The 288358-nt window shown below is 40.3% G+C and overlaps 1 protein-coding gene across 2 annotated transcripts; it reads right to left on the reverse strand.

Annotated features, from left to right (window-relative positions):
• Positions 1-37926: 37926 nt before the first annotated feature.
• On the reverse strand, positions 37927-215506 carry CFAP20DC (CFAP20 domain containing). 2 transcript variants are annotated; one of them, XM_067463434.1, is made up of 16 exons: positions 215209-215506; positions 205215-205296; positions 202572-202661; positions 200153-200246; positions 194422-194494; positions 174520-174634; positions 169887-170043; positions 162772-162912; positions 141490-141629; positions 132622-132802; positions 124301-124620; positions 117844-118203; positions 92645-92848; positions 80610-80671; positions 49709-49803; positions 37927-38502 (listed from the first exon to the last, which is right to left on the reverse strand). In XM_067463434.1, the coding sequence occupies exons 2-16, from the start codon at positions 205233-205235 to the stop codon at positions 38393-38395; spliced, it is 2163 nt and encodes a 720-aa protein (XP_067319535.1). In that variant the 5' UTR covers positions 205236-205296; positions 215209-215506; the 3' UTR covers positions 37927-38392. The 2 variants fall into 2 exon arrangements, with proteins under 2 accessions (XP_067319535.1, XP_067319536.1); XM_067463435.1 differs by lacking the exon at positions 202572-202661.
• Between the last annotated feature and the right edge of the window lie 72852 nt (positions 215507-288358).

Here is a 288358-nt window from a genome sequence, read left to right on the forward strand (position 1 = left end):
CACCTCTATTGCATAAATATTGGTAAATCCAAAGCTTGGACAAGTAGTTCACTTCCACCACCAGGCAAATGGGCTTTGGAGTCCTTGTTAACATCATGATCAAACGTTGACAGCTGTTTTTAGTGTCTTTTTTTGGCATTTGCATTGCAGCTTAAAGCTGGAAAAGATATGGAAATAGACTATTGCTTGTACAGCTCTCACAACCATTCTTTGCTTCTGCGCTGCACTCATTTCTGGAATTAGACACTCTTCAGCTTCCAGATACCATGGGTGTTGGTGGAATCTGAAAGTTATAGTCCAAACACTAACTTTGTAAAACTCTGAGCAAATGATTATTTCTTAAGATGGTACTGCTCTGTTTCATAAACCACATAGGAATCTGTGGGTGATGTGGTGAGACTGCCTCTGACACAGCAGACCTGTGTGTCTGTGTCTTTGCCCTGAACATTGTGAGAATTGTAGTGATATCCCTGGGGGGATTGCTCTGTGCCTCCAAGCAGCATAAATATTGCAAGATGCTCTCCATATTTTAGAAGTGTTACATAAGAACGAAAGAAAAATAGGCTAGTGGCTCCAAGGAAAAGGAGTTTCTAGCACACAAAGCCTCCCAGGAACTTCTTGAGATCAAAATGTGCACACATTATGTTGGATTTTTATGTCAGGTCAGGTACTGTGCTGTTCCAAACTTGGTCACAGTCTTTGCTCTGTCTAAAGAAAGACCCCAACAGGACAGTCTTTCTGAGACTGAAGTCCTCTTGTTAACAAAGCTGAAGGGAAAGTTTTCCTTCCTTTTCCATGAAGGGCAAATTCTCTTAAGGCTACCTATTGGGGGATTCATTGAACTGTGACCCAGACCAAAGCCAGTGTGAAGTGAGACAGCCTCAAGCAAACTTATGGTTTTTTCTTCTTTCTATCCTTCTGCTGCTCCCTTTCTATATATGAAGGTTGGGCCAACATGAGCTAACAGAGTCCGAATGCAACAATTGTTCTCAACCGAAGTTCTGGAAGTGATCTCTCATTATGTAATCCTCCTCCTCTCCATATGCTAATGAGCAAAGTTGTTTTTTGAAGGAGAGGAGGGAGGGGGCCATCTTTATTTTTTTAGGGAGGGCGTTCCAGAGGTTCCAGAGGTGGGGGGCGATCACGGAGAAGCCCCCCCCCCTCTCGCTCCCACCAGCCTCACTTGAGATGGGGTGGGACCGAGAGCAGGGCCTCTGCTGACCGCAGTGCCTGAGCTGGTTTGTAAGAGGAGATGCGATCAGTCAAATAGTGAAGCCAATGTTGGTAGTCAAGTGACACATATGGCTATGATCGGTCTTTTTTTTGCCCTTACTTGACATTGATCCAAGCTAAGCTAGGGGAAAGGCCAGTGGATTGTCACTACTGTAGACAAATTCTGATGTATTTTAAAGCAACTGAAAAAGTGGAATGACAGAAGATTAGTAGGAACTCACCCTGTCAGATTTGAAAAATGGGGGAGTTGGGGGCGTGAGTTGCCCACCCACAATCTTTATTGCAGTGGTGAAGGGCATTTTTCCATTAGTTCTTTATAACAAATTTGCACTGAAGGTGGGTTGGCCTGCTTACTCTATCCCCAAACATTATTCAGTGTTTTTGTGGTTGAACCATAGTGGATGAGCATGCTCAAGTGCTTTCTTGGCGAAACAGCCGAGAAATGTGAAATGAATGCCAATGTAGGTTGTTATTAAATGCTCGCCCAGGACATTTCTAAGCCTATTAGCATCCCATTATTAAATTTGTTTCTTAAGTGCTAGCCATGTTTTTTTATTATTAAAAGGTGCAAAGATAAGAGTCCAACACCGGATTTGTCCAATTAGTGGCCAGGGGTTGGGGTGAGGTGAAGTGAGACAAGAATGGCAAATTGTCAGTTGAGTTCTGAGAACTATGTTTTGAACGACATTGCTGCAGGCCTGAAGCTCTTTTGCTTTGTCATGTATCTGATAAAACCACAAAGACAAAGCCAGGATACCAGTGCTATGAAAGGAGTGCATTCAAAAGGAATTAATGCCTGGAGCAGCATTAATTAACTTGTTGGGAGAGAGGGCCCCAGGACTCAACTCCTTGCTTGAAGGCAATGACTTGCGTGCTACACACATGTTCCTCCAGATGGCTACTAAAGTATCATTTCCAACTGTATTGTTCTATATCCCAGGATCTGATTCCAGATTATCTGATTATCATAGATTATTGACAATGTCTAGGTTCTTGTGGGTTTTTTCGGACTATATGGCCATGTCCTAGAGGCATTTCTCCTGACGTTTCGCCTGCATCTATGGCAAGCATCCTCAGAGGATGCTTGCCATAGATGCAGGTGAAATGTCAGGAGAAATGCCTCTAGGACATGGCCATATAGCCCGAAAAACCCACAAGAACCTAGTGATTCCAGCCATGAAAGCCGTCTATGCGCATTCAGAAGAAGACCTACAAGCCACTCTAAACAACTTCGCAGAAGCATACGAGAAGCTTGGTCTGTCACTGAACATCGGGAAAACCAAAACGCTCTTCCAGCACTCACCAGCCAATCCCTCTCCAATGCCAGAAATACAGCTTAATGGTGTAACATTTGAAAATGTTGATGATTTCAATTACCTTGGCAGCCACCTTTCCACAAAAGTCAACATTGACACTGAAATACAACACCGTCTGAGCTCTGCGAGTGCAGCTTTTTTTCCGAATGTAGCAGAGAGTGTTTGAGGACTGGGACATCCGTAGGGATACCAAGGTGCTTTTTTATAAAGCTATTGTCCTCCCAATGCTAAGTGCATGCAGCCAAGGGCCAAGGAGCTTTCCTCTCCCTCCCTCCCTCAGCCTCTCTCTTAGGGAGACAGACCCGGTGCTTCAGGAGCCTCAAAGCCAAACTGCGCCCTGCCTTTCCTCTAGAGTAGAACAGTTTTAAGCAGCATTAAATCCGGCCTCCTCCTGTACAGACGGAAAGGATACTGAAAGAGTGGTAATCTTGATGCTTTTTAAAATCCAGTTCTTAATGAAGGATATGGAAGGATGTGGAAAGCCCCCCCCCCCCACCCCATGGGTGTTTTCTTAACCCCATTGCTGCCAATGGGGTGAAAAGAACCTTTTTTGGATGCTAAATGAAAACCCCATTTGGCAGTGCCCCCGTTTTCAGGAGGTGCTGGAAAACAAATATGCAGGGCTTATGGAAGAAACAAACAGAAACGGATAGTGATTCACCCCAAATGCACAAGCTTAATCGCAGTTTCCTTTGGTTAATGCTGGTGTTGTATAAATTAAAATATTAGTATATACTGACCACTTTGGTATTACTGAGAAAATAGAAACATATTACTAAGGAAAGAAGGGTGGAAAGGTGGTTCGGTAAAGTGTTTGCAAATGCTCATTTGTGTGCAGTTTTAGAAATAATTACTGGAATGAAAATAGACATTCAGTACATGGCATCACAGCATGAAAAACTGCAACCAGGTGACCCACCTGTATTCCTACTAAGTCTGCTGTCACCTGCTGCAGGTAACATCAGGGACCCTGCTGTTTCTTCTTCTTAAGATGCATGATCTTTCAACTTGGACCAGATACCTCTTCAAACACAGAATGCTTTCAGAGAGACAACTGTTAGCTTGTCACATTGTCTGGAAACAGGTGTTTCAAGGCATTTAATCATGGAGTCAGGCATATCCTTGCATGGCCAAAGGAGGCACCTCCTGCGTTGGACCATGAGTTCTCAATTGAATCATCAATGAAAGACTGTCTTCAGTGAAGAGACAGGTGATTACATTTAGGAGACAAACAATGGAGTCTGCAATCACTGGCTACATGAATAAAAGTATAGCCACACTACACAATTATAACACTTCGATACCACGTTCCGTCAGGCAATACAAAGAGGGGCCACATGAAAGAACGAGAGGCAGGGCAATAGACTAGGACTGTGAACTCGTGCTTCTTAGGGGTTCAGCTTTCTTACTTCTATCATTAATTAATAAATATCCTATCTTTCTCTCAATATAGGATTCAAGGTAGCTTACGAAACATTAAAAATACAACTAAAAATTTCCTATTAAAACAAAGTTTTTTAAAAAACAATTCTATTTAAAACACCTTCAAAGACATGTTTACATTGTCATGAAAAGATATAGACAGAACACACCTCATTAAAAACCCTGTTTACTGCAAAGGCCTACCTAAATAAAAAAGTATCAGCTTCCCAACTTTAGATTTACATCTATAATAATTCTGATATTGAAGAAGTTTCCAAGCTCAGTAGTAAAGCACATGTATTGTGCACACACAGTGATTGGTTCAATTCCTGGTATCTTCTGGTGAAGATGAAGAAGCGTCCCATCTAGAACCATGCAACCAATAATGCAGATCCATATATGGCTCAATTTCTGATGTACTTTGTTGATCTGGCTAGTCCATGAGGTCACAAAGAGTCGGAAGCAACTGAACAAATAAACAACAAAATACAGTAGTCAGATGCAGGATCCCTTCCATTTCTATACAGTGTTCCCTCATTTATTGCGGGTGTTACATTCTAGGACCACCCGTGACAAGGGAAAATCTGTAAAGTGGGGATGCTATATATGTACTGCCTCAGCATGAGTGAGGCGTAGGACCGCCCCCTCCTAGGAGTGGCTCCACCCACTCCCCTCTCCCTCTTCCTTCCCCCTCTCTCTCACTCAATCCCTTCACCTTCTCTTTCCTCTCCTCTTTTCCCCTCCCTTCCTCCCTCCCCCCTCCCCTTGCACTCCACACTTTCTGCTGGCTCCTCCTTGTGCACCTGGCTCCCCTTCCCCTCCTCCTCCTCCTCTTCCCCCTCCTCCTTCCTCGCTTGCACGTGCCTTCTTCACCTTCTTGTCCTCCTCCTCCTCCTCCTCCTCCCCCCCCCATGGCTCCCCCCCCCACCTCCCTGTCAGGGAGGGAAGGAAGGAAGGAAGGAAGGAAGGGGAAGCGAAGCAAGCCCTCATCTCCTTTCCCTTCACCGGATGAAGAGAGAGAGAGAGTGAAGGAAAGGAAGGAAAGGGCTTTCAAGGCTGGAGGAAGGGAAGACTGAGGAAGGAAAGCGCCTCGGAGAGTGGGAGCAGTTTGGCGAGGGCCAGTTTGGGCGCCTGCCTCATGGTATCTAATTTAAATTCATATTTATTTAAAAAACCCATGAAACAGTGAGTCCATGAAAAGCAAACTGCGAAGTAGCGAGGGAACACTGTACACTCTAAAGATGAAGTCCTATGGAGCCTATCAAATGACATAGAACTGCTTCTGACAGTTGCCCATGCGATTCCATTTTTAAAGTGTATAAAAATGGGAGGGCTCCACTGGTCTCCCTGCACGTAGACATGGCTAAAACTGGGTATTTTAAGTTGGGATGGAAATTGTTGGATTTCAAGGTGGGATGGAACTATTGTTAAATTTTCTGTTTCCTTTGAAAAATGGAATGCCATGGAACGCCATGTTAAGAAGATGATTCCCCCTTGTGAGATGAGGTCCTAATACAGAACAATTATAAATCTGTAATTCAAAACTATTAGTCCATAAGTGCAATACTGAATGCCAGTCAAGGCTTGTTTTTTGCCCAGCTGTGAGCACCCATTATTTATTTATTGTGCCAGCAGCGAACCAAAATAGTTGTATTGCATTAAAAACAAACAAACAAACAAAACAGAACAGAACACAAAGCTTGCAGACTTGGTATTCTATTAAATGTCCTTTGACCAGTAGCTGGCCACTTGGAGTGCCTCTGGTGTTGCTGCAAGAAGGTCCTCCAGCACCCATGACTGGCCAACATAACCTACTGTCTCAGTAATTTAGAGTTCATGTCAAGAAAGTGATATTTCATCCTTTCCCATCCACACTTATCCTTCCATGCTAGATTGCCTTAGCTGAATCAACACCCAGATTTACAATAGTGATCTGGGAAGAACAAAGTAAAGGGATTTGTTAGGGAGAACTTCTGCTGCCTCCTGAGGGATGCATTAGCTAACAATGCTGCTACAAAGCCCTTCTGCTCATGTTTTGCTGCAATCTCTGGGGGTATCTCACACAAATTTCCAAGCTGAGCTAATGGTCTCCCTTTTATGCTTTTAAGATACTTTTCATTCCCCATATTCAAGCAACCCATGATTCGATTGGGAGGTGGGGGGAAAGGGGTGAGTGTGTCAGTTATTCAGCTTTCTTTTACTTGCCTTCCCTGAAATCAATGTTAAAAGCTTCCCTTTTACAAATGCCATGGCCACTCCACAAACTGAAAGTGCATTCTTCATGCTTAATGCTTTGTGGAGGAATGCTAAAAGGAGACTGTGACATGTCCTCCTAATGAACAACTGGGGTTTTATTCTTGGGTAACTATGTGTAATGAGGTCTTCCTGCCCTCAGTTCCTCCCTTTCTTCTTTGCAATGAGAGGACTCTGCATGAGTTAAACCCAAACCATATTTCTAGCATTGCAATAACTTAAAATTTAAGCTGAGCATTTATAAATGTTTAGGCATCCAATGAACAGGGGCAAGCAAAATTACTAAGGATATTGTGAAGGCTCCTTCTTTGGAGGCTTTTAAACAGAGACTGGATGGCCATCTGTAGGGGGTGCTTTGAAGGCGATTTTCCTGGTTCTTGGCAGGGGGTTGAACTGGATGATTTTCAGCATCTCATTCTTTGCCAAGCTAGACATTTGAGGGGTGCGGGAACCATTTGTGGGGAGGAGAATTCTTCTTTGTCCCACCACATAGCACATCCTGGACTCTGTGCTTTTGTCTTGCTAGCTGCTGTTGACTCCCAGAAGACATGCTTCAGTCCAGTTTTCCATTCTACTAGCATCAAAGAAGATCTTAATTTCTGTGCTGGAAAGCTGTGCACATTCTAGTCTGAATCCACTGAGATACTAAATAAAACTCAAAGCACGATGTAGTAAAAGATCATAAGCAGAAGTTTTGGAAGCAAGCAAAGCAAGGCCTAAATGCCCTAAAGGTACCAAATCCCTTCTGATCTTGGAAGCTGGATAGTATCAACACTTGTTTAGTAGTGTGAGGGGAGACCTCCAGTGAACACTACATGCAGTAGCTCTATTTCGGAGGAAGGAACTAGGAAAACTACCTTTGCGAATTTCTTGCCTAAGTAAACCCTATGAAATGTATGGGTTACTATATATCAACAGTCAACTTGATGGTAGGCATACACATGTGCAAGGCAGTCTGAATATATAGCTACACTTTTCCATTTATACCTTACACTGGCTTTGCTTCATCTCTTGCACTTCATAACTGTGGGATTGTTGTTGTTGTTTATTTGTTCAGTCGCTTCCAACTCTTCATGACCTCATGGACCAGCCCACACCAGAGCTCCCTGTAGGCTGTTGCCACCTCCAGCACCTTCAAGGACAAGCCAGTCACTTCAAGGATACCATCCATCCGTCTTGCCCTTGATATGCCCCTCTTCCTTTTTCCTTCCATTTTCCTCAGCATCATTATCTTCTCCAAGCTTCTCATTATGTGGCCAAAGTACTTCATCTTTGCCTCTAATATCTTTCCCTTCAGTGAGTAGCCAGGCATTATTTCCTGGAGTATGGACTGGTTTGATCTTCCTGCGGTCCAAGGCACTCTGTGGGATCTTTAGTGCTAAATGCTCCTGTTTTCTTTAGGGAGTTGGATGATGCAAAAGGTAGAATATACATTTCTGGTCACTAGATAAGAAACTAGTCTAAATCTTTTCTGCTATAACCAAGAAACAATCTGAAAACAATCTGTTTTCTGAAAAGAGAAAACATTTGGACTTGTTAGGCTAGCTGGGTTGCAGCTAAACATTAAAAAAACCAAGATTATGGCAACAAGAATGCTTGATAACTGGGAAATAGAGGGAGAAAAAGTGGAGGCAGTGACAGACTTTGTATTTCTAGGTGCAAAGATTACTGCAGATGCAGACTGTGGCCAGGAAATCAGAAGATGCTTACTTCTTGGGAGGAGAGCAATGACCAATCTTGATAAAATAGTGAAGAGTAGGGAAATCACACTGGCAATGAAGATCTGCATAGTTAAAGCAATGGTATTCCCCATAGTCACCTACGGATGTGAGAGCTGGACCATAGGGAAGGCTGAGTGAAGGAAGACATATGCTTTTGAACTGTGGTGTTGGAGGAAAGTTCTGAGAGTGCCTTGGACCACGAGAAGATCTAACCAGTCCAGACTTCAGGAAATAAAGCCCAACTGCTCATTGGAGGGAAGGATAGTAGAGGCCAAGATGAAGTACTTTGGCCACATCATGAGAAGAAAGGAAAGCTTAGAGAAGACAATTATGCTGGGGAAAATGGAAGGAAAAAGAAAGAGGGGCCGACCAAGGGCAAAATGGATGGATGGCATCCTTGAAGTGACTGGATGGACCTTGAAGGAGCTGGGGGTGGTGATGACCGACAGGGAGCTCTGGTGTGGGCTGGTCCATGAGGTCACGAAGTGTCAGAAACGACTGAATGAATGAACAACAACATCAACAAAGGCTAGACCTTATGAGGCTCCCACTTTGAAGCAAAAGTGTAGAATCAACAATAGTAAAATAATTATCAAAGGAGAGAAAAGGCTTCATTTACATTTATAAGGGCATGTTGAAAAATTCTTGCATTTAATCCTCTTGGTTATAACAGGAAAGATTGGAGATTTGAGTTATCACTGAATACTGATATTGAATTGCATGGGAAGTCAGAATGTTTAGATGTCTCCTGTTGCTTCTTTACTGTTTTAAGCTCTGGGGGTTAAAATGTGATTTTTAATATCTACTGTGCTGTGATTCTACATTGCCATTTTGCTGATTATCACCAAAGGAAATCTGCCCAGCACAGTTGTAGGTAATCCTTATTTAGACTGAGGATTTAGATGTTCAGTTGCAATGCAGACTAAATTACTTTGTGCCAATTGCCATATAAGCATTAAAAACCAGTAATATTAAGTTGCTAGCAGACTTACATAAGAAAGACATTTCTGGATATTTATAGAAAGGGAGGTGGGATTTTGCAGCTTATTGAGTCTCAATTTTGACCTCTCCTCTAGATATTTAAATAGGCTCATTATTGTCTATGTATAAATATGGCTATATTTCAAGATAATATATATAAACAACAACAGGGAAACAGAGCTACACTTTGAGAAACAAATCTGATTCAATATGCGGTGGGCCAACAATTTAGAAATGAAGTGGGTGCAATTTATTCTAACCAAAAAGCAAACCTAAGGATAAATGATCAACTATCAAACTGGATAGAAATATTAAAATGAACAAGACAAGGGTGCCCACTGTCTCCCCTCTTATTTATATGGATGTTAGAAGTATCAAATATTAAGATTTGGGAAAACAGACATATCAAAGGAGTGAAAATAAAAGGACAAGAATTCAAAGTCAAGGCATATGCAGATGATATGGTAGTCATTACAGAAGATCCTATAAAGAATATACCAAATTTGATGGAAATAATTAGTAACTATGAAAATGTGACAAGCTTTAAAATAAACAAAGAGAAATTGAAGTTTTTAATGGAAAACCTCTTGAAAAACAATATCGATAAACTGGAGAGCTTATCAGCATGTAAGATCACAAGGAAAGTTAAGTGCTTGGGAATATGGATAACGAATAAAAACAATAATCTATTTCAAGACAACTATGGAAAGGCATGGAAGAACGTCAATAAGATTGAGGAAGACAACAGTATAGGTGACAGCCAAGTTTCTCACTGGAGCCGCATACAGCGAGCACACAACTCCTCTGTTACGCCAGCTCCACTGGCTGCTAATCTGCTGCCGAGCACAATTCTAAGTGCTGGCTTTAGCCTATAAAGCCCTAAACTGTCAAGGAGGTTAAGATCTTCTGGGGAGGCCCTGATCTTGGTCCCTCCTGCTTCGCAAGTGTGGTTGGCGGGGATGAGAGACAGGGCCTTCTTTGTGGTGACTCCTTGGCTCTGGACCTCTCTCCCCAGTGATATTAGATCAATGCCCTCCCTCCTGGCCTTTGGAAAAAGAATAAAAACATGGTTATGGAACCAAGCTTTTGACTAGTGAAGTAATGCATTACAAGAAGCAAATATGGAATATGTGCAGTTGACATTTGGAATGGCCCAGTCTATGTACTTTGATTATGTGATTTTAATCTTTTTATTAGGTGTTTTAATTTTTAGATTTCATTTTAAAATGTCTTTTTATTGTATCATATATATATATATATATATATTGTTATGGTGTGGATTGTAATGTGGTGCACATTTGTAAGGCATTGAATTTTGCCACTATTTCTGTATAAACTACTTTGAGTCTCCCCCAGGGGTGAGAAAAGCAGTATATAAATACTGTAAATAAACAAACAAACAAACAAACAAATAAATAAATAAATAATAAGTGTGATCAGCAACAATATATACTGTATGAACTGCTCCAGTGTTGGATATAGAGCTTTATTTATTTTACATTACTTATTATTTAAATGCATTATCTTTATTGTGAGACTTCAGTGGGCATTCAGTAGGCATTTTAAAATGAAAAAGTAGGGCATAAAAGTGAGAAGCAAATGCAGGCAGCTCTATGTACCCATAGATTCTGTATCTCTTGATTCAACCATTCACGGCATGAAAATATTTTCTTAAAATCTCAGAGGTGGACCTTGATTTTGTTATTTATATATGGGATACCATTTGACTACACCCATTATATGTAATAGGACTTGAGCATCCATGGATTTTGGTATCCATGGAGGGTTTTGGAGTGAAATTCCAACAGATACCAATGGCCCACCATAAATGAAACCATGTTTTCATGCCACAATATTGCTCTGCTTTTTCCAGTGACATTTCGGAAAGGGTCGAGAAGCTGTGAATAACATGGAAAGCAATTCCAGGAAATCTATCCCCCCAACGTGAAGAGGGAGAACACTATTAGGTCCTTGAATTTAATAACCATATTTGGACCCATACAAGAGCCCACCCAGCTTTGGCACTTTGGATCAGTTCGTAAACCATATATTAAGTATTATGTGTGAGGTGTCTGAAGACATGCAGCTCTGTCAACAAAAGGCACTCAAGGGATTTGAAAAACATTTTGAACTCTAAAGCTTTTAATCTGTGTACGTTAGAAGCAGAATATGAATTAGTGATATGAAAATTGATATTGATGAAGAAAAAGAAAAGACCTGGGGGAAAAAATCAATATAGTTTTATGAAAAATTCCATTGGTATCGCTTACTAGGATAAATGGCAAATCTGCGGCAAGGCTTTGTCATTCTGTGGTGGCGTATAATTCACACGAAGGCACCTGAGCCTTTACAGCTTCACTCCAGAGTCTGAAGCCATGTTATTTATGCGACTGAAGATGTCTCCCTATTATTGGGAGTTATGGCAACTTTCGGCCTCTGATGATTCAGAGATGTGTTTAAGGTCAGAGGAGACTTTTGTCATTTAGTACATAGATTCTTAACCATGCCCCATCTCTGTTTAGAGGGTCAGGTGTCTCATAAGTTATGTGCGCCCCTCAGGGTGGAAGTCTGTATTATCAATAAATACGTTTCATAACAAAAGCGTCATCCATTTCATTTGGATTTCTAAGGGCACATGACACCACACATTATGCAGTTTGTTTCCATCAGCTACACTATACCAGATATATGTGAAGACAAGAAAAAGTCATAATTTTCATTTTCATCTGAAAGGAAAGAAATCGTACCCTAAAGACACCAGATCCCACCTGGTCCTGGAAATTAAACTAAAGGTTGAACTTGGTTAGTACTTGGATGGGGGGCTGCCAGTGAAAACCAAGGACCTCTTCACATGGCCCTTTTGGACTGTGCCATTGCTCCAACAATGACCTGTGAAAGAGAAGGAGTGCAGGGTGGCTCGTGGTGCCCCATATGCCCTCCCTTTCCCCCCATCAAACAGAGGGGATTTGACAGGTTTTGTTGGCACCCTTTCCCTTCCCCCATCAGATGGCAGAAAGGGTGGCAATGTGCAGCAACACACGTCGTCCCGCTGCCCTTTCTGCCATCACAAAGAGATAAGGGAAGAAAAGTGTGGGTAGCTATGTTGGAGCTACCCAAAATACAGTTCCCTCCCAGTAGTTGTGCAAAAAGCACCTTTTGGTGCTTTCCCCCAACTTTGGGAGAAAGTGGGCAGGGCCTGCCATGCATCCTGTGATGACACGCAGCAGTCCCCGCCCTTGGTATGAAGCAAAGCAGCAAAATAGAGCAAAAATGTCCTGTGTGAAATTGTGGTAAATGCTGTAGGAAGGAACTGACAAAGTCACTTCTAAGTATTCCTTGTCTAACAGAAACTGTATGAAATTCATGGGGTTGTCAAAGGTCAACAATGACTCTTCTCCAGGATTTGCCATCCTTCGTTTTTGACCCTTCATCTCTCCTTTAATGTTTCTTTCTCTTTCTATGTCCACATGCAGCAAGCTATCAGGGAAGGAATACATCCCTTTTACTGTTGACATAAGAAATGAGCTCTGCTCTGCCATTTCAGCTATGATACAAATATGGTAATTACAATATTATTTGCCCAGGGCCACTCTATGAGATGTTATGCTTACATTGCCAGATCTTGAAAACATCCTTGTAAACAACAACTGATCTTTGGATGTATTCCGCGTTAGCCATTGTATTACCATATATGATTTAGACACTGCTGATGTGCACTCTGTTGTCTTATCTCTGAAGTTCTATAAAATACTAATGCTTGAAATTATATTCATCTTGACCAGTGCTGTCTGTAAGTTTAATTGACACAAAGCTCATCCTAGCTTTGTGTCTTACTTGGAAGAGTACTGTAGGGCTGAAATTTCAATCCTACACTACATTACCACAAGTACAAACTAGCGCATACCAGGAAGCGCAATGGGTTAAACCCCTGTGCCGGCAGGACTGAAGACCGACAAGTTGCAGGTTCAAATCTGGGGAGAGGCGGATGAGCTCCCTCTATCAGCTCCAGCTCCTCATGCGGGGACATGAGAGAAGCCTCCCACTAGGATGATAAAAACATCAAACTATCTGGGCGTCCCCTAGGCAACGTCCTTGCAGATGGCCAATTCTCTCACACCAGAAGCGACTTGCAGTTTCTCAAGTCGCTCCTGACATGACAAAAAACAAAAGCAAAAAAAAAAAAAAAAACCCAGGAAGTTTTTAAAATGTGGCCAAGAACTGCCTGAAATGTGACTCCTGGCTACATGAAGCCTTAGGCTTGCAGACTGCTCGCTGCATCATGGAACAAAGCTTTCTCACATCCACTTGAATGTAACCCACCAAGTGCCTGAGTTTTATGGAGTGATGCAAAAGGTCTCCAAAAGTTAAAGCCAATTACTGCCAGTGTTCTTTGGCCGTATCTTTAGCACATATGACTGTACTAGTGTAATACTTTACAATTGTTTAAAAAACTTGGAAAAGTTACTTTTAAAGCCACTTGTATCCAAGCTGGCTGGAGGAGTCTGGGTTATGGAGTCTAAAAAAGTAACTTTTCCAAGCTTGGATTTCAGACACCATATGAAATGGGGTCAAGAAAAGTATCTGACAGAAGCAACTGTTTGCCAGCAGATATAAACTAAGCAGTCATAACCTTAAATGACGAGGAGTAATAAATATAGTCATCATTGCATCCAAGGACAGGAAGATAGTGCTCAAGCTTATTCCCTGACAATATATCACTATATGTCTCCTGACAATGTTCATTGAGTTAACTACTGCGAATGAGTGATGCTATTCGATGCTGATGATCTCCTATGCCCAACCTGCTATATTTCATCAAGTTGAGCCAAGTTGCCTTCGTGTAATGGGAAAGTAGTCCTCCAAAGCAGACACCATATCCGTTTTCCTGATATGAATTAATGAACACTGTGGATTATTAACTTGATGCTTAGGATCTTTGGTGGCTTACTGTCGATAATAATGTGGGTAATGAAAATCATTAGTAATATAATTTTCTTGTTCAGTTTCCTCCAATATCTCACCCAGCTTGTCAGCATCTTTGGGCAATAGAACATCTCCTACTCTATTATTTCTGCTGATTTATGAATATTAGCTTCATCTTTTTTTGATTGGCCTCAAGATTATTTGCTTGTTTTTTTTAGTTCCCCATTTGGGGTGTGCGTTAGTAAGATGAAGGCCTGAATCAATTGGTGGCCTCAATTAGAGTAGATCTATTGAATGAATTGTTGGGAGGAGAATCAATACTTTTATAATTCCCATTGATTTAATGGGTCTATTCCTGTTGGGACTACAAATAGGATTCACACCAAAATGGCAGCCCTTTACCTAGCCAAAGTCAGTGAAGTAGCTGCTCGGTGTTTCTGGAAAAGTAGGGGTTTCCCCTGAGACAGTACAAAATGTGACTGGAGAACTATTCCATTTCAATAAGAGAAAATTCACCTGATCTAGGTTTAGGCATCACCTGCAGATGGGAATCATGCTGTTACATCCTTAGGATTTGATCTTGGCAAAGCAAAAGAAGACAACATTCTGGCAGTGGTTCTGACCCATAAATATAGAACAAGGAGTAGTTTAAGACTTGGGTTTGCAATCCTATATCATGATAGGGGTGTGTAAGATTCTGACACTGCAGTTCTACCACGATGATCTCTGAGCAAGACACCTTCACAGCATTTGAACATGCCTTCACGATGAGGCTAGAAAGAGTGGTGGCAACCAGACAAAGCACAATTTTGCAGTTAAGGAAATGGAACGGGCAAAACATTTCGAGATCTTCAGCTAGTGTATGGTGAGGGTCCAAGAATAGATCATTTGTTTTTCTGCCACCTCTTAGTCCCTAGATGGCACCACAATTCAAGAGAGATATTGACAAGCTGGAATGTGTCCAGAGGAGAGTGACTAAAATGATCAGGGGTCTGGAGAACAAACCCTATGAGGAGCGGCTTAAGGAGCTGGGCATGTTTAGCCTGAAGAAGAGAAGGCTGAGAGGGGATATGATAGCCATGTATAAATATGTGAGAGGCAGCCACAGGGAGGAGGGAGCAAGCTTGTTTTCTGCTTCCTTGGAGACTAGGATGCGAAACAATGGCTTCAAACTACAAGAGAGGAGATTCCATCTGAACATGAGGAAGAACTTCCTGACTGTGAGAGCCGTTCAGCAGTGGGACTCTCTGCCCCGGAGTGTGGTGGAGGCTCCTTCTTTGGAAGCTTTTAAACAGAGGCTGGATGGCCATCTGTCAGGGGTGATTTGAATGCAATATTCCTGCTTCTTGGCAGGAGGTTGGACTGCATGGCCCATGACGTCTCTTCCAACTCTTTGATTCTATGATTCTATGGGCGTAAGGTCCAGGACTGAGATGCTGCCTTTTATCTGGGGAGGAATTGCACAAGGAGGTGAAAAAAAAAACCCCTTCTTTCTAAATGTTAGCTTAACCTAGGTTATGTCATTATATGTCACCAACATAACCCTGTCCTTTTTTTTTCATGCCAGGTGCGACTTGAGAAACTGCAAGTCGCTTCTGGTGTGAGAGAATTGACTGTCTGCAAGGATGTTGCCCAGGGGACACCCGGATTTTTTGATATTTTACCATCCTTGAGGGAGGCTTTTCTGATGTCCTCTCATGGGGAGCTGGAGCTGACAGAGGGAGCTCATCTGCGTTCTCCCCAGATTCGAACTTGCGACCTGTCAGTCTTAAGTCCTGCCGGCACAAGGGTTTAATCCATTGCGCCACTGGGGACTCCAGTACCCTGTCCTTGATTTGATGTGATTTAATGCTTTGTGTATTACCTTGTGCTAATACACCTTTGAGACTTTGTGCAATGTACTGCAGAAAAGTTTCAGCTCTCTTGTCATGTATAGGAAGAAATCTTGCCTTAAAAATCTATGAAAGTGTTGTCGTAACATTAGGCACATTGTGACAACAAGTTGGGAGTGACTGATATGATGTGGACCACTTTCAGAAACTAAGTTGTAAATACTTGATTGCTCTAAGAAAACTAATGTTTGGTCTCCCTTCTCTGCACCCTTACTTGGCCTTCCTCAGCAACATATTTTACCTCTATGTCCATGCTTTTGCTTTCTCCTTTTTCACCTACCCAAATCACTCATGGACTTTCCATTATTGATACCAGTAATTTTGTCAGAACTAGAAGTGAACAAGCAAGGCATTGGGTGCCGAAGGTCAGCCCTACTTTACTTAACTCCAGGGGAAGAAGTGAATCAATTAGCTTTTGCTTATTACTTTTGGTACATGCCCTTGATCAGAGGTCATTGTTGCCCCCATTATGAGGTCGGGAGGTTGGTACCAGAAATAGCTTTTTGGCAGCTGCTCTCACCTCATGAAACACACTTTTTAGCTCTGACTACAAAGGTCATGTCTGCATTGTTTGGAAGCCTGTAAATATTTTATTCGTTTACAGCTGACAAATGGAGTAAACTTTGCTGTTGTATTATAACTTTGCTCTTGAAATGGTAAGTCTGGTGTAAAGCCTAAATCTAATGCAGAGGTGGACATTCCGACATTCATTGAAATCAACAGGTTTCAGTAAGAATGGGATAGTATGGAGTTCCATTCCCAGTTCCTGAACTTTTGGAGCTCCCTTCTCCCATATTTAAAATGAAACTTTATTTAAGTAGGTTTCTGGCTCTTAACTCATGTGGCAGAAGGGTCTTTTAATGTACCCTGTCTGTCATCTTTATCATTATTTTTAAACCTATTTTAAAATTCAGTGCTTTTAACAGAATAGGTTGTTTCATTTTTAAAAGTTTGTTTAGTAATATTGTAGCAATGTTGTTGTATGCCTAAAGTCCCTTTGAGACATGCCAGATTCTCTTGGGTTTGTGGCTAAACAGAGGTGTAGGGGAGTGGGGGTGGCCACATTCCCTCCCATGCCAAACCAGCATCAACACAGGAGATATGGACACTGGTCAATTGCCCTCCCTTGCCACCTTTACACAACATAAAAGTAGGTAGTCGTCAAGGTTGCAGGCTTCAAAGTGCTCCATTGCTCCTCCTGGAAATGATTCAATGGAACTTTCAAGGGGGAATTTTCCCCTACGCTCGTGAAAGCTCTCCATTGGGCCATTTCCGGGCACAATTGAGCACTTTAAAATCTTCAGCCTTAGTAACTACTTACTTTTACATCATTTAAAGGTTAAAGGTAGAAAAATTGGCAAGAGAGGGGAGGAAGGCATTGAGACTACTCCTAAGATCATAATCCACAGGATTGTTGTGGATACTGCTCCTGAGATTGCGGATTATGATCTCAATACTCCCCCACACCAGCAAAGATCTGGACCTTGCAGGTATTTTTTAACTGGGGTCCTTCCACACAGCCCTATATCCCATAATATCAAGACAGAAAATCCCACATTATCAGAGTGTGAACTCAGTTAACCCAGTTCAAAGCAGATATTCTGGGATATAGAGTTGTGTGGAAGGACAACGCTGCAAGCTAATCCGGCTTGATTTATTTATTTATTTATTTATTTATTTATTTATTTATTTCCTTCATTTCTACCCCACCCTTCTCCCACAAGGGGACCACAAGGGGACTCAGGACAGCTGAGTCGCCTTTAATCTGAAGTAAACCTAGATTCTCAGGTTTACTCCAAGGGTCCTTCCACACAGCCCTATATCCCATAATATCAAGACAGAAAATCCCACATTATCAGAGTGTGGACTCAGTTAACCCAGTTCAAAGCAGATATTCTGGGATATAGAACTGTGTGGAAGGACCCTTGGAGTAAACCCGAGAATCTAGGTTTACTTCAGATTAAAGGCGACTCAGCTGTCCTGAGTCCCCTTGTGGTCCCCTTGTGGGAGAAGGGTAGGGTAGAAATGAAGGAAATAAATAAATAAATAAATAAATAAATAAATAAATAAATAAATCAAACCGGGTTAGCTTGCAGCGTTGTTCAGACAGCTCAGGGTAATCCTTAAAAAAACCACAAGGTTTAGGCCTGTGTATGGGTCCTAAATCACATAACACTAAGGCCACCCTGTTACACATTTTTGGGGGGCTGAGAGTATGTGATGTACCTGGTGGGTTTTCATGGTTGAACAAGGATGCAAACCAACGGTCTCCAGAGTTGTTGTTGAACACTCTAACCACTACGCTATGCTAGCTCCAGTATTTTAGCTATAGTTTGTTTTAACTAGCCTAGAGTTCCTTTAGAAAAAATGGAATATACTTAAAAAAAATAATAATCTGAGTTTATAGGTGGAAAGAAATGAAGATGTAATGTAGACACTCCACTTTTACGGTGGTTAGGGGAAAAAGAAGATTTTGTGGAATGATGTCTGAGACAGGCAATCGACCAAAGTTACTGACCACAATATATGGACTGAATATACGGACTGAGTTGGATACGATTTTATCTTGGCGAACGGCTTTTATGTAATTTATCCTATATGTATTTGATTTAATGTTGATGTATTATGTTTTAGATTTTTAGTGTTAGCATTGAATCTTTTAAGTCAGCCAGTCTGAGTTCCTCTGCAGAGGTAGAGAAGATCGGGATATAAAAGTTTTAAATAAATAAATAAACAAATAAATAATATAACTATTTTCTTTTAAGTGAAAGAATTCATTTCTAAGAATCCACCCAGCATAATTGGTGAACTTCAGCTGGAAGTAGACCACAGAATTAAGCTGGGGGACTAACAAATGCTTAAATAAGCCTTCTCTCCAAAAGTATCTAGATCCTCCAGCATGAATGTGTGGCCACTGGAAGACCTAGAAACCCCTAAAAAGAACATATTAATCTAATCATTGAATAATTAAATGTGCAAAAGTTCAGCCCATAAATGTAAAAAGCCAACTGTTCTCCAAGGTTGAGTGCATCCTTCTCCTGAGAAGCAAGGCCCAACTCCTTCACTCCGCAGCAGCAAGGAGCAACGGCAGCTCATCCCAGTTGCCAGGAGAGGTTTTGAATGGGGTAGAAAGGGCAAGAGAATAGTGTGCTGCATCCTCCCCTCAAAAACACATATGTCTGTGTAAGCCAGCCTTACACACATATAAGCAACTAATGGGATTCTGCTCAGGCTAATCGCAGCAAAGGACATACAGACTACAGATTTTGGGATCTACAGTTCAAAAGGGGTCCTCTCAATACTCTGGATATTAAAGGTGCTTGCTTTCACTTGCTGACCAAAAGTTCAGATGCCTCCTATTCTGAACGTTAAAATGGTAGAATCCTAGTTGTAAATCCGATTTCTAGTTTCATCTATACAACCCCAATTGAATCAGTAGGATTTATGTATGAGTAAACTTATCATTCTGCAGCTGACTCAATGGGACCAAGAATTGGATTGAGGTCTAAGACTACCAAATTGTGATATTGATTTAAAGCAGTTTTCAAGATGGATTTCTAGAGATAACAGACCAGGTTCTTCTTCTCGGCTGTCTGAGCCTTTAGCATATATTGCTGCTGTAATGTTTACAACCTTTTCTTGACCTGAGATTTTCACAGTTTGAGCATACTGCCAGGATCGGATTCACTTGAGAACTTATTGCATAACAGTTTTCCTCCAAACCTAAACAAGACATTGTGTGTTAGAATGATAGCGGCCTCATTTCCCCCTCCCAATGTGGCAATGTTGCCAATTTCCACTTTCCCCTGGTATTTCACAGAAACAGCATCCTCAACACCCATCTTTTGGTTGGTGCTAAAAAATCCATTTCAAAACCAGAACCCCCTACAAAGTGGAAGCTTTATCTTTCAGTCACCTTAGCTAGTACAAAACTGCTAAAATGCCTAGGGTTTCTTGTTGCCAGTTTAACTTGCTTGTTAACTGTGTGAACAGTTGAGATATTTTGGGTTCTCGCCTCCTGGTTTTCTGAGAAGTCTAAACATATATCAAACACAACAAAGGCTTCAAAATGGGAACAAACCCCTTTGAATGCTCACCCCATCTTTTGCAGGTTGAAATGAACGAAAGTTTTAACAAACAAACACATCAGCTTCTGGATTTTACAGACCCACGGCACAGGAGTGTCATGTATTGTTATGCATAATTAATTATTTTGCCCAAGACCTTACATCACAGTCATAGTTACAAATGCATAACTATCTATCATATAAGAGAAACAGCATGGTGTAGTGGTTTGAACACTGGAATATGATCCTGGAGGCTAGAGTTCGACTTCCCGCTCAACCATGGGTGACCTTGGGTAGAACACACAAATTATGGAAGGGTCATGATAACTTGGGTTATGACTTACAGTCATTCAGACATGCAGCAGCAACAACAATAACAACAGCAATGTATTATATCTTCATCCAATGCCCCAAACCAACCTTAAGAGCCAGGAGGCACACTGACGACCTCATCAGATGGGTTACTTTGCCTATGATACATCGCTTGTTCTCCCCTTTTGAGATTACATGACACATGTGTACTTCCAACTGCACTCCTTCAGGAAAGGAGGGAGCAAGTGATGTACTCCGCCACCCCATGTTGCTTTCCGCCACCCCATGTTTCTTTCAGGACAATGGGGGGAAACTGGGCAGTAGACGCTTCCCCCCACGGGATGGGATGCAATGCGGAGAGTGAAGCTACAGGTTCTCCACACACCCCATTGGAACCCCATAGATGGCACATCCCAAAGATAATGTGATGAGGTCCTGAGTGACAGGTGTCTCTTCTGTTGGTGACTGGGATGCAGTAAGTTGATGTTTCCAGCCTCCTTGAATCAGTGATCTGTGGTGCACCAGGAATTTTGACAGGACTCCTGTTTCTGATTGTCACACTACAGATTTTGTTGGAATAATGAGGTATGAAACATCCACCTGCTGTGCCCCAATGATTGACATAACATATCTCCTTTGCTCAATATAGCTGTTAATGTAGGGAAAAATGAGGGCATAAAATCTTTTGTTTATATTTTTTAAAATATATAATGTATTGCTTACTTCATAAGCAATAAATCATATATCAGTGGTTTCTCATTATGATTGGTCAACATACGAATGTTTCATGACACACAGTTTGGCAAGTTCTTATATTGAGCATAAATAAGTTACTTTGTGGATCACAACTCTAAGAACCTCCAGTCCTGTATGACCCATGGCTGAGGTATTATAGGACTTATGGTCCACAAAGGTAACTTGGCCAAGGATCCCTCAGTGGTGCAGTGGATCTAACCCTTGTGGTGGCAGGATGGGTCAACCTAAATAAAGGTTGATGGTCCGAATCCAAAGAGCAGGTTAAGCTCCCATGTGTTGAGTTCCAGCTTCTCATGTGGGGACATGAGAGAAGCCTCCCACAGGATGGTAAAACATCAATAATCTGGGCATCCCCTGGGCAACGTCCCTGCGGACGGTCAATTCTCTCACACCAGAAGTGACTTGCAATTTCTCAAGTCGCTTTTCTCTCTCACACACAAACTTGCCCAAAACCTGACTTTATATAACTGATGTTTTGTGGACATTCAGCTGTCATTTGAGTTGCTGTTTCAGTTTGCTCAGCTGCATTGGTTAAAGGACTGAGGTGATCAAAACGTTTTTCTTAACATGTTTAATGACTAGCGGGATAAACATGAGTTGGAGACTGAATGACCGAGAGCCTACATTGCCCTGTTATTTATGAAGGTATAACTGATTGACATCTCCTGGTTCAACATCTCTTGCTCCAAACGTACCATAACAGCCTACAGATGCATTGCTCAACAGAGCAACAGAAGTTGGTTTTGATACCAATTGTGGTGCAGCAGAATGGTATTTCCAGTCCTCTCCCATCAGCAAGTGAAGCTGCAATCACCAAAACAGGACCATCCTTTGAATACCTGATTGAAAGGAGTGAAAACATCTATCTACTTGTGACAATACCGGAGAACATCCCTAGGTCTCAAGGTTTGGTGTGAAATCTCAGGGCAGAAATCTAGCAACTATAAATGTGGTAAACGGTTCTGGCCCAACACACTTGTCTGAATGAGTCTCCCCTTATGAACCATCTAGGACCTTAAGATCATCTGGGGAGGCCCTGCTCTCGTTACCGCCTTCATCACAAGTACGTTTGGCGGAGACAAGAGTCAACACCTTCTCGGTGGTGGTCCCTCGGCTGTGGAATGTCCTCCCTATAGATATTAGATTGGCCACCTCCCTTTTAACATTCTGGAAAAAAAGTCAAGATGTGGCTTTTTAAACAAGCATTTGCAAATGCAGAGTAACTGACACAGGAAAATGGAACGACTTGACAATGAGTCCGGACAATGTTTTTAACAAGGAGACACTATGAATTTATATTTTATTGATTTGTTTAGTTTTTATTATTTGGTATGTTTTTAATTGTATTTATGACATTGTAAGCATTGAATTTTGCCCTGTTAACTGCCTTGAGTCACCTACGGACTGAAAAAGGGGGTATACAAATACAATAAATAAATAAATAAATAAATATGAATGAGGGGAAGGGAAAAATGTTTTCTGATATTATATATAAAAACTTTATTCCGTTTTTTTCTGCAACGCTGTCTGTTTATTAGGCCATCTGCTTCCATGGAATTAGAGCAGAATGGGGAGACGCTTACTACCGGCACTTTATTCATGGCTACAGTTTGATCACTTTATGTGCAAAACTAAACTAGAGATAAGCTCCCAATGCACTTGCTGCATTTATTCTGCCACGGAGTAATCAAGGCTAGAGTCTGATGAGAATTTGTTTCCCTCCAGGGAATCAAAGGTGATGTGATAATACTGCTGGGGTTCATGGTGTGAGCTTTTGACCTAGTTCCATATAACAACCAGGCTAATCAAGGAAATGCTAATTGGGGCAAGGAGAGAGGAGTTGCCTTTTCCCAGCAACAACAAAGTCTGCCTTTAATACTGGAAGGGAAAGGTGGGGGCGTGTGCAAGTATTTTACAACGGTTTGACTATTGAGAGAAATGGTACCGTATTTAAGATTCTTTGGTTCCCAAGAATCTCAGGGAACACACATATACATACACCGAAGCTACTGTAAACTGTTTTTCATTCAAAGTTAATTTGTAAAATGTTCATTAGTTGGTTTGTTTTTAAGGACCCATGTCCTTAAAAGCAGTGCTAGGAAACATCTTAAAAATTGGTTTGGAAAAATGATATATCTCCCTATACTCAATGCAGAGCCGAATTTCCACCCAATATTTTTTTATTTGTGTTAGATTTGTTTTTTGTTGGAATGCATTCTCTGAGCAACTGTGGTTGGTTCTTATATGTCAAACTGTGCATCCTGCTGAGATCTACCCCATGTCATATCACCAGGGGATGATGCCAGCTCTCAGGCTTTGTCCCCCAAATCTCAGGACTAGGATCTGACAAGCTTAGGTGGTTCTCTGAATGACAGGGGTTGGTCTGCATTGCCCTTGTGGTCTCTTCCAACTCTACGATTTTATGATATGGTGTGCTTGGACATATCAGAAAACAATGCAATTTGTTTCATAGAGATCAAATAGGCAGAACATATTGTAAAGAACAAAAATAACTTTCTGGCCCTGTATTGCACATTTTAGTGCAAATATTAAGACACAAATAGCATTCAATTCAGCAGGTATTGCAGAATGTCACGCCACAGTCCACTTCAAAAAGGGTCATGGCACACAGCTGTTAATAAAATACTGTAGTATATAAAAAGCTACATGTTAAATTCATAAAATATATAGTGGGTTATTTGGGTGATTTTATTGTTGAATGAAGGGAAAACACTGACTTGATTTTTTTAAAGGCACAAGGAAAACCAAAGACAAAAACAATGTGTTATAATGTGTGTACAGTAGGCCTGCTTATCATTGACTTCATAGAATGGGGTTTTGGTGATACTTGAAGAGCTTTGAATACCATAGAATTGCGCTGGAAGACTGAGAAATGTTCTCTCAAGCCTTCAACGTGTCAGAGGTTTTGCTGGAACGTCTGTTGCCAGTTGACCATAGAATCACATTAGTGTTCTAGAGACGTTTTTAAGCATCTTTAGGTCCGGCAGTGTTACTGTTTGGTATACTATGGCCAGAACTCCAAAACATCATCCATTTCAGGTAAGGAAATATATCAAAATCATGTTACATGAAGGGCTCTGGAACAGGATTACTCACATAATCCGTAGGTGTACTATGAACCGAGGAGTTTAAAAGGCGAACAATCAAATTTATTGCAGTGAAACCAGCAATCAAATTCTTCTTGATAGCTATGACATCCTAACCAAAATCAAAATGGGTGCTTTGCTTGCAGAAAAATGGATTAGGAAATAGATTTGCCTGGTTGCCTTTAGGAAGCGAATCATAAAGATGCTGCCCACAATAAGAAAACTAATCTAATCCATATACCTGCTGATCTAATCTCATGTAGTGAGGCATAGAACAGGAACATATAAAGACCATCTCATACGGGCAGGCTTGTACGCAAATAGGCAGAGCTGAGAAAAGATATTTTGGATGGGAACTCCAAGATTTTCTGATGAGTATGACTAGGGAGCCCCCGGTGGCTCAGTGGGTTAAAGCACTGAGCTGCTAAACTTGTTGACGGAAAGGTTGCAGGTTCAAATCGGGGGAGCGGAGTGAACTTCCACTGTCAGCCCCAGCTTCTGCCAACCTAGCAGTTCAAAAACATGCAAATGTGAGTAGATAAATAGGTACCACTCCGGCAGGAAGGTAATGGAGCGCCATGCAGTCATGCTGGCCACATGATCTTGGAGGCGTCTAAGGACAATGCCAGCTCTTCGGCTTAGAAATGGAGATGAGCACCACACTCCAGAGTCGGACACGACTGGACTTAATGTCAGGGGAAAACCTTTACCTTTATTATGACTGGTGAACAAGATGGCACCCCTCCAATTCCATGTATAGAAACTAAATAGCTTGGGCTTTCTTCAACAGCAGAGAGCATCCACCACTGCACCTGAAAGGAGGATGTGGATTTAGGAGATGAAGGGGAGGCAACTAAGTACAAAGCTCTTCTTGCTCAACATCTTGCTGTCTCCTGGGACAACTGATCACTCCACTTTGCATAATGGTAGGGCTGGCATTGCCTAGTTGACCGACGCAGCTGTGAAAGCTGTCTTGTTCGGGGATTTCTTTCTCTTCCTTCTTATGTCTTCCTCTCCACTTTCCCCTATAACCAAGACAAAACACTCTTATGCCATTTTTATTGGAAGAGGCTGTAGCAGATGGCTCACTGCCCACACAAGATGCGCAGGGAGAAAAATATTTATGTAGAACCATTACGGCCAATAAAGTGTGAATTAAAAAGGATTTACATGATAACCCATGAAAGTGTTTTAAAGCGCTATTCCCATCCAGGAGAGTTTCCAGCACACGCCCTTTGAATGGAGCTCTTAAAATGCCGTTCTGGACCATTGCACGGGCGAGATGGCGCATCTGAAATATTCAGAGCCACTAACAGCACTTTAGCCTTTCCCACACATTACTTTGGTTTACACAGTGTATAGAGGTGGGTGGATTTTCAATTGTCAGAGTATCTAGAGGACAATGGAAATTAGGATGAAGAAAGGTATGTGTGCATTGAGTGTGTCCTGCACAGACATGCAGCCTTGTAGGGTATGGAGTGTTAATTTAGTTATACAGTAAGATAAATGTGAGGTGCTAAAGGAGAGAAGCACCTGCTAAAACAGCTGTCATTGGGAAGAATGGTGCACAGTTTTGAAAAAATAAAATTCAGTCATTACCCAGACCTGCACTTCAGACTAGAGACAAGTAATGGCTGGATTTTATATTTTTTTAAAATGGTATGTATTACTCAGCCAGACCCAGCATGGTGTAGTTGTTTGAGCATCACACTAGGACTCTGTAGACCATTGTTTGAATCCCTGCTTGGGTATGAAACTCACTGGGTGACCTTGGGCATGCCACACTCTCTCAGTGTCAGGGGAAGACAATGGCAAAGCTCCTCTGAACAAAGCTTTCCCAGACCCCGTGATAGATTTTCCTTAGGGTCACTATAGTTTGGAAATTACACAACAGCAACATTATTCAGCCATTATATCATGATCTCAGTTGGCTTCAGAAATCTGCAGAACCCTTAGCAGAGACAAATCCAGTTAGCAGTGGTGTCTAATACATGACTATAAAGAGATAACAAACTCCACTAAGATTGCTGCCTTGTTCATTTGTATATTTCATTTCAGCCTGTGGGCTTAGTTTTTCCTATTCCACCTTCAGCCTATTTAATTATCTTCCACATTACAGGTTTGAAGAGCCAAACTGTAGACAACCAGGCATAGGGTCATGCCTCCAGATGGTTTACAACTTCTCTAGCTTATCTTGTTCTGTTTTGTGTTTGCAGGATGCCAGCACCTTTGCACAAAGACTTCCATGGAGTTTAGCGTTGGAGCAAAAGTGTGTGACAATCTTATTGGGAACCCTGGGTAGTGTAGTTCGAAAGAATAAATCGTCTAAGTAAGCACTGGTTTGCATAACTCAGCTTGCAGTAAATTGTAGACAAAAAGGGAAAATGGCAGGAAAAGAGAGAAACTGGGATATTCTGAAAGCAGTTTAAAACAATGTGATGACAGTGTTGTGATTTGCAGAAGATAGTGGTTCTATGCCTGGTGAACCTCTGCTAAACCAGACGGGCCAGGACAATGGATGAAGCACTCTGAGTCTGAAGGCAAAAGACAGAAGTTTATTACAATTTGGCCAAAAGGGATGCAAGTACTGAGACTGCATCCTGAAATGTGCAAGCATTCAAACATGACATTAAATACACTTTGATAGCTATTCAGACTTCCTGCTCATCCAAGTTGGCTGAAAACTGGGCTGGCTAGGTTCCACGCTGTGGTTGACTGGAGGTTACCTCCATGTCACAGGCGGGTGGGGGGGGGGGGGTCCCCTGGTGGAAAACAGCCAATCATTGGTGGGTTTAAAGGGCTAGTCCATTGTGAGAACACCCCCATGAAGGGCACAAACCTGAGGAATGAGATGATGTGCATATGTAAATGTGTCTTTGATTGGCTTAATGACCAGTTCCAAAGAAGACAATGGTGAATGGCACAGTAAGAAAAGGTGATTATGCCAGATATCCCAAGGTCTGGTTACTCATTCAAGAGGCTTATTCACCTCCTCCTTTTTAGCTTTGTCTTCTGTGTGAATTGTAAGCCTCTGGACACACCTGGTCAGGTAAACAGTATAAAACACACACACCCTTCATGGTACACCTCTATAGAAATGCTATGTTGCCTGAAGCCTGCACTACTTAATAGTTTTGCAGGTTTACACTGGAAGATGTGACTATGGAAATATGTAATGCATATGTTTCCTGATGCAGGATCTCTACCAATATTTTCTCTTCTGATATCTATTTTAAATAATTATATATGTTATACATTGTTTTGGGGACCCTGACAAGCTGAGAGGTTCCCTCTAAATGCTTTAGCTCAGAACATGCCAAGATGACAGCAAACTCGTATTTTCTTTCTACTTTTTGATTAAATTTTCCTCCCTAAAACTACATAATACTTCCCAAAATCTTCTGTAAATGTTGCAGTGTGTTGTCCCCATCCTTAACCCACATACCCATTTATTTCGCAGTCAATCACCCCAAAATGGTGACCAGAAGTGACATGATGCCATTTCAGATGCTCCCAGATGTCCTGGGTCAGTGTGCGTGTGTGTGGGATGGGGTGTCATGTATCATGTCCCATAGTTGATGGTGGTGGCAGACCTGGAAGTTGGTGATGGAAGGATTAATGGAAGTCTTGGTTCTAAAGGGCTGAGTAGTTTGTAAGTAACAGTTTACAGGTAAAAGCAATTAAGGGTGGAGGCAGATAAAATCGTAAAGAGTAGAGACATCAGACTGGCAACAAAGATCCGCTTAGTCAAAGCCATGGTATTTCCTGTAGTAACCTACGGATGTGAGAGCTGGACCTTAGGGAAGGCCAAGCGAAGGAAGATAGATGCTTTTGAGCTGTGGTGTTGGAGGAAAGTTCTGAGAGTGCCTTGGACTGCGAGAAGATCCAACCAGTCCACAGTTCAGGAAATAAAGCTCGACTGCTCATTGGAGGGAAGGATATTAGAGACAAAGTTGAAGTCCTTTGGCCACATCATGAGGAGACAGCAAAGCCTAGAGAAGACAATTATGCTGGGGAAGGCGGAAGGTAAAAGGAAGAGGGGCCGACCAAGGGCAAGATGGATGGATGGCATCCTTGAAGTGACTGGACTGACCTTGAAGGAGCTGGGGGTGGTGACGGCCGACAGGGAGCTCTGGCGTGGGCTGGTCCATGAGGTCCCGAAGAGTCGGGGACGACTGAACGAATGAACAACAACAACAATTGGTTCATTTCTACCTTTGAAAAGGCAGAGTCCTGGCAACGTGACATGGGGGGTGTTAGTAGAGATGGAAATTCTTTCAAATTCATACACAACTAGGAAAATTGGGTTTATATATTTGTGGAATGTCCAGGGTGGGACAAAGTACTCTTGTCTGTTGGACCTAGGTGTGAATGTTTTAACTGACTACCTTGATTAGCATTTGATGACATGGGAGTTTTTTGGTGTGGCTTGTTAGTGCCTGAGGGAATCTTTTGTTGAGAGGTGATTCGCTGTCCCTGATTGTTTCCTCTCTGTTGTTTTGCTGTTGTAATTTTAGGGTATTTTTTAACACTGGTAGCCAGATTTTGTTCATTTCATGGTTTCCTCCTTTCTGTTGAAATTGTCCACATGCTTATGGATTTCAATGGCTTCTCTGTGTAGTCTGACATGGTGGTTGTTGGTGTGGTCCAGCATTTTTGTGTTCTCAGATAATATGCTGTGTTCAGGTTGGTTCATCAGGTGCTCTACTATGGCTGACTTCTCTGGTTGAAGTAGTCTGCAGTGCCTTTCATGTTCCTTGATTCGTGTTTGGGCAATGGCGCATTTGGTGGTCCCTATGTAGACTTGTCCACAGTTGCATGGTACACGGTAGACTCCTGCAGAAGTGAGAGGATCCCTCTTGTCCTTTGCTGAACGTAGCATTTGTTGGATTTTCTTGGTGGGTCTGTAGATAGTTTGTATGTTGTGTTTCCTGATCAGCTTCCCTATGTGGTTGGTGGTTCCCTTGATGTATGGCAAGAACACTTTTCCTTTGGGTGGATCTTTCTCTTTACTCTTGTGGCTTCTCAGTCTTGCAGCTCTTTTGATGTCTGAGGTGGAGTATCTATTGGCCTGTAGCGCCCAGTTTAGGTGGTTCAGTTCATCTTTGGAGGAGGTGGGGTTCGCAGATTCCTTTTGCACAGTCTGCCAAGGCTTTAATGGTGCTTCATTTTTGACTTGGGTGATGGTTGGAGTTTTTATGTAGATATCTATCTGTGTGTGTAGGCTTTCTGTAAACTGTGTGACACAATTGTTGATCTGGTTTGCAGATGACTAAGACATCTAGAAAAGGCAGTTTCCCTTCATTTTCTTTTTACGTGGTGAATTGGATATTTGGGTGGATGCTGTTAAGATGTTCCAGGAACCTGTTTCGTTCTTATCCTCCATGGCTCCAAATGGTGAACCATATAGAGAATGCCTCTAGAACATGGCCATATAGCCTGAAAAACCTACAACAACCCAGTGATTCCGGCCATGAAATCCTTTGACAATACAATGAATGAATAATGTTATACCAAAATGCTAGTTGGTCCAGGGTGGGAATAACCTTTGCCATCTGTTCTTGCACAACAGGACTCTTAGACTGACATAATTATTAAAATATTCTCTTCATTAGTATGGATTTTGGAACCATAGCAATCAGAGGGAGGTAATTTCCTTATCAACCTTTCATTGGACTAGGCGTTTGTGGTGTTTTATCAGAATCCACGGGGCCTTTCCCCCTAATTAGAGCTAACTGCTTTGACAAGTGAAACACAAATGCATGGTGAAATTGTATTGTTTAAACTCAGAAAGGTGATCAGGGGTTGATTATTGGGATCTGCTTATTTCCCAATCATGACAGGCTTTGGAAAAAGGTTCAATGTGCTGTTGGAGAGAAAATTAAATGAGCCACCCATCGGACATTCTTCAGTAGACATTGCAACTGATAAGCATTTATTTTTGGAGGCGAAATGCATGTAAAGATTGTAAGACTGGAGAGGATTACACTTCCTGATGGTCTTTTTGGAAAGATTGCGGAGGAAATTTGAAGTATTTGGGTTTGCTCCATGTATGTGTATGTGTGCGTGTACACACTCCTGGTATATGTAGACTAACATCTAATCCCTAATTGTTTGTGAATTATGATAAATCTTAACCACTTAGTAGCTTGGGAATTTGGTATTTTTTCCAATATAGTCCTAAAATGTGAAAAATCTCATAGTGTTTGACCATTTTCTCAGTCTTTTCTCCCAAGGATAAGAAAAGGATTGCTTACATTCGTCCTTGGAGTTTTAACACCAGCAGGAGCAGAAGAACTATGTATTTTTCAGGAATCATTTTAGTTAGGTAAACGGCAAGCGGCAGCAGGGCTAAAGAAGACAGAGGTGTCATTCTCCAATTTGGTGTCTTTTCTGAGTACAAGAAGCAGAGTGGGGAATGAAGCTGTCTGGAAGCCGGTTGGCTTAAGGGAGATTTGCCAACTTGTGCACTTTGAAATGTGCCAAGGAGTCTATCATTCCTGACATATACAAGGAATATGCAAAAAGGAACCCGGGGCCTTGATTGATGACCTTCTGTCAAGATATGCTGACTCCAGGCAGCTTGCTCCCAAGCTTGTTCTAATTCCTGCTGCTCCACAGCACCGCTACAGCACACTAATGAGGCCTTATGAAAATGGATTGCATTTCAAAACTCTGCGGTGATGATGGGCTGGCTTCTGGCACATCTAGCCACTGTCTTTTGATAGACTGACTAGGATGCTAATTGTCCATAACATTTATACAGCGTGATTCCCCAAGTCTCAGGTCAGCAACTAGGTTTCCTGCAAGACCACTTTTAAGAACATAGCCAAGGATGATTTAGGACCCTAGTACCCCACTCTGTGTTGCTACGAAGGTTATATTTGTGCGCTGACAGCTCTCTGTATCCACAGAATCTGAAACCCACAGATTTATTGTTATTGTTATTATTATTATTAATTGACACAAAAACACAGTGTGTCACAGCAAATAAGATATATATGCTGGATTTCGTATCACAAAATCACAAGTTGAACACTTCCCAAGCGTCTAGGACTGTGTGATGTATTTTCAAATCATGCGCGCAAATCCAAGTAAGGTGACCTTTTGCAGTTGACAGATCATGATTTTGTCAATGTTTATTGCTTCCAAATGCTGGTTGAGTTCTTTTGGCACAGCACCCAGTGTGTCGATGATCACTGGGACCACCTGTACTGGTGGTAGTGGTGATTGTTGTTGTTGTTGTTGTTATTATTATTATTATTATTATTATTATTATTATTTGAAACACAACAAGATGAGTCCACAGCAGACAAGATCACTCTGCTGGCTGTTGTATTGGCTCACATGTCGGACACTTCCCAAGTGTTTAGCACTGTGTGATGTATCGCTAAATGTGTGATTTTGTCAGTGCCAATTGTGTTTAAGTGCAAACAATACAGGCAAACAATTGTATATACGTTAACAAATAGTCAGTGGAGGCTTGGAAGGTTGCTATTTCCAACAGATAGGCTATAACATCAGCCAATACTTAATACTTAAAAATATTCAGAACGTAGATAAAAATGAGTTCCCTCAGTTCTGGGAAACTGCTGAGAATACTTTTCACACTTTGTGATATATTTACTGCAAAAATGCACATTTTTTTTTACACAGGAAGGGAAATTTTCTGCATAGAAAACAGGTTTCCTGGACACATGTTTCTGCACATAAAATTTAATTGTCCTTGAAAAACTCATGCCCCTCCCTTAAGTTCTGATCTGCAAATAGTTCTGCAAAATGACACAATTTTCAGGAGATTTCTTGAAGTGAGGAAAAATATGGTTATTTATTTATTATTTGTGATTCACATTTCTAGATCAGTTTATTATTCTATTATGTTTAGTAGATCTCAATAATTCAAATATTATGTTACACACATTTGCTTTTGTAGTGTGTGTGTGTCTATTTGAACCCTCTTTGAAGATGAACCTATGGGGCATTCATGATGAACTCTTGCATGCCTGGCCTTCCTACTACACTCCTGGCTGGAGAAGAACACTCTTCTGTTCAAATGCAACTCCTTGGAGCTGCTGTTTGACTCACTGTGAAGAAGAGAGAGATCTCTTTATTATGTTGATGTCTTCCCTATGTTTAGTTACAATTAGAGCTACAGAGACCAGAGTTTGTGTAGGAAAACAAAGCAGGAGAAGGGTTTCAAACTAACCACATCTAACACCATGGTCTTGATCCAATTCAGCCTCATTGACTGACTTTACATCTCTCTTTAAAAAGAATGTCAGGAGAACAACTCAAGGAATTCCTTGGTCATTGTCCTGAAATCATTATAACAAAATCTTTGTTTCTGCCTCCACTAACTGTAAGCCTCTAAATCTCCTGAGTAAAACACACCTCCCTGAATTGTGAGCTACCCACTAGGATCAAATCTACATATCGCTAGAGGACTTGCCCTTTTCAGTATAAAACGCTGATGTTGATACATTGGCTACAGAAAAAAAATCAATATCCCTCCCTTTACCTCAGTAATGCTTTACACTTGGAGGCTTGCTGAGTGACAATGATGAAGAAGAATGCTGACAATGGAAGGCTGGATACATCTTGGCACTTTCCAGACATCCTATTTGTGTTGTGGCGCAACCTCTGGAATCAGGCCAGTGACAAAATTTTACAGGAGTTGAACTGGAAATTGCAATTTATACAGGCACAAAATGTAATTTTCAACTCTTTCTCCCAGAATTTAATTCTGATGCTTTAAGGCTGGTAAAAAACATTATCGCTAGCTCTTGTACAAGTAAGATAAGATCCATGATATTTATTTATTTACTGTATTTGTATATCGCCTTTCTTAGCCAATTGGCGACTCAAGGCGATTTCCAACAAATCAGTATGCATAAAACTTAATAGATAAAAAACATTAAACAGTATAAGACATCACAAAAGCAAGAAAAGCAACATCATCAGTGTCTCATTATTCTCAAGCATTGTCCATTTCCATTGTCAGGTCATTCGATTTCCTATATTAGCTACTCTGTATTTGTAAATGCTTGCTCGAATGCCACGTTTTAACTTGCCTTCGAAACGTCAAGAGGGAAGGAGCAGATCTGATCTCCCTAGGGAGGGCATTCCATAGCCGATGGGCCACCACTGAGAAGCCCCTGTCTCTCGTCCCCGCCAAACGTGCTTTTGACGAAGGCGGGACCGAGAGCAGGGCCTCCCCAGATGATCTTAAAGTTCTCAGTGGTTCGTAAGGAGAGATACGTTCGGACAGGTAAATTGGGCTAGAACTGTTTAGGGCTTTATAGGCCAAAGCCAGCACTTTGAATTGATAAATGTGCACTCCCTGTCATTGGACCAACTTTGTGAAAGTTCAAAAAACAAATGTGCACAGCAGCTTCTGATACAGGGGAAGACCCCAAGGGTCACCCAGTCCATCCCCTGCCATGCAAGAACACACAGTCAAAGCACCCTTGACAGATGGCCATTCAGCCTCTGCTTAAAAACTTGTAGAGGAGGAAACAATATAATATTTCACCTTCAACAGCTCTTACCATTAGAAAAGTCTTCTGAATTTTCTTCCTTGCAATTTGAATCAATTGCTCTGTGTCTTAGGGCCCTTCCATGGTGCATGTAATGGATTAGCCTACCTTACAGGGTTGATGTACAGGCAGCAAACATGCCTGGCTTGGAAAAGCCAATGACAGCAAAGGAGTGGAGCAATCAGGCAGCTTCATAGCTGGAAGTGCAGTCTGATTGGCTGAGAAAATTGGAGGGCATTGCTTAGCAACTGGAGATGGGCAGAGCCAGAGCGAAAGGAGCTAATGTAGCCAGAGGCTTGTCAGTTTGAAGTGTGGATTTGGGGAGTTTGGTGTTTGAAAGGTTAGGTTAGGATTTTTTAAGGGAAGGAAGAGTTTTGGGAAGTGTTTGTTAGGAATATACCTCTTTGAGGAAAATAGTTAAAGCCTTCAGGGAGAAAGAGTAAGAAATTTAGTAGGCCTCTATAGTGTTAAGAGTGCTGGTGTGGAAAGAGAATTCAAAAGGTTCAAAATACCCTGTTTATATTCCTGTGTGTGGAACACTGCTTTTAAGAAGTGTTATAAGACCATTCTCTGTAAAAGTGATGCCTGACAAATTATTAAAACCACTACACATCTTTACTGTATCCGCAACAAAATAAACATCATATTCTTGTTTTATTTCACACAAAGCGTTCATGTGGCTTCTTGACCATTCTAGTGAAGGAGGTGACCTATGAATCAAGCAATGGGTGGTAGCAAAAGAAATCTTATTAATATTTGGTGGCAGCAAAGAAAAATATAATATACAGTGGTAGCATCCCACTGTCCTGCTTTGTGTGTGAGGGTGTGCGTGTCTCTTATCCTTCATGGCCTTCGCTGGCCATACCTGTCGTTCCTTAGTAGTCTGTTTTATTGCAGTGCACTATTTTGAGTGGCAAACTATAATCCAGGAGACCAACATTCAAATTCCTGGTCATCCATGGAAACCCTTTGGATGACTCGAGGCAAGTCAAATTCTCAGTCTTAAAGGAAGACAAAGGTAAATCTGCTCAAAACAGCTCTTGCCAGAAAATCCCTGTCATGGGTTAATTTTCATGTTATTATTAGTGTAAAATAATTTGAAGACATACAACAACAGCAATAAATAAAATGTACTTTTTAAATGTGTATGCTTCTGTTGTCTTTACAGTTTTTCTTCACTGATTCATTTTGGGGGGCGGGGTTAAGGAATTCATTACCAAAAATATATATATCTTTATTTTGAACCATGACTTGTTCTATAAATATTGATGAATAGCATGGTTGAGAGCACAAACAGATATGTATTATTTTAAAAAAATGTATCCACCTGAAAAAAACTACCCTGCCCTTCAGTATAATCCCATTCTTTCAGGGACTCTGTGGACAAGGATTTTATTCCTTTGAATCCATATACCCATTTTCGCCAATATTTCACTCTTTGAAGTCTTTCTGCATATGTTTCTTTCCTTAATTCCCTCTCCTTTCCTCCTCCTTTTGCCATCTGTGAGCATATTCCTATGGAAGCAAAAGCTGTCAGATGACACATTTGCATTTCTTCTTGAAATAAGTCTCCGCAAAAAGGATGAAGCAGGCAGAGTGAAATCTCAAGTATATTGTCACAATCCACCAGCTCCAGGAGTTCATGCACACAAAGGCCACATCAGAATTTCCCTTGTCATTTTTCATATGCCACATGCCAAGTGAGCCATGGAGCACAGTAACCAGACACAGCTGGTGTGACATCCTGTAAGTGACACTGTCACCCAGTTTGATGCTTTGTCAGATGAGATCTCCTGTTCGGCAGCCGTGCCTGCACTTGCCTTGTTTTGAAAATTGGCAGCAGGTAGGGCTGTGTATGTTCTGACAGATGCAGTCTGTTCAAATCCTGTAGCCCAAAGGAAATTAGCTGGCATACAAAGGCTTCACTTTTGAAATATAGCAAGCTTGACTCTGAGAAATGCACACCTATACACATGCCTTCAGAAGGTGGCAGATATTGAACCCAGACCACAATCTCACTTTCCTTTACATTTCTGTCACTTGTTGAAATGTTCTTTTGGGGCGATACTGGAGCCAGACTGACTCTTTTGTAGAGCTCTGGGGGGAACTGGTGGCATCCAGATGTTGCTGAATTGTAATTCCCATCTGTCTCACATAGCCTGGCCTACCTTGCGTAACGGTAGGAATACCAGCAATATTACATCAGCAACTCAAATGTTGGATGTCCCTTACTCCTTATGTAGAAAAAAAGAGTTGGGTTTAATGTATGGCACTATTATTTTCAGAAGACATGAGTAATATTACTGTAAGGAAGCTATAACCCACCCATTTGACAAAGGGACCTGCCGAATGCTTGCTCTCAGTATGATAAATAATAGAAGGGTGTTTGGAATAAACATGTTTATTCTCGGACCCAAGTCCAGCTCAGTTCCCAAGGGTGGTAAATGGGCCTTGAATCTGTTCCTATCATGTGTAAAGGATGCATCCAATGAGGTGGTAAGTATGAATGGAATTTTGCCTATTAAAGTGCTAGGTATCCACAGGATCTGGCCAAAACCATTGTAAGGTGGGACAGATTCAACATAAAAAACATGGCCAGGATAATTAGCCTTCTGAGACTATCTGTGGGCATATGTTCAGTTGACAGAGAAGCATGAATTGCCTTAGGCATGGAAATTTCACAATGCAGCTCCTTTCACCTGTCTTTTTACTGGCACTGGCAAACGGATCTACAGCCTGCTCATTCTCTCTTGTCCAAGTATTTCTGACTAGTGGACAAATTCCTGGGAGTTGGAGTCTCAGACACTTAGAGGGACATAGGTTGTGCAGGCCTGTCCAAGATGGACAGCACTACTTTCCAACAATAGCTCTCTCCTTCCTGTTTTTCCAGCTTGAGTTTGGGTTAGAAAATCAAGAGGCCAATGAAGGACTTCTCTCCAATGTGGTAGATCTCCAATGTGGTAGAGTCTCAGACACTTAGAGGGACATAGGTTGTGCAGGCCTGTCCAAGATGGACAGCACTACTTTCCAACAATAGCTCTCTCCTTCCTGTTTTTCCAGCTTGAGTTTGGGTTAGAAAATCAAGAGGCCAATGAAGGACTTCTCTCCAATGTGGTAGATCTCCAATGTGGTGGAGTCTCAGACACTTAGAGGGACATAGGTTGTTCAGGCCTGTCCAAGATGGACAGCACTACTTTCCAACAATAGCTCTCTCCTTCCTGTTTTTCCAGCTTGAGTTTGGGTTAGAAAATCAAGAGGCCAATGAAGGACTTCTCTCCAATGTGGTAGATCTAGCAAGAAAAAGATGGTGGGCACAGTGGCATAAGCTCTTGGACCTGAAGAACTCCTTCTGGAACATCTTTGCATCTTGTAGTAGGTCATGGTCATGCAAGAAAAAGAGCATGACCATGACCTACTACAAGATGCAAAGATGTTCCAGAAGGAGTTCTTCAGGTGCAAGAGCTTATGCCACTGTGCCCATCATAACCTCCAGATAGCTCCTTGGCTAAAAACATCTGTCATGGACTTTGGCATCATTTCCCCTTTCTCCTTTAACTTCAGTCTTCCTTTTAACCCTATCCCCTTTCCCCACACTTTTACTTCTCTCTTGGCATCATCCAGTCTTTGGGATACTCATTAATTGGTCTTCTCCACCTACTGCCAACCCTGGCACTTTCCTTGAGCTGAGCAAACAGCTGTTTGTGCTGGGCCTGGGGATGGTAGGTGCTGCTATCACCACCAGCTCTTCTAGGTGCCCAGCTATAGCATGGTATGTTTACAAGGTATCAGTTTGAGCATTCTAGGAGCACAGGCATATTATCATCTACTATTGAGCTCTCTTTGGTCATTTTCTCCTATCCCTATTTAGAATCCACTCTTCAGACAAGATGTAAAATATTTTGTGCTATATCCATGTGGTCTCCCATTCAGGTATGTGCATAAGTGCAACAATAAACTGAAAATAAGAGAAATGACCTTCCATTAATACTACTGTGACAGATGCCATTACATAAGGCAATGGCATGACATGTGACCTCAGGGCAATGGAAGCCCACCTACTTATGTTTTCCGTGTTTTAGGTTAGGCAAAGGAATAGGTCCTCCAAAGATGCCAGCCACAGATGCAAATGAAATGTCAGGAGAAAATGCTGCTTGAAAATGGCCATACAACATTCCAGAATGGATATTTCTCTCTTGTCCCAATTTTTGTAGGTTGTGCCAAGTTGCGATTTCAATATTCACTGGTGTATGTATGTGCAAATTAATCTATTATAGATATACAAAACCAGCATATATATCCTTGCAAGATTTATGAAGCTTGTCAAAAACACCATCAAACTACCTGAGAATTTAAAAAAGTGGAAGACACCATTTGAGATTTTTTTTAAAAAAAGAAAGAAATATTGCTTTATTCAGTAATAAAGAAGAGAAAAGGCAGTTCATGGAACACTTCCCTTTGAACATCAGACAGTATTTTCTGAACTGCAAAGATGGCAGTACATCTATTTAAATTATTGGAGATGAAAGAACAAGTACGTGTAGGGAAAAATCATCACACAGTCGTTCGGATTAACTAGGCAAACATTTTTTGATTCAGCATAATTTGTTCACATACAAGAACGTCCCATATTTTACATAACATCAGCTGGCTCAGAAAATATGTATGCAAACTAGAAAAGACTGCAAGGGCAATCTGTTTTAAACACATCACACATCTTTTATAAAAACCCTATAAGATAGTGCTGTACTTTTGAGCAACAGGATTCTGGAGCACATAATAGGGGGAAAATTCTAGTTTTAAATGAGTGTTTTGCAAAGGCCTAAAGGCTGGAAGAGTTCTGAAGAGGGGTCATGCTCCTTGCCCTTGCAAATGACTATGCCAGCTCATAGTACTTGCCAGTTTCAGGATCAAAATAACAGTTTAGGCACGGGTCGTATAAGAGAGTGAGAACTTCATCTTCTTCTGCCCCGAAGTCACCTTCTCCTAAAAGGAAATGAAAAGTCCATTAATTTTCATTTGAACTGGGAAAACAGCAGGTGAGGAGATATAATGTTCTGAGATGACTGAAAGATCTCTACATTTTTGCTTTATTCATGGCTGAAGGGACCCATGCCTGTTAAGTAGAAACCATTGTATTCACAGGTTGTTCAAAATCAGAAAGTGAAGAACACAATGGAATGCTTTGAAACAGGAAAAAGTAAGAAGAATCCCTTTGCTAGGTAACATGAAAGATTCATCTAACCCAGAATTTTCTCTTTAAGGGTAACCAAGCGGATGCCCTTGAGAAGCCCACAAGCAAGACATTCAAGGAAACTTTAGAGCTTGGAGGCAACATATTACAAATAATTAGAGGAACCAATTAACCAGTTATTCTTTGTGCCAGGAAGGTCTGGACACAGCTCTCCTGTGAAAAAATATAGCAACTTGCAAAGCCATGACTTTTCTCAGGAAATGAGCAAAAGTTTTGCTCATTATTCATTCTGGTGAAGAGGGGCTGAAGGAATGCGTTATCCTAATTGTGGAAGGAGGCCGGGGTGGGGAGGTTACCGTCAAATTTTAGTATTTAAATAAGAACCTACAATAATTCAGAATAGTGTGCAATTCTGGTTGCACGACTCCTTCTTACAACTGAGAGAGTTGTGGTACATGGTCATACTATGAAGTCTATAGATGAAATAAACACTGTTGCCTAAAGTTGAAGATGGTACCTGTGAACCAAAAATCATCTTGCACTGTCACAGTCACACTGGTTTTACACTGTTGTAATTGATTTTGGGCAAATCCCCACACATTTGTGATTCAATTTTAAAGCCTTATGTAAGACAACCAAGGAAAGTAATCTATACCACTGCTACTGTCGGCCAAAGTAGAGAAAACAGGACAAGGGGCTTGCTGGAGATGTAAGAGGGTAACGGGATCATTTTTTCACGTGTAGTGGGCTTGTAATATAGTTAAGATTTCTAGAAAAAAGTGGTGAAAGAAACAAACAGTATGATTAACAAAAAGGTCAAGAAAAAACTGGAAATGTGCTTATTAGGACTATTCAGAAAGTGTATCAGTGCAGGAGATGAAGAAATTTGTCAATATTGTTTTGTTGCTGCAAGATTAATAATAGATAAAACATGGAAGGGGGAAAAGAATTAACTATTAAAGATTGAAGAAATAAATTAGTAGATTATATCCAAATGGCCAAGCTGACAAATAGCAGCAGAGGATGAAATAATGAAGAATTTGCAAACAAATGGAGGCTGGCACTTGGGTATATGGAAAAGAAGACAAAGGTAGATTTGGAAATTGCCATAAAGGTGATTTAGTGAAAGAAGACATGTGGGTAGTTGCTGGTTAGTTGTGTGATCCTTTTTTGAGGGGCGTTAGAGGCCACGGGGGTTGGGTTCACTGGTGTGGGGATGGAGGGATAAGTAATGTTAAGGTATAAATAACTGTACAGCCAATTTTGATTTTTCATTTGTTCAACAAGCACTGATATATCATAGAATCAAAGAGTTGGAAGAGCAGGAATACTGCATTCAAATCACCCCTGACAGATGGCCATCATTTTGTAAACCTGCTTAATATTTTGCATATTTTTTCATTTTTTATTTTCTTTCTTTTTGATCATCTATTATTTTATTTCTTATATACACTAGAAAACAATAAAAATTAACAAATGTATACCACTGCTATTGTCAGGACTGAGGATGATTACATGGATCATATAGCGTCATAGGTATCACAAATCAAATAATGTGTGGAACTTCATCCTATAGGTCATAATATTTTTAATTATGTTCACCTTTTAACTTAATCAAGTTTTAATAGTGTTTTAATGTAGGTTCACTGTTGCACGAGTTTTAGGACAGTATCTATTTGTGCATTTTCTTGTTTTTTGTCTGTATGATCAGTGGACTAATCAATAAACTTTATTACATATTGGTCATGATGCAATGTTCCTTATGTCTTTCACAGCCCTCCCCCCCCCCACCCCATTGGCTTGTTAATCAAAATGCCTGTTGCTCACCCACAGTATTAGGCTTCCCACAAAAACAACATTGAAGTCTCTATGTTTCCATAAAAGGTCCATAAATCTGCCTTAACAACTGTATGCATCCCTAGCTAATGAAAACTTGCAGTATCTAGTTCTGCTCAACCAATGAACATCAACATGGTAGAACACAGATGTCAAATTTAAAGCTTGTGGGTCGAATCTGTTCCTCCACATTGTTTTATGCAGTCCATGAGGCTTACAATGCCAAGGTAATAGAGTTACATTCATACAGTCTTAACAATTACAAATGGCCCTTTCAAGCTGATGCAGCATTAGATGAAAATGAGTTTTGACACCCTGTGGTAGAACATAGCAACACCTATCACCCAGTATACATGTACGTCTCTTTTAGTGAACAAATACATAGATACTCTGCAGTAACAGTGTGCAGAAAAAAATATAGCAATATGATATCCCCAAAGAAGTATGGCGGGACTAATTATTATTTAATATTTGTCAGATTGGTTTCATTGCAAGATAAACGGAATAATATAAATATGTTAATCAATAAAATGAATAAAGTAATATAACAAGTAAGGATGGGGATGGCATTTCTTGCTGCTTTTGGAGTTTGGTGGATAAACCTCAGTAAAATGGCAGTGAGGAGGTTTGAGATATTGGTAATTACTTTGCTCTTAGCATTACAACATAGCTGATCCTTGCTGAATGAATCTTTACACAATCTACTGGCCCAACTTCACTTCCTAAAATGCCTATGAATGACACCATGGCCAGCCAGTAGCACAAGATTGTTCTCTGAGAAAGTTTTTCAAAATGTTTGAAATGAAAAGCCCACAATGATGTTAAGAGTAAAGCAAGTAGTAACCTACAATTTCATTGTAGTTTCTCCTGCCGGAATCTTTGGGTGTATCTCTGTTCTCTCAGCAACCCAAATGGCCTAAGTAAGTTGGGTGAGCATTGCATGGCTCTCATTATTAGGTTTATGTGTCAGATGACTACTTTTGATAACAAGTGTAGATGCTTGCTGACTGTTCACACAAGTGTGGATAAAACAAAATAACTGGACTGAAGAAAGCTATTCACATATTTAGGAAAAAGAAATAAAAAGAAGAAAAAATTAGGAAAACCCTGTTGCCCATCCTCTTAATGATAGCTCAGTGATCATGCTCAGTGGCCACAGTAAGATGAGTGCTTTTGCTAGGAATTATGGAAAAGAGATTAATGGTGGAGAAGGAAAAAGTGGAGAAGTAAATGTCACCCTTCCCCTCAGCCTCCGGTGCTTGTGGAGAGAATTATGGAAAACAGATGAATGGTGGAAAAGGAAATGGAGTGGAAGACAGCATGACCGGCTGGCACCTTGCTAGAACATGAGCATTCAACACAGCAGTGTATTGTTCTACTTGTTATTTCTGAGATTAAAATAAACAAGAACATATAACAGTTTCTGCTCACGGGCAAGATGAGACTGGGTGCAACCGTACCAATATTCACACAAACGAGAGGTGAGATCTGCGTAGTTGCATTCACTATCCCAGTGGTGCCATTTATTTTGCACAGCAGGCAATCTCTCAAAAGTAGCTGGTAATGAAATGTGTTGGCAGAAGAAGGAAAGGTTAAGAAGTGGTATGTGCATAACAGTTACATGTCCAGCCAGTCCAATTTATTTTTAATATATTTTGAAAGTTTTGGATGGCTAAAAACAGGGCTGGCGAACAGCAAGGGCTTCTTGCAGGGATCAGGAGGGCCATCCCCATTTTTACTCCTATCCAACAAGGTAAGGCAATTCCTTGTTTGGAAAAATGTCCTATCAGGGAGGTAGTACAAATGTGTCAAAATACAGAGAAATGGCCAACTTTTGAGAAGCTCATTTTGACATCCCAATATTTGAGGGTGAATGGGGACCTTTGGAGGGATGCTTTTTGGGGCTGCATATGCTCTGCAGGATGCATTGCTCCAATCATGATTTTAAGAAAATACAGAAAACAGCGATGTAACAAGAAATTCTCAGCACAAAAGCCTGCCAGTATTGATTTAATACTGGAATAATTTACACTTCCAATATCCAATAGACTGCTCCTAGCTATACATCTTCTAGATTTTATTTATCAAACCAGAATAACCAAGTACAGGATGAGGCAGCATAACTTCCTTTTTTAAAATGCGCGCCATTCAGTCGGTTGAAGACGTAGCGGAGTGCTAGTGGTCTCGTTCGAGAGGCGGGAGTATAAAGTTTTGTCCTGACACAGTTCAGTCGCCACCATGCGTTGAAACAGTGAGGAGCGTGCTTTTGCTGTTGAGGCCTACTTTTCAAGCAGATTTGGAGTGGCCGGCCCGCTCTTCAGATTTGGCTCCTTGTGATTTTTTTTCTATGGGTTTTTTTTTAAATCCCGCGTTTATGTGAACCGTCCAAGATTTGAAGACCAACTTCCAGGAAGAAATTGCCAACATAACGCCTGCTATGCTGGTGGGAGTCATGACAAATGCCAGAAATTGGTTTACTCAGTGTTTGGAGAATGGAGAATGGGGGACGTCACCTACCTAATTTGATCTTCAAAACTACGTAAAACAAAACTTTAGGTATGCATCTACATTATAATTTTTTTAAAAAAAATTCTGATTCATACAATGGGTTTTATTAAGTTTTGAAAAAAGGAAGTTATGCTGCCTCACCCTACTTCTAGGGAGGAGTAGTCAAGACAACTGTACAAAAACAGTTAATTACCAAACAAAAATTCAAGAATTGGAATTCTTCACATACAAATCAATTCTTTAATTTTCTTCAATCATTTGTCAGGGGTGATTTGAATGCAATATTCCTGCTTCTTGGCAGGGGGTTGGACTGGATGGCCCATGAGGTCTCTTTCAACTCTTTGATTCTTTGATTCTATGATTCTATTTAGCAATTGGTAAATAACATTATAGATCTTTAACAAGTGAAAAAGCATCTCTGTGGATGATCTAAGACACCTTACTCAGTTAAGTTGTTGGGTGAGCCTGCTCTACCCTGAGGGTACTTTGGCTTTATTATCAATCCCATACTGGCCATTCCCAATACTTCTTACACACATTTGGGCTTTTCCCTATTTGGTGACAGCTTGTGAATTGTGAAAGGGGAAACTTCTTGAAATGATGGGGGGGGGGGGGTCCCCTGTGCTTGGTCCATTACCAGGGAGAAGTAAGAATTAAGTAAGTATGTATCAGAGAGAGCGTTGAAAAATGGTTGATGGTGCATTCTGAGGAGGGGTTTTATTCTTCTGCTTTAGTTACAGTTTGGAAGCAATCTGTCCAGTGGTGGCAGCAGAGTAGGGTGCTAGAAATTGAAACTCTCAGTATATGTAAAAATGCTCTATGTAGCTCTTTGGATCCAAGTATCCATGAATGCATGTATGAGACCCACTACAGTTGCTTACACCACATATACATAATCAGATTGAAGCACAGAGCTCATCAATTGGATCCAAGTGATAATATGGAAGAGACTTAGTGGAAGAAACACAAGACCTTTGGCTTGTGAAAGAAGAGCCAAAACCTGTTTTGTAGGACAGGCCTTTTGCATCATCTGTCTGTCCCCAAGCACAGTCAAGAGCAGTGAGTCCCCAGGTGTTTTGGCCTACAACTCTCAGATATCCCAACCAGTTTACCAGCTGTTAGGATTTCTGGGAGTTGAAGGCCAAAATATATGGGGACCCACAGGTTGAGAACCACTGGTCAAGAGGATGTTTAAGACGACTTCTCTGTGTTGTTTGTTTTCAGCATTTGTGTTTAGATGTATACAGTACTGGTCTCCAGAAACAGCAATCTGATTTAGCTATTATAGCTGTCAAGGATAGGTTAGTTCTCCATAACATTTGGAAATCTATGTTTGAAATGATCTGAACTAGTGAGCAGCTCTACTTCTTTTGACAGCAAAACTCACATTACTTCATTCATTAGGTAATGCAACATTACATTTTCTTTGATTAGAGGCCCTATCCTATGTCTGAACTTGCAGCATGCTGCATTACATGATCTGTCAAACAAAAGACTTTTTAAAAACATATTATAAACTTTCTGCCATTGCTACCCATTTTCAGATGATGAAGGTGACAGAGGTTCAGCACTCTTCTCCATCTTATGACATAATCCATATAAACAAAGACAGTGGACTAAGAAGAAGTCACCAGGGAACTTTGAATTCTGGCTATCAGCTTCCAGCATTTTCTGTGACTATCCCATTTTAAAGCTGTGCCACAAAGCAATGAGCTATGACACCATTTCACAAAAAGTCTTTCTGTTACAGCTGGAAAAAAGTAAGGTAGGTGATGGATAATAATGTGAGAGCAAATAATAATTCTCAGTTGAATGCGGTTGCATTCCACATTTCATTGTAAGTGTTTACCTCTTTCTCAGAATGACAGTACAAAGTAACTGCATTGTATGCTCTGCTGGCTCAAAGTAATGGCCTGTTATGTCAACAGCAGTGGCTTCACAATGTTCAGGATGTATTTACAGCTGAGATCACACAAGCTACAGGTTATGCTACGTGGAGCAGTGCTACTCAAAGTTGTGGTCCATGGGTCAACTGCTGGTCCCTGGAGAGTTTCCAGGAAAGAAAGAAACAATTGTAGCCAAAGGGCACAAATATTATATCAATTTCTGACACTGAAAAAAAAAAGAAAACAATGTGCCACTCTCCCATAGCTGATAGTTTTAGAAGGGCTGACATAGAAGGTGTTGACTGAATATAGATTTTTAAATCATCAACAGTATCCTCAAATGGGATTAAATAAGTGGTGGTCTTGTGAAACAAGCTCTTCCATAAAAGACTGAAAGCTAAAGTGTTCTGATTATGTTGGATGGCACCATTGAATATTTATAAACTCTAGGTGGATAGAAGTACCATCTTAACTGCACACTCACATTTTTCCAAGTCCATACCACTGCATTCAACCTGTACTCTACCCAATGCCTTTTCTGAACCCTTTTCAAATGGTTAGCGCTTAGGAAGCTAAACAAGGAATCCTGAGCACCAACAGTCTGATGTCATTTAGGAGGCTAGCAGGCAACACATTACCTGAAATATTGAGGTGCCAAAATCAATAGAGAAGGAACCCCTGTAGACCCTAGCACTTATCAGCGTAAGTTAATGTCTCCAATGGTCATGCTCAGAAACTGTAGTGTTAAACATTTGGAAAGCAAAAACCGTCGAATGTAGAAACCACATGGGTACCACCACAACACTTCTACAGCCCAGGAAACAATGCCTCAAAATACAAACTTATGCATATCTATTCAGAAGTAAGATGTACTGAGGTCAATACAATTTATTCTCAGGGAGGCAGGTAGAGCAGAGATGGACAACGGGGGGGGGGGGGGGGGGGAGAACAGAGGCCAATCCCCTCCACCCCTTTATGTAGGGTGCCCTCACTCCCCCACATGGTACACCCAAATACCTCCATGTTCCTTGGTACTTCTTTTCAAGAAGGTGAAACTATGTCAATTCCTTTCACAATTTTGAGAAGGATTATAGAAAATGATAGTGGTATTTGGGATAGTGGGGTTGTGGGATGATAATGGTGGTATTTTGTGATGTCTCCTCATATTTGGGATGTTTTTTGCATAGTTTCCTACAAATTGTATTTTTAAAAAAAGCAATTGAGATTGAGGAAGTAGTAGAAAATTTCAGAGACTACAGAAATGGTGCCTGGACACCAAATATATCCTGCAGGCTACACTCTGTCCATCTCTGAAGCAGAAGATTGCATCTATAGGGGCTGCCCAGCTGCACTGTGTACTTCTGATTACTACACGCAGCAAGAAAGAGTGTCCCCGTAATATTCTGCTTATTAGTACACAGTGGTGTTGGGCTGCCCACTGTTCTGATCTGGCAAGGTAATTCTTAGGCAAGAAAGAAAACAGAAGAAATATGATAATGACAGAAAGGGGGGGGGGAGGCTTTTCAGGAACCCCCCCCCCCAAAAGGCAGCACAATTTTTTATCCACCACATCTGTTCAAACCGACACTTATTCCTCAGTTAAGAAAAGATATATTTGAGAACAAACATTTCACGAACAGAAAGACTTCTAAAATGGAAAAAGTGAGCCTTTCTTGCATTTGCCATGAGTTATGTTCCACATAAAGGATATCACAGAGATCTTTTATTAGCATGAACAACAAAATTGATTTTTTTGTTCTTGTTATAGGATGTCATTAGAGATGCATATAAAAGTTGACAAGGGTATTCTGTGCCAGTAGTAAATAACCACAGGTTTTCTTGGCTGATAACTTGATTTTGTTATCTCTACGTCTTTGAGTGTCTGTGATTTAGGAGGCATCAACCTCCCTCTGCTGGCAGCTGGTTTTTGTATTGCAGTTTCCACTGCAGCGGTAATCCATAGATTGGTGTGAAATGTTTTGGATTTATGGTGCAATATGGCTTGATCCTATCAATCTCTGCATCACAGAATTAGCTGAAATGGTTCAAAGGTCAAGATCCAGGAGTAGTTTGCTCACAGTAAACTCAATGAGATCAATGGGACTTAAGATATTCATGGTATGAATAAATGAAGTATTACTGATTTTAATGGTTCTAACAAGGACTTAACTATGGGTTGGATCCAGGTGGAGATATGATCAGGGTAATTTGGAGTGGACAACTTCGAGGAGGGGAAGGGAGGCAGAGAAATTGGTTCCTCTAGGACCCTTCACTTTTATAGCCCTATTGCCATAAAATGGTAGAATCCATTCTTTTTTGTCCTCAAATGACCAACAGTGTTCTCCAAACCCCTAGAAAGTGCTATTGCCTAATTTTGTTCCTGCATTTAGGAGTACTGTGTTAAAATATTCTCTTAGCAACACAATGTGCTACTATGTCAAAATATAATGTTCTATTCAGTAGGTCAAGCTGAGTGCTTCCTATATAGTAAGTGGTCCACAGCTAGCTGAGTACAATATTTTAGCCAATACCAAATGCTATCAAAGATTTACAGCATGAAGTTCCAATAAAGATTTTTAGTGTTAAGCAACTTTGTATTTTTGACAATCAATGGTATATGCCACCCGAACTTTTGAAAGAAATGGAAAAATATAAAGAAATACAAACTAACAGAGCATGAAGAAGCTTGATTTCTTCATAGACATGTTCCTCAGTACACTAATCTTTATATATATCCAAACACATTTTGAACTCTTTGCAATTACACTAAATGGCAAGGAGTTCTACAGGACAGTTTAACACTGCATACACTTTCTTCTTTTTTATGTCAGATATTTTTCATACAAAATAATCTACAATGAAATTATCTAAAAGAGAAAATGTAGAGAAAAGCATAACAGAAAATTCTGAGGCAGATGGCCCAAACCAACTCATATCGATTGTCATTCTGAAGGCAAGTTAGTAGAATAGAACTTTACATTACAATCCCAGTGGTTTCTAAGGTTCAGTTATCGAGCTGTGAGATTTTTATGGAAACTACAGTGTGTCTTAAGTTAAAAACAGGATTTTATGAGGGTGACAGTAAGAAAAGTATATTGAATGTGTCTTTAACTTGAGGATTACTATCCCATTCCCTTTGGCATGTTTAGAGTCCTTAACATAAAGTATTGTCAGATCCCTCAAAGCAAGGCCTTATCTTGACAACTATTTAGCTGTCACAAATGATTACAGATTTACACAGCCATGAAAAGATTCCCAATTCAAGGAGCACCATCTGTATTAGAGAATGAATCACTAAGATGGCTTCATTCCTGAAAGCAGAGTAGCCAAAATACAGAACTGAGATATACGGGGTCCTCACATTTAGTTCTTTCCACAGGTCAGGGAAGAATGTTAGAAGTCTACTTGACCTGATGAAAGTGGGGAAGACAGAAAGCAGGGGAAGTTGAAAAAATATTTTTTAAAATTACCTTCATTATCAGTTAATGGTAAGAAAGTAATTAATTAACTAGTGCAGTTGGCCCTCTATACTTCCAGGTTTAATACTGAGCTAAGGGGACCCCATTTCATGTTGGGACCCATCGTTTAAGAAGCAATGCTTTAGTATGATCCTGCAATCTACTTCTGTTGGAAATTGATCCAAAGGCATGATGAAAAACTAGGGATTCTAGAGACAGCACTTCTCTAGGCATTTGTAGATCCTCCAGTATGATTCTAGAATTGCAGTGGTGAACCCAGATTTCTGGAGAAGTGTTCTCAAAGGTGAAAAAAGGGTGGATTTCTTATGCATGTTTTTGTCCTCAAATGACAAAATCTCACCTGGGCCATGTGCCCCTAACTTTAGCGCATGTGGATTGCCTATTGGCCACTCATTCCCTCAATTAGTGTTGATTCTTGTTGTCTATGGGAGGCTGATTTTGTTCCCAGTTAGTACTGGAACTGGAAGCCTGCGCAGCGGAGGCTGGATTGGCTTAATATGGTTCAACCTACATCACCTCACCTTATGGACTGCTACATTTTGTGGTAACTGAACTCTTTTTAAATACACACCATGTGAAGTGTACAATCTAATCTGGATATATAACATAATAGTACCATTTTCCCCCATCCTATCCATTTTTGCCTTGCAAACAGACTAGAGAATTGGGTTCATAGGCCTTGTTCACACATACTCCATATTCATTAACTGAAAACTATCATCAAAGGGAAGGGGAAGTATAGAAATAAGGCCCTCGCTATTATCATAATTCTCCATTCTACTTTCATTATAAATGTACAGCATGCTGTAAGTTCAGAGGTACATACACAGGTTATGTTATATATGCTTTCTTCCAAATGTACACAATACTGGTGCAAGGTATTTTGCAGAATTTTAAGTATGCACTTTTTATGATTTGCTCTCAAAATATATTAAAATCTGCTCAGTTTGAAAAGGTCAGATTTTGTATAACTCTTAGAATCCTCCTGCCAGCCTGGTCACTGAAACTTTGAAAATAAGGTGCCTTCTGTATATACAGAATAGTTTGTTTGCATCCATGGGCAATGATTTAGCAGGATTTCTGTAACTTAACTTTTATCATATACATCAAATAACATGGTTGCCAGGACAGCTTGATTCTAACACTTATTACTTTCATTGCTGGAGCAAGCCATATTGTATCTCATTGTCCTGTCTCCCATACAGGACAAAGAGATATGTCCTCTTGCTCTCAATTGGGTTCTGTGAAAAATGCATGGAGAACAACTCTTTCATGCACACAGTTCTTACCTTGAATGCTCATATCTGCCTTGGTTCCACCATTTTCTACCACCTCTTGCTGGCTAGGAGAGATTATAGGAGGGCTGAATACATTTAACCAGTCCCTGAAAAACATAAGTCAAACCAACAATTTCTAAAAGCACAAGCAAAGAGTCAAAATGTAGAACTTATGAAATAGCACATTCAACTTTGTACCAACTCAAATACAGAACGAGATTATTTCTCCCCAATTTTGTGCTCCCATATCTCTGCTTCTTAACTAATTTCTATTTGGCGCAGCTGAAAATTAAAAACAAACAAAAATATAATAGAGAAGCTAAGCCTCTTTGAGTCTCTTTGTGGAGAGAAAAAGTGGAGTATAAATAAACATAATAATAATAATAATAATAATAATAATAATCATCATCATCATCATCATCATCATCTAATTCATACCAATTCTGCGTTGCTGTGAGTTTTCCAGGCTGTATGGCCATGTTCCAGAATGATGAAGGTTTCATCCAAATAGTGAAAGTTTCATCAACATATCTGAACCATGTAGTTGGCTTTTTGTTGCTGTTTCCAGAGCTAAGTTTTCCAATTTACCAAGGTCTCGGTAGCAGACACCATCATACTAATCAACCAGAATTTCCCAGAAGACATCACAGCTCTGTTTCACTATTGCCTCACCATGAGCTACTTCCAGTGGGACAATTAATTCTATGATCAGAAAGATGGAGTAGCCATGGGAAGCCCTCTTAGCTGGGTCATAGCAAATTTCTACATGGAACACTCTGAAAAACAAGCTCTGGAAACAGAAACAAAAAAGCCCCCTCCATGGTTCAGATATGTGGATGACACCTTCACCATTCGGAACCATGGAGAAGAAGAATTCAAAAAGTTCCTGGACCACCTCAATAGCATCCACACAAACATTCAATTCACAATGGAAAAAGAAAATGAAGGAAAACTGCCATTTCTAGATGTCCTAGTCATCCGCAAACCCAATCAACAACTGGGCCACACAGTTTTCAGAAAACCTACACACACAGATAGATACCTACATAAAAACTCCAACCATCACCCAAGTAAAAAAAGATGCACAACTGAAGTCCTGGCAGGTTGTGCAAAAAGAATCTGCGAACCCCACCTTCTTCAAAGTGAACTGAACCACCTAAACTGGGCTCTACAGGCCAATGGCTATTCCACCACAGACATCAGAAGAGCTGCAAGACTGAGAACAAGCCAGGATAATAAAGGCAAAGATCCACTCAGAGGAAAAGTGTTCTTGCTATATGTCAAGGGAACCACTGATCACATAAGGAAGCTGATGAAGAAACACAACCTACAACTATCTACAGACCCACTAAGAAAATCCAACAAATGCTATGTTCAACAAAGGACAAGAGTGATCCTCTCACCTCTTCAGGAGTCTACCGTATACCATGCAGCTGTGGACATGTCTACATAGAGACCACCAACCGTAGCACCCAAATACGAATCAAGGAACATGGAAGGCACTGCAGGCTAATTCAACCTGAGAAATCAGCTTAGCAGAGCATCCGATGAATCAACCTGGGCACAGCATATTATTTGAGAACCCAGAAATGCTGGACCACTCTAACAACCACCATGTCAGACTACACAGAGAGGCCACTGAAATCCACAAGCATGTGGACAATTTCAACAGAACGGAGGAAACCATGAAAATGTACAAAATTTGGCTAACAGTATTAAAAAACTCTAAAATCAGGACAGTAAATAAATAGCATCACTCAAAAAGCAGGGGAATTCCAGACAATAAACAATCAGGTCCTGCTAACACCTCCGAACAAAGGATTCCCCCAGGCAGCAATCTGCCAAACTTTGAAGCTGTGGGTCATTAAATGCTAATCAAGGTGGCCAGGCCTGTAGCCAGGATTTCATTTCGGGGGGGGGGGGGTGATTTTTTTTCAAGGGGGGGGGGTTTCGTGGGGGGGGGGTTAGTTTTGGGGGGGGGGGCTGAGTCTGAGTGAAAGAGGGTCTAGCCTAGCAAACCTTTTGTATCATTACCCCAATATCCCCATGCATATGGGATATATTGAGTATGGTGATCAGATCATGATATGAATAAACATAACAGTTTAAATAATGCACCACTAAGGCCTTTTCGCGAACCACCATGAAAATTTGGGGGGGGGGGGATGAAGCCCCTCAAATACAGTATAAGTGAGTAGTATCCCAGGATGTGGTGGAGGAAAGCATGTGTGTGTGTGTATTCAAAGTGAATTTAGCAACAAAATTAAAAGGAGCAATGGGACTAATCTACAAATTAAAATGGAGAACAAAGACTAGCACTTGTTTTAATTGATCTCAATACCACCGAAATTATAAATACTGGTGCAATCAGAACAGCAAAGTATAATGATATTAATATACATTACAGATGGCTAATATAAGTAGAATCTAATGTTTTCTAATACAGTAGTCATAAATCAGTTCAATTTTGAAACTTTGAAAAGCACTAAAATATGAAACATAAAGTCCTGAGATAATACAAAAGGTATGATCTTATATACAAAATAAGTCAACCAAGACTTATTTGGATAGTGCCTATATTAAACTTAAACCCCTTTCCAAATAAGGTTTCACAATGACAGTTTCTTTCTGTCTCAATTTGAAAATGTGAATCCTTGTGTTGGAAGAGACCTTGTGAGCCATTCTGTCCAACTCCCTGCCAAGAATCAGGAAAATTGCATCCAAAGCTCCATTATTTCAGAAATGGTGATGTCTGAAATAATGGCGCTTTGCCATGGAAACCCACAAGGCACCCGTGGGCAAGTTACACTCTGGCAAACACCTTCTGAACAAACCTTGACAAGAAAACCTTGTGACAGAGTGTCATAGATCGAAAACTTCTTGTAGGCACAGAACAACAACTAAGGGACAACCCATGGTTCACTGATGAACATAAAGAAGAAACCTGGCAGAGAGGCTTCAAATCTGTGATGAGAAGGCTACAAAACTCCTCTCCTGCAACTGATAAAAGTTCTACAAAGATAGTCAGGACATAGAGGTTTCAGTTGGTATTGATTTAATCCTTTTAAACTTTTTTTTAGCCAACTACAGGAGCTAGGACTTCATTTTTTAAATCCAAGACTTTGGAAATTAGATCCTACAATTTTCTGCATGACTATGACACTACAAAAACGTTCGATCCAACTTACAAATTAATCTTTTAGGAAAACAAAATGACAAATATTCCCAGCATTTTAAACAGTATTGGCCCAGCTTATGTAGAAAGGAAACTTAAAGAGAATGCTTATTAGACAAAATATTTTTCTTGCGAAAAGGATTATCTACAGGCATGGGTACAGTATAATATGAATCACTATGCATCCCTGATTTATAAGAAACATACAGAGGCCAGAGACTTCCATAACTGAATCTTGGAATAAGAATCTTAATAAATGTCTCCAGTGCGAATTTGACCAGACGACATAGTCACCCATTCATGACCAAGTGGACCAAGTGGGAGGTATCTTCCCTTTATAATAATAATAATAATAATAATAATAATAATTTTGTATCCTGCCTTCATCTCCCCGAAGGGACTCAGGGTGGCTTACATGGGGACAAGCCCGATCAAGATAGTTAAAATAACATATTAAAATTAATAAAAACAGTAATAAGTATAAAAACAACCATCAAACAGACAACCAGTCCCCCTTCGGGGGTGAGAAGGGCGGGTTATAAATGCAGGAAATAAATAATAAATAAATAAACCAGTAGCCTGAAATAGCAACACAGTTCATTTCTGATGAAGAGTACCCACACTCTATATTTGAGGTCCCTGAATCCTGAAGCCCTTGAATTAAATCAAGATACATCATCAGCCTGGAACTTAACTTTCCAAGAAATATTTATCTAATTAAAAGATAACTCCTTAATTATTTTAAATGTATAGCAATTGCTAGTGATTCTATTCCCCAGATGCAGATGATGATAATTAATAATAGTGAGCTGAATTACTGAATCCAGTATTAAAAGTCTGCAAAATTTCTCATGACACTTTCATGGCAGTAGGAACATCTGAGGGAAACCTGAACAACCAGGGATGTTTTAAAATAGATGTCCAGGACTTAAAACCTGCAGGCACACTTCAAGATATGAATATATCTGAAAATCACATTTGGTGACACACTACCTATTTTGTCATTGTGTAACATATATCTGTTGTTGCCAGTGCCTGGAATCAGTCCACGCAATCATTATGCATTTATGCCCCCCCCTACTGCAAAGAAATATGATTTATATCCTGGACATCTGTTAACTATTTTCTGTCTGTCAAAGTATCTGAATAAATGACCCTGTTCTACACTAATTTATCATTCCACCACCACAAAAAAGAATATTATATGAGGATGGCATACTTTTCATCTTTACCTACAAGGCTTGCCTTGAGCTGTGTGCCCAATTTCAAAACCAGTACGTGCAGTTTCACCCTCTTCTCATCTTCATCATCCTGTCTTCTTAGCTCTTCATTAACTAGCTTATAGGCTATATGTACAAGGTGTATATGAAACATAAATGAATTTTTAAAACTTGGGTTCCATCTCTAAGATTCCTCATTATGCACATATATGCAAATACAAGTATTACAAAATCTGAAAAAAAGTTTCAAAATCCAAAAGACACTATTTCTGGTCCAAGCACTTCGGGTAAAGGATAAACAACTGGCATTTTAAGTTGTTTAACTGTTTAAATTGATTTCATTGTTTGCCAACTTGACAACGTTGAATATGATGTCAGATATAATTTTTTAAAATATAAAACCAACCAACCAAATTCCATCACATATAGGGAACTCTTGTAAACATATCATTTGGCGATCAGGGCTGGTGAATCCAACTTTAGACAGCCATGAAAATAGGAAGAAACCCCTGAAACGATGTATGAATCTTCTAGGGTTGTAAAGAATACTGGAGAAATGATTAATCCTTTATAAATTTTGGCTGTGAGAAACATCACCCAGGAAATCTGCACCTGTTTTAAAGCTTCTGCTACATGTTCAAGAATGAAAAAGCTAGGATTTTTAATGAACTGCTTCAAAATCTGCAGAGAGTGAGGAGAATTCTGCTCAGAATCTAATAAATTCTGTGGAGATGTCTCCAGAATTTGCTCTGATCTTAGACACTTCATGTCGCCAATACTGAATTGTTGCATTCAGTTTGCAGTAATTAACAAAAGGTATGCAGTTTTTTGTGTGGCAATTATACATATTTGTCCAAGATTTATTATGTATGTTCCACAATCTGATGTTTTGCCCTGCTATTTTCTGATAAATATTGTAGGTTGTTCTTGAGGCAAATGAAAAAGCTCTCTTTTCAAATTATGAAGTGATTAACTATGGATATTTCACCTTGATCACTGTCGCTCATGAAAAAAACGGGCATTTACATCCATTCACAATGTGGTATTAATGAGGTATCAGCTCCTGCATTAGAAGATATGAAATGTATCCATTCCAACGCATCTTCCTCTATGAACCACTGTGGAGACTGAGATTTTGTGAGGAGGCCCTGCTCTCGGTCCTATCACCGTCACAGGAGCAATTGGCGGGGACGAGAGAGGGGGTCTTCTCAGTGATCGCCCCTCAGCTATGGAACTTCCTCCCTGGTGAGATTAGATCAGCTCCCTCCCTCCTGTCCTTCAGAAAGATGGTAAAAACTTGGCTACGGGATCAAGCCTTTGGGATAATGCAGTAAGGTAACAATAGTAATTTTCCTCTGATGATTTGAGATGGCTTAAACAATTGATTTTAACAGTGGGGATGACTAGTTTTAGTGTTTATGTACATTTATAGTTTATTTTATGTTCCGGCATTGAATGCTTGCTGTATATACGTTGTGCTCTGCCCTCAGTCCCCTTCGGAGTGGAATATATTTTTTTTAAACAAACAAATAAATAAAACAAGATAATGTTTTGTTGTGGGAGTTCTTTTAATAACCACATTATCACGGGATGTCTGCGCCCTACACCACTGGAGAAATTACACTGTCTAGCCAGAATTGCACCATCTGACATCCGCTGGGAAGTTGCAGCCAATAGTGAAAGGACCAAGGCAGTGACATCTCCAACTCATCCCTTGTTTCGGTATCAGCCAGCATGTCAATGACTTAAATCAAGAAATAGCTTTCTAAGATCTACAGACACTCGCTGGAACACCCCAGCAAGTGAGAGTCCAAGAGTGGCAGGCTCAAACCCAGAACCTCAATTGGCTGATACCAAATGAGAGACTCCCCCCAGTTTTCTGGGCACAGTTTTCTGGGCACACAGAAAACTGGGCGACTTGGCAGGCGCCGAACAGACTGCGCTCTGGCACCGCGAGATGCAGAGCCAATCTTAAGAAATGGGGCTACAAAGTGGAATCCACGACATGCGAGTGCAGAGAAGAACAAACCACAGACCACCTGCTGCAATGCCCTGCTACATGCACAATGGAGGACCTCCTTGCAGCAACACTAGAAGCACTCCAAGTGGCCAGATACTGGTCAAAGGACATTTAATCAACTACCAAATTTTGTGTTTTGTTTGTTCATTTGTTTTGTTTTGTTAAAAATGTAATACAACTGTCTGGTTGCTCCTGACATGATAAATACAATTTTAATAACCATCTTGTTGAGCAACACAAGTGGCGGGGCTTGTTACCAAAATGGTCTTACTCCAAACCCTAATATTGCTGTTCTATAAGTCTGAAAGCAATTGGGTATACATAACAGAGACAGGATCACAAATACTGTTTTGCAAGCCTATCATGCCCAACAGGATGTCCATGGTTGTTTACATTTCCTTGATAGATCGCTTTAGGCGGTGATCATGGAGAATTACCTCTTAGGTTAACTGACATTGTGATCCTAGATGAGTCTACTGGTCTATGTGAACAGAAAGAAACATGTCCACCATAGAGTCTTTTGAAAGACAGGGTGCTTATTCTGCTTCCAGGGAAGTTATACTGAATCAAGACATTTGTTTCGCACAGAAAATCTTGGCAGACGTTGAGTGAGTAATGTTGTGACAGATAAAACCTGTCTTTGCTTTGCCATCTCTCTGTTGGCTCTTCTGCTGCCGGTGCACAGGATGTTACTTTTACATCATCTGTTGTTAGTACATATACACAATCTGGGATGAATCTAGGGAGAAATACCTGCTCCTTCTCAGCCAGGATGGAAGGGGGAGAGACAACCCACCCCCTCTAATTTTTTGCCTCAGCAAACAGAGCTGCTGATGTGGAAATTCCACAACATTCACTGGGAATTTCTGGGAATATGTTTATTGAATTTGTAATGATTTCAAAATGATTAAAAAAATTGATGTGATCGTGGGTCTCCTACCTCTGTGTTATTGTACTCAGCCTACTCCACTGACAGCTGAGAGCCCTAAACCTAGTGTGTCTCTGCATCTGTGTATATATATCCACCCTCACAGTTTTCAATTTAGCGCATTCACACTAGCTATGGGTTTAAAATTACTGATTAATTTCCAGGTACATCTCAGCGATCAACAGTTATATTTCAGAAGAATTATGACAGCTGCTCAACTAGCAATTGTATCAGCACAGGAAGGTTAAAAATCAATAGCTGCAAATGTTTTATGCAACTTTGGGCAAAGTTTGAAAATTCACCTTTTGGACTTCAACTTCCCAATACTTCAACTAGCATGGCCACTGTTCATACTGGTGGGAGTTTCTGACCATTGTAGATCAATGACATGTAAAACCAAGGCCATGAAAAAAAACTTTTTTTTGCTCATGATCAAATTAAACCTAAAATGCTTATGATATTCATCTTGGCCATGCTTGATCAGGCAGCCAAATAACAGATGAAAGGGCTAGCAGTGCATCTGCAGACATCTCTCTCCCTCTCCCCCCACCCCCTCTATATATGAAACAGTGTTCCATGCAATCATGCTGGCCACATGACCTTGGAGATGTTTACGGAAAACGACGGCTATTCGGCTTAGAAATGGATGAGCACCGCACTCCAGAGTTGGACACGACTGGACTTAATGTCAGGGGAAAATCTTTACCTTTACCTATATATATAACTAGCCATCCCCTGCCACAAATTGCTGTGGCCCAGTCTGTGTATATATGTGTGTGTGTCTATCTATCTATCTATCTATCTATCTATCTATCTATCTATCTGGTTTTGTGCTTGCATTGTAATGTAATTTTGGGGTTTTTTTTTTGCTTTTTAAGTCTCCTCTGCTATGTATTTTAGTGTTTGTATGAGTGATGGTCACTCATTGGCCTAATAGGTGCATTATGTTCAAATTCGGTGTCAATTTGTGCAGTGGTTTTTGAGTTATGTTAATCCCACAAACGAACATTACATTTTATTTCTATAGATTAAAGGGGGGGGGGCATTTACAAATAAAAGGTTAAAGGTGAAATGGCACCTGATACAGATCTTTAGCAATCTATATATGAAGATGTTGTTACACACATCTTTGAATGTTTCTATTCTATTGAAGTTGATTTGAGGGCACTGTAAATAACAAAATAATGCTACCTGATGTGACAGAATTCCTACATGAAGAGCATTTCCATTTGAGTCTCCATGTTGTTTGTTTGCTGCAACCCATGCAATCTGCATGTTTCCTTCAGTGTCTAAAGAGAAATATTTCACTTGTGAAGGTTTCTTTTTAAGAGAGGACAGATTATCTCCTCTGAACAGTAACACATGCACATACACACACCCCAATAACAAACTTCTAATCAAGGATTTTGCTTAATTAGAAACTGTTATCAGAGCCTCAAGCTGAATCAATAAAATCAACATACATTGAGCTAATTATGTGTTGCCTGATAATAAAAGGTAAGTGTAGAGTCTTTGTGACATTGACATTCACTTAAAAAAAACCCCAGTAGATAGAAGGAGTGTTTCAAAGAAAGTGAAAAGGAAGGAAAAATGAAGAGGGGTTAAGAAAGAGCACAAAAAAGCTACTCTGCTGTAGGGGCCACTGACATGAGAATACAATAATCTGAAGGTGTTACATTCATAGTGGACAAAGAGGAAGTGAGAGAGAAGATTTGTTGGGTTGGAGCACATGCCATGTGGCAGATAGGACAGAGATACCATAAAAACATCTCTAGAAGATTCTGGAGGACTGTTGGGGGTGCTTTGAATGCGATTTTCCTGCTTCGTGGCAGGGGGTTGGACTGGATGGTCCATAAGGTTTCTTCCAACTCAATGATCGATCCTATGATTCCATGACTCTGCAGGGAGTGAATCCATTTGTGTGATGCACAGAGGAGGAGGACAAAGAATAAAGGGAAAGAGGGGAGGGTTGTGGTTGTGGCCAGAATCATACAGCTGAAAACTTGAGTTCATTCTGAGTTTTAGCCTCCCCTTTTCCTTAAAATGTTGGCTATTCCACATCTTTTCTGCTTTAGTCTTTTTTTCTTTGCATAGTGGATACTCCTAAATTTCTATATTCCAGTCATGACTCTCATCCCACAAAGTTTTTGGAGTTCTTGTTTAGCCATTTCCACCTTCATGTGTTGAGTTCAGATTTATACTGTGTATTTCCAATTTCTATACAATAGTAAAAAGACATCTAAAGTCCTTGATAATTCCCTCCAGCTCCTTCATGATTGTGATATCCTCCCAAAGTGACCAATTTAAGGTGGAATCAGGTGTCAAACTGGGATGTGTTATTGCCCCGACATTATTTTCCATCTTCATTGCTGTGATACTTTACCTTGTTGACGGGTAGCTTCCCACCAAAGTAGAAATCATCTATCGGGCAGATGGCAAACTATTTAACTTCAGCAGACTGAAAGCCAAAACCAAGGTCACAACATCTGTTATAGAACTCCAATATACTGATAACAACATTGTCTGTGCGAATTCAGAAGAAGACCTACAAGCCACTCTAAACACCTTTGCAGAAGCATACGAGAAGCTTGGCCTCTCACTGACCATCGAGAAAACCAAAGTGATCTTCCAGCAGTCACCAGCCAATCCCTTTCCAATGCCAGAAATACAGCTTAATAGTGTAACGTTAGAAAACGTTGACCATTTCCGATACCTTGGCAGCCACTTCTCCACAAAAGCCAACATTGACACTGAAATACAACACTGCCTGAGCTCTGCAAGCGCAGCATTTTTCCGATTGAAGCACAGAGTGTTTGAGGGATACCGAGGTGCTTGTTTATAAAGCCATTGCCCTCTCAACCCTGCTATATGCCTGTGAAACATGGACTGTCTGCAGACATCATACGCAACTCCTGGAACGATTCCTTCAGTGCTGCCTCCGAAAAATCCTGCAAATCTCTTGGGAAGACAGGCGGACAAATGTCAGAATGCTGGAAGAAGCAAAGATCATCAGCTTTGAAGTGATGCTCCTTTGCCATCAACTCTGCTGGACTGGCCACGTTGTCTGACGGCTTGATCACCATCTCCCAAAGCAGTTACTCTACTCCGAACTCAAGAACAGGAAATGGAATGTCAGTGGACAGGAAAAGAGATTTAAAGATGAGCTTTAAGCAAACCTCAAAAACTGTGGCATAGACACCGAGAACTGCGAAGCCCTGGCCCTTGAGCGCTCTAACTGGAGGTCTGCTCTGACCAGCAGTGCTGCAGAATTCGAAGGGGCATGATTGGAGGCTGAAAAGAGAAACATGCCAAGAGGAAGGCACATCAAGCCAACCCTGACCGGGACCGCCTTCCATCTGGACATTGAGGGAGAACATGCGGATCAAGAATAGGGTTCCACAGCCATCTGTGGACCCACCGCCAAGCCACCACATCTGGAAAACAATCATCCTCGGCTATGACTGATCGCCTAAGTAAAGCCTCTGCAATGACTCAGTTCCCCCTACTTCATTGATGCTACAATTCCCATTACTTGGTTTCTTTTTGTTCTTTCATATACTGTTTTTGATTCTTCTGGTATTCAGTTTAGAGATGTCCCAATGAGAGACCCAGTTTTCCCTGCATCATTAATAATTTTATCCTCCGTAGTTGGTGTCTCCTTGACCTCAGAAATACTATATTTCTCTATTGCAGGATTCAGTTTAAAGCCCTCCTGGTGAAGTGTGCAAGATTCATAAAATTCAACCTACCTGTTACCAGAAGTTGCTCTTTGTAGAAACACAGGTCATGATCAAAAAACCATTTCCTCCCCAATGATATCATATTTATTTTTCTGGGCCATGATGTTCTCCAAGAAGGAGGAAAAGAGCAATAAAGGAAAGAAGGAGAGAGAAAAAGGGCACAAGGAAATGAAATCTGGGCTTTGTTTTTTTACCTCATCTTTCTTCCTGAGAGTGTAATAGACTGGAATGTAGGAATGGAACTAGGGCTGAAAAAGGCTGGTGGGGCAGCAAGAAAAGCATTATACGAGTCTGTAGAGGATCAGAGGGATTAGACTACATATCAGAGAAGTACAGAACTCTGCATAAACAGGTTTTAAACAGTTATCAGGTCTTAAAAAGAAATGCTTTTCTCCTGATGTTTGGACATGTGTTCCCAAGGTATATATATATTTTAAAACTCTTCTCTATTTTGTTCAAGCTGTATTTTTTTTTACTGATATTAAAGGGGTTCAGGCAGAGAAGCTGGACATTCAGAAAGAGATAAGGACATAGGGTACATAAGGACAGTAGTGTTTAATTACTAAAACATTAACCGATTCTGGAGCAACCAGGTTAATATTCATAATAGAGTCTGTACTGTCACATTCAGTATTCATATGTAACTATCCAGACAGATAGAGAATGATAAAGCTGTGCACCTGCCTGGATACTCTAATTACAGTATATTAAACATTGTTCAACTAGGTACCTTATATAAATCAATACAAGGTCATATCGCTATTAAAATCCCATACTTTCAAGCTAGGTTTGGAGAAATGACACATCATTTCTATGCACCAGCAGAACTCCGGCAATAGTTTCATGGAGGCTGTTTAGGTCTTTTCTGGGGGGTTTGTTTGGTGTCTAGACATTCCCTTAAAAAGTGCGGGTTTTGGGGGGAGGTGTGTGGACTTTAACTCGTGCGCAGTCGGGCGCAGGTTAAAGTAAAGGCCTGTGTGGAACCGGCCTCAGATGCTATCATTGGAGCAGAAGTCGAGAACAAGCTGGCTGGCAACTCTGTGAGTGAAATTACACTTGACCAGTTTCAATTAGTGAGGACTGTTAATGCGGACAAACTGCTATGGCAAATAAGGAAGACAACCTACTTTCTTGATCCTTGTCTCTTTTGACTGGTCATTCAGGGGGGACATGCAATTAGAATTCAAATACGACAAAATATTAATGCATCTCTTAGGGAAAGGAATTTTCCACCCTTTTTAAAAGAAGCAGTAGGTAGACCACTGCTGAAAAAGTCCCCCTGAGCCTTAATAATTACAGACCAGTCTCTAACTTTCCTATTATGGGCAAAGTGATTGAGAAGGCAGTTTCTCTCTAACTCCAGGCAGTATTGGATGACACACACTTCCTTGACCCATTTCAAACTGACTTCAGAGCAAGGTACTGACTTGAGTCTGCTATGGTCACCTTAGTGGATGATCTCCATCTTAAAATGGAAAAGGAGTTGGGAATTGGAAGAACTGTGCTGCAATGGTTCTGGTCATACTTCTCAGGCAGGTTCTAGATGGTGGTGCTTGGGGACAGCTGCTCCTCAAAAAAGGAACTGTTACATAGCATTCCAAAACATGCCATTCTATTCCCAATTTTTAAAATGTTTAAACCACTGTGAGATATCATCTGTAGGCATGGGGCCGGGTCTTGTCACTATGTTGATGACACCCAAATATATTTCCCCATGCCCCCCAAAACAGCGTCAACTAAGATCAGTGTGTCTGCTCTGAATAAATGCCTGAAGGAGGCAATGGGCTGGATGAGGAAAAACAAATTGAAATTGAATATAGACAAAACAGAGGTGCTTGCCATTAAGGGTCGAAACATAGGAATGGAGGTGTGTCAATCAGTTGTGGATGGGGTTACACTACCCGTGAAAAACTGTGTTGGCAGCCTGGGAGTGCTCCTAGATCCTTCCCTCCAAATGTCAGCCTGGGTTGATGCAACGGTCAGGAGTGATTAATACCAGCTTCAGCTGATATGCCAGCTACACCCCTTCCTAGAATCTGAGGACCTGAATATGGTAGTGCACATGCTGGTAACCTCAAGGTTGGACTTCTGTAATGCGTTTTAGATTGGAAGTTCGGAAACTCCAATTAGTTCAAAATGCAGTGGTCAGATTGGTCATAGGAACATCTAGGAGTGAGCATGTTATACCTATACTAAAGAAACTCCACTGGTTGCCAATTAGTTTCTGGGCAAAGTACAAACTTTTGACCCTTAAAGCCCTACGTTGTTTGGGTCCAAGTTGTCTACAGGTTCACCTTCTCCTGTACTATCTGCCCTGAACATTTAGATTCTCTGAGGGGTGTCTACTTCATCTTGCCAGAACCTGACTGGCATCCATTACCCAGAGGACATTTACATCAGCTTCCCCAAGACTGTGGGATGACAGTTAAATCAGTTGTTGGAATTTAAAACACAATCAAAGACCCATCTCTTCTGGCAGGCCTGATCGGTCCATTTTTAAGTTGTGAATTTTAATCTGCATTTCATTACTGTATTTTAGTAATCTGCGTATCCTATTGTATGTCTTTTAACAATGTTTTATCTCTTGTTTTAATGATGTTGTATTTCACCTCGAGCTGCTGAGAGGCGGGTAATAAATTTGTTGTTGTTATTGTCATTATTATTATTATTATTATTATTATTATTATTATTATTAAGAAGGTGCTGTACGATCTCTTATGGAATGTTTGAAAATATCTTGCATTGACTGTGGGTTTTTTATTATTATTTCTTACATCCAAAGTGAGTCAAGACTGAGAAATAGTTCCTAATTCAGGCAACTGTGTAATTACAACCAGTTCTAGGTCAAATCAAAAGGGATGGAATTCTGCAGTGGGTGAGGAATATATAGCTGGAAAATTGAAAACGATAAAAATGCATTATTGTCACTATGTAGAATAGGAAATTTACGTAAACAAATGAAAGAAGAGTGGTTGCAACTTATTTGCAAAAGTTTTACACTGCAATAAAAGTTTGCATTTTTGGGAGGTGGCATATAGAACCGAGAACTATTTTAAAGTAAAAACCAGCAATGTGTTGATGATTTAAAAATGCACAGCAAAAATGACATTATATTACTCTTCTGGAGTGTTATTGTAGTGCTAAAATATCATTAAATCAGCACAAACCAACACTTATCATTTCCTGCACATTTTTCACAGTAAGCTGCATTCTGACTATGAGTAATCTGTTAATCTGTTCTTTGCCTCACAATCCGTCAAACTGACAGATCCATTCCATCCCTAATACATAATATCTTCATTTACTGTATGTGCTTTCCTGGAAACTTTCTCCTTCTTCTTTTTGCTAGCGTGGACTGTTCAAATACCACAAGTAAACACAGAGTGTCACAATCATTCCTTTTTGCCTATTTCTACTCCACCTGAGAAAGTCCGGGTAACTAAACTTCAAGTACTCTTATCTAAACAAAGATTTCCTTACCTTGAGAGTTTTTAAATAGCTTGAAACCACAATTCTCTGCTCACTTAGCTCTAAAAACCTCCCAGTTTCAGAAGAGGCCGCTTTGTGCATTGAAAAAGTCTGATAAGTAGAGTCTGAACAACTGAAGATGTTGCGGAACAATCTTCTCTATCGGAACATCCTAAGCAGTGAAAACACACTTCCTGATGATTGGAAAATGGATTGATCACTTACGTGTATAAAACAGCTCTCATAGATTAAGCAGCATGGAGGAAACTTCCCTATTATCTGACATCAACTTTAGCACAATTAGAGATGCAATTTTTACATCAATTTAACTGTTGGTCAATTAACTGGTAGCTGATTAACAAATAAAGGGGGGGGGGGCAGTTCTAACTAATATGCAACTTAAGAAAAATACAGTTGGCTTCTCATATTCACAGATTCTGCATCCACATATTCTACCATCCATGGCTTGAAAATATCCCCCCCCCCCAAAAAAAATCCCAGAAGCACACTTTGATTTTGCCATTTCATATAAGGGTATCACTTTACTATGATGCTGCATATCATGGGACTTGAGTATCCATAGATTTTGAGATCCAAAAGATGTTTTATAATAACAGATAAGCTCGCTGTATTTTCCTTTTTTAGGATGCTGTGTTATTATCATATGTTTGTGAAGCACCAACACTACACATGGTGCTTTGCAAGTCAAAAAAACCCCAACAAAACAGTTACTAGTGTAAGAAAGAATCAAAACGCTCATACATTTAAGGTGTGAAAGAGTGCATGTTAATCCCAAATCCAGATCCAAGCCTATGACATGTTAATAGGAAAAAATAATCATAACTTTGCAGCACACAATCTATGGTTATAGGTCAGTAAGCCTTCTAAGCAAGGCTTGGGACATTATTTTTTGAAGGGAATCTGATACAGGGTAATGGTGAAGCCATTTGGGACTGAGCAGGATGGCTAAAGTCCCAGAGTATCATCCTATATCTGCTCAGATATGGATGGCCTGAGCCTGTAATTGTGCTTGTGAATGTTTCCCACTGCTGAATAAGGAAAATTAAGTAACTTGTGATATTTTCTGTTGGGGATTTTACTTGATCACTGTAAGCTTTATTTATTTATTTATTTTTAAAAATTATATCTGCCCTTCTCACCCCAAAGGGGACTTAGGGTGATGCACAACATATAAATGGCAAATATTCAATGCCGGGACATAAATAGACTGTACACATACATACACATTAAAATCAATTATCTCAACATTAAACTCTACTGTTTATAGTTACCATCTTTGCAATGAAGATGCTTTATACTGCAGCTTTTAAGTGTTATTCTACATAAATTCCGCACCTTTTTACAATTCCATTGTAGTTATTAGCCTGGTGACAATATATATGGTGACGATAGAGAAAAAAATCCACAATGTTTTATTACTCAATTTAACAGCAATAACAGCAGTGGCAACAATAAAATCCCTGTCCAGTCCCCTTTTGCCCCTTTTGGTTTGCTAATGTTGATTATCAACTTATTAGCTATGTACAAATTTCATCAACGGACTTGCTCTGGGAAAAGGAGATACTTGCAAGATTCCTGAATATTTTCATTTCATCTCTGTCAAATAGGCAATAATGAAGCGTATCAATTATGAGCTGTCAGCATTCCGATTCACTCATCTGTTGCTTCAGATGCTCACACATTTAACTAAAGTGTCAATTAGTTGTTTTCTTACTTTAAGATATGAAAAGCTGAGGACAAGCGAACCATTCATTTTAAGAATTATGTTTAATGCTTCAGTAATTCATAAAGCACCCAATACTCACTTCTAATAACCAGGCATTTCACATTTAATAACACATGCTTTCTTGCTTATAGCCTGTTGCTGAAAACCGTCTGCTGTTTTGTAATATAGATTGCCACTCATTTCTTCTTAAGTGGATGACTAGTGAATGAGAGGCTTTAAAAAATAAAATCAATGAACAAAAGAATCAGTAGAACAATATTTTATGAACATATAATCCGAAGAATGGAAGGCTTAGCTACCAAGAACACACAGGGGTAAAGTTCTCCCTTTTGAATGATAGTGACCATATCCCCTCTATTTTGTCAGAATTGAATCTGTTATCATAACATGATGTTATGGTGGAGCCTCCGGTGGCACAATAGGTTAAACCCTTGTGCCAGAAGGACTGAGGACCGACAGGCCACAGGTTCAAATCTGGGGAGAGCGTGGATGAGCTCCCTCTGTCAGCTCCACTCCCCATGTGGGGATATGAGAGAAGCCTCCCACAAGGATGGTAAAACATCAAAACATCCGGGTGTCTCCTGGGCAACGTCCTTACAGACGGCCAATTCTCTCACACCTGAAGCAACTTGCAGTTTCTCAAGTTGCTCCTGACAAACGGACACAACAAAAACATGATGTTGAATGTGTCATTTTAGTTCATTCATGGCAAATACAGACACTCAACAAGACAGGCTTGTGAAATGTATCCTGCTATATGATTTAGAGTATAATATAATATGGAGAAGTATAGAGGTTCCTCAACAGAATCTTGTGTAGAAATGGATCCTTGCAGTAGAAGAATCTCATAAGCCACAGACCTGGTTTCCCAAGGCACATCTTCACTAATTCATTACTATGAAAGAGGGGCAATTCAACTCTGTGTGGCTGGATGATATATGGAGCTGAATCAGGCTAACCTAGGTTTGAACTGTGTTAACTAAAGCTTTGTGTTGTTTCAAAGTCTCACTGAAAATCCAAGCATGACTTTGGTCAATGTAAGCAGTTGGGCACATTCCAAAACAGTATTGGCCACAATGGTTTACATCTCCCTTGTTTTATAGTTGTAGCAGTGGCCAATGGGCACAACTTGGCTGATGGCTGTCGCTAATTGCCTGGTGATTTGGCTGAAGTGATGAGATGATTGGTGAAGGGGGGAGGGGGAGATGGGCAATTAATCCTATCACACCTTCCAATGTCATTCCGGTGCCCCAGCCATCTTGCACCTGTTGGCCATACATGACAACAAGAATGGAAGAGAACAGTAGGACTCCTTCCTGCCTCTGCAGTGGCCATGGAGGCTGGCAGTCAAATACATGCTGATGCCAATCCAGTATTTGCCATGCTGAATCGGCCACAGGATAAAGGTTTTGTGCAGAGCCACTCCCAGTTTCTCATCTTAAAAACGCAAAGACATGTTGTAGAGCAGCACTACTTAGGACCCCTTTACACTGCCATTTAATCAAGATTATCAATGCAGATAAGCCACATGACCTGTTTTGAACTGGATTATATGAGTCTACACTGCCATATCATCCAGTCCAAAGCAGATAATCTGGATTTCATATGGCAATATAGATGGGCCTTAAAGTGCTGGTCCAACAACTGATGCTAATCCACAAGGAACTGTCTGTTGTCCCTGGTGAAAGGGACACAACACACTGCTCAGCCCTTGTGGTCTCATCAACACCAAGTATGCCTATAACAGTGGTTTGTTGGCTTTATGTTCGTTTGATCTAGAACAATAGAAATAGAAACAGTGTTGGAAAAGACCACACAGGGCACCCAACCCCTTGCTATTTCTTTCTTGTAGCTTGAATCCAGGACTTTGTATCCTAGTCTCTGGAGCAGAATAAAATAAATCTTCAATATGACATGCCTTCAAATAATTAAACATGGTTCCCTTTTAGCGCATCATTTCTTTTACGAGAAAGCCCTAATATCCAGCAACTGGAATTAGTAGAAAATAAATATACTTAAAATGAAAGAATTTTAAATCCAGTAACATATTTTAAGTACTAAAATTGAATGAAATTTGCAATCATTTCATATACAAAAATTCACACATTTCAGCAATATATTTTAAGGCAACAGTGGGTGAAGTGGAATAGACAGGAGTCATTTTGTGACTGCTGTTAACCATTTGGGAGTTAGATTTAGAGATCTTTGAGTAGATACTAATTTATCTTTTTTTCTGTTCCTGCTCTTTATATGCATATGATATGCATATAAAGATAGATAGACACAGGCAGACATGTCTCCTAATACAGTTTCACTGTTTGAGGCACGACACTGGAGTTCCTTAAGACGCCCCCTAAACTTCTGAAGAACTTTGGGATAAGGAGTCTCTTTGAAACTTACTCATTTTACTTTGTACTTTTCACACTCAGAATTCATGTGAAATTCTTTTGTTAAAAAAGAAATTTTAAGATGCCTGTTAGTTCTCTTTAGCATATAATTCTCTTCTAAGTTCCATTTCTTGCACTCAAAATCAATTTTAATGAATTCCAGTGCTAGCTGCATTGATTTCAGTGCATGACCACAGCCACAACTGATAAGTTTGCTTGCTGTATCAAAACTGTGTTTTGCTTCACCAATACTTGATAGAAAAATCATTTCTGATTTCTGACTATTTCCAGCAATACTGTAAGTATGCCAGGTCTACTGCTGAATTTGTCACAAAAAGATTTTTTGTAACACTTAAGCCATGCAGTTTCCATTGTTACATTGCCATATGTAAGCCGCCCCGAGTCCCTTTGGGGAGATGGTGGTGGGATACAAGAATAAAGTTGTTGTTGTTGTTGTTACCTTTTAAAGTAACAAGATACTAATATGAAGGAAAATTGAATGCTCCAAGACACAGAAACAAATGAACAAGCTGAATGAATTGCCACAGGATAAATGAAACCGACATAAGAAGTCTACACTTGCCTGTTCAGAAGCAGGTCACATTGCATACAATGGCATTGACTTCTAGCCCAATGGACAAAAACCAAAGGAGGACAGTCAGTCTCTTTATGTCCTCTTCTTGCTCTAAGAAACAACTTTTCTATTTCAGTAGGCTTTTAATGTTTAAAATATTATTGATGACAGGAATTATATTTCAAATGGCTGATTTTTAGTTCGTTTGGAGTAGAATTTGTAACATATATTTTCCTTTAATGCTTAAGGTTTTATTGATGTCAGACATTGTATTATTTTTTTCAATTGCTGACTTTTAGTTTATTTGGAGTACTGCTTTTAACACTTTTTTTTTCTTTTTGAGACATATTTTCTGATCTGTATTTTCTACACTGGAAAGCCACTTTCAATGTAGTTCTGGCAAAAAATCAACAACAACAATAAATTACCTGCAGAGTTTTACTGTGTTTATGGTATTTAATGCCATGGTTGTCAGGTAATAATTTTAGGAATTGTAGCTTAGTACTAGGTTTAATTTAATTCTAGCAATTTTTTGCAGAAGTTGTGAGAGGTCTCACAATACCAGAAATCTCTTCCACGTAACAGTTGTTTTCCAGTTTTCCAAGGGGAAACATTACAATCAACCCAGTTCAAAACAAGAGTACACATATGTCCTGTGGATATGGAATTCTTCCCTCTTGCTATACAATAGTTGCTAAGATGATGAAGTCTCCAAACTATTAGACAATCCTGATCTACGATCCTCTTTATTCTCCAATTCCCTTTAATGCATGAGTTGGGCTGACAAATATGGTGGAACTGTACTAATTCAGATTAACGACTGTACAGACCCACTGCAAATTATTGAATTCTGTGAATTAGTGAACAAAGCCAATATAAAAGCAAAGTACATTACATTATATATCATTGCTGCACGCTTATTTTGGCATTGGCAAGATAGTTCATGATACTTCATAACATTGTGCAGCCTGTTGTGTACGATTAATGAAGTTGTATGACCTCATTCATCTAATGAATCATAAAACTGAATATGCTTTTTTCGTATAGTTAAAACTCATTTTTAATATGCACATATTTAACCTTGAGCTATTTTGCTATTATGTATTTACTGTGATTTAAATCTTCACCATTTTCCCTCATACTGTCGATTCCAAAGTTCAGAGTGTATATAATAACACAACATTTTAATGGACCTAAGTTTGTAGACATCTCTTATAAAGTAGGAAATATCTGTTAGGGACTGGTTTGTTTGGTCCTTTTTCCAAACTAGAAACAAATGATCTGATAATAATAATAATAATAATAATAATAATAATAATAATAATAATAATGAATTTATTACCTGCCTCTCCCTGCAGCTTGAGGCGGGATCACCATCTTTAGGTCCTCAGATTCTAGGAAGGGGTGCTTCTGACATATCAGCTGAAGCTGATAATGAACACTTGTGACTGTCGCATCAACTTGGGCTGACACCCAGTTCTAGCAATTAATTTGTATTGGTGAGCACCTGGGTTAAGCCTCTCACTACTCTGAACAGCTCAGACACAATATGTGCAGAGAAGGAAGTTTTCTTCTTTATGTATATTGCTACCTTATAGGAGTGAAGATATCATCTGTACTGTGTCTTTTTACATAAAAGATGAGTTTTTCGTCACTTGTGCTCTAGTATAGGAATTCTGGACCAGGCACTTAGGGAAGCATTCAAGTGTATCCCAGTACATCACACAGTAATTATACACTGATGTTTTAAGATTATGGGCACATCTACACTGTAGAATTAATGTAGTGTGACACCACTTCAAGTGCCATGATGCAACTCTATGGAATCATCAGATTTGTAATCTGATGCTCATCATCACTATAAGGAGAGAACGCTAAATAGCTTGTACAACTACAGTTCCCAAGATTCCATAGCACTGAACCATCACACTTGAAATGCTGTCAAATTTAACCAATTCCACAGTGCAGAATATGGACCCTATCTTCACTGCATCTGAATTAATACAATGTATCCTGAACAATAACATATGTCAGTCGTCATGTGCTACTATGACCTGTAACTAGAAAAGAAAGCAGTTACAAATGTTTTAAAAATGTGCTCATTTTTGCAAGCTCTAGGGATGGCTATGTACCCTTAGTACTGTAATAGGATGGACCAACCAACGGCAGGTTTATCTGCTTCCAAATGTTTGATTTTGTTCAACTAGCATGTAAGCAATATATTATTAGGGAAATCAGTTTAAATACACATTTGTGTAATAGTTACTAATGCTGCCTCTTAGATTTAGCACTGATTAATATTTTCGCACAAAAGGAAGGCATTTATGTATATAAAATTCCTCGCCACTTCCAATTTATGACTGCTCTGAGGCTCTGAATTTGACTATAATCTAAAATGGGGGTGATGCTATGAACATTGACATCTGTGTAATAAAAACTTTAGACTGTAAAGTTTAGAACCATAAACATAAACTGCCAATACAAAGGATCTCTGCTGCAGTGTAAGATGGATACATTGTAGATGACTTTTAGTCATTTTCCATGAAGAGAACAAAAAAGGTTGTGTCACTCAAGAAAAGTTGTGTCAGTGAATGTTAAAAGGTAACACTATGACAGCACTGAGGATATGAAAAAACCATTGCTGGTGGCAATATTTTCAAAGAATGAGTTGCAGTATAAAGGGGGACTCTATCATTACGGTGAGGTAGTATTGCTAAAGAAAGAGCAATTGTATTAAGGTCACTAACTGAACTTCATGACTGAGCAAAACAAAACTTAAGGTCATTTACCGTATCTATAACATTGCATCAAACTGAGTTCTATTTAAGAAGAGATCTCATATTTATAAAAAGCTGCTGTTCAACACTGATATGACTATAAAAAGAAACCATAAGGCCTGCTCTTATTTTTTGTTGTTGATAACTCCCCTTTATCCCACCTTTACAAAGATCTTGCATTTTTCTTACATATTCAGTTTGCAATTGTGTTGCTTTAATATCCCAATAATCCATACAAATTATATTAAATTGCCAATTGGTTTTCTACTTGAGATTTCATTTATAGAATTTCCCAAGTTAATAGATTTTGATTTGTTCCTTGCAAGATGGAATTTGGTAAACAGATTTAAAGATTTTTTTTAATCACAGACTTAAAGAACCAGTATTTCCCTTTAAAGTTTTTTTTCATACTACTTTCTCTCCAAGAATGGCAGCATCATTTTGTTTCTATTTTAACAAGGCTAACAACAGCCATATATTATCATTTTACTATATCTATCTCCTCCAGGTTTTTTTTTTAATCGTGATGCAACCTGACCTCATAATTGTGTCAAGCACTGTATTTACAATCCAGTAACACGTTTTTGGCAGTTCGTAAGGGCCACAAGATTTATGGAGGCAATACCAAGTCAGGTATTTTACAGATTGCCCATACATTTTAGAAACAAAAATCAGGACAATAAAGTGGGGCTGAAGTACAATATCTGTATTTTTGCTATGCTTCCCTTTGCCATGGCTCTTGGAGACAGCTATAAAACATACACTTTGAATCCATCGAGTCACATTTAACTCAATTGAGCTTAATTTCAAAGAGGTTTGTATAGGATTGCAGCCACAGTGGAGCGTTTTCAGAAATAACGGATTTCTTTTATTGGTTACAATGGGAACAGGAGAGTGTCAGCCTAGCACTGCAAACTTAACTGAATTCTAATTCTGTGCTCCATGGGAGAAAAAAAATTGTGTAGGGGTTGGATCAGAGTAGATTAATTTTCAGATCCCTTCCAGTGCTGTAATCCTAAGACTGGAGTACAAACTGATTACACTGGCCAAACACACATGTTGCTGCCTCAGATATTAGCGCTATTTCTGGGTATATTTGACCTGTTGATTTAAACAAATTGCACTTATCAGCCTTTTAGCTCTAGTTTTTGAGATACAGAGCATTTGGCATCTGCCAGACATCATTTGCTCACCCATAAGTAAAAAGGTAAAGGTTTCCCCTGACATTACGTCTAGTTGTGTCCAACTCTGGGGGGTAGTGCTCATCTCTATTTCTAAGCCGAAGAGCCGGCATTGTCCGTAGACACCTCCAAGGTCATGTGGCCAGCACGACTGCATGGAGTGCCATTACCTTCCTGCAGAAGTGTACCTATTGATCTACATGCATTCGTGTTTCTGAACTGCTAGGTTGGCAGAAGCTGGGCCTAACAGTGGGAACTCACCCCTTTCCCCAGATTCAAACCGCCAACCTTTCAGTCAGCAAGTTCAGCAGCTCAGCGGTTTAACCCACTGCGCCACCAGGGGGCCTGCTCACCCATAGAAAACCATTATAACCCTATCTAAGAGCTGATGTGGTTTATCTAATGCAATTTTCTTAATCAGAACCCCCAACCCTCCCAGGAACAGGCCTAAAAAACAAGACACCAAGGATTTTTGTTGTTGTTGAGCTGTTTGGTTAATTATCTTAACCACCCCAACCAAGTCTGGCAAGAAATGTCTTTCACAGATCAATGGGAAGATGTTCCAATGAAAACTAAATAGCTGGTCAATTACTTCTTGGCAGAGTCTACAGAGATGGATCAGACATTTCCCCAGTACAACTAAAAATGATGGATTCATTCTAGGTTTTTATGTGAAAAGAACATCAGACTGGCCATTTGCTTTACTCCGGAAGCTAATTTTGAGAAGTATGCAACATCTTAGGATCCTTTCTTCCCCTTTAGAATTAATACTAATAAAATGACATGGGAAATAATAAACTTTACTATATTGTTTATCAAGTACTTTGGAGTAAAGGCAGGATGCAGCTAATAAAAACAAAAACTGAAATGGGAACAATTGTGTTTGGCTGCATTTGGCAGCGTACCTCCACCTATTCTCAACATGTACCAGTAAACTTCTTCTGACCACAGTGAGGAAAAAAAAAAAACCAAATACAGGCCAGTGTTGAAACAATGAAGTTTTTCATTTCCCACAGATGTAGCATATACCAATATCATAGGTGATGTCATAGGACAATGGGTGAAGGGACTTAGAAGTATTGATGTTTCTTGAACAACAATGGCAACCAAAAAACACCCTTGTTGTTTTGAGAAAGTTATTTTTTATGTATTGTCCAAGGCTTTTGCTTTTTATGTTCAAACCCTCTGCTGGAAAATAACTGCTATCTGCAGAAAGAGAACCTAAGATCCAAATGTGTATTTAGTTCCCACAATCAGGTCTTATCTCTTACCAAAGGGGTAATTTTAAAAATGCAACACCTTCAATTATTTTAAGTTGGACATTGAAGAGTATGTGTGCCAAGTTTGGTCAAGATGGATTAAGCCATGTAGGAACTTGTATGGAACAAACCAACCAAACAACCAACCAACCTACATACATACTTCGACATCTATCTATCTGTCTTAGAAAAAGCATAAGCGGCATTGCTGCCTAAGTACTCTGGATTTTCTTACCATCTGATTAACAATTGCATGGATGAGAAAACTGGGGCTCTTGCCCACTGGTTCTTCCTACTGTTTAGGCATGTAGTAGAAAGCATGGAGTAGAAAGTAGTAAGTTATTTGGATTGTTCATATTGGTATCTGTATTGACTATAATGAATCATCTAAGGGATAATGTGTTCTGGTTACTGTTCTGCATTATCTGTAATTCAAAGATGTGCCTCTAGAGAAGATGAGGTTAAAGCATGCCTGAGGGCCACAGTTCACCCAACACCTTCCTGCGATTCCGTGAATTTAAAATAATTGCTGAAACTGGTGTCATGATTTGCTGCTTTAATTTGCTGGCCAACTGCTAAATGTACAAACACAGGGCAATTGTCTAATAAAGTCAATTACCCTGCCAATTACCAGTCAAGCAAAACCTTGGTTTCCTAAGTGTTTCTCCAGTAATTCGGAATACACTTATTTTAATTTACTGCTTCTGTTGCCACTGCTATTGTCTGTATTGCTCTACCAAACCAAGTTAATTTAAAGTTCATGGTTTCCCATGTTGACTTAAAATTAAAAATTATGCTGTAATTAATTACATTTTCTCTATAATGAATTTAATTCATCCCTTAATGCATTAATTTTAATCCTAAATGATCTGTAATTAATACAACCAATACTGAATGCCTTAAAAACAAATAATCTCTTCAAGTAATTCCTAGTGGGCGGGAGGAATTTATTACTTAATGCAGAGAAATTATCGTAATAGAATTATAATTTTGTAACAATGGCAAGCATATGTTTACCCACTTTTACATGTTTGTACTTGCTTTATGTCCATTTTTGTCAATTTGATCTAACTCCAACCTTACTAACGCCTACTACGGACATACTCAATTTGAGAGTATAGCTGTAAAATCAGCCCTGGCTCTTGGGAAGTTACTCAACCATGCTTTAAAAACAACACATTTTCTCTTGACATATAAAGTATGGAAAACCAATTCTATTTATAGCCTGTACCACTTCTTTCCATTTGGCAGGCTTGAGGGGGAACCTTCCATGTTGTTTTCTTGGAAAGGTTTGTTCAGAGGTTTGCCTTTAGTTTCTTCTGAGGTTGAGAGTGTGTAATGTACCCAGAGTCATGCAGTGAGTTTCCTTGGTCAAATGAGGATTTGAACCTTGTTCTCTAGAGTTGAGTCCAATGATCTACACCTATTGGATTTACTTATAGAAAAAAATATTTTTGACATTACACAATTATAGCACAGTTCCTCCATTTTAATTATCATGGCTACATCCAAAGATTCCATAGTTTGGTGAGGCACTAGGCCTTTTTTTGGAAGAGGACAGTTATATATACATTTATTTATTTATTTATTTATTTATTTATTTATTTATTTATTTGCAGTTGTTATACCGTTTTTCTCACTCCTGGGGGGGGATGACTCAAAGTGATTTACAAAAAATAATGGCAAAATTGAATGCCTTACATACATAAACCAAATCAAACAGCAGTGAACATATGTATGCAAGTTTGTTCCCCAAAGGCTCCTACATGGCTTGATGGACCTGGACTAAACGTGATATATATATCCTTCATCACCCAACATCAAATATGTTTCAAATACGTTCCCTCTTGGGGCTTGGGTCCCAAAAACAAATGAATATGTGCAATAATAAATGCAACCATATAGATACAAAGGCTACCTGAGAGGGAGAGGAGACAAAAGGAAGAGGGCTTGACCATCAACACAGACACTCTTTATGAACCCCTTATAGAAGGCCAGAAGGTTGCCATGGCCCTTTTAGTAGCAGATCAAATGGCATCCTCTAGAAAAAGCTCAACAAGAAGTCAAAAACACAGTTCTTAAGGCCACGATTGGGACAAACTCTCCATAAGGAAGAAAGCAATTAAGTTAGCATTAGTATTCTGGAATGTGCGGTTGCATATGTATATGTCTGCATGTTGCTCTGAGGCTGAGAGAGTGTGACTTCCAAGAAAAGTCTGGATCTGGTACCTTTTATAGTTGGTTAAGCCCATGAGCCTAACATCAAAAAGCCAAGCAAGAGTATTTCTAATAAATAGCATTGCTGGGCAATGCTGCATATATAATCTAGTATGTTATAAAACAACAAATTTCAGATTTCCACAGGGTGCAGTCAAAGTAGTCAAAGCTGTTGTCAAAGTACCATAATTGTATAGTGTGAGAGACTAAAGAAAATCTTTGCAAATACATATTAAAAGGCTCCCACATCAAACTATATATTTAAGCATGTTTCAAATAGCTTGAATTCCCAGTACCTCTGCTGCAATATTGCAAGAAGTAAGAAACATTTGGAATTTTTTATTTAGTTTAATACTGTTTTAATCCCAACTTTTTCTTTTTTAACCATACGGATGTTTACTGTCATTATCTAGTTTTGTAAACTGCCTTGAGTCCTAGTTTGGGGAAAAGGTGAGGTATAAAGAGAGAGATATATTTATTAAATTTTTATTCTACCTTTCTTTCCAGAAGAGTACTTAAAGTGGATGTACCGTATGTATGTTGCAGTAATTGAGAAATGCAATTTGGGGCATTTCATATAGGAATTTTGAAAGATCGAATCCCTTCTAATCTATATAAATAAAAATGTAACGTTTGTTTGTGGGATTAACATAACTCAAAAACCACTAGATGAATTGACACCAAATTTGGACACAATATACGTATCAGGCCATTGAGTGACCATCACTCATAAAAACACTGAAAAACACAGCAGAAGAGACTTAAAAAAGCAAAAAAAATACATTACAATGCATGTGCAAAACCACACATACACATATATACACACTCAAAACACATATACACAGAGTGGGCCACAGCAACACGTGGCAGGGAACGGCTAGCCTATATAAATAAAAATGTAACGTTCGTTTGTGGAATTAACATAACTCAAAAACCACTGGATGAATTGACACCAAATTTGGCTACAAGACACCTACTAACCCAAGGAGTGACCATCACTCAAAAATTGGATTTTGTCATTTGGGAGCTGTAGTTGCTGGGATTTATAGTACACCTACAATCAAAGAGCATTCTGAACTCCACCAATGATGGAATTGAACCAAATGTGGCGCACAGGATTCCCATGACCAACAGAAAACATTAGAAGGGTTTGGTGGGCATTGACCTTGAGTTTGGGAGTTGTAGTTCACCTACATCCGGAGAGCACTGTGGACTCAAACAATGATGGATCTGGACCAAACTTGGCACAAATATTCCACATACCCAAATATGAACACAGATGGAATTTGGGGAAAACGGACCTTGACATTTGGGTGTTGTAGTTACTGGAATTTATAGTTCACCTACAATCAAAGAGCATTCTGAACCTCACAAATGACAAAATTGGGGCAAACTTCCCACACAGAACCCCCATGACCAACAGAAAATACTTAAGTCCAACTCCCTTCACCAGGGCAAGAAAACGTAATCAAAGCCCTCCTGACAAAGAGCCACCCAGCCATAGATACAGATAGATATAAATGATTCACACACACACACACACACACACAACACACAGATATAGTATTATAGATGTGAAAAGGACCCCTAAAGAAGAACAATTATATGTTGCATGCTCCAGAGTGGGCAAGCCAGACAATCTCCACATCAACACTGATAAAGAAACAGCAAGAAATACTGTTTACCCACATTACATATATTAGAAACCAACACTTTCTCATTACTTTATTTTCCAGATTGCAGATTGGACCACAGTAACGCGTGGCAGGGGACAGCTAGTATAAGCTAAATTCCTTCTAGTATGAGCTAACCTTTGCTCCTCTATAAAGACTACTTAATTTTATTCTGCTTTGAGAAGATATTGTTGCTAAGGTTGTGTGCTTTGAAATAATTTCTTATTTATGACAACCCTCAGGAGAACATATGGAGTTTTCTTGACAAGACTGGATCGGAGTCATCTTTGAATCAGAGATTCAAATTCTGGCCTCCAAAGTTGCAGATCAATGCTTAAGCTACAATACTACTTTGGCTCTCCTTGAGAGGGTATATTGTTCTCCTTTTCCCATCTTACATTCTTGGAAATTGTTAACATGGCTCATCAATCTTCTTTTCTTTAAAGTACTCCTTTTTCAGCTGTATTCTAAGGAACCCCGAGGTTTCTTGGAAGTTTATTAAACTTCTTTAATGAGAAGATCAGTAATTGATGACAGCTTCCCTGAAACTAGCTTGTTCTTCATTATCGATCTTCAGTGGTAATATACAGCTGCAGGGGAGGCTTGGTAAGATTCTGGATAGAACCTCAGTTTATACAGAGACCCAATAATCCCTAGAGCATTTGCCACAATATAGTATTACAGTAGGCATTGATTCGCAATAAGGATGGAGGAGGGTGAATTCTTCCCAATTTAGGTGCATCTACCCTGTAGAATTGATGCACTTTGAAGCCACTTTAACTGCCAATGGCTCAATGCTATAGAATCATGGGTGTTGTATTTCTACAAAGCTTTTAGCCTTCTCTGCCAAAGAATGTTGATGCCTCATCAAACTGAAATCCCCTTAATTGTTCAGCATTGGACCATGGCAGCTAAAGTGGTGTCGAACTGTATTAATTCCACAATGCAGGTGAGTCCTTGTTTAAAAAATAATTTTTCACTTCCACATTAAAAGCAACACAATTTACTCCCACATTGAAACCAACACTTCAAATTAGTTCCCAACAAGACAATCGAGACAGTAAGATTTTGGTTCCATGAAACTCCCTTTCCCCCAAACTTGCCCGTTTCATCTCCAACACTACATTTTCCCGGATCTTTTCAATACAGTCTTGTTAGCAAAGCCTCAGAAATGATTCATTTCTGTCATGGGATTCTTCTGAAGAGGAACAACATGTATAATGAGAGACATATAAACTAATAGGATGCTCTCTGCATGCTTTCTCATCTAGCTCTCATTTCCATCAATATTTCTACTTGTATTAAAAAGTTGACTCTGATTCAGATAATTCAGAAAAGGTACCTAAAGCCTGAGGAAAGCTTTGCTGTGGCCCTTTAGGCCTAGGCTCAAGAGAATTCTCTAGGAGAGAAACACCTGAATATAGAAAACTGAAAACCATAATTCTAGACATCTTCCTAACTGTGGGCAGCCCAAATAAGCCTATCAGTAGACGACCTGCACTTCTGTTTTTTAAATAGTCCTTCTAATGGTATACCTTCAAACATTTCAGAGATTAATGCTGGGACACATGTGGCCAAAGAACAAAATGTGGTGATCAAAATGGCAAAAACTAAGCCTAGGGTAAAGGGTTAGATTCTTCCTCCTGTTCTCCGCTCCCCTCTGCTGAGCTGAGCGCAAAGTACATCTTCATCTTTTACTCAGACCCATCTACACTGGCATATAATGCAATTTGAAGCAGGATTATATGGTCAGTATAGACTCATTAAAGCAGTTCAATGCAGTTAAACTGCATTAGATGGCAGTGTAGATGGGGTCTCAATTTGCAGAAGTGCAAGTAAACTGAGGTCAGAGAAAGAAATAGGAACAGGGAATTTAAAAAAACGGAATGACATAGGATTGTGTTGTCGAAGGCTTTCATGGCCAGAATCATTGGGCTGCCGTGAGTTTTCCAGGCTGTATGGCCATGTTCCAGATGCATTCTCTCCTGATGTTCCACCCAGATCTACGGCAGGCATCCTCAGAGGTTGTGAGGATGCCTGCCATAGATGTGGGCGAAATGTCAGGGGAGAATGCTTCCGGAACATCGTCATACAGACCGAAAAACTCACAGCAACTCACTGACATAGGATTTATTGGAACTCTCTTTACTAAACTGGAAAGGTTGGAGGGTATGTAATAGTGTCCAGTATGTCAATATTCCTGCATAATGGCTCCTAGGAATCAGAGACTATAAAGGCCCCATTTGGGACTACAACTCCCAGCATCCTCTCACTTGTATGGCTGTAGTATTCTAAATATTCTGCAAAAGGAATCTGAAGCTCTCTGCTTTCACTCATTTCCTCTTACATTCTTACAAGCTCATATACATGATAGTAGCTGCTAAACATCGTGTTTGAGAGGAGAAGGATGAGGACTGGGGGTGGATATGTCTTTCTAAGACAGAGTAGCTGAAAATAAGATTTAAGGGTCTACCAAGCAAAAGCCATATTGATTAGTTCTTTTGAACATTCTGAACACACTGTTGTTGACTGTAAATAGCAGCTTACCTTGGGTTGGATTGAGAAAGAGGGTTCATTTCTTTTTGATAGTGACACCCTTGGTTGACAGGCTGTAGAAGACACAAGACATCAGAGAGATAATTGTTTATTTCATACTCAGCTTAAACCATTATTTAGTGTAATCAACAAACACAACCCTTCCAAAATTATTTCAGTATGAGAGAGAGACAACATCTTAAAATGTACAAAAAATAAGGTGGAGGGGAGATTTTAAGATAGCCCAACATATTTTGGCTACGATAACTTGCATGGCTTTCATCAAAAGTTAGAAAGCTATAATACATTTATGAGTACATATGTATATGCCTTCAAGTTACTGGTTGACTTATGGCAGCCCCATTAATTTTATAAGGCAAAGAATACTCAGAGGTGGTTTTCTCAGTTCCTTCCTCTGAAAATACGCTTTACACTAGTAATTATAACATTAATTAGGGAGACTACAACAAATTCCTTATATGACCTCACTGTAATCATATTCGCCATATTCCTAAGTATATGTGTGTCTGTAAGGCATATCAGCTCTGATCATTTATCTTTTTTTTCTGCTTGCATTGCAAATTCTACTATTTTCATACAAAAAGGATAATTAATTTCAAGCATGATTAATTTTTATTGTGTATGCATTTATGTATGTATGTATAAAATAAAATTTCGGGAAAGTGTTCTGTGCTTAATTTGGAACAAATGCAATTTTTATATTTTAAGATTTTTAAAAAGTTCCTTTAAAGAACTTACTACATCTGATAGCTAAGCAGAGAGCAATATGCAATTCTGAAAATGATTATGTTCCTTTTGGACTGACAGTTTGGAGCAGCTGCTGCTAAACAATAGTTATTACTTTTCGGCTCTTGGTAAACTATCATTAGCTATAAAGTACATTTTTGTATATTATTTTATCATTGCAGGAGAGCATTTGAATTGCTAGTTGGCTGCAATAAGTCTTTGTAGATGAAAGACCCCCAGTTGTTTAATGTGTCATACATACATACACACACAGAGAGAAATATCTTGATCTACGAAGAGAAAAGGGAACAACAATAACAGCAATTTATAAGCAAGTTGTTGAATATTTTGGAACACCCCACAAGGCCATTTCATATTGTTTTAGAGAGAGAGAGATAGGGAAAGAAATAGAAAATTCTCAAGTTTAGTCCAGAAGAGGCCTGCAGTTAAACTCACCCCCAAAATGGAGACTGCAGACTGAATCAGGTATTATCCTAAATGATGCAACATAGAATCATGTTGTGCATCAAGGCTTAAGATGCTAAGTCTACTATTGGGCATGGGTCAAAGTGCAAGGACCCTATTCCATTTTGCAATTAGGTATACATATAAACCTGAGAATTATTCCAGAACGTGCAAAGCTTCTAAACTGAAACTCGTAGCAAAGATAACTGATAGATGATCAGCAGCCTTCTGGTGGTGCTGTTGCTACAGACTACACCAAGGGACAAAGAGGTTATGTAAAATTAGCCAATATCTAGAACAAAAAAAATGCTTTCTGGTGAGAAGCTATCCAAATTCTATAAGGGAAAAATTAATAGAGATTTGATGAGCAAGTAAGACTGGGGGAAAGTATGATTAGTTGGAACAAGACCAGATTTTATCATTTCTCAAAAGAAAAGAATGCACCAAATTCAATTTTTTCCAGGATTATCAAGACAAGGAAAATTTAAAATCAGTCCTTTCATTTTAAAACACAAGTATTAGAACTGTATCATTGCAGCAGACAAAAGGAGAAATGATGTCAGGGCACAGCCGCTTTGCTTCACTTGCATAAAAAAATATCATTCTTATGAAGGGTCCAATTTTCATCAGTCCTGGAGCTGTGGGTGGTAAAACAGTTCTGAAAGTTACTGCCAGAGCCAGTGAAAATGTGCCTCATCTAATGGGAAATTCAAGATCCCTGAACATCAGGATGGAAGAGCTTATAATATCAGCATTTAAAAAGGAAATATACCTTACATCTTTACATGTGGTAAGAAATTTTCAGATGAAAGAGCACTTTGAATTCATTCCACCGAGTGCAATCTGATAGGCCACACATTAGTACCCACAATATGTCTAGCCCTTTGTGGTCAAAGTAGACTATTGGAAAATCTTACAATAGTCAGAAATATATGTATTATATTTTCAAGTGTCATGATCTCTTTGCCAGGCATATAATGGCTCACTAGTGTTGAACATCAATATCGAGCCTCTTATCATTTCTCATGCAGCTGATGAATAAGAGGGCACAGATTGTTATTCTTTGAACTGGTAAAAGTTGGGCATCAAGGTTCTCCCTGGGTTTCAGGCTTTGTGAGATGTTTGTCCTGATCCAGCTGAGGAGATCCGTATGTTGTTTATTTCAATTCTCGGTTTCACCTTCCCCTCCCATTCAAAGTAGCTTTCTCTACCTTGTTTTTGTTATGTGCTGTCAAGTTGGCCTTGGCTTTTGCCAACCCTATGAATCAGAGACCTTGCTATTAACAACTGTGATCAGTCCTTTCATTTTAAAACACAAGTATTAGAACTGTATCATTGCAGCAGAGAAAAGGAGAACTGTCAGGATACAGCTGCTTTGCTTCGCTTGCATTAAAAATATCATTCTTATGAAGTGTCCAATTTTCCCGTGACTTCATTGACTGGATCAAATTATATCTTTAATTGCCAATGCCCCTTCCCTCAATTATCACTCTCATTCCTTCAAGTCTAATTCTGCATTCTACATAATATATTTTGCATACAAATTCAGTGGGTAGGATGATAAGATGCAGTCTTATCTGACCCCCTGCTCATTGAAAACCATTCAGTTTCTCCATATTCTTGCCTGACAGTGACTTTTTGGACAGACATAGGTTGCATATCAGGACTATCATGTTGCATTTTTCAAGGTCAACACAGTAAAAGGCTTTACTGTAATCCATAAAGCATAGGCTACTTCTGAAATTCTGTTGTATGTTCCATTAGACAAAATATATTTGCAATATGATCTCTAGTGTTGCTTTCTTTTCTGTACATAGCATAAGCACTTAGCATTTATCATTCCTTTATATGCTAAAAGACTTTATCATAAAATTTTGGCCATCCTTTTGCTTATATGGGTCATCTGGCAATGTTTTCTAAAATCTCTGGTGTCCCCTTATTCCACATTGTCTGGACCATTGTTTTACTTTCTGTATGCTGGCAGATCTTGTTAGAATTTGTATGGTTTCTGTTTTTAAAGCTTGAAATAGTTCTATTCGTATGCCATTTATTCCTTTATTGGTATGCCAGCACTGGAGAAATGATGGATTTAATGTTCTTCTTTGGCTTAATTCTATTTTTTTTTCACACCAGCGGTCTATATTCTGTATCTACACCTGGTTTTATTTTTGCACAGAGACTGAAGTTTCTCCATCTTTTGCTACCATTTACGGAATCTATTCTGGGGCCAGAATAAAGAAGGCGAGCCGGGAGGACATTGCCATCTTGTCCCTTGTGACATCAGCGCCCCTCCCCTAGCAATAATATAATATTATGTAGTACTAGTGTTATGAATGATGTAATAGTACTATGCTAGTTATGTATTATGTAGTATGTTGTATGTTGTATGTACTTATGACTTGTAAGCCGCTCTGAGTCCCCTTCGGGGTGAGAAGGGCAGCATATAAATGTCGTAAATAAAAATAAATAAATAAATAAATGCCCAAATATATAGTTATCAATTCAGTTTCCTGAAGAATGTATTTCCAATAAACAAACTGCTGATTTCATAGCATTCAATACATTACTCTCCTGCTTCACTTTTTGACCTTACAACAGATTCTCAGACAATGTGCAATTCTATTCTGTTTCCTACTTTTGCATTCCAACTGTTGGTCGTTATCGATATGTAACATTTTGTTGTGTGATCCAATTGCTCCTGGCTCCCAGAGTGGAAATATGATTTTAAAAACAACAGCAATTCTGAAAATTGCGGTCAAGATCCTAAAATGATTCAGTGAATCACCTAAAATATTCTAAGTGATTTCACAGCATCCTTCTACCAACATAGAACTGTTTAAATATTGTGGCATGACATTTCACTTTCTGTCTTCTTTGGATGGTTGGGTACCGCTCACTTCTATTTTCAGAAGTTGAAACATTCTGTCATAATTTCTAAATGTGTTTATTATCAATCACAATAAAATGAAGCAAAATCTACAGTCTTAATACACTGCTTCCCATGTTAGCATCATCACTGCCTACAGATATTGTTCATTAAGTACCACACTTTCTCCAGTACAAGTCATCTATGGGGGGCTGATGGTTTCTCCCTAGAATAAAGTAGGGCTGGTGGGCTCCATAAAATCTGGCTCTCCAGGAGTACATCCACGGACACTGTCGCAAACAAAACTGTATTAGACATTTGCATTATCTTCATATACTATTGATCTGCAAATGTTCGCAGAAGAGGAATGACCTTAGAATTACAGGGTAGTGTTCTGTCTTGTATCCTACCTTCCTCTACCATTTCTTTCTTTTCCCCAGTATGAGGGTATTGTGGCTAATTCCCCCACATTATTACAATCCTAGACTCCCATATATGCAAACAAATGGGGGGGGGGGGAGGGGATGTACTATATTGTTCCCAATCTTCAGCCTTCTGGACATTTTAGACATCAGCTTTCAGAGACTCCAGCCAGCAGGGTCAGTGGTCAGGTGTATGGTAAACTGAAACCCAAAACATCTGGAATCAGTTTTAACCAATTTATCCTTGCTCTCAGCTATCTATTCCTCTCTCTCCTTTCTCTGATGGATCTTTTTTGATTTCTACTCCCTCCAGCAATGGCTAGAACTTTCCAGTTTTTAAAAGTGTTGCTTTGTGATGTGTGTGTGTGTGTGGGGGGGGGGGGGGGGGGGAGAGTTCAGTTTGACTAAGGACATCTTAGTTGTAGATATCTGTGGGCATCTGATTTACCATTTGGAACCAACTCAGAGCCTGAACTGAATTTTATGAACAAGAACAGAAACTCTTAATGAAAGAAGGGTGTCAACAGCCATTCTCTACCCAGATGTGATACCTCCTTCTCAGTCAGGTGAGTCCCTTGGTGATATAAATATATCAGACATCTTAATGAATTTGAGACCTGGCTTTGAGAATAAGGTTTTTCAATTGGTGGGAACTCTTGATTCAGCAGCTCTGCACTCTCAAAAAATGTATAAATTGACAGCAACAGGCATTCATGCTGGCTGCTTTAGAAAAGAATAATGGAGTCAAGCAAGCTTCTTAGCCCTGAAGGAAGATTTTTTTCCAGGAAGCATAACATTAGAAAGACTGTCAGCCATGTTTTCTCCTGTGGCCTTCTGAAAAAGCCAAGATTTTCAGTTGTCAGTGATGGCAACTTGACAGCACATAATATATACACTCTTCTTTCAAACTAAAACAAAACAGCTTCAGTTTACAGATTGCAGAGTAGCCAGAGTCAAAACCAATTGAATGACTGCTTGGGTTTTAAATGGTTCATGTGTTTGAAACCTGATTAAAACCTCCGAGGGGAGAAACCCAATCCTAATGAAAACTGATTTTTATCTCCATATTTTTGTAGAGAGCAGCTATAAAGCATTCATCACTAATTGCAGCTATATCTACTTTACACTTTTAAATGACTGAATCTTTATATCATAATGTATTACATATTAAGAAATATACATTAAATTACATTTAGGCAAAAAAGAAAAAGAAAGAAATGCAGACACGGGATGTGTGATAACAGCACATGTGAAAGGGATCTTAGTACACCACTAGTTGAATATGAGCCAACAGTGTAATGCAGCAGCTAAAAAAATCCGATGTGAATCTAGGCTGCATTAATAGAAGTACTGTGTCTAGATTAGGGTTTCTTAAACATATTTCTATTGCAACACTTTTTTATATTTTAATTTTTTATGTGACCGAGGTATATAGGTATATAAAATAGGTATACAAATAAAAAAACATTGAAAACAAATCATAAAGAAATTCATTTTAAGGTAAACATACAATTTTACTGTTTATTAAAGATGAAAGCAAATTTGCATACTAATGGGACGGATGTGCTTGACGGATGTGCCGACCAGAGTCTCTCTGTAGAGGTTGAAAAGACCGGGGTATAAAAGTTTTAAATAAATAAATAAATATTTTTACATAAAGAATTAAATCTTAGTCGAATATTTGATACTTTAGAATGTAGAGCAGTGTTTCTCAACCTGGGGGTCGGGACCCCTGAGGGGGTCGCGAGGGGGTGTCAGAAGGGTCGCCAAAGACCATAAGAAAACACAGTATTTTCTGATGGTCATGGGGATTCCATGTGGGAAGTTTGAGCCAATTCTATGGTTGGTGGAGTTCAGAATGTTCTTTGATTGTAATAAACTATAAATCCCAGCAACTACAACTCCCAAATGTCAAGATCTATTTTCCCCGGACTCCACCAGTGCTCACATTTGGGCATATTGAGTATTCGTGCCAAGTTTGGTCCAGATCCACCATTGCATGAGTCCACAGTGCTCTCTGGATATAGGTGAACTACAACTCCCAAACTCAAGGTCAATGCCCATCAAACCCTTCCAATGTTTTCCATTGGTCATGGGAGCCAAGGTTGGTTCAAATCCATCGCTGGTGGAGTTCGGAATGCTCTTTGATTATAAGTGAACTATAAATCCTAGCAACTACAACTCCCAAATTACAAAATCAATCCTCGCCCAACCCCACTAGCATTTACATTTGGGTGTATTGGGTATTTGTGCCCAGTTTGGTCCAGTGAATGAAAATGCATCCTGCATATCAGATATTTACATTATGATTTATAACAGTAGTAAAATGACTGTTATGAAGTAGCAACGAAAACAATATTATGGTTGGGGGTCACCACCATATAAGGGACTGTATTAAGGGGTCACGCCATTAGGAAGGTTGAGAACCACTGATGTAGAGCATCTTCAGCATTTTTCATGCCATGCTGGCCTGCTTGGTTTGGAGCCTCACGGGGCAGCTGAAGCATTTGCTCCATGTAGTTGCTAACAGATTCATGTAAAAGTCTAAAACAGCTGCTAGATGACAAGGTACACACATTTTTGTGACCCCCGCATTCAGTTAGGGGACCCCAAATGGGGTTACAACTCACAGTTTAAGAAGATCTGGCCTAGATCAAAAGAAGTTATATTACCACTGTATTCTGACATCATCTGAAATGGTACTGTGCTCAGTTCTGGGCACCACAATTCAAGAAGGATATGGACAAGCTGGAAAGTGTCCAGGAGACCAAAATGATCAAAGATTGAAGACAAAGCCCTCTGAGGAAAGGCTGATGTTTAGCTTAGAGAAAAGAAAACAAGAGAAAAGAAAAGAGAGAGACATGACTGCCAGTTTTGCCTTCCTCTAGGCTGAGAGAACAGTGGGTTTCCATGGTAAGTGGGGATTTTAATCTTGGTCATAGTCCCGTGCTTGAATCACTAACCTTTTTGGTTAGACAGGTTTATTATTACTGTGAGAATAAAGTAGGCAGGAAGGGCATGTACTCAACACAGAAGAAGAGTGGCAGCATATAACTAAAAAAATGGTAATGTGTACAACTGTACATTTTACATACAAGTGATTTCACTGAGAATGAAGAAAAGCAAAGTTGAATGTTCAATAAGGAGTTAAAAGGATTTCTTGTAAGGCATGTTTAAACGGAGTGTTTTACAAGTTAAATACTGCAGAACATGTATTGTAATAAAAACAGCAGCTTTTGAGCCATTTCTTTGGGTGCATATTTTGGTGGGTAAAGCAAGACTTAAGTTCTGTGTGATGTTCTAAAGATCATAGCATAAAAATCAAACAATTTAGTGATAAGAGGAGAGTAGTAAGGCAGCAGTCATATGCATTTAACCCTTGATCCTCTTTGTGTCCCAGCTTTGAGTGGAGACCCTGATCCATTTCGACTATGCCACTCAAATTCAGGAGGGCAGGTATTTGTTTTTCGTTTTCGGTGCTGTTTTGTTTTGGTCCATTATTGGTGGAATGGGACGACTTCACCCGTAGGCCCAAAGAGCCTGGGTGTATGGGTACACGCTTTGGATCTACATGCTGCTGCCTGGCAGGGCCTGCAGCCGAGTGCCAAATCAGGAGCGCTCCTTACTCAGTGCTTGGTTGCAGGCATCCTGGCACTTTGGGCCTATGGGTACAGGCTTTGCGTCTATGTGCCCGGGCCTGGCAGGGCTTGCAGCTGAGAGCCGAGTAAAGAGCCCTCCTTTCTTGGCACCCAGCTGAAGGCCCTGCCAGACCCTGGCACTTTGGGCCTACACGCATGGCAATCAATCTGAAAAGCCTGTATCCGCTCCCACCTGCCTTTAGTATCAGATTTATTTTCGTTTCAGGAGGGGCCTTCCCATTCTGTGCCATTTGAATGGATGGAATGAAACAGAAACACGAATCAAATAGATGAAACAAATTTTGGGCCCATGACTATAAGGCAGTATTTATGGTCCAATGTCTGATGAAAGTTTTCTATGAGAAAAAAACCCCCAGAAACAAAACAGGGGTTATAGATGATTATTTTGGTTTTTTATTTTTTTATTGAAGTTTTAACAGTGATGCATTAAAAACAAAACAAAAAATTGAGGGAGGGGAGAAGGAGGCAGGGGGTACCAGGCTTGTGGGGTCTAAAAGAGGGAAGGATGTGACAAGGGAAGAAGAAGAGATACAAAAAAAAAAAAAAAAGAAAAAAAAAGAGGAGATAAAAGGAGAGGATTGGTGGTGAGAAGACGTATACACATTTGTGGTCTCCTTACTCTATTTTGTAAGTAATCAGATTTCTAATTTGTTTTTAAAGGAAGTAAGAGTAGATATTAAAATAAATGCTGATTATGCAAGTTTCAGAAAAACAGCTATGCTGGGTGCTTAAGTGATTCCAGTAACTTCCATAAAGGAAAGTACAATCAGTATTATAAGGAGCAGAGCATTATTTAGTTATCATGATAAATGAGTACGCCTTGTTTACCATTATTTAGTTATCATGATAATCGAGTAAAAAGGCAGAAACTATTTCTGCTGGCCATTAAAAAGTATGTTTCCACTTTTGTACTATAGTGTAAGTATGTTTATTATACAGAACATTAAGACATTTTAAATCAACAAAAATAGGGTGAGTACTCCTCCCAAATAAATAGAATTCTGTATTTCAGCCTTAGTGTCATCCATCCATTACATTATGTAACACATTTTTGTGGTTCCTAGGTTATAAATGTCTTTCCTAATTGATTCTATGATAAAAACATGGAAAAGGTTTATTAAACTGCAAAAACTTTGTTTTTCCAGGATATTATGCAACACATTTTGCTATAGTTTTTCACTGAATATCTCATACAACCTTGTCACATGGCTGCTGAGAACATACCGCACTGTCAGGGGAAATAGAGAACCCAGTGCCCCACATCCTGCATTGCCGGACTCCTCTCCTAGCTGATCTCATATGGGGAAGTGTGCAGTGTGCGTAGAGCACATGGCTTACCCCCATTGCTTGTAATGGTAACACGGGGAGCCTACCATGTTGCCACAGTGGCAATATGCACTGGTTCCGCCCACCTTCACCCACAGAGCAACGTCGGCATCATCTGATGGGAGTCTGAAGGTTCCATGGGTGACCTGGGCTAAATTGGTGCATGCTGTCGATTTTAGCCTTGTGTGAAGAGGTCCTTAGAGACTCAACAATTCAACACAGTTTGTGACAGCCACAAAAACAAGTTTCTGGAATATAACAACTACTTTCAAAGTAAGTACTGCACAATTAAACAGGAAATGACACTTTCAAACCTGGGACATATTTTTTTCCCTCCAAATTTTGTTATACAGTGTTATCTGAGCAACATTTGTGGGGTGGTTTTTGTCAGGAGCGATTCAACATTTTGAATGTTGGTACTCAGTTTATTTGCCTATGAAGTGAATCTACATTAAGATTGCAATCCTTAATGGAGGAAGCACAAAGCTTCATAGTAGAGCGCCTGCCTGGTATAGCCTGATTTTGTCTCAGGGCCACAGTAGTGATCATTTCACTTCCAGCTTTTTCTCATCAGCCTCTTAATCCACATTCCACTCACTTTTTGACCTTTCAATTTAATTTATGTCATCTTGGCTCAAAAGCACTGGATACTATAAAGACCCTTCACCAAAGACACTGGAGACTGACTGCCATAGTAGTGGATTAAATGAGCAAATAGTCCATAGTCCAAGGATGTGGATACTGGGAGCAGGGCTAGCAAGTCATTTTTCAAGTGAAACATTTTAATTAACATTTTAAAGCTTTCGACAACAACATTTTAATTACTTCTTCAGTTATGGGGTCATTGACTCACTAAGTAGTTACATGGTTACAATGTGATTCATGATGCTGCTGCATCATGCTGTGTTGTGAGAGTTGAATGAGTAGAAGGAAAGGCAGAAGAAAAAGAGCAAAAATCAAGTAGGAGGAGTGGACAGTGGAAGTGAACTGAGAAACTGATGAAGAAAGTTTGAGGTGAGATGTTTCCTATTATGGATGCTGAAGCAGTGGCATGTTCTTTTTGTGGATGGGGAGCTGAAATATTAACACATGCAAAATCATGTTGCACAACTGCTGTGTAGATAAACATAATTATTGCCATGCTATCGCTATGATTACATGGCAGGGGTAGATCTGTAATCCATAAATCATTTGATTTATTTTTCTTCCATGAGTAATGTGGTTTACTGCTGCAACTAAAGATGTCACCAGAGGTGTTGTTATGTTGACCCATACTGTCCTTCTTTGTGTTCATGCTCTTATTAATTTGAGTCATTTCATTTTGTATGGTGCTGCATTTTACTGTTTCATCTGAGTACATGGAAAAGGATTGTTTAGTAAATGTTCTTTTGGCATGCCTTTTTGTGAATAATTTAGTTTTTGAATGTAATTTACAGAAATGCCAAAAACTGTTTTGAGTTTGTATGTGTGAGAGTGTTTACAATCCTCTGCATTTTACTCAATAACAGATTCTTTAAACTATTGCTTTTTCAAATACATAAGAGCACTATATATTTTGTTAAAGCATGGATAAGTGGCACTTTAAGTGTATTTTTTAAGCATTAAAATATTTCTGTGCATTACTCTTGGATAAGTACAACAGTAACTACTTTTGGGGTCTTGAACTTATACTTTTCTAAGGTTTGTGCTGCTAGGAGACCTGCTGAACATGGGAGGATTTTTTTTGATAAAAATGCTATTCGTTTTGTACATCTTAATATACCAAAAATACTTATTTCATTCTGACATTAACTTTGACCTGTTATTTGGACATGTCCATCTTCAGTGCTGGGAGGCAATGAAACCAAACCAAAACAACTCCATAGCTGGCTTAACTGTGATCAAAATATACAATAGCTTTGGGATCTAGCTCCCCTATGTATCTTTAAAATATCAACATTAAAGAACTCAGTATTTGATGGGATGATACAAAGCAATGTGATCTCTGTTACTTCTAACAATGACAACTGCTGAGGGCATTTTGATACAGCTCACGGAATGCAGTTTTTATCTTCAGGTCATTTTCCTTCATGCTAGTCAAACTGTTGTTTTGAGCAGATTTCAGAAAAACTTAAGAGCGCATGTTCTTTGCCATTCCACAGCCATTGCAAGAGATTTGTTAGAAGTTGAAAAACAGCAACCTGAATAGCCTGCCTAGGTAGGGTAAATGCCTATCTTTGAATGTAGGAACAAAGGGAGTCATGCCTGGATGTGTTGGGTTTTTCAGAAACGCTTTCTCCGCATTGCATTCATATACAGATCCTGCCAAACAGCATTTGCTGAAAGCAAAGCAAATATATCACTGCAGTCAGCCACAGCTCCTCTAAAGAACAAATAACATTGGACCTGATGGATAGACAAGTTATGCAGGAAGCATACAGGCCACTTTGAGATTTGTATTTTTCCAATTCCTGTAACAGTTTAGAAACACTTGTTTAAAGATCACACAAGTTCTCTACACGAGCTCAGAATAACTGGAATTTCCCTAGGAAACCCTCTGACAATGTCTGAAGCAAAGCTCACCGCTGGGAGACATGAGTTCCAGGTTGTTGTATCGTCACTGCTTGTGCTGATGCTGATATTACAATTGCCGATTTGAGAGGCACTCAAACCATGTGAAAGTTGATTATCTTCCAGCTCTTCATTTTGTTGCCTTTTCATACTAGCCAACATTTGAAGTTCAGAGGCACTCATATTGCTTGGCTGGTAGTTTCTCCAGTCATATTCCTAAGAAATACAATGAAAGGGAAGATTGGTGTGAAGCAGGAGATAATGAAGAACAGAGTTGTCTTAAAAGGCTTGCCAAGATTATACAAGTGCTTCAACCATCTCTTCTTCAAGAGATAAAAATTAAAAGGAAGTATACTATGGGCACAAACATACAACATATCCAGTAGACATCTCCTCCCGGGGAAGAAATCACCACCGGTTCTGGGATATTTTAGATTGATGGTGGCATTTTTCCGAGGAGGAAAAAATCTCAGGTTTTTTTTCCCATGAAGAATCAGTTTCTTCCTCTGATAACTGGCAAAGGCATTTGATTTTGTCTCAGGAGCCAAAGAAGATAGGGTCAGGAAAAAATACCCTTCACAGAATGGCAGCTGGAATTCACGGCAAAAGGCATGTCTAATTGTCATTTTTAAAGAAGCTTCTCTCCGCTGGCTTTCTACCCTCCTCACCAGCAGTCTCTCAGATGGCTTTCTCCATTCTCTCAGCTTGCCTTAGCACCATCTCTCATATAAATAAGATTCCAAAATCTATGATTTCTTTTAAAGAAAACTGTTTTTCTAAAATTAAAATTCCAAAAAAGGGGGTGCATCTTGAAACTGAAAGTTTCCTATTTATTTATTTATTGCATTTCTATACCACTCTTCTCACTGGGGGGACTCAGAGTGGTGTACAACATGGCAAAAATTTAATGCCAAACATACATATAAAAGCAATACATAACACAACTAAATCAATGACATATAAATATGAATTATAAACCATTAAAAACTATACAAAGTGACATCATAACATGAACATAAAACATATTAAACATTGCACTAGTCCCATGGTTTTCATTTAGCTACTTCAGAAATACTACTCTTGCTGAACGCTTGCTTGAATAGCTAGGTTTTATGTTTCTTTCTGAACATCAGGAGGGAAGGGGCTGATCTAATCTCACTGGGGAGGTAGTTCCACAGCCGAGGGGCCATCCCTGAGAAGGCCCCGTGTCTCCTCCCCACAAATCGCACCTGCGAAGGCAGCGGGACGAGAGCAGGGGGAGTGGCATCTTGGAATCCATGGCATTCTGTGAAATATGGGTATTAACACAGAAATATACAATTAAAAAAAGCTAAAACAGCACAGCACCATTTTAAAATTCCTCTGTTTAAAAGCCTTCATTTCTAAAAGCCTTTTGAAATAGAGAAAAAGGCTTTGCCTGCTGACAGAAGGACACTAAGGAGGAGAGTGTTCTGGGAAAGGAAAGGAATGAATAGATCCTAACTTAGCACTTTAAATTGTGCTTGGGAATAGGCTGACAGCCAATGGAGCTGTTATTGCAAGGGCATTATATGGTCTCCATACACTGCAAGTTGCAGGTTGTCCGGTTCTGCTCCCAGAAAACGTGGCCCCTGTTGCCTACTCCTTTTATTATTAGGAAAGATTCTTAAGTTGATAATGCACACCAGTTTTATTGTAATACCATGTAATAATAAGCCACCGAAGCTTAAACTGATTCCACAAAACTGGGCAAAACAATTAAACATCTGATTTGGATAAGTTTCAACAGTGGCATTAACTTATTCAGAAGCCAGATGATTTATCCTCAAAAAGTTTTCCAAATGGTTACAGAAGTCCTCCATTGACAGCAGGGCAGTTGCCAGGATGAATGTTTATAACCTATGTACTTCAAGCAAAGCTCTACTGGACTGTGTCTTCTCCATAGTCTCAACCATCAAGTAGTGTTTTACTGCATGTGCGGTGAGCTTCATACTGAGTCTAATGCTTCTGGCACTCTTGGCTTTCCTCTATTTTATTACTCTGAGCTTTCTGCGCAAGAGAGAGAAACTAAAATTCTACAGTTGCAGAAGGGCATTCAGTTGTAATTGTGCCAATAGCTTATGTCCCCAGTGGGACTGTGTTAGGATAACTAAAATTTGCCGGCTGAGTTCATTTATACTAACTCTACAGTGAAGGGACCAGCTTTTTCACTGGGGCAGATTTTATATTTGATGGATTTCTGAATGGGTCCTCATACTGCCAAAGAAAATGCTGTAAAACCAAAATTCATCCAGAAACTGCCTGATCATGTTCACTACTTGCTGAGGTAATGATAAAATGAAGGTTATGTCTTACCCCATGGCCAGTGAAAACCTTCATTGCCAAGGAATCCAAAGCATCACAATGGCCCAGTCAGGGATGGTGTCAGCAGAAGGAATACCAATATCACTTCACTTTTTTGAATCAAATGAAGGTACAAACCTTCATTGTCCATACCAGAAAGAAAAGGTTCTTAAAGATAATTCCTATTAGTTTCTAGTATGTCCTTGTAGAGGGGAGACAGTGGAGGGTCCCGCCCTGGAGTTGGAAAGAAGCTGTTCCTTTCAAACACCAGCAAGATCCAAGGACAAAGTAAACACCGAGACACATGTGGAGTAATTGGAAGGAGGGAGGGGGAAGTGAAAGAGTGGAGATAAGAGGGAGAGTGGGAGAGAAACAGGGGACTCTGTTGGATTTGAGTTGTCGGCTTGTCTGAAATAAAGGAGTTACTGGGAGTATTCCAAACAGCTGTCTGAGTCTTGTTTGTCATAAGCAACTGATGGAATGGATGAGCATGCTTATGATACCCCCCTGCCTATGGAGGATGCTGGACACTCTCATAGTCTTACCAAAAGTTCTGAAGTCGTTGAAGTAGGAAAGACTGGCCTGAATCCCTGAGAGTAACTATCATTAAGGATAGAAAATACTATGCGATATAAAATACATTGTAATGATACACTATATGGTCAGAGAACATACACAATACTGGACTTGTAATATAAAGCTTTTGTTAGTCTAGTACAACTGTAAACAGATGTGTTTGTACACCAAGTGGGGATATAATCTAATGGGACCAAAATAAAAATCACAGGGCGGGAGAGCTGGGCTGAAGGTCAGGAGCTCACCCTGACCTGGCTTTGAACTGTCAATCTTTTGGTTGTCAAGATTTACTGCAGCTGGTGATTAACTTGCTATGCTAAATGGCAGTTGACTTTATAAGAAGCAAGAATATCTGGGATTTAAATGCACCTGATTTGCACATCTGTGCATAAGATCTTGAGCATATTTTTATTTAATACCCTTTTTGGATCTGCAATTGATTGAATCTACAGATGAGAAACCTGTCCATCACACTGAAGCCCTGGTGGGCTGAGATTTAATAAAAACATATTACATAAATAATACAAAATGCAGCTGTGGCCATGCCAAACCAGGATCTATTAGGCAGGCCAAACTAGAAGAATATTATCTACTCTAACATTAGTTTATGCATTATGTCTACTATCTTTTATAATGGTGGTAGCATAAGAGCACACAGCATTTGGCAATTAAATATATTCAAGAGACTTTGCTCATATAGAGTTTTATGCAGATCAGAATGGTTTTCCCCAGGAACTCATGATAATATCTGCCACAGAGCATTTGACCTGATATTAAAACTCCCTTAAAGAAAGTACAATAAATGTGGATTCTACAGCTAACAACTTGTATTTAAAACCCTGGACTATTCCCATTCCTCACGATCTAGAGAGATATCAATTCCTCTTCCAGTAGTTGTGGTCCCCACTAGGACACATCAATAATCAGGGCAATGTGCTGGACTGCACAAGGCCAAATTACGCCTTTTTCTCTCCTACAGAACACCATGGCTTATTAGAGTTGATAGCCAGTTGTTATTTTCTGGCAGCAAAATCTTGAAAAGGGTTTTTAAAAATGAAATTGCTGCCTCCCCCGAACTGCTTGAACAACAACGGCTCAAACAGCAGTCTTCAATGTGTGTAGGGTTTCTTTGTGTGCATTCTGTTTATTATTCATTTACTGCTTGGATTTCAAAATGAATCATAACATTCTGGGTCCCTTTTCATACATTGAAAAAGACAGTTCCCAGGTCTCCCTTGGACAATCTTGAAAAACATGCATTTTTGTTTGGCTGTATAATTTATATTTTTCAAATGGGTACATGCTTAAGTCTTTCTCGGTTTTTCCTGGTCTCCAATTGACAATTCAAATAAGACTGTTCCATTTACCCAGCCTAAGATTCAATTATTAAAGTTATTGCAATCACAGTTCCTCTCACTTCTACTTCCACAAAGCTTACCATCCCACATTGAGATTGGACTGTAATGTTCTTTGATGTATAGAACATTTGGAACCAATAATTACTGTTCCTTTATATTCTAAAGAAGAGTAGGTTGAAGGAACTGCGGGATGTGGCTAGTGGGGGGCTATGAAACCCTTAAGTGTTCTCTGTTCTTAAAGAGTCCAAAAGCCAACTCATACTGTGAGTCCCTTTCATCCAAAATAGCAATGTGCAGTCAGGATTTTAATCATAATATTGAACTTTAAACAATGAGTATTCACTCAGAAAGGGGGGAAATATGCACAGATTGGCCAAGCTGCATTCTACTGTGAATTGAAGTGGCCAAGAAATAATTACAACAATGATTTAGAAGAGAAGAAGCCAAGGCAATGGCAAATCATTCAAGACATTTATCTGCTTCATATTTAAATGTGTATTTTTAGACCCTCTGCTTTATTTTTTGCAGAACACATAACATAGCCAGAGGTTTATGCAGTACTTCTTCTACAGAACATCTAGACTTAAATGATGTTATATTTCCCTTTGAAACCTGGTCATTTTTTATGTGTGTCAGAAGCAACTTGAGAAACTGCAAGTCACTTCTGGCGTGAGAGAATTGGCCGCCTGCAAGGACATTGCCCAGGGGATGCCCGGATCATTGATGTTTTACTATCTTGTGGGAGGCTTCTCTCATGTTCCTGCATGAGAAGGTAGAGCTCGACAGACAGGAGCTTACTCTGCTCCCCGGATTTGAACCAGTAACCTGTTGATTGACCAGTCCTGCCGACACAAGGGTTTAACCCATTGCCCAACTGGGATCTCCTCCTGATAATAAACTGGATGTATCAGGCCTGACACAATAATCTGGTAGTTTTGCATATTTCCTGCTTTCAAATTAAGTGCTTCTAAAAACCACTTAGCTTTCCAAAAGAGATGAAAATAATTTATTAGTAGCCAGGTTATTTGGCACTTAAAGACAGATGTTCATTAGCCAAGTCAATAAAGGAATTGCCAAGTCAATAAAAGAATAAAAGGGATTCAGCAGATGTAGTATTATCAGGTTTCTAACTTTTGTCAAATAACTATTCCAACAAAATTTCCTTCATCAGAGAAATGCAAGTATCCCATCTCTAGTACAGACGGATAAAGGTGAAGATCCATCACAAATAATAGGAGGCAGGTTTGTATTGACCTACAGGCAGCCTCCAAATTTTAAATAACTACTCACAACAGGATATATACCATATATAGTGTTTACAGGAACAAGATCCTCCTACAAACTCAGATGCCAACTTTTTTATTGTGCAATAAGCGACTTGAGAAATTGCAAGTTGCTTCTGGTGTGAGAGAATTGGCAGTTTGCAGAGACGATGCCCAGGGGTGCCTGGATGTGTTACCATTCTGTGGGAGGCTTCTCTCATGTTAATGTCAAACTGCATCAATTCTACAATGCATGTGTACTCTCAGTATATCTTATTATAATCTTCCTTGATCTGACATTTCCTTTATTTCTTACACATTCCCCTTTAAATCTCAACTGATGCAGCCAAGCCAGTGTCTTTAGATGCCTCCCAGTTTCTTGTTTGTGTTGTAATTGTGCATGGAATATGTCACTATTGTTCTTTAAGAAAAATTGCTTTTTAATATATATTTTTTGCAGGCAGAGTTATTTTATTTGTAATACTGTTCATTTTTATGATATGTTTTTATCATTGTCTCGTTAATCTGCAGTTAATATATTGCACATAAATTCTGTTTTTATAGTTTCCCCTGTGGAAAAGTTGAAGGACTTGAAACACACTGGGCTAATGCACCATTCATTATGCGCTGATGGGGTCTCCTCTCATTTTTCAGATGACACACCACTTTCCTCAACCCTTGTCCTTTGTAGAAACAATCTTTTACAGAAAGCATTAAAATAAAGAATGAAGGCAGGGTGATAGTAGGGTCTTCACTCACTCTATGAACTCAACTCCACAACTAATATCACAGACATAAACAGTAGTAAATCAAATACTGAATATTTGTTTTCTCTGCCATGCTGACTCCTTGTGCATTAGGTGGGTTGTCTGTATTTCCCTACATACAACCATTCCTAATTTTAAAAGTATATGCTCAGTCTGGATTTTTACAAACTTGTCTATTTTAAATGCTAAACTCTGTGGGAATTCATGCATTTTACACGCATATATCTCTACACTGCAGTTAACAGATACAGGTTGTTATTTGTTTAATATAACTAAAACATGCTTGAACCTGCCATAATTGGTTCTTTCTCCAGATGTCATCTACCTTCGATGGCTACCTTTACTGATATTTGCTTTAGATAAACTTTCTTCAGATTATTTGTTTATTTACTTCATTTATATATTGCTTTTCTTACCCCCGGGGGGACTCAAAGCTATTTCCAACATACTCACAGCGAAATTCAATGCCATGAGAAGAAAGGAAAGCTTAGGGAAGACAATTATGCTGGGAAAATGGAAGAAAAAAGGAAAGGGGCCGATCAAGGGCAAGATGGATGGATGGCATCCTTGAAGTGACTGGATTGACCTTGAAGGAGCTGGAGGTGGTGACGGCCGACAGGGAGCTTTGGCGTGGGCTGGTCCATCAGATCACGAAGAGTCGGAAATGACTGAACAACTGAACAATGAAATTCTTTTCTTGTCCTGCGTATCCGAGAGGGCTGTTTTCACCCACGCCGCCCCCTCCTGCTCGGCCCAGCCGGTTTGCGTTCCAGCTGCAGCCTCGGACATCTGGCTGCTTCAGCCGTGCGAGTCGGCTCCCCAGAAGAGAAGAGTGGAGGTGGAGCGAAGCCCACCTCTAGTTGGGTCCGAGCACGCTCCCTCCCAAACCACAGATTAGTCGACCGGAGATTTTGGGGCCGGGATAACTCGCAGTTTGCTGGCCTTGTCGGCGTGCGGCGCTAGGACCCCGGGGTGGCTTGAGTTGCCGCCCCAGGTCTTGACGCGGCCGCCATCTTGGTTCGTGGTGCGGTTATCGCACCCCTCCAGAGCATCACTGGGGCCAAACTGTGTATGCCATCGACGCTACCAACTTTAGGCCAACGCTGTGCTGACCGACCTTGGTTGTCCGACGTGTGCTGACTAACTATCTATTGTGCCGACTACCTGTGCTGTTCAATCTATTGTGCCCACCGCTGTGCTGTTCAATTTACTGTGCTGTCCACCTGCGTGTCCATCCTTTACCATCGGGCCGATTTCGGCCGTTGATCATCCTTGCGGACACTAGCTTTATCTCCGGAAGGACCAATACCAATCCACCTTTTGATCCATTTTCAGTCGTTCATTGCCTTGATTTTGTGTGTCTTAACATCTCTACCAACAGTTTAGGTGGTGCTGTTATTTTGTACAATTCTAGCACTTTATATTATCAGCACCTTAATCCTTTAGCACTTTAAATTGTTATCCTGTACTGTATTGGTTACTATCCAGGTGCTAGTCCCTAGCTTCTGAAATTGGGGTTCCTCCATGACGCACCTTATTTTAGCACTTTAGAACAATCTCAATAACCTTTTGCACTTTAAGACCTGGGAGGTTGCTACAACCACTGGCTGCACTTTAAGAACTTTGGTAGCTTTAGTGTGAGTGTTACTATCCTCCTTTGCACTTTAAGAACTGTAAGATTTATACAACCACAAGCTGCACTTTACGAACTTTGGTAGCTTTATTGAGACTGCTAACATCTACCACCCATGCTAGTTCCGATCTCCTGGTATCTTGTAACACTGCTGTTAGCTGCCTGCGGGAGAGGTAAGGAGGGGAGTGAATTGGAGATCCCAGTGCGAGTTAAACCGGTGATAAATCATATAGCCAGCAGTGAAGCATGGGGTGAAAATAGGAAGGTAGACTGCGTCATGGAGGAGGGAGGGTGTTCCATTGGTCGGGGAGCCCCCATAGAAGTCGTGGTGGGGATGGGGAGATACGGGAAAAGGAGACCTCGAATTCGGCCTAGGGATCGTACAACAACATTAGTAACTCCAACTCGGTCTCCTGATATGGTGAATTGGTGTAACCAGGTCGGCGGTCCCCCCGGATTGAAGGTGGTGCTGTTGAACGCCAGATCTGTCAATGGCAAAACAGCTTTCATCCAGGATTTAATCCTGGATGAACGGGCAGATCTGGCGTGCATCACGGAGACCTGGCTGGACGAAGCTGGAGGTGTGAATTTGACCCAGCTTTGCCCGCCAGGTTTCTCCGTGCAGCACCAACCAAGATCCGGGGGGCGGGGAGGCGGGGTTGCAGTGATCTATAGAGACTCCATTCTTCTGACCAGGGCCCCCATCCCGCAGTCAACAAATTTTGAATGCGTCCACCTGAGGGTGGGTGACCGGGACAGATTAGGGATTCTGTTAGTGTACCGTCCACCTCGCTGCACTACAGACTCCCTGACTGAGCTAGCGGGGGTGATCTCGGACCTGGCATTGGAGTCCCAGCGGCTGCTTGTGCTGGGGGACTTCAATGTCCACGCCGAGACCACCCTATCGGGAGCGGCTCAGGACTTCATGTCTACCATGGCAACCATGGGGCTGTCCCAACAGGTATCTGGCTCCACCCACAGTGCTGGACATACATTGGACTTGGTTCTCTGCCAGGGATGGGAGGAAGGTGGCGGTGTTGAGGAGTTATCCATCTCTCCGTTGCCATGGACCGACCACCACCTGGTCAGCTTTAGATTAACTGCACCCCCTAACCTCTGCAGAGGTGGAGGACCCATTAAGTTGGTCCGCCCCAGGAGGCTTATGGATCCGGATGGATTCCTGATGGCTCTTGGGGAATTTCCCGCCGCCTCGGTTGGTGATCCTGTTGATGCCCTGGTCGCTCTCTGGAATGGGGAGATGACTAGGGCAATAAACACGATTGCTCCAGAACGTCCCCTCTCAAGTAGCCGAGCTAAACCAGCTCCTTGGTTCACTGAGGAGCTGGCAGCGTTGAAGCGAAAGAAGAGGGAACTAGAGAGCGTGTGGCGTTCGAATCCGAGCGAGCCAAATCGAACACGGTTTATGTCCTTCTTAAGGGCATATGCCGCGGCAATAAAAGCTGCAAAGAAGACCTTCCTTGCGGCCACTATTGCGTCTGCAAAGAACCGTCCGGCCGAACTGTTCCGAGTTGTCAGAGGCCTGTTAAAACCCACCATTCAGGATGGGTGCCCTGATGACTCGGCAGCTCGCTGTGAAGCCTTTGCTCAGTTCTTTGCAGACAAAGTCGCTTTGATCCGCTCTGGTCTGGACACCATATTAACGGCAGTCTCTGAGGATGTAACACGAGCATCTGCTTGTCCGGTTTTGATGGATTCATTTCAATTGGTTCAATCCGAGGATGTGGACAAGGTGCTTGGAGGAATGAGAGCTACCACATGCATCCTAGACCCCTGCCCATCCTGGCTTCTGAAGGAGGCCAGAGGGGGATTGGCCGAGTGGGTGAAGGTGGTGGTTAATGCCTCCCTCCGGGAAGGCATCTTTCCAGCCAGCTTAAAGCAAGCTGTAATAAAACCGCTGTTGAAGAAACCATCACTGGACCCCACTCAATTCGTCAACTTCCGGCCTGTTTCCAATCTCCCCTTTTTGGGCAAAGTCCTGGAACGTGTGGTGGCCTCACAACTCCAGGCATTCTTGGTAGACACGGATTATCTGGATCCGGCACAGTCTGGCTTCAGGCCGGGGCATGGTACTGAGACAGCCTTGGTCGCCTTAGTGGATGATCTGCGCCGGGAGCTCGACAGGGGGAGTGTGTCCCTGTTGGTGCTTCTGGACCTCTCAGCGGCCTTCGATACTGTCGACCACGGTATCCTTCTGAGACGCCTCGCGGGAATGGGTCTTGGAGGAACTGTTTTACAGTGGCTCCGCTCATTCCTCGAGGGTCGGTCTCAGAAGGTGTTACTGGGAGACTCCTGTTCAACCCCACAACCTTTGTCTTGTGGGGTTCCTCAGGGCTCAATATTGTCTCCCATGTTGTTTAACATCTACATGAAGCCGCTGGGTGAGATCATCCGGAGTTTCGGAGTGCGATGTCATCTGTACGCGGATGATGTCCAACTCTGTCACTCCTTTCCACCTGCTACTAAGGAGGCTGTCGAGGTCCTGAACCGGTGCTTGGCCGCTGTGACGGTCTGGATGGGGGCGAACAAATTGAAATTGAATCCAGACAAGACAGAGGTACTCCTGGTCAGTCGCAAGGCCGAACAGGGTATAGGGTTACAGCCTGTGTTGGATGGGGTCGCACTCCCCCTGAAGACGCAGGTTCGCAGTTTGGGTGTGATCCTGGACTCATCGCTGAGCCTGGATCCCCAGGTTTCGGCGGTGACCAGGGGAGCATTCGCACAGTTAAAACTCGTGCGCCAACTGCGCCCGTACCTTGGGAAGTCTGACTTGGCCACGGTAGTCCACGCTCTGGTTACATCCCGTTTGGACTACTGCAACGCTCTCTACGTGGGGTTGCCTTTGAAGACGGCCCGGAAGCTCCAACTAGTCCAACGTTCGGCAGCAATGATACTAACGGGAGCGGAGCGCAGGGAGCATACAACTCCTCTGCTGCACCAGCTCCACTGGCTGCCGATCTGCTACCGGGCTCAATTCAAAGTGCTGGCGTTGGCCTTTAAAGCCCTATACGGTTCTGGCCCAACTTACCTATCCGAACGTATCTTGGCCTATCAGCCCGCCAGGACCCTAAGATCTTCTGGGGAGGCCCTGCTCTCTATCCCGCCTGCTTCACAGGTGCGGCTGGCGGGTACGAGAGACAGGGCCTTTTCTGTGGTGGCCCCGCGGCTATGGAACGCCCTGCCCTTGGAGGTAAGATCAGCCCCTTCATTGATGATATTCCGAAGAAGATTGAAGACCTGGATGTTTAGGCAGGCATTTGGTTAACCCAATGCAACGAATGGTAACTGACTAAAGGACTGGCAATATGGATGATGAACTGGATCACGTTTTTAGTTAAGAGTCGAACTGGATTGGTATTGATGTATGAATTGTGTTTCTATGTTTTTTATGTTTTTTATGCTTTTAACTTTTTTACTGTTGATTGTTATATTATGTTGTAAACCGCGTTGAGTCGCCGGCTAGGCTGAGAAACGGCGGTATATAAATATAGCAAATAAATAAATAAATAATACTGCCCAAATGCTTGGTTCCATAGCCATGTTTTTAATTTTTTTTCTGTAAACCAAGAGGGAGAGCGCTGATCTAATCGTGTTGGGGGAGGGTGTTCCATAGACAACGGACCACCACTGAGAAGGCCCTGTCTCTCATCCTCAACAGTTGCACCTGTGAAAGAAGCAGGACCGTGAGCAGGGCCTCAATGGTCGATCTTAGCTTACAAGGTAACTGGAAAGAAGATACCAAATGCTGGGTTTTTCAGAAGTGTTTTGGATTGGATTGAAGAAGACATCATGTACAGTATATTATAAAGAATATTTGCTTTCCTCAGGTCCAGACATTGCCTTCTCATACCCATGTGTATAATTTTTGGGGATAAAATGAGGCCAGAACTGTTCCAGCACCTTCTGCAAGGGAAAATCCTGAATGTGCCATTTGTTAGCCAAGAATCCCGGTTTCATTATCAGTGATGCTATCGTTACATACTTTTCTTTGAAACTTAGTTGTTTTCCTTTTTGTTTATCGTTTTCGTTGGTAACTCTTGGAAAAAAAACACCTTTTCTTTGTTGTGGCTCTGATTTCTTCTAAGCAGATACCTATACACCGTCTTCCTTTTTCTCTGCTTCCCCTTTCTTGCTCTTTATGGAGCTGTCACTCAATTGTTCTTAAAGTTGCTGCTGTTCATGTTTTATTTTTCTCCAGATCTTTTCACCTTCTTGGAAACCATGGAAACTTGGCTCACTTTTCATGATATATTTCACTATCCCTTTTGGAGGACTCTCTTTTTTCTTATACAAATTGCCAAGCTTTCCAGACAAAAAAAACTCAGTGAAATAGGACAACTCTTCAATAGTTTTGCCTCACGACGGTGAGGGTGGATGGGTTTTCAGTTTTCTTTATTTCCACATAGTTTTTTCTTCTTGAGGCCCATGTTTTAAGGCTCTTTTTGCCTTTGCACCTGAGGATTGCAGTCATTTGCCATCTACCTGGTCCATTTTCAACTTTAATTTCTGATTTTGCTTCTTGGTTGATGGTTTTTCTCACTTTCACCAGCACGCCAATGACTTAAATCAAGAATTAGTTTTCTAAGATCTATAGAGACACTCGCTGGAACACCTCAGCAAGCGATAGTCCAAAAGTGACAGGCTAAAACACACAACCTCAATCAATGGCTGATACCAAAGAGTGACTCCCTCCTGGGCACACAGAAAACTGGGTGACTTGGAAGGTGCTGAACAGACTGCGCTCTAGCACCATGAGATGCAGAGCCAACCTTAAGAAATGGGGCTACAAAGTGGAATCCACGACATGCGATTGTGGAGAAGAGCAAACCACAGACCACCTACTGCAATGCAATCTGAGACCTGCCACATGCACAATGGAAGACCTTCTTATAACGTCACCAGAGGCACTCTAAGTGGCCAGCTACTGATCAGAGGACATTTATTAGAATGCCAAGTTTGCAAACTTTGTGTGTGTGTGTTCTTAAATACAACTGTTTGGTTTGTTCCTGACATGATAAGTAAATAAATTATAGGTGATTTTTAATATTCATGTATGTAATTCCAAAGATCCCACTGTGTTATGTTTTCTTCCTTTATTTTCTTGTTTTGGGATCAAGTTTTGTTTTAATTCACCTACAGATTCCCTTGGCCATTGTCTTGATCTTGTTTTCATTAAGAATTGTTCTACCTCTTGCTTTTCAGTTACTGAATTTCCTTTGTCTGATCATAATCGTGTTTCTTTTGTGCTTGTTTATGATCCACATCCTCAGTACACTGTTGCTGGCGCCTTTTGAGAGCCTCGTTATCTTGATTCTGAGGCTTTTTTGTAAGCTTTGGTCTCTTCTCTGTCATCCTTTAAATATTGTTGATCCCTTGGATTTAGCAGTTTCTTTACTCAACTTTATCTTCAACTCTTGATAGTTTTACCAAAATATATGCTACCTAACCTCAGTCTTGGTTTATTCCTTTTATTTGGTATCTTCATTTTTGCTCTCATGCAGCTGGACATTTGTAGAGGAACACTAGTGAGTAGGTAGACTACAGGCACATCTACACTGGCCACTTAAGGCAGTTTCAAGCTGCCATAAAAGAAAGTGGTTTTGCTATGCATATGTCTACACACATTTGCTGAAACTAGCTTTGAATTGCATTACAAGCTTAGTATAGATGAGACATAACAGTCTTTCTAAATTCATTTACTCATTCATTTTTCTCTCTTGTGCCAGATATCAAGATCTGCATTGTAAGAATTCTAGGTTTCGCCACCCAAGGGTTTCCATTTCCCTTGTCCCTTTTCATTTACTTCTTCAGGACCTTGAAATCATCATTTGCAGACTGCTCCTCTCTTTGTTATTTTAAAATATTAATTATAAGCTTTCTTGTTTTTAATTGAGAATTAAATTAAATCTTTGGAATTTTAGTTTAATATTGTTTCTCAATCTTGTATATTTTGTTTATATGCATTTCTGTTTGCCTGATGTTATATTGTATTTTATGTATTTCATTTTTTTTACAATTGTATTGGATATTTTTATATTTTATTGTTCATTCCTCCCCCCCCCCCCCCCGCTTTCTCTCTCTGTGTGTATTCATATATTTTAGATTGTATGCCTTTGACAGGACTGTTTTTGTTGTTTTACTTGTTAAACATCGGGAATATTGATGGTGTGATATAAATAAATGATGATGCTAAATATTTGCATATTTGGGAGTATACACACAGACAATCTGCTGGTAAAAGAAAATGAATAATGTCGACTCTTTTCAGATGTTGGATTGAATCTAGATTTGCCACCAGAAATACTTCTGTAGGTAACAATCCTCAGAATATGATCGAACTATGTGATCCTTGACAATTCCTTTGGTGTTCTGCAATACAATCCACATCAGTGTTTACAATCCTTGTGCCTTTGGTAATCCAATTGGGATGTGAAAACTGGAACTTATACTGAAAAGTGTCTTTATTTTCAAAGAGAATGTTATACAAATGTTATTCCACATGGCTCCCAAGGTTCCTCTAAATGCAACACCACATCTAGCAATTAAAAACTTATCTTGCCTTTCTGTATATTCTTTTTTATGATAAGAAGCATTTTATTAAGCTCTTAAAACATGGCAAAACCTACTATAAAAGACCACTTTTTCCAGTTTAGAGATGCATGTAATGACATTTGCATTCTCCTAGGTTCAAATGATTTATTCAGAATTGTTTAAAATTAGTTATACGTGCGGAAAACTTTAATTACTAGCTATCTACTTGGTTGCAATATTACCCAGAGGGCTGCACTTCTTTCTTAATTAAAAATATTTGAACTTAATAATAGAGAACTCTATTAAAACATGAATAAAACATTGCAAGCATGCAAGTCCTTAAAGTTTACCAAGTAGTTAGCAAATCAATTTCATTAAGAGTTGTTTGAGCGTTTTTAGCAGTCACATACATGAGGGGATTAACAGAAATTTCTTCATAGCAAGTTTTCACAGTAAAGTGGTTTGACCTGAAACCCTAGGGTCTATCTGCATTGCTGCATTACGACTATTTCTCTGGTTGCCTGTTACCAGTAAGAATCTCCTCCAGGCAAGAAATGAAGCTTTACAGATTAATTTTTGGCCATTAATATGCTGAGAATTACTAAATAGGCTAGAAATACTTTCAGACTCTTTACTAATTTGGTGCCATGCTTCTAGAGGTGGTCTTCAAGAGATGAATCCCACTGACTATGAGACTTCATCATTTGCCTATTCTCCTAGAACAGGATATTTCACTGGCTGCTCAAATAGCTTTAAAATTCAACCCAGTCAAAGAGAGCTGCTTTCCCCCCAAAGCATTCTTCTTCCAGTCTGCTTTGATCCAGAGTACACTATTATCTGCTGAGGTTGCCTCAAATTGGAATCCTTCAGGATATGCCTCTGACCTCTTATTCAAGATATTCTCCTGATCACTGGTAAACTCTGAAAAAAGCATACCCTAGACTTCGTCTCCTACACCTCCTTCAGAAAGTATAAAAATATATGAACAAAATTTCTAAAAGTCTATTTAGTATAGTGTTCTGTTCATGTATCAGCTGGTCAGCTGTCTACAGTAAGCCACAAGTGAGACATGAATGCAACATTATCCTCCCTTGCGGACTGCAATGAGAAGTATACTACCTCCAATACTCGATGGATTGTCACCTTGTCATGGACTTGTGTGTTCCAGTGAACCTGTGGGCAAAGCTGTAGGAGTCATTTGCTCCCAGGAGGGTCTCCATGGGCAGCAGGGCCACAGGGGAGGAACTAGACCAAGCACAATCTGAAGTCCTCAATGGCAGAGCAGGTGGATGATAACATAGTACATGTTATAAAGTCTGTGAAGGCGGAAGAAGGTTGAAACAAAAGACAAGCCAGTGGTTGTCAGGTTAACCATGCCACTGTATTTTAGCTGGTCCCTTCAGCCATTTGGCTTATCTGTTTCATACCGGTGCTTGAAACGACAAGGAGCCAGTTGTCATGGATTCCCATCAAAAAAGGGACCACATGGCACCAGATCACGGCTCCTTCTTCCCTGTTCAGCATCATAGTTGAATCTTTTTTATTTTCCCTTTTTTCCTGATTCTTTTTATTTAGTGGGGCTGACTGGGAGTTGTGGAAATGGGGGGTGGGTGGGGTGCATGAGTGTGTTTCTTCTTTTTCTCCTTCTCTTCCTCTCCTTCAGAAAATACTTCTAAAATATAATAATAATTATTATTAATAGTAATCCCAGCAAACAAAAAGAAAAGCCTACCTCTCCTCGAGAGCAGAAACTAGAAACAGGGAGCTGTAAGGAAGCAAAACCTCAAGGAGATTGCAGGCAACAGAGACAGGGGATTTTTAAGGTACTTACTTACTTAGGCGATCCTTCTTAGTCCAAGGATGATGGTCCTCAAGATCGGTGTTCTGTCGGTGGGTCCGTAGGTGACTGTGGAGTCCTATTCTTGTTCTGCAACTTCTCCCGCAGTGAGGGCATTGGTTTCCAGGTGGAAGGCGGTCCCGGTCAGAGTTGGCTTGATGCACCGTCCTCTTGGCATGTTTCTCTCTTTTGCCCTCCATTCATGCCTCTTCAAACTCCACAGCACTGCTGATCACAGCTGACCTCCAGCTGGAGCGTTCAAGGGCCAGGGCTTCCCAGTTCTCAGTGTCTATGCCAGAGTTTTTAAGGTCGGCTTTGAGCCCATTTTTAAATCTCTTTTCCTGTCCACCAACATTTCATTTTCCATTCTTGAGTTTGGAGTAGAGCAACTGCTTTGGGAGACGGTGGTTGGGCATCCGGACAATGTGGTCGGTCCAGCGGAGTTGATGGCAGAGGACCATCGCTTCAATGCTAGTGGTCTTCGCTTCTTCCAGCACGCTGACATTTGTCCGCTTGTATTTCCAAGAGATTTGCAGGATTTTCCGGAGGCAGTGCTGATGGAGTCGTTCCAGGAGTTGCATTTGATGTCTGTAGGCTGTCCATGTCTCTCAAGAGTATAGCAGGGTTGGGAGGACAATAGCTTTATAAACAAGCACCTTGGTATCCCTACAGATGTCCCGGTCCTCAAACACTCTCTGCTTCATTCGGAAAAAGGTTGCACTCACAGAGCTCAGGTGGTGTTGAATTTCAGTGTCAATGTTGACTTTTATGTAGAGATGGCTGCCAAGGTAGTGGAAATGATCAACATTTTCTAATGTTACACCATTAAGCTGCATTTCTCGCATTGGAGAGGGATTGGCTGGTGACTGCTGGAACAGCACTTTGGTTTTCTCTATGTTCAATGACAGGCCGAGCTTCTTGTATGCTTCTGCGAAGCTGTTTAGAGTGGCTTGTAGGTCTTCTTCTGAATGCGCACAGATGACATTGTCATCAGCATACTGGAGTTCTATAACAGATGTTGTTGTAACCTTGGTTTTGGCTTTCAGTCTGATGAGGTTAAATAGCTTGTCATCTGTCCAATAGATGATTTCCACTCCGGTGGGAAGCTTCCTATCAACAAGGTGCAGTATCATAGCAAAGAAGATGGAAAATAAAGTTGGGGCAATAACACATCCCTGTTTGACACCTGATTCCACCTTAAATGGGTCACTTTGGGAGCCATTACTGTCCAAGACTGTTGCCATCATATCATCATGGAGGAGCCGCAGGATGTTCACAAATTTGTTAGGGCACTTGATTTTTTGGAGGATGGTCCAGAGAGCACTGCGATTCACTGTGTGGAATGCCTTTGCAAGGTCAATGAATGCCATGTACAGAGGTTGATTTTTTCCTGCATTTTTCTTGGAGCTGTTGTGCAGTGAAGATCATGTCCTCTGTTCCTCTGGAGGGGCGGAAGCCATTCTGGAATTCTGGGAGGGTGTCTTTTGAGAGGAGTAGAAGGCGGTTTGCAAGGATTCTTGCAAGGATTTTCCCAGCGGAGGTTAGAAGGGAGATACCTCGATAGTTTTCAATAGATTTTTAAGGTACTCAAGGGAGGATAGCTCTCTACTGAGCTCTAGGTCATCACTCTTCCTTTCCCGGGCCTCCTCAAAATGCCTTTGAAAGCTGTGTGTGGCGAGCTGCTGGTGTTGCTGAAAGAAAGCATGCACACGCTTGCCTCTCCTCTAGAGTCGAAACAGCAGGAGGCTAAGAAAATGGATATGGGAGGCTTCCAATATCCAGCAAGCAGAAACAGATAGCGATTCACCTGAAATGCACAAGCCTACTGGATGTACACCTCATTCTGTGAAGACTGTTGATTGGTTGTGCACTGATCTCCATATATAAATCTAATTCACGCACAGACGTCTTCCAAGAAAAATAAAACCAAACCAAGAAAAGTCCCAAGCAATCAGCAGGACTGTGAAATGTGGAAGCCCCTAGCCACAGACTGGCACGTGCGTGGTGAATATGGATTCAGCTGTTCTACCTCAAGATCTGAGGCAGTTGAGTGGTTCAGGAGCTGTATCCACAACTGAGCAGCCCCTTTTAAGGATCCACTCTGCTCACCCCATATGGGGAGCAGGCTAGAAAAGATGCCCTAAACAAACTCTGTCTCTTATATCCCTGACTGGACTGCTGTGTCCAGAAGGGTCACCACCTTGTGGACAAAGATACCATAAAGTTATATTTGGACTGACCCACTAAAACATGTGTGTGTTTAATAACTCGCATGAGATTTTTATCTCCAGCACAAGAACGGCTCACTCAAACCCAGCAAGCACAGACAGGCTGCTTAAATAAAAAGAGAGAGGGAGAAAATCTATGCAAGATTACTAATTTTTAAAAGTCCATGCAACAGGGCAGTAGCTATGATACACGATGTCAGCAATGTATATAACATATACACTAGGTAGCTATCCTTTTGGTATCCACTGAGGTTTAATTCCAGGAGTCTTCATGGATGCTCAAGTCCCAATGCATAAAATTACATAGTAAAATGGTATCCCTTATGGAAATTTTTCAAAATCAAGGTTTGCTGTTGGATTTTTTGGTTTGTTTTTGAGGGGAGGGGGATATTTCCAAACCTTGGATGCACAATCTATAGATAAAGAGGAAATCCCAAGACTGCACTCTTGGAATTGCGTCCCAATATATTTGTGGATTGCTTATACCCTTATTATTTTAAATTTCAATGAAACACTTCCTTGTTTTCCTAAGCATTTGGATTTTAGTTTAATATTGATTTAAAGTCATGTATATTTTGAATACGTGAATTGGTAAGTTTGCCTTATTTTATATTCTATTTTTATATTTTTATCTGAATTTGTTTTACAGTTGTATTGTACATTTTATTATTCCATCCTTTTCTCTGAGTATGTATATACACATATATTTTAGATTGCATGCTTCTGGCAGGACACATGGTTTTGGGCTGTTTTACTGTAAAGCACTTGTACACCGATTATGCTATATAAATGATGATAAATTTCCTGTATTAAATGTCATCTTGAGAACAACAGTGAAATGTTGGGGAGAAAAATCCTGTAGTTTCAAGTTCTCACATGCAAAAAGGCTCAGCCCAAGTAGAGATTGGCATTTCTGTTTTATACACCTCTACCATGTCTCCCTTTTCTGGTTAACATCACCACAAAGATAAACGCTATCATGCTCTAGTTTTCTGATCTTTCAAATTACTCTTCTTAATTTTTTCTCAGTTGTGCAATCTCTCTCTTCAAGTGACATTAAAAAGTAGAAGTATACACAGCATCCCAAGTCTGTTATACCACAGTTTTCTATAAAGGATTAAAGTACTGGAAATTTTGTTTTCGATTCCTGTCCTAGTAATATCCAACAAGGACTTTCCTTTGTTCACAGCAAAGACACTTTAGGTCAGTGACCTGAATATCCTCTGGCCCTCCAATATAAAGAGGTTTATTTGGCACTCTTCACGTTTCCCTTTCGTTCAATCCACCCTAACTATTTCAGTGTCTCAAATATACTGTCTACACAGTGATAATGGTGACCTCTCTCTTTTTCAAAAATATCTCAATACCCTAAAATAAGTTTTTCATTCCTTTAGATGAACAACTCATCTTAAAACTCTCAGTTGTGGCCTTTGGAACGCACCCCCTAAGGAAATTTAAATGGCACCCTCCTTGCTGTCCATCAGTTGGCAGGCAACAGCATTTTATTGAGAAAGGCTTTTAGTACTGAAGGTTTTGAACAAAGGGCTGTAATGTATTGTTGAAGGCTTTCATGGCCGGAATCACTGGGATGTTGTAGGTTTTTCAGGCTATATGGCCATGTTCTAGAAGCATTTTCTCCTGACATTTTGCCTGCGTCTATGGCAGGCATCCTCAGAGGTTGTGAGGTCTGCTGGAAACTAGGAAAATTGGGTTTATATATCTGTGGAATGTCCAGGGTAGGAAAGAGGACTCTTGCCATACATCAAGGGAACCACTGATCGCATAGGGAAGCTGATGAGGAAACCCAATCTACAAACTCTCAACAGGCCCACAAAAAAATCCAACAAATGCTATGTTCAGCAAAGGACAAGAGAGATCCTCTTACCTCTGCAGGAGTCTACCGTATACCGTGCAGAGCTGTGAACAAGTTTACATAGGGACCACCAAAAGCAGTGCCCAAATAGAATCAAGGAACATGAAAGGCACTGCAAATTACTTCAACCAGAAAAGTCAGCCATAGCAGAGCACTTGATGAACCAACCTGGACATAGCATATTATTTGAGAACACAGAAATGCTGGACCACTCTAACAACCACCATGTCAGGCTACAAAGAGAAGCCACTGAAATCCACAAGCATGTGGACAATTTCAACAGAAAGGAAAAAAACGTGAAAATGAACAAAATCTGGCTACCAGTATTAAAAATCTCTAAAATTATAATAGTAAAACAACACTCAAACACAGGGGAACTCCAGACAATAAACAATCAGGGACAACTAATCACCTCTCAACAAAGGATTCCCCCAGGCAGTAACAAGTCACACCTATCAACTGCTGATCAAGGTGGCCAATTGAAATATTCACATCTAACTCCAACCTGGACATCCCATCCTGAACATTCCATAGATATATAAACCCAATTTTCCTAGTTTCCAACAGACCTCACAACCTCTGAGGATGCCTGCCATAGATGCAGGCGAAACGTCAGGAAATAATGCTTCTAGGCCATATAGCCTGAAAACCTACAACAACCCAAAGGGCTGTAAGTGTTGTATTGTTTAAATTGTGTAATTTTTAATATTTTAGCATGCAATGCAGTTATTATAATAGCTTATTCTGGTTTTAATGTTGATTTTTTGGAAGTCAAAGGCTTACTTTCTACTGTTAATTTTGACTATAGTAGAATAATTGCATCTACATTATTAGGTTTACCTTTGATTGTATATTTCTGCATGGCATGGGCCCTTGGGCTTTGTTCCAACTCTATGATTTTATCTATATGTTAACCTACTACACAGCAACTGATTCCGTGGGTCTCCTTTAGCCCCCCCCCCCCCCCGGTGTCAGGAGTAACTTGAGAAATTGCAAGTCGCTTCTGGTGTGAGAGAATTGGCCGTCTGCAAGGACGTTGCCTAGGGGACGCCCAGATGTTTGCTATTTAATCATCCTTGTGCGCCACTGGGTTTTTTTAGTTGAATTAACGGGATTCTAACCAACGGTTCACAACAGGTCTCCAAACTGCTACTGTATTCCAAATTTTAGATCTTGTAAAGGTCTCCCTGCTCCTGTTCTCTTTTTCATAAATTCAACTGCAGCATCCACTGTCTTGGAAAACTCCTTACACTTTTTCTCCGCCAATGTCTTGGCTATGAAATATATGTGGAGTAACTCTTTAGGCATATGAACATCTTGCCCATGGACACCAATTGTACAGAATATTGATAAGAACATGGGACAGTAGAGAAGAAGCAGAGGGATCTAAACTCTAGAGGAAACAAAAAACATACCATAGAGAATGAGAATGTGTTTGAGATCCCTATAGGAAAGACTCTGATGCTTGCCGGGATCAAAAACACAGCCAAGTAGAAACTGTTCTGGAAAGTCAGAATGCATTACAATAAAATTGTATATTCTTCACAGCAAAGAATGTAACTGTCCAAAAAGTGTCAATATGAATTTGACAGCTCAGAGTGGCTTAGCTACTCCCACAACATTTAAAAGTTTATAAACTTCCTGTTCGTAGCAGGCAATTTAATATATAACATTCAGGGGGGACTTTTAACTATTAAGAAAGACACAACGTATTATCATTTCATTTGCAGCAGGCTAATTTGTTCTTGCATAACTAGCTATTGCTGCAACTAGAGTACATGGTGGGGAGTAAAACCACATGAGGGAGAAGAATCAATTTGACTGACATGACTACAATACCCAAAATAGCCTGGAGAGTTGGTATATGACAGTACCTTACTGCTAGCCTTCAATCATATCATTTATTATTTTTCTGGATGGCTGCAGCGACACTACAAAATGCAGAGAGACTAATGATCTTCTGAGTTCGCCTGCAGATTGCTATTGAAAATCTGTCAATTCACCCCTCCAGGGTTTCAGCCCTCTTAAATGAGCTTGTTTTGGTAATTAACAGACTTCAAAAGTTTATCTTGTAAGACTACAACAAACTTGCATTGTTTCTGCTTGGATATTTGAGCCACCACAGTTTTTAATGAAACTATCAAGGCATAGCATTTTTCCTCCAGGAAATCTAGGATAGTAGCACTTGGAAGATTAATTAAACTGAATAAGAACAGAATAACCGGGTTGGAATTAAACCAAAAGAGTATCTGTAGCACATCAAGGTCTTCTCCCCATGCAAATTGTAAGTAACATCATACTGTAAATTAACTGGAGAAAGGCCAGTGAAATCAAACAGAAAGAAATGGAGTTGGTGTGTTTTCATACCAGTCTTTTCTCTTCCTCATTCTTAGTGTGATAAGGACAGAACATATTTAAAAGATACTATGATGTAATTTTGAAGTCACTTCATATAAAGGACAATAATTCATGCCCTTGTTTGTACTGTCAAGCCCCAATACCAGTGGTTCTCAACTTGTGGGTACCCAGATGTTTTGGCCTACAAATCCCAACCAGTTCACCAGCTGTTAGGATTTCTGGGAGTTGAAGGCCAAAACATCTGGAGACCCACAGGTTGAGAACTACTGCCCTATACTATAAGAAAAATGAATATGTTGGTAACAGAGCTCATTATGGAGGACCATGTGAAAATAAATGCATAGTCTGCATATTTTCACTGTATGTGGAATCTTAAGCATGCTATAGATAATGGATTACATAACAGACAGTCCCCAAGTTATGAACAAGATAGATTCTGTAGGTTTTTTTATTAAGTTGAATTTGCATGTAAGTCGGAACAGGTACATTTTCAAAGTGTAACTCCAGCTGTGTGTGTGTGTGTGTGTGGTTTGGATAGCATAGGGAAGGGTCAACACCCCTGTGATTTCTGTTTTGCTGACTGTGCCTCTGTTCAGAAGATTTCACCTCACTTTCTGTCCCTGAGATAATTGGATTTTGGAAAAAATGGCTTGTTGTGGAAATAAGGATTGGTGAGAAAGCTTCCATTGAGATACCTTTTCCTCATGATAACTCTTTCAGGAATATTTCTCTCACTTTCTGTTGTCTCACCCCCATTCTTAACTATGTGCTGTTTGTAAGTCGGGGACTGCCTGTATAACCAATGCTAGGTTACAACCTTATGAAGCTCAAGCAAATAAGTCATATGCTATAAAAATGTCAAAAATCCTGTCTGGCTGTCACTGGCACATGAGTTGGAATGGAAATGCCCACTCAGCTGTGAATGTGACATTCATTCAGACACTGAGAGGCTTTCCCCTCATGCTAACCATTTCTGTCAGAAGGATTTTCCCTTTTCAGTCATCACAGTTTGAACATACACAAGGGTATGAAAATGTCCCCAGGAACTTTGAGTATTGGTAAGGACTGGTTCTGATCCTCACAGACAACAAATAAAAAAAATCTCAGCAATATTAGAAGTTAACAAGAGCTGTCACTATGGCATCACTTTTCTTGTATTGGTAGTAGAAGAGGTAGGCATGGCTTTGTCATGCCTTGGCCCAGGAGCAGATGGAAACCGCCTTGCTCAGCAGTCTAGCTATAGCATTTTGGACTTGCTGAAATTTCTGAACTATTTCCAAAGGTAGCCTCATTTAAAGTGTACACTGATTCAAACATAACGTTATCAAGACATGGGTTACAACAGCCAGACCTGACAACTCCAGAAATGGACTCAGCTAGTATGCTAGTCTTAAATGGACAAACACACTCCTGGCCACCACTGAAATATGGGTTTCAGCTTTGGAATCAGTGTAAGAATATGCCCAAAGTGTGAATTCAAGATTTCAGGAATGCAACTCTGCTCAGCATAGATTGAATTCCATAACCTTCCTTCTGACTAAGAGCATTTATATTTTGTTTGGGTTAAATTTCGCCACATTACTGAGACCAGCTTCACTGGAGCTAGATGAAACGGAAAGATAGAGTTGAGTGACACCTGCCAGCTAGTGACCCCAAACCTCAAATCTGTAGATAACATCTACCAGCTTTGTATATGTTAAGCAACATACGTTAATAGGACTGAACCCTTTGGGATACCACAGACTATGGTACTTAGGATGTTAAACAGGAGCCCCACAGCACCACCTTCTTAGTTTGACCCTACAGGAAGAGATAGAGCCATTGTAAAACAACCCCTCAGTGTCCCAGAGAGGCATCCAGAAGGGTGTCATAGCGAATGAGAGGTCCAGAAAAATAAAAAATCACATTACCCTGATCTCTTTTCTAGTGGAGGACATCCACAAAGACAACTAAAGCGATATCTGTCCCATAATCAGTCCTGAAGCCAGACTGAGATAAAGCTAGTTAAATTTGTTTCATCCAGGAACCTGTAGAATGATCTGCATTCATCTCTTCTAACTTTTGCAAACTTATTTTTGCAGGACTAGGTATGTGTATTCAACCCCTGTTATCATTTACAGTGACCGACAGGTCAAATACAGCCTATGGACTATAGTGCTGCCCAGTCTTGATTTTAGTAGCCCTGATGGTAACCCTATTTGCCATGGATTTATTTTGCTTTCTACTGACCTTGATTTATTGCTTTTTAACTTTGTATTGTAGATTTATTTTGTCCTTTACTTGATAATTATATTATTGCTTTTTGTCCCTTTCTATGTAAACACAAATATGTTATGCAAAACTTTTTAAGTGGATAGAAAAGGATACAGAACCTGGGGTACCCCACATTCCCTTTATTCAAACTAAAAAGAAAAACTTAATATTTACCCGATTCCTCAAAATACTTACAGGGATTTGGTCTATTGGATTTGAATTCTCCTGTGGGATTTCCTTCAAGGATTTTCTACTTATGGAAGTTCTCAATGGGCCTGATGCATCCTTTGGTATTTCAGATATTTCCTTAATGGGCCCGGGTATGCTTCTTCTTGGGGACAAGCAACAAGTTGGCAAAAAGCTTTTTGGAACATTATCTGCCTTTTCTGTCATCACAACTGAATCTTCTTTGCTTGGTGACAATGTTTTTCCATCTGCCCAGTTGTTGGGATTTTGGGATGCAATTTTGAGTGGAATCTCTTCAGAAATTGCAGGTTCTGATGATCTTGATAAAAAGGTCTGATCCTCTTCCATAAATTCACTGTAGCTATCATCCTAGTGAAGGAAAAGATGACAAAATAAAGGACCATTTTTCACCCACTGGCATTGTAAGTTCTCCAGTCATCCTGGATTAGAAGCTAAATCATACCGGTCACAGGATAGGAAACTGTTTATTTGTCTATTTATTTGAAAACAAAAATAGATCCTGGGTTGTTGTAGGTTTTTCGGGTTGTATAACCATGTTCTAGAAGTGTTCTCCCCTGATGTTTCGCCTGTATCTATGGCAGGAATCCTCAGAGGTTGTGAGGTCAATACCTCTGAGGATGCCTGCCATAGATGCAGGCGAAATGTCAGGAGAGAATACTTCTAGAACATGGCCATAAAGCCCGAAAAACCTACAACAACCCAATGATTCCAGCCATGAAAGCATTTGACAACATAAAAATAGATACTTCATAGATACCTGTTAAAAGAATTTCCATTTTCTTTCATCCAAAATAAATGGAAGATTAACAGAGAGGAAACCTTATTTATATAAAGTACCAAATGTAAAGAAATGCTACTGCAACAGAAGTATTGTAGAATGAGAAGAATTTATTTCAGTTTCAGAATGGTTAAATAAAATATTTATTTAGAGCATGAAAGAGTATATCATTAATTAGGAGCCATCAAAAGGATAGAGCCAAGCTTCCAGTAACTGAAACACAATATCAAGATTTTCCAAGATACTGACTATATGAAGAATGTTTTCTCTCTTGGCTAGACTCTCCCTAGCTCTATCTCATTATTGATATGTTAGCACAGGTAAACAGCCAAAACCTCATAGCAACCTTGTACTTTCTCACTGTCCGTAACACAGACATTAGATTTATCACTCTATGAAGACACCAGCCACACTTCCTTCCTTTTTATCTTCCAGTACATACGCTTCATGAATTTAACTTTTGGAAAACATAGTGTCCAGCCTATATCACAAAGGATGTGTGAAAATTATTTGTAAAGGATTCTCTTACTTAAAGAGTAAGAACACAAGGGAAAGGCATTTAAAGAGTAAGAGAAGGGTATTCAATCTTTCTCAGTCCTGTGTTTTATCTTCTTTCACTCTGGCACTATGACCATTTCTTCTTACAGAAAAAAGTAACAAAGGAAACCATTTGAATAAACTGACATCACATCGTTCCGAAGTAAAAACTATGTAGTGTGCCACTCCCTTGTGTTCATTTTACTCTTTATCTCTCTGTGCGTATGTGCCTACAAGTTGCCTGTTGACTTATGGCAACCCCATGATTTTCACAGGGTTTTCTTAGGAAAGGAATGGTTTTACCAGTTTCTTTCTCTGAAGTTTAGTTTGCAGCAACTGGTATTCATTAAATCATAGAGTTGAAAGAGACCTCATGGTTCATTCAGTCCAACCCCCTGCCAAGAAGCAGGAAAATTGCATTCAAAGCAGTCCCAACGGATGACCATCTAGTATCTGTTTAAAAACCTCCAAAGAAGGATCCTCCACCACACTATGATGCAGGGAGTTCCACTGCTGAACAGCTTTATAGTTAGGAAGTTCTTCCTCATGTTCAGGTAAAGTCTCCTTTGATGTAGTTTGAAGTCACTGTTCCATGTCCTAGTCTCCAGGACAGCAGAAAACAAACTTGTTCCCTCCTCCCCGTGACTTCTCCTCACATATTTATACATGGCTACCTTGTCTCATCTTAGCCTTCTCTTCTGCAGGCTAAACATGCCAGCTCTTTAAGCAGCTCCTCGTAGGGCATGTTCTCCAGACCCTTGATCATTTTAGTCGCCCTTCTCTGGACACATTCCATTTTGTCAACATCTCCATGTCATTGCTTTATAGCTAAATGTATAAGCATATCAGTGATGGCTTTGGCACATATAATGGTGGAAAAAAATGCAACAGCCATCAATGATTACTGTGCCAGAGTAGAAACAGGGAGTTGAGAATTCAATTCTCAGCCTACCCAACTGCATTGAATAGGGCTAAAAGGGCAAATTACAGGACTGATGCATGCTGCCTTGAGCCCCTTAGAGCACAAGCGTCAAATTCAAGGCTTGCGGGTCAAATCTCACCCGCCATGACATTTTATGTCCAGATGCTTTACCACAACTTCTGTTTCTTTCATCATTAGACATCATGACTAGAGCTGGTGGGTGTTGTGATACAGCAACACCTGGAAGACTGTAACTTGTTCAGTTTAGATAGGATAATGGGGTTTAAATTTAGATATAAGGCTTGTGGGTAGGATGTCTGACATCAAAATGTCCCTTAACCTTTCTATTACCTCAGAGTCACAAGTGCTATTGGGTTGCAATTCCCATTATCCCTGGTCCACATGGCGGAAAATCAAAAGTGATGGGAGTTGTCGTTTAATAGCATCTGGGGACCTGGACTGGATAAAAAAAGCAGACCACTATGTAAAAAAATTATAGTTGGTCCTCTGTATACACGGCTTTTCCATCCATGGATCAAATGGTTCTTTGAAGGCAATCATAAGGCTGGTGTGGCCTCAATGAAAATAATTCTGACATCTCTGCCTTAGAGGAAGAATGAGATTCTAAAAGAGCAGCAAATAAATAAGACTTCTTTCCATCATTCCCTGATTTTGCCTCATACTTCTTGTTATGTAGGCTTTATGTGTATTTTGTAAGTGCCCTCTGTACTCATAAACTTCACATCTTTTTATACATGAGAGATATTGATCATGAGATAACAAATATTGCTTTATCCTCTTCAGTACTGATTCTGTTAAGAGACATACCATTATTTTCCACACCTACACAAACATCACCCTAGACTTTTATTGGCCATCTGAGTTAATACTTTAAACATTAGGATAACTTGATTTAGAAAATTACATTTTTTTTTCAAAAAATTACTAAATCACATTTTAACTAAATGCTCCTTATTTGGATCCGCACACTACTCATCAATACACATTTCCATTTCTATGCTGCATTTCCCCCCACCTGAATATCTACTATTCAATCATCTGACAGTGCCAAGAACTTCAATAAAGTATGTCTGATTAACTGTAGCATGGCATATGTACAGTGAAGAGGCTGATTTCCCCAAGGAGATGGCTCTTCTATTGCCTTATCACCTTCCTTCAAAGAACATGCAGATGGGTATTTGGACAATAATTTTCTGGATACAGAAAACTTGATTGCTCTTCCTGAGGCATAATTTTAAAAAAGATCTTTCTTGAGAGCTACCCACTTCGGAGCAGATGGTACCTAGTCCTTTTGTAAGCAGATCTTTCATGTTGAGAAGCCAAAGTTAACATGCTTTGTGAAGAGAAGAAGAGTTTTATTCATTAAAATGTGAATGAGAAGAGAAGCGCTTTGGGGATAACAAACGCAATGCTGCACAGAGTCATGAGAGCGTAAATGGCATCCATTTAATGAATTTATTTAGCAATTGCAGCCTCAGTGGTGCAATGAGAATCCAGATCAAAACCACATCACTGACCCCGACCAACAGAATGGTCATATTTGGCTCCTATGAAGTTAGCAAAGTGAAACAAAAATAGGGTGAGGGAGAAAGGTAAAAACAGTCTGTACTCAGCAGGAGCAGAATCCATAGTAGTCAGGTTTACACTTTTTTTTTTCATGTCAGGGGCGAGAAACTGCAAGTTACTTTTGGAGTGATATAATTGGTCGTCTGCAAGGAGGTGCCCAGGGGACGCCCGAATGTTTTACCATCCTGTGGGAGGCTTCTCTCATGTCCTCTTATGAGAAGCTGGAGCTGACAGATTGGAGCTCACCCCGCTCCCCGAATTTGAACTGCTGACCTTTCAGTCAGCAGTTCTGCCAGCACAAGTGTTTAACTCATTGCGCCACCAGGGGCTCCTAGGTTTACACTAACCTGTTAATAATAAAGACATTTAGCAAGTTCTTTTGGATACAGATGAATATCTTCCCACCCACTCCATATTACGGATGGAAAAAAAAATTAATATTAAAAACAACAGAAAAATGTTTTTCAAGAATTGATAAACCCTGACAAGAAAAATCCTGAACTGATTAAAATCTTTGCATTTCAGGGCTTATTCTGAGTAAAATTCACATATGGTTATTTTGTGCCATAAACAACATTTTGTGCACAGGATGTTGTGTGCAGAAAATACCATAGTTGTACAAAATTAATATACAGGTGATTTGAAAAGAAAACAGCATTTTCAACAACAGTGGGGGAAAGTTATTGCTTTTTTACAAGTTGTTACATGGAAACAGGGTAGTTATGAAGCTAGCTATATGATAGATCAAGCATGGGCAAACTTTGTCCCTTCAGGCATTTTGGACTTCAACTTCCAAAAATCCCAACCAGCTTACTAGTTGTTGGGAATTGTGAGAGTTGAAGTCTAAAACACCTGGAAGGCTGAAGTTTGCCCATGCCTGTGATAGATGTTTAATCTATTAATGAATAAATATCTGATGTTTTGTTATTCTACTCATTTTTCTTAGATGCCTTTTATTTAAATGGTCATAGTATAAATCTGTCACATTTTTACCATAACATAAAAAACATCCAATTTGTTCAGGATTAAATCACCTTATGGTCCCTAGTTATTAAACCCAGAGAGGAGTTTGAAAGTTGTAGGAAAAATTAGTGTAAGGAACACAAAGCTTGATGTCTGAGTAAGCAATCCAAAGAGGACACCCATTAAAAGGCCCACATCCATTAATGGTTTACTTTTGTGGAGAAAATAACAAACAACCATCCAGTTGGAAAGAACACAAAAGGATACATCAGTAAGAAGAAAAAATCTTCACTACTGCAGTCCTTCATGCTATTTTTCTAATGGTTTGTTTTTCTGGGGAATAACGTTTGCAGGAAAACACTTTATACAGTTCTTAATACCGACAAAGAGTTTGAAAAACAGATACCATATGGTGATGATGACCACAGTTGTTAAGGATTTATGATGTAAGATTTTTATTGATTTAATACTGAAATCATAGAATCTAACAACAGCAGGTCAATGGGGAGATGCAGAAACGTCAGAATTCAGCTGTCGGTTATTGTTTTAACATAACTACATCTTTCTGAGAGAAAGCGATTGAGATTTTATGTAAAACCTTTAATCCTCTTGTAAGCATCATAAACAATGCTATACTTTATTAATCAGCAGAAAGAGATTTAAGCAATAAAACATGGTTACTACAAAGAAAAAGGAAGGGGCCTGAAATGTTAACAAAGGCAGAGATGGCTAATTGTTACCATAGCCACCTGATGCAATAGTTGACTGACATGACAAATCTGCTGATGGTTTTTAATCAGAAAGGTAGCTGTTGCTTTCTACTAAGATATTCTTCAGTCATATTAGAGTACAATATTGTCTGCATATTTAATAATGCTCTTGCAACTGCCATCCATTTTTTAGAAGAAATATATAAAATCATTATCTTGGCCCACATTCACTATGAAAAAGGCACCTTCCTCTCCAGATGTTACTGCAGACTTATCTGTGACATATAACAAAACCCCAAAATATTGGGCTTCAATTACATGTATTAAACTTTTCTTCAAAAATGGACCTGTAATAACTGACAAGGAAAAATATGAAAACTATGCAATATATTTCCCCAACACTCTGTTTATCCTAATGACAACAATCCCAATGACACATGGACAATACCAGGTATATACACTAGTCTATGTTTTCAAATACGTATGGAAATTTGAATTATTTTGGATAATTATCAACATTATATGAGTTTTGATTGCATTTTATCCTAGAAAATGGATAAAAAACGTAAGTGGTAATTATGTTCGGATGTGCATATTAGTCTAAAGCTGGAATCGGAATAGTTACCTTAAAAATCTGAATCAAATGAATGCCATAAGCATTCCTACATTTAACTGAACTTTGCTCACATTTCTCTTTCATCCCTGCCCCACCTTTTCAGCTTTCCTACTATTGACATTTTGATTTTGTTCTTCAGGCAGAAATCTATTTTTGCTAATGTAACCTTTAATGCCAGTCCAGATATGTTGATGAACAGCTGTTCTCTCTTTCTCTCTCCAATCCCCTCACATATTAAGCTAGAAGGAACGCCTGCCTCATAATGATAGGTAGTATCCAATATATTAAAGCAGAAAAAAGACAAGCTATAGCTACAACCAAAAATAATTCACCTCTTCATTGCTCTCATTTCCAAAGAAGTCATCCTCCATTTGAGCACCTCGCCAGGCCCCATTCATCTCTTCTTTTAAATCCACAGAAAAGCTGCAGTCATCAGATGAAAGATTTAGGGGTTTCCCATGAGGTGCTGATCTAGGTTTTGAGGAATATGTGAAAACGTCCTCCTGCTCAACTTGAAGTGTTTGTTTGTTTTCACAGGTTTGGTTGTCATCCAGTGGTGATGTTAAAAAGCCATAGGATGTTTCACAAGCCATTTGTGGTGGACTGCTGGAATCCAGATGAGAATTTTTTTTGTCAGGGAAGATCCATTCATCTGCAAAGAAGAAAAGTTCAATACAGGATGTCAATAGTTTTCACATAAAAATGTCTGTTCCAGGAGAAAGGATCAAGCAACTATGAGCATTACAAGGAATATGCTGTATTTCTTTGATTCTAAGACACCATTGATTGTAAGACACACATGAATTTCAGTACCACCAACAAAAAAAAGTTTATTATTTATATATGAAAAGCACACACAATTCTAAAATGCACCACTGTTTATAGATATGTTTATTTGGGGGAAGGGGCATCTTAGAATCAAGGAAGTACAGTAATCGAGAATTGTCAATATTAGACGTAGAAAACATAAACGATATCATAAGGATAGAGAGTGTATCTCCAGATTGTTTGCATTGCAACCCTCACCTTCTTGCACCACTGGCCATGATGGCTGAGCTAACAGAAATCCAACTCTTCCCATTCATTCTATATAACAAACTAGGAGCCTCCCACAGAATAAGATCACGATCCTATCATGTTCAGCATTGTGTATTCTTATACCTAATGGCTCTCTTTAATCAAAGAGACCTGAATCTTTCTAGTCTGACCAATTGCAAACAGAGATATGATGATATTTCTTCATTATGCTGGAACTTGAAGAACACTTGAACATCAGCTTATTGAAACATTTTCTGGTTTCCTTCTCATAAAACTAAAGCAAAGCAAAACAAAAACTCATTTGCTTTAAAGAATGCCTCAAATATTCCAACATCTATTTTCATGCCCTTGTGTTTGATTTATATTGAATCTCAAATACATAGCTCTGTGCTGCAACATGGGTGACATAAAAAGGCATGACTATATCCATTTTGCCAATTTCCCCTTCAAGCAGGCAGTACTCATCTTTCATTTTAAAGCAACACATAAAACCACGGAAAGGTTGAATGTACTTGGTAAATACAAAAATGAGTTTTCTTGCCCTTTCACTACTTAATTATACTTTATTGTTTGAAATGATGTTAAGGAAAATTGTCAATGTGATTGATGAAGGTGGATCCTCAGTACCATCTAGGGAAAAGGAGAACCATCCAAGTATGCATCATTCTCTTCATTCAGCACAGCACTATAAGACTTGGTCGCTAGAACCTGCATCGACCAAGACTATCACTTTTAAAAAGTCTCATATGACAAATGAAAATGGAAGTCACACTGCAACAATGACATGATCTGCCCATTGAGAAAGCAACAAGTTAACAGTTATTACACTGTTAGAATGCAGAAATGTATGACATTTAGAAATTAGCTATGGACTCTGAAGCAGCAGCAATGCAACTAAGGAAGCCAGGGCACAATGAGGGGATGAGAGGCACGGTTCTCTGAGTTCACCACATATCATCCAAAGAACTACAGCTACAGGTAAGCAAGCTGTTCTTATTTGGAGTCACTGTGACTAACACAAATGGAGCCTAGCAAGCCATCATAAGAGGAGTGTCATGCAACATGGGAGAAGAGCACAGCCCTGCCTTCAGCGCTGTCTATGTTCTGGTTGGATAGTTTTTTTTAACTTGGACAGGATTGAATCACAGAATCATAGAGTTGGAAGAGACCTTGTGGGCCATCCAGTCCAACCCCCTGCCAAGAAGTAGGAAAATCACATTCAAAGCACCCCCGACAGTTGGCCACCCAGCCTGTTTAAAAGCCTCCAAAGAAGGAGCCTCCACCACTCTCCGGGGCAGAGACTTCCACTGCTGAACAGCTCTCACATTTCTCCCTGCCTGAAATCTGAAGAACGCAAATAAAGCAAAAGTTTTGCTTTTGCCTTGGTTATATTCGATAGCAATGGATGATCTTTCATTCATAGTAGAATGAGAAGCAAATAATTATTTCTCTTTTAGGCAGATAGTTTGAGCAAAGCAAACATGCCGTTGGCCTTATGCATGGATCCAACCATCCATAGCTTTAATTTTTTTTAAATTCCCAAAAGAAAACCTTGATTTTGCCATGCAACGTAGATCCCATTTTTTGTGCCATTGTGTATAATAGGACTTGAGCATCCATGGATTTCAGCATTCACTGGAGGTCCTGGCATCAACCCCTACAAAGATCCACTATACTTTTCAACTCAGTGTACTACAGAGGAGGGAGAAAGTGAGCATACATGACTTTAAAATGCTATTTGACACCTAAACTGTAGATAAAGCAAGTCATATGAGGCCTTGATAGTATTTCAAAATAAACAAGAGGACTGCTCCAGACTGAACTAAATCTTTTATCCTCTCAGCCACAAATTATACTGGAATTCTTCCACGGGGGGAGTACACATAACAAGTGTTTTCATATCAACTGTAATGAATAGTCAGGAAAAAATATGTAAATTACCACAGTATTGCAGCAAACAAGATAAATGCAAGAATGATCAACTCAAATGTCTAATTAGTTTCTGTGCAGAGTCAGATTTATGCTGGATCGTCTAATTGCACAGTAACGTTTTAATGAAGATTTTAAAAATGGTATAAATAAGACCGACAAATGAGAGACAATACACATTCATTTTATTTATTTCTTTGCCCCAAACTATTTTCCTTTTGTAATAGCACTGCGCACCTGCAAGGGGAGATATATTTATGCATTCTCTTTGTCATCAATTCAAAGAATTTCCATTTTAAACCGAAAGAATTATAACAAAGCAATACAGCTCATCTCTGCTTTATGGAACAATCCAAGATGAAAATCATAACTGAGACAAATATTTATCCTTCACTCCCTTTGTAATCAAACCTTGAATCTTCTTTCCGATTTTTTGATCTTAAAAGACATAGGTTTCTCCTGTTTGTTTTCCTTATCACTACTGTTTTCCTTCATATTAAGGAACAATAAGGTCTCGGTCTTGGTCTCTCTCTCTCTCCTCTCTCTCTCTCTATCATAAAAGGCTGCAAACAACTCACCTTTCACTTGCTATCCTAAGCATATCTATCTATCTATCCATCCATCCATCCATCTGGAGTTACATTTTAAAAATGTAGCTGTTCTGACTTACATACAAATTCAACTTAAGAACAAACCTACAGAACCTATCTTGCTTGTAACTTTGGGACTGTCTGCACTGTATAAAGACATGTTGTTTTATGTGTTATTTCTGACCTGGATTGTTCTCACTCTGTCCACATAATAAACTATTCTGTCAAATATCTCAAGTTTTGGCTTGTTGTTACTTCTTTATTCATTTAGATTGCTTAATTCCAGTCTTGTGATTTTTTTTGTTTTGTTAAAGTTCTTAACAGGCATCATTGGGGATTAATTTGGGAATTTTATACCCATGTACACAGGGATAGATCACTGATAGCATAAAATAATAATAATAATAATAATAATAATAATAATAATAATAATAATCTGCCTGTGACAAAGAACTGGTGGGATCACAAGCCTGAAAAAGTTACAGAAAATGAACAGGTCAAACTACTTTGGGACTTCTGAATTCAGACTGACAGAGGTTTGGAGTACAATACTCCTGACTTCACGATCATGTTAAAAAACAAACACTTGGGAAATGTCCGACGTGTGATCCAATACAACAGCCAGCAGAGTGATCTTGTTTGCTGTGGACTCAAATTGTTGTATTTCAAATAATAATTTTATTTTTTACCTGCCTCTCCTCACGGCTAGAGGTGGATTACAACATTGCTAAAACCGATGATCCAAACACATAATCATTTAAAAACACTCTGTAGAATACACATAAAAAAAACTTTCCTGATCACCGTCTTCACAGCGGTAAGATCCTTGATAATGTTTTTAGCCGTGAAATCAGGTTGCACTCAGTGTCAGATTCTCACTTTCATCCCTTCTGTTCACTCAGAAGCCTGTAAACCAGTGGTTCTCAACCTTTCTAATGCCATGACCCCTTAATACAGTTCCTCATGTTGTGGTGACTCCCAACCATAACATTATTTTCGTTGCTACTTCATAACTGTAATTTTGCTACTGTTATGAATCGTAATGTAAACATCTGATATGCAGGATGTATTTTCATTCACTGCACCAAATTTGGCACAAATACCCGATATGCCCAAATTTGAATACTGGTGAGGTTGTGGGGGAGTTAATTTTGTCATCTGGGAGTTGAAGTTGCTGGGATTTATAGTTAACCTACAATCAAAGAGCATTCTGAACACCAATGACGGAATTGAACCAAACTTGGCACAAAGAACTCCCATGACCAGCAGAAAATACTGGAAGGGTTTGGTGGGCACTGACCTTAAGTTTGGGAATTGTAGTTCACCTACATCCAGAGAGCACTGTGGACTCAAACAATGTTGGATCTGGATCAAACTTGGCACAGATACTCAATATGCCCAAATGTGAACACTGGTGGAGTTGGGGGAAAAGAAGACCTTGATATTTAGGAGTTATAGCTGCTGAGATTTATAGTTTACCTACAATCAAAGAGCATTCTGAACCCCACTGATAGAATTGGCTAAACTTCCCACACAGAACCCCCACACTGTGTGTTCTGATTGTCTTTGGTGTCCCCTCTGACATATCTTTGAGACCCCCCCAGGGGTCCTGATTCCCAGGTTGAGAAACACTGCTGTAAACCTTTAAATCACATTGTAATTAGCCTTTACTATTTATACTTGCAAAAATCTGAGACTGGACCACTAGCTCAACAATATTCTCATCAATTGCTAGCTCATAAATATAGTCTTGAATCTAGTCATATTTTAGGAGGACTTTTTAAGAATTTGAGTTAGGAAACTTTTTGTGCCCAGAGGTTAAACAGATAAAGAACTGGAAGGAAAAAATAATACAGTAATGGGATAAAATAAACTGGGGGAATGCTGAGCTTATTTTGTCATGCGAAGGCAAAATTCATGGCTACAGAATGTTCAGTCTTTCCTATTAGGAAGTCATGAGTTTGCAAAGCTTTGATCACCTTAGTGGAATAAGGTCATTCTAAGGTTGCCCACATTGCTTAGGAGGTAATAATAAGGTAGTATAGGTTTGATTGGTAAGTATAGTAGACCGATTGTTCATTACGCAGCTGTCTCAGAGGCCAGAGGAAACAAACTGCATAGCAAATGAACCACTTTGCCTTTTTTATTTTTTAAATGAAACCTGTTCCATAGAGATATCAAATGTAATAGAATGAAAAGCAGACATTAGTAACTAACTAGGACAAGTAAAAAGTTTCACTCTACTTGATGATTGGGTTCTTTTGGTGCTTAAATTTAATAAGGGCTTACAAGAATAATTTATTTTTAGTTCTTTCTCTTTAATCATGAAAGCATGGGAGTTCTTTATTTATATGCACTGTTCTGGTAGTCTTTGTTTAATCCTGCAAATCTTTATCAATGCTCTGAAGCAAATTCCGTTGCAGGGTGTTTGATTTCCATAATCCCTGCAGTGCAGACATTTATATTTTATGCGAATTGCTTTAGAATCCTTTGAAACACAGAGATTTATTCTCTTACTTTAAAAGAGCAGAGATGTTAAAAAACATAAAACTTGTACCATGCCACTGACTATCTTAGTGCCTTTCAGGCCATCACTTTTTGAATATACTATTCTGCAACTTGTCTTGCATGCTGGGGAAGACGAAATGGCTGCACAGCACAGGGAGTTAAAAAAACAAATTAATTTTCAGGCTTCAACTTTGAGCAAATTTGAAATAAAACATATTCCTTACAAATATAAAACTATGGGCATGCTTACTTATCCTCGAGGGGAGTGAGAATCTGCCCTGTGGCCGCTACATGACATATAGAGCTGATTTGGGTTAACGTGGCTTGAACAGCATTAACAAAAGTTATGCTTTGTTCCAGTTTCCCCAAGAATAAAGATAAAACCCACAGTTTTGAGCCCATGTAAACATTTAGATATGTTTTAAGACAGAAGTGACTGCAACTGTTTACATGCAATCCAATGTTCCTGGACATGGGATGGCCACTGGATTGACCTGGGGATATTGTGTCCATATAGAACCATCCTATAAGGGCTGATTCAGACATGCAAGTTCATAAAATGACAATCTGAATGTGTAATTAGCCATCACAAGTTTTCCTTCTATAGGCATTCACTGAGTTACAAACAAGATAGGTTATTTAGGTTTGTTCTTAAGTTGAATTTGTATGTTATATGGAAGAGGTATATCTCTTTAATGTAACTCCAGACAATTTTTTGATAGCGTAGGGAAGGGTTAACACCTTTGTATTATTTGTTTTCATGCCTGTGCCCTGTAGAGAAGATTTCACTTCACTTTCTGTCTCTGTGATAACCGAATTTTGAAAATGTTGGGTTCTTGTGAAAACCCAACATTTACAACTTCAGTGTGGAACCTTTTCTCCCATTATAACTCTTAGACTCTAACCGGGGTGAATTTCCCTTCCTAGGGGTAGATTTCCTCTCACTTCCTGTTGCCTCAACCTTGGATGCAAGTCAGGCCCTTCAATTGGGGGGGGGGGGGGGTTGAACCTACTGAACTTGTTACCACAAGATCCTATTTGTATCAAAGGATTTCTTCAGTTCTGGATGTCACTTTTTCTACCCATTTCATGGTATTCCTTGACATCATAACACATTTCCCTTGTATTTCCGCTTATTCTTTTTCTACTCTTAAACTCACACAAGCCACTTCTTTCTTTATCAGCTCACTCATTCCAAACTTACTACTCTTCTGTCATTTTTCTCCTTAACTTTGACACACTCTCTCTCCTTACTCCAACATTCTAATTCATACACATCCTCTCTAGCTTCACATACATACTATATCACTTCAAAAAGACCTGCCTAATAAATCATTCCACCACATGTAATTTAACACCTAAACCTGTATCAATGTACTGAATAGCCAAATACCGTAGCTCCCATCTCTACTTGCCAGTCTGAAAGTTTCACTGTACATTCACACTGTGATTTCACAGTAGATATGTTTCATAATGGACAACTTCTCTTTCCCTACAAGCTTTTATGAAAACTTTATACCTTGATGAGTCGATATATTTATTTAAAGTATTTCTATATCGATTCCCAGCTCACAAGGGATCACAAGGCAACGACAACAAAATTAATGAAAACAGTACAAAGTTTACAAACATTTTAAAGTACTCTTTTAAATCACAATCTTTTAGATTTTGAAAATAATCTAAAAACAATCCTAAAATACAATTTCAAAACTATTAAAACAATTAAAAAAAAAACCCCAAAAGACAATTTAAAAACACTTAGAGCATTTTCAAGCAATAAAAGGCCAGGTGGAACAGCGCTATTTTGGCTGTCCATCACAGATGTAATAGAGACTGGTTCCTTAGTTAAAACATATCTGCAGACCTATCTCTTCCAGAAGCCTACCCACGCACTTTTAATAATGAATTTTAAGCTCTTTGTTCTGTCTATGCATTTTATCGACTGTTTAAGATGATTATGTGTCTTTATCTATGTTGGTTGTAACCCACCTTAAGACACAAGGGCAGTAAGAAATAAAATAATATTATTCTTATTGTTGATGCTGCTATAGAGAAAGTCCTGCTATGTGTACATACCAAGCAAACATCCATCTTCTCTGCTCTCTTAATTGTGGTGGAGAAGCCAGAAGAGCCACAGGAAAGAGAAAAGAGCCAGCCATTATTTCCTTTAGGCCCTTCAGGTATCAATTAAGCTCTTGTATTCTCAGAGCTTCCTCCATGCTGAAAAGGCCTCTTCCCTTCTTCCGTGGGGAAGCCGCCATTATCTGATTTCAAGCAGGTATTCTAATGATTATGCTGGCATCTTTATTTATTGTTTAATGAGCTTGGTAATGTAGCTGTATAATGTGTTTTAATGATTTTTATTATTTTAGTTGTAATCCTTGTTGTCTATATATTGACAGCATCATATGATGCTTATGTGAGGCCGCCCTGAGTGCCCCTTTTGGGGGAGAAGGGCCGGGTAGAAATGCATGTAATAAATAAATTAATAAATAAATACACAGAAAACCATATTGGTGCTGTTATGCATGAACAGTTTGAAAAATGTCTCCGCAGCAACCTTTATAGCACTTGCATGATTATCTTACCATGATCCAGCAACATTTGATTTGTGTACTGGATATTTTCTTTGTTTCCTTGCTCTTCAGCTACATCAAGTGGAAAGGAAGACTGTTTGGTCTTGCCATGAACTTGTGTTGATTCTTCTTCCTTTTCCAAAGTGGGCACCTGGCATGATCTGTTCATTTTAATGGTTGCAGATTTGGTCACCTGTAAAAATGTAGAAAAGTAATACTAAAATAACGCACCCAATTCAACCCACTAGAAAGTGAAGATGATGTTGGATGATGATGATCAGCATATGAAGTTCAAGCTAATTTCTTCATGTATTAGGACATTTTAAAAAGTGAGACAAATTTTGGAGATAATATCCCAAACAGTGAGACATACATCTCAGTAAAATTATAAGTTGCTTACCTGTAACTGTAGTTTCCTGAGTAGTCACCTGTGAATCGTACACTTGATATCTTCGCGCATGCGCAAGCAACTTTCGGAACCTTCTAGAAGTAAAAGAATGCCATCTAGACCCGGCTAACCCCGCCCCCCTCTCCCCGAGTATAAGTACCCCATGGGCGGGGTTAGCCAACAGTTCTCTTCCGCCGCAAAGGCAGCCAGAAGGCGTGGCATGAACTCGAGGGGAGGAGGGCGGGTGTGTACGAATTCACAGGTGACTACTCAGGAAACTACAGTTACAGGTAAGCAACTTATAATTTCCTGTCGTAGTCACTGTGAATCGTACACTTGATAGACTGGCGAGCTAAATGTACAGGATGGTGGGTGTCATGCCACCGCTGAGAAAAGTACTGCTCTACCAAACTGGGTGTCCTTCTTAGAAACCACATCTAATTTGTAGTGAGATACAAAGGACAAGGGGGAGGCCCAAATAGCTGCTCGGCAAATAGAGTCTAAGGGGACTCCTCTCCAGAAAGCAACTGATGTGGAAACTGCTCTGGTTGAATGTCCCCTCACAGGGAGAGGAAGTTCCTTGTTGGCCATCTTGTAAGAAAGCTGTATTGTTGACACAATCCATGAAGCCAGTCTCTGTGGGGAGACAGGTAAACCAAGTACATCAGGGCGATATTTGATGAAGAGTTTGTTAGATTTCCTGACAGACAAAGTCCTATCCGTGTAGAATGCAAGAGCACGACGGACGTCGAGCAGATGTAGATTCCTCTCTAAGGGTGAAGTAGGATTCTGAAAGAGTGACGGAAGGATTACCTCCTGTGAGGTGTGGAATCGTGACGAGACCTTGGGCAGGAAAGCAATGTCGGTCCTAAGAACGACCTTATCTGTGTGGAACCTAAGGTATGGAGGATCTGCCCTGAATGCACACAGCTCACTAGCGCGTCTGGCAGAAGTAATGGCCACCAAAAAGGCAGTTTTCCATGATAGGTAAGTGAGGCTGACAGTTGCCATGGGTTCAAATGGAGGTTTAGTCAAAGTAGCTAACACCACCTCCAGGTTCCAGGAAGGAACGATGGGAGATATGGAGGGTCTAATGTTCATGATTCCTCTCAAAAAGGTCCTAACCAAGGGATCTGCAAAGCAGGAGGGGAGACCCTGTTTTCTTCTAAACCATGATATGGCAGCAAGGTAGCATTTTAGGGAGGAATGTTGTAAACCTGCTTCCGATAAAGATGTTAAAAAATCCAAAATAATTGGGATAGGGGCAAGGGCAGGGTCTAACCCTCGCGATTTTGAAAATGATGAGAAGCGGTTCCATTTATACAGGTAAGATCATCTGGTGGAGGATCTGTGGGCTGCTTCAATAATTCTCAATACTGCAGGGGACAGGTCTGAGGTGTACGAGGGTTGGCGGGTAGGATCCTCCATGCGGTTAACCTCAACTTGTGCACCTCTGGGTACAGTACTAGGTCCTGTTGTGAAGTCAGCAGATCTGTTCTGGGAGGGAATCGGAAGAATATTCCCCGTGACAGCTGGTTGAGAAGGGGGAACCATGGCTGTCTGGGCCACCATGGTGTTATTAGGATACAATGGGCATTGTCTCGGAGGATCTTTGCTGCCACCCTCAATAGTAGGGGAAACGGGGGGAACGCGTAAGTCGGGCGGCCCGACCAAGATTGCAGGAACGCGTCTCCCAGACATCCCTCTTCTAGAGAGGGATATGTCCTGGAGCAGAACATGGGGCACTTGGTGTTGAACCGTGTCGCAAATAGGTCTATTTCGGGGAAGCCCCAGGCAAGGAACAGTCTGTGGGTCTCCGCATTGTTGAGGGTCCACTCGTGGTGGGCCAAGGGGTTCCGACTGAGTGCGTCTGCTAATAAGTTCTGCTCCCCTGGAACATGCGTTGCCAACAAGTGGATTCCCCTGTGTATACACCACTCCCATATTTGTGTTGATAGTGCCAGCAGTGTTGGTGAATGGGTTCCTCCCTGCTTGTTCAGGTAGTACATCACCGTGGTGTTGTCGGTGAGAATGTGTACTACCTGACCTGTGATTACTCTTTCGAAGGATTTTAGAGCGTTTTCGACTGCCATAAGCTCTAGAATGTTTATGTGTAGCATGGCGTCGTGTACCGACCAGGTCCCGTGTGCAACGAGGCCTTGGGTGTGTGCACCCCACCCCGTGAGGGAAGCGTCTGTGGTGATCGTGATGGTGGCAGACGGGGTATGGAACGACAATCCCAAACACGCCCAATCCGGATCCAACCAGTGGTGGAGGGAGGAACGGACCCATTGGGGGGGGGGAGAGTTTGATGGAGGGGCTGTCCAGTAAGGGATTGAAGTTGGACAAGAACCAAATTTGGAGTGGTCGCATTCGCAGTCTGGCGTATCGGATGACTGACGTGGTCGAGGCCATGTGCCCCAGCACGGTCTGTATGTGCTTGGCTGTAACTTGAGGTGCAGTCACGACTTGGTTCACCAGTTCTCGAAGATTGAGAAACCGCTCCTCCGGGAGAAAGGCCCTCTCGTGGGTGGAGTCGAGGAGGGCCCCGATGAACTGGATCCGTTGCGATGGTATCAACACGGACTTCTCCCAATTGACGACGAGGCCCAAAGACTGGAGGAGAGACAAAACCACGGAGATATGTATTTGAAGTCTGTGGCGGGAACTAGCTACCAAGAGCCAATCGTCAATGTAAGGGTAAACGGTAATCCCCCTGGTTCTAAGGTAAGCCGCCACCACCGCCATGCATTTTGTGAAAACTCTTGGGGCTGTAGAAAGCCCAAAGGGAAGGACGTTAAAACAATAAGTGTGTCCTTGCACCCTAAATGAGAGGAACCTGCGGTGATGCGGGGCGATGGAAATATGGAAATACGCATCCCTGAGATCGATAGTAGCAAACCAGGCACCCTTGGAAAGGAGGGGGGTAATGGAGGCGAGAGTTACCATGCGAAATTTCTTTGGCTTGATAAATTTATTCAGAGCTCTCAAATCTAGGATGGGTCGCAGCCCACCTCCCTTTTTGGATACAAGGAAATAGCGGGAGAAAAAACAAAACGGAACAACGGTGGAGTCAACAACAGAAACAGCCCCCTTCTGTAACAACATGTTAACCTCTTGCATCAACTGGGGGGAACATTGTGTATCCCGAATGACACCTACCCTTGGGTAGTCTTCAAACTCAATTAGATACCCCCTGGAAATGATTGACAACACCCAAGTGTCGGAGGTGATCAAAGGCGTCAAAGGCGCTTCTTGGAGGCGCCACCGGGCTTGGGTTTACCCTGGAAGGGTTGCGATCTCGGTTTTTGGAAATAGGGAGTCCGTCTGCCTCCCTGGTATCTAGATTGTCCCCCTGGTCTGTTTCTATAAGCGCCTGAAAAGAAGCTTCCAGAGGGCTTCCGATAGGCAGAGGGGGAGGGTTGCCACCTGGTCTTTTGTTGTTGATAGGGTTGCCAGGCGTAGCCGAATTTAGAGGCGGATTGCCTAACATCTTGTTTCTGTTTGAGGCTATCGTCTGTGTTGGGGTTGAACAATCCCTCCTCGTGGAAAGGAAGGTCTTCAGCGAGGGCCTTCCCTTCCTCCGAGAGATTAGAGGCCCTTAACCATGCATGCCTTCTGATAGACGTGGCCGTGGCAAACAGATTTCCCGATGTTTCCGCCATATGGTTGGCGAAGTCCTTCTGAAGTTTGGATAACACTAAAGCTTCAGTTTGCAGTGCCCTCGGTAGACGTTGGTCTTCCGTGGGCACAGAGTCAATGAGGGGTGCCATTCTATTCCAGAGGGAAGTTTGGTACCCACTCATATAGGTCGCATAGTGGGCCATGCGAGTGAAAAGGCTGGCAGCAAGGTGGACGTTTTTCCCCAATGTGTCTAGTTTTCTACCCTCCCTATCAGGTGGCGCTGTAGTGGGGTTTCTAGGGCGCTTGTTCTTGGTGACTTCTGCCACAACGGTATTCGCCTTGGGGGGAACTGAGACCCACTTTGCAACAGACATATCGATCTTATAAAGGTTGTCCAGGCGCCTCGGGACAGCAGGAACCGAGGACGGGGACACATCAGCTATCTTGGCTAATTTTAATAGGTATGGCAGCATAGGGAGGGTGGAAGAGGGGACTACATTTTGTTCATCTGAAGTGAACATGAAATCTTCCACATGCTCCGGAGGTTTCGGAGCCGGAATGCTAAGCGCTTTGATCATCCTTTCTACAAGTGCCGCAAATTTGTTGAAGTCCGCTGGCAAAGCGAGGGGAGTGCCCTCAGACCCCAGCAGTGGGGCGTCAGGGGGCTCAGAATCAGAGTCAGTGCCCGCTTGGTCCCCATCGTCCTGTACAGGAGCGCTTGGCATGTCCACCTCATGGGCGGTTAATGGGACCACAGGGGTGGCAGGTGGTTGAGTCAATGTCACAGCCCCTAATGGGACCACAGGGGTGGCAGGTGGTTGAGTCAAAGTCACAGCCCCTGTAGGAGGGCATGAGTTCAGTTCGAGAGAGGCCGGTACAACGGGCAGGTCATACAAATCATTAGGTACAGTAGGAGGGTTACACACACCTTGATTCATGTAGCCAGCAGTGGAATTTAAAGTGTCAGGTTGACACGGTGTGGGGACTGCACGAGATGCCCCTCCTGAAGCTTGAGTCTCAGAGGTGGGGACAACATTCACCGGAGCGTGTAGAGCCGCTGGAGCGGGAAGTGCAGTCGAAGGGGATTGCATCCCTCTAATAGCAACAGCCGCTGGGGTGGGCATGGGAGGAGGAAGAGGCATGGGCGCCGCCACAAAAACAAGCTGGCCAGACTGGTTAAGCTGCCAGTAACCCGAAGGAGGCATGGGGCCCGATGAGCAGGTCCTCCGTTGCGAGGAGCAGGAACGCGATGCCCTGGAGCGCCGGCGGCGTCTTGATCTTGGAGAGGACGACGAGGAGGAGGATGATGAGGAGGAGGAGGATGGGCGCCCTCGGGCTCTGCGCCTGTGGGAGGAGCGACGCCTGTGGTATCGGGAGCTCCCACTCCCTCTGGAGGGCGATCGGGACCGTCTCGGGCGCCCAGATGGTAAAAGCGCAGCCCTGGGAGGGACAAACTGCTGGGCCGTCGGAGGGAGAAAGGCTGGCGGGGGCGGAACCTCTGGGCACAGTCCTTCCCCCGATAGAGCTCCTGCCGCTTGCGGAGAGGTGTTTGCAGCCGTCGGTATCGGCGTCCCGGCTCTCTGAGTGGGCGGGGCCTCCACCAGAAGGGGCGGGGCGTTGTAGATGCCCCCGAAGGCTTGGCTGCCGGATGGGATCGGGGCCATGGTAGGTGAGTAACTTAAGGCCGCCGGGAGCCCCTCGATCTCGGAGGGGATGCAGCTCTCCTGAGCAGGATGGGCAAGAGCGGCTGGAGGCAAGGAGGCTCCGCTCATCGGCTCCTCCTCAGCTGGTCTGCGGGGGCTTAGCAGAGTGTTGGGCGCGTTTAGTACAACACCATTTCCTGCCGCTAGAGGCCGCACTAGGCTTCCAGGAAGGGGCTCTCCACGGAGAGCTGGCAAGGAGGCGGCCGCGGAGCTTCCCGCCTTTTTGGAGGCCGTTTTTTTCGCCAGAATGGATCGGCGGCCATCTTGGGTGCCTTTTTCTTTCGGTTTCTTGGCCTTCTTTTTCGCCAGGGGCTCGCTGCGGCTCGAGGTAGGTAAGGGCGATTCCCCCGGGTTGACGGTCTGGCTCATGGGCGGCAGGAGGGCCTTCTCATAAAGGGCAGCCTTAAGATGAGACTCCCTGTTTTTCCTTGTCTGCGCCGTAAAGGCCAGACAAACCGGACAGGATTGGGTGAGGTGGCCCTCCCCCAGGCACGCTAGGCAGAGCGAGTGGCCGTCCGTGTCCGGAAAGGTGTTCGGACAGTTGGCGTTCGCGCACCTTTTAAATGAGGAGGTAGACATATCGATAGAGGATAGTCAGGCAGGCCGGTGGTCGGGGTTGGAGATGAGTGGAATAGCCAAGTTTCAGTCCGGGTCAGTAACACTCGTGGAAAACGTCCAAATCACAAAGAGATATTCTTGGTCAGAGTACGGTCCTGGTCAAGCCGGATTATCAAAGAAACTTGTTCGAGCGTGAGAGAGAGGTTCTCTAGTTGCTTCCAAAGTAGCGCGGAAAAGAGAACTGTTGGCTAACCCCGCCCATGGGGTACTTATACTCGGGGAGAGGGGGGCGGGGTTAGCCGGGTCTAGATGGCATTCTTTTACTTCTAGAAGGTTCCGAAAGTTGCTTGCGCATGCGCGAAGATATCAAGTGTACGATTCACAGTGACTACGACAGGAAACTCTTTAGTAGCAGTATCAGGTATAACTGGAGAGAATACAGGTTTGTGTACACTTTGTCTGAAGTGCTTAGGACAAGACTTTTTTGGATTGTGGAACACTGGAATATGCACTATGATACATCTTGAAGATGGAAACCAAGTCTAAATATAAAGTTCACTTGTCTGAAATGCTTGGGATGAGACATTTTTAGGATTTTTGAATACTGGAATATACATCATGATATATCTTGAAGATGGAAACCAAGTCTAAATATAAAATTCATTTATGTTTCATATACACCTCATACACATAACTTGAAGTTTGGAGCATTTTGGATTTCCTGATAAGGGATAGTTGACCTGTATTCTTAACATTAAGAAATGAGTGAAGTTTTACTGATTGCAGCAAAACTGTAGGGGAAAATACATTAAACAGAAAATGGTTGTTAAAATGTTTTGTGTAGGCTTAAAATGTTACGTAAGTTGTTAAAACATTTTGTGTAGCTATGAAAGATTTGGTGTGTAGCTGAAAATGCATTTGACAAAGTAAAGGCCAGAGTTTATTGGTATAGACAACATAGATACAACTCTCTATACAGAAATTTGTTTCTCTTATTACTGCAAATAATTTTGCAGGGAAGTTGTATATTTTAAGTAAAATGCCAAAATGGACTTTCCTGTGGACACCTAATCGGAGTCTTACAAATATTTTCACAATGTGTTGACAAGCACCTAATGAATAGCAATACTACCTTGACACACATTTAGAATGCTCTGTTGTACTTTTAGAAAGACTATCTTGTCAACTAGATGATAAAATATAGTCAAAATTATAATTATATTGTCTTGTTGGTACATTTGATGGTCATGATGCCAATTCAGAACAAAGACAGGAAATAGAACTCTCCCCTCTGGACTGGCTTTGTGTTTTCACCCCAAAGTAAATTTTGATTTGTGACATCATCACAATGGAAATATGATTCAAGAGTGGCCGGGATTATGTAACTAGCAGAAGAATTTAGTTGTTGTTTTTGTTGTGCTGAAAATGGTGCCCAAGCAGTTTCCAAAGGTCTAATGAATGAAAAACCGTATAATCAGTGAACATATAAAGAGATTTTTAATGTACACTTTGCAGCTGCAGAATGTTCCTCTTTTTTTGCTATGTATATGTTTACAGTAGTGATATTTTTGAGTAAATGTTACTAATATAGATAAGGGTGCATGAATATGAGAGAAGAAACAGTTTTTGAAAAAACTAGCTGTTAAAAGAATCACTCTCGCAATTTGTGAAGTGCTGTACTTTCCAACATTTGTTCTTACAATTAACACTGCAACTTCTGAGAACTAGGTTTAAAAATCCAGTATAAGTCCACATTAGATTGCAGCAGAAACCCTTATATTTCAATAACAAGCAGGCAAATGAAAGCATTAAAAACATAAAAATTACTGATGCATGATTAACTTGGATTTTTAATGGCAGTAATCAAACAAGTATTTAGTGGCAAGATGCATCTTCATAAAATTATTGGATTTGTTTACTTAAGATTTATCTTTTACCCATTATCCAAACAAATTCAATAAGATTGTCTTAAGTATATAGACTGAGTATCCCTTATCTGCAACGCTTGGGTTCAGAAGTGTTTTGGATTTTAGAAATCTGGATAAGGGATGCTCAATCTGTACTTGTTTTGAAGTTTCCAAGTTATTTCTTAACCAAAATGGATTCTCTCCTTTTATGTCCAACTCCTGAGTGAAAGGGTTGTACCTTGGGGACATATTTCTTGGAGGTTAACGCATTAGGAGTGTTGTGTTTGGTGATGGGAAAAGCAGATGCCATTGATGGGGATGACCTAACCTCCCCCTCCCTCCTTTTCCTTGTTCTTTGGCTCACCTTTATCCTTCTTATATCTATTTTTTTTCCTTTCTAGTGAGTGAGCTGAAGGGAGAAGGGCAGGTGGCAGATGACTTCTGAAATTAGACTAAGGGGCAGAGAACTGCCCACCCCACAGAACTGAGGCCCACAGGTTGCCTATCTCTGCCCAAATCAGGGGAATTCCCACTCCATTATAGTAGCAATCCTAACCCAGCCTTTTATTTCAGCAATATGTATATTTAAGGTCATTTTCCCAATGTACATCTTCAACTGTACACATTGTTATATGTCACACATTTTGGAGTTTTTAATGGCTCCAGATTTGTTTTTAGGTAATTAAGAGTGCTTTCCTACCTCCCCAGATGCCCTTGTGCTGAATCTTCGACCAGAAGGTGGAGGTGGACCAAAGACTTTTGATCCAAATGCAATGTGGGATTTATCTTGATTTCTATTATTCCTTGCAGTGGTTGATCCTCTGTTCATTATATGGTCTACTAAACAGTAAAAGAAACCATCAGAAACCTGGTGTCGTGAACAAGTCAACATGTGAATTTAACAGAAAAACTCAATATAATTGTAGTAAGACACTTTTGTTACTAAATGATGCAAAAATTGAAATTCAGATGAAAAATGCACCCTATAGTTTTAACAAAATCTTTCTGGGGCATTTTAGTGAGACCTAATTAATTTAAAGTATTGCAAGGGCTTTTTCTCAGTTGCACAAGCTTTGGGCAATGAACCCAAGAACTCAGATAATGTGACCTCAAATTGCTGTGAACAAAGGTTGAGCAAAAAACTGGCCGTAAGTCAAGCAACTAATAGTCTGTAGGGTGAAAAGAGCAATAATCCGGCCTTTGGAGCAAATTGCCTGCATCACTTCTAATGAACTGAACAACATACTGTGTATATCAGCAGCCTAGATCATGTTATCAAATTTTACTTGCCATGCTGGTTTCTAATCCCATCTCTGTTCAGTTTATCTTGTAAAATATTGCATCTTAAACACAGCATGTTCAGGCAGCAATATCTTTAATTCATGCAATGTCGTGATACAAACTGGTATTATTTTATTAGCATAGCAACACTAACAAATACTGTGAAACAACAACTTTAATTGCTGAACTTTGCTCGATTCCCTTTGGCCAAATAATGGCAAGATTTCAGGCACTATTAAACCCTCTAAATCGTGAGTCAAGTACACTGGATTAAATCAAGATTTTGTAAAAGCTCATAATTAAAAACTATGCCCATTGAAATCAAGGGGAATAAAAACACACTGCTTTGTGTTCCACTAATTTAAGTGTTAAGACTAAGGATGAATTCATCCCAATATCTCTGAGGAAATTAGTTGTGAGGAATGAAAAACAAATATTTTCTTAGACTGGGAATGTGGAGTCATTTACTATTCTAAGCTATTATTATGGATAAACAAGGGGTAGGGGCTCAGCTATTCTCATAAAATAAACTGAGTGGTTGAACTGTTTTCTGCATAACATAACACACATGTGCACACACCAAATGTTTTCTGAAATTTGACAGGCCAGAATCAAAACAAGATCATGTTCGTGTTAATGTTAGGTTCTTTAAAATGTTCCTTTTGCAAATGAACCACTGGAAAGCTTCATATTCACCAAATACACAACCAGTATATTGCAGCGTATTGCAATCTACTGGCCATTAAATGTGTATATTGCAATATATAGTAGACTCTCAGTTAACTGGCATCCATGGGATTTGGTAGATGTCAGATAAAGGTAGTTTCTCATTGCCTAAGATTTACTATTAAAATAGTTCTAACTAATACTGTACCCCATACTATGCCATACCATAAGCTCAGTATTGACTACAATACTGAGCAATTGAAATACAGCAATTAAAAGCAAATTATGACAAATAATGATAAAATCAACTTGATGTATCAGAGTTTTCCAACATTACAAAAACGGCACTGTGAATGCAGTATGCAATGGTAGTTAAATGGCAGTCAATACACTTTTGATAGTTATCGAGAGTCCCAGTTGCTTGAGCTCCAGTTAACCAAGACTATGTTTTTTTGATACTGTATTTTGAATCTAATCTAATTTCTGCTATTCAACATTCAAAAATGATGTTTAACATTGCTATAAAATAAATAACATATAACCTAAGAAAGACAAACAACTTCATAAATTATAAAACAATAGAGTACAGTATTACAATAATTTTTCTTTTTTCATCCAGTGATGGCAATACTTGACTGATTCTAACTTCCTGTAACTTTTTAAAATGATACATTTTCTATAATTTTTAAAATGTTACTTTTTAAAATGATAGATTATACACCACAAATGTCTTCCTTGTATTAAAGCCAACCTGGCTGAGGTTCTGAAAGAGAGACAAATTATATTAGGTCACTATCAGGCCTCCTGCATTAGTTTTCAATTGCTCCATTGTACTTCCAAGTTGTGAAGGGTCTGAACTAAATTACCCATAAAATCGGCTTCAGAACTTTCCTGCATGTAGTAAAAGAGAATAACCTTGTACTCTTTGATAGTTCTTGCCTATACAAAATTGGAAGATTCTAAAATTCTAAGGAGTGATGGAATCACTCCCTCGGGCTGGGTGACCTTTTTCAGTTTAGTATCAATGTCTACAATTTTCTGACTACTTTGTGATGTTCTCTGCCCCCAAATCAATTAGAAAAACAGATTAACTCGAACATTTTCCATTCATGATCAAAGAAACTGACTACAATTAATTGGAAACATCAACACATACAAGGCATGTTGCACTGAAAAACTGGGTATAGTTAAAAGCAGCCTAAAAAGAAGTTTCTGCTTTTAATTAGTACTGAAACAACAATGTTAGAAAATAAACCTTGAAAGATAAAAGATAAAATTTCTAATTAAATCGCAACTCAAACTTTTCAAATGGCTTATGTCCAGGAAGTCCTGGTTTGGGGACTTTGAAAGGATGGGAATGGCATAAGAATTCATTTCCTATTCATAGTGCAAGGTTAAAAATAAAGATTAGATTAAAACTAGAAGCTCAAGGGACTTCTTTTTCTCTAGTTCCCTCACACACAAATGAACTTCGCATAGGTCACAGATGTACCCACTAATTATTTTAACACTTTACCAAGGGCTATATACCTTTGTACTTAGGACGGTGAAAGCTAGAGGTGCACCTTCTAATTGCCTTCCTCAAAATAGTCATTTTATCTTCATTACACTGGCTATTCTCATTATTTTAGGCATTTAATTATGGCTTCTGCTTTTACAGTAATATTTGACAGAATTATTATTATTTATTATTATTTCATTCACTTATACCCCGCCCTTCTCACCCCGGGGGGGATTCAGGGCGGCTTACAGGGGGGGGCACAATTAAATGCCCAAACACAAACAAGTAATACAAAAATAACAATTCAACACTTAAATTAAAACATCAATACATAGTAAAATCCTAAAACCTAAAACAATCTCATGTCAGGGTCCATATATCAGAGTCCAAAGTCCATTCTACTCCGTTTGTCTTTGTCTATTCCCAGGTCCTTGAGTTAATTGTCAGAGTGACCAAAAGCTTGGTCCCACATCCAGGTCTTTAGTCTTTTCCTAAATGCTAGGAGGGAGGTCGCCGATCTAATCTCCCCGGGGAGTGAGTTCCACAGGCGGGGGGCCACCACTGAGAAGGCCCTGCTCCTCGTCCCCGCCAGCCTCGCTTGAGAGACTGGCGGGGTCGAGAGCAGGGCCTCCCCAGAAGATCTTAAACTTCGAGGTGGGATGTAGAGGGAGATCCGTTCGGACAAATACACTGGGCCGGAACCGTATAGGGTTTTATAGGTCAAGACCAGCACTTTAAATTCTGCTCGGAATTGGATTGGCAGCCAGTGGAGCTGACGCAACAGGGGGGTGGTGTGCTCCCTGTACGTCGCTCCGGTGAGCAACCTGGCTGCTTCTCGCTGGACTAGTTGTAGTTTCCGAGCAGTCTTTAAAGGCAACCCCACGTAGAGTGCGTTGCAGTAATCCAGCCGGGATGTGACAAGAGCGTGGACCACCGTGGCCAGATCCGACTTCCCAAGGTACGGGCGCAGCTGGCGCACAAGTTTTAATTGTGCGAAAGCTCTCCCGGCCACCGCTGAGACCTGGGGTTCCAGGCTCAGCGGTGAGTCCAGGATCACTCCCAAGCTGCGAACCTGCGTCTTCAGGGGGAGTGTAACCCCGTCTAACACAGGCTGTAACCCTATACCCTGTTCGGCCTTCCGACTGACCAGTAGGACCTCTGTCTTGTCTGGATTCAATTTCAATTTGTTAGCTCTCATCCAGTCCGATACAGCGGCTAAACACCGGTTCAAGGTCTGGACAGCCTCCTTGGTGACAGGTGAGAAGGAGTGACAGATTTGGACGTCATCTGCATAGAGATAGCATCTTAGTCCGAAACTCCGAATGATCTTTCCCAACGGCTTCATGTAGATGTTAAATAACATCGGGGACAAGATTGAACCCTGTGGGACTCCACACAACAACGGTTGTGGGGCCGAACAGGTGTCACCCAATAACACCTTCTGGGTCCGTCCCTCAAGGAAGGATCGGAGCCACCGCAAAGCAGTGCCTCCGAGCCCCATGTCCATGAGGCGGCCCAGAAGGATACCGTGATCGACGGTATCGAAGGCCGCTGAGAGGTCCAGCAGAACCAACAGGGACACACTCCCCCTGTCTAGTTCCCTGCGCAGATCATCTACCAAGGCGACCAAGGCTGTCTCAGTTCCATGTCCCGGTCTAAAGCCAGACTGTGCCGGATCAAGATAATCAGTGTCTACCAGAAACCCCTGGAGTTGTGTTGCCACCACACGTTCCATGACTTTGCCCAAGTAGGGGAGATTGGAAACTGGCCGATAGTTGTCAAATTGGGTGGGATCCAGTGATGGTTTCTTCAACAGCGGTTTTATAATAGCTTGCTTTAAGCTCGCTGGAAACTCTCCTTTCTGTAAGGAGGTATTAACCATCACCTTCACCCACCCTGCCAAACCCCCTCTGGCTTCCTTGATCAGCCAGGAAGGACAGGGGTCTAGGATGCATGTGGTGGGTCGCACTTCTCCAAGGATCCTGTCCACATCCTCAAGCTGAACCAATTGAAATGAATCCAACAAAACTGGACAAGCAGATGCTCTCGTTACATCCCCAGAGACTGCCGTTAACATGACGTCGAAGCCAGACCGAATCCGCTCAATTTTATCTGCGAAGGATCGAGCAAATGCTTCACAGCGAGCCACCGAGTTATCCGGGGCCTCGCTTTTCGGCGGGTTTAACAGGCCCCTGACAACTCGGAAAAGCTCAGCTGGACGATTCTTCGCTGATGCAATATTGGCTGTGATGAATGTTTTCTGAGCTGCCTCTATTGCCACACCGTAGGACCTTAAAAAGGCATTCAGGTGTGTTTGAGCTAGATTGGTGGGATTCTGGCGCCACACGCACTCTAGCCTCCTCTTCTTTCGCTTCATTGCTGCCAGCTCCTCAGTAAACCAAGAAGCTGGTTTAGCTCGGTTACTCGAGAGGGGGCGTTCCGGAGCGATAGTGTCAATTGCCCTGGTCAACTCCCTATTCCAGCCAGAGACCAGAGCATCGACAGTATCGCTAGCCAAGGAGGTGGAAAAATCCCCAAGAGCCATCAGGAAACCATTTGGATCCATCAGTCTCCTGGGGCGGACCATTCTAATGGGTCCACCACCCCTGCGAAGGTTAGAAGGCACAGTTAGTCTAAAACTGATCAGGTGGTGATCGGTCCATGGCAAAGGGGCGATGGTCGGCTCCTCCATTCCGTCACCCTCATCCCATCCTTGGGTAAAGAATTAGCATCATGCTTGCATTATTATTATAAAAAGTATTACTACTAATAATTAGAAGTACTAGTACTAATTACTACTATTACTACAACCACTATACCACCATTACTGATTTATGTGTATTTTGGAAAGGCTAGACGAAAATGCTGTTGCTGGAAAGAGTATTTTTCATGGATATATAATACTGAATTAACCACTGCTTCAAATCATGTTCATCATGGTTATTGAACCATAATTTCGCTATTTGCCAGAAAAATGTGCTAATATGGTATTTTACTTCTGTGATATTGATAAAATTATGAATATTAACAAGAGAACAAGCTTTTAATAATCATACATGCAGGCTTTCAGCATATTATTGTACATTTATTTATTTCATGTCAAAAGCATTGCATAAAATAAATAAGTATAAAACTGATAAAATAGAAGGAGCACAAGCGGCTTAATACTTTTACTCCGAAAACAGGCCACAGTGACTGCACTGTCTGTAGCTTCAAACAATTCTTCTTCTTTTAAACAGAGGCTGGATGGCCATCTGTCAGGGGTGCTTTGAATGCAATATTCCTGCTTCTTGGCAGGGGGTTGGACTGGATGGCCCATGAGGTCTCTTCCAACTCTTTGATTCTATGTTTCTATGATTCTGTGCATGAGGCAGGGCATTGTGGACAAGCATACAGGTGCAGTTTGCTCTGCTCCACAGTCGCATAAGGTGGAAGATTCTTCTAGGTAGTGCCATTTTGCCAGGTTGTCTTTTGATCTGCCCACTTCACTTCTGAGTCTGAGATCACCATGCTTTTCCTTTTTTCTGAGCAAGAGAGACCTTCAAATAGCTCCACTGTCATGACATGATAGTAGAGCCATTCAGTACTACAAGTAAATTGCTTGAATTCTGAAAATGTCATGTGAATTCTAGATTATCCATGCCATCTCCTGAAATTCAGATTAGGACAAGTCTGAATTTGCCAATCTAATTGCAAAGAAGAGAATGCAACTGTGCAAGGCTCTAAACCACAAAGACACTACATAGCAAGTATGTGTTACTGTTGTAGAAAACAGTAACGTATGTAGATTTATTGAACAAAACAATGTTGCTAGTATTTATCAAATGGTTATTTTTTATGCAGATATGCCATGTTGATAGAATTAATTTACAATAGATTACTAAGTATATTTAAGCAGTGTCCCTGGGTTACCCATGAGAACAAGTAGAATGACATACTGTCTGAAGTGTGATCAAATGCATTGAGTACAATAAAAGGATTTCATCTAAGGTTAGTTCACACTTGAGAAAGTAACAGACTAAGGCAAACATTTGGAGATGTATCCATACTGCTATATTGTGTGTCTCAATGTGAAACAATGTAATTTCTACATAAATGCACCACTCCATATCCAGAAGCACAGCACGGAAACAACCAAAGCCTAAATGCATTGCTGCTTTGGAAGCAAAAACATTCAGGAGAGGAGAGCGCTAATTTTTAAGTACATTACCAGTTTTGATTTGTGTTTCGTTGTCATTAGCAAGTTGAATGGCTGAATTTAAGTGACCACATTTGATTTTGTGTTCAATTAAACCATGGTTCCATTACAGAGGGGGGGGGGGGGGACCCCATTTCCTACTATTTTATATTGACTAACAGACAGTACATATTCTAGGCTGGAAATTGAAGGAATTAACAACAGAAAAAATTAGCCAAATTAGACACATAATGATGGACTGGATCTATGCTGGTTTTATTAATTTTGTTGAAAGCATTCAAAACACCAAAATTGTTCTTCAATGGCACATAATTATATTTGTAATTCAGGGAAATTACTTGCACACAATGAATTAGAACTTTTACCCTAGTAAATGTCGAAGGGGGGAAGAAAGAAGGAATAGCCCTTTAGTAGGGGCACACATAGGGAACAGAGAAACAATGTAACTTTTCAGCCATTCACTTCATATGTAGTGCCTGGATAAAGAGAAAGGACTTTTACTGTAGTCAAGCCTGGTCTTACAGTTAAGCAGATTGGGGCATCACTGCCACTCCATGAATACTGGGGACAGCAGTGCCATGTCTCTATTTTCTCCCTGAGAAGCTTAATATTTCTATTTTTTCAGAGGACAAAACTTTATGTTCCACACACGCTGTCCTATATCCTTATACCAGCTTGCTGTCACGAGATATATGGAGGGGCTTGTTCCACAGTAGGGGATAAAGTAAAGTTCAATTTCCAGTCCAATTGGTTGATGCACTGGGAAAGGAGCATGTGTCATCTTGTCCTTTGAATCCAGAATCAAAGTATCTTCAGCTAGTTCTGGTTCTGGTTTGCCCCATTATTTATTGTGCTGTGTGTAGGGAAGTGCATTCTGTTCTCATTGTGGCTTTGACTCATTTCCCAGTTATAGTAACCCTAAGGAGAATCCATCACAATTTTGTTAGAAAGATGTGTTAAGAAGAGGTTGGCCATTGCTTTCCTTTGAGGCTGAGAGATTGTCCCTTGCCCTTGGCAATATAGTGGATTTCCATGGCTGAGTAGGGATTTGAAGCAGGGTCTCCCAGAGTCCTGGTTCAACCATCAAACCATTGAATTCAGTACATTCCCTAAAATTCTTGGTATCTGAAATACATGAAGTGTGGTGAGGGGCACAGAAAGAAGGGGATGCCAATTTAAAACATGATTTTTGCTGCCAGAAAATTGACACAACAGGAGAAAAGGAAAAAAAAGATAGACACACATGTTTGGAGGGATTGGGAAGATAGCCACATTCAAGATGATACTGCAACAGCAGTGTTTCCAGTATTCTTAGTGGGTGGAATTTTTGATTAGCACTATGGACGTGTATATAAATTTATCCAGTTTCTTTTGATTTTCAAACTGAGTAAGTACAGAGTACAAGAGAGAATAAATTCTTTCAGGCTATAATGTGCTAACTTCACCTCCACTGTATAAGGGATTTAGCTGGAGATTTATGGAATAGGAAGCTTCAGAAAACATACTATTCTGATTATAACTTTCTTGTTCAGAAGAAAGTGAAATAAGACATGTTTCTTTTATTTTCAACTTTTAGAAACCTTCATAATTACACTGCCTATGTGGTACCTAGGCAGATCACTTGAAAATTATCTCCTTTCCTCTGTTTCGAGGTGTTCAGTGACAAATGATTGGTTAATAAAAATCCCAACATATTGTGGCCTGCAGATGCTCTCAAAGGCTTTCTTTGGGGATTGCTTGGAATTTAGCTTTAGAAATGTCTAGTGTTGAAACTTTATATACAATGTACTGGATGAAAAGAAGATGCTACTGAACAAGGTCTTTTAGAGCAGAAACAGGCAGAATGCCTTCGTTTTTATTAATAAATCATGCATCACTCAGCTCCTTGGGTCTTGTCTCCTGTTTTCTGCTGATTATTGGGTGCTCTACAATTTTTATTTCATTTCATATGTATATCTCTATACACATAATAAAAGTAAAGTGAAGATATGTATGTGTGTATGTGGCTAGGGCGCCCACTTTCACAGACAGACTTCCACTTCCACAAACAGCTATGATCCCTACCTATGAGAAGACACAAAAGGCCCTCCCTTCAATGACATCGCAGCTTATAGTGAGCACCATGAACATGTACAACCCCTCCCAGTGTCTTCCACAAACACAAGACTACTAACTACCCAAGTGAAGGCTTTCATTCGGGGACAGTTTCATCCTAGATTTTATGTGTTTCCTCCACCACAGACATCTCAGTCTTTCTGACTCTTTCCATTAATGTGGAATTTGCATGATCCTGCCCACTGCCTCTCCCTTAACCCTTTCCTACTCTTTCCCGTGGCACACAATAAACAGAGCAGAACTGATCAGCCACTGAACATATTGGAGGGTTTGGGGGGATTGATGCAGCATGATGGAAGTTGTAGTTCACCCTGCATCAAGGCAGAGCATTGTGACCCCCACTGACAATGGACCTGGATCATATACGGCATACAGAACCCTCACAACCAACAAAAAACACAAGAGGTCTTTGGGAGAATTCATCTTGATTTATAGGAACTGCAGTTCACCCACATCCAGAGAGCATTGCGAACCCAAACAACAATGACTCTAGACCAAACTTATACATACCCAATATACCCAAATATGAATACTGGTGGGTCTTGGGGGGGAATTGCCATTGGCATCAGTCTGTTGTAGTTATTGGGATTTAAAGTTCACCTGCAATCAAAGAGCACCTTGAATCTCACCAAAGATGGACCTGGACCTAACTTGGTGCATAGAACTCCATGACCAACAAAAAATAATGGGGGGCTTTGGGGGGAATTCAACTTGATTTGGGGGAGTTGTAGTTCACCTGCAACCAGAGAAATCATGAAGGATGGACCTGAATCAACCTTGGCACACAGAACCACCATGACCAACTCAAAATACCGGAGGGGGCTGGGGGAACTGACTAATTTCTGGAAGTTGTAGTTCACATACATCCAGAGACACTGTGATCATCACCAATCTGGACCAAACTTGGCACACAGAACCCATATGACTAACTCAACCTACTGGGGAGGTTTAAGGGGACTGATGGGAGCTGTAGTTTATCCTGTAGCCAAAGAGCACACTGAACCCCACCAATGATGCATCTAGAGCAAATGTGTTCAACATGACAAACTTTAACTACTGATGGAGTTTCAGAGGGTTAACCTGGCATGATGAGAGTTGTAGTTCACCCACAGCCTTATGCATTTTGTAAACTTTTAAAAAAATGACATTTTCAAAAAAACTGGGCAACACCGGGTATCCAAGTTAGTAATTATAAGTTGCTTACCTGTAACTGTAGTTTCCTGAGTAGTCACCTGTGAATTCGTACATTTGGTATCCCTGCGCTTGCGCAATACAACTTTTCGGAACCTTCTAGAAAGAAAAAGAAACTTCTAGCCCTCAGCTAGGCCCGCCCCCCCTCCTCCCGAGTATATATAGCCCGAGGGCGGGACTAGCCGTCAGTTCTCTTAGCCGCAAAAAACAGCTAAACGGCGTGGCATGATACTCGAGGGGAGGAAGGGCGGGTATGTACGAATTCACAGGTGACTACTCAGGAAACTACAGTTACAGGTAAGCAACTTATAATTTCCTGTCGTAGTCACTGTGAATCGTACATTTGGTAGATTAGCGAGCATCTATCTTGGCAGGCGGGATCATGCCACTGCCGAAGACAGTACCGCTCTACCAAATTCCATGTCCTTTTGGGAAACAGCGTCCACCTTATAATGTGACACAAAGGTCAGAGGGGACGACCAAACAGCGGCCCGGCAGATGGCATCTAAGGACACTCCCCGTAAAAAGGCTGTTGACGTCGCCACAGCCCTAGTGGAGTGACCCCGTATCTGCAACGGCAGATCTTTGCCAACCAGGCGGTAACATAAACGAATAACGGAAACTATCCAAGAGGAAAACCTCTGGGAAGACAAAGGAAGACCAATGGCATCACTACGATATTTTATGAATAATCTAGGAGTCTTCCGCAACGGGGCTGTCCTATCCACATAGAAAGCGAGAGCTCTGCGTACATCAATCAAATGCAAAGCACGCTCCGCAGGCGTAGTTGGGTTTTGGAAGAACCCCGGAAGCACCAGTTCTTGAGATATGTGAAAACGAGTAGCCACCTTAGGGAGAAACCCCACATCTGTACGCAAGACTACCCTATCACCGTGAAACTTAAGATAGGGTGGGTCTACTCGTAATGCACATAGCTCGCTGGAGCGTCTGGCAGATGTAATCGCCACCAAAAAGGCTGTCTTCCATGACAGAAATGAAAGGTCGACCCTAGCCAATGGTTCAAAAGGGGGTTTTGATAAGCAGTTCAACACAAGCTCTAAGCTCCAAGAGGGAGCGATCGGGGCCACTGCAGGCCTGATGTTAGCAAATCCACGCAAAAAGGTCCTGACCACAGGGTCTATAAAACATGACGGCAAACCCGATTTCCTTCTAAACCAGGAAATCGCCGCCAGGTAACATTTTAACGAAGAGTGAGATAAACCCAAATCCGCTAGGGACACCAGGAAGTCCAAAATAACAGAAGTCTCAACAGTGATAGGGTCAAGTCCCCTTGAACGGACAAACGAACTGAATTTCGCCCATTTATAGATGTAAGAGCGTTTCGTTGAGGGCCTGTGAGCAGCATCAATGATTGCTAGCACTGGAGAGGATAATGTTCCAACTGAAGCTAGGGGGGCGGAAGGATCCTCCATGCCGTGAGCTTCAGTCTGTCCACCCCCGGGTACAAGACCTGGTCGTTCTGCGAAGTTAGAAGGTCGAGCCTGTCGGGAAACCGGAAGAATACTCCTCTCGCCATTTGGTGGAGTGGGGCAAACCAGGGCTGGCGAGGCCACCACGGGGTTATTAAAATGCACCGTGCGCTTTCCCTTTGGATCTTGGCCACCACCCTCAAAAGAAGGGGAAAGGGAGGAAACGCGTACACAAGTCGAGTCGACCAGTCTAGGAGGAAGGCATCCCCCAGGCACCCTAACTCTATCGAGGCCTGGGTCCGAGCGCAGAACAGATCGCACTTCGAGTTGGCGTGAGTCGCAAACAGATCCACTTCCGGGGTGCCCCATGACAGAAAGAGTCTCCGGACCTCTTCGTGGTGAAGGGACCATTCGTGGTGCGTGAGAGGACTCCGGCTGAGCGTGTCCGCCAGCAGGTTCTGCTCTCCCGGAAGATGTGTTACTAAGAGGTGCACTCCTCGGTCCAGACACCAATTCCAAATTCGAATCGTTAGGGACAACAAAGGAAGAGAGTGGGTGCCCCCCTGTTTGTTGAGATAGTACATCACCGTGGTGTTGTCGGTGAGGATTTGTACTATCTGGCCCCTTATGACCCTTTCGAATGAAAGTAGCGCCTTTTCGACCGCGAGAAGCTCTAACATGTTTATGTGAAGGGTGTTTTCTTCTCCTTCCCACACGCCTTGAGCGATGAGCCCCTCGGAATGGGCACCCCAACCCATGAGGGAGGAGTCCGTAGTGATCACCCGAGTGGGGCGTGGTGGGTGAAACGGTAGTCCCGCACAGACCCACAGCGCATCCTGCCAGCAATAAAGGGAATGGCGAACAGTTGCCGGCAGCGTAAGTCGCATGGAAGGGTTGTCCACAAGCGGGTTGAACGTTGAGACAAACCATGACTGGAGGGGCCGCATGCGCAACCTGGCATACGGGGTAACAGACGTGGTGGACGCCATGTGTCCCAACAGGATCTGGATCTGCTTGGCTGACACCGACGGGGAGCGCATGACCTGTAGCACTATTTCCCTCAGGTTGTTGAAGCGGTCTGGTGGCAGGAAGGCCTTCTGGGAGACCGAGTCCAGCATGGCACCGATGAAGCTGATCCGCTGAGAGGGGCACAGGGACGACTTGTCGAGGTTCACCACCAAGCCGAGCGACTGGAGAAGGGACAGAACACAAGAGATTTGAGATTGGAGTTGGTCCCTCGACCTCGACACAATCAGCCAGTCGTCAATATAGGGGTACACTGTAACGCCTCTCGTACGTAAGTACGCGGCCACCACCGACATACACTTTGTGAACACTCGGGGGGCCGTGGACAACCCAAAAGGAAGAACATTGAAACAGTAAGCTTTGTCTCCCACCATGAAGGCGAGGAATCTCCGGTGATGGTGTGCAATGGATATGTGGAAATACGCGTCTTTCAAATCGACGGTAGCAAACCACACCCCCTTAGACAACAATGGTAAAATGGAGGCGAGAGTGACCATTCTAAATTTCTTTGACCGAATGTGTTTATTAAGATGTCTCAGGTCAAGGATGGGACGCAGCCCACCACCGCGTTTCGAAACCAGAAAATAACGGGAAAAGAAACAGTATTTGAAAACAGAAGGGTCCAGAGGTGAAATGGCCTCTTTCTCAAGTAACATTTGCACTTCTTGTAACAGAGGGGCTGATGGCACTGTGCATCGGATAAGGCCTACTCTAGGCGGGTCGGAAAATTCAATTTCATAACCATTAGTAACAATAGAGAGCACCCAACCATCAGTGGTGATGTCAGACCATGACTGACGGAATGGAAACAATCTATCACCAAACACTGGAGAAACAGAGGGCAGGGGAGGTTGAACAACAGGGTTGGGGTTAACTGCAACAGGCAGAATTGGATCACATTCCCCATAAGTGGTAACAGAATCCCTTCCATCAAAGACGCTTCTTTGGCCCCTGCTGAGCCTTGGACTTATTCCCGAACCCTTGACCGCGGGACCTGGGAAAATAGGGGGTTCGTCGACTCCCTTGAAACCTGGAGGAAGAGTTGTTGCTCCTGCCCCTAAAGGTATTACCATAAGAATTTCCATAACCTCTACGAAACCCAGAGGAGGGTAAATTCCACCTCTGGCGCTGTTGAGGGTAGGGTTGCCAAGCATACCCGAATTTCCCTGCGGCTTGTCTCACGTCTTGTTTCTGCTTTAAGTTGTCATCTGTCTGTGGGTTGAAAAGGCCCTCCTCGTGGAAGGGAAGGTCCTCCGCGAGGGCCTTCCCTTCCTCAGACAAATTAGACGCACGCAACCACGCGTGCCTTCTCATTGAGGTTGCAGTGGAGTATAAGTTACCTGCAGCCTCGGCCATATGCTTGGCTGCATCCTTTTGCATCTTAGACAGCACAAGTGCCTCTCCATGTATGGCCCTAGGAAAACGCTGCTGGTCAGCTGGTAACAGTTCGATGTACTCTAGCATTTTTCCCCACAGAAACGTTTGGTAACCACTAGCGTATGTGGCGTAGTGGGCCATCCGGGTAAACAACCCAGCAGAGAGGTGTGCCTTTCTACCTAGGGCATCGATTTTCTTGCCCTCTCTGTCAGGGGGGGCTGTGAGTGAATTTTTAGGCCTCTTGGTCTTTGCCACCTCGGCGACCACCGTATTAGGTCTTGGAGGCGTCGAAACCCATTTGGCCGACGAGACATCAATTCTATACAACAAATCTAGCCGTCGGGGAATTGCTGGGACCAGAGACGGAGACATGTCGGAGACCTTTGCTAGTTTAAGGAGGTAGGGGAGCACGGGCAAAGGAGATGCAGGGGTTATAACCTGCTCCTCCGAAGGAAACATCGGATCCTCCACATGTTCGGGAGGTTTGGGGGCGGGGATGTTTAGTGCCTTGATCATTCTATCAATGAGTGCAGCAAATTTATTGACATCCGCTGGGTGAATAAATGATGTATTTTCCCCCTCCCCATGGTTTGCAGTGTCAGCCTGATCCTGATCCGAGTCTGAGCCATCCAGATCAGGGGCCCTTTGATCCAAGCCCTCGGGCAGCAAGGTCCCTGCCGGTCTTATAGGAGTAGAATCACCTTGCAGGTTGCCCTGGGAGGTAGCCAGGGTGGTGGTAGCGGTGCCAGATAAGTCACCTTGGGTGCAGGCAGGCAAGGCCAAAGCAGAGCACGACGACGTTGCTCCACAAGGTGCACCAGGTAAGTTTAAGTCAGTAGAATTCAGTACAAAGGAGGCTCCGCACGGAGGGGCCCTCACAGGATCATGCTGAGAAGAAGTGGAAGGCTGGGCACTAGGCACTGGAGGGCAAACAGCTGGAGGAGGTGGTGCCCTGGAGATCGTCGCTACCGGCATCGTTGTGGTGGGCAAGGCAGGCGGGGGGGCCTGCACAAATATCAACTGGCCTGAAGGGCCCATTTGCCAGAAGCCCGGGCAGGGAGGTGGGGCCATGGATGAACGGTGCCAGCGGGAACGCCTGGAGGCCCGGGATCGTCTGCTCCGCCTGGAGCAGGTCGATGAGCAGGAGGATGAAGAGGACGAAGTCGAGGAGGAGCGAGACCGCCTGGAGGTCGATCGACGTCGATGTCTACGCGACCTCGCGCTCCTCCTGGATGGGGACCTCGACCGCCTGGGCCTCGCGCTGCGGCGTCGCTGGAGGTCGCTGCCAGAGCTGGGGCGGCATCGCCGATATCGGCGCATCAGGGGCTCCTTCCATGACAGGTTCCTCTCCTCTCGGAGTGCCCTCGGCTGCTGTATGGCCGTGAGGGGAGGGCTCTTCGACCCCCCCCGAGCCCGAGGGAGGCGGAGTTGCGAGGGCTCCATCTTGGAGCAGAACTGGCGGTGACGGTAACACAGGCGCCGCAGCAGCCGCCGCTGACACCGGTGGCACCACGGATTCTCGAGCCCGGGTCAGCGGCGGAGGCGAGGGCATCGGCGCCGGCGCAGTAGGAGGAGTCAGGGAGGCCGGCGCTATGGCGGGCGCATGCGCAGGCAGCGGGGTCGACGTCGAAAGCGTCACCCGAGGTGTCTCGGCTGCCTGCAGAGGGCGCACCGCTCCAGTTGGAGTCTCGGGAGCCAGCAAAGGCGCCATGGCGCTGCGGCCCTCCAGCGGTCTTCCCGCTCTATCTTCCAAGGTTCTTCCTTGTGAGGGAGCCCGGCCGCCATCTTGAGGCCCTTTAGGTTTGGGCCTCTTGGCCTTCTTCTTGGCCGTCCCAGCGGAGGCAATCAGGAAAGGTAGGTCTGGGCGCTCGGTGGTTTGTGCCGGGGCGGAGGGAGGCATGAGAGCCCTCTCATAGAGCGCCGCCCGGAGCCTAGACACTCTATTTTTCCTCGTTTGAGGAGTAAAGGAGAGGCATATGGCACAAGACTGGGTCAAGTGAGCCTCCCCTAAGCAAGTGAGGCACAGCGTGTGCCCATCTGTATCCGGGAGGATATTGGGGCACTTGACGCACTTTTTAAAGGAGGTGGTAGCCATAGCGAGAGGCTATCAAGGAGATTCGTCAATTCCAATCTGGGTCAAGTACCTTATAGACAGTCCAATCGATCGTAGTGCCAAAGGGCTAGGCAGAAGAGTCGTCAAAAAGAGAGTCCAAAGTTCAAAAACCGAGTCAAAGATATAGAGAATCGCAAGTCACAGAAGGTTCTCAAAGCTGTCACAAGCGGATTAAGAGAACTGACGGCTAGTCCCGCCCTCGGGCTATATATACTCGGGAGGAGGGGGGGCGGGCCTAGCTGAGGGCTAGAAGTTTCTTTTTCTTTCTAGAAGGTTCCGAAAAGTTGTATTGCGCAAGCGCAGGGATACCAAATGTACGATTCACAGTGACTACGACAGGAAACAGAACAGTGTCAATGCAGTTACCACTGACAATAGTTTCTATACTCAATGTTGCAGTGATCTCTCCCTTGTCATGCATGATGTGATGATACATTGGAAATGGAAGATTACACTAAGGAAGTGTTCTATACAAAATGAAATGCAAGAAAACAATAATAGTAATAATAATAGTAGTAGTTATTAGCATCATCATTGCAATCATTATTATTTCTTACTCATTCTCCATATGGATTGAGGCGGAGAACACCAGATTAAAATATAGACACACAACACAGCTGAAAACACGAACACCAATTAAAAATACATAATCAGTTAAAAGAGCATAACATGTTTAAGAAGCATAAAGACATAATATATTCATAATTTATAAACTCGCAATTTAAAAAACCTATCTCTATAGGCTTGCCAGAAGAAATTGGTCATTAATGCTGTTTTAAACAAACCCAGCAGTTGAATAGCTTCTGGCAAGTCATTCCACAAGTTAGCCTTAAATATGTTAGTTTTGACACAAGTCCTACATGTTTATCCCTCTGAAAGTGAGAAAGAGCAATAGTGAGAGAATCAAGTACACATCAAAATCTAGAATGGCCAGATAAATCTGTGAGGACCTTTAGGTATGTTAATTCTGTAATGGATTTTAACAGAAGTAGCATTTTACAGGGGATCATGGTGACAGAGGCTAACCTAAAGACAAATTTGAGGAGGGTGCTTGGATGTGTTACATAGATAATCTGGTTTGGTAACTGACTAGGGACATGATGTTTCTTGGTACTTGATAATGATCCATCTCTGAATAATTCTGCCAACAAATAGGTTAGTTGCAGTGATGTGGTACTGCTAATGTCCTAGGTCCAAGCAGATAACACTATGTAACATGATTTTTGATCCTGGCTTATAAATATCATCTTCTAATTGGTTCTATCATAAAAACATGTTTCTATAAACATGAAAAAAAGTTTATTAAACTGCAAAAACTTCGTTTCTGTGGGACATCCTGCAGCACATTTTGCTATAGTTTTTAATAAATACCTCATCAAATCTCAATTAATTCAATATAGTTGTGGCAGCCACAAAGACAAAGTTTCTGGAGTATAACAACTACTTTCAAAGTAAGTACCGCACAATTAAACAGGAATAACACTTTCAAACCAGGAGTAGAATGTTGTTCAAATTGTGTTACATAGTGTAATGAGCAAGTTGGGCCAATTCAGCCTCAGCATCTTAGTTAATTTAAACTTGAAACTAAATAAATCTAAAGTTCTATACTACCTGCCCTCTGTATCCATGGATTCTGCACCTATCTATTTAAGCATCCATGGCTTGAAAACATTTAAAACAATTCCAAAAAAGGAAACCATGATTTTGCCGTTTTATGTTTACTATGTCATTGTATATCACAGGACTTGAGCACCCACGGATTTTGTATACATGGGGGTCCTGGAACCAAACACCAGGGGATACCAAAAAGACATTGTATAAGGAACGTTTATATTTACATAAACATCTCAATAATGTTAGTATAGCTGCATGATTCATTATTTGTTGTAGGGTACTGAATGCATGTTTACCCCATCGTGTTATACTTGTATGAAATCATAATACATTTTCACTAAAGGACATATTTAAGTTGAGTAATCAGCAAAGTAGTTTTTATTTCATGCATAAAAATATTAATAGCATCATTAAAACTTTTGAATGAATCCATCCAATGTACCCATACTCATCTTTACCCCTCCCCATATGATTTTATGTCATGCATCATAGTGTCCTTGAACTTTAAAATAAAAGACATTGAAATACCTAGATGAAGTCTTGAATTTTTATTCAAACATATAATTAAATGGCTTATAAAATTAAAGCAGATCAGGCTGTTATATAGAGTAAGAAATAAAAAAATAAAAAAATAATTATACCCCTAAGTGGTTATCCAAAATTAAATGAACTCTATTACCTTTTTGTTTTCATTATATTAGACACAGAAGTACTACTATGGTAAAACTTAAATCATTTACCATTCTTATTTTGTTGCCATTCATATTAATAAAGATCTTTTTTCATCATGGAATTTAACAGAGAAACTGTACTTTCTTTTCATGAAAGGTATTAACATGTCTATTCTTGAAAGGGGACAACAGTTTGGCAAGTATTTCTTTCTTTAAATTGAAACTTTGAGCAAATTTAATATGGTATGAGGCTTAGTGCTGACATAAGTGGCCTTGTCTTGCATAGAACAATCAAAAAGGAATTCTGAAGGGCAGAATATTTCAATGACTTCATCCTCTACTTGTTCTCCAAAATAGCTCAAGTATAATTCCCTAAATTTGTTCCTTCTTCTTTGTCTAGAGCAGTGGTTCTCAACCTTCTTAATGCCACAACCTCTTAATATATTTCCTCATGTTGTGGTGACCCCCAACCATGAAATGATTTTCATTGCTACTTCATAACTGTTATCAATCATAATGTAATCCTGATATACAGGATGCATTTTCATTCACTGGACTAAATTTGGCACTAATATCCGATATGACCAAATTTGAATATTGGCAGGGTTGGGGGGATTGCTTTTGTCATTTGGGAGTTGTAGTTGCTGGGATTTATAGTTCACCTACAATCAAAGAGCATTCTGAACTCTACCAATGATGGAATTGAACCAAACTTGGCACACAGAACTCCCATGACCAACAGAAAATAGTGGAAGGGTTTGGTGGGCATTGACCTTGAGTTTTGGAGTTGTACACAGACAGATGTTGACAAACATGGCACGAATACTCAATATGCCCAAATGAGAACACTGATGGAGTTTGGGGAAAATAGACCTTGACATTTGGGAGTTTTAGTTGCTGGTTTTATACTTCACCTACAATCAAAGAGCATTCTGAAGCCCACCAACAATAGAATTGGGCCAAACTTCTCACACAGAAAGCCCATGTATTGAAGAGACTCACTAGTATGAGCATCCCTCCAGCCTTTACGCTCTCCCTTGCCTGCACATGTGTACCACGCTGCCATGCGCCAAGCTCACCTGCTCTCCCATCCCATTTGGAGTCTCAAAAACAGCCTTCCCCTTGGCTGAGAGGCCAAGGAGGGCTTTTGGTGGGAGGATTCCAAAAAGGAAGAGGAGGACAGGCGGAGAGATCTTCAGCTTTCTCTGTCAAAGAGGTTCCTAAGACCATCAGAAATATATGTTTTCTGGTGGTCTTTGGCGATCCCTCTGAAATTGCCTCATGACCCCCCAAGGAGTCCTGACCCCCAGATGGAGAAATGCTGGTCTAGAGACCATCATTTTTTTCAAGGAATAACAAGCAGAGTTACTATAAAAACAGACATATGGATGAAGTCCAACACAAAACCATAATGCCTTTTCTGAGAACAATTGATACGAAAAGGAGATTCTGAAGAGGTACAGTTATGCCTTGCCTTCTCTCTTAGAGACCAGATGAAAAACAGTAATTTATGAAAGCAGCGTAAAGCCTGACCCTTCTGCAATACTTTTTTACTGACTAGCTATAAACACTATTTATTTATTTATTATCTTGACTTTCTCACAACACATAATTCAAGACAGCTATCCATCAATCTATACAGAAGTAAAAGGAAGTTACCCAAACTTCATCACATCCTAATACAGCCAAGAAATGGAATATAACTTAAGACTGTGCAAAATTATAGGGCAGGTCTCTATAAACAAGAACTGACTCAGTTCTCTAGTTTGTGAATTTGGATGTACAAAATAGGTACTATATTAAGCTAGGGTGATGGAAACTGAAATTTTCAAAGGTAAAATGAGCTCTCCTCTCCTATTCTGGTGTCCACAAGTACATCCCTTTGCTTTCTTACAAGAAAATGAATACTTGGAATTCATATTCAAGGGGCTACTGCTAGTGGTACACCTTGACACTATGTTATAATTCAAATGGTAGATGACTGGTTTCATTGAAAGGGACATGCAAGTATATAAAACCAGGATGCAACTCATATGAATCAATTCCTTAAGACTCATTTTGTCAGATTAACTCTTTTCCCATCAGATATCTGGGTATGCCAATCATTTGATTATTCTGATGTGTAACCTCTACTCAGGAGAAGAGGCCACCATCAGGACAGAATCTGGAGAAATTTAATTGTTTCCAATGAGAAAAGAGGTCAAGCAAGACTGCATTTTATCAGCCTATTTAATGTGTGTATGGTGAACATGTCATAGGTAAAACTGGATTACACTGAAAGAAAGGAGGAGAAAAAAAATTGGAGGAAGGAACATCAACAATTTAAGACATGCAGAGGATACCACTGGTAGAAAATGTAAAAGACTTGGCGTGATTATTGAAGAAAGTCAAGGAAAAAAGTGAAAAGGCTGGTTTACAGCTAAGCATTATCAAAACAGAAACTAGGATTTGGAAGGGGAGCTGCGTATGAATTAGATAAGATCCTTACAAATAACAATGTAGCATTGAATACCAAGGTTAGAAGCGACATGGTATTGTTTTTATTTATTTTTTTGGTGTGGCAATATGGTACAGCCCCATAGGGGAATGTGCCTATGAAATGTCCACCACCAGTACATGTTTGTGGGTTGTCTTGTTTATAAATTTACTCAAGATTTTTGTGCATTACTGTTCATTCACAGAACAAAAGCAATGTGAATTGGCTCATGATTGAAGAAGACATGGTCCTGAAAACATTTTTGATGTTTTTAATCAAACAAGTAGTGTATTTCATTAAAAAGCATTAGTCTTACAACCTACCTAATTCTGGTGAGGTTAAGAGTCGACCTCCACATTTTTGTTCTGTTTGACGAAGCTTGTTCATATTCAGTAGTTGTGTGACTTGTGGTACATCTGAATTTAACTGACAGGTTCGGGGAATAGTATCTATTGGTCCAGAAACTGTGAAATGAAAAATCATTGTAAATCCTTGGGGAAAAATTGCAAAAGCATTACTTATGTATTTCATTTGTATGCCTCCTTTCTCCCAGGGTGGGACCCAAGGTGGCTCCCAAAGTAAATAAATAAAAATAAGTTTTTAAAAAATAAAAATAAAAACATTCTCACATCTAACAATATAAAATCATTTAAGAGACAAAACTCGTGGCCTTCAGGTCATTTCTGACTTATAGCAACTCTATGCTGATACTGGTGAGTTTTCATGGTAAGATTAGTTCAGAGAGGGTTTCCCTGAGGCTGAATGGGGTGTGATTTTCCCAAGTTTTCCAGAGTGCTTCCATTGACAAATGGGGATGTGAACCTTTGTTTCCCAGGGGCTTAGTTTAACCTCACTGGCCCTATTGGGAGTAATACAACCCACAAAACAATTACCAGGACCCCCAAAACTTCAAAACATATAGCATCCATATGTTAAAAGGTTTTAGCCTCTGCAGTTACAAAATTTAAAACACTATGGCACTTGAGAAATGAAAAAAGTAAAGCACATAAAAAGCTCACATGTGTTTCATATCAAAATCCTTCATTTCTTAATTTGTTACCTTGTGTGTGTGTGTGTGTGTGTGTGTTTCTGGTGAAAATCTATTACAGTATTTCTAAATTAGTAATCAACAATCCTTAGAATCTTCATTACTTCAAATGGATAGGACTACTTTAGCTTTTAAATATGCCAGAGTGCTCAGAAACAATGCTGCAGCATCCTTCCCCCATTCTTGTCAATATAAGATGTGTGACTACTGACACATTTTAAACCAATGAGGTTTGTCTCAAGTAACTGATATGATCTCAGCAATGCAGACAGTAGCTAGGTTACAAACAAGATAGGTTCTGTAGGTTTGTTCTTAGTTGAATTTGCTTGAAAGTTGGAACAGCAACATTTTAAAAAGTGTAACTCGATCTATCGATCTATCGATTTATCGATCTATCTATCTATATCTATCACACACAGAGAGCATTAGGAAGGGTTAACACCCCTGTGGTTGTTTGTTTTGCAGTCTGTGCCTCTGTTCAGAAGATTTTACCACACTTTCTATCCCTGTGATATTTGGATTTTGAAAAATGTGGCTTTTGGTGGAAACAAGGATTGGTGAGAAAGCCTCAGTTGAGACACCTTTCCCCCTTGCTGACTCTTTCAGGAGTGAATTTCCCTTCTCTCACTTCCTGTTGTCTCATCCCCACTCTCACCTATAAATTATTAGTAAGTCAAATGTTTGTAACTTGGGGACTGCCTGTATATCATTTGTGTTATTTAGCCGTATATAATTTAGAAAACTACATAGGGTAACATGTAGACTGGGGTGTGTGGATGTTCCAGGTTAAGTGGAGCAAAATGGTATATACTACAGCTATGGTGCAGAAGATAATGTTGATATGAGACATGGCTGTCATGTTTTATCATTTGAAAGGCTGTCATAAGGAAGAGGGAGCAGGCTTGTTTTCTGCTGCCCTGGAAGCTAGGACTCAGAGCAAGGGGTACAAATTACAGGAAAGGAGATTCCACATGAACATTAGGAAGAACCACCTGACCTTGAGAGCTGTTCAACAGTGAAACTTTCTGCCTTGGAGTTTGGTGGAAATCACACTATGATGGCCATCCAACAGAGGCTGGATGTCCATCTGTCAGGAGTACTTTGATTGTGCTTTTCCTGCATGGGAAGGGGTTGGACTAGATGGCCGGTGTGGTCTCTTCTAACTCTGTTATTCTATCAAAGGGCTCCTGTTTGGCTCAGATAAATTAATCTCCACAAGGTGATAAAGAATGGAAGGTCTATCTTTTTAGAGGAGGGATGGACAAGACAACGATCTCAGCCCTTCTGATTCCATAAATCTTCAACTAATCACCAGCTGTTATATCTTTTCTAGGAAACGTAATTGCATATGCATGATTGCTGTTAACTTACTATTCAAATAATTTATGTATGGGGATAAGAATTAATTAGATTTCAGGGCGGAGGGGTTTTGCAATTAAAATACACTGAACAATTCGCTGGTCTCACAATTCAGATCACGGTGATTTCTCTGAAGCATCTAATATATCCGTGCTGTTCATGTGGTTTCAGCAATGACTTTCTTCTTGTCACAGTTCTGTTACATTTGAAAAACATAAAAATAGGACTAAAAGTAGATTTCTTTTTCACCTAACTATTGAGTCACTCTGAAGTTTCTCTTTGGTATGGAGAGGAAATCTGCAACTCACATCTCTATTCCAGCATGAATCCCAACACCCATGTTGTCTATCAGAGTTATAGCAATACAGCCTCTTTATCTTTTGTACATTTCATGGAATAACAAGAACAGAAATACTTTTCTTTCTCTGCTAATGATTTTAATGCATACACGAGGGGTGAGAGTTTCTTGAAACTGCAAACTCAGTCATGCATGCTACTTGACAAGCCCAGCTCACAGAGCTAAGTTGAAAGCAGCAATGTAAAAGCATATTACTACTGAACAGCAGAACTCTCCTAGATGAAACAATGTTTTGTCTAATAAGCCACAGTACTAGAACAAAACAAACAAAAGAACTTCAACTACAAAAAAGGGGAGATGCCAAGAGGAGAACCAGCTGAATACACAAATCATTCTGCATTAGCTTTGTAGCTTATAGCTTAATAAGAAAATAAAATGCTAAAACAAAATGTGAGGATACAGCTCACCCTCCAGAGTAATATCCAAAGAGATTTGCAGAATAAAATCTACTTATTCACCTGATTCCCAATTCCATGGATGGCCCCAAAGGCTCAGTCTAACTGCTCTAATCCTGATTAAAATGAATAGAAAGTTTCCTAAAGCCATGGCAAGGTAATTAGCCTGCATTGTTTCACAGATTAGAGCATTTTCCCCATTTTTAAAATAAAAACATTCAGTCACTACCACAGCTGTAAATTTATCAGCATTTCCTCTTCAATATGAATACTCAGGAAGTGCCATTTACTGGTTTCCTCCTTCTCACATTCTGGTTTACTTCTCTGAGGAAGGTGAGGAATAGTTCCCTACTTAATTTTCAATCTGATGGAAAGATTGCAGGCAGATGAACTGACTACTGACACAACAGAAGTACTCCCAATAAGTACAAAAAGAAAGTAAGAGAGCTTCTCCACCACTTCACTTCTTGGCAAAATTTTCCATTGGTTTAGAATTCAGACCTGGAATGGCCACTATTACAGAAAGACATTAAGATGTAATGGAAAGGAAATTCTCAGCCTCTAAGAATGTGTGTTTTTTGGAAACTGGTGAACAGAGCACGGACTGCAAATGCAGCAATGTACATCCTTTTATGTCTATTTAAATTTGATAATTTGTTGATTATTCACCTGAACTAGAGAGTTGATTTTGGAGTTCTGTTTCAATTTTCAGCATCTCAAATAACTGAGGCATCCACAAACTTGACCATCATACAGCTTGCCTCAACTGAATTTATGAACAATATAATAATAATAGCAGATTCTTAGAGGATCTCATTTATATCCTGCCTCAAAATCAACATATTTACTTTTCCTTCCTTTCATTTAATAGTCTCCAAGATGAAGTTCTATGAAAACTAAACTTTGTTGGTTGGTGTGATCATTAATTCCTTTTGGGAAATTCAAGGATTTAATAGCTACATTAAATCACTCCTTTAAATATACGTGCTTATGCATTCAAAAGGTAGTGGGGGAGGATTACCTTTTTGCAGCACTTTTTTACTCAGGTAGATATCCATTATAATTTTTGAAGGGTGATAAGTCCGACATGTACATCCCAATAAAGAAGTAAGAGCTACATTTTATGCTGTGGATGAATGCCTTTCGTTCTCTATTTACTGTTTAGGAAATGTGTGTTTGTTTACTTCATTCATTTCACAGTTTTGGAATGCCTTTCCTGATGAGGAGCATGGCTGTTTCTTCTTTTCTTTTGGAAGGCTGAAGGATTTAAGCTATTGATCAATTTCTCCTATTTATAACTGTCTGCAATTTGGGTTATAGTATTGGTCTGTTTTAAATTCTGTGGGGTTTTACTGTATTACACTGAAATGGATGCATGACAATATTATGCAAGCACGCTGTAGCTCTGGTGAGGCAGGGTAAAATGTTGTAAATAAATTCTGTCTTCAAACATAAATCAGACATAGAGAAGGCATCCAAATCTCCTCCTCCCAGTCATAATGGGAAATGATCCGATAAAAAACTTCAAGGCACTCACTGCCTACCCTAACAAGCAGAGATACTGCTATTCATCTTTATGTTCCTATGCCCTGTATCATATAGCATATACAGGCAGAATCCACTCCCATATCGGCCTGATTGGAAAGCAATGCTGATTCTCTTTTGCCTTCAATTGGTAAAGCACCATGTTCAGCTGTCACCCTTGTGACCACCACTCAATAAACATTTCAATATGACAGACTTCATCCCCGACCGACACATAACAAATCAACTATGTAATGGATGGCAAAAAGCTGCCTGCACAGATGGCATTTCTCTGAAAAACAAAATGCTGGTTCTTGAAAACTAGGGCCTTACAAATTCAAATCACCTGGACAGAATAAACACAAAATTAAAATGGCATCTCTACGGTATCATCTTTTTCTTAAAAATGAGCAAAGTACTTGGATCACAGTTGCAGGAATATAGCATAGGCTGAGAAAACACAGTCTGTTAAAATCAAAATACATTTGCTCACTAATGAGGACATCCAAAATTTACCACCTGGTTCTGGGAAGACTCTAATTGCAGACAATCGTCAAAATCTGTCTCCTTTCCCACTAATGGCCAATGAGGAGGCCCACGGTCGCTGACAATTCCTCATTCTGGCCAAGTGGGGATCCATTTCACTACACCTGAGAAGCAGAGCTAATACAATTTCAAGACATTTTCAGGAGCTCACTGACTGCCGTCGTCCCCTAGGTATCATCCATTGTTGCCTTCCATAATGAGAACTCTTTCTCATCTTGGACATAGTATATTCCAACTAATGGTGCCACCAAAGTTTGGTCAGGTGGTGATCTGAGATAAAAATTAATCCTGTCTGTAATATTCAGCCTTATCTGAATCCAAATATTATTGTTCTGGAATTCTGCAACTCAAAGTGCATTCTCAAGTTTGCCTCTGGCACCATTTAAATCTTTTATGCATTATCGTTTCAGATATTTATTTCTCGTGTCAGGGCATCCAGTCAATTATATTACATTTCTAACAGAACAGAGCAAACAAACAGAGAAAATACAAAAAGTGTGAGTTTGGTAGTTGATTAAATGTCCTTTGACCAGTATCTGGCCACTTGGAGTGCTTCTGGTGTTGCTGCAAGAAGGTCCTCCATTGTGCATGTGGCTGGGCTCAGGTTGCATTGCAGCAGGTGGTCAGTAGTTTGCTCCTCTCCGCACTCGCATGTCGAGGATTCCACTTTGTAGCCCCATTTCTGAAGGTTGGCTCTGCATCTTGTGGTGCCAGAGCGCAGTCTGTTCAGCGCCTTCCAAATCGCCCAGTCCTCTGTGTGCCCAGGGGGGAGTTTCTCATTTGGTATCAGCCATTGGTTGAGGTTCTGGGTTCTCTCAATCCAGAAGCAACCAGCATGCAAACCAGAATAATTTCAGATGCCATAGACAGTAGAATTTTCCTATGTTTATAAAATTACATCACTTGAGATCCTTGTTGCTTAAGATGTTACCATGCTAAGTACCAAGGGGAAAGTCTCCAAAGTTACTGTTCATCTAGGTAACACTAGGTGAGGTAAGTTAAGGAGATAGAAGATAGCAAACCCACCATATGTGTGCACCTAGATTTGGAACCCTATTCACATCAGTACATGATCTGGAAAACAAATCCATTGTTCTGATCTTTCAAAAACACAAGTCAAGACTCTACCATATTTACATTTCCACAAACAAGATCATTATGTCTGCAGTGGGCATAGATTTGTACAAGGTGACATTTTTTAATGATATTCTTTCTTGGGCAGGGAGGCAACAAGCTTGGTAAAGAAGGAAAATGTGTAAGATCAGACAGTTAGATGGGAGGAAAAGCTTTTAAATCAAGATGCCTGCTCCAAAAGGAATGTGTCACTCAGATAGAAACCTATGCAATCCTGAACATCAAAAATAGTTCCATTTGATTGGAACTAGAGAACAAGATCAAAATGGGTTCAAAAAGCAAAGCAAGAAAGATTCAAAATTTAGCCAAATGAACAGACTCCAGGCAAAGCTCACATTAACAAGCAAAAGAAGGTTCCGAGTTATTTCTGGCTAAAAGCTTCTTAAAGCTTCCTTGTGTGGAAGAGCTGGGAGGCTGGTGGATCTGAGTAGAAAGAGGGACTGGGACATCATTTCAAAGAGTAAAATTTAGCTTAGATTTTATAGAACCATAGGAAAAAATAACTAAAATATAGTAACAGGGCTAAATGTAAATATGAATATGTTGTTGACAAGTTATACGATTTTTTCCACCAATAATACTGGGAAGAGAGTTAATGTGAACTTCACCAACAACTATCTAGTTTCTTCCTCAGCTGTCTGGTTTCTAATTATGGCTAAATATTATATGGATACTCTTTGCAGCTTTCTCTCTATAAGCCACCTTGAGAAAATGATATCTCTCAGTAGAAGAGCCCTCTAATAATTAATAACAAGTTCTCTTTCACAATCCTTAATGAAATACTTAGCTACAGGTAGCTTGCCAGACGATTATTAGCAGTTTTGTATGCTAATTCAAAGATGGAACCTTTTCCACAATGCAGTTTTAATGAAGATGGTGCTTAAGTGCCTACCTACACTGCAACCACGCTTAGCTAATGTCACTGATAGCCCATGAGCAAGAGAGCTACATGACCTGTGCTCACTTTAATTGCAATGAAATAGTTTAAACTTTCCAATAATTAATCACAGAAGCTTGACAGACAAGCTTGGAATTGCAATCTAATGAAGTTCCATGAGGTCTGAGTTAACATACCTTCTTCATCAGCTTTGTCCAGGGGCTTTGACTTCAGTGTGAAGATCTTTCGCAGCTTACAGTTAGCTGAAACAATAATGCCATCCAGTGACTGGAAAACGGCTCCTTTGAATATCTCACTGGTGAATGCTACCAAGTCAATGCACAGATTACACCACTAGAAAAAGCAAAATAGGCTTTGGTGATATCCTTGCATAAGCTGCAGTAGAAATCAATATTGAAATTTGCTATCTATGATAACAATAGAGCATGTGTTTCCATGTGGCTACATCTGCAGCAGCTCCAAAACCTAATCTGAAACTTGGCCTGTATACTAAAGGTTCCTTATAAGTAAACACCAGTACTTCTTAAGTTATCTGATCTCAAATAACTTAATGAGGGTAGACCTCTTAAAATCAGCAAATTTCACATCACTACTGTTTTCCCATTTGGAAGTTGCTTCAATGGGTCCACTCTACCTGGAACTAGCAACAGTCACAGTTTTAATGCTTGCAGATAGCCCCTCTTCCAAAAAGTAGCTGTTCAATGGCATGCCACAAGGGGCCATTTTATCCCCAATACTTTTCAACATTTACACAACACCACTGGGAGAGAGCATCCACTGGCATGGAGTGAGGTGTTATCAATATGCTGATGATGCCCAAATATATTTCTCCTTGCCTTCAAAAACATCCTCAGCTAAGCATAGTGTTCCTCCTCTGAATTAATGCCCGGAGAAGGTAATGGGCTAGATGAAGAAAAACAAATTGAAAATGAATCCAGATAAGACAAATTTTGAACTATTGATTTTAATTTTAAATTTTATTAGTATTTGTGTTTTAATCTTTGTTCTATGTTTTTAATACACATAGTTTTTACTCCCCTTTTTGTTTATTCCATGTATTTTAACTATATTTTCTCAAGATGTGAAGAGGGGTGGGTAACAAATAAAATTTATGATAATGATGATGTTCACATTGACATTAGGTAACTGAGTTGGATTCATGAAATTGCTTAAGTTCCTCCAACTGCTAAATTACTCAAATTAGTTAAATTATTTAAACCAGTTAAAGCATTTAAATTGAGTTTTAAATATTTTGAGCATTTAGAGATGGCAGGAATCTGACTTTAGCATTAATTATATCTGTTACTATATTATTGCAGATAAAGTGGGATGTAAAATTTATGCTGTTGAACTAGCCTTTCCCAGATCAATGAAGTTTTTCTGTAGCTTGGAGATATTTCCTGCCATTAATATTGTTAAATATTATAAAACTTAATTGCAAGCACTCTTTTCTTTGTGCAACTGAAACCATGCTGCTTTCCCCCATACCAGCTGTGCTTGTTGAGTTGAAACAGCTGAAATGTCACTGTGTGCTGTTGCTCACAGCAATACCTTCCCCAACTGTCTGCTCACTCTTCTAAGTTCTGTCCCACCTCTATGGCTGAAACCTGAATTTTTTAGAAGACAGCAGGAAGTTCTGCAGACATCTTATTACTATGTGAAGACTTCCCCAGTACAAACTGAAGCTTTACTTATTCTGATTTTTAACATACCTTAACTGCTTGTTCTAAATCAGATTCTTTTGGCTTTACAATGATCTCACACTGATGAGAACTGCCTCCAGTTTTGCTTTCTCTTGATGCTATAAATATTTTCTTCACTATGAACTCTGACACAGTCAGAGGCACCTGTACCATCAGTCACCTGACCTTTTGTGCCAATCTGAGTATCATTCTCGCCTTCTGTGACCTGCGTGCTTGTGGTCCTGGGGGAGCTAATTAAATTAATTTTGTTCTTTGCTTGTCACTTTCTTTTCTTAGAAGCCAAGTGCAAATCTTCCTTGTCACCTTTCGAATCCTTCTGCTTCTGGTTCTTTTTCACTAATTCACTAACTACAGAAGCCACGACTTACTGTGCAGATCATTTTAGATCACCCAATTAAGTCTTAAAGAGAGATTGATTAAAATAATAGTGTGATAGAGGGAGAGAGAAATTAAAAGCTTGGCTTGGATAGGCAGGAGAAACAAAACTGAATGGAGAGAGCAGAGTCAAGGGTCTCAATTGATTTGATATTTGGGGACTCCATTGGGTTGGTACAAGGAATTAACTCACTGGTTGTGAGTTGCATCTTAAATCTACACTTTAATATTACTTTACCACTACAACAGCAGTAATTTGGGAAAATCTGTCAATACTCTACTGCTACATGTGCTTCAAGAACATAATCAGTACTTTAAAGCAAAATAAATTACATATGGTAAGCATATTGTCATATTAAAAGAATAAAAACACTATCTAAATTGTATATATGCCAAAACAACATTGATAAGTGTTAGTATGTGCTGATGGAAAACACTGCTACACTTATGTGGGAAATGACTTGTTGAAGAGCAACATAATGGATGTTAACCAAAAGTTTAAAGAAAAACAATAGTTACTGTTGTTTATCATACATTAATTTCAGAACAATGCAATTGGTATTGCCACTTTTGAAATGCTCTCTAGCATTGCTCTTTGTTTTAATCTGCCCCTAGGAATAAATTAACAGTACCAAAAAAAGGGTATGTAAAACCATTAATTATGTAGACCCAGCTAAAAGAACTATTCTTCCCCAACCTATTTAAAACTTGTGGTAGAAAGGTAAAAATAGAAGAAAACTATTTTGGAGAGACGGTAACGGGTCAGATGAGGAACAGACAAAAGCAACTGTGAAGGGCAAATAGAATACTCTATGCTTGGTTGTGGAAGAGTAGAGATCCCTTTGGTGAACAGCTGGATACAAAACCTATTTGCAATGGCAAAAATAGATTAACTATGCTAATAAAAGAAAAGTCAACAAATTACTTTTTGAAAGACTGAGAGCCATTTCTTATATTTTTGAGGGAGAGTAAGATTGGAATAACTTTTGTGAGGTTTGAAAATTAACTCTTGCTCACAACAAAGGAACACAATGATTTATAAAGTTTATAGAATCAGTGGGAGTTCATATAAATTTAAAACTATATCACTAGTAGAAAAGCCGGAAGTCAATTTTTATAGTTTAGGTGTTTGTATTTGCTGATTGTTTTCATAATTTTAGTTGTATTGTTTTTTAAAAGAAAATTGTGTTCATATCAAATGCAATAAACACATTTGTTCATATCAAATTTAATAAACATGAATAAAAATATTTTAAAAGGTATGAAGTTAAGCAAAATAAGTGTAGGTTAAGCCAACACTATACAGAAAAATAACAGGCACTTTGATTTAACAAAAGCAAAAGAACCCTGCTTCAGCTATTAGAAAGCTGATTCTTGCTCCACAAAACATGGGTTAGTCAGGTTGAAAATCTTTTAATTGAGGACTTAACACAGGGCCCTTCCACACAGCCATATAACCCAGAATATCAAGGCAAAAAATACCACTATATCTGCTGAGGCACTATGTATGTGTCATTGTAAACCGCTTTGAGTCCCCCTGCTGGGGTAGAAAAAGGTGGGGTATAAATACGGCAAACAAATAAATAAATTAAATATATTCCCGTTCAAAGCAGAAAAGGTGAGATTTTATTCAGCTGTGTGGAAGGGGCATCATTTCATTTGAGACCTTCATAACATTCTGCTAGCCTTATGGACTAGTGGCCTAAAGCAGTGTAATGGCCCATAAGCAGTGCAATGAATTTCAGGAAATGGAACTACAACTGACGAGTTTGGATCATGATTCTAGTTATGAGACGCCACTGAATGTTTATTACTGTTAAATTGTTTAATTTGTTTCTGTGTTAACTGTTTTTAAGTACCTTGTTGATGCCGCATTGAATTTTTGCCTTGATTGTTCGCCTTGTTTTTGCTTGTTGTAAACCGCTATGAGTCGCCTTAGGGCTGAGAATGGCGGTATACAAATGAAGTAAATAAATAAATAAATTACAATGCTAGCTGCTTTTTCAATCCTCTGTGGTAATCAGAGATATCAAATAGGCTGGCACAGTGGTATTAGACAAATATCTTTCTCTCTCACTTGGAGATGTTCTTTTCAGAGAATGAGAGTCACAGTGTTATGTCCTAGATAGAAAGGTCTGCACTGGAGAGGAAGAACTCAAAGGCATTCTTGATAGCTTTCCTCTGAAAATATCAAAGCAGAGACTGTGTCTTCAGGAGAGGATTTATCTCCCATCCCAGAAGAGAGGGGTTCAGACCTATCCTTGAGCCCCAGTCCCAGAAGGCATCTGAACCTGCAAGATACCAGCGCCCAGCCAAGGTGAAGAGCAAGGCTCCAATGAAGACATCTCAGGAGTGATTTTTCATTTAATAGCTGAATGTGTGAAAGTGTTTCCCAGATGTCACTGCATACAAATACACTTTGCTTCAGTGTTTGAAGCTGAGAACATGTTGCTTTATCATGCCTTGTTCACTTGCTCCAGCATTATTTGAATTCCTTCTTCACTGATATTCCAGTAACCTGCTCTTGCTACATTCAACAGCTCTTCTGGATACTCCTTACTTTGACTGATGTCAAGGTAAAAATCTGCACATAAGAATTGTGAGAGTCAAATTCCAAAAAACCTAGAGGGCCGAAGTTTGCCCATGCCTGTTATAAATAAAGGAGTGTTGCAATCCAAGAGAAACAGGGACCGTAAACTTGTATTCTAAGAAAAGTAAGAAAAATACTTACAATTTTGCGCTTAATCATAAACAGAGGTATTTTTGCATGTAGAGGTGTCACAGACAATTCCTTATGGATCGTTGATAAATACAATCTTCTTTTAATGTTTCCCAAATCAGTTATCCTGTAAGAAAAACATAAGGGTGCAAGGGAATAGAGGTAGATCACCATCAATTCAATAAATCACTATCTCTCAGTAACCACAGAAAACTATCATTCATATGCAGAACCTTTATATCAAGGATAGCAAGTGGTGAATTTAAGTATTACCTTTTTTTACAAGATAAGTAATAGGATTTCTCTCTCAAATTCAAAGTTAGTGGCTACAAGCCTGAATGTATAAAATCACTTTACATGCTAATTTTATTTCAGTGCTCTGTACTCTTCACTAGATTTCCATAGCACTTCAACCTATGAAAGAATTCAATTTATATGAACTGAGAAGCCACTAGCCTTTAATAATCATGCTTCTTTCAGCTCCTTAAGCCTGTGTTATCTTGGAACAGACTGTCACCCCACTAAAAAGAAAATCATTATAAGCTCTCTTTTTTTAAAAAAAAATGTACCTGCCATTTTACACAGACTCTTTGTTCATTTAAAGATAGATACACCAGTTTCACTTCTTGAGCACATACCTCCAAATCGAAATTAATAACAGTCAGATTTGTTGCTAACTATTCAGGTGATTCTTCCAGTGAAACTCAGGATATTGAATTTAAACATCTCTAATAGATTTAGACTACTGTGATGTGATGTTGAGCTTACCTCAGATTGCTAAAGAGATTTCTTTGTATGGTCAGCTTCTTATGGTTTGCAAAAACGTGGTTATTGTTGTTATTATCATTATGTTTGTTTATACTCTGCTTTTTCTCTCCATTAGAAGACTCAAAGTGTTCAAGTTGGCTTAATTTCTCTATAATTTATCTCAAAGTGAGGTATATTATCTCTATAATATACCTCACTACTCCTCCTGAAGGTGCATTTTTAGACTTGGAAAATAATTTATTTCCTATTTTATTGATCTGCACACTGGTAATTCCTGTTGCCTGTATTTTCTCTCCTTAAGGGAAAAAAGTTTTAAAACAACATCAAACTTTTGCCCTTTAAAAAGTGCTTTGTTCAATTATTCCTTCTATTTCTGATGCTAGGAGTATGAATAGTGACCACTCATGACATCATTCATATGTCAGCAGGCTTGGGGAACCCCAAGACTTTCAAAAATATAAACATGGCAGCAGAAAAATCACCTACAAGAAGCACACCTGAGATGGTTCAGTTTCAGGTCTAAGAGACCTCAAATCACTGAACTGTAAATCTTTTTACGAATATTATTGTTAGAATCCTTGATTAAGTAAACATACATTTTAAATGTTCAACCAAGCTTTTAGTTCTGTATAGGTGTGATGGTAACTGTTTCAGAAATATAAAAATGGCAGCAGAAAAATCACCTACAAGAAGCACACCTGAGATGGCTCAGTTTCAGGTCTAAGAGACCTCAAATCACTGAACTGTAAATCTTTTATGAATATTATTGTTAGAATCCTTGATTAAGCAAGGATTCTATTTTAAATGTTCATTTTAAATGTTCAACCAAGCTTTTAGTTCTGTATAGGTGTGATGGCAACTGTTTGTGTGATATATCAATAGAATGGTGTCCAAGCTCTTTGGTAACTTTTAAAAATTAAATTAAACCATTGTTTAACTAAGGAGAAGGGGGAACAAGGGCTTATGTACTCTTAGGATCATTTTTGCAGGACTCAAACACCCCTAAAGCGTGGGAGGTAAGTTTGACACTTTTTACTTCCTAAATGAAGTAACTCTGAAACTGACCATGACAAATTGCTAGGGTAGGAGTGGGTGGTCATTCAAGGTTTGGGACAAAAAAGCTGATTAATTTTTGGAAGGATGCTGCTTTTCAAAAGGCTTCCTAACTCCCATAACAGTTGCCACTTTCAGGTTTGAACCAAGTGTGGGAATGTTGCAATCCTCCAAATATTTATTAAATGTATTAAAACATTTATATCTCACCCTATATTAGAATGGCATGAATAAAGTCCAATAAGACTAATATGAGCTATTTAATTATTTAAAATGTAAAGAAACAATGTAAAACAGCTCAAACAATGTCACAATTAATATAATTTTGAAAATATGTAAGCTACACCCATGTATAAGTCTAGAAATTTTGATTAAAAAGTCAACTTAAAAACCTGGGTCAACTTATCCATGGATCAATGCAAGTACTGTATCTCAATTCTTATACTGTACATTATCTTTTATTAAAAAAGGAACCATCTTTTTCTCTGAGTAGAAGGATAAAAGGCAAAAGCTTAGTCTACCATGGGAGCACCTAAAAAAAAATTGGCTCCTTCTACTTTCTCCACAATAATAATAATAATAATAATAATAATAATAATAATACTTTATTTATACCCCGCTTCATCTCCCCCAAGGGGACTCGGTGCGGCTTACATGAGGCCACGCCTATCAATACAATACAAACAATATAACACAAAGCCAAACAAAACCAAACAAAATACAAAAAAATGCAAAAACAATATAATATACAACACAGCAATATAAAACCAAGTATTAAAAACACACAAGATTTCACTGGGCAAGGCCAGATTAAAAATTTAATTTTTTTAAAAAAAACATTGGGATATAGGACAGTGTAAATTGTAAGGAGGGGGACCTGAGAATGAGGAAGGATTTCATTGCACAAACCATAAAATAAAGTGCTTCTAAGGACATTTTGTGCAAGATATGGTCAGGGAGTGACTTACATTGAAATAGCCAGGTTTTCAGATTCCTCCTGAAGATTGCCAGTGTGGGGGCTTGCCTAATATCTCTGGGGAGTGAGTTCCAGAGCTGGGGGGCCACCACAGAGAAGGCCCTCCCTCTCGTCCCCACAAGTCGCACTTGCAATGTGGGTGGGAGCGAAAGAAGAGCCTCTCCGGAAGATCGAAGAGATTGTATGGGTTCGTAGGTGGAGATACGGTCGCGCAGGTAGGAGGGTCCCAAACCGTTCAGGGGTGTGTAGGTCAAGACCTGTATGGCTCAACCTGGGTGGGAAAATTGTGGTGGCATTGCGCCCCTCTCCCGCAGAATTATTTATTTTATTTATTATTTATTTATTTGCTTTATTTCTATACCGCATTTTTCAGCCTAATTCGGCGACTCAATGCGGTTTCAATGAGAATTACTCTCTACTTATCCACAGATCATATCAAAATCCCTCTACTTTTAGGTAGTCTATTTGGAGAAGAAGGTACTGCTTTTTAGGTAAGAGTTAATACTGCACCTCCATTCTTATAAAAAAGGAATCACCCCCTTTTCTGAGTAGAGTGGCAAAAGCTTATAAGACAAGACAGAGGTACTCCTGGTCAGTCGCAAGGCCGAACAGGGCATAGGGTTACAGCCTGTGTTGGATGGGGCCACACTCCCCCTGAAGATGCAGGTTCGCAGCTTGGGTGTGATCCTGGACTCATCGCTGAGCCTGAAACCCCAGGTTTCGGCGGTGACCAGGGGAGCATTTGCACAGCTAAAGCTTGTGCGCCAGCTGCGCCCATACCTTGGGAAGTCTGACTTGGCCACGGTTGTCCACGCTCTGGTTACATCCCGTTTAGACTACTGCAACGCTCTCTACGTGGGGTTGCCTTTGAAGACAGCTCGGAAGCTCCAACTAGTCCAACGCTCGGCAGCCATGATTTTAACAGGAGCGGAGCGCAGGGAGCATACAACCCCCCTGTTGCGCCAACTCCACTGGCTACCGATCTGCTACCGGGCTGAATTCAAAGTGCTGGCGTTGGCCTTTAAAGCCCTAAACGGTTCCGGCCCAAGCTACCTATCTGACTGCATCTCTGCCTATGAACCCACCAGGAGTTTGAGATCTTCCGGGGAGACCCTGCTCTCGATCCCGCCTGCTTCTCAAGCTCGGCTGGCGGGGACGAGAGATAGGGCCTTTTCTGTGGTGGCCCCCCGGCTTTGGAACACCCTCCCCATAGAGGTACGATCAGCCCCTTCGCTGATGGTGTTTCGGAAAAGATTGAAGACATGGATGTTTAAACAAGCATTCGGTTAATCCGTTGTAACGAATTGTGATGACTAAGGATTGGTTATACACGGACGATGAATTTTGGATTACGATTCCAGTTATGAGATGCATAGGATTGTTATTGGTGGCCCAATAATTTGTACTGTATATGTGTTTTATGCTTTTAACTGAATATTGTTTTTAAATGTTGTAAACCGCAATGAGTCGCCGATTTAGGCTGAGATATTAGCGGTATACAAGTGCATTAATAAATAAATAAATAAATAAAAGCTTAGCCCATTCTGGGAAAACCTAAAAGAAAAACTGAACCTCTCTACTCTATCTGTCCTGGTGGGGAAGCACCAAAGAGCTAGTACTACTCCCATTTTCCCATGGTGGTGAATTCTGCACCTTAAATCAACCTAGATTTTTGGGGTTGATTTTTTATTGATTTTTTTTCATTGTATACGTGAATATATGGTAAATTCCATTTGGACATGCTCTTACAATAATTATGTACTGTTCATGGAAACGTACTTCATAATTTAAATTCCAAGAACACATATTTAATTACTATAAGCTGTAGTTGCAAGGCTGCTTTGATTTTGAAAAGCTACAAATCATAGGAAATTAAATCTTTATTTTTGCAAGGAAAAAAGCAGCCCCTTTTGAGAAAACACAAAACTATATGTTTCATATAATCAGAAAATGTCTGAAAAACTCCACAGAAGTTAATATATTTTTATTATGTTGATGCTTGAGTCTTCATATCTAAAGGGTCAGACATATGATAGAAAAATAATGAGACCACATTGAGAAAGAATGAGGTAGTCAACAGGAAAAATCAACCTCATTTATAATAATATTCCTCTGATCAGCAGGTGCATAACTCTTCCTGCTATGGTCATTAGCTGCATTCATTTCACACTTAATGTCTACATTTGCAAAACATTTCAAAGCAAAATTACTTTTCAGTTCAATTTTCAGTTCTGTTTTCAATTCTATTCCACAGCTTCAACTATGATTGTCTATTTTCCTCATGATAGCAAAATGCAGCAAGAACAAGAGTTTAAAATGGTAGAAACTACCCAGGAGTAGATAAACACATTGACTCAGGTTACCTATTCATTTTCTTCTTGTATATACAACAATTTATGAGAATTTGTTAATCAGAGCTAAAAATGAGCTCCGGCTAAAAACGTAACATGATTTGACTACAGATTATTAGCTTATTGTACTTCCCCATTCTTACAAATCATTATATATTTGTTCTAATACCTCTATTACAAAATATCCGCAAATGTATGGTGATAAAAAAAATTGCAAATGTTAATGATCTTTTGGTAGTGCTACAGAACACCAAAAAGACATCAAAAGCCTGTTGGAAGGCATTTTTGCAAATGGATAAAGGGAACCCAAGTGAAAGTTAATAAATGAGAGGGGGGAGTTGCATATCAATTTTAGGATGAAAGTACAACTGATTTGGGAATTACAGACTATAATTGGTTCCAAAGAATCTGAAAGTAAGAAAAATAATCTCTAGTCTAGCACAGATGTTTGTACAACTAAGGGAAGGTTTTATTCAATGAAGTTTGTACTTTAACAGGTTTGCATTAAAAAAAACCATTTATACTTTTCTTATTCTTGTGCAATGTTGTCACAAGAAAGGAAACTCCCGGCTCAGAGAATACAGAGAATCTTAGTCACAGTTACCTTGCAAAGGTGTATAGTTCATATATCCTTTTTTGTTGGCATAACCCCTAGCACTTTACTAAATTATCTAGAAATGACAGAATGAATGGAAGCAGGAAAGCGGTCATCTGCCTGGCTTGTGTCCTCTACCAAATTAATGAACGAAGTTGTTTCACTGTTCTCTGTAATGTTGGGAACTTTAAATAAACATTTTATAGCTGTCAGAAAAGTCATTAAGGGTTTCTATATAACTGGCCAATATGGAATGCTAGCAAAAACATGTGTCATTTTTAGAAGACACGCAGCATGTGAAGATGTTACAAAGATATCATTTACAGCAGGTTTGTACACCTGCATCCTGTGGACCACAGGATGACTACAAATAAGTCCCAACACAAAACTGTAAACTTACTTAAAATATTGTGAATTGTTTTGTAACTTGATTGCGTGGTCCTTGAGTGCAAACTTTGTACCCATCAGAATGGAATAATCATACCCATCAGATGGCCATCCAGCCTCTGTTTAAAAGCCTCCAAAGAAGGAGCCTCCACCACACTCTGAGGTAGAGAGTTCCACTGCTGAACAGCTCTCACAGTTATGAAGTTCTTCCTCATGTGGAATCTCCTTTCCTGTAGTTTGAAGCCATTGTTCCGTGTCCTAGTCTCCAGCGCAGCAGCAAACAAGCTTGCTCCCTCCTCCCTATGACTTCCCCTCACATGGCCAATCAGAGTATGTTATGTCCACAAATACTGGAACAGTATTGATAATGTGCATTATAATTTCAAACAGTTGGGACAGAAGAAATGAAAAATTGCTAAAATTAACAAATAAAATATTGAGCAAGACGACTACTGCAATTCTGCATAAAATGAATTGTGTATGTATTCTGTACTAGGAAGAGAGCAGCCAAGCATGGTACATTCTTGTTATTTGTACACATGTGTGGCTTCAGTTTTACGATGGATGCAGCCCAAAACAATTTCTTCCAATGTGACTCAGGGAAGCCAAAAGATTGGACAATTTTCCCCCCTTGAAAATAGAGAATAGAGTGAAATAGAAAAGCAAAACAAACACACAAACATGTAACATCAATACCACAATACACCAGCTCCTCCCACTGTGGTATTCAGTTTCTGTAACAGTGGGACAATGTGCTCCTTTGAGGCAAAGATAAAAGGAAATTCTGGAGATGCACAACACATAGCAGGTATAATGGTAACATAGAATGTCAGAAGTGTGAATTGGGGAAACTAAAAAAAATAATTTGAGAAATGGAACACAAAAATATTGCAATATTTGGAGTGAGTAACAAATGAAATGCTTTCCGTTAATTGCAGTGTTTCACTATGAAAATCTAAGCAGAAAGAGGATGGGATAATAGTGAGGCGGCCATTAATTCTAACTATGCAAACTAAACATTCTGACTGCGGAATGCTAATATTCTATATCAATGTTTTATTTTTTAAACTACACTTTTACCATATATATAAATAAAGCTATGGATAGCTATGTATTGACTTAGGGCAACACCTTTTTGTCCACACAGCATATCTGACAGTACTATTGTTTTCTATCATAGAACCAGCAAAACATCATGTGAAAAATGCAATCACATTCACACTTGAGCTAGTATTTATAATCAGTCCCATTGTTCTTGAAGGTTAGGGTTCATACAGCAATTCTGGCTCACAAGCTGAGTATTCAACATTCATATTGTGTTCCATATGCTCAGAGGGCGCTGTACTGGCTTCTATGAGTGAGTGAGATTCATGCACTTAACTAGGGAACCTCAATAAATTAGTAAAATATTTTGTGCACACATACATACAGGATGACCCAGGCCAAACTACTGTTGTGTGGTCCTAAAGAGATCACCAAGATTAAATGGATTACATAATGGTTCAAAGTCCAGCAGAGACATGAGACTGTTTTCTGTCCTAAAATCTAGAAGGTATTTTGAGTCTTATAAAACTTTAGTTTCAAAACTTAAATGTAGGTCATTTCAATGCCTATTTCACTAGCTCAAAATCTATTTACCAAATTTGGTTTTATGGAATGTTTTGTTTAGCCAAGCTTTAGAAATTTGTGCCAAATGATTTAGGAACATGTAATTCAACAAAATAGCTTTTAATTTGTTCAGAATAGACAAGGTCCTATAATGAGTATAAATGTGCACAATGTTCAACTAATGAATTTCTTCCAGAAGCAGCTTATTTATAACTAGGAATGTGGCTATTTATGCTTCTAATTAATTCTGCTGGCTTCTCTTCTTCAGTTTATTGGCAGCTACCCATTCTTTTTTCTTGAAGGTTGCTGGCTACACAAGGGCAATCTGTACCTTCAAGATGGTTAAGATTGAGACTGGCACCAAGTTTGATTGGTAGTCATATTATTCTGTACCAGTTTAATCAGTAAGATATTCTACTACTTTTACAAAGGAGTTCGATAACATGCATTAAAGGTATTTTATAGATCACCTTGAAGCTATTAACTGGAAAAAGAATGCATTTAAAAAATACATCACTTTTATATTCAGTCGGAACTGTACCTCAACAATTAGATATATTCTCCCTTATTTCTCAACATTTGTAAAGTCCACTAAATGCCATGCAGGCCAAAACCTTTGGGAATACAAAATAAGCTCTATTCTAAAAGACTCAAACAAAGAATACGTCAGAAGCAGAATTGAAAAAAAAAATCACTTGTCAAATATAAAATAAGAGTGCAGCTAAAATTACTTACCTTATACATCCATATGTAAGTCTAGAACTTTACTAAAAAAAAATTAAAAACAAAGCCGACTTATCCATAGGCCAATGTGATTACTATACCTTAACGCTTATCAAGAAAGGAACCATTCCTTCTCTGAGCAGCATGGCAAAAGGTACCCTCTCTTCAGTTGTGCAACTTTTGGCCTTTTTGAATATCTGAGCTGGGAAATGGCGGCTGGTCCCTGAAGTGGCATTGGTGGAATGATCCCCAACTTAACCATGGGTCATATGAATATCCATAATTTTGGCTCCCACATGTGTCTTTGACATATACATGAGGTTGTCTTATAAATTAACATAAAATGAAACACAACAGTGTTTACCCATGAACAGAAATATTACTATGTTGTTGTTATTATTATTATTAATAATAATAATAACACTTTATTTATAACCCACCCTATCTCCCCAGGGGGACTTATATCCTGCTTTCCTCTCTTAAATGACACTTAAAGCAGCTTGCGACATTAAAAATAATGCAATACAAAAACAATTGGATATAATACCCTAACCAATTTATTCTAGCACAGGCTAGGGCCCAATCTGCCAAATCTATGCAATCATCTCAGAGAAAAATAAGATGGTGACAGAACAGACAAATAAAAGTGATTCAGTTTTAATAGCAGGGGGGAAAACACACCATTAAATTCACATTAAATACATAGAAGTCAGGTTACTAAGAACAGAGTTGAAATCTCTTCTGCTCTAATCAATGGGCTTTAATAAGCTGAAGAGGTGTTAGCCTAGCACAGTAGTCTCTTTATACACTTAGGTTCAAAACTGAGGTCTTAGAATTTAATTTCAATGGGTATTTCATTCTAGTCTGATACTAAGTTAAAGAAGTTTGCACAGTGTCTGAGCAATGTTTGCAAAAATTTTATAGTTGCCAATATCATCATTATCTCTGTACTAAAGGGGGGAGAATTTAAATCGATTTGCCTGGGGGTCTCCTGGCTCAGAGTGGTTCACTGCATGTTCACATTAGCTCTTCTACTGTTGTAATGTCTGTGATATGCTGAAAATAGACTGAGAACACTATCGTCTATCCCCTAGACAAAAAAAAAGAGCACCCCCACAGAAAACATTTTTGACAGTTAGTCATTCTCCAATTATGGTATAATTTTCTTCAGCAGCTCTGGAAAAAAACCATAAGTCTTGAAGAACGGTAAAAGTGTTCTATTTCAGAGGCAGCTTTATGGACAAGTAGAGTGTTCTTTTAATGACAATATTATCTAAATTTATGATAGGTTAGAAATTCAAATGTAATCCATCAAGCTGCTTTACTCAATAGTCAAGTCAAAAGTACAGAACTGTTCAAAAAGTGCAATGGATCTTCAGTATGCTGAGTTGAATCTCATGGCCAAAGTGTTTCCTTATCACTGTTACACAGCATTTTCAATTAGAGAAACTGTGGACTAAATGTGGTGCTGTATATGGAGTTGTGTGATCTGGACTCCTTAGGGCTTCTCAGTGCTCCAGATATTTGGTTATGGATTTGACCACGTGAAAGGCATATGTGCTTATCTGAAGTGAAGATACCAATAAAGGAGATATGAGATGGCAGTGTGATAACATTCATATGAAATACAGTGTCTCAAATGTTTGAGCTGTTCCTCAGGGACTTTCCTTATAAAACTCGAAGAGTAAGGGGAAAAATAAAAGTTGTGACTACCTCATAAATTTGGAAACAATGTAACTGTCCTTTTAATTAAACTGAATATTTTAATTAATATTTGTTAATTATATTTTGGAAGAGGAGAGGTCTCAGAGATAAAATTTAGTTGCTTCAGGAGCTAGACAGTCTTGAGTTACATGGGGTATCTGGTATATCAGACTGTACAGTGCAGTCTTAATGCTTCATGAAACGATTTCCATACAAAGTTCAGATTCAATCTTATAAGCCGCCCTGAGTCCCCATGGGGAGATGGGGCAGGATATAAATAAAGTTTTATTATTATTATATAAGACTTTTGCTTCTTAATTTGATCCTACTTTGATCATCTGGTCCTGTTAATCATAACATAACATCATAACAAGACATATGCAGCTTTATACCAACATCGTTTTGATAATAGGTTGCTGTGAGTTTTCTGGGCTGTATGGCCATGTTCCAGAAGCATTCTCTCCGGATGTTTCACCCATATCTATGGCAGGCATACTCAGACCTCATAACCTCTGAGGATACCTGCCATAGATGTGGGCAAAAGGTCAGGAGATAATGCTTCTGGAACATGGCCATAAAGCCGGGAAAACTCACATCAACCCAGTGATTCTGGCCATGAAAGCCTTCAATAACATATTCGTTTGTTAAGCTCAAAAAATATCAAATACATAAGACAAAGACAAAGAAAATATTGGACTAGTATCCAAGAATGTTCTCATCACACAAAAATAAATGCCCACTTACATGGATTCAGAGTTTGTAGTTACAATTTGTTCAACATACAAAGACTTCCTGAAATTGAGGAGGCTCAGGATTGTAGGCTGTTGTTCTAAGTATGCAATTATAATTTTTACCCTTTCCAAGTGGTGCTTGCTTTGTATAATTGCCTGTCCAAATCAAGTTCACACATTTACAAATATCATTTACTATGATTTTTCCCAAGCCCCCATTTTGAAGACATTCATTTTCCACCCCTACGTGCCAAAGCACTGACAAACAGCCTTGATTGGAATTTGTTTTTGTGTCACTCTGGTGCTAAAATGACAAGTGAAGAACAACAGAAATAAAACAGCAACAATGAGATAGCCAATAATTGCAGATGCACTCTCAGCAATGGACTATCACGCTTCCTTTTGTGAGCGTTCTATCATCAGTTAAGATTTTCCATTCTTATTGCTACAACTTACTCATCAAATTGGAATCTCCTTTCTGCTTAGTGCTGCCTGATTTCGATTTTAAGACTTCTTGGCAGAAAAACTGTCACACCATCTCATAAAAAAATGGAATATATACTGATAATACTAAATGCAAAGTTAAGTACCCTAGTCATCCATCCTCTTTATTAGGACAGGAGCCAAGAGAAAGTAGAGGTCTCCAATGGGCTCATTGAGACAAGTTTATTTCACAGTAGATATAGTAACAATAAACACAAAACATACTTTAGTGTGCCCAGATTGTATGGTTATTGGAAGAGATTTCAACATTTCTGTAGCCTAATAACACTGCTAACTGTCAGAGTGAAATATAACATACCCCTGGAGAATATCTGTACTAAATAAGTGACAAGAAGTATTAAGCATGGTCTTATGAACTCAGCAGAAAGCTAGAAGAGAAAGTGAACAGTTAAAATAGAAAGGGCAAATGTGGCAAGACTGCTCAGTGCTAATGGCTGGCCCAGGAGCACAATTCAACTGCTGACACAAGGCAGAGCACAAGATGTGCTGTCGTATTGCTTTCCCCTCATATGTAGGTATGGCCATTAGAACATGCATCAAAAAATTCAAAACCAGAATGGCAGGTAAGAAATAATTTAAAGGAAATATATACTAAGCATAATGGGTTAGATTTTGAGAAGGCACTTCTCTTTCCTGAAAGGAGGCAAGAACAGTTCGGGACTGAACAGAATGCTCATGGACAACTGTCTGTGGACCACATTTAGTCTATGAACTGCCAAGAATCTATTCACCGATTATAAAAAGTCACGGTCAAAAGTTGAGATCAGGATTAATGAAACAGAGCTGAAATGCAATAGAAAGTAGAAAGAAATGTTCACAACATCTCAGTGAACCAAATGAGAAAGGTCATTTCATCCCTAATCTAGCACAAACTGGAAATGTGAACATAAAATCCATTACAAATGACTTGCCTGGGAAAACATTAGAAGCAGAACTTCTTCCTTAGTGAATTCATGGAATTACCGCAGAGTAAAAGAGAGAAGCAAAGAGTAAGTCTAGCTAAAGATATCCAAAAGACACAGCATAAGGCATAAGTTTAATTCCTGTCTAGCAGTCTTAAGTGACATTTTTTCCACTTTCTTGCTTGCACTAAAGGAACATTGTAATACTACTTTGTGTACAATGGGAAAAAATAACATTTGATCTCAAACTTAAGCTCTAATTTCTCTCTTTCTTGCTTACTATTAAATTTATGTGCATCTCTCCCCCCCCCCCTGCCCTGTCCCAATGAAACCTAAACAACAGGTGCTTCTTACAATGAACAAATAAGATTCAGCAACTCAAATGTCACAGTATAACATCCACATGAAAAGGATTTAACAGGATTTAGGGATCTGAGGTTTCAAAATGTATGTATCACAGAAATGAAGTATTCTGCAGACGCTGACTGTTGAACCAAAACTTAATCTCTCTCTTGCTGCAGAGGACCTTGAGACACTTTAACAGCATTAGGCTGCAGTAAATGGCAATGGATTACCACCTACAGGTGTGGTTGTATGTTACACTCTCCTCCCTTATGTATGTTCCCAACTAGTTTTTTTTTTCTAATCGTATAGCAGCAGTGACATAGGGCTATCAAAGTTACTCAACCGGCGGAGTCCTTTTAGAAGAAAGGGTAGGGTTGCAAATCCTTTCTGAAAAACCACAAGAACTTTATTGAGCCTTCATGTCAGAAAGCAGCTACAGTTAGAGGCCATGTTTCTTGAAACAAATGACATAAAGTGAGAATACAGAGCAAGGCTGTCTCCATAAAACAAAGCAAACATGAGAAGCTATCTTTGAGTATCAGTTATTATGTATTTAAATGGTAGGTACCGGCATCATTAATTGGCCATGGAATGCAAATACTAACCATTGCAGATTCTAGAGAATTAGAAGAAAGATTTTCCTTCTATCCTGTCACTTCTCAAGTGATGGGTAGCGGTATTCTGCAATAGGAAAAATAATCTGCAGTGTCTAAGTAATGTCTGAGGAGAACTGCTTGCAAAATACATCTCAGTAGCCATTGATTGAGGCTGCAAAAATTTGACAGGGCATTGATAAGCTGCCAATAACCTCCTTATCCAAGAAAATCAAGGTATTATTCTCTGAACCCCCCTTGTACCTGGATTCACAAAGGAGGTGGAGACCTGATGATTTATCCAACAGATTTTGAATGGAAGGGTTGGGTAAGCTTGTTTTACAAAACCCATCTTCTTGACAGTTGTGCATATCTTGAATAGCGTGTCTATGGCCTCACCTGTTTTGGTATGCAAGAGACCCATTCCCTTTTCCTATGTTGCCAGGTTTGGTCCATGAGGCCTGCTGATCTGTCTCATGCTTAACAGCCAAGGCTGATGGACATGGATGTGGATTTACTTGTGCAGATAGACCCATGCTGGGCTGTGCTGATTTGCCTTGAGGCTAGACAGTGAGATTCCCATTGGAAGAGGACTACTACATTCTTGTGGTCTTCTAAGAGGTATGGAAGGATTCTGTCTTCTCCTATAGGAATTGTTGGTAGCCAGCCATGCAGACTTGGTAGTTTGCTACCAAGATGGCAAGAGCAGCTGAGAAATTGAATTGTCAACCAAAACATCAAGACATCTGCTTTCCTTGTCTGGTGTTGTAGAGAAAAAATTGCTTGGGCTGTTTCCACCAAGAGAGCTTGGTGTCAGGTGGGTGGCTAGGAAGGCTGTGTTCTTTCAGTTGGACCTTGTTCAGGTTATTAAGTCCCTTAGTGGTGGATAGCATTGATGATAGTTTAGCCAGGTCTGCACCTGTGACCCTTTAGGTCTTGAACTCCCAGAAGCCCTAGCCAGTTTGTTTAATAGGAATTCTGGTAAAAGAGGTCCAAAACATCCGAAGGACTGCAGATTGTGCAGGCCTGGTTTAGTCCATGCATGCCAGATAGCCTCCTAGGTCAGGAAGAGGTGGGAGAAGGGTGGAGGCCATGGTGGAAGACCTTGAGAAATTCCTGTCTGTTCAATCAAATGAGGAACCGAACAGAATACAAGAAAGGATGGTCATGTCACATTTCCATCTATGTATTTCAAAAGGCAAGATGAAAAAATGACCACATTAACATAGCATCATTAGGAAAAATGCAGTGGATATTCTTTTTTGAATAACACTAATAAAGAGTATTATTTGAATGTGAAGAAGATACCTTTCTGTGACATTATGGCACTTTTAGCCTCAGTAGAATATTGAATGCCTGAGAAGATGAATTATTATTGGTACCTTGAAAATATTAGGATAGTGGAGAATTGTTGATGCGGGGAGATCATAAAAATGTTGTATGAATATTCAATTGTCTTTAAGGATTTCATGATGTGGAAGGACACCATTTGGGGTCCTCTCAATAGAAAAGTTTCAGGTATACAGCAATATTTGTATAATCCTTTGAACTACATACTAAAACACAACCTCTATTCTACCAGTGATTAGCAATAAACGATGTTCAAGGAAACAGTGGGATTTCTTTTCAAATCCAATTTATAAATTTAGCACACTCAAATGGTGAAGTGATCCTGAATTGTAACACTCAGATTTCACATGGAAGTTATTTATGTTTAAATGCTTTCCCATGAAGAAGGCTCCACTTATACAGAACTTACTATTTTTTTCCAGTTTTCTCTCTCCTATTGCTTGAAGATGCTCTCAGAATTATTAATTTCTCTCTCCCTTTATGTTTTAAGAAAGCTGATGGTATTCTGATTTCTGTTCTTCATCTCAGTGGTTTATTTCATGTGTTTTTCTCCTTCCTTTCTGTTTTTATACTGATTGCTAATAACCCCCACAATCCTCATTATGAGTGGAAAGAAAGGAAGGAAAAAATACACACTTGGCTCCAAATCTATTACATGGTGGTTTTCTCCTTTGGAGCACATCCAAGCATACAATTCTTCCTACACATAGTCTACAGAAGTAGTTAAGTAACAGTTTTTACAAATCAAATCTACTAAAAATATAAATTGTGCACTATAAGAATCTGAGTGACTATCGGTGATAATTTAATTTTAAAATGTACTACTATTTTGGTAACCTACACATTTCTTACAACTTAACGATGTCGGATACACTGTGCTTATGGAAGATCTGGCTCAAATCTTTTAAAAATATTATTTTAAGTTTTGAGGAACAAGATTTGAACAGTATAACTTGTGCAATAATTCATTCACACAATAGAAACTGAGAGAGGCTGAGAGAAAGAGAGAGATTCATTAGTTATCTGAACATCGGAAAGCCCCTAGGCTGAAATACAAACTGTTCTGTATTATTTTGGATGTCTTGAAGGAGTTCCAGAATACACCAATTAATCAGAGATGACTTTTTAATTTCCTATGACATATTGCAATAAATAAAATTATTAAAGGGAATCTAATCCATCTGGCGTGCAGAGGTCACGATTTAATTAGGATTTATATATCGGAAATTAAACTGAGAGTGGAAGAAATGCTGAAAAGTGACAGAAAACTTTGATTACACAGTTCCAGCTATTAATATTTCCTTATTTCTTGCTCCTATACCTTAATGAAGTAATCATTCTGAAGCAGATCAGAACAAAGTTTGTTTACTTTGTTTTCCATACTTCTGACTGCTAACTTTCAGGGCAGGTTTAAAAGTGATTATGTCAAGATCCAGTTAAAACAAGTTTGATCTGCTGCTAAATATTCTGAACTTTTCTTCTAGCATTAAGAAATCAACACAGTCACTGGTAATGCTAAATTAATCAAACAGTCACTGCTGGGAGGTTCGGCAAAGAAAGTTCTTAAAAGCTCTTGCCTAAACTTCACCTTGTGATTACACAATCTTAAGTGACAATACAAGATTTAGCTTCTTCCCACTAGGAAAGGCAGTTGTTGACACCAACTTGTGTGCTCAAAAGAGGAATGGTATGACCTCAGAAACAAGACAGTTTTCTGTGTAATCTGAGGTGGCTATAACGAACACGTGGAGTGGATGTCCCCTTACATGGAACAGCATAAGGGTTATTTGTTTTTTCCTCCACTCTGTGCATACAGAGTATATGTGGTAAGTGTGACGTTCCCTTACTTTGGTGCATCAGAAGTCCACATAGTGAAGTTAATTATGCAAGTCTTGAAACATGTGAGGGGTTACACCTGCATCTCTATCTCACATACTCACTATAATTAAAGCCAATAATTAAATTGCTCAGACCCTGGACGGTTTCCAGTTATACAAATTCTAGCAAATGTTCAAGCATCAACTAGCAACTGTCACAGTTACCCTAACTTGATCTTTCAAAATCTAGTTTTTAAAAAATTGCACAGTTCTCAAAAGCTAAAGAAATGAAAATTTGTTAAGTCTCTAGGAAAACTAAATTCCATAAGCAGGAACAGCCTGACAGAATGAAATGTAAGAAACTGTCCTTGACAAAGAAACACAACTAGCTAACTCCGACCCATAGTCCAAAATAGTTTGTGCTGGTATCGTGTATCCACAGAAATGGAAGCACTGTGTGAACTGTAGTCCTGATTTGCCTGGAGGGGAGCTTCGCCAATTTGGTGGGATGCGGGCCTGTTCCAAAAAAGGCCACAACAAGACAAAAAAAGTAAACTCCAAGGCAAGTAGAGTGCGACAACCCATTTTTTTGTTCCTTAGGGAGTAAGATAAACCTTACAAATGAACTTTTATTTCAATCATTCTTGTATTATTGTCCTTACTGTACTTTTTCTGTAAGACATCTCAACTGTATGTGGAAAAATGGAATATAAATATTATAAATGCACAGTCAACAGAATCAGAAAACATGTAAGATAAATTTCCAGTGATTGGTTCACCAAAACACAATCAGAAGGGAAGAAAGGACCTTTCAGTGAAGACAATTTTTCTTTGGAGTTCTCTCAGATATTCCAACAACAACAATAGCTGAAATCAAATTCGGATTTTGGTAAGGAAAAAAAGGGGGGGGGGTTGTACTAGCGCAAAGAGCTGAAATGGGGGAATGAATACAAGTAAACAATGTTGAAATTAAACAGCTGTCAAAATCAATGGATATTCTGAAAGGAAACAAATGATTGAATTCACACAAAAGATGTCCAGTAATACAGAAAATGATAATGTGCTGTAAATGATGGAGAAATATATAATCATAGCTATTATTTATTGCCAAAGATGTCAGATGAAAAATCCACAAAATTTCTCTCGGTATATATTTAAATACAGAATCAATATCATGTCTCCTAGAATATGGCAGAACTCTCTCAAAGATGATGAAGGTGGAGGATTTATGTTAAGTATTAGCTTCATATATTCTGTAAAAGGTATCTTTTTCTCAAGACAAAAATCTAGCACTCAGAAGTCTGCTCCTACAAACAGGATTCTCTCCATGTTCAGGAAAAGGCTAGTATTTGGCTCAACTTTGTTTGAACTATTAAAGAATGAACAATGGATCCTGATTAGACATGTTATGCAGCCTCGCACTTGATCCCATGCCCTCTTCTCACACTTATAGCGCTGCACTTCTCCAATTCCCAGTTCAATTGCTTGCCCCACTGGTAATGAGCACTGTTTTTGTTAGTTGTTGTTTCATGCTTATGTGTTTAATTTAATTGTATTTTTAAATTGTTTTCACTTTATGTTCTGTTTTTAGGCATGTTGTGCAGTGTGTAAGTTGTCCCGAGTCTCTTTGGAGAGATAGTGGCAGGATACAAGAATGAAGTCACATAATTGCAAAACATATAATTTTCTAAAAGCTAGAAATATAACACAGAACTTGATTTGGGAATACTTGAAAAATTGTAAACCCTATAACAAAATATGAGTACATTAGGAAATCCATGCTGGGTTTTATAAGAATAGTTAAAATGCCTCTTTTATATCTTTTAGAGCATTCCTACAAACTTGCCTGCCCAGTGCCCTCTTAACCCTAACCAGCATAACAATAGATCTTGTGGATGCGAAGTTGCTTTACAAATCTGCAAGGCCTTCTGATTAGACAAAGTATTTTCACACGTTTAGCACTTTTCATTGAGCAAATGTTGAAAGTATGATTTCCCTAACAGAAAAGCATGGGGAGAAGATGATGCTGGTGAACAGAAATTTACAAAAAAATTACAAATAATTATCAATTGCAGGGGTAAGCATAAAAGATTAAAGTGACAGCGTAGCTTGCATCCATTTTGGTGGTATTTACAACTTTAAGGAATTACAACCTGACATACAAATGTTAAAATAACTTTGTAATAAAAATTCATATAATCCTGGAAGATCATTTCTTAACACCACATCGCTGCCAGGAAGCTGTATGGCCCCACTGGACCATTTACTGCCTCACAGATTGAGGAGTCCCACAGCCTTAGTTCTATGGAGGTTTCAGCATATATCAGTTACATTGTTATATCACTTATACTGTCACTGACACAAGCACTAGAACCCATTGACAAATAAAAACATATTTTCCTTCTTAAACGTTTTTCATTTGAGTATTTTTTGTGACCCCTTGCCACCAGAATTTTTTAAATGACCTCAGATATATGAAAGAGCAAAACATTAAAATAAAAATCAAACATTTACAGATAATAAATCAGCATGTGCAAGTCTTGCTGAACAGGTTCATTTTTCTTTGTATGAAGTACAACTGAAGCATTTTCTTCAGAGTCCATTGTAAACATAGTTGCTAACATATTTGTGGAAACGTCTAAAACAGCCACTAGGTAGCATTCAGAAAACTTTTCCTGTTGCCAAATTTTACGTGACCTCAACATTGAGCTAAGGGTCCATCTGGGGTTGGGACCCACAGTTTAAGAAGAAGTGGTTTATATATACCAGTGGAGTTATTCCTCCTCAGCACTGTAAATTCTAGATGTTACAGTAGAAGAGGCCTTGAATTTCTTTGGCAGAAGCTAGGGAATAATTGTTTTTATAAACAATTATGCTTCTGTCTTTCTTCTGGAAAGCTCAAGGCTGCTGAGGAGGATAAACTATAAATTAACAATTTAAGACAACTCTCATAATATAACCATACAGCATTACAATATTAAAACATGAAATCAATTGTACCCATGGCTCTACCCAAAAAGTAGGATCACATCCAAATAATCCACAGCATTGGGCTCACCATGGACCTTTCAAATGAACTAAACAAAGCCAATCATATTTTAATTACAAAAATAATTACCTCAAGCCAAAAGAAAAAGAGGTTTCTGTTGTGTTTTTTAAATGGTTAAATTAACCATTCAATGTTTGTTGCTATCAGGAATGGTCACCTGTGCCTTTTCTTTTAATTATGCCACATAATGAAATTATACAGTTATTCATATATTTTCACCATTAAAATGTACTTGCATTGCATTACAGAGAATTAGCTTTCTAATCCTCAGGGAAAGACACCACAAAAGTGTCTGAGAAATCATGGTCAAATTAGCTTAATTACTTCTTGTCAACTTGATTAGTTGCTGCTCTTTAATGCAAAAGCTGCCACTTGCAATTAATAGCAGTTGGTATTGGTTCAATTGATTGAGTGTCTACAGTGCATGAAACATGATAGGAAGTTCAGTATTATCTTACAGCAATTCAGTTGAGAAGTCCTGTCCCAGTGGTACATAAATCTGAAGTACCAGAAATTGCTGTATCAGTCCAACTAGAAAGAAACAAAAGAAACATATTAAATACACACCACATTTTTGGTATATCACGGGAGATGCAAGTATTTTAGTATTTCCCAAACTCTGCAGTACAGGCAGTCCTCATGTTACAAACATCCAACTTACAAATGACTCATAGTTAAGAACAGGGATGAAAAAACAGGAAGCGAGAGAAATTGGAAGGGAAAGTCACTCCCGGAAGAGTTAACATGGGGAAAAGATGTCTCCACTGAAGCTTTCTCACCAATCCTTGTTTCCATGACAAGTTAAATTTTACAACATCTAATTATGACAGAGATAGGTGGTGAAGTGAAATCTTTTGAACAAGGGCACAGATAGCAAGACAAATACCACAGGGGTGTAAGCCCTTCCTTATGCCATCCAAAGCTTGTGTGTGTGTATATATATATGCATATATACACACACACACATATATAGCTGGAGTTACTCTTAAAAATGTACCTGTTTTGACTTACATACAAATTTGGTCCAGTGAATGAAAATACATCCTGCATTTCAGATATTTACATTACGATTAATAACAGTAGCAAAATTACAGTTATCAAGAAACAACAAAAATAATGTCATGGTTGGGGGTCACCATAACATGAGGAACTGTATTAAGGGGTCACACATTAGGAAGGTTAAGAAACACTGGTTTAAGATATCTACCTGAAACTTTGAAGAGCTTTTGTCGATAAGATAATAGTGGGCTAGATCAACCAGTAGTCTAACTGAGAAAATGGCAGCTTTATTCCTTCCTTTCCTATAAAAAGCGTTTTGATCTTAATTTATACCAACAATTATTTTTCAAGAGCACTCATCAGAGCATCAGGCCCATCAAGTATATTTAACACAGCCTTGAGCAATGCCTCCAATATTTGCTTGCTCTAAAAAGTTTAGAGCTTATTTCAGTGCTTTGGTTTTAAATATGCAGTAATTAGCCTACAGGATAAAACTCTAAATAAATACAAAGTGGTCAGAGTCAGAATGTTTCAATTCACTGTAAATCAAGGGAAATGGTAATTTGAATTTAAGCTGTTTCTAAACACAGAAATTGCAATACTGCCTTAGTAATTAAGTGTTCTCAAATTAAGTCCAAGCACTTTGTTGTAAGCCTGCCAACAAACAATTCAAAGTCCCATTTCTCATAAAAGATGCATTAAATATTTAGAGATCTCAAAATTTTATGGAAGAAATTTAAAATTAATTGAGTCCATAAGCATTAGTGCTGTAGCATACTTTGAAATAGCTCATTTCATATATTGCCAAAGTTAATTTGTGATTACAAAACACTGCTCTAGAATTATTGGTATGTTCCCTTTAACCAAACACATTACATAGCAACTAAATCACACAGCTGGAAAATATACATCTATAATTTCTATTTAAGTGATGTACAATTTAATTTACAACAGCAAAATTTAAAGTAGCTTCAATCCCATCAATCCTGTGAATTTTAGATACCTTTTCTTCTTATAAAGTTTATATTCATAAATATGGGAATAATACATCATAAAAAGAACAGTTTTAAACTTTAAATTTTGGAATTTAAATTTAAAAATAAATACAGGGCCTCTAAAAATCATAATAACCAAAACAGGGAAAGCCACTCACATATATAATTAGACTTGTACCATGCTACTCTGCTGAAACATCACTTCTGTAAAAGAAGGAATTTAACGTGGTATTCCATATGTCTATTCATAAGTAGAACTCATTTATTTCAATGGGATTTATTTTAAGTGTGTACAGTATGGCCCCCACATACCAGTGATATGTTCTAAGGGTCCCTAATGGGTACCTGACACCATGGATACAGTAAATTGTGTAAAAAAAATACTATACTTTTTGTGCAAGATTAGAAGTTTATTCACTTTGACCAAATAAGATGTCTGAGAAGAGACTCTCCCAAATCAGACATAAAGACAATGCGTACATACAGAGATGCTTATAGAGACTTGGTAGCAATTCAAAAGATTGGACTGCCAGGTGCTTACTCTGCAAATTACGATCTGCATGCTGATTGGTGTAGGTGCACTGCCTGTTGCTGTTGTTGTTGATTGGTTCCCTGGACTGGTGGGAAATTAAATAAATTGTCATTGCTCTGTCTGACGCTTCTAGTTGTTTGCTGTATTTGCCTCCCTTGGGCACTTAAGGGAGGAATGTGGGCAAGGTTTGAAGTGTAATGGCTTTTATGGTTTGGCTGATGGCTTAATCCTTTCAGCCAGAATTTTTACTATACTTGAAGTGGAAGTATACCACAGAATAGCACTGGAGGACCAAGGAAGGCCCACAACCACTTCCATAGCCCACCTTATAGCAGGAGTAGACAATGGGAATGGAAAGAATATACACCAAATGTTTAATTTCCTGGTCAAAAAATGGGGTGGGGGTCCTATCACTTGAGTTGCCTGGACAGGAAGAATTATACAGTGGTGACAACTCTGCATGATTTTCATTCAGCATTCTCAAATCACAAGAGGGGAAGGGATGAGATACCAGAGGACTGAGCAGAGAGATCCACCTGAAAAACCTTTAATGTGAAGATGAAAACAAATAGGCTGGGTCTGGTTAGTTAACAAAATGGGGGCACTTCTATAGTTTGATTTAAGACCTGGATCGAGGCTTTTCTGTACAAAATGCAAAGATTGTTTTATCCCTCATGTGCCAGGAGAGAGAGACTTCCTCTGATCCCATTTGAGAAAGGCTTTTCAAGTTGTTTCATATATTTGATGGGTGGAAATTTATTCTGGAGGCTAGACACATGTTTATCACCTTCTCAAAATAACATGTTCTCAGACAAGCTCTCTGCTCAGTTGCCAAGTGGCCAAATGCAGCTATCCTAGGTCTGGATAGAGAATGGAACCCTAACTGAGATGTTTGGGTAGGACGGGGAATACTAGAGGTTCCTGGGTAACTAAGACCAACAGATGAGAGAATGATAATAAATAGGGATCATTTCTTCTTTCATGAGATAATGCAGCATTTGGCTGCATTCTAGCTTTTAAATGAGCCATTTAAAAAGGCTCATTCAGAAATAGTTCTCTTTTGGAGAAAAGAAAGAGGGATTATATCGTTTTCTTTAATTAAATAATCCATTTTTTCCATAAGATGAGTATTTCTAAATCATATTCAATAGTTCATTTTCTGGATATTTCTGAAACACACATGTCCACACAGCCTAGGCAGAAAAAGATGTTAGAAACTGTAAAAATTTGCTGCAAAACATTTTTAAAGATCCCTCTAAATATTGGTGAAATGGCTTTATTTATTGAAGACTACTTCCATATGAAGGTATGCTGTAACTCATTGTTACGGCCACATCTGTTAATGTGACTAACACAAAAATATTTAGTGGTACAATAATAAGCAGTGATATGGCTAGTAGATAGGATCACACATCTTCCATCTTTGTTCTCAAAATTCTCATCAGACATTCTAATCACACTAGACAAATAAACACAATATTAATGTTCAATGTTTGCCTTCTTTTATGGTTTATCTGATTCCATGTTTTTATAGTTTATGCAGTTTGCAAGGCAACAGAGGTCTGTTTGCAAATAATTTTATCCTTATTCTTAAATCAGCAGTATCATGCATGGTGAAGAATCTGTGGCAACTAGCTTTTCTGTGGTGAATTTCAGAGCACATGAAAACCAATCTGTTCTTATTTGGCTGTCCCACTTAAGGTAAACAATAGACAGAAACATTAATCAGACCTCCAGTGTTCCCCTCCTAGCACCCAGTGTAGATTAGGACTGGAATATAAGTGCAGAAGCTTGGTCCAGACAACATTTCTCCTTCTGAGTTTCATGCGGACAACTATATTAACTAGCAACTTAAGACTACACCTGGTGTTTTTTCTCCTAACTTTGTCCTGAGATGGACGGGTTTCAGTCTTCCCTTTGCAGGCTGAGTACTGAGAACAAATGCACAAGACCTACACATTAGGAGAACTGATATCTGATATCTCTTCATCAGCAATGGAAAGGGTGATACCAATGAGTGTCAAGATATTAAAGAGAAAGAACAGTTATCCAGACATTACAGCAAATTGACTTGGATCTGCATGATGCAAAACTATGATCCCCCCCCCCCCCGCCTGTGGAATTCACTCCCCAGCGAAATCAGGTCAACAATATCCCTCCTCACCTTCAGGAGGAAATTGAAAATGTGGTTACGGGACCAGGCCTTTGGGTAGCTGGCAGATAATTGACAATGGTAATGATGATGATGTTATGGAAAATGGACTATGGACAGGCTTCCGATTGTGTTGTGCTTGCTAAATTTGTTTCTACATAAGGCTATTATTGCACTTTTTATTAATGTACTTTTTATTTTAAAACTAATTTTAAAATTAATCTATTGTGTTCCTATATGTAATTACTCTATGTATTATTTATATGTAATGGCATCGAATTGTGCCAGATGTAAGCCGCCCAGAGTCCCACCCCGGGGGGGGGGGGGTGGGGGGTGAGAAGGGCGGAGTATAAATAAATAAATAAATAAATAAATAAAATATATTTTTAAAACTCAAACATTTTCCTTTTAAAAATACATCTTTTTACTATAAATTAACTGTGTATTTACTGAGCTAAAAACTGATCACTTGGGAGGCCCTTCAATAAAAATAAAATAGCCCTTTCATACACATCAAATAATAATTTATAGAATAAAATTGTGACAAAAATAAATCTTTACCAGTTTTCATCAGAAGGGTTGGTTATACTCTAAAATGCTCACAAGCTTTATTTCACAAAAGAAGCAAAGAAATATACTTTCTAAATATGCAGCTTAAGAGAACTACCGTAATTAAAACCTCACAACACTGGAAACTCAAGACTATAGTTCTTTTTGCACAGTAAGTGATGAAAGACCATCATAAATGCATATTGCGGTGTTATCTGTCATGTTTGCAGCTCTTATGAGCCTAAATACAGTTGCTTGTTTAAACTAAAAAAGATCAATTGAATCAATCAGATTTACATAAATGTTAACTTACCATGCAATACATGTCTGAATAAGTCTATTATAGTTAGGACAAGAAATTAAATTAGTCGAAACTTGGATGTAGGTTTAACTTGGCAACAAGAAAGGAAAACACTTGGCTTCTTACAAAAGGAACAAATTGCAAAGAGTTGCGATTGTTCCAGGAAGAAGAATCTTTTCATTTTTAAAGGCATGAGGTGTGTGTATGATTTTATTAACCTACTTTACCTTCAGAATGGCACACACGAAAACTAACATTTAAGTGACATAACAATCTTAAATTCAATTCAATCAAAACAGAAAAAGAGAATGAAATATAATGCAAATATAATTCCAAGAAGTTCTTGTAGAAAATAAAGTTTTTTCTAACATAGGATGAACCTAACGTAAAATACAAAGACTAAAACTTTGTATTTGACCAGATAATCAAAACCTGACTACATTCTATGACATACAATAACTACATTATTAATATTATTAATAGTATTAATAATAATTTGTATTTTATTGTATTGTATTGTATTTATACACTGTGTATTTGCAATGTGATTGTGAAGTGGCCAAACTAATCTGCCCTGAGTCCTCTTTGGAGTGAGAAGAGCGGGGTAGAAATATAGTAAATAAATAATAAACAGACACATATAAAATAGTCTTTTACTTACGTGTTTGCCTTGTTTCCTTTGGAAGTTGCATCTTATTAGTTTGACTGCTCCCTTCTAGAACAAAGACGAAGCCTTTCACCTCCTTGTCAAACTCCTAGCAAACCAACAAAAGGAACATAATCCTAAAGGCACCCAATATAACAGAACAAATGCATTAACTTACTGCCTATCAAGATTTTTATCTGCCTACAAGCCTACCATGGACAAAAGATAACACATATTTTTATCAACATCCAGAGCTTATATACAGGAGTGATTACTATCAGCTTTGATTGATACACCAGCTGGGTCCCTTTCTAAAATCCAAGGGTCTAAAGATGGTATTCCATGTGGCAGGAACCTCAAAGTTGGACTTCTGGGACACACTTTACATTGGGCTGCTTTTGCACCAAGTTTGGAAACTCCAATTAGTTCAAAATGTAGCAACCAGATTTGAGGAACATCCAGAAATGAGCATATCACCCCTATACTAAAGTCACTCCAATTAGTTCCAGGCAAAGTATAAAGTGTTAATTTTGCCCTTTAAAGACCTACATGGTTTGGGCCCAGGTTACCTATATGATCGCCTTCTTTCGTATACTCTGCCTTTTAAGAAACCGAGGTACTCTGGGGGGTGGCTACTCCAACCAGCTAGAACCCGGCTGCCAACTGTCACCCAGAGGACCTTTTCATCAGCTGCCCCAAGTCTGTAGAATGACCTGCCGGAAGAGATTTGACAGCTAGATCCGTTGTTGGAATTTATGACACAACTGAAGACCAAACAATTCCAGCAGGCCTACCTGGTCAATTGTAAGTGGTGAATTTCAATCTTCATTTTATCAGGAGATTTTATTTTGTATTTTAACTATGTGTACCTTGTTGTATGTCTTTTAATAACTTTTTATCTCTTGTTTTGATTATGTTGTATCCGCCCTTGAGCCACAGGGAGAGGCAGGTAATGCATTCATTATCATTATGATATTATGTATTATTAAAGAGGATAAATGAAACCTTAGACTTAGATCAGGAATGGTTTTAACAGTGATCCTATTTTGTGAGTCACTTGTGCAAGGTCAAAGGTGGAATACAAAAATAAATTTCTTTCATGGCTCTGCTTTCTCAAGATAAAGTACTGTACAGTTCCAAAATACACTCTATATATGGAGTAACTGTGTTGGTTAAGTGTCACTAATATTCTGTCAGGATATCATCATCATCTCTTTTACACAAATTAAGCTATCTGACTATATTTTTTGTGCCAGGAGCGACTTGGGAAACTGCAAGTTGTTTCTGGTGTGAGAGAATTGGCAGTCTGCAAGAACATTGTCCAGCGGACACCCAGATGTTTTGATATTTTATTACTTATTTATTTTTATGGCACTTTTATCCTGCCCTTTTTAGCCTGAAGGCGACTCATCCTTGTGGGAGGCTTCTCTCATGTCTCGATGATGAGATCTAGAAATCTTAAAAGCTTACCTAGTCTGGGACCATTTTGAAATCTTCCTAATATAAACATTGCCTGACCAGGGATTACTGACTAGCACAGCTTACTTTGTTTTATATGTTTTTTTATATTCTCTCCCAATCAGATATATCCTTAGAGTAGTCCACATACAGCTCTGGACTGTCCTCTACATTATGTAAGGCAGCCATTCTAATATTACGGTGTGTGGGAGGGACGATGCGGAGCTAGAAACATACCTATGCGAACCACAACAGACAGGAATCAAAACTGTACTGGAAGTAATAATTACTTATGTCCATTATATGAAGATACAAAGATTGGATTGGTTGGTCCTTGATTACTATCTACTTGGAACACCAACTGTAGTGTTTCTACTGCTGGAAGAACAAAAACCATCCTGGCTGTGGTTTGGCATGTAAGATAGGGAAGGATCATTCTGCTGATGTAACTACTGTCATTCAACTGATGGATTAACTTCATTCAGCAGAAGAGTAATTCACAGCCATACCTCAAAACCTATTCTCCAGAGTAGGTTATTAAGTGAGATGAGGGACTCTCGAAGGGAAGAGGAGTTAAAGAAAATTCAGTTGCACTAGCTGATGCCCAAAAGAACAACAAAAAGTTTAGCAATCTTTCTAAAAAAAATACATTTATGGATGTACTGTACAATAGCATTATCAATTTTGAATCCAGTAGCCATATGTTTGATCTAGCTGTAATAGAAAAGCATAGCTATTCTAAGCTTCCTTCTGTTAGGATTTCTGAGGTATGAAACTATAGCTGTAACAAATCTCGTTTGCAAGTAGGCATGAAGTGCTAACTGCTGTGGTCATTTATTCTTTCATGGTAAAAGAAGTGAAAGTGACAACTTTTCCACAGTCAGGTCAAAGCCCTTATTATGTTCTAATTTTAAGCTTCATGTACATTTTTCATGGTTTATATTCCAAGGTTTCATCATTTCACCATAAAACATACTTTCCCAATTACAGATGGACTGCCGAAAACCTTCCACTTTCTTCCAGGATTCTTGCCTTGAGCACTGAAAATTTCAACAAATGGGCCACCCTGTAATGAATAAAAAATAATCTGTCCAACTCTCATATGTTGACTATTTAATTATAATACCTCAATCCCAAGTGTATCCATTGAAAATTCATTCTCAGCATCAACACACAGGCTCACTGTAACCTTGATAATCCAGATAACAACACTTCACTAGGAACCATTTTGTTACCTTTTTCTGGCATACCCTTTCCTGGACAAGATTAACCTGACCATGAGCATTTATATTTTAGTAATTTCCATGTTAACCCTACTATAATGTACTCTACTCAAGGCTGTCCTTGAAAAGTTTTCAGAAACACTTCTCAGAATTGTCCTTGAAAAGTGTATACAAATTTTAATTGATTCAAGGTGTCACTGCCAATATTTTAAGTGGAGTTGGGTGGATAGAGCATATTGCTCTGTAATTATATTATCGTTACTGCTCATCTATTTGTTTAGAGGCCCACTTCAAGGGGCCTCATTGCTAACATTAAAGCCATAAAAGGTCACCTCAAAGTTTATATCCTACCATGCATACTCTCTCATGCAGTCACATTTACACCAGAGCTTTTGCTCTATTCTTTCCTGTCATCTGAGTTGTGTCAGGAGGAGACAGGGTGTTTTTGTTCATGGTATGACTAAGAAACCTTCACCAAAGAAGCCTATTTGACAGCACTATTGCTTTCTATCTATTATATGGTTAAGCTCTTAATTCATCAGAAAACCTTTGGGATGCCGTATACTATTTGGTGTGGGTGCAGTTTTCCAAGGTAGAGTTGACTACTTGTTGCTGCTGCAATTTTCTAGGGGTCTGTTTATATAATGTCATTGTCTAGGCACCTGTAAGAATTTTTTCCTTAAGAAAAGCATTTACTTTTCAAGCCATTTGTCAATCAGTGAGAATGCCAACATCATGGCACTGAACTGAATCTTAAAAGGAACTAGGAATAAATAAAACAGGTATACTACTGGCCCTGGAGCCCCTGGTGGCACAGTGGGTTAAAGCGCTGAGCTTCTGAGCTTGTTGACCGAAAGGTCACAAGTTTGAATCTGGGGAGAGTCATGAGCTACCGCTGTCAACCCTAGCTTCTGCCAACCTAGCAGTTCGAAAACGTGCAAATGAGAGTAGATCAGTAGGTAGCGCTCCGGTGGGAAGGTACCGGTGCTCCATGCAGTCATGCCGGCCACATGACCTTGGAGCTGTCTACGAATAACGCTGGCTCTTCGGCTTAGAAATGAAGATGAGCACCAACCCCCAAAGTCGGACACGGCTGGACTTCATGTCAGGGGAAAACCTTTACCTTACTACTGGTACAATATGCTCTATAAATCAAGACTCAGGTGTTAAACTTTATCTATAACATTTTGAACTAGCTGATATTTCTATAGGTGCAATCATACTGTAGAATTGATGCAGTTTGGCAGCACTTTAACTGCTGTCGTTCAGTGCTATAGAATCAGGGGAGTTGCAGTTTTACAAGTTCTTTAACATTCTCTGTTGTTTGCTGATGCCTTGACAATCAACATCTCCCACGATTTCATAGCACTGAACTTTGAAGGTTTAAGTGCTGTTAAACAGATGCACCCTTAGATATCAATTTTATAAGTTAACTTAATTTTGAGGAGTGAATAAAAAGAATAATAATATTAATATTATTAATAAAATAATAATAATTACCCACCTCTTCTAACATGGCATTTGTGATTTAATTAGCCACTCATAGTGGAAGCATTTTAGCATGCATGTCCCAGCACAATAAACCAAACTTCTCAAAATGTCTAACTCATGGCATCCCAAAATGCATAACTAGACTACATCTACAGTTTGCAAGGCAAAATCTTGGCAACAAAACCTATGATGCAGGTTTTAATTTGACATGGCTCAATAGAAATGGAAGTAATTATTTGTTCTGGCACCACACAAAGAAATTCAAAGCACATTTGATTCTTTAGAGCCTGGAGAAAAAATGATTATGGTGTATACAAAATATATAGTTTATAAACATAACAATTTAAAATTCAACAACAAACAGTTAGTAAAATGGTTACCTTCAATATAATAGGAACCACTCACGAACAATGCAAGACCCTGAGTTACACAAATGCAATTGCCAGGTTGCCAAAAACAACCACAAATTACCACCTGAATTGTTTACTCAGTATTAACACACCATTAATACATTCTGTAATCTCTTGTATATTCTGAGTTTGCTAGGGGACTCAGAAGGAGACAGCTCTGGCAATGAATGGCAATCTCGGCCTTCCAAAATTTGGGGACTCCTGGTCAAGTCCTCTGAGAAGACTCAGAATGTTATGCAGAAGAAATTGAAATTATTTATTACTAAACTTTAAAAAATCCTCACTTGAATGTTTAAAAATCAATATAAATGTTTTATACCGCCCTGAGTTGCCTTCGGGCTGAAATGGGCAGGATAGAAATAATGCAAATAATAAATAAATAAATAAATAAATAAATCTACATTTACTTACAGGGTAATATTTCCAATATTTTGTTCTATTTATTTGTCACATTTATAGAAAATACATAAATCATGAATTTAGAAACACTTTTACCTGATATTCATTTTTGAACATATTGCTAGATGCGCTGGTCAGAAAAAATTATTTCAACCGAACAGTAAGCAGTATCATAGTGCTAAAAGTCACAATGGGGGGAAAAAAATATAAAAACATGAATAAACAAGAATTTCCACAAAAAACTTAAGTAAAATCCAAACTAGAGTATTTATTCAAATATTCATCAGTATTAGCATCTTTTATTTTGCATCTTTCTTATTCTGGCTGTTTGCTAATAAATTCAGCTCACTTGACTTCAATTCATTTGTCCAAACAGATCTTCAGTCTTAAACATCAATCAATTCAGATGAAGATTCAAGGCAATAATTAATTAGAGAGTAATTACACAAGATTTTGATAGTATAGCTAAACGCAAAACATCAATGTCTATGTAGAAATTAATAACAAAAAATCAAGAAAAATAATATTATAAAGAAAGGAAAATAACCTTGTTGAAATTAAAGCTGTGTAAAAATGAGTTCTTTTTTAAAATAATACCATGGGAATATAAACTGGGGCCAACTTCCTACCTCTATCTGTAGATCCTTTATCCTCCTTTCTCTACTACTTCATACCCAAGGGGAAAGAAACACCTAACACACACAGTTTCACTCTTGTTATTTTAAAAATTAAAGCAATACATTTTCATGAACTGCAGTTCAATCCTAATGAACTTTGATGGAAATAAAAACCCTGCATTGCTATGCAAGAAGCATTTTTTCCCCTTATAAATAGTTCTAGAGGAAGGGGGAGAAGACAGCTAGCATTTCTCATCTTCAAAAGAATTTCTGTTACTGCTTAGAATTCTATTCAAATACTCAAAATACATATTTTTCTCTCTTGGGAATGGTATAGCAGGCAACAGAAGGAATCAGCCCTTTTAAATATTTGCATGGTTCACCAGAATGCATTACTCCAAAGGACAGATTCATTTTCAGAGAACAGTTGTATAAAACTGCTTTAGTTATATAAAATTGTAAAAAGATCAGTCTGTAACTGATGTTGATGCTCCTTGGACACTTATGAATATGTCTTTCCTTACTGTTATCCAAAAGCTACTTCAGCTGAAGAAACTGTACTTAAGTAAAGAAAGTACAGGCAGTCCCCGAGTTACAAATATCTGACTTACAAATAACTCATGGTTAAGAATGGGGGTACGACAACCGGAAATGAAAGAAATCTACCTCTAGGAAGGGAAATCCACTTCTAAAAGAGTTATCATGGGGGGGGGGGGGGAAGTGTGTCTACTGAAGCTTTCTCACCAATTCTTGTTTCCACCACAAGGCAATTTTTTCAAAATTCAATTATCACAGGGACAGAAAGTGAGGTGAAATCTTCTGAATACAGGCACAGACAGCAAAACAAACCTCACGGGGTGCTAACGCCATCTAAAGCTTTATATATGTGTGTGTGTGCTTATGTGTATGTATACACACACGGCTGGAATTACACTTAAAAACGTACCTGTTCCGACTTACACACAAATTCAACTTAAGACCAAACCTATAGAACCTATCTTGTTGTTTGTAATTTGGGGACTGCCTGTATACTCAAGGCTCGTAGGACTGGAATTTAAGCTGTTTGTAGGACAGCTACAGTTCATCCCTGGTTCACAAATTTATGTTCATCACTTGACAATTGTGACTTGAAGTGATAAACTGCATGCATAAACATATTATCACAAAACAAACATCACAAGAAGGATCACCAAGTATTTACTTCAAAATCAAAGATTTTTAATGGAATCAGTTTAGACATCCAGCTATTATTTGTCAAGGGTACAGATCTCAAACATTGAAAAGCCAAGTACTGTGTAGGTAAACCAGGTTATAATACAGTTTCTCTACCATACTGTCAGCAACCTTTAAGTAATAGTTCCTCATCATCTTTTATTTGTATCACTCTTTCCTCATTTTAATATCTATGAGGAATTTTTTATAATGCTTGACTACATCCCAGACTTTACCAACAAGCTTCCTTTTAGCTAGTGAATTAAAAATGTTCACTATTATATTTGAGAGATAAAACTGAGTGAGCTTCAAAAAACAAGGTCTTTCAAAGTATTCACACTGTGATCATAATGCATAGTGCATATTTTATGTTACTGATTAATAGTATCTGTTTGTAGAACTGCGAGGTACAGCCTGCCATATTTGCTCCCAAAGCAGAAGTTAGATATATCATCTAGCATTTATTTTATTTTTTTTAAAAATGTTACTGCATGTGTTTAAATAGTACTGTAATCTAAAATTTCTTCTGTCTTAGCAGTACACTAAGTTGAAAATGTAGCACCTTGTTCTCATTGAAAAGGCAAATCAAATATACCTCACAATAAATATGGTAGCTCCTAAGGGTATTTTCACATTTAAAAATGCTCTTATTCTCAACCAGTCAAAACATAACACAGTACCAGAGAAGACAGAGTAGTTTGAACAAGTGGCTTCCTAAAAGTAACCCAAAAGTTAGCCTTTTGGATTGTCTTTGCATCCTCTTGACCTCTGTCTGGATAAGCACTGTCTTTGATAGCTTTTATATCTTGTGTGGACATTGCTTTGTGTTGCTGCATTTTATTGACTTATTACTTTTTGGAACCTTCTTATTTTCCTTAGAAGCGTTTATTTCTACTGGCTATTTTACTAAGCTTCAATAAAAGAGGATTTGTTTCTTCACTCATCGTGTGGTGTGTTTTAAAGTCAGAGAGCTTCTTCCTGACCTGGAGTGCAACATTAAAAACCTGGACTTTCAATAATATTCCTTTGACAACCTTTACAACCGAAGTGTTGGAAGAGGCCACAAAAGCCATCCAGTGTAATCCCATTTTACCAGGCAGGAATACACTATCAAAGCACTCCTGACAGATGCTATCCAGACACTGCTTAAAAACCTCAAGAAAAGGAAACTCAACCACCATCTGAGGCAACACATTCCACAGCTGTTGTCATCAGCAAGTTCTTTCTTCCAAAGGTTTAGGTGTAATAATTTTCTGTAAGTTTTCCACTGCTATCTCATCCAGGGTTTTATCATTTTATCTTGTGCATTTGGCTCACCCATTATGTTCTATTTTTCATTATGTTATTTTGCACTGTTTATTTTATCTTGTTGCTTTATGTATTTTATTGTGATGTATTTTTTTTTGTTATAGGAGCACCCGGTTACACAGTGGGTTAAACTGCTGAGCTGCTGAACTTGTTGACCGAAAGGTCGCAGGTTCAAATCCGGGGAGTGGCGTGAACTTCCACTGTCAGTCCCAGCTTCTGCCAACCTAGCAGTTCGAAAACATGCAAATATGAGTAGTTCAATAGGTACCGCTCCGGTGGGAAGATAGCGGCTTTCCATGCAGTCTTGCCGGCCACATGACCTTGGAGGTGTTTACGGACAATTTTTGTTGTGTTGTATTTTATTTTGCTGTATTGTATTTTTGGGCTTGGCCTCATGTTAGCCACCTCAAGTCCCCTTTGGGGAAATGGAGGCAGGGCATAAATAAAGATTATTATTATTATTATTATTATTATTATTATTATTATTATTAAGTGGAATCCATTGCTTTGTGCCCTAATCCCTAGAGCACCAGAAAACAAGCCTGGCCACTCCTCAATATGACATGCATTCAAATATTTAAACATGGTTATCATGGCTCCTCTCAACTCTCTCTTCTGCAGGGTAAACATATCCAGCTCCCTCAGCCAATCCTATTGGATCATTTTAATCACCCTTCTCTGGACATGTTCCAGATTTTCAACATCTTTCTTGAACGGTCGTGCCCAGAACCAGACAGAGTATTCCTGGTAAGGTCTGATCATGTTTTTCTCTAACTCCTCCTTCTAATGAGTTTTAAAGACCCAAGGCCAATTAACAAGATTACTTAATTAATATACTGTTAAAAATAATAATATGTTTGAGAAAAACTGGTGACATAGTTTATAAGGATTGATATCTAATGGAATTAGTATTCTAATTTGCTCAGAAGTCTAGGAAAACAGGTATTAACAGTTAATAGTAGAGGAAATGCCAAATATGTGCAAGAAGGATAAAAGTAAATGTCTTTTTTTTTAAAAAAAAATGAGGGTTGTAGTGAAAGGTATTTTATGGCTTGGTTTCTAGTGTCAGGAGCATTATGGAGGGGATAATCAAAAAGTTAATAGACAGATCAGTCTGACTATGAATCATAGCTTGGGGTGGTCTGAATTCCAGAAAATAAAAATGTCTTTCATTGGGACATGACTTTAAACACTCTGTTCCGTTAATTTGTCATTAACTGTAGCGCTGCAGGTTCTGTATCCCCAGTTGAGCTGCTGTGCTGTATAAAAGTACATGCTTTTAGGGCAATAAAATAATAAGATTTTTTGATCCTTAACTGAAAAATGAAAGAATGGCTACTTTATAGCATCCTATAAAGATGTCATAAGCTGCCAATGCATTTGAAAAATATGCGTAAAAAGGGAGGCATTAAAACTTCAAGGTGACATAGGTTTCATCAAAGCAAATTTCTGAGTTCTTTCTAGATCATAGGCCCTTTCCACAACCTCTCAGAAACGTTAAGCATCTCAGTTTTCTGAAAGCAATTTAATCAACCTTCCCTTTAGTCAGTTAATTAATTGATGGAGTGGTTTAAATAGGCAGGCCTGGAAGGTTATTTATTTTGTTTTGAGACATTGAACTTTGCTTTTGGTTGTTGGTTTTGATGTTCGTTTTATATACTCTTTAATGTTTGTTGTTTTTATTTTGTTACATTGCTTTTGTTATTATTTTGTTGATTTGCATTTGAATGTGATATGTTTTAACTGTTCTGTTGGGCTTGGCCCCATGTAAGCTGCCCCAGGTCCCTTCAGGGAGATGGAGACGGGGTATAAAAATGATGATGATAATAATAATAATAATAATAAATTTTGTGAGAAAATACTTCCTAGCCTTTTCAACAATATTTAGTGAGTTGTATTTAAATCACTTCCAATATCCCATGAAAGGCATCTATACTGAGGCTTTAGCAATATGAACATTCACTTAGATGGAATTGTGTACATGATTTGTCCACTAGAATTATTTCATCAGCTGACAGCCCTAATTTTAATTGAATAAAATAACAGCAGACTTATTTCTTCTAGCTGCACTTTATTTTCACCAACAGTGTGGAAATAAGTTAGAAAGCATAAATGCTACATATAGATACTTAGAATGCTATAAATACCCTCACTTAGTGTTAGAAGTATAATACCCTTGTTTAGTAGTATCATAATGAAAATGCAAGCATAACGTTAACGCACAAAGTATTATAACATTTCTGCAGTAGCTACAAATCCTCATGGAGAAAATAAAGACATTTTAGTCTCCATTAACATACTGCAAGTACTCACAAATATTACAAATAAGCCTATATATAACAAAATTAAATGGGGCATAATGGACTTCTATGTGTATTTATATGTTGGAGAAAGAATACTGTTTTATTCACACATCAACAGGAACATTTAGGCACATGATAAGAACAGGGAAACCCTCAGAAACACTAAATTGAATCGCATACTTGCTTTTTGCTTCTAATGGTTGTTTCTGAAAACAAACAAAAAATGATATACAGTATAACATGCCACTGCATGCAATGAATCTGTATAGCACAGTGAATACATGAGACATAGCCTAATTCAAAGCCATTCCCTTGGTCTCTCTCAAGCTATCTATATAAATAAAGGTGAAAATGTGTTTGTATGTATGTTTGTATCTCTGTGTGTATGTATGTATGTATTTTTCAAGATGGCTTCCACTTCCAGAGAGCACTGTGAATCCCACTATTGATGGATCTTGATCAAACTTGGTACACAGACCAATAATAAATGCTGGTATGCCTTGTGGGGAAATTACACAGAATTATGGGAGTTGCAGTCTACCCATATTTAGAAAGCCCTGGGAAATCCCATTGCTGATGTATCTAGACCAAACCTGGCACACATACCCATCATAACCAACTTAAACACTGCTAAGATTTGGGGGAGATTGGCCCAGGGTGATAGGACATGCGGTCCACTCATATATAGAGACCACCATGAACCTCACCAATGATGGTTCTGGACCAAATTTGGTATACATACCCATCATGATCAACTTTAAATACTGGCAGGATTTGGGGGAGATTCGCCCAGGGTGATAGACATGCAGTCTACCCATATATAGAGACCACTGTGAACCCGCCCGACAATGTCTCTGGACCAAACTTGGCAAAAATACCCAACATGACCAACTTTAAATACTGGCAGGATTTGGGGGAATTGAGCCACAATGTTTGGAGTTGTAGGTCACCCATAACCAAAGAGAGGCAATTACAGGGGATTATAGGAGTTGTACTTTGCTCACATCCTTATGCCTTTCTAATGGGTACATTCATAAAACCTAAAACCAAACAATGACTGCTTCTAATGTTTACCCCTATAACACTCAGGCATCGCTTGGCACTAAGCTAATAGATCCATAAAGACAGCCAATATGTAGCATAATATTGTTGCAATACTATAAGATTGGGTTTCACAGCTCACGTCATATATGAACAAGTAGTATTTAGCTACAATATGCAGGCTCCTAAAATTCAATTCCTTGATAACAGTAAAAGATAACAAATGAAACATTAAAAGGACTTGGGACTCTAAAAATCTAGTAGTATTCTAGTATTTTAAACTAGTTTAAAACTGTTTCAATTCCATCTTTGTGTGTTCTTCCAACCTTGCATGTACCATGCATTAACATCCAATAATACAAAGCCAACTTTATGTCACAGAGAAAGTACAGCAGAAGTAAAGATGACAATTTACAACATATCACCAGGCTGCAATGCAGAACAAGGCAATGCAGAGTGCACAAAAATGACATTTTAATATCGCTATACCATTGTTTTTTATTGTTATGTCATTGCATAAAGACATCAGTCCAGAAGTGAGGATGGGGGATCCTACATTTCTGCAGTATCTTGCCACCAAATTTGGCCACAAGACACCTACTAACCCAAGGAGTGACCATCATTCAAAAATTGATTTTGTCATTTGCGAGTAGTAGTTGCTGGGATTTAATAGTTCACCTACAATCAACTCCACCAATGATGAAATTGAACCAAACTTGGCACACAGGACTCCCATGACCATCAGAAAACACTGGAAGGGATTTGTGGGCATTGACCTTGAGTTTGGGAGTTGTAGTTCACCTACCTCCAGAGGGCACTATGGACTCAAAAAATGATAGATCCGGACCAAACTTGGCACAAATAGCCCATATGCCCAAATATGAACACAGATGGAGTTTGGGGGAAATAGACCTTGACATTTAGGTGTTATAGTTACTGGGATTTATAGTTCACCTACAATCAAAGAGCATGCTGAACCCCACCAACGACAGAATTGCGGCAAACTTCTTACACAAAACCCCCATGACCAACAGAGAATACTTAAGGCCATCCAGTCCAACTCCCTTCACCAGGGCAAAAAACCTAATCAAAGCCCTCCTGACAGAGAGCCATCCAGCCATAGATATATATGATTCACACACACAAAGAGAGATATCATAGATTTGAAAGGGACCCCTAAAGAAGGACAATTATATGTTGCATGTTCCAGAGTAAGCAAACCAGACAATCTCCACATCAACACTGACAAAGAAACAGCAAGAAATACTCTTTACTCACAAGCATAAAGGAATTACATATATTAGAAATCAATACTTTACTTTATTTTCTAGATCACCAAACTGGGCCACAGCAACGCGTGGCAGGGGATGGCTAGTTATGTAATAAAATTTGGGGAAAAAAAAATATTTTCCTGGTTTGAAGGTGTTTTTTCTAGTTTCATGTGTGGTACTTATTTTGAAAGTAGGTGCTATATTCCAGAGACTTTTGTTTTTTGGTTGTCACAAACTACGTCGAGTTTGTTGTGTGTGTGTTTTTTAATGTTTTAAATCTGTTTTTCAAAAAGTGTGTGGGGGGGGGGGCAGGAGTCAGGGAAGTTATGGGAAGGATGTATTGGGGGTTACTTTTGTATTGTTTTGTTTTATTTTGGTGAGTGTGTTGTTACTTTTTATTATTTTCAATTCAAATGAATGGATTTAAGTTGCATTTTCTGAAAAATTAATATTAAAATATGCAGGTGTGTATTAGGGGGTTACTTTTGCATTTGGTTGCTTTGAGTTTTCCAGGCTGTATGGCCATGTTCCAGAAGCATTCTCTCCTGATGTTTCACACACATCTATGGCAGGCATCCTCATAGGTTGAGCGGTCTATTGGAAACTAGGCAAGTGGGGTTTATATATCTGTGGAATGTCCAGGGTGGGAGAAAGAACGCTTGACTGCTGGAGGCAAGTGTGAATGTTGCAATTGGCCACCTTGATTAGCATTTAATTCCCTTCAAAGCCTGGCTGAGTGCTGCCTGGTGGAATCCTTTGTTAGGAGGTGATTAGCTGGCCCTGATTGATTCTTGTCTGGAATCCCCCTATTTTTTAGTGTTCGTCTTTATTTAATATTCAGAGTTTTTAAATACTGGTAGCCAGATTTTGTTCATTTGCATGTTTTCCTCCTTTCAGTTGAAATTGTCCATACGCCTGTGGATTTCAATGGCTTTTCTGTGTAGTCTGACATGGTAGTTAGAGTGGCCCAGCATTTCTGTGTTCTCAAATACTATGCTGTGTCTTTTGTATTGTTTTGTTTTATTTCCGTAACTGTATTTTTTATTTATTTTTTTATTATTTTAAATTCATTCAGTTTGATTTAAGTTTCATTAATAAATAAACGAGTAGGCAAAAGACCTTGTGAAACTACAACTCCCAGGATTCCCTAGCACTTTTTGCTGAGCTGAAAGACTTTGCAGAACTACAACTCCCAGGATTCCCTAGCATTTTTTGGCTGAGTAGGCAAAAGACCTTGCAAAACTACAACTCCCAGGATTCCCTAGCACTTTTTGGCTGAGTAGGCGGAAAACCTTGCACAACTAAAACTCCCAGGATTCCCTAGCACTTTTTGGCTGAGAAGGCCAAAGACCTTGTGGAACTACAACTCCCAGGATTCCCTAGTACTTTTTGGCTGAGAAGCTGAAAGACCTTGCAAAACTAAAACTCCTAAGATTCTCTAGCACTTTTTGGCTGAGTAGGCGGAAAACCTTACGAAACTACATCTCCCAGCATTCCCTTGCGCTCTTTGACTGAGTGGGCAAAAGACCTTGCCAAACTACAACTCCCAGGATTACCTAGCACTTTTGGGCTGAGAAGATCGATGACCTTGCAAAACTACAACTTCCAGGATTCCCTAGCAATTTTTTGGGTGAGAAGATTGAAGGCCTTGCAAAACTACTACTCCCAGGATTCCCTGGCACTTTTTGGCTGAGAAGCTGGAAGACCTTGCGGAACTCCAACTCCCAGGATTCCCTAGCATTTTTTGGATGAGTAGGCAGAAAACTTTGCAAAACTAAAACTCCCAGGACTCCCTAACGCTTTTTGACTGAGAAGGCCGAAGACCTTGCAAAACTAAAACTCCTAGGATTCCCTAGCATTTTTTGGCTGAGAAGGCCGAAGACCTTGCAAAACTACAACTCCCAGGATTCCCTAGCACTTTTGGGCTGAGAAGACTGACGACCTTGCAAAACTACAACTCCCAGGATTCCCTAGCACTTTTGGGCTGAGAAGACTGACGACCTTGCGAAACTACAACTCCCAGGATTCCCTAGCACTTTTGGGCTGAGAAGACTGACCTTGCGAAACTACAACTCCCAGGATTCCCTAGCACTTTGTGGCTGAGAAGACAGACGACCTTGCGAAACTACAACTCCCAGGATTCCCTAGCACTTTGTGGCTGAGAAGCTGAAAGACCTTGCAAAACTACAACTCCCAGGATTCCCTGGCATTGAGCCATAGCAGTTGAAGAGGTATCTATCCAACTGCACTCAGTCGACACAGTGTAAGGATGCCTCCTATGACAGTCTGGCAAGATGGATGCTGGGGAAGGGTTGCTTCTGGGGAGACCCTGCCTTACCTGTGCGCATGCGCGGGAGATGGGAAACGCCAGCGGATCCCCCTCGGCCCTTTCGCTTTAGTGAAGAGGAAGGAAGGAAAAGCGGGCCTCGAGGCTAAGCAGAGCTACCTCCAGTTGGGACTCGAGAAAAGGGCGCAGCCGCAAAGGGAGGCTGAGGGGGTGCCGAGAGAGAGCCACTATCTCCTTCTCCGGCTCCTTGTTGGAGCCGAATGCCCGCCAGACTCTTTCTTGAAGAAGCGCCCTTTTTCCCCCCTCATCCGGGACACGGCGTTGTCATGGAAACGGCGGCAGAGCGCTGCCTGGACTGTATAGAAAACAGGCTCGGCTCTTCCTTTCCCCCTCCCTCCGCTGTGTTGCTGCGGTTCCCATGGTTACTGGCCACGCTCTTGCCTCTCTCCAAAAGCATCCATACCAGGCCTGGGCCAACTTGGGCCCTCCCTCCAGGTGTTTTGGACTTCAACTCCCACAATTCCTAACAGCCGGTAGGCTGTTAGGAATTGTGGGAGTTGAAGTCCAAAACAAATGGAGGGAGGGCCCAAGTTGGCCCAGGCCTGTTTTAGGTTTCATCATAAGTTGGAAATGCCTAGAAGGCACACATCAACAACAATCCTAGTAAAACTGGGTACCTCTGTTGATTAATAAATCAATAATTGTGTCTAATTCTGGGCACCACAATTGAAGAGAGATATTGACAAGCTGGAATGTGTCCAGGGGATGGCGACTAAAATGATCAAGTGTCTGGAGAACAAGCCCTATGAGGAGCGGCTTAAAGAGCTGGGCATGTTAAGCCTGAAGAAGATAAGGAGAACAAGCCCTATGAGGAGCAGCTTAAAGAACTGGGCATGTTAAGCCTGAAGAAGAGGAGACATGATAGCCATGTATAAATAAGTGAGAGGAAGTCATAGGGAGGAGGGAGCAAGTTTGTTTTCTGCTGCCCTGGAGACTAGGACGCAGAACAATGGCTTCAAAGTACAAGAAAGGAGATGCCATCTGAACATTAGGAAGAACTTCCTGATTGTGAGAGCTGTTCAGCAGTGGAACTCTCTGCCCTGGACTGTAGTGGAGGCTCCTTTGGAAGCTTTTAAACAGAGGCTGGATGGCTATCTGTCGGGGATGCTTTGAATGCAATTTTCCTGCTTCTTGGCAGGGGGTTGGACTGGATGGCCCATGAAGACTCTATGATTCTATGAAAAGCATAATGCTAACTATGAATTGTATACACAGATATTAATAATAAGCATTCATAAGGTTGGACTATTTGATATTACTTGTTAAATACATATAGCCCTTGAGGGAGATGTAGTTTTTGAACGGGAATTGCCACGGATGCTTTCAATGACTGTAAGTCCCATATGTCCTGATTTATTGCCATATGTCCTGATTTGCAGAGGCCTTTGCAGAAGGTACTGATGGTCTGGGAAAATGTTGCTGCAGAAAGGAAGTTACCTTTCAACGATAAAAGTACATCCCTGAGACGTCACACTAGAAGATGAATCCACTTTAAATCAGGCTTCTGCCTCCTGCAGAATTATGAGGTTTGTACAACCGACTGGTTCAAGAATGGGAAAGGAGTATGGCAGGGCTCTATACTCTCACCCGACCCATTCAGTTTGTATGCAGAAAACATCATGCGATGTGTGAGGCTTGACGAATCCAAAGCTGGAGTTAAAATTGCTGGAAGAAACATTAACAACCTTAGATATGCAGATGATACCACTTTGATGGCCAAAAGTGAGAAGGAGCTGAGGAGCCTTCTAACCAAGGTGAAAGAAGAAAGTGCAAAAGCTGAGTTGCAGTTAAACATAAAAAACCCAAGATGCTGGCAACTAGACTGATTGATAACTGGCAAATAAAGGGAGAAAAAGTGGAGGCAGTGACAGACTTTGTATTTCTAGGTGCAAAGATTACTGCAGACACAGACTGCAGCCAGGAAATAAGAAGACGTTTACTTCTTGAGAGGAGAGCAATGACCAATCTCGATAAAATAGTGAAAAGTAGAGACATCACACTGGCAACCAAGATCCGCATAGTCAAAGCAATAGTATTCCCCATAGCCATCTATGGATGTCAGAGCTGGACCATAGGGAAGGCTGAGCGAAGGAAGAGAGATGCTTTTGAACTGTGGTGTTGGAGGAAAGTTCTGAGAGTGCCTTGGACCGTGAAAAGATCCAACCAGTCCATACTTCAGGAAATAAAGCCTGACTTCTCATTGGAGGGAAAGATAGTAGAGGCAAAGATTAAGTACTTTGGCCACATAATGAGAAGACAGGAAAGCTTGGAGGAGATAATGATGCTGGGGGAAATGGAAGGAAAAAGGAAGAGGAGTCGACCAAGGGCAAGATGGATGGATAGTATTCTTGAAGTAATTGGCTTGACTTTGAAGGAGCTTGGGGTGACGATGGCTGACAGGGCTTCAGCATGGGCTGGTCCATGAGATCACAAAGGGTTGGAGGCAAATGAACAAATAAACAACAACAAAGAAGTATTTTCAAAAGATACAAAGTAGGCAGAAAGTTGAAATGAAAAAATACAGTTTATTAAAGGATTGTAACAATATAACCTTTGCAGGGGAGTTGCTGCCGCTGGTCCATTTTTGATATCCTTCTTCACAATTGCAGAAGTCAAGACACATTTTTTTAAAGAAGTAAAAATATATATATTTATTCTTGTGTCCTTGAAGAAACTATACATTCTTGGGGGGGGGGGGGTATCATGTTTGTCAACACCGAGAATGGCCAGGAAATTACTTTTAAATTTTTTTCTATGTCAGGTTGTGAAAGCTGGACAGTGAACAAAGCTAACAAGATGGAAATCTGCTCATTAGAAATATACCAGAAGTGAATACTGCAGACATTATGGGCCACAAAAGTGACAAATGAGTAGGTCTTACAACAAATTGGGCGTGAACTTTCATTTCAAGCCAAAATGACTAAACCAAGTTGGTTGTACTTTGGACATATCATGAGATGGCATAACTCACTGGGAAAAACACAATAATGCTCAGTCAAGAAAGCACTAAAAGAAGATGAGAGCGCTATAGGTGGATTGACTCATTCTGGGAGGTTTCTCCTTCATAAATCAATGTTGACAACAAACAACAAAACCATTTTTAAAAAAGTTAAACTAATTCAGGGAGCCCTTAAGCCTATTAAGCATACTTCCAGGGTTAGGTAATTCATTTGTTGGAGGAAAGCTTGAAAACGGACAGTCCAGGGACACTTGAGATATCAAGGGCTAGAAAAGAGTTTTGGGGATGCCTTTTGTCCATTACTGAGCTATACCAAGCTAGTCAAACTTGTATGCTTGACTAGAAGCCACAAGAGAAACAGGAAAGGGGAGGATATGCCAATATATTGCAGGAGAGCTGAACAATGTTCCCAAAGCCAGGTCACCCAGGTAGCTTTTGCTACTCAAATGCCACCCACAAGAGTGTGTTGGAAGAACTTAAAACCTGCTAGGTTGAAAGCTCAATATATGCTGAAGCAAACTTATGTGCAAATGAAATGGGTGAGCAAATCCATCTCACAGGAACTGACTAGAAATAACATCATGTGTGCACTTCGCCAAAGGTCAGGGCACTGGACCAAAGCCAATAGATTAATGCAGAAGCAACACAAATAATGAAATGCAGATAGGAGCAAATCAGGATGTCATCTGCAGAACTGCCTCAGCAAAACTGCCAAAACAAGGAATATCTAAGAAGAAATGCGGGGGTGAGGGAGGAATATAGAAGACCATTGCTATCTAAAGTTTACCCAGTCAATAGATAAAAATGCAGATATAAAACATCCCATTGACTTTCAATTAAAATTCCTTACACAGGTAAAATACTACAATCTGCTGAAACGCATTTGCACTACAAACCAGTTCAAACAGAAATGTTCTGCAATATTTCCCAGAGATGCTCAGGCAGTTTTTCAAATGCAGAGGATTCCGGATGTGCAGGGCAGCCTTCTCTGTATCCTGTGAAGTAGTGCATTAGTTTATGGTTCTGTTATTCTCTTTCCAACATACTGTGACCCTAAGGTAAACCTAACATAGAGGTTTCTTGGGAAAAAATATATTCAAAGGTGGTTTGTCTTTACCTTCCTCTAAGGCCAAGAAATTATGGTTTGTAAGCGACAATCAGAGTCAGCGAACATTGGATCACAACTGGGTTGTTGTAGGTTTTTTCGGGCTGTATGGCCATGGTCTAGAGGCATTCTCTCCTGACATTTCGCCTGCATCTATGGCAAGCATCCTCAGAGATAGTGAGGTCTGTTGGAACTAGGAAAAAGGGTTTATATATCTGTGGAATGACAGGGTGAGACAAAGGACTCTTGTCTGCTGGAGCTAGGTGTGAATGTTTCAACTGACCCCCTTGATTAGCATACAATGGGCTGACTGTGCCTGGAGCAAACTTTTGTTGAGAAGTAATTAGATGTCCCTGCCTGCTTCCTCTCTGTTGTTGTGCTGTGGCGACGAATGAAGAAGACAGGCAGTTTAGGAGGGTGAAGGGTGATCTCGAAGTTTATTGACTAGCCAAGCTGTTTATATAACCTTCTTGTACTCTTTGCAAAGCTTGCATAGCAATAGTGGGGGATTACATAATTGCCAAGTGATTGGTTGGACTCTCAGGGGTGAGGTAATCTACAGGTGAGGTCAGCTATAGGTGATGTCATCCTTCCTGTCCTCAAGGGTAATGTCCATATATGGTCAGTGGGGTAGGAACAGTGTATGCATCTGGAGAGTATGGCCTGTCTCCAGTCTTAGGTCATGATGTCCTGTATACTTTGCCAAAAGGTTGTGAAGCATAAGTGTCAGGGGTCTGGGATTTTTCAATGGGCGTCCAGACTAGAATGGCTTGCCAGTAAAAGCCCAGAGGCGCATTGTCACTTCAATGGGACATAATAATGTCATCGCTCCTTCATCTCCCCTTTTTTGTTTTTAAACAATTTGTATGTATAAAGGACATCATGTCTAGGAGGGGCTTGTAGGGGCCGTGGTTGGTAAAGATGTCACAGGGATGGGATGCATTGAATGCAGCAGCAGCATATGATTAAACAGCCAGTCAACAGTTGTGTAGAGTAAACAAATTGGATAATAAAAGTTTTATCAAGCAGGTACAGTGTTTTGCTTAATATGTTAAGCTAAGTCTTTAAAAAACGACATGCATAAATATTTTGTTGAAATTATTTGTGAGATTTGAAACAACACATAGAATTGACTGGAGGGTGAACGTGGGAATGCGATTTTGGAGGCCTTGGTGCCACGTTATCTTTCCAGGGGCAAATGTAGCGAGCAGGAACCCAAAGCGCTTGATTCAAGAAGCCAATGACAGAGAATGTGTGATTAAACAATGTTGTCAAAAAGCAAGTCATGTTTGTTAAAGTCCATAGGTTTATGACAACTGAAGCAGGAACTCAAATCGGCCCGTCATAGCAGCGTATTTCTGGCTTCAGGCGATGAGGGGAGCTGGGCCTTCTCACTCCGGATCTGGCAACCTGTATCAAGGGAGGAGGAGGAGGAGGGAGAGGGGTGGAGATTTGGAAATACTTCTGGATCCTGGTAACGAAAGAAGAATCAGATAGAATTAAATTCAAATGATTAATGGTAAATAACACATATAGGAAGGCCATTGTTGGAAAGCTGTTGAAAAGCCGTTGATGAGCGAATGCGAAAAGAAAAGAGCAGCGAAGAGGCCAGGGGGTGACTCCCCCTTTTGGTTTGTGTGTGAGAAGAAGCAGATGGTTTGTAGAGGTATGTTTGAAACGTTTAGCAATCTCGTTTTGTGTGGCCATCATAGGGAATGTTAAAGATGTGTAGGAAGAGTAGAACGTTGTGAGCGTAGCGCTGTAATAAGAGGGTCTGGTGGTAGTTTTTATTGTAGGAGGGACCCTCATGAATGTAAAGGTATAAAGAAAGTGGTTGAGAACATGTTGGTGTGTCCTCTTTTGTGAGGGGTTAACTAAATGTAACCAGAGAATGTGTCAATAGTGACATGAAGAATTGTGTAAGGGAAAAATGAGGGAAAATGTGTGTTGTCTGTTTGTGTAAGTTGGTTTGTCTCAGTGTTTATGGGGTGTAGGTTAAACTGAGTTGTAAACATATGTAATAGATCTATTGGTTATCATAGACATGTGTATAGAATATCATGTGTCTTATCTTTTGTTATGGAAATCAGTGAGGAAATTTAGGCAAAGAGTGTAAGTGGTTGTAGTTAAAATGACCGTTGTAGTTAGGAGTTAATTAACTGTGATATCTCATTTAGGATGGGGTGTTTATGAAACACCTGTTGATTGTATGTAGATAATCTGTAAGTTTGTCATGAGTGAGATGCGTAGGGATGGCTTGGAGACAGAACCAAAACTGTCTGTGATGAAGAGATCAGATTAACTGAACATCTTAAGAAAACTGAGTGTGTTAAACCCAGGTCAATAGTGGGAAGCCATGTTTAACCTTTAGTATCGGGATGGCATGATTTTAAAAGCATTGGAACTGGTATAGAGTCATAAAAGGAAAAAAATCAGCTCTAAACCCTTTGAGGTTTAGGTAGTAATGTGGGTGGAGTCTAGAAAAAATAGACTCGACCAAGGTAGAAAATGTTGTATTAAAATCTTTAGGGAATGTATTTTGAGCAATGTTATGGGTAAGTGGTTTTAATCTGTTGAAATATATGTGGATGAGTGAGACAATGAGCAACAGTAAACCTGTTGGAAAACTTTAGTGATTGTGTAATGAGGAATGAATAATAGATTTTGTAGTTTGAGGATGAAAAGGCATGACTCTCATAGGGCTGTGTTTTGTTGTAGAGGAAGGATTGTGGTAGCTATTAATCAATCAATCAATGATTTATTATGGTCTTTGATCAGCACAGTATAGAATGGGCATCGGTGTGTGTAAGGAAGGGAATTGTAGTTTTTAAGTAGATTAGGTATAGAGGCAGCGTATAAAAGAGACAAATTAAAAGAATAAAACAGACTAATCAAGCATAAATCAAAAGGTAAACAATCATGAATCAAAAAGTCATTTCAACAGACACAAGAGGGCGGAGGTGTTTGTTCAGAGCCTAGCCGTGGCTGGGACGGCTTATCTTTCGCTTGTGGAATGTATGCCCCCCCCTTTTTTTGGGATAGCGTGCCTGTCGGCTTCGGTCTCTCACAGAGAGAGAGGAAGAGATTTTTTCATGGATTTTAGTGTCTTGTAAGGTAGATATCAATAAATGTCTGGTTTTGAGTATCATTTTAGTAATTTTTTTATGAAGTAGGTATTTTAAACCTTTGGCTGAGATGTGGGTAACGAATAGGGGTGTGTGTCTGTCTTTAAGAAGTGAGTGTTGATTTTATTTAATGACAGAATATTTGAATCTAGTGAAAGCTGAGATCAGACTTTCAAAATGTTGATTGTAGTGTGTTGTAGTGTGATAGGAAAGAAAGAAGAACATCAAAAGAAAACAAACAAGGCTATGATTTGTAGACTTAATAAACTCAATCTTAAAATGAATTAAGCAAGAATGTTTAAAGTGTAATATGATTAATAACATAGCAAGATATGTTATCATGTAAGCATGTTTTGTCAACCAATGTTTTGTAAGAAGTGTGTTTTTGTGAAGCTGATTCATCTGTAAGCATCAGATGAAAGGCATGGAAACCAAGCATGTAATCGTTTAGGTGTGATTCAAATTTAGGAAGAAGTGTGAGTTGAATGTAATGTGAGTCTTATATATAATTGACCCTTTGAAATGAAAGGGACAAGAAGTTTTGTGTGTCAAGTTTGGTTTAATTTTATTGTTGGTGGAGTTTAGAATGTGTTTTTTGATTGTGAACTATGAATCTCAGGAACTATAAGTCCTGATTTTGAAATCAACACCAACTCTATCAGTATTTAAATTGTTGTGTATAGGTATGTGTATCAAATTAGATCAAGCAAATGAGAATCTATTTTGTATGTGAGACATTTATATCACAATTTATGACAGTAGTAAACTTATGGCTATGAAACAGTAATAACAACGAGCAAACTTATAACTATGAAACAATAATAGCAAATGAAAATAATCTCAAACATCTCTCAGTTGAGGGTTAGTATAACATAAAGAACTGTCTGAAAGAGTCGTGGCATGAGGAAGGTTGGGAATCACTATTTAGATGTTGTGTCGTGGCTCCCATTATATCTTATAGCTAATCAATGTTGTCTAGTGTTAATGAAAATGAAGTTTGACAATTTTTAAAGGACTGTGTATTGTCTATCTCTTATCAAAAATAAAACTTTGAAAGCTTGTTTATCAAAACACTCTTTAACAAGAATGAGGACTCTATATTGATCTTTGACTGTATATTGTGTATGTATTATAATTCTGTAACTTCTGATTGAACAGAAGTTCATTCTGAAAATCATTTTGTAACAAATGTTCATTTAATGACACTATAAGTTTATCAGAGGGTGTTTTTTTTAACCATATTTATCACAGGAGCTTTATTTTTTGCTGAATGGAAATGTTTTAATGTTATTTTTTGGAGAGAGGGGTTGTTAAAAAATCACACCGACATAGCCGTATCTAGCTAGTGCCGATTGAAACTATGGGAATGGGATAGGGGTCGTTAAACTGTCTCACCAATGATGTATTAGGAAAAGGGAGGAATCTGTGACCTGACGGTCTATCCAGACGTGGTATAGGCACTGTTTATTTATGTAACACCTCCTGCAAAAGCATGCGTCTTTTCAGACTCAAAATCTGGGAGGTGAAATATGATATTTATGATTGTTTTGTAATCAATAGGCTGTTCAACCGCCAGTGTTGCGGGATCAAATGACATTGTTGGAAGCTCTGGTCGGCCAGCTGTTTTAGTGAATGTGTCGGAGCCATAAATTAGGTCTGGAATCACGGCTGTTGTGTCTTGAATGTGATCAGTGGAGGATATAGTTTCCCCGAATCCTGTCATATCATGAAGGGTTATGGTCATGTTTTTTTGCCCCCCAGCATTCTGAATTGTCTGTGGAATCATGTCTCTTAGTGGCTGGGGCTGTAAAGACTCCTCAAGACTTGGCTGTTTATTTTTAAGAGAATAGGAGGGGAGATTTGGATCGGTGGGGGATGATTCAAAAGCAAAGACACATGAAGGCGGGATAGGGAGGGCTAGCTGTGAACATCCCATCTCGGGCGGGGTAAAAAGAGGATTTATGATCTGAGTTGGAAAAGGTTGATTTGTGACCAGAGCCAGTAAGGGTGGGCGATTATCTGTCACTCCCAGGAGAGTGATAACTTCACAACATTGCTTCCAAAGGCACAATTGTTGAATTGTCCCCTGGGGTTTTTCAAGAAAGGTTTGACCTATCCTGACCCAATCCGATGGGTTCAACGAACCTTGTTGTGGGTACCAAGGGCACTGGCTGTGAATTTCTCTAACTAAGTCTTCCAAGTTTCCTTGACTGACTTGTGGACCCTCCCTCTGCCCCAACAACTTGTACAACTCCCCAGCATGGTCTTGCTGGTAAGTTGACACATTTCCACCCATCTACTCACGAGTTCGGGAACGGTTGAACCGTTGGTCGTGCACGAAAGCTATTCCAGCGGTGAGCAGAAGGCGGGGAGGATCACGTCGGGGTCACCAGATGTGGCGACGAATGAAGAAGACAGGCAGTTTAGGAGGGTGAAGGGTGATCTCGAAGTTTATTGACTAGCCAAGCTGTTTATATAACCTTCTTGTACTCTTTGCAAAGCTTGCATAGCAATAGTGGGGGATTACATAATTGCCAAGTGATTGGTTGGACTCTCAGGGGTGAGGTAATCTACAGGTGAGGTCAGCTATAGGTGATGTCATCCTTCCTGTCCTCAAGGGTAATGTCCATATATGGTCAGTGGGGTAGGAACAGTGTATGCATCTGGAGAGTATGGCCTGTCTCCAGTCTTAGGTCATGATGTCCTGTATACTTTGCCAAAAGGGTGTGAAGCATAAGTGTCAGGGGTCTGGGATTTTTCAATGGGCGTCCAGACTAGAATGGCTTGCCAGTAAAAGCCCAGAGGCGCATTGTCACTTCAATGGGACATAATAATGTCATCGCTCCTTCATTGTGCTGTTGCAATTTTAGAGTTTTTAAATACAGATTTTGTTCATTTTCATGGTTTCCTCCTTTCTGTTGAAATTTTCCACATGCTTGTGTATTTCAATGGCTTCTCTGTGTAGTCTGACATGGTGGTTGTGAGAGTGGTCCAGGATTTCTGTGTTCTCAAATTGGATCACAATTCTTGAAGACTAGGTTTCAAATCCCCACTCTGCCTTGGAAACCCACTGTGCCATCTTGGGCAAGTCACGTTTGTTTATGGCATACTTCTGCATTGACATCTTATATTAGCTTTTTAATAACGTTACTTTTTCCTGTCTAACGACCCAAAAAATAAAAATAAAACAACATATTCTGGATTACTTTTAAAACCATCAAGCACTATTTGACATATGCTTGTGGACATCAGCCAATGTGGATTGCGAAGCCTGAGGCCCCACCTACACTACCATAGAACGTAGTTTCAGAATGCAGAATAACTGTATTGAACTGGATTATATAATCCAGTTCAATTAAGTTAATCTGAATTCTGAAATTGCATTTTATGACAGTGTGGGTGTGGCCTGAGTGGGCTTTTTCACATTACATGCCTATAGCACTATGTTTCTGGATTACTGTCATGAGCGCATCCTATGGAATAATTGAGATTTTGAATGGGAAATGACCTCTCTGGCTGAGATTTCCAAATGCCTATCCAGAACTGCAAATATCAGGATGGGATGTAGACATGGTAGTTAAAATGGGATGATACTGCTATAACTGTACTACCTAGTGTCTAGTAGACTATTGTAAGGATGGCCAGGCACCACTGGAGTTACAGAACCAGTGTTAGTATGAAATAAGCATGCAAGGTTCAGCTGCATGCCATTCTGTATCAGTAAGCTTGAGCAACTCTATCCTGACAGTTGTTGATGTCTGCATATGGCCTGTATTGTTTGTTGAACTCTGTCATTTGTGTTATTGCAGAAATGAGGTAATTGCAATCAGAACAACAATCAGAAGTTATAGCTACACATAGTAACAGACCCTGAGGAACATTCTTATTAAGAAGTCCTTAAAACATTCAGTGCTGGTCACAAAAAAAAACCTCAGATGAGAATTACTATGTATGCATTAGACATTGCTTATGCACATTTTGTCTAACTCTGAAATTCTATGAAATATTGGTGCTTGAAAGAAACTTTATTTCAGCCACAGCTGAGTGGGATGGATTAAAAGCAAGGCTGGGATTAGTAGGTCCTTTGGCCAAAATTGTTTGTTTGTCTTTCTGCTCAGTTTCAGGGCCCATCCTAGCTTTGTGTCCAACCTGGGAGGATACAGTAGACCTTGATATTTTAGTCTTACCCAACACCATCAGCAGTGAATTATCACCTTCCAGCAGAGCTCTTAAAAACAGGCACTGTATTCAGGTCAGAAGATGATAGGTCTGTCTGTCAACTGAAGCAGACTTCTATATTTTGACATTCTCTCATCCTTTTCACAAGTGTTTAATAGACTGCTGCTTGTGATAAGTATACCATTCCATGCTAAAAAGTCATGCTGGCATTATCAGCCTTAGCCCAGCAAAGTGGGATGCAGTAAGCACCAAGGCTACAATGAAGCTCTTCACTGACCTGAGGATAATCGCTCATGCATGCCAGGTGCTGAGCTCACCTGTTTAAAGGAAGCCTCAAAGAAATCCATATCTCTCCAGTGTTTCTTATGCAGCATAGCAATTAAAGTTCTGTGGTTCATGCCTTCCAAGGAAATGTCATTCATGTCACTGCGAGACTGAAGTGCATAATTATTCAGATCAAGTGAGAACTAAGGCTTCTGCCTTTGGAGACTAGAGCTTAATGTTAGAGGTAGATACAGAGATATTAAGCAGGTAAGCATGAGCCACCATTAATCACCAAACCAGAAAACTTCACTTGGAACACAGTCAAAGTTCAGGACAAAATCTGAAGAATTGTGAAGAGGCAATAATTAGACTGAAGCTACACAGGTTTAGTTATTGTCTGGATCAGACAGCAGTTGAAAACCCCATATTCTCTCAGAGATGTCTGAGAGTAAAATGAAGCAGGCAAGATATTTCAACCTTCTAGAATGAAAAAAAATCTGATATTAAGCTGGTAAACCATACACTGATAGTACATTGGCCAAAGAGGTGGAGCCTTCTGGGCTTGGCCCCAAAGCTAAATTGGCCCCAAAGACTGAGGATCCCCAGCCTTGAACTACAGAAAATGTGCTCATAGAACCGTCAAACTGGCTCAAAACATTTGACCCAATTCAGCCTCCTAACCCAAAATAGGACACAACCCAGTGGATGGCAAAAGCAGAACTACTTGCGTACTTTGCCGCTGTGGGATCAAGCAGTTCATACACACCCCAGCTTATAAGCATTGCTGTCAAAACCAGCTACCCCCACCCCAAATATAATACATACTACGGATGGGATCTATAGCTTCCCAAGGGCAAGGGGACATAATGGATTGCCAAGGCGCCCTTCCCTACAGATGAATTCTCTATACAACCCTGACTAACAGCAGCCCTAACTCCATAGCCCCCAAGCCCTCACACACAGACACACACACACCCAGCCCAGCTATTCAGCCTGAGCCGGTTCGCAGCGGCAAATCTCCAGAGCCTCAATGGAGATCGTCTCATGATCTTTCGCTTTCCTTTCTCTTCCCCAGCATGCTACATTGTATCACCACCTCCATTTTCCAAACCCCAGCTACTATGTATCACTTTCTCCTTTCCCTTTATTTCTTATTATTTTTCCTTCTAAGAACCTGTGAATGTGTGCACCAGCAAGCGGGATAAAATATAAAGCAACAAGGTGAATCACTCTTTCCATCTCTTGCTCTCCCCCTTCACCCCCTCTTCGGCTCTTTCCCTACAAACCTGCACTAAGCAACACTTGCACCTTCTTCCTCTTCTTCTTCTTCTTCTTCTTCTTCTTCTTCTTCTTCTTCTTCTTCTCTATAAAATGAAAGCAAATGTATGTGAACCCATGAACTCCAATAATATCTGTTGAGCAACTCCAGATACCGCATTCCACGCCCTGTGTGAGAACCAGAGATGGGACATAATCTGTGGGACAAAGTACCTTCCTGGATCTCAGCAGAAGTCTAGCTGCCAGCTGCCTAGCAGTTCCCCTTTGGGGATCTCAACTATTCATGAGACAATGATCCAGACTGAAACATCAACAAATATACACCTTTGAGACTTTTTCTTTGTCTCCTGACATGGGGAGATGTCCGAGAAAACAACTCCCATTGTGTTCTCTGGCAGGGTTCAGTAGCTACATAATCCTGTCAGATCACCTTTTGGACTTCTCTTTATTTCCCACATTCCAATGCTACCCCCTGGGGATTCCTCCCCTCCTCTAAACCAACTCCACCTGCCCATTGGATGCCTTGGGGCCTCCCTGCCCAGTTAGGAGGAGATCCCCAGCTACATCACGGCTGCCTCCTCCAATCAGGGCACACAATGGCTTGGACCCCCCTCCCGACCAATGAGCGGCTTGGAGGACACCAGTTGACTTTTTGGCACTGGCCAATAAGGGAAAAGGGAAATAGTTTTTCAAACTAAACAAAGGTGGTGATTGGAAACTTATGTGAAAAAAAAGTCTGCTTATGATTATGCTTTTACACTTGTACTCTTCAAGCATCTGTACTGTACGAGTGTTCTTTTTGCGCAAATCAAATAAAGCCTCTGTCATTTGCCTTCATCCTGGTGAGATTCCTGCTTCCTAATTTCCATTTTGTGTCATCAGTGATTAGCGAATTATTCCAGTAGTTGGAGAATGAAGGAGGTTCTTTTCTCTAGGCAGGGAACACTTTACTCCTCTTCTCTCTTTCCAGCTCAGAGATGGGTAGGAAAGCTGTATTTCTGAACAAAGCACTGGATTCAAAAGCTCCGCTTAGCTCTTTGGCCAGACTGACCTGCTGATACATATCAAGGGCTACAAATGAGATATTTGGCGGGGTGAAATTTAGTTTTTAACTGCAGTATGCTTCTTCCATCCCCTTAATGGTGGAATATAGGGCATACTTATCAAATTTGTAGATGACTCCAACTTTAAAGGGCAGCGAATACCCAGAAGACTGGATCAGAATTCAAAATGACTGTTATTGATTGGAGAGCTGAGCCAAAACTAACAAAATGAATTTCAGCAAGGTGATATGTAAGATACTACAATTAGGCAGAAAAAAATGAAATGCGTAGATATAAGATTGGTGATATCTTGCATGAAAACAGTCCTTGTGAAAGGGATCTAGGAGTCTTAGTAGACCACAAGCTGAACATGTCTCAACAGTGTGATGTGACAGCTAAAAAGCCAATGTGATTCAAGACTGCATCAATATGAATATATTGTCAAGATCAAGGGAAGTCATAGTCCCACTCTATTCTGCTTTGGTAGAATACTGTGTCCAGTTCTGGGTACCTCAATTCAAGAAAGATATTGGCAAGCTGGAACGTGTGCAGAGAATGATAACCAAAATGGTCAAAGATCTGGAGGCCATGCCCTATGAGGAGCAGCTCAGTGTGTCAGATATGTTTAGCTTGGAAATGAGAAGGTTAAACAGTGATGTGATAGCCATGTTTAAATTGAAGGTTAAACATGGCTATCATATGTTATACTGAAAATGTAGCCAACTTGTTTTTTGGTGTTTGGAGACTAGGGATCTCTTCACATAGGCAACTGGAATCGCTATGCTTCATGGCGAATCCAGTGGTGTCCACGATGGAGAACCCGTTGCCCCATGCCCTGCATTGTCTGACTCGATAGTTGCCACATCCTACCCTCTTGAGGTTTTTAAATAGATTCTGGATGGCCATCCATCAGAAGTGGTTTGATTGTGTGTTTTTCTCTGGCAGAATGAGGTTGAACTGGATGGCCATTGTGGTCTCTTCTAACTCCATGAGTTTATAATTCTACATGGTTGGGGTGAAAATCCACTTATCCTCCAATTATAGTGGGAGTCACAACTAAACTCAGGAAGAAAATCCAAGAGTGAGTTGGGTAGCTGATGGTATCGTACCTGCTAATCAACAATTCCCAGGGATTTGATCCTGTTAGCACTGGGACCTCTACACAACTGCTGACATAAAATGATGCATTCCCCCCATATAGTTAAAGGGTGTCTGAATAAGAATATAATGACTGTAACAGCTGCTTAGCAGACACACAGAAAACTGTCTGAGCTTTTAATTTAACTGCTAAAGCTAAGGATAGGTTGCCCCAATAGAGCAGTAAACTATGATGAACTGTCAGCTTTCCTGGATGTTCTCATTACTGTCACACATAGTAATGAAATACTCAGAAGGGAAAAGATTGTGTGAAAGTGCTTCTTCATCTTTGCAGTGAATGGAGAAAAAAAAAAGATGAAGAATGCCTCCCCTTTTCTTCTCCGGGTGAACCTTACTAAGCAGTGGGGCTGGTGATGGTACATTTTGTTGAATGCAAGAAAGAGTCGAGCTGTCCCAGACAAATATGGACTATTTATGTAGATTGGCTTATCCATATTATGATTTACAACATTCCTACTGATGAACAAAAAACATCAGCTTTTGTCACGACTGGGAAAGTTGTCAGTTCAGTTCATATCAAGCTCTGAAGAGCCTGGGAAGGTGATAGTGGACCTAGAGAGGAGTGAAAACTTCTCAAACAATTTTTGGATTTTATCACACATGGCAGAAAATTTGGCATTGCAGCTGGACTGTTAAGTTTAGTGATAATTCTTATGATACCATGTGTATCCTGCTGCTGGTCTGCCTGTGCCCTGTGATTATCCTGTCTCTCACCACTGACATGAATAGCTTGCAACCATGCAATGTTTCCATTACCTTCCTTGATGCTATGGGTTCATTCTACTTCTGTGCCATCATATTGGCAGTAAAGTGGTGTCAGGGAACAGAATTCTCTCCTCCTCACCCCTTCTGTATTTTAAAGCTGTCTATTTTCTGTTTATTTTATATTTTATAGTTATATTTGCCTTTTTGTTTTTTTTAAGTGAAAATTGTGAAACTTCTGTCAAATCATTTTAAAAATATATAAAAATTACCAAACAGCAAAAGTGCAGAAAAGTGGGATTACAAGAATACATGGAAGTCAATAATGGACCATGATTTGTCCAATTGGTTCAATTGCACAATTGAAGAAAAAGAAAGGTCCCCCTCGATGGACTGTCACCTTGTCGTGGTGAGGGGGCTTGCGTGTTCCGATGAACCTGTGGGCACAACAGCTGGAGTCCTGCACTCCCAGGAGTGGCCGCGGGGGAGGTCCCAGACCAAGCACAGTCCGAAGACCCAAAGACCTCAACGGCGGAGCAGGCGGAGGATAACATGGCACATGTTACAACGGCTGCGAAGGCGGAAGAAGGCTGCAACAGACTGAGAAGCTATGGTCATTGTGTTAAACTACATCACCAGTGGAACCTCACTCTGTGAAGACTGTGTGTTGATCAGTTGTGCACTGACCTCCACACATTAAAAAAACCCACGCACAGGCGTCTTCCAAAGAAAATAAAAAACAAACCAACCAAAGTCCCATGGCGATCAGCGAGTAGCGACGGGGGCAGGACTGTGAAATCTGGAAGCCCCTAGTCACAGACTGGCACATGGGCGGTGGGTACGGACTCAGTCATTCTACCTCAAGGTCCGAGGCAGTTGAGTAGTTCGGCAGCTGTATCCGCGACTGAGCAGCCCTTTTTAGGACCCACTCTGCTCACCCCACACGGGGAGGGGGCTAGAAAAGGTGCCCTAAACATAGTCTGCCTCTCTTATCCCTGACTGGACTTCCGCGTCCAGTGGGGTCACCATCAATGCAAGAGTCGGGCGAGACTTCGACCTGTGGCCAGGGACCATCGGAAAAGACGGGGTTGGAAACAGCAACTCAAATGGCATCCTGCTTCTCACCAAATGTGCGGAGCACAACCTTGTCATCACAAACACGCTCTTCCGCCAGAAAAACAAGTTCAAGACATCATGGAAGCACCCCCGGTCAAAGCATTGGCACCTCTTAGACTATGTAATCACACGTGCCAGAGACCGCCGTGACGTGCTCCTCACAAGAGCCATGACAGGTGCTGACGACTGCTGGACCGATCACAGGCTAATCCAATCCACGATGACTATCAAGATCGCTCCCAAGCGCAGACTCCAAGGAAGGAAAACAAGGCGCAAAATGAACACCCAAGCCCTTCAGGAGCCCTCCAGACGAGCTCATCTCCAAACAGCACTCAAGGACCATCTACCCACAGTACACCCCGAAAATGTTGAGGAACATTGGAACAAACTGAAGACCTCCATCATCCAAGACTGCGAAGAAACTATTGGATACCAAGCCAAGAAACATCAAGATTGGTTTGACGAAAATGACATCGAGATCCAACAGCTAATCGACAAGAAAAGGAAAGCCTTCCAAATATGGCAGAGAGACATCAACTGTGCTGCTAAGAAAAAGATCTACGCCAGTGCAAAAGCTGAGGTCCAAAGAAGGACAAGAGAACTCAAGAACATCTGGTGGACAAAGAAGGCTGAAGAAATCCAACACCTGGCAGATACCCATAATGCTCAAGGATTTTTCAAAGCCACAAAGGTCATCTATGGACCAAGAAACCATGGCATACAGCCTCTACGCTCATCAGACGGAACCAAACTCCTGAAGGACCAAAAGTCAATTGCACTACGTTGGAAAGAACACTACCAAAGCCTCCTAAACCGCAGCTCCAATGTGGCCGAAGAGGTCCTCTCACAAATCCCGCAACAACAAACCAGAGATGAGCTTGCAGCACTGCCTAGCTTGGAAGAAGTCAGCAATGCCATCAGCCAACAAAAGAATAACAAAGCCAGCGGACCGGATGGGATCCCTGCTGAAATCTTTAAAGAGGGAGGACCCGAGCTGACACACCAACTCCACCAGCTCATAGAAAAAGTGTGGGTGACCAAGAAAATCCCAGCAGACTTCAAGGATGCCACCATCATCACCCTCTTCAAAAAAGGGGAAAGAACAGACTGTGGAAACTATCGAGGTATCTCCCTTCTAACCTCTGCTGGGAAAATCCTCGCAAGAATCCTTGCAAACCGCCTTCTGCCCTTCTCAGAAGACACCCCCCCAGAATCCCAGAACGGCTTCCGCCCCTCCATAGGAACCGTGGACATGATCTTCACTGCACGACAGCTCCAAGAAAAATGCAGAGAACAAAATCAACCTCTGTACATGGCATTCATCGACCTTGCAAAGGCATTCGACACAGTGAATCGCAGCGCTCTCTGGACCATCCTCCAAAAAATCGGGTGCCCAAGCAAATTTGTGAACATCCTGCGGCTCCTCCACGATGACATGATGGCAACAGTCTTGGACAGCAATGGCTCCCAAAGTGACCCATTTAAGGTGGAATCGGGTGTCAAACAGGGATGTGTTATTGCCCCAACTTTATTCTCCATCTTCATTGCTATGATACTTCACCTTGTTGATGGGAAGCTTCCCACCGGAGTGGAAATAATCTATCGGACAGATGGCAAGCTGTTTAACCTCAGCAGACTGAAAGCCAAAACCAAGGTCACAACAGCATCTGTTATAGAACTCCAGTATGCTGATGACAATGTCGTCTGTGCGCATACAGAAGAAGATCTACAAGCCACCCTCAACACCTTTGCAGAAGCATACACAAAGCTTGGCCTGTCGCTGAACATCGAGAAAACCAAAGTGCTGTTCCAGCAGTCACCAGCCGTCCCCTCTCCAATGCCAGAGATACAGCTTAATGGTGTAACATTAGAAAATGTCGACCATTTCCGCTACCTTGGCAGCCACCTCTCCACCAAAGTCAACATCGACGCCGAAATACAACACCGCCTGAGCTCTGCAAGTGCAGCATTTTCCCGAATGAAGCAGAGAGTGTTTGAGGACCGGGACATCCGTAGGGATACCAAGGTGCTTGTCTATAAAGCCATTGTCCTCCCAACCCTGCTATATGCCTGTGAGACGTGGACTGTCTACAGACGTCACATGCAGCTCCTGGAACGATTCCGTCAGCGCTGCCTCTGGAAAATCCTGCAAATCTCCTGGGAAGACAAGCGGACAAACGTCAGTGTGCTGGAAGAAGCAAAGACCACCAGCATTGAAGCGATGGTCCTCCAACATCAACTCCGCTGGACAGGCCACATTGTCCGGATGCCTGACCACCGTCTCCCAAAGCAGTTGCTCTACTCCGAACTCAAGAATGGAAAACGGAATGTTGGTGGACAGGAAAAGAGATTTAAAGATGGGCTCAAAGCCAACCTTAAAAACTCTGGCATAGACACTGAGAACTGGGAAGCCCTGGCCCTTGAGCGCTCCAGCTGGAGGTCAGCTGTGACCAGCAGTGCTGCAGAATTCGAGGAGGCACGAGTGGAGGGTGAAAGAGCGAAACGTGCCAGGAGGAAGGCGCGTGAAGCCAACCCCGACCGGGACCGCCTTCCACCTGGAAACCAATGCCCTCACTGCGGAAGAAGATGCAGAGCAAGAATAGGGCTCCACAGCCACATGCGGACCCACAAGGAAACCCATGATGGAAGACCATCTTACTCGTCCAACGAGGGATCGCCTAAGTAAGTAAGTAAGTAAGTGAAGAAAGGTGCACTATGGAAGGTGCTCAAGCTATATATGTATCCATGAGCCATGATATGGCTACTGTAGGGTGCAATAGTGAATTCATGTGATAAAGTCCTTACACTTTAAGAAAGTTGCTCATGTGCAGTTCTCCGTCATGCTAAAACTCTGTGGAATTCTTGTCGCAGTTAAGATAAGTCAAGCTGTGATCTCTCCACATTTATAATACAACATATAGCACAAGTGAAATCCTAATTTTTACTGTTTCTAGAATCATGTAACTGACATTAAGTGATTAAGAACTAGATTTTGTCTTTCCTTTCCAGTAGGGAAGAAGAGATAAAATAAAGCCCAACTAATGAACAATTGATATCTTTAAGGGAGAGCTGAAGGGGTCATAGTAAGATCCCTCAAATCTCCCTTTTTAGCATTGAATGTTTGCCATACATGTTGGAAACCACTCTGAGTCCCCTCGGGGAGATAGGGCGGTCTACATAGAATCATAGAATCATAGAATCAAAGAGTTGGAAGAGACCTCATGGGCCATCCAGTCCAACCCCCTGCCAAGAAGCAGAATATTGCATTCAAATCACCCCTGACAGATGGCCATCCAGCCTCTGCTTAAAAGCTTCCAAATAAGGAGCCTCCACCACACTCCGGGGCAGAGAGTTCCACTGCTGAACGGCTCTCACAGTCAGGAAGTTCTTCCTAATGTTCAGATGGAATCTCCTCTCTTGTAGTTTGAAGCCATTGTTCCGCGTCCTAGTCTCCAAGGAAGCAGAAAACAAGCTTGCTCCCTCCTCCCTGTGGCTTCCTCTCACATATTTATACATGGCTATCATATCTCCTCTCAGCCTTCTCTTCTTCAGGCTAAACATGCCCAGTTCCCTAAGCCGCTCCTCATAGGGCTTGTTCTCCAGACCCTTGATCATTTTAGTCGCCCTTCTCTGGACACATTCCAGCTTGTCAATATCTCTCTTGAATTGTGGTGCCCAGAATTGGACACAATATTCCAGATGTGGTCTAACCAAAGCAGAATAGAGGGGGTAGCATTACTTCCTTAGATCTAGACACTATGCTCCTATTGATGCAGGCCAAAATCCCATTGGCTTTTTTTGCCGCCAATCACATTGTTGGCTCATGTTTAACTTGTTGTCCACGAGGACTCCAAGATCTTTTTCACACGTACTGCTCTCGAGCCAGGCGTCCCCCATTCTGTATCTTTGCATTTCATTTTTTCTGCCAAAGTGGAGTATCTTGCATTTGTCACTGTTGAACTTCATTTTGTTAGTTTTGGCCCATCTCTCTAATCTGTCAAGATCGTTTTGAATTCTGCTCCTGTCCTCTGGACTATTGGCTATCCCTCCCAATTTGGTGTCGTCTGCAAACTTGATGATCATGCCTTCTAGCCCTTCATCTAAGTCATTAATAAAGATGAATTAATAAATTATTATTATTATTATTATTATTATTATTATTAATCACCATCATCAATTTATTTTATTATAAGAGACTATTATTATTAATATTACAAGTTGAGCATCCCCTTATCCATAATTACAAACTCTGAAGTATATCAAAATCCAGAATTTGGGTGGTTGTGACCTTTGCTTTTTGGAGATTCAATGTACACAATCTTTTTTCATGCACAAATTTATTTTTTAAATATCGTATAATTTAGGCAATGGGTAGAAGGTGTATATGCAATATAAATGAATTTCATGTTTAGACTTGGGTCCTATCTCTAAGATACTGCTCTCATCTCCAAGATATCTCAAATATGCAAGCATTCAAAAACCTGAAAAACCAACAAATGAAACACATGGATCTGGGATAAGGCATGCTCAACCTGTTTGGAATTGAATGTTTGCCATTTTTGTTGAAATCTGCCCTGGGTCCCCTCAATGAGAGAAGGTGGAGTGTGTGTGTGTGTGTGTGTGTGTGTGTGTGTGTGTGTGTATATATATATATATGGTTATTTATGACCCAACTTTTCTTTAGACTATCTTGCAAAAGATAGCAAGGAGGGTTATAGTCTAGCTTCTCAAGAAAGAAGTCCTAGAGCTGGGAGAAACTACAAAGACTGCCTTCTCATGTGTTCCTACTAGATGTATCTACATACCTACAAGCCCAATGAGAAACAGTCTGCAGAGCATAGTGCCAGGCATTTTCAAAGAAAACCCTAAAGACGTAGGAAGTGCTGGTGCCATTAGCTGATCAGAAATAACAAGAATGACGAGCAGCATTCAGGCTCTGATGATGGAAAGGTGTTCAACACCCCAGGGTTCTTTTGAGCCATTAGCACTACATTTTTGAAAAGTCCAAAAACTCCTGGAGCTCTGACATTGTGCAAAGTTTAAACAGCATTTTGCTCATTACCACTTTAATTTTATCATGCTGCTGTTAATTAACAAGCTAAATGCAATGTTCTCCATTCCTCCTGGCTCCTGTTCCACTGAAACCAAAATGAAAGTTAACATCAGGAGGAAGGGAGGTGGTTTTAATTCTAATTAATGTTCACACCACACAAAGGGATTAAGGATGATTTTTCTAAAAAAAGTAAAAAAAAAAAAGAGAGAGGGAACTCAGGAAGTACAGGAGGAAAAAGGAAAAGGGGTTCCAGATTAAAGTATATTGGAAAACCTATTCAATGACTCTGTATCTTCCCATCTCCTGTTTGCTAGTAGAGCAGTTGGATTTTAGGCATTAGGGTTCCTTGCATGCCTTTATCGTCTACCTAATGTCTTCAGAACTTTATTCACTGAGTAATGCATTTGTAATATATGGTGACCAGTGTATCCATGTATAATAAACAACCACAACATTTGACCAGAGAAACTTCCAGGTGTGTCTTCAGCCACACAAAAGACTCCTTTCTCACTTGTCCTGAGCTTCCCCTCAACTTGAAACTCTCTTTTAGGTATCCTTAGCAATTAATGTATTTCAGTTTTACATGTAATTTTCAATGTGGCCAGTAACATTATCTTTAGTTAAGGAATTTGCATAAAGTAAGACTCACATATCTATGGATGATATGTTTTCAGGATTTGGAAATTATCTGACATTTTTTAAGTAATGGCAGAGCTAATGCTTCTGGTCTAATCTATAGAAAAAATTGATTTTGTCATTTCAGAGTTGTAGTTGATAGGTTTTATAGTTCATCTACAGTCAAAGAGCATTCTGAACTCCACCAATGATGGAATTGAACCAAACATGGCATACAGGACTCCCATGACCAACAGAAAACACTAGAAGGGTTTGGTGGGCATAGACCTTGAGTTTGGGAGTTGTAGTTAACCTACATCCAAACAGCACTGTGGACTCAAACAATGAGGATCTGGACCAAACTTGGCACAAATATTCCATATGGCCAAATATGAACACAGATGGAATTTGGGGAAAATAGACCTTGACATTTGGGTGTTGTAGTTACTGGGATTTATAGTTCACCTACAATCAAAGAGCATTCTGAACCCCAACAATGACAGAATTGGGGCAAACTTCCCACACAGAACCCCCATGACCAACAGAAAATACTTAAGGCCATCCAGTTCAACTCCCTTCACCAGGGCAAGAAAACGTAATCAAGGTCCTCCTGACAGCCATCCAGCCATAGATATAGATAGATAGGCATAGGCATAAGGTTATACTATGCCTATGCATACTATGCCTGTGAGACGTGGACTGTCTACAGACGTCACATGCAGCTCCTGGAACGTTTCCATCAGCGCTGCCTCCGGAAAATCCTGCAAATCTCCTGGGAAGACAAGCGGACAATCATCAGTGTGCTGGAAGAAGCAAAGACCACCAGCATTGAAGCGATGGTCCTCCAACATCAACTCCGCTGGGCCGGCCACGTTGTCCGGATGCCTGACCACCATCTCCCAAAGCAGTTGCTCTACTCCGAACTTAAGAACGGAAAATGGAATGTTGGTGGACAGGAAAAGAGATTTAAAGATGGGCTCAAAGCCAACCTTAAAAACTCTGGCATAGACACTGAGAACTGGGAAGCCCTGGCCCTTGAGCGCTCCAGCTGGAGGACAGCTGTGACCAGCAGTGCTGCAGAATTTGAGGAGGCACGAGTGGAGGGTGAAAGAGAGAAACGTGCCAGGAGGAAGGCGCGTCAAGCCAACCCCGACCGGGACCGCCTTCCACCTGGAAACCAATGCCCTCACTGCGGAAGAAGATGCAGAGCAAGAATAGGGCTCCACAGCCACATACGGACCCACAAGGAAATCCATAATGGAAGACCATCTTACTCGTCCAACGAGGGATAGCCTAAGTAAAGTAAAGTAGTAAGTATAGATAGATATATATGATTCACACACACAGATATAATATCACAGATTTGAAAGTGACCCCTAAAAATGACAATTATATGTTGCCTGTTCCAGAGTAGGCAAACCAGATAATCGCCACATCAACACTGACAAAGAAACAATAAGAAATACTGTTTACTCACAAGCATAAAGAAATTACATATAATAGAAACCAACACTTACTCATTACTTTATTTTCCAGATCACCAGATTGGACCACAACAACACATGGCAGGGGATGGCTAGTCACCTATAAAAGAGTTAAGACATTGTAATTAGGGTGTGGTAGTTGATGCAATGGGAGTAGTATGTAGGTTGTATTTATATTATGTTTGATGAAGGTTGATGAGAGTTGTTGAAGGATGGATGGCGGTTTGGAGAGTGTGATGGAGAATTGCTGCTGTGAGTAGTGAGGAAGAAGAAGCTGTAAAGTTTGTATATTTTATATATACTTTGTATAATGCTACAACAAAGGAGCATTTTGTTCGGGAAAGAACAAAAGTCTCTGCATGTTTTGTTATTCAAATATAAGACCACTACAACAGATACCTGGTTTCTTAAAGGTAAATGTTTCCCCTTGACATTAAGTCTAGTCAAGTCCAACTTGGGGTGGTGCTCATCTCCATTTCTAAACCGAAAAGCCAGCGTTGTCCATAGACACCTCTTAGGTTATTTGGCCAGCATGACTGCATGGAGTGCCGTTACCTTCTTGCAGAGTGATAAGTGGTACCTATTGATCTACTCACATTTGCATGTTTTCAAACTGCTAGGTTGGCAGAAGCTGGGGCTAACAACAGGAGCTCACCCTGATAGTGGATTTGAACTGCCAACCTTCCGATCAGCAAGTTGTGCACCTTAGTGGTTTAGCCCACTGCACCACCTGGTTTCTTAACTGGAAGTAATAGAGTTACTTCCGCAACAACAGGAGTTTTATAACTGCATATAACTCCTGACACTTGTAACCAATCTGGCTGCAATATTTTGAACTAACTGGAGTTATCTGAACTTGGTACAGAGTCAGCCCAATGAAAAGTGCATTGCAGAAGTCCAGCCTTGAGGTGGCCAGTGCATGTATCACATCTTTAGCCCTCCAAATCTAGAAAGGGGAACAGCTGGCATATCAGTCAAAGCTGGTAGTAAGCACTAGGCCTGTTTGATCAAGAAAAAATTTGTTTCTAAATTCGATTCTTAATTGGGGTGTTTTTTTGTTTCGATATTAAAAATATTTACAAAACTTTCCAAAAAAATGTTTTGTTATTTACGAATTTTCGTAAATATTTTACAAAACATTTTAGAAAAAAAAATTTTCTTGATCAAACAGGCTAAGTGTGAATGTTGCAGTAATGATTATTAGCATTGAATGGCTTTCTCCCACCCTGGACATTCCATAGTATTAGATGATATATAACTCACCATTTGCCTAGTTTCCAACAGACCTCTGAGGATGCTTGCCATAGATGTGGGCAAAATGTCAGGAGAGAATGCTTCTGGAACATGGTCATACAGCCCTGAAAAGTTACACAAGCCGGATGGCGCGCGCGCCATCCAATGGGCTCCGGCTCCTGCGCCCCCCTCCTCCTCCTCCTCCTCCTCCTCCTCCTCCTCCCATCTGGCAAGACGCGTTTCGGCTGTGCTCCAGGTCGGTGGGGAGCACTTTGGGAAGGAGGGTGCTTTTCCTCCTTCCCCTGCGAGGGCAGCCAGGAGCCTCGGCGTGGGCAGCCAGGAGCCTCGGCGTGGGTCGCTCCGGTTCGCCGCGTGGGCAGCCAGGAGCCTCGGCGTGGGTCGCTCCGGTTCGCCGGCGATTGGGCGGCTCTCGGCCCCAGTTTGAAGCAGCTCGCCTCTGTGCTTGGTCCCGGCCGGGTAGCGAGCGGCGGGGCCTAGTCGGGAAGGCCTCCGGTGCCGAGCTGTGGGAGCGCAGCGCGAGCGGCGCGTGTGCTTGTGGCCGCGCCTTACGTCACAATTTGCGGCAGTTACTTTGCCGATCGCCCCCCCCCCCTTTTTTATTCGCGGCACGGTAACAAAGGCCGCGAGTTGAGTGGCGCGGGGGAAGTTTGTGAGCCGGATGGCGCGCGGAGGCCGCTTGTGAGCGCGCGCGCGCCATCCAATGGGTTCCGGCTTCTGCGCCCCCCTCCTCCTCCTCCTCCTCCTCCTCCTCCTCCCACTGCAGCACCACTCAGCAGCAGCCTCCATGCCATTAACGAGCGGAGCTTCAGCTCGTAAAATACATGGGGCTGCTGCTTCGATATTTTTAAACCCTTCCGGGTTTAAAAATATGTTTTGATATCGCTTCGGATATGAAAAAAAAACGATTTTAATACGAAATAACGAATTAACGAAACGAAACCGACAGGCCTAGTAAGCACTCCTGATTGTCACATCTACCTGGACTTGCTTTGAAAGCATACTGTTGAAGTCTGGTATGTCTCAAAATTAAACTGAAAGTTGCAGTCTTAAAGCCTCGCTTGTCACATTTAATTGGATGATCTTTCCCAGCAGTTTAATGTTAATATTAAAAAGCATTGGGGATAAAATGGCACTTTGTGGGATGCCAGAAAAGGGATTCACGCCCAGTGAATTACCCTTTATCCATTAAAGTTATTCTAATTCAGGCTTCTTTGGTCTAGAAATAGATCCTCTCTAGTTATGGTGGGCATCAACATGACCATTGGGGTGCAGATGACAGGAGTGACAATACAGTACAACTGGTGGTCACAAATTGGGGGAGGCTGCTAAAATCCAGGGATGGGAAATTTATATGGGACTTGGAGACTGGATTGTTCCTCTATAAAGGGCTAAACCTTTGTTGATATTCTTTTAAAAATGTAACTAATACTGTTTGCTAAAAATACCACTTACTTCCCATAGTTCCAATTTATTCCTGAAATTAAATGGGTTTATGGTAGACCTAAAACATCCACAGGGGGAGATTTTCAAGATTTTCATCCCTCTCCCCAATAAATTGGGAGTTGAAGAGGTTTCATATATGGCCCTTCTCTTGCTCCTATTCTAATTTCAGTTATTGCCCCAGGACCCCTTTCCAAACTGGTGGGAGAACTTTGATTAGTGCTCTGTCAAACCAAGCATTTAGCTGGAATGAGTTGTTATCCTGTCTCGGTCAGCAGCTTTGTTGTGTTTACCATATCATTTTCCAACTGTAAGAGGCTGTTTTTTAGTGGCACCAACACTCTCAGCATTCTTGGTGCAAACATTTATTTTCCTGAATTGCTTGCATTCTTTCCAAGATGAGGGCTCCCCACTATGTGAGCTCAGAAGATGAAATGGTGAGAAATGGGCACAGCTTCCTTTTGAGTGGCACATCTGAGGGCAGAATTGATTTTCTTTCTCCTACCCCCCTCCCCACTTCATTTTTACAGATCGCATCCCTTCTTGGACCTTCAAGAAATCACATCCTTTCACCACAGGCCTCCAAATAACAAAAGGGCTTGGATTGCAAGAGAACAAAGCTTTCAGAGATTTATAATGGCCAACATTTTTCTTCTCTAGAGCATTTTTCACATAAATGGTATCCTACTGCAGAAATATATTTAAGTGAGATAGGATTTTTTAAAGTTTATTTAAGGTGTGGGCAATGACTCTCAGGACCTTCTATAGCCTTAAAGATGGGGAAGACCTTTTTAAGTTTATATTTTCTATTCATATCTTACAAGTGGAACTAGAACAACTGGAATTCCATTGTCAGCCATAATACAAATTTGCATTCTTCCATAGAACAATCCTATTCAGAAATAAGTCCCAATAAGTGTGATAAGATATTTATCATTACATTATGCATACAATACGACACCCATATTAATGGGAGATATGTTCCAAGAGCCTTTGTGGATATCTGAAACTTTGGATAATAACAAACCCTATATTTTGACTATACTAGGACCCGAAGACTACCACAGAATTGCACTGCAGGACCCAGAGAGCTCTACAAACACTTTTGAAAAGAATATTTTTTGGAATATGGGAAAGTGAAATCATGGATATCAAGTCTGTGGATAAGGGGAGGGGGTCATGATGTATTTGCTTAGAGTCATATAGCTACTGTCAGGCAAGTCACCCTATTAACAACCTGCTCAATTCTTGCAAACTCAGGACACTGGCTTACTTGATTGAGCCCATCCACCTTCTTTTCCTTCTGCCTTCTACTTACAAAACAATAGATTTTAAAATTAATAATAATCATAATAAGACTGTGCAAGGAACCTGATGAAACCATTGATCATATCCTCAGCTACTGCAAAAAATCGCACAGACGGACTACAAACAGAGGCACAACTCTGGCCCAAATGATTCATTGGAACTTATGTCACAAGTACCCCCTGCCAGTAGTAAAGAACTGGTGGGATCATAAACATGCAAAATAAACATGCAAAAATACTGTGGGATTTTTGAATTCAGACTGACAAAATTTTGGAACACAATACACCAGACATCGCGATTGTGGAAAAGAAGAAAAGTTTGGATTATTGATGTTGCCATACCAGGTGACAGCTGAATTGATGAAAAACAACAGGAAATACTTAGCCATTTTCAGGACCTCAGAATCGAACTGCAAAGGCTCTGGTATAAACCAGTACAGGTGGTCCCAGTGGTCCCAGTGGTAATCGGCACCCTGGGTGCCATGCCAAAAGATCTCAGACGGCATTTGGAAACAATAAACATTGACAAAATCATGATCTGTCGACTGCAAAAGGCCACCTTACTTGGATCTGTGCACATCATTCGAAAATACATCACACAGTCCTAAATGCTTGGGAAGTGATGTAAAATCCAGCATATATATCTTGTTTGCTGTGTCATACTGTGTTTTTGTGTCAGAATAATAATAATAATAATAATAATAATAATAATAATAATAATAATTTATTTATATCCCACCACCATCTTCCAGACATGAAAAATACAACAAGTGCAAAACAAAACATAAAAGTAGATAATAAACAATCAACACAACATCATAAATTCACAGTACCCCCTGTTAAAAACAATAAAATACAGCAATTGATGTAGATAAAATTAGTCATATAGTTTCATGAAATGTCCAAAATATGACAGCCTCAGTCTAGGCATCTTTTTCCTACTCTGTTCCTGCAATAATAGTAATAATAATAATAATAATAATAATAATAATAATAATAGACCTTTCTGTGTTGCTCTCATTATATCCCCTCGTTATTAGTCTTCACATCCTTGAATAATAGATTCAGATGAAAAAAAGAAGAAGATAAGAACAAGAATAAGAATCTTGGGGACCTTGAAGGAGCCACTGTCTTGACCTTTGCACACTCCAGTGACCCTAGCTTTGAAATTGGTTTTTTAAAAAAACCAACCAAGACCTTTGCAAAAAGCCACACACTGTCTCTGAGCAGCACGTACTCAGATGAAAAAGAAATTGCCAAATAAATAACAAAATGTGGAGAAATGCAGTCCCAGCAGAAATGTGGAAATTGGGGACGGCACTTGCAATTGCTTTTAATAAATTGTTTAAATGTGTGTTGTGTTTCTTTAGATTCGCTTGCAACGGCTGTGAGGCAGGCTCAGTCCTGTAAATTTCTTTCTTTCTTCCTTCCTTCCAAAAGGAGGAGAAAGAAAAAGAACCCAGCAAAAATGATGGATTTTGGTTATTCTTATTTAAAACAAGCTGACTTGAATCCTTAATATATTATAATAGCTTGCAAATTCCTTATTGCTTTGTATGCATCTCTTATGACCTTTTGTAGTCCCTTTGTCATTCATGCCTGATATAAACCAACATCGCACAGAACAAAAACGGATTGTGGGGGGCGAGAAATGCGGAGGAGAAAGAATCTCATACATTTTGCCTGTAATTATTCTGTTGGCATGGCATGACCTGCTGATTCCATCCTTATTGAGATGAATATGAGCAGTTAGTGGAGCAAGGTTCTGCGAATGCATTAAATCTTGAGGCCTCAATCAATCATTTATTTTCCTCTGGCAGTTCTATGCGATCGCCCGGAAGGCAGGATGTGCTATACACTCTTACAAGATACTGAGAAAGAGAACAAGGGATGGAAAACTCTTTCCTCCAAAGCTGTTCTCCTTCTTCCAGGCATCCTGCATTTGATTTGATTTTCATTGACTGTTGTCTGCTTTTGTGGACTTCACAGAAGGCATCAACATCTCTATCCAATAGGGAGGAATACAAAGGCAGTTGGAATTGGATTGGAATTGAATTGGAAGCCCTGCCTGCAGTTCTATCACCCCCGGGATAAATGCTTCCGTATATGACTAAGCTATGCTAATATAATCCACATTCTCTCCCCTCCCGGTTCTTCCCACTCAGTCTTTTGAACCTATCAATTATTCAGGAATATTTGAGCTTAGAAGTATGAGCTCTTGGATTTCTTTTCTGTCTTTGAAAAAAAAGTGGAAATTACTCACTCATGGGAAGGTACTTCTTCAGAGAGGCCAGGATAGGGCTGGGCAACTTTAGTAGATGTGAAGTTAATTTTCTGCTCATTGGGCAATCTTGGGACGTGGGGGATAAGAATCCCTCCCCCCGTGTTCAAAAATGCAAAATAAATAGTCAAAAGACCCCTTCTGGTGCGGATGTTAATGTAGGGGGCTTTGTGGATAGAGTTGCTTATTGTTTATTGCAATTGTATAGAGAGTTATCTTTAGCAATCATATGACCTTTCCAGACAGGCTGTTATCCCAGGAGCATCTGCATTTTAAAAAAGTGGATGTTCATGGTGCCCTGTCTGCACACACCCCAGAAAGTGAGCACTTTCTGTGGATGGGATGTTCTTCCAGGAAGTCCTGGAAGAACGCCGAGACACTGTAACCCCTCTCCCCAAAAGATCCCCCAAACCCTTTAAAAAATAAAAGTACTTACCCGGCCTCCATTGGAGAGCTGCCGTAGAAATGACGCATCATGAGAAGGGGGGGGGGGCAGGAGTGATTTTCCAATGCAGCAGCTCTCAAATGGAGGCCAGGTAAGTACTTTCCTTTTTTAAAGGGGTTTTTGGGGGCTTTTGGGAAGGGGGTTGGTATTCCCAAAGTTTTCCAGGCCAATTTAGCCCAGAAAACTGTGAGAATACTGTCTGGACTGCAATCCAGACACTGGAAGTAGTGGGTTTATTCCGCACCTTCTTGGAAATTATCAAATTAATTTACCTCAAATCAGGGTTTTCCTGGTTTGTGGCAGATCAATTTGGGTTTGTCCAGGATGTCATCTGGACAACCCTCTTTTTATTGTGGAAGTTCTCAGGATAAAGGGGCCGTCTAGATGTGCCCCCAGAAACTTCTGCTCATGTTATATTGAATGTATAGCACCTGGGGAAGACTTTAAAGATCGAAATGCATTGCAGTTTTTATAAAACAAAATAACTGAAAACTTGCTTTAAGAACAAAACACCATAGTCAATATTCAGATGAAGATCTGTTTCTTCTTCTATAAGTGTTGTTTAACGAAGTTATTATTTATTCAATACTAGCTTGGGGACCCGGCGTTGCCCGGGTTATTAGAGAAAGTGGGTAATGGCGGTTCTGTATGCCAAGTTTGGTCTTTATTGGTCTTTGGATAATGGCAGCATTATTTTCAGGAAGTGAGTGAAGGTACTTGAAGTCCCATTATCCATGGGCCATCCTCCTACAAACAGCAGCAGGATATAGAGTGGGTCATGGGGGCTCTGTGTGCCAAGTTTGGTCTTTATCAGTCATTAGATGAGGGTGGCAGTGGTGTCAGTAAGTGAGTGAAGGTACTGCAAGTCCCATCATCCAAAGTCCATCCCCTTTCAAACTGCAGCAGGATGTAGAGTGGATCATGGGGGCTCTGTGTGCCAAGTGTGGTCTTGATTGGTCATTAGAAGAGGGTTGCAGCAATCTTTGGAAGGGAGTGGAGGTACTTGAAGTCCCATCATCCATGGTCTGTCCTCCTTCAAACTGCAGCAGGATGTAGAGTGGGTCATTGGAGCCCCATGTGGCAAGTTTAGTCTTGATTAGTCATTGGCGAGGGTCTCAGTGGTCTCAGGAAGTGAGCAAAGGTACTGCAAGTCCCATCATCCACCTCCAAATTTTTCCAAACAACACCAGGACGTAAAGTGGGTCATGAGAGGTCTATGTGCCAAGTTTGGTCTTGATCCGTCATTGGATGAGGTTTGCAGAGGTCTCAGAATGTGAGTGAAGGTACTGGAAGTTCCATCATCCATGGTCCACCCTTCTCCAAAGCTGCAGCAGGATGTAGAGTGGGTCATGGGGGCTGTGTGTGCCAACGTTCGTCTTGATTGGTCATTAGATGAGTTTTGCAGCAGTCTTGGGTAGTGGAGGTACTTGAAGTCCCATCATCCATGGTCTGTCGTCCTCCAAACTGCTCCAGGATGTAGAGTGGGTCATTGAAGCTCCATGTGCCAAGTTTAGTCTTGATGAGTCATTGGCGAGGGTCTCAGTGGTCTCAGGAAGTGAGTGAAGTGACTGCAAGTCCCATCATCCATTGTCAAATTCTTCCAAACCGCACCAGGATGTAGAGTGAGTTATGCAGGCTCTCTGTGTAAATTGTGGTCCTGATCCATCATCGCTGGCAGTTGTAATGGTCTTAGGAAGGGAGTGCAGGTATTGCAAGTCCCATCGTCCATGGTGCATCCTCCTTCAAACTGCACCTGGATGTAGAGTGTGTCATGGAGACTCAGTGTGCCAAGTTTGGTATTTTTTGGTAATTGGATGAGGGTTGCAGTGGTCTGAAGAATGAGCAATGGTACTGCAAGTCCCATAACCCACGGTCCATCCCCGGCCAACCACACCAGGACGTAAAGTGGGTCATGAGAGGTCTATGTGCGAAGTTTGGTCCTGATCAGTCATTGGATAAGGTTAACAGCGGTCTCAGAATGTGAGTGGTGGTACTGCAAGTCCCATTATCCATGGTTCATCCTCCTCCAAACTGCAGTAGGATGTAGAGTGGGTGATGGGGGCTCTGTGTGCCTATTTCGGTCTGTATTGGGAGTGTTCTGACCCAGCCCCCGGCCTTACCTTTCCTCTCTTTCTCATCTCGGAATGTTGGATTTGAGGCTGGCCAATCAGAGACCATATGCAAATTTCCTTCTGTCATGCCCCGTTTCTGCCATGAACCCTCTTCTCCACCAGGGGCTCCTCTTGAAGCTGGCCAATTAGAGACCATATGCAAATAGCACCACTGCGGCAGCCAATCCGAATGTTGGAACTTTCAGGCTGGCCAATCAAAACGCTGGCACATACACCGCCCTCCCTCCACAATTCCTCTGTCCGATACAAACACTCTTCTTTATTATATATACAGATACAGATATCTACTTCACATGTTGTTGACTGGATGAAAGAGAGACCTACAAGAGCCCTGGCCATCAGCTGCCCTGCTGGGCTCCAATAGGATACTCACTTCAGTAGAAAAATAGATTTTCAGTAATGGTCGGGTTGTTTTGGTCCTATATCCAAACATGATCCTGTGGAGGTTAGATCAGATTTGTTTCAGTTCTTTTGGAATATTAAACTCTGGCAGTATCCTGGAGAGACTACACAGTCAACATCTTGTAACAATGTAAGTTTCAGAACCCTCTCCAGATTCATGTTTTCCCCTCCTGTAGGTCCATCCATTATGATTTTTTCAAAGGGACTGGTCTCTGAAGAACTGGGTAGGTTAGAAAACACGGCCTCTCATCCCTGGAACAACATGAACCAGGGGAAAAGACAAGCCCTTTGTGAGTGCCTTTAGATTCTTCTATTGTTGACAAAGAAGCAGATAAAGGAGGGGCCATTGTAGAACAGAACACCATCGACTATAAAGAGGAAATACTTCAACAGCTTACAGACAGATCAGTTTACAGCCAATTTAAGGACAATCTTTTAGACGGCATTACAAGAGTCATTGAAATTATGGTCTTAAGTTGGTTTATATAACAGAAAAGAAAGAAATGTTTGGTTAAAACCCAATCCTTGAGCACCTTTATGTTACATATAGTCAGCCCTTGCTATTTTTTTCCTAGGAGATCACATCTTTAGGAATTTTTAAGTCTTCCAGCATGACTATATTGTCAACGTCTGCTGGAAGCTGCCCACAGAATTGCATTACTAGAGATTCCTCAAGATATGGTCTTTCTAGAAATTTCTATGTTCTCCAGCATGATTGACAGACATTGACCATAGAGTCATACTGGAGAACTTAAAGAATCCTAGAGACAATGTTTTGAATCAAAACCATGAATAATAACATAGACAAATGCAGAGGTATCTTTCTTAATCACACCATTCCCCATTCCAGAGGTCAGCCAGAGCTTCAACAGAATTGCCTGCTGAGCTGACAGGAAAATACTTAAAAGCTGTCAGGAATACATCTGGATCCATAAGCCTCCTGGGATGGACCATCTTGATCAGTCCCCCACCTCTGAAGAAGTTTGAAGTCCCAGCGAGTCTAAACCTGATCAGGTAGTGATTGATTGATGACAACGGTACTGTGACTGATTCCTCCACAGTATCGTCATCACCCTATCTTGCACAGAAAAGGTGCAAAGTGTGTCCCAAAGCATGAGTAGGGCAAGACACCACTTGGGACAAACCCATGGTTGTCATGGAGGCCATGAAGTCCTGAGCCACTCCTGACAAGGCAGCCTCAGCATTGATGTTGAAGTCTCCCAGCACTATTAACTGCTGAGACTCCAACACCAATCCTGAGACCATTCTGGCTAGCTCAAGAAGGGAGACTGTTGGGCAGTGGGGTGGGTGGTACAGGAACAGAAGCCCTATTCTGTCCCAGTCACCCACCTTTAGGTAAATATACTTGAATGCTGTTGACTGTGGGATGGGGAATTTGGCTAGGGGAATGGAATCACAATAGGCCTCTACGATGCCACCTCCCCACCCTCCAGGCCTTGCTGCTGCACAGAGAATCCTGGTGGGTAGAGCTGAGAGAGAGTACCCCCCCCCCGCCCCCAGTCTCACCCAACCAAATCTCTGTGATACAGACCAGGTCAGCATGCTCATCCAGAATCAAGTCCTGGATGGCAGTTATTTTTCCATTTACTGTCCTGGCATTCAACAGCAGCATTTTCAACCTAGGGGGGCTGTCACCCTGGTTATCTAGGTTATGAGATAGAGGAGACAGTTTGGGGGCAATAAACACTCTATTGCTCTTCCCATTTTGTTGGTACTGAAACTATCTCTCCTTGTTGCATCTCCTCTTGTATAGCTCCAATGGATGGACCACGAATTCGGGGACTCCCTCCCCCCTTCCCTAACAGTGAACATGTGTTTATGATAAAGAATGGAAGAATGGGGGCCTGTTTGGTAAGTCATTTTGTGGGATTCCAACACTTTGCCACATATATGAAGTTTTTTGTGTTAGAAAAGATACATAATAATGATGAAAAAAATCCTGTTGAGAAAAAAAGTAGATTGACACTGGGCTAACTTAATGAAGAGCTGCACTTCCTCCATCTATTATGGTAAAAGCACTCAGTTTCAGGAAATACAAATTGTACATGACCTCTCAGCGGATTGTAGTAGATGTCCTTGAAAGTTGCCTCACCACTACCTAACTACATTTGCTTCTTGTTAACCATCTGCTGAAATTGTATAAAATAATAAAAGTTAGAAGCCTAGCCCCCTTTTATGTTTAAAAGCCTAGGTTATGGAGAAGGATTTTTTTGGCCAATTCCAGATATTTCTGCTGTTGATATATTGAAGAGTATTTATATGCTTTTAACATTAAATATTGTTAATGTGATTTATTATGAATGTAACTTGAATTGATTGATTTATATTTGGGCCTACAATATATCTTTTTGGTATTTCCACTGAATTCAATAGAACTTAATCACATTTTTGAATAGAAATAGCACGATAGCAGATTGCACGATAAAAACCTTGTAAGACTACAGTTCCCAGGATTCCAAAGTATTGAGCCATGGAGGTTAAAGTGGTGTCAAACAGCACTAATTCTACAATGAAGATATGTTCTTAGAGCATCAAAATCCTCCAAAGATAGAGAGAGGACTACTGGATAGCAGTGAAGTCACTTCCAGTCAAATATGACTTCCTTGTTGCTACCAATTCCTTGCAGACATGCAACAGATAGGATTTTTACCAAGCCTGAGCCAAGCCTTTTGAATGCTGCTATTACAAACTTTAAGAGGCAGTTCAAATCATTCAGGATTTCTACTGCGACCACAAACAGAAAGGCTGGCGTACCACTGGTGGCATGAATAATGGAGTTACTCTAAAAGCAGCAGTAATGTGTTATAAAGGTTACAGTAGCAAAATGGGCAAGTGTAGATGCAAATAGAGGATTTTAGATACACAGTGGTTATTACACCTGCGAGTTGAACACCAGATGCTGTGCTGTTACTGTTGTTCGCTCTCCCTATAAGATTTTTAATGACCTTTGTCACAATGTTTATTTATGAAATATTCTTCCCCCCCTTCCCCCAAATGGTTATGATGCTGGCATTTTGTCAACCTTTCTTAATCACTTGACCAGAAATTTGCAATTATATATATATATATTAGGCCTGTGCGGTTTTGTTCGTTATTTCGTTATTTCGTTATTAATTCGTTATTTTTACCATATCCGACGCGATATCAAAACACTTTTTTAAACCCGGAAGGGTTTAAAAATATCGAAACAGCAGCCCCATATATTTTACGAGATTCAGCTCGTGTCATTAATGGGATGGAGGCTGCTGAGTGCTGCTGGTGCCTGGGAGCCAATCCGGCGCTCCCAAGCACCCCAGCAGTAAATGGGGCGGGCGGGGCGAAGGGGCGGCGCGAGCGCACACCCAGTGAGCCAAGCACCGCCCCTGCCTGTTGGGCGCCCGGCCCGCGCGCGCTCACCCTTACACCCGGCCTCCGCACGCCATCCAATCGGCTCCGGCTCCTGCGCCCTCCTCCTCCTCCTCCTCCTCCTCCCAGCTGTGTTGCAGCCTGGAAGTGCCAGGAGGAGGAGGAGGAGGAGGAGGGCGCAGGAGCCGGAGCCGATTGGATGGTGCGCGGAGGCCGGGTGTAAGGGTGAGCGCGCGCGCGCGCCATCCAATCGGCTCCGGCTCCTGCGCCCTCCTCCTCCTCCTCCTCCTCCTGGCACTTCCTGGCTGCAACACAGCTGGGAGGAGGAGGAGGAGGAGGAGGGCGCAGGAGCCGGAGCCGATTGGATGGCGCGCGGAGGCCGGGTGTAAGGGTGAGCGCGCGCGCGCGCCATCCAATCGGCTCCGGCTCCTGCGCCCTCCTCCTCCTCCTCCTCCTCCTGGCACTTCCTGGCTGCAACACAGCTGGGAGGAGGAGGAGGAGGGCGCAGGAGCCGGAGCCGATTGGATGGCGCGCGCGGCTCCGGCTCCTGCGCCCTCCTCCTCCTCCTCCTCCTCCCAGCTGTGTTGCAGGAAGTGCCAGGAGGAGGAGGAGGAGGGCGCAGGAGCCGGAGCCGATTGGATGACCATGTTCCAGAAGCATTCTCTCCTGACATTTTGCCCACATCTATGGCAGGCATCCTCAGAGGTCTGTTGGAAACTACTAGGCAAATGGAGTTTATCTATGGAATGTCCAGGGTGGGAGAAATGAAAGCCATTCAGTGCTAATCAAGGTGACCATTACTGCAACATTCACACTTACAAAATGTTTTGTAAATATTTACGAAATTTCGTAAATAACAAAACATTTTTTGGAAAGTTTTGTAAATATTTTAAATATCGAAACAAAAAAACACCCCAATTACAAATCGATTTTAGAAACAAATTTTTTCTTGATCAAACAGGCCTAATATATATGTGTGTGTGTGTGTGTGTGTGTAGTTATGCCACCACACCAACCTCTCTCTTTTTGTCATGGAGAGATGAGAATAATAAACATATATTATAGTGGCCAGTGGAGAGTGGTAGCCCTATTATGGTGTAGTGATTAATCCAAGTTTCTCAACCTATTTGGAGAATAGTAAAGGTAAAGGTTTTCCCCTGACATTAAGTCCAGCCGTGTCCGACTCTGGAGGCTGGTGCTCATCTCCATTTCTAAGTCAAAGAGCTGGCGTTGTCTGCAGATACCTCCAAGGTCCTATGGCTGGCATGACTGCATGGAGCGGCGTTACCTTTTTGCTGGAGTGGTACCTTTTGATCTACTCACATTTGCATGTTTTTGAACTCCTAGGTTGGCAGAAGCTGGGGCTGACAGCAGAAGCTCACCCTGCTTCCCGGAATCAAACCTGCAAACTTTCGGTCAACAAGCTCAGCAGCTCAGCACTTTAACCCACTGTGCCACCGGGAGCTCCATTTGGACAAAAGAACATCTTTAATAACTTGTGTGAATTCTGTACATATGTCTTTGAGTCAGCTGGAAATGTATGGCAACCATGAGTTTCATATGGTTTCTTTAGGCAAGAGATACTCAGGGGTAGTTTTGCCATTCCATACCTCTAAAATACACCCTACAGGACCTGATATTTATTGGCCATCTCCCATCCAAATACTAAACAGGGCTGACCTTGCTTAGTGTCCCAAATCAGGCAGGATCAGGTTCTTTTTTTGGGTATGGGATCTCATGCCAAAGACATGTGTATTTACCATCCCATTGACATGCAAGCCTCCAACCACTACTGGCTGTAGAAAGCATAGGACCTGCATCTCTTCCTCCTAGTGTAAAGTCTTATCACTACTAAATGAATAGCATGGTGTGCCAGGACTTTGAATTTCAGAGTGAAGGAGTTCATCAGTGACAACCCTCATACCTAAGGATAAATTCATTTTGGTTAATTACTAATAAGAAATTACCAAAATTTGAGAATTGTGTCATAAAGCAAGCGCCTGAGCCCTTTTTTTTGCTGGTATGTGAAGTAAACATCTCTTGAGGATTTTATTTATTTATTTATTTGCTTCATTTATATCCTCCGCAGGGGGATGTATATCATACATCATACATCTAGGCAAACATTCAATGCCTCAATTATACAAACAGTTAAAACGTAACATAAATCAGTAAAACAGTAAACATAAATACAATTAAAAACCATTAAACATATTAACATGATAAATCTGATACACCAATAACACATTGCAGTCATAGTTCTGATGCTTCATTTCTAATTGCATCATGACAGGATGTTAAATTGCAGTTCCATCACTCGACGAATGCCTGTTTGGATAACCAGGTTTTAACTTGTTTCCTAAATGCTAGGAGGGAGGGGGCCTATCTGATCTTCCACAGCTGAGGGGCCACCACCGAGAAGGCCCTGTCTCTTGTCCCCACCAATCATGCTTGCGAAGGTGGTGGGACCTCCCCGGCAGATCTTAGTGCTCGGATTGTTTCCTAAAGGGAGATACATTCAGACAGGTAAACTGTACTGGAACCATTTAGGGATTTATAGGCCAAAGGCACTACTTCAAATTGTGCTCTGTAGTTGACTGGCAGTCAGTGGAGGTGCCATAACAAGGGGATTGTATGCTCCCTGTGCGCTGCTGCAGTGAGCAACCTGGCTGCCGCTTGTTGGACAACTTGAGGCTTCTGTGCACTCTTTAAAGCAGTCTTTTTTAAAGCAGAGGCTGGATGGCCCTCTGTGGGGAGGGATTCGATTGTGTGTTCCTGCATAGCAGAATAGATTGGGCTGGATGCCCCTGGGGGTCTCTTCCAACTCTAGGAGCTATGAAAGTGAAACTGACAGATTTGAATCCTATGTATTCAGCTTTTGGGAAAAGCCATCCCTTCTTGGTGCCCCCCCCCCCCAAATGCTTTTCATCTTTATGTGGCTGGCAAGCAATACACTGCTCTTCTTATACTTGGCATTTGAATTCCAAATTGAATAGTTCCAGATGAAATTGTTTTTTTCATGTTAGTTTTGAACAATATTGCAACGTTTCTATATTCCTCATTCAAAAAAAGAAAAATCTGTCTGTGAGTGAAGAGGGTGAAGCTCATTCCCAAAGGCCTGCTTGCACCAGGAATGGCTTTAAAATTAAAATGTTCAAACGCGGGAGAAAGCAAAGCTGAAATATTTTCTTATTCCTTCCAGCACACCTCCAGGATTGTACATTCAGTTAATCAATCCATATGACTTGGTTTTCTGTTATTTATAATGAGCGAATACACTGCTTAAATCAAGATATTTTTGAATTCTGATCCTATCTTCAAAGGGATGGGAGGAGTAACTATTACACTGGAAGATAGGACTAGAATTCAAAAAGACCTCGATAGACTAGAAGGCTGGGCTGAAATTAGTTTTTAAAAAAACTCAATGGAGACAATGGCAAAATTCTACATCCAAGCCACAAAAGCCAAAGAGAGGGAATAACTGAGGCAGCAGTACTCATGAAAAAAAGTCCTTGGAATTATTGTTGACAATGAGCTGAACATGAGCTAGCAGTATGGTGCCACAGAAAAGAAGGCAAATGTGATCTTGGCATGTATTAATATATGAGGGTTGAATGAAAAGTAATGCCTCCACCTTCGTAATTCCTCAACAGATGGCAGTACTGGTTTACGGTAGGCACTGGCTTGTTCAGTAGACTCTCCTGTACAGTTCCATTTTGAGGGGAAGCCTTAGCATTGAACAGTTGTGTTGTTAAAGTGTGAAGTCTGGAACCCTGCGCAGATGGTCAGTCAATGCGACTTAAGCAACATGCAGTCATTGAATTCTTGACAGCAGAAGATGTCATCCCAAAGGAGATTCATCAGAGAATGCAAGCTGTTTATGGTGATTGTGTTGATGTGAGTACTGTGCATTGTTGGGCGAGTAAGTTTAAAGATGTTGAGGTGGGAATATCTGACTTGTTTGACAAACAAAGTGTTGGATATCCTGTGAGAGCAACCACTGAGTTTCACAAGCAAAAGATTGACAGATTGATTCAGGACGATTGTCGTATCACTCAGAGAGCATTTTCAAGTATAATCAGCATTTGCTTGGCTATCGGAAGATCTGTGCATGATGGGTTGCGGAAACAGTGCCGAATTCTTCCGTGACGGCTTCAGAAAACTTGTTCATTGTTGGCAGAAATGTATCCAATTGTCTGGTGATTATGTGGAAAAGTGAATAGTGACAGTTAAAGAGCACATTCTAAGGATTATTTCTGCATTTGATTTATTAAAATATTCCCATCCAAACCCAAGTAACAAAGGTGGAGGCATTACTTTTCATTCAACCTTCATAGCTTTGTTTCAATAATAAGGGAAGTAATAGTCCTCCTGTATTCTACTGGTCACTTTTACCTAAAGTATTGCATTCAGTTCTGGACAGATCATTTTAAGAAGGACAGAAACAAGTTGGAGAGAGTTCAGGGAAGGTCACCAAGAATGGCGATAGCCATGGAGAACAAACATACAAAGAAAGTTGAAGAAGCTGGGCATCTGAGCTTGGTTAAGTGAATAGTGAGGGTTGATAATGTTCCACTTTTTAGATATGTCATGGCCTTTCACAGAGAGAAAGGGACAGGCCCTGTTCGTTTCTGCTCCAGTGGTGCATCTAAATATCAGAATTAATGCAGTTTGACACAACTAACTGCTATGGCTCAATGCTATGGAATCCTGGGATTTGTAGTTTGTGGAGGTAGTAACGTTCTTTGACAGAGAAGATTAAATACCTTGTAAGACTATAACTCCCATGATTCCATCACACTGAGCCATGACAGTCAAACTGCATTCATTCTTCAGTGTCAATACACCCCTGTCTAATGGTTTTCAGTGACAGGATGATAGATCAGCAATGGAGCCAATTGCCTAGAAATGGAAAACAATATTTAAAACATTAAAAATGGTTTTAAAATCATGTTTCTGGGTGTTGAGAAACCCTGACTAGAGGAATCCTGGACTGATGGGAATCTTTGCAGTTTAAGATTTATTCTGTAAACAATTCACACTTACTTTGTGCAGAAAATAGGATTTTCTAAGCAGGAAACACCATTTTCTGCATAGAAACAGAAATTTAACTGTACAGGTGAAGCAATATGCTCCATGCACTTTGCCACAGGATTTTGCCCATGTAGTTCTATATAAGCTTTGGTTTCCAGTTTATAAAATGGAAATTATAGCACCTCATTGAAGTTTTGTGGCAATTGACAAGTTATTGGAGCCGCCCGAGTCCCTTTGGGGAGAGGGGGTGAGGTGTAAATAAATAAAATTATTATTATAACCTGTAAGATGCCAGTTTTGAGGGTTTCTTCTTATTGCCATTCTGGGCTGTCATGATCACCATCATTTGCACTGAAAGACATTGGGACCAGACAAACAGCCCCAAACTGTATATTGTTTGAGTAAAGGGGAGGAAAAGTTATGGCCTATTATCTTGAAAAAAGTCCTTTCAATCATATATTCCAAGGTTTGGGGAAAGATTGGTAATTGCCTTTTTAGTTTGAGTGTAATGCATATAAGAGCACTACATCCATCAGCTAATTTGCCCTTGTTAAGGAAAAACAGGAGTTATTTCAAGATAAGTCATTTGTTAGTCTGAATAAATTTGGTGATGGTTGATTGAGTGCTATTAACTTGACAGCAATGGAAACTATTAACCATACTCAGCAAATGCTTTTAAGTTGTCTGTATGGTTCATTTTTACTCATCTCTTGTCATAATGTCTCTCCTTTTGCATTTACCATATATATTCATGTATAAGTTGACCTCATGTAGAAGGCGAAGCCAGGTTTGGGGCCAATATTATGGATTTTGATATGAGCCATAGATAAGCCAAGGGTCATTCGGCAGAAAGGGTTAAGCCTCAATGCTGCCTCAGGGAATTGCTGTTGCCATTTCTCTGGCCAGACATTCGAAAAGGTCAGAAATAGTGCTATGGCAGGGAGAGTAGAGGGGTTGCTGCTTCTTCTAGTTTTCTCCCAGGATGTACTAAGCTCTTGCCTTTCACCTCTCTACTCAGAGAAGGGAATGGCTCCTTTTTTTCCTAAGAGTTAAGGTACAGTGCTTACATTAACCTGTTTATAAGTTGATGCAGGTTTCTTGGGTTGATTTGTTGTTTAAAATTTTGGAGACTTATATATGAGTATGTGGTCTGTCCCAAAAGTATTGAGAACTATTTTTTTGTACAGCACAAAAGGGTCAGGGAAGGAAAGTGGTGTTTGAGGTGGGTGGGTGGGGTGGGGGGAAGGAACCCAGACAAAGAATGTAGTAGTTTTTGTGTCTCGTCATGGTTGGAAATGCAGAGAAGTTCTTCAACTTCTAGTGCTGTGAACAATGTGGTTCATATGAAGGCCATTTTGAATGCTTCTCCCCCCACCTTGCAGCCCAGGCTTAGCTCCATTGAGATTTTGCTCCCAAAGCTCAAATCCTCCCTCAAAGAGCATCATTTTGAGACAGGCACCTACGTAGAGGGCTTTGAACAGCATCTCAAGTGAAGGAATGAAGTCTATTTTGAAAGGGATAAACTATAATTGCACATATGTTTAATAGATTTTTTAAAAAATATATTCTCATTACTTTTGGGACAGACCATGTTAGCATTTTATTATACCTATTCTTGCTCCCATTTTTTTTTTCATTTCTCTTTCCTGTTCCTTTCCCCCTCATTTCCTATTCACCCAACCACTTTGTCCATTATCTATCTCCCCATATTTTTCTCCTTCGTCTTCTTCTTCCACCTTTGCTTAATGCAGACCAGATCTTAATTTGCTCTCCCATGAGTTTCTGCATCTGAGCACTGTCCATATAGGAAATTTTTAATTCTGACATTAAATCAAGATAAACACTAGACCAAGACCGTAGGCCAAAAAATGGATGAAAACAGCCGTGGTTCTGATGCCTATCTGAATGTAGAATAAGCCCCTCTTTCCGTCCTGATTTTGTTCTCCCCAGTGTTAGACTAGAGGCTGGGAGACCCAGGTTCAAATCCCTGCTCTACCATGGAAACTCATTTGCTGACCTTCAGCAAGTCAGTTTTTCAGCCTCCTCTAAATGGATCTTGCCATGATAGCTCTAGAATACAGTTGTCATTTTGGAGTTGACTTGAAGACACATAAAACTTTGGGCTTCCCAAAAAACACATGTTGATAAATTTCTCTTGTTCTTTATTCTTCCAGTTTTATCTACATATCTGCTGCTGGCACTCAGCATTCCCAGTTTGCTATAAGATGTTCTTCTTTTTCATCTTTATCAGCTAATACAGATTTGTTGAAATAAGGATCAAATCCTTCTGGCTAGACCTGACAAGATCAGGGCTATTGAATCAATAAATGAATGGTGAGTCACTATGGAGGTAAATCATATTGATCCAATGGGTCTACATATAATTAGGAGTAGCCCTTATGCATATTGTTTTATCCAAAGCAGACAATACTAAGTTGTTTCAAAATCTAATATTCAATTTTTCCTAGGCATGGGAACTGAAACAGAGTCGGAGGAGTTTATCACTGAAAATTAACAAAGCAATCAATCAGAAGAATCAAATCATATTTCATACAAAGGTAATGTATTTTGTAGAAACAGCTGAGAGAACACAGCAGCCGGTGTGGCTCACAAGGCTAACATACAGAGCAAACTACCCTGATATTGAGCTGTGTGTGTTGTACACAAAGGTGCCTGCCTGCTATCCCTTTGTTCGCCTACAGTTCTCAGATTGCATATATTGATTGCTTTCTCCAAGGAAAGTAGAAAGAAAAATAATCATCTCTGTCCGGCATCAATCACGAGCAACTCAGCAAACGGCTCCAAAATCACCAAGACAGCTACTCTGGTAACAATTTGCTGCAGGGCAACATATGAGTTGCTTTAAGAGCTATGGAATTCGCTTTTGAAGGGTGGCGCCAGTTAAAAGGGGAACACCTTTGTTCAGCTATGCACAGAATAGTAGACATCCAGAGTCTTCGGCATCTTGACAGCTTCCATTTTGGTCAATAACACCCTGCCCTACCCTTTAAAGCAAGCTGATTGCTTCATGTTTTGAAATGTTACTTTTTATGGACTATATCCAATTGTTGTGCATGTACCCTCAAATTGCCTGTCAACTTAAAGTGAATCCATTAATTTCATAGGGTTTGCTTAGAGGTGGTTTAGCCAGCTCCATCCTTTGAAATACAGAACAATTCTTCACAAGCACTTAGTGCAGCTTGGAATCAGCATGAAATGTATTGGTTATGGCCATATAGAGTGATGTCAACTACCTACAAAGCTGATGCAATTCTCCACCCTGCATTAAATAGCAGTGTAGAACCACCCATAGTCTACAGCACCTGATACTGGTTGGAGGTCTTCTGTCCAAGTATTAAGCAGAGCTGACACTGCTTAGTTTCCAAGATCAGACAGGATATCATGCCTTTACTACCTCTGACCTCACTACCTCTTAGGATGTTTGCCATAGATGCAGGCGAAATGTCAGGACATAATGCCTCTAGAACATGGCCAAAAAAAAAACCTACAACAACCCAGTAAAACAGATCTACTCGAATGATTCAAAATGTGGGAGGTCAATGGGTCTATACTAGGTGTGACTGGCAATTCAATTTTGGCTGCAGGTGACCATTCTTAGATAGCCCCCTACGCACCCAGCCACTGGCCCCTCTGTAGTTGGCATGCTTTCTAACAGCTGTAGTTCAAAAGAGGCAATTTTCAGTCAGTCATTTCTAGTAGTTCATGCCCATTGCTGAAAGAGCAGCAGTGAACTAGTAATGTATCCACATTGCATAATTATAGCAATTTGATCCCACTTGCCATGACCGCATCCTATGACATTTGTAGTCTAGTGATGATCTTAGAACACTCTTGAGCTACAACATTAGATTTTTTTGGTAAAGAATTCTAACAAAATTACAGAACCCAGAATTTAACAGCATGCAGTTTTGACAATTACAATGGCATAAAACTAAAATAATTCAAATACTTATATGGAATGGCTACACTTTCACCAACAGGAAGCTCTGGCATGGGCTGGTTCATGAGATCATGAAGTGTCAGAAGCAATTGAATGAATAAACAACAAACACCTTTAGTTGATCTTTGATTTGATCCAAGAAAAAACTTTATACTTTTTTTGGGGTTGATGTTGAGGCTGCCAGCATAGACACATATATGACTTCACACAAAGTAAAGTCTGGACTAGGGTTGTTCTGGAAATGATTCAGATTTGAATAATTATAGGAAACCTTGCTTTTATTCTGAATTAATTCATTTTTACTGGAGGCATTGTTTGGATGCCTCCAGTGAAAACTGAGACAGGTCCTGCATTTTGGGACTGCCTGGATGGACCCTTAATGGCCCTATTTGTGGTCACCCCCCTAAGAATAAAAGAAACCAAATAAACTATAATGGTTATAGGCTGCTCATGTGTCCTGCTTTAGAGAGGACGCTCTTTTGCATTTTTGGCAATGCCATACTATCCATTTATCCTTGTTTGGCAGGGAGAGCAGCAGCTAATCCTTGGCTATCCTACTTTCTTAATGGATTTTGAATTGTCCCAGTTTCTTTCTCCTTTCTCCTTTTGTCCTTGCTTACTTCAATTGGTGCAAATGACTTCAAAGTGCAAAAGTAGTTTGCGCACAATTAATAAAGCAGATGGAGAGGAAGAAACAGCGTATTGCCCTTCCCAGCTGACTCACTTGGGTTTTTAATTTTTACAAGTGTTCATAAACTTGGTACATAAATTTGAGGGTTTCCCTGCTGCTAATAATGGTTCTGTGTGTTCTTCCTCATTAACAACACTTTCTGTCTTCTGGCCTGGCTCGTGTCATGCAGCTGCCTGCTTCCTAATTTTCACCAGTGAAATGTTGAAGGGTATGTATTGACAGTTTTCTTCCCATGTCAGGAGCAACTTGAGAAACTGCAAGTTGCTTCTGGTGTGAGAGTATTGGTGGTCTGCAAGGACATTGCCCAGGGGATGCCCGGATATTTTACCATCCTGTGGGAGGCTTCTCTTATGTCCCTGCATGGAAAACGGGAGCTGACAGATGGGAGCTCACCCCGCTCCCTGAATCTGAACTGACCTTTCAGTCAGCAGTTCTGCTGGCACAAGGATTTAACCCATTGCGCTACCGGAGGATCCGTGTTGACAGTGAAAGACATACAAAAACAGGCAATGTGTGGTCTGCAGACCAGGGGCCGCACTGTGGAATTAATGCAATTTGATGCCACTGTAAAGGCCATACTTTAATGCTATGGAATCATGTGAGTTGAAATTCTACAAATTCTTTACCCTTCTCTGTCAAAAAGTGCTGGTGCTTTACCAAACTACACCTCCTAGGATTAAGTAGAATTGAATCACGCTAGTCAAAGTGTAGACGCATCCTAAAAGAATTTACTTCAGTTATGAGTGTGCGGGTGGGGGGTGGGGAAGAAAAAAAAAGATTCAGGCCTATGTAACGCTAACGTTGCCAGTACACCCCCCCCCCCCCACTTTTCATATTTTACAAAACGCCTTTGCACATGCACAGATATGTTGGTTGCCACAACATGGACTTTGGAATCATGAGTTCATAGAGCTGGGGGGGGGGGTGCGGGATGGGGGACTACAACACCATTTAATTCAATCCTCAATGCAGGAATTCACACCCAAAGAATCCTTGAGATGTGGCCAACTAATGTCTGTTTAAGAACCTCCAGCAAAGGAGTGTGTACCCATGACAATCTATTCCATGTATTTTCAAAGGTTTTCATGGCCGGAATCACTGGATTGCTGTAAGTTTTTTAGGCTGTATGGCTATGTTCCAGAAGCATTCTCTCCTGATGTTTCGCTTGCATCTATGGCAAGCATCCTCAGAAGTTGTGACCTCACAGTCTCTGAAGATGCCTGCCATAGATGCAGGTGAAATGTCAAGAGAGAATGCTTCTGGAATATGGCCATACAGCCCAAAAAATTTACAGCAACCCAATTTGTTCCACCTTGAAACTTTTAACATCAGGAAGCCTTTTCCAGTTTTTGACTGGCATTTTATTAATCTGAAGTTGTTTTTTGGATGGCATCTTCTGAAGCAGCAAAAACAACTTCATTCCCTCTTCTAAAGAGCCCTCCAGATATTTATATTGAAAGACACTGAAAGTTAGAATTTATAGTCAGATTGGCTATCTAACAAGGAGGTACATTTGTTGCAGAAGCACAATATGGCTGCCAACAACTTTCAATGCTCAAATTTTTGAAAATCTTGGCATTAAATCTCTTCCCTTCCTAGCAAAGAAAGGCTTAAATAGAAATCTAATGGTAGGTTATTAAGCGGTGCTCTCTTAACCCACGGATGTGCTCTTTCAGCGCTGAGAGAATACTAAATAACAACTAGAAATATATCCATGCCTCACTGCTATTTCCAGCTTGAACTCTTTGATCTCAGCCTCTGCTCGGATTTTGGAAGAGAGGGAGGGGGCGAGGATGTTGACAGGCATGTAAACAAAGCCAGGCAGCTCCTTAACACAATGCGACAGCAAAGTAAAACCAATGACTTTGTTCCATCAGCCGCTGCGAAGATCTCATCCTCCAGCATAACCCGCACAAAACCCCCTCAATTGTTCACTGGACCATTTTCAGCCAGGATGTTCCTTCAGAATTGAGAAAGAAAGCATTGCAAATGCAGCATTACAAGAAAGAAAAGAAAAGAACTTACAGTCGCACAAGAGCATTAAAAGGCTGAAGCTTGCAAAGGACAACCATTCTCTCTGGCTCTGGATGGCAGCAGCGTTACAGAGCTGGGAAGCAGCCGACTTTTAAACTGAGAGCCCCCTGTTTCTGTGGGAAGACACAAGGCTTTTATGGTTGTTGCCTGGGAAACCTATGGCCCTGAGACTGCAAGACCTGATCAGAGGTGTTGATGACAGAGTGACTTGGAGGTCTCATTCATAGGGTTGCCATAGGTTGAGTTTGACTTGACAGCAGTTAACAACAAAACTCTTTCATTCTGCCAGTCAAGAATTGAAAACTTATTTCCCCACAAGGGTGAGGGGATGAGAGTTTTTGCACACTTCTCAGAGATTTGACAATTTATTTATTTGTGCATTTTAATGCCTTTTCACTGGGAAAAGTTTATTTTTGTTAAAGCATTGTATTTATGTACCAAAACACCTTGTTTTGTATACCATACAGTTGCTTGGAAGCTGTTAGTCCCAGAAAGCTTAGACTCTCAATTAAATCTGTTGTGAATGGTGAATAAATCCCACCAATGCAGTGACTCTTGGCAGTTGCCTGCTTTTGATTTAAGGGTGCCTGTGTGTCCATATATATGCAGCATTTGCATCCCAGGTCCCGTCTACACTGCCATATAATGCATTTTCATAATGCATGCATTGAAGTGCATAATATGGCAGTGTTGACTCTTATAATGACTCTCCACTCTACAATTCTGACATTATGAAATCCAAAGACATTACTCTCCCATCCCTTCCATTGAATTTTTGCACTTTCCCTTCACTCTATCTAGGAATTTTGCACAAACCCAAAGCCCTCTGAACTCAGCACTTTTATTTCTCCCATGGTAATGTTTTTATGGTGTTATACTTTATTGTGACATATTTCTTTTTGGTTTTGTTTTGTTTTATTATTTTTTTTGCATTATGTTTTAACTCTGTGTTCTCTGGGCTCGTCCTTTTCTAAGCCACTCCGAGTCCCTTCGGGGAGATGGAGGTGGGGTATAAAATAATAATAATAATAATAATAATAATAATAATAATAATAATAATGCAGTTTAATGCAGTTAAACTGCATCATGAAACTACATTACATGGCTGTACTGGAGGGGAAGTATCAGAAGAGGAGAAATTATGCCCCTGTGTGTCCAGACACATAGAAACAACTGAGAACATGCTTTAGAACTAATCTCATTACACCATGGTTTCTAAAATATCCAGGGCACACTGGAAAATATTACCCCACCTGCTGCTTTTGGACTCTAGCACCACAATGACTTGCATTGTTGCTAAGTTTTGTGCTGCAGCTCTTAAAATTAGACCGATGATGATCGACCCTGCAAGGCAACATCCTGTTAGGAATGTAGTTAGAGCAACCTGTTACACCTGAAATGCTACTAGACTTGTAATGTGCCCCTCCCATCCCCTTTAGTGCCCCCTCCCCAGTGCTTTAACCTCTCCTATCAATGTTCCCCCACCTCAGTTCTATATCTGTTACATTAATCTGTGCTTTTAAACTGTTTTCTAATCTGTTTTTTAATAAGTGCTTCACTGGGGAGCTGTGCTTTCCCTTCCCAGGGTGCTTGTGCCCTGCTTTGTGCTGGTCAATGACCGTAATAAAGTTTTGTATTGTATTGAAACTGAATTACATGACAGTGTAGACGGGGCTTCAGAAACGGATGGTTGAAACTAGTACGTTGATGTCATTCATATTAAGGAACTTCCTCAATACATTGAAACAATACCAAATTGTCATTAAATGTTTGCACTGAGTAATGTCTTCCTGTGGTTTGTGTCATGTTGAAAATAAGCCTTGAAGAGAGGATCTTGAAAATATTTGATATAATTCAAATGGACTGCCTATCCCAAAGATTGAACAGAACACAACAAAAGACAGATTGGTCAGGATTTAAAGATTTTATTTCAACAAGGAAGATGACATTAATAATAGATCTGTCCAGCATCTGAAATAAGTAAACAGGTCGCACCACCACCGGATATGTTAAAGGAAAAACTGAATCTATAAAAAGTAACACTCTCGGAAGATTTTGGGAAGTCCCATCACGACGTTATCTCCTGGTTTTTTTTCTCTTTCTCTTCTCTCTTTCTTCCACTCTCTTTCTTCGATACACTTATGTTTTCACCCTCTTTTGCCTATCTATCTATCTATCTATCTATCTATCTATCTATCTATCTAATATTTCAGATTTTTTATAAAAAAAATTGCAGCCATTAGTACTTAGCAATGATTTACCATAATTGGCACAAAGCCAAAAGCACCAAATGTTAACATGTTTTCACCTTTGTAGCATTGCAGAAAAATATTTTGTGCTTAAATACATTTCTCTTTTTTAAAAAAAAAAAAAACCTGGGGGGAATCCATTGATTAAAGAATGTCCATCGCCTAATAATTACCTTTAACTGATTTATCTCTCAAATTTAAATAAACTTAACAATAACAAAAGCCTCAGCATATGTGTCTTTTTGAAGTATTAATGAAACGGTAAGGTGAGCCACCAGTTTCATGAAGAATGATGTTATGTTCATAAGAAGAAGAAAAATGTTATCTTTTGTATGCTCTGTTACAGAATGACACCGAAACCAAAGCAGCTTCAGAACTAGTAGGAGTACACTTCACTTGCAGCATCACTATTTAAAATTGTTCCTCCTCTGAATTCACCCAAGACATTTTAATTGATTAATCCAGTGAAGGGGAGAACGCATCCCTTGGGACTGAACATTTCATAACTTGGCCCACTGATGTGCTGGATTCAACTAGAATGCAGTTCTCCACTACGTTTTTCTCAAAGGAAATAATGAGTAATATTAACATTTTCCTTCACCCTGCGAGGTGAAGAAAAGTCTTTGAAAACTACATCGTTTTAGAAGTCCACTCTCAATGCAGGACCTATTCTGTGCATACGTAGGTTTTTTTGCACAGAAAATAGCCTTTTTTGTAGGCAGTAATATTTCTTTGCAGAAATACTTTTTCATGTGTAGGAAAAATATAGATTCCTGCATAGAAAGTTTTTATGAAAATCAATCAGATGCAAAATTTGCAGAGTAAGTCTTGGCCTGTTTTGTCCGTCCAGGATTCTTCTTGTTAGGGTTTCTCAAAACAAGAAAGCCTAACAAGAAAACAAGTTTTCCAGTTTTTTTAAAAAAGTTTTCAAACATTCTTTCCATCCCCTTTAGGGCCCTTCCAGACACACCCTATAACCCAGGATCTGATCCTAGGTTTTCTGCTTTAAACTGGATTATATGAGTCCTCACTGCCAGATAATCTGGGATAAACAGAAAACCTGGAACTAGATCCTGGGATATAGGGCCTGTCTGTAGGGCCCTTAGAGAGGAATCACCCAGTTATTTCTGATTCTTCACTGATCAGGGATAATCAGGGCACTTCTCTACAGGTCACTCTCCATGACATGCAAGGCCAGCAATTCTCAGATGCTGCAGACAAAGACTTGTTGAATTTTGAATTAACTCACCTGGCGATTGCCTGGATATATGAGTAATGATAAGTGAAATAAATAATGTCTTCCAAAGTAGCTTTCCTATAAGGAAGTATAGACTTCTTCTAGAGATGGACCTATTATCTCTGAACTGCTTTCTTTCTTTATACAATGGCTATACAATTGTAGGGTAGGACCATAGTAGCCTTCCAGAATGGACAAAAATAGGATAAGCTCTGAAGATGAGCAGGAAGACAAATGGCAAACAATAACTTTCATCAAAGGAACTACCATGTCCAGCATTTATTTATATGAACACCAAATTTACCCAGTCAAATGGTAAGCTTTTGATTTACAACAACAATAACGCATTTGGAAAAATTACTTTGCCATGCAACGTGTGAGGCAGGACTCAGTCATGCTCCCAGTTATACAAATCTCCCTTCACATGCATATGTGGATATACAGTGCTTGAAAAAAGAGTTTATAACACATCAAATTTCCCAGAGAACCGGGGAACTCTGGGAGTTGTAGTAGAAAGTTGTAAATGGCATTGATCCAGCAATTAGTAAGAAAATGTTTTTTCTTGCGTTAAGTTGAATCTGTGTTTTCCACACAAGCAAGATTACCTACAGATCCCTTCACACAGAACAGAGCTTTCCCAAGAGATGATGGAGACCAGTTGTGAGTGGCAGCAATTATAGTAGCTCATGACAGCAAATGGGAGGCCAGTAAATTCAATAAATGGACTTGGTGGATCTGTGAAAGATAGCTCTGTGGGTCACTTGCTTGTGACAGTTCTTCAAACTCTCCCAGCCTGAGGCTTCACAACAAGACCATTAATCAAATGACATGGATACGAAGATATGTGGCGTCACTGTACCCTTCGCAAAGATGGGACCAAATGTCTGCTTTTGATGACTGCATTGCCTTTTGATTGGCATTAATTGTAGCAAGAAGCGAAGGCATCCTGAGGCCAAGGGGGTCCTACCAAATGCAGGCAATTAATCAAATAAGATTGAAATGGGGGGGAAGCAGTGGCACTAGCTGCAAAAAGCGCCCGGAACACACATCCAATTAGTGACTGAAGAAATGGGAGAAGAATTAACAACCTGATTAGAGCACGAATGGCTGTTTTCTCTTCAAAGAATCATTAACTCTAAAAAAAACTGTAGAGATTAGGTAGTGTTCAGAGATAAGTGGGGAAAGACAATTGCCTCTATTCAATCTCAAAACAAAAGGAAATGAACCAAGGTTTTCAAGCACTGTGTATGATTGTGGTTGTTCTTGAACTTAATGGAAGAACTAGAGCTCAAGGGAAGAACATGTGCCTCACATGAAGAAGGTTCAATTCTCAATAACGACTAGGGAGGGCTCAGAAAGTGAAGTGGGGAGCCAACTTTGGTCTATGTAGACCACTGTTTCTTAAACTGTGGGTCCCAGCCTCAAATGGGGTCTCCTTAGCTGAATGTTGGGGTCCTGAAAAATCTGGCAACAATAACAGTTTTCTGAACATCATCTAGTTGCTGTTTTAGACATTTACACAAATATGATGTGCAGTTATTTATGCTGGACTCTGTAGAAGATTCTTCAACTGTAATTCATAAAAAGAAAAAAATCAGGGTGCTGTAGCAAGCCTTGCAAATGCTGGTTTGTTATCAGTACATGTTTGATTTTCATACCTATTTTATATACAATGTCCCCTCACTACTTTGCGGATTGCTTTATGCGGACTTACTGTTTAGCGGTTTTAAAAAATAAATATTTATTGGCACTGGCGGAGGGAGGGCAATGAGGCATGCTGTCGTCTCCTCTCGGAGTGGCTCGAAGGCTCTGAGGGGGGCTGAGCCGGGGAATGAGGAGGAGGAGAAGAGGCCACCAACGAGAACAGGGGAAGAATGCTGCCTTAGTAGCGTTCCCAGAAGGCCCCGCAGGAAGCATTTCCGTCGAACCAACATTTTTGCTCTCGTGCACCTGCTTCTTTGTGTGCATGCTTCTTGCCTGGTAGTCGGGGATTAGCACATCCAGCTCTCTTTTGGTTGTTGCTGGGGAACCCCGTCTTCAAGCCGCTGCCACCATGTTGGTTCTCTTCGAGATGGCAATGGGGTTGCTTTTGAAGACTGTTTGGAAGATTCAAGTGGTCCAATGGGTCGCATCCAGGTTGCTCATCATAGTGACGTACAGGAAACATACAACTCCCTGTTACGTCAGCTCCACTGGCTGCCTGTCTGCTACTGAGCACAATTCAAAGTGCTGGCTTTAGTCTATACAGCCCTAAATGGTTCTGGCCCAGATTATCTGTTTGAATGTATCTCCTCCTATGAGCCATCACAGAGATTAAAATAATCTGGGGAGGCCCTGTTCTCTGTCCCACCTCCTTTGCAGGTGTGGTTCGTGGGGACAAGGGACAAGGCCTTCTCAGTGGTGGCCCCTCAGCTATGGAACTCCTTCCCCAGTGAAATCAAATCAGCCCCCTCCCTCCTGATCTTTACAAACAAATTGAAGACATTGCTCATTGGTCCCAGAGCCATGTCTTCAATTTCTTTGTAAAATGAAATATGTGCAATTATGGCTGGAACTGTCTTGACTATGATTATAGATTGTGTTGTGTTTAATAATTGGTTTAAATGTTTATATGGCTTTTTAATTTTGTGTTTTTAATGTGTATGTTTATTTTGTTGTTTGTTGTTTGATAAGGCATTGAATTGTTGCCTATTGTAAGGCTGCCCTGAGCCCCCTTCGGGGTGAGAAGGGCTCGGTATAAATGTGGTAAATAAATAAATAAATAAATAAAGGAGCCAAAGGCCAGGAATGCAATCTTTGATTGGAATAACATTTTAAAATACAATGGAGAACCGCACTTAAAAAAAAAAGCCACCTAACTACAGAATGCTCATATAAAATTAGATACAACAACTACTAGTCATTAATTAATAACAAAACAAATAAACAAATACCTGGACATTGCCCCATTTGTTTATGGTGTTATCTACTCCTACAGATCCAAGCAGATGGTCCATCCACAGTTTTAGTCTTTGATGTAGACATAGTGTAAACAATAGTGCCTCAGTTAGACTAACATTTGAGCCTGATAAAAGTCAGTTTCCCCACATCAACCTTATCCAAAAGCAGCCGTGGTGAACGATCATGGGAGTTCCAGACCAAGAAAAAGGAATATAGGTAGATGACTGGCATAGAAGCTATTTATCAGCTGCTGTTGATAACTGACACCATTTTTGGTTTTTCTCACACTAGAACCAAAGAGGTGTACTGATAACACAGAAATCTGTCTCTATCAGACCAATGCAAAATGAATGCAAAGGGAAAGAAGAATGTTCAGTACCTCTGGTCTTTTGAAAGAGAATTCGTTCTATTTATTTATTTATATATACTGTTCCCTTCTCTTCCTCCATTTTTATTTTTTGTTCCTGTTTGGGGCAAACATTTGCTTTCACAGCATGAACACCACAAGCTGAAAGACAGAGCATCAAATCTTTAGAAGAGAGAGAGTCAGATCAGTTAATTTCAAGTGCAGCTGGAATGGAGTCTTTGCATGAGTCACTCCCTGTTCCACCACCTCTAATGCTCCACTGAGAGAATGAGAGCCAAAGAGCAGTGGCCCAGTGGCCCCCAAACCCATCCCACACAGACTAATTGTATTATCCTCCAGGGTACCTTTTATGAACTGTGACTAAGAGCGGAAATCCAACAGAAGTCTAATCATATTTTCTTTCTCATCTACTTTGAACAAAACATGAAAGTAGTTGCAAAGAAGGAAGAGGAAGCTGAGACGTGGAACAAGAAGAACCCAAATCTTTCCCTTCTATTGTTGACCTTGAACTGGAACTAGTTTGTAACAGTTGTGCACATACACATTCTTAAGTTTGCTCCAGTCCTTTTCTGCACAAGTCAGCAATAGGGATGTGAAACAATTATTTGCTCATTTTCTTCTTGAAGGAGGCATCAAGTAATTTTACAAATTTTCATCCTACTGTGAATTCCCCCCCCCCCCAACCGCACAATTTGTGGTGACTTTTTCCAGTCTTCACAAATTGTGCACCAAATTCACATATAGCTGTTTTATTCAGAATTTTTTTTTGCATGGAACAACAGTATTCTTTGCAAAAATTAAAATTCTGGTTGTTGTGCCTTATTCTGTGCAGAATTCTCGATTTAAAATATTATTAAAATAAATATTTTCTCTGCATTTAACATTCATTTTAATTAGATAGGATTCCATTTATGGCATACTTCCCCTGTGTGTGTGTGTATGTGTGTGTGTGTGCGTATAATGACACAAAAAATTTCCAATCTAAACTCTACCCCCTCCTTAACTCATGTATACACATGACAACAATAACAATAAGCAACTAAACTAAACACACATAGGACATATATGACTTCCATTCACCAAACTCGATTCTTCTTTATGTTTTTCCACAATCTTTTTCTCTATTCAAAGTTATTAATTTGTCAATTCTCTCTCAATTATCTTCTTATAAAATACACAATTACAACTCTGGATAGTTTCTTCCAAAAATAATATACCTGTGCAAAATAGTGTTTCTTTGCATAAATAGGGATTGTGACTGCCTGTGGTGTGCAATGTTATGATCTGTAGCTACACAGCAGACACACTACAGAACCTAGTGAGTGAATTGTGAAGATGCAAGTTTGGACACAAGCAAGAATGCTCAGTTGCTGTTTGGCTCCTCTGATTCACACTGGCACTTTTTAGCCAAAATGTTATTTGCAACATATATTCTCCACCAGTGTTAATAATGTTCTTATTTATCATGTGAAGAAAGCACATTGTCTTGGCTTTACTTTTGACTCCTCTTTTGTTCCTCATATTGAGGCTATAGTAAAGCCATATTAATCTTTTTCTTTATAACATTGCCAAAATCAGTCCTTTTCTTTCTGCTTCCTCTGCAAAGATTCATGCTATGGTCATTTCCCACTTTGATTACTATAATCTTCTTTTGACTGGCCTTCCATTTTCTCTCTGTAGTTTTCGTTTCCATTCAACATTCTTCTGCTAAAATTATCTTTTTTTGGCTTATCTTAAAAAAATTACAGAAAAATACACAAAAAATAACACAAATACATACTAAAGAACTACTATTATATAAGCAACAACACTAAATACTACTCCAAAACGCCTCTATGGGTTTCTCCCATGGAAGCGAAACAACGAAGGTTACTGGGCTGGACATATAAAGAACTTTTAAAAAGTGGCACAGAGACATTAAAATCTCAAGTAGAAATAAATCAGAGTTTCCCTAAAATCACATGGTTACATTATATGCAAATAAAGGAACATTATATGCAAGATTTAAAACAAGGCTTCCAAGTGAAAGAAGTTTTCTGGGATAATCTTCTAAAAACTGATATGAAATGTATAACTAAATTATATGAAAAACTATTAGAATGGTCAACTGAGTCTGAATTAATAAAAGGTTGTATGGTAAAATGGGCGGAAAACTTTAAAAGACCAATAGCAATGTGCGACTGGGAACTAATGTGGAAGAAAAAACTTAAGTACACCTATGCAATGGACTTAAAAGAAAATTGGATGAAAATGTTTCATAGGTGGTACTTGACACCAGTAAGTTTGAATCGCATGTATGAAAATGTATCGAAAGCCTGTTGGAAGTGTAACGAATATGATGGGACCTTTTTTCACCAATGGTGGAGCTGCAGAGAGTCTCAAAAGTACTGGAAAAGTATTCATGAAGAAATGCAGAAATTATTTAAAAAGAAATTTCCAAGAAAGGCTGAATATTATCTATTGGGAATTGTTGACGGAGACATTGAACTGGGCTCCAATGAAGACATCTTGTTCACATATTTGACAACGGCAGCCAGAATTGTTTATGCCAAAGTTTGGAAACAGAAAGAAATACCAGAAAAATCCCACTGGATCAACAAGATAAATGAAATAAAGGACATGGACAAGTTAACATTTTTATTAAAAAAGAATACAGGCAATCCAATTAAAGAGACTAATTGGTCAGCAGTCGAAGACTATATGAAAACAATATAGAACACTACTATTTGAACTGAGGAATTTTCCTTTTTTTTTTTTGGTTTCCCCCCCTATATAAATAGATATAGTAAAAGAATCTATTATGCGAGCTGAATCAGAAGGGAGTCGACATCCCTTTTTTTTATCCTTTTTTTTCTTCCTTTTTGTTTTTATTTTTGGAATTTTTCATTTTTCTTTTTTCTTCTCTCTTCATTCTATTTTTTCCTACTTTTCTATTCTCTTATATTATTCCCCCTCTTTCGTTGTAATTGTATAAAACTTAAAAAAAAATTGATTAAAAAACACTAAATACTAACAATAAACCCTAAATATTAAACCACACCCATGACACAAAAATACATAATAATAATAATAATAATAATAATAATAATAATAATAATAATTTATTTATAAACCATCCTCTCTCCTCGAAGGTACTCTGGGTGGTTTACAAAAAAATAAGAAAATGGCAAACATTTAATGCCCAAAAACAAATATACAATCAAAGCAAAACATAAAACAACATAAACTCAATACAACTTATAAACTAACTTCTAATACTTTTTATACATCTTTGTCAAATACTGTCCTGAAGTATAGTCTGGAATTCCCACCTTCCAAACTAAATAACTAAATTGAAAAGTTTCCTAAACTTTTCTTTTTTTAATAATGCAGATTAAAAACAATTTAAAATTATCAAACAATTTTGCTCTAATTAAATTAGATAATTTCTCTATTTCAGACATTTCAAATCCATTATTCTTTTTGTAGGCAGATCTGTAGATTTCTATTTCTGTTTTCCCTTGTTTTCCAGAACTTTTGTAATTTTAGTTTAATAGTATAATATTATTTTATAATATCCTATATTTTGAATACAGATATTGAACAGTATGTTGTATTTTAGTGTATTATCTGGATACACAATTGTATTGTACAGTTTTAAGTTGTACACCTTTGGTAGGAACCACTGTTTTTAGTTATTTTACTTGTAAAGCATCAGATACATTAATAGCCCTATATAAATAATCTATCTATAAGAGGTCCCAAGCATACTTATTGTATTCCAAGTGAAGATGTACCTGACTGAAATATAATTTTTATTAATTTTCAGAAGAATAATTTCTATATTAATTGCCATTTTGAAATATAGTTTAGGATTCATTCAAGTAGAAGGGAGGAGGGAAAGTTAAGAGTGAGCCGTCAGCTTTGCAAACAAAGGGACATTTTGGACTCATTCAAGACAAGGCAAAATTCAGCTTGGGAAAGTAACAGATAAGTTGCAAACTCTGAATAAACAATAGGGCTCAACATGAAGAATTTTGGACATACTCAGTGAAGCAACTAGGAGGGACAAGTTCAGGAGGTGGAACTGGGAGGAGTTGAGAGGTGGGCCTAGAAGAAAAGTATGTTAGTGTGTTCTTGTGTGGTTTTCTGCAAGCTATATATTGCAACCATTTTCTTTGTTCTGGGTGTGGTACATCTGGCTGTACCAAAGAGCACCTGTTAGCTTTCTGCTGCAATAATAAAACTTCTGTAATTTATAATCTCCTCGTTTCTGGTCTCACTCGGGAAAGAAGGCCAGGAATATTCAAAACGAAGGCCTGCCATAACAAAAGGCCTTTGGTTAAAGAGACAAGTTAATTTCTGATTGGAAGCCCGTAGTGCTATAAACATTACTTAATGCTCCCAAGTCATGATGGGAATGGGGAAAAGCCAGATATGTTTCCCTAGTGGGTTTATTTGGCATAAACTTTCCTGGCATGCATTATACTTCTTCATCTATGTATCTGAAGAAGTGTGCCAGAGTCTACAAAAGCATATCAGAAATATAATTTATTTGACTTTTAAGGTGCCATGGAATTCCATAAGAAAGATGACGATGATGAAGATTATGTGGAGTCCGCTAAAAAACATGTGACAGAAGTGGCCTTTTACAGAAACAAATTTCCATATGTCCCACCTGTCCCAGTTTATTAGGAACAATCCCAATCAAAATTAATCCCTTGTCATCCTACCCATAAAGTTTCATACTTTCTTTCCCTTCTTCCCACTTCCTCCCTTTGTTCTCGGCTTACTTCCATAGCTGTAAATGGAGTTCAAAGTGCATAAGTAGGAACAGGAAGAAGAGAAAAGGGTGAAAAGTCTTGCCCTTCCCCGTAGGCTCAGCCACAAGCAAACTGCTGCAGCTTCTCGTGGTTTGCCTGGTCTTCCTCATTAATAACTTTTGCCATCTTGACTGCACTCTGGTGCTACTTGACACTGTGTGCCCCAATTTTTACCTGTGAAATATTGGTTGATATATACCTCTGACTACTATTTCTGTAAAAAACATTCCCCCACACAACTACTTAACACATCTTCAACTGTCAAATACACACAAACTCAGAAATAAATGGAGAGAGTTGGGGGAGAGGGAAATAAACAACAAGGTCATGTTTAACTGCTGGTGAATGGATTAACCAGAATGTTGGTTTATTATTTAGTGTATTCAGTGGCCTTTTGTTAAAGAGAGAAGAGCATTTCTTATTGGAAGCCCTAAACATTACTTAATGCTCCCATCAAATGACGCCCCCCCCCCCCCCCCAGTGTGCATTAGAATGATATCACAAAGCATTAATCTTACTCTGGTTGATCTACAGAAGTGCAGCCCTACTTGCTCATTAAATGATGGAATGACTTGGGCTCAGCCCTTTGCCAGCAATGCATTACGGGGCTGCTAATCAGCAATCGTGGTCCCCTGGCAATGCATCCTGCTGGTGGCTTGCCATTAAAGCGACTTTGACTTTTCATTAGCGTACATAAATCTTTGCCTTTCAGCATAGGAAACTAAAAAGGGTCACTTTAGCACCCATCAGTGCCAATAAACTACTGTAGCGGAACAAGAAATAATACAAAATTTCTCGGTACCAAACCATAGAATCTTAGAACGGGATGGGATGACAAAGGCCATTTAGTCTCACATCTTGTCACACAGGAATACACAATTAAGCAGCCCTGAAATTTGTCCATCCAACCTCTGTTGGAAGACCTCCAGAGGTGGAAGGTTTATCACTCTTTAAGGCTATAATTTTTCAGTGAATATCCCTCAACCAATTCAACATAGTTTGTGGTATCCGCAAGAATGAAGTTTCTGGAGTGTAACAATGACTTTCAAAGTAAGTTCCACATAATTAAACAGGAAATAACACTTTCAAACCAGGAACAGATTTTTTTCAAATTTTGTTACATGCTATAATTAAAAGCAGGCACAAATAAAATCGCAACATATTATAGTCTTAAAACACAATTAAATCACCTATTCCATCGCATCCTGTTAGTAGCATGTGCAGGTTAACCTTTGCATCTCCCTTTTTTGTGAGTGCTGTGGGAGGTAGTATAATAATAATAATAATAATAATAATAATAATAATAATAATAATAATACTTTAGTTATATACCACTCTATCTACCCAAGGGGACTCAGAGCAGTTTCCAAGTAACATCATCAGTACATACAAAGTAAACAACATAACCATAAGATTAACAAAACAATATAAGCTTAAAAATTGTCGCCATGACACATATATATTAAAAGCAATCCTGCCTGTTCAAGGCAATTTAAAAGGCCGGGCCGAGATTAGTGCAAGCTCAAAAATTCTAGGGGGCCCGAGAATTAAGTGCAGTGAAACAGCAGGCAACAACAATAATAGATACGGGTCTATGGCTGTTCATTTCCAGGGCGTATTAGAGGAAGTGGCCTGGGTAATTGGTAGGAAGAATAAGGCCATATTCAACAATGTCTAGGGCTGAGCTAGAACTAGTCATTCTCAAAAGCTTGTTGAAGCCACCAAGTCTTCAAGCTATTACGAAAGGAAGGGTGGGGTCTGTCTAATTTCCCTGGGGAGGGCGTTCCGGAGGCGGGGGGAGGAATCACTGAGAAGGCCTTCTCTCTCGTCTCCACCAACTGTACCTGTGACGGTGGTGGGAGCAAAAGGAGGGCCTCCCCGGAAGATCTTAGAGTTCGCGTCAGTTCATAGAAGAAGATGCAATTGTGGAGATAGGCGGGGCCTGAACCGTATTCCCTTCCTCCCTCTGTAGGTAAAAGGTAAACATTTTCCCCTGACATTAAATCTAGTCATGTCCTACTCTGGGGGTTGATGCTCATCTCCATTTCTTAACCGAAGAGCCAGCGTTGTCCATAGACACCTCCAAGGTCATGTGGCTGGCATGACTGCATGGAGCATCGTTACCTTCCCGCTGGAGCAGTACCTATTGATCTACTCAGATTTGCATGTTTTTGAACTGCTGGGTTGTCAGAAGTTGGGCCTAACAGTGGGAACTCATGCCATTCCCTGGATTTGAACCTGCGACCTTTCAGCCAGCAATTTCCGTACTTTAACCCACTGTGCCACCAGGGGGTCCTTTCTCTGTAGTAGTGACCAAAACCCACAAAGACCTCAAGCCTCCGCCCATGGCCATTAATGCCCACAGAAGATTCAGAGGTGAGAAGGATATCACAGGACCATCTGTCTATGATCTCATAGTCAGAATGGAAGCAATTTTCCCCTAGGGCCACATCAGCCTTATAATTGCCTTCAAAGGGCCATTTGTAATTGGAAGATTGTATAAATGTAACTATGTTGCCCTGGCATTAAAAATGATGCGGCAGGCTGGATTTGGCTCACAGGCCTTATTTATTTATTTATTTGAAAAAATTATATTCCATCCTTCTCACTCCGAAGGGGAATCAGGGTGGAGCACAACAAATATACAGCAAACATTCAGTGCTGGGACATAACATAAACACTAAAATCAGTTATCTCCACTTTAATTTTTTTTTGTTTAAAACCATCTCCAATTGTTGCCTTATTGTACTGTCCCAAGTATTTATTTATTTATTTACCGTATTTACCGTATTTATTTACCGCCTTTCTCAGCCCAAAGGCGACTCATCATCTTTCTGAAGGACAGGAGGGAGGGGGCTGATCTAAACTTGCCAAGGAGGGAGTTCCATAGCTGAGGGGCAATCACCAAGAAGGCCCTCTCTCTCATTCCCACCAGTTGTGCCTGTGACAGTGACATGACAGAGAGTATGGCCTCCCCAGAAGATCTTAATATCTGTGGTGATTCATAGAGGGAAATGCGTTTGGAAAGTAAACTGGGCCAGGGCTGTTTAGGGCTTTATAGGCCAAAACCAGCACTTTGAATTGTGCTCAGGAGCAAACCGGCAACCAGTGGAGCTGATGCAACATGGGAATTGTGTGCTTCCTGTATGCCGCCCTAGTTATTAACCTGGCTGCCTCTCGTTGGATTATTTGAAGCTTCCAAACAGTCTTCAAAGGCAATTCCACATAGAGCATGTTGCAGTAGTCTATCCCAGATATAATGAGAGCATGGACCACTGTGGCAAGGTCTGACTTTACAAGGTACAGGTGCAACTGGCGCACAAGTTTTAATTGTCAAAATCCCCCTAGCTACCTCTGAAACCTGAGGTTCCAGGCTCAGCGATGAGAACAGGAGGACTGTCAACCTGAGCCTTCAAGGGGAGTGTTATCCCATCCAGCACAGACTGTAACCCTATAACCTGTTCGGCCTTGTGACTGACCAGGAATACTTCTATCTTGTCTGGATTCAACTTCAATTGAATTGTGGTGAATGGCTCACTGTGGCATAATCCTGAGTTTGAAAGTACTATGATACACTGACCCATGTAGGATTGCAACCATCATATGAAAAAGTAATTAATTGAAGAAGCACAACGAATAGAATTTTACCTTACTCCCAGCTTGTTAGTGGATTTCTCTGCATTTTTGTCCAATTGCAGTCCTCTACTCTCTGTATTCTTTCAGTGCTCTGTGAGCTTCATACAGAAAGGCAGTATATCCTTGACTACAAGATGCTAGGGGTTGTTCAACTAGGAATGAATGGCTATTTCTGTCACGGTTTGATTGCAAATTCATGTCCTACATGCCTGACATTGCTGAGCCCTGACTTTGACTGTTGATCACATATAGCAGGAAATGCTTGAAATATATGGTATTGATTTTCCTGTTGTTCTTATCTTCTCTCTTCATGTTGAGATTGATCAGTAAGGCCAATAGCAGGTAGCATGTGAAGATGGCAAGGTGAATGACACAGTAAAGCCTAAGAGCTTCTTTTCAAGTCCTTCAACATTTGACAGATGAAAATGGACAAGTGTAGCCGAGCAACTTCAGAGCGTGGGCAAGATAATAAAAATTATTAATGAGAAAGGACAGACAAACTGGGAGATTTGCTTTTGTTTGAGTCTAATCTTAATTTCAATTTTGCTGAATTAATTGAACACAAAATACTTTTGTACTTGAACCCGGTTTGCAGAAATAGGGTGAGGAGAAAGGATGAAAGTGGGAGGTGGGAAAACTGGAGCATTTTGAAAGCATTGAAAAAGTGGGATGGCAGAGAATTAATGGTTACTGAAGGCCCTTCCACACAGCCCTATATCCCAGAATGTCAAGGCAGAAAAATCCCAAAATATCTGCTTTGAACTGGTTTATTTGAGTCCACACTCAAATAATGTGGAGTTTTCTGCCTTGATATTCTGGGATATAGGGCTATGTGGAAGGGCCCTGACCCTGCCAGATCAGGAGACTTGGAGGACATTATATCCTGGAACCACCTAATTATGGGCATTTTGGACCAAAACATCTTGATGTCCGAAGGTTTTCCACCTCCGAAAGAGAGAATGCTTCCAAACCGACAGCTACCTTCTGATTTCCAAACAGGGGGCTCTGATGTGTAAAGCAAGATGTGTGGTCATCAATATGTTGACATTGTATAGATAAATCAAGGGCAAGTTTGAGGACCAAAATTATGGATTTTGATATCACTTGTGGCTAAGTCAAAGGTTATTTCAGAGAGGGGAAATCACCAATGATATTCAAGAGGCTAGCTCATCCAGGCTGCTGCCCCCATTGTCCCTCCCATTCATTAAAAAAAGCAGAAACAGTCCATATTGGAGAGAGTCAAGGAAACAAGTACTGCATTTGTGGGTTGTTGTAGGTTTTTCGGGCTATATGGCCATGTTCTAAAAGCATTTTCACCTGATGTTTCGCCTGCATCTATGGCAAGAATCCTCAGAGGTTTTGAGGGCCTCACAACCTCTGAAAATGCTTGCCATAGATACGGGTGAAACGTCAGGAGAAAATGCTTCTAGAACATGGCCATACAGCCCGAAAAACCTACAACAACCCAGTAATTCAGGCCATTAAAGTCTTCCACAATACTTCATTTAGGTTCTTTCAGGATGGATCAAGCCTTTTGCAACTCTACTCTGAGAAGAAGATGCTTCCTTTGTTTATAAGATTTAAGATACAGTACTTACTGACATTGACCCCTGGATAAGTTAATCCTGTTTTTTTTTCTTCGTTTGGTACTAAAATGTTGAATCCTTCACACAAGTATAGGATAGGTTCCTACATGAAGGTACCTGGGAGGTAACACAAGCGATGGTAGTCAGGAGGGACTGAAGTAGATGAACAAGCTTGGATTTGAGACCCAAATCAGAACAATTTTTGTCTCTCCAGAGGCTGTACAGAAAGGTCAGCTGCTGGTGGTGTTTTTGCCATCTGTCCCCCCATCGTGCATGAAACAAAGGTACTTGGGGTGAGCACCAGGCCCAGTGCTGAGCTCCATGTGTTGCTCCACTTATCTCTGCTTTCCAGTTTCCGAAGCTGCAGTTGTCTTCCGCTTTCTGCCAGCCCTTGGATGCAGCACTGAGTCCAATTAAGGATTGAGCTATCAATACTGTCCCAGTTCACCTTTTATCGCCATCTTACGGGTGCTGCACAAAAGCTTCCTTGAAGTTCAATGGCATTGAATTTTCCCGCTTCACTCCTGAGAGAGTTCTCCATTGTTACTCAGACAAAAGTCCTCTCCCCACTCCCGAGCATGACCTCCTCTTTAAAAATCCTTTGACTAACTCCGACCACTTGCTGTGAGAAGCAGCCATGGCTTTTTCTTGCTTTCATCATTTGGTGTGAAAAGGGTGATATTTGCCTACCTACAGGCTTGATGATTTTCACTTCATCCTTTAGTATGCTGCTGCTGCTGATGACAACTCTTTTTCTAAGTGTAGAGGGCATTCATAACCCTCTTAAAAGTTCCACTGAATTCCCGTTTTCAAGAACGTTAACTGTTCCATTAATTGAAGCTTTGCTGCCATGATTTGAACTGTGGGTAATAAAAGAGGTAACCTCTATTTCGGAAAGGATTTTGCCCTAAGAGGAATTTTCTATCTCCCAACACAAGGAGCTCTAATGTAGACCTCATTACTTCCAATCAGTTTTGCCTTTAAGGTGTTCAGATCTTTCTGCACATGAAACCCTTGGGTAGGAGAGTAGAGACGCATGGGATTGTACTGTTTTCTTTGCTTCTGTTCTTGTTTTATGAATTTATGAATTGTACTGGCTGGAAGGCTTTCCTGTCTTAGAATTCTTACACACTTCACTTGCTTTACCTCCCCCCTCCCTGCCAACCTATGGCATTAAAAATGTGGTGAATAAATGATTAGGAACTTTCTTTGTTGTATTGTGCTTGAGATATTGAATCCTCAACTCCAGTCATCACATTTGTAGAGAAGGAAAAAAGTGACAAGCAAAATGCAGGTTTGGAAGACATGGAATAATTTATTCATTTTGATGACAATTTCAAAAGTTCAGCATGGTCACATGGAGGTTTGGAAGTTATGATACGAAAAGACAACTGCTCCAAGATCCAATTGGATGAGGTGGGGGGAGCAAGGAAAGAGTCTCTTCTTCATATTATATTTAAGGTTCCTGCTATTAGTCTTGTCCTGTTTCAGGACTTCTAGTGCCTGACAAAGTCAAAGAGTTCATTCAGAAAACAACTGGTGCAGGGAAGCAACAAATAGAGGAGTCCCTGGGTCAGAGATTTATAAGAGTGCCATGTGTAAGGAACAGGCAAGGAGAGTTGTCAGCAAATAGGTCAGGATCAGATAAACACACCTGCTTTATCAGGCTGAAATGCAAATCAGGGAGAAAGCCAGAGAGAAATCTGAGAAATGTGCCTAGGGGCAGAGAAGTCAATGAGGTCCAATAACAGGCAGGAATCAGACTGGCAAAGAGAGATGCTGAATGCAGCAATTTGGCATCTCAGGAGAGTGTCTTTATAAAGGACTTCTGGGGGAGCCCAGCTGTCACTAAGGCAGATTCTGCTGAATCAAACCTTGCTGAATACTTGAGCTTTTTCACAGCTGAGTTCTTCATGATGCCTCTTCTGATGCTTTGCAGCACCTTAGAGACTAACCAAAAGAATGGAATTGGTAGCACAAACCTTTGTAGATCAGTTCTACCTTCTCTAATGCATCTTTCATCTTTCAACAGCCATGCAAAGCAGACTAACTTACATTAAAGCTGGTGCCTACTGTAGGACACCACATGTATCATGTTGCTGGTCTGCCTCCTCCCTGTGATCAATCCACTATTGATAGGCAAGTCCCATTTTCATGGGGGAGAATCATTTGCTTTGGAGAGCCCAGGCTTGGCATCAGATGTCAAACATTTGTAAAGGACGGCTGACAGCTTCAGTCTTCAATTCTTCCTGTCATTCTTTCTACGGAGGCCTGTCATCTCAGCTCTTCTTTTCTAAGAAGGAAGACTCCTCCAGGCAAGGCATGACAAGTCTGATAGTGTCAACCCTTTCTCTGACAGCAGCTCTTCGGGGCTTTAAATGTTTCCTATCTTGACTCACTATACTAGAGATGCTTGGGACTGAACCTCAGTCCACCAATGCTACAAAGTGTGTGCTACACCACAAAAGCAGGGACTGGAGATTATATGCCTCTGTCTCAATGCTACTGGACTGTAACTCCCAGTATTATCCTCAATTGCTAGGATTTGAAGTCAAACAACATTATAAACATGGCATAATTCCAGCTCTTGTGGTTATGGTCCCTTCCATGGTGGGAATCAGTGGTGCTATTCTTATATTATATGAGATCTACAGAACTAATAATGAACCAGAGCAGAGCTGTGGGAGAAGGTTGGTTAAGGGGAGATATATTATGCGTATAGAGCTGGAGAATTAGTCGGACTCAGCCACAACCTCAAATGCAATAACGCCAGTTCCTGTATTATTCCAACTGAAATGTATAATCATCACATCACATGCTGGAGCCACATAATAATAATAATAATAATAATAATAATAATAATAATAATTCCCTGCTTCATCTCCCCGAGGGGACTCAGAGCGGCGTACAACAAGAGTCAATATACAACAAATAAGTACACAGTCAACAACAGAATTAAACACATCAATTACTTAGAAAATAAATAACAGTAAAAAATTAGGTATAACTCGCAAATATTACTCATAACTATACAAACCTAAAAATGCTGGAGACATAACATATTAAAAACATTATAAAATAGTAAAAGCCAATTAAAATGCTCCCAATTGCGCTTCCATAATTAAGTAATTAATTTCAAAGGCCTGTTTCCATAACCACATTGCAGATTTACACTTTTTCATTCAATCACAAAACATCATGAAGCCATTATAACTTTAACATCATGTTAGATGTTCTAACACTTATCTTGAAGAAAAGATTTGGAGGTCTTGAAATGTTTTTGTGCTCTTTTGAATGACCTGACATAAGCATGTCAGTAATATGTATTCTTGAACTGTTCTTAGGGCCAACACAGTGAATTTGGAATGCCAGGTTTGTGGTTATTCTATCCCTAAATAGTTGTGTGTTGAAAGAAAATCTGGAAAATATTCAACATCAAAATGCACAGTGGATTTTTTTTGAAGGACAGCAAGGTTTTGTTTCAGTTGTGGTTTGAAAACAATCACTGTCACCTTTCCAGGCTTGCTGTTCACTTTTCCCATTGCTACTTTTACTTCAGGAGAAAGTAGTTATCACTGTTTCTACAGATGGTGCATGTTTGGCAAGAGACAGATCCAGACGCCAGATTCTGGAATGATGCCCGTAGCAGCATCTGGGTTTGGTTCTGGCTCCTTGCCTGCCTTCTTTGCTGACACCTAACAGCTGGCTATAGAGCTGCCTTGGAGACTACCATGTGGACAGCCATATGAAAGCTGGCTGGGAAATGGTCTTTTTGTGGGGAACTATATCAACAATTCCACGCATCCACTTGCATTATCTGGCATAAGTTTTGTATAGTACCTTAACACCTGGGGACTTCTCCTTGCCTAATGAACTGGAAATGAGCTAGCTCTCATCCTGTCACTCCTAAGGGAGCTGATGTTTTCAAAATTTGCCAGATCCTTCAGATTATATCAGCTTTGAAAGTCATGTTCTTGTGTGCATGTATCACTTAAGAACAAAATGAAGGAAGCAAATAAGAAGTATGACAAAACTGTGATTGGTTAAATAATACTGTCTCCTTGCATTATTCTTATACAATTATTCAGAATTCAGATAAGGAAGAAGGCAGTCCCAAGGCTGGAAATACAGCTAAAGGAACGAAACAATAAATCTTGCTGATTTTATACATTTGTCAGATTCTGCGTAAGCTTTAATACTCACATTGATATTGTTTTTACATAGCACTACTGTGAATTTTAGCCATACATGTTTTAGGGGGCAAGTGGTGAGGTAGGACATGTCTAAGGAAAAATGTTGCAGCGTATTAATAGCTGTACACTTGCCCTATCTTTTCAACACCAATTATTTTTAAGCAGGGACTTTTTCCTTGGGAAAATAAAGCTGATGAAGGACCACAAAGATGATGTTATGGCAACTGAGCTTGGAAATAATTGCAAACTAGTATTATTTTTGCATCATTCTCAGGATGATATCATACCATGCTCTTATACCAGTGGTTCTCAACCTGTGGGTCCCCAGGTGTTTTGGCCTACAACTCCCAGAAATCCCAGCCAATTTATGACCTATTAGGATTTCTGGGAGTTGAAGGCCAAAACATCTGGGGACCCACAGGTTGAGAACCACTGTCTTATACAGACATACTGATACATTGGTCCTGCTTTGCCCCAGCCTTATCATTGGATGTCATTGGTCTCCAGGCATTGTTGTGTTGCAGGATCATTGAAAATGCAGGGGGAAAAAAAAAGAAAATGCAGGATTTGTTTCACACTGGCAATAATCTGTTAAAGATATTTCATTCTCACAACACTGCAATAAACAGTTTGGGTGCTGATATCTCACAGCTGTTTCTTTTGTGAACAATCCATTAGAAGATGTAATATGAGTGTGGCCAGGATTCCCAAGGAAATTTCTGGTAGGGAAAACCCAGACCACGTCTGTTGCTCAGGTGACAGGTTTTCTAGTAGCCTTAAACCCATCTTAACCCTGTGACCTGATTTCAATCTTTTTATTGTTATATCATAACAAAGTTATAGCAGATCTTACTATTGCACATTTTTGCTGTTGTAGTGCTATTACAACTATGCAAGTTTTTAAAATAAAATAAAAACACTAGATGCACCTAACAGAAAGCTAGGAGTAGGATACAGGAGTTGGTAATGATGCAATTAATGCGGACAAGAAATCATGCAAATGACCATGTTAAAGAGCAAATGCAGCAATACTGAGATAGAGGGCATCAACAATCAGCTACCTTCACATAACTGGCTAGTGTGATTTTAAACACTAAATATATTCTGAAAGGAAATAATGAGTCATTGCAGTAATTTTGTTCCATTGTGAGAAAGTCTTCAATGTTGAGGCCTGTGAAGCCTCTGAGGATGAGGATTTTCTGGTAGAGCCTGGTTTTTCTGTGGTGGGAAGCAAAAGTGTATTTCAAGATGATGGGAATGTTTTGGGTTGATCTGTTGTCAGGGAAACAAGCAGCAATTCTCATGAGAATTGGCCAGGGATTGATTCTGAAAGGAATGTGGAGGATATAGGAAGGTTACAGATAACCCAGATTTTACAGATCAGAAGAGATAGTGCAAAACAGAGACAAATCTGGTGTCTCCAGAAACTGAAAGATAAACAAAAGGAACCCAGATGTGAGAAAGAGTGATGTCATGGGTCAGAGGGAGTATTCTTACAAAATTGGGTCAATGTTCGGTGGGGAGATCAATGTTGGATTTTCATGTGTCAGGTTGCTTGTCTTGGGAGCTCTGTTCAGGTTTCAAGCCTTTGGGATTATTGTCAAGTTCAAGTATCAAGCCTTTGGATTATGACATGTTTATATTTTCAAACTTTTGGGTACAATTCTAGTTTAAGTGCAACAAACCTTAGATTATAGTTTCTTGCTTTTGCCTTAAGTGATTTTTGGAATTTCTGTTTAGAGTTGGTCATTGCTTTTTATTAAGCTTCTGGATCTATTTTGAAACTTTTTTTTATATTTGATACTCCTTTATTTATAAAAAATACTATTCTCTTTCATCTGTGTGATGTTTGAGTGAAAAAGGGATCAAGTAGGCAGCTGGGCAACATTCAACAATTGAAGTTTTCCAAGACTGTTTATAATTAAAGATTTATTCTGCCTAAAATTTGCACATTTTTGTGCAAACAAAACAAAACGACATCCCAACATTTCAGAGTAAGAAGCAGTACTGTCTGCACAGAAAAAGTAGTTCTAGATGGAAAATTTATTTTTGTGCAGAAAAATTATTCCCTGCACTGAAAATGCTCTTTTGTGCACACAAACACATGCAGACTACATGCAAATTTTGCCCAGAATAAGTCCCGAACATGATTCTCCTTGTCAGTTTCCTGACATTCAGGAAGCATATTTCCAATTCAGTATCTGGCATTTCCATGTATGAGTAGAAAGTAATTTTGCCTGAAATTTTGCATTGGGAATGCACAGTCACTGGTTTACAGCACTTAACTAGATGAAACAGTAAGAGTAAGAAGATTCCTTTGTTCTTGTATCTTTTGTTGTAAAATATCATGGCAAGTTTTCCTCTTCTTGCAAGCTGTTCCTCTTCCTTATATTTAAATTTCCAAACATTACTGGAGAGGAAAAAGTGAAATGACTCTGAGGATGAAGAGAACCTGGCTCAATACTCCTTCCTTCTCTGTTAACAGCACAAGATCAACATATGCACACACATACCCTTTTTCTTTGTTTGAAGAGGAAAAAATATTTCTCCATTTGAAAGGTTATCTCTTCTGTAGAACAAAATCTTGGTGAACATTTTTAGATGAAGTACACTAGATAAATTGTTCCATCCAATCCCTTGGAGATGTTCTCTCTTTGACATCACAGAGAGGAAGTCATCTTCATGCCGGTGGGTAGTTCTGGCTCTGAGCAGTCATTCCCTTTTGACAGTGAAGCTATTGTCAGAGATCTTACCCAACACCAGGACTACAGAGTCTTCTTCAATAATCTTTGTTGCTTTCAACACAGGGGATATGTGACTCTTTGTGGCCAGTGGAAGCAGGTTGATGGCACTGATAGATACTTCAAGCTGGAAACATCTGAAAGCAGCTGGACTTGTATATTACAAGTAACCTCAGTCAGCCAGGTCTGCTGCAGTGCTCTGCTTTTCCTTCAGATTTGAAACCCTTGTCTGTGCTGAAATGCAAATGAAACATGGTAGGAAAAGGTCTGAGCTACAGGAGATGGGGAAGGTATTTCTCTGTTTCAATATTTCTTTAACCTATTATTCTTAGGCATGAGGAGACTGATTTCTTTTCCATTTGATGTAAAAAGGAAAATCCAAGCTCTTTCTGTTCCATTTGCAACTTGGGTCAAGTTTGCTTTTCTCCATTTGAAAGTTATGAACCTCAAGTTATTTCCTCTGTAACATGAAGGCATTTGTGTGTGGGTGTGTCAACGCTGACATTTTTGGGTGTGTCAACGCTGACATTTTTAAAGCCTCATATTCTTTCCATTCTGAATATACAGAGAGTTGTTATTTTTTTTCAAGAAGACGCGAGTAAAGTCTTGGGGGAAAAATAAAAAGAAATGTATTTCTAAATTCTTAAAAGATGTATTGCAAAGGAATTCTCATCTATCGGAACTACCCCAGTTCAATAGGTACCTCTACCCTCAGTATGGAGAAGACAATGCAAAAGATTTTGCATGAAAGAAGTTGTTAATAATAATAATAATAATAATAATAATAATAATAACGTTATTTATACCCTGCCACCATCTCTCCAAGGGGATTCGGGGTGGCTTACATGAGGCTAAGCCCAACAACACATCAGTAAAAATAAAACAGTACAATTAATATAACTCACATATAAACAATAACACAGAGAATTTAAAACCTTATGGCCGGGCCAGATGTAATAAAT

The sequence above is a fragment of the Anolis sagrei genome, chromosome 2, assembly GCF_037176765.1.
Source record: "Anolis sagrei isolate rAnoSag1 chromosome 2, rAnoSag1.mat, whole genome shotgun sequence".
Lineage (NCBI taxonomy): Eukaryota > Metazoa > Chordata > Lepidosauria > Squamata > Dactyloidae > Anolis > Anolis sagrei.

Bases quoted from the DNA above. Each gene is read 5' to 3' on its own strand.
- CFAP20DC (XM_067463434.1), bottom strand. From the start codon at position 205,235: ATGTTCAAAAATGAATATCAG. The intron at 174,635-194,421 runs GTAAGATAATAC...TTTTTCTTACAG, and splicing joins GACTTCTCAACTGAATTGCT to GATAACTGATTTGGGAAACA. The intron at 49,804-80,609 runs GTAAGCTGCTAT...TATGTTTTTCAG, and splicing joins CTTTCTCAATCCAACCCAAG to GGACTGGTTAAATGTATTCA.